This window comes from Amphiura filiformis, chromosome 8 (assembly GCF_039555335.1).
Source record: "Amphiura filiformis chromosome 8, Afil_fr2py, whole genome shotgun sequence".
In the NCBI taxonomy this organism is placed as follows: domain Eukaryota; kingdom Metazoa; phylum Echinodermata; class Ophiuroidea; order Amphilepidida; family Amphiuridae; genus Amphiura; species Amphiura filiformis.
Window position 1 is genome coordinate 50,629,495 of NC_092635.1, and position 266,402 is coordinate 50,895,896.

The window sequence follows — 266,402 nt, forward strand, 5'->3', positions numbered from 1 at the left end:
TAAGGTGGTTATATTTTTCATTTGTCACTCTGGAATGAATTAGGGACACTTCAATACAAATTCATCATCAATGAATTATATCTTACAATTTATGCTGTATGGATCTTTGAGACAAATTATATACAGTGGAGTTGGAATATGGATTCCCGTGCACGAATTGAGATGAAGAAGTGTTGAGGATTTTTTTTGTTTATTCAAGGGTGCTGAATAAGAATTTTTGGGTCCAACCTCGGGGAAATGTGGGGAACTCTCAGCAGAGGGTGTTTTTTCAAAATGGCTGCCAAAATACTGTTGTAAAGTTCTAAATAGGTCTCCTGTGTATTGAATTGATGTAAAGGTTAGTTTTCTTTATTCTTGGTAATCAAAAGGCTATGGAGATACAAATTATTATCAAAAGTTTAGCGTAGGGGACACTTTTTTCAAAATGGCGCCGAAATACCCAAAGAAAGCTCATTTTGGTGCAAAAGCAAAATATTATGCACTAATAGAAGCATCTAACAGTAGTGTTGAACTGGATGAGTTGTTTAGAATGTTTTATTAACATGTGTTCCCAAACACGAGGGCGCTATTTATTCAAAATGGCCACCAAATGTGCATTAAATAACAATCTAAAACGTAAACTAGTAATATAGAAGGTAAATTGGACCAAAAAATCATGTTGATTTTTACTCACAGCTTTTTGGAAGTTTATGAGAGCATAAACCATTTACCTATTGTGGACTTGGAAGGCTTATTTCATCAGAATTGCCTTAGATATGGGTTTTCTGTGCATAGAAGCAATACATTAGTACTTAGGTAAACACCAAAATGCCTAAAAAGGTCACTTTTGGTACAAAAGCCCCTCAATTACACACTAATAAGAGTTTCTAACACAAATGTTGGAATGAGTAGTTTAGAATATTTTATTTACTTGTGTGCCCCGTACAAGGCACTATTCTTTAAAATTCCTGATAAATAAAGTTCTATTACGTTAAATAGTCAAAAGAATTGTAAGAGCTAATACACCAATGGCATAGACCCATTGATGAGTGATTTTTCTTTCAAATGGAGCCCTTTTTATAATAAATTGGATATTTGAGGCATCCTAGTTGATTTAGGATTATTACAGATTCTAGAATCCGTTCCCATGTTTAATGTTTGAAAATTGAATGTAATTGCATGCACAATAGTGTTATCTATAATACTGTTTCATGCCTTTTAATATTAAGACAATGTTATGTAAAGTCTGAACAAAAAAGTTATTCCAAATTACTCAAGAATGTTACCGGTGTTGGGAGGATTTATATTTATACCGCCTATCTGTCAACAATTTATGAGCGTTTCTGTGGATCTGGCTTGGAAGAATGGGTTGTTGCAGCCGGAATCATTGAGGCAGGATCGGTAGAGCAAGCTTTGAGAGGGAAACATTACAAGAGAGCTTTACATTCATAAACTTGTTTTTGAATATTTTGTGTGGCTAGTGATTGCAAGAAGACCCATGTTACTCAAAGTTTGCAACATATAATAGAGAAAATAAGAGATGAGCCAAATGGGGAAATGTGACAACTACTCGTTGAAGATGTCCTGAAAAAGTCAGAGTTTATCCACACTGCATTTGAAAAGATCAATGCTGCAGACTCTGAAATGGCAAGGTTCTGGGTGACCTATCTGGAAATGGATGGTAGAAATCCTGTTTATGATCTATCATGCTCTCAGAACCCAAAACTGGGATTCCTATCTACAGTCACTACGTCTGATGTAGCCATAGACTACTGAGAAAAGCACTTAATGTTAACTGGCAGTCGCATACCACAAATACGGCAATCTCTCCCCAATCTCCGAAAGGCTGAAAACAAAAAGGCTGAGATTTGCTGGACACTGTGCCAGAAGTGAAACAGAGGCAGCTTCCAGAGTTTTGCTGTGGCAGCCTGCGCATGGTAAAAGATCAAGAAGACAACCACGGAAGGACTACATTAAGCAACTAATCGAGGATTCGTTAAGTGAGAGAAACACTACATAATGCATCTGATGTGCAAAGAAGTAAGAAACCTCACAGTGAGAATACAAGATCATGCATTACCAAGGGTAAACAGAACTTACAAGATCTAGAGAGGAGCCTTACAGAATGGGAAAATAACCTGTGGGATCTTGATAACGTAATTCTCCACACATCGGAATCTGGCAAAATGTCACATACTAAGCTAATTGAGGATTTCAACACTGCCACAGAGAAGGATTCCATCTGATCAATGATAGATGATGTTCATAACATCAAAAACAGTGAGCATCAGAGATGCATATGTTCAAGTTTCGTCAAAGGCATTCCTAATGTGTTTCCAAGAGAGAGAATCTAGCGTCATCAGCTCAGGGATTCAACAATTTCTTCAAGAATACAACAAACAAAAGAAAGAAAAATTCTTCGAGTGATATGGTCACAACATATATCAAATGCTGTATTCGATCCAAGATCAAACGGCCCCAACTCACATCAGTTATCAGGAAGCGCTGCCTACAGTGGTTTGGTCATCTGCAATGAATGGATGAAGACCTCACCCCCAAGAGGCTCTATCTTTGGAAGCCAACCCATGGGAAATGCAAACCTGGTCGTCCAAAGACATTAAAAGACATCATCCACAGAGACATCTCCAAGGCTGGACCTAGGGTGGACTCTAAAGGAGGCCGAGGTTGCAGCTCTGGACCGTAGGCAGCATGTGCAGAAATGCATGAAGCTGACTGGTAGAGGTAAAAAAGAAAGGCTCCAGCGCTTGCTCCTGACCGAATTTTAGATGCTGTCTTTATTTGCTTCCAATGAAGTAATACACTACACCTTACACTACAAGTGTATTAATTTAACAACTGGTGCGGAAGAATCCTTGTATGTGGTGAGAAACATGCGCAGCAATGACAACATCAGTGTCTTCAGCATCTATGGTAATCGAAGTATCTTCCTGTTGTACATAAAACGCATAGAAGAAAAGCCTGGTATCTTTTTCATGTTGATGGCATATGAAGTGGGATTCTTCCGCACAAGTTTTGGGTTCTGAGAACATTATAATGGAGCATAAATTGATCTCTTCAAATGCAGTGTGGATAAACTCTTTTTAGTCTTGACTTTTTCATGACATCTTCAACGAGTACTTGTTACATTTCCCTATTTGGCTCATCTCTTATTTTCTCTATTATATGTTGCAAACTTTGAGTAACAGGGGTCTTCTTGTAATCACTAGCTGCACGAAATATTCAAAGTCAAGTTAATGAATACGTAAAGCTCTGTTGAAATGTTTTCCTCTCAAATCTTGCTCTGATACCGATATATACTCAATAGGGTATATTGCTGATCCATTGATTATCCTTTTCTGGTGCATTATGGGATTGAAAAGGGGGCAAATCGGTCGCTAATTTGCTCCCTTTTCTATCCCATAATGCACCAGAAAAGGATAATTAATGGATCAGCAATATACCCTATGATTCCGGCTGCAACAACCCATTCTTTTCAAGCCAGATCCACAAAAACGTTTGTAAATTGTTGACAGAAAGGCGGTATGAATATAAAATCCTCCCAACACCGGTAACACCTTCTTTAATTTGGAAGGGTTTTCATTCTTGAGTAATTTGAAGTAACTTTCTTTTGTTCAGATTTTACATAAGTGTCAGGGATGAAACAGTATTATAGATAACAATATTGTGCGTGCAGCTACATTCAACTTTCACACATTAAACACGGGAACGGATTCTAGAATCTTCATTAATCCTAAATCAATTACTGATGCCTCAAATATTCAAATAAAAGGGCTCAATTTTAAAGAAAAATCATCCATCAATGGGTTTATGTCATTGGTTTATTAGCTCTTACAATTATTATTTTTGACTATTTTACGTAATAGAACTTCATTTATTGGGAATTTGGCGGCCATTTACATTTACATTGCCTCTTGTACTGGGCACACAAGTAAATAAAATATTCTAAACGACTCATTCCAACGTTTGTGTTAGAAACTATTGTACCAAAAGTGACATTTTTACCTAAGTATTGCTTTTATACAAAGAAAACCCATTATCTAAGGCAATTCTGATGAAATACGCCCTCTAAGTCGACAATAGGTAAATGGTTTATGCTCTCATAAACTTCAAAAAAGCATGAAAACATGATTTTTGGTTCTAGATTAGATTGTTATGCACATTTGGTGGCCATTTTGAATAATAGCACCCTTGTGTTTGGGTACACATGTGAATTAAACATTCTAAACAACTCATCCAGGATGATTCTATTAATGCATAATATTTTGCTTTTGCACCAAAATGAGCTTTCTTAGGGTATTTTGGCACCATTTTGAAAAAAGCGCCCCCTACGCTAAACAATTTGTATCTCAAAGAATAAAGAAAACTAACCTTTTCATCAATTCAACCCACAGGAGGTAGGCCTATTTACAGCTTTATAACGTTATATTATAGTATTTTGGCGGCCATTAAGAAAGACGCCCTCTACTGAGAGTTTCCTCGAGGTTGGACCCAAAAATTTTCAGCACCCTTCAATAAACAAATAAAACATCCTCAAAACTATTACTCAAGTATCACAGGAATCCATATTCTGACTCCACTAATAATAATAATAATAATTTTCTAATAAAACTTGACAAAGGTAACCAAAAATGGCTGAAAATGTGTTATTTTATTATTATGCCACCTATGTGTAGTCCCGTTTTTTTCTTAGTTACATGCAGACTCTGCTCGCTCAAAAAAGATTGACCGCAAAAGTCAACTAATCGCCCCAGTCAGGCAATGCTGTCAATGGACTTTCGCGATTTCGTCTTTCTTGCACCATGTGAGATAGTGATCAGAGGCGAGTCTAGTCTGGCAACTATAGAAAAAAAAGGTCCTACTCGTCGGACTTGTGTTCATGCAGTTGAAAAACAAAATGACAGTCATCACACAAAGTATTTCTATTTTCCAAGCTCTCAAGAGTTTTTTAATTTAATCCATCATATATACAATTTATGGCCATCATCGTTCACCTTTACAATGTCATCATGAGATTCAGCTAGAAATAAAACAGCCAATTAGAGGTATTATGTATTTACATGAAAATTATCAAGTATAATACATTATTATATTACAATAATAGTGTAGTATGAACATTGTGACATTAGTTAAATTGGACTGTGTTAACTTATGGTGACTCTTTCAGCTATTCCACTTAAAACTCACATCCCTTCAGGAAGAATTTTCTATTTTTGTGTGCGTCTTGGATTTCAAACACTTCAATTGACTACATACTTCAACTGGAATTGAGAATGAAGTGCCGTCTTCCACAGGGGGAGTGTTGATTTTAAACAGAATAGCCAATTTCTCTCTACTTTGTCTGATCTCTTCAACTATCAATGAGTGTATCACTGCTTCCAGAACAGACCGTATCAAAATAACGGGTACTTGTCTCGAATTTCCCGAATTAGTATGGCTATGATGCCAACATTTATAGGAAATCTTGATTGAATAAGGTTGCTAAGAATGTCAAGTTGGGTAAGATTCTGTTTAGAAATTATGCACTTTAAAAGGGAAAGGACTTTTTTTAAGATTTCTTTATGATCAGACTTGGTGTCCCATTGCATTTTCCCAATAATTACGATTATGACAGCAAATGTGTGACACCTATATTATTTTGTTTTAATCAGATGGTCAAGAAATGATAAGTGTTTCTTTTAAACACGTTTTATCAATATCATGTTTAAATTTATAATCTTTTTTTAAAAATTACTAATACATCGGTACCAATCATTTTGATACAGCCTGTACTGACAATTAAATACTGTTGAGCTAAAACAGAGACTAAGTGTACTAAGTATTCTGTGTGTGACCTGCAGATAAATTGTTTCGCAAATGATTTCTCTCTCATCCGACTACCCACAGATATGTGTGTTGTCAGCTTGGACCCTAATGGGAAGTTCATAATAATAATTAAAAAAAAACACAGCTGGGTATATTGAGCATAACTGGTCAATTACATTTACATGGAATATTTCTCAGTCCATCTCCTACAATGATAGCAGCATCAATGCCACTTACAATTATTAATAAAATATCATATCAAAATCATTAATTTTTTTGATTGTTTTTTCCTCCATGACAAATGCTATTATTATTCAAAGGCAATAGGACAATTAATTGAAATTTGAATAAATCTGTAATATATCTAAATGAACACAACACTTGAAATTAATAACTTCAAATTGTTAAGAAAAAAAATATCTCTACTGATATACTAACAATTCAGATGTTTAAAGACATTCCCACAACCCAATGGGGTTTCTGACCTTGTATGTCTGGCTTTTATACACATGTGGTACAGTTGATCATACCTTGCATTGGGATTGTGTGCAAATACTGTAAAGCTATTTAATTTCGCTAGTACTTAATTTCGCTAATTGCCAATGACCACCATTTTTGTGGGTATTTATTTTCGCTAATCCAGCAATTTATGTGTACAATTCAATGTAAAACTGTTCAATTTGCGGGTATTTAATTTCGCGAAATAAGGCTTCTAGCGAAATTAAATCCCTAGCGAAATTAAGTGGTTTTACAGTATCTGGTGTTTTCATCCTATTATTTAACATTCAAAACATCGAGACTTAGAAATAAAAATAATGCAGTGGGACAATATGAATGTTTCCTGTAAGAAAATCAAATATCAGTCATAAGTCTCAACTATTAGCTTGTTGGCTGCAGTTTTAAAATGACCATTTTGTGTGTGTGGCAATGCCTTTAAAATTAGGTTATATTGATCAAATTTCCCAATCATAGTGCATTGTAGGAATGCCTTTAAGCCTCCTCTGCTAACAATTAAAGTGGAACCAAACAAAATACACATTGTCATATCAACAACAAACTATAGTGCACCATTGGAATAAAAAAGCACAATATTTTCAAACTATCAGTAGCCCAATACTCATTTCCATGGACTTCATTATCAAATTCATCATGTCAAAGTTTCAACTATGTTCAATTTTGGATCAAAATGTGAGATTGGGGGCAACATAAATAAACAATGCAAATGCTGAAAGGAATATTTCAAAATTCAGTCTTGATATCTCAGTGCTACTTTGCAAAAGCATGTCATACTTCTGACCATTTACATATGGATGGCGCCAAAACCTGACCGTCTTCTGACCACCAGCACCTGACAGGTAGTCGGTGGTCGACTGGCAGTTGAGTTTCCAAGTCATCCCTTATACCCAGTAATAAAACCACAATTCCTTTCAATAATTAAGAACAATAACACAAGATTTTCCTACTGGTTTTGTGTACAAATTACTGACATATTTGTTGCAACAACACCTCAAATTTGGCATGGACTTGTTTGATCTATAATTAATAGACCAAACTTAATTCAAGGCATTTCAATTAATAAATTCTTTACAAAGATTGACATAATGAGTGATAATTTCACGGTTTTTTTACAAAAATCATTTCTCCCTATATTTTATCATTCAAAAGGCAAAAAGGATATTGTCCTTCCAGATTTTTTTTTTCTAATTCTTTTTATTTATTTTATAAAATAACAAAAAAAAATGTCATACATAACTGATAGCAAATGGAAAACATCACAAGTAATCTAAAATTTAAACAAAGTAGATGTGACTGATCATGTGACTGATATGGGAAATGATATATTTTTGGCTTAAATTTTACAAGATATTAAAAGAAAATGACCACTTGATACACACAATCACATCAAGGTTGAGGGAAAAATAATTTTCATGTCATTACTCAATATTTAAAGCATGGTGTAAACAACATAATATGTGACACGATCTGGTCCATGGGGGCCAAAGGAGGCATTTTTGGAAATTGAGTTACTGTAATTATTACATTACATACAATAGGCTATCATTTACTGAAAATACCAAAGGTCTATTTTCTTATGTATTTTATTGTGTTTTACTCATATTTTTACCTTTATCTCAGTTTCAAATTTGCCGCCTTTGGCCCACATGGACCAGAACGTGTCACATATGCCATTTGCAATAAGAACCATATTTGATATGACCATGCCAAGGGTCAATAGCCTACAATTAATTACCATCTGAATGATAGAAATGAACAAGAAATGGATACAAAAATAGTAATGTTTTTTGGGTTTTTTTTCAACCTGTGCAAAATATCAAAATGACTGAATGAATCTTTACATTACATAGACTTGCATGACTGGTAAATTTCACTGCCTGTTTACTGTAAATAACAAAATATCCTAAATCGTAAGCAAAATCCCTTTAAAAAAATTTGCATTATTGTCCAAGAGGTATTGTTTTGAGCGAGGTCGGATAGTATACGGTTGAAGTCACGTGCGTATTACACCAAGAGTACATTCCGATAAAAGCAATTTGGCATATTTAATTTATCAGTATAATAGCATGTTGGATAGTATACACCAAGTGGATATTTTACAAGAAAAGATATGATCCACCTTTGTGTTGATGATACTACCAATTTACACCAAGTCACATGGTATATTCTTGGTTTGAAATGAATTTGGTAATTAAGGGTTCGATCATCCATCTTTGCAAATTATTTTTTGTGGGACCTAAAATTTCCCAAAAGACCTGAAATTTCTAGGTCTTTAATGAAACTTCATGTATATCTTCAATACAAAAGGTCAAAATTTTCATATGATGGTCAGGTTTGCCTCCCAGCTATACACTTTAAGTACACATTTTGTTTACTTCGAGAATGGTTAAATGTCAAAAATGTAAATTTTAAATAAATTTGCCATTAAATTTTTATAATATCGCAAATGTCAAAAAATTGAAAAAAATGTCAAAAGGACATTCCTCGTATCCAGAATGCCATTTAGTATCTGACGTGCTCTCAGGTTCCACAAAAAATACTGTGCAATGTTTTTGACAGATCCAATCTTATCCAGAACTCTTTGGAAGTAGTAGTACAAGTAAATAAACTTATATTACTTATATCAAGATGAGATTATTTATTGAAAACATAATTTGAGAATCACAAGAGAAAATGTTGAACTATTGCAAATGCCCAAAACAAAAGCAGAAAATATACACAACTAAACACTAATAGAAGCAGAAAATATAACCATAACCAGTGCAACTTGATAATTTCAAGACCTAAACTGAATTCAATTCAATGTTCATGCTAATGAAAAAAATAGCATGCGCAATGTAATACAGAAAAAGTTCTTAACAGGTGGTAAAGCAAAATCTGAAAATTAATTTTAATTTTAATTTTATTTTTTTGTTTAATACCCGGCGAAAAATCAGCGTCGGTCAATTCTATTAGTTTTCAGCAAGATTCTTCAGCAGTCTGCTGATTTGGCGCTGCTTATCGTGTAAACACAGAAGTTGGGTTCTGAATGGCTATTAAATCACATCATTTGCCAATCAAGCCACTTTACGCAATAATCACGAAGAGCAGTCCGATACCCCTGAAGGAATTTAATCTTTGTTATCTTAAATCATAATGTCTTGAAATTCCAAGTTACAAATCAAAATTATTTGCATTGATTCAACAAATTTTGTTTCTTTTTCTCTATAGAGAGTTAATTAAAGTGTCAGGCACCAACTAAAGAATGAAACGAAATCACCATAAATTCCTAGAAATCTTAGTGAGATATTCGCTGTCGTAGTGTGACGTCAAAATCGTTGGTTGCCGGGTCAACTGATTCACAATGTGATCTGAATAACAATCAAGATGATCACAATGCAATGGGTTGCTAACAGGTGTGCACACCAACCGTAAACCAGTGACTTAGGTATGACATATTCACTACGCTGGCGAATATGGAACATGTAGGAGCAAAAGGTTCAACAAATTGATATGATGTAAAATACATATTTTGTACCACTAAACCAAACCTGCCAAGATGCACTTAATTCTGACGCAGCATTTTGTTCAAATTATTTTCATTTTACCGATATTATTGATTAAAGAACATTTTATTGACCTTTTGTAAGGACCTGCCATCTTGCTACCAAAATGAGGTTCTCTGTGCAAACGTGCATTTTTGTTTTTAGATATTTTCTTGCACAAATTCACACAACATGCAAGAATGCTTTTACAAAACTTAGTCCATAATTAAAGCATGTGTATGAAAGGCATGGGCAACACAACATACACTTCGCAAGTATGACCTCATTTTGAGATGAGCGTGTCTGGGTCAATATTACAGCAGAACACTTGCAAAAAAAAATTTATTTAATTTTGTCCCACAGGCTATTGCGGTTGAAATCCACACAACCCCTATGGAAGACATAACCTTAATGTTGATTTTAAATGGAGTCGCCCATTCAGGTAACCACATTGGAAATTTACATTCCATGTGGAAGATCAAGGGCATATCTTCCACTGGGGGTGTTTGGATTTCAACATGCAACATTAGCCTATTTTAAATGGTTGCATTTGCATTGACTTAAAAGGAAAAACACTGCATCTTGGGATATTTAACAAAGGCACTTTTAATATCGACTGCTCAGTGCCAGAAGTGGGTAAGTGCAATAGCTGCCATGTGTAAAATGAGTACAATATACTGTGTGTAAATTGCCAAATGTTCACAAGGCAGCTATTGCACTTACCCACTTCTGGCACTGAGCAGTTGATAGGTTATGCTCAACTTGAAAAGTATGAAGCACTTGGCTAACTACACCTTATTGGCACCACAGATTTTCACATTTACTGTACAACTTGTTGCACATACAAGTCCAGTTCTTTACTTCATATTTCCAAGCTCAACAAATTTATTTTAATACAAGTTTTTAAATACGGACTGCTTCCACAGCATAGACTCTTAACAAATTGTGATACATAATGTACTATCTGGCTCTTGTTATATGATCATCAGCATGCTTGCTTGAATTGGCAAGGGTGTAAGGGATGAAATCAAAACTCGACCGGCAGTTGACCGCTGGTTCCGCCCGGTTTCCATTGTTTAGAACAATAGAAACAGACGGAACCGGCGGTTAACCGCCTGTCGAGTTTAGTTTCATTCCTAATAGGATTGTGACATGATCAGAGTACATTGAAAGAAATTTATACCCGAAATATTTGAAGCTGGCCTGATAAAGTACTCAGCCATGAGACTGAGTGAGTAACCAACTGTAGTGGAATTCCCCAGTTTTAATCATGTAAGTTGAGCAAATAATAAAAGAATGGGAGTCACTATAAATATCACCATGTCAATGGTAATCTAATACACAACAGCCAAAAACTACTAATAATCAACAATTCTCACTTTCCTCCACTCCAAAAAAATGTAAGAGGATGAGAAAAGGTCTGTTTTTGTTCCAAATAGCTGTACCTCATGATGTACACTGGGGGGATAGACAAGGGCACATCATTCATTACACAGAAAAATAGTTAAATAGATAGCAAGTTCACTTCTAAAGCCATATACACATACTAGTAATAGAAATAAAACAGAAATGACACTTTTATCTGAAGAGATTGTACAAATTCATATAATTTTTTTCAATTGGATATTTTTATAGTGCCATTCATAACAATTGTATATTATATTGATAAATCTCATTTTTCAAATTCGTGATTTTCTTTCAAGATGGAAAGAAATCATAGAAAAAAGTACATGTACAACACCTTAAAAAATAACATTTTTTTATATGTTAAAAACACCCTGTTCTGTGCACATAAATCCTTAAAAGAAACAATAATACTTGGTTGGACGAAACATAAGTTAAGTGCATGACAACTCCTGATACAAATTTTTTGGCCATACATACATTGAATTAGCCAATACATAATTATACATTCAACAACCTCTTCTGCATGGTAGCCAACTACGTTTAAATGTAATAAATTAATAATTAAAATCTTCACTACGCAACTCTCTAAATCGCAACCCATAAAACAACCAAAATAACAACAAACTTCACATGACGCAAGTCATGCAAGGATTGAAATGAAATTGAACAGAATGGTTCCGTGCATAAAAATGGGTTATTGCAGTTGATATCCAAACACGCCTCTATGGAATATACAACCTTAATCTGCCACACAGGGAGTGTAATTTTCAAATTGGACAACCTGATTGGGTGGCTCCATTTGAAATCTACACCCCATATATGGGCGATTAAAGTCATGTCTTCCATACAGGGTGTATGGATTTCAATTGGAATAGCTCGATGGTTCCGTGCATAAAAATGGGCTGCATATATGACCAACACACAAATGTGTCAAGATAAAGGTCCGTTCATACTACGCCGCAATTGTGATGCAATACGTTGCCGCACTGCATTGTACCACAGAATAATTATACATTTTAACTGCAACTGCGGCGTAGTATGAACAGACCTTAAGTTTTTCTCTCTACCTAGTTGCACTAAACATTTACATAATACGGCAATTTCTGAAGAAAGACAAGCACACATATACTAAAGGTTACAATATCTGTGACCTGTTTTGTCTTCATTGTATCGTTCTGCCAAACGTAAAAACACAATATATATTAACATGAAAATTCTTTCAAACAAAAAAACATCTGAATACCATACAAACAGTTTGTGTGATCAACAAGTTTGTCACATGAAACATAGTAATAAATTAAGAACCTTTTTTTTACGACTTGTGAAAATAACATTTTTTGTTTCTTTTCAATGATAACAGTACTACTAAAATATGCCTGCATATGTACAATAGGCCTATTGACCATGCCCATACTACACTGCCTCACCAAAAAGGTGGCAAAAGCTCTTTTTTTATATATAATATATATAGCTATGAACAATTAACAGAATACATAAATGTTTAAATATTTCTTTTATGGTTCCTCTGTCTACACACAAAAAAAGCCAAATTGAATTCTGTACACTATACAAAGTATGTTGTTACTGTACATGAGGTGAATATAACAAACAATAGTTGGTCTTTGGATCAATCAAGAAATAAATGAGATGCATTATGCAATATTTTAAATACAATTATACACCATAAGAAAAAACAAACAAACAAAACTCTACTTTGTTTCCCCTCAGAAGTTTGGTAGTGACGCAGGTGCGTATTATGCTGGTCGCAATATCGAATTACGCACCTAATCCTACACAGCATATATGAATGTGTTCAAAGCAGTTTGTCGGCACGCTTGTGGCACGACAGCGTAAACGCACCAACGTCACTACCAAAACTTGAGATGAAGCAAAGTGTAGTGTGGTTACGTGTCCCAGTGGATGATAAATAAGGAGTTACAATCTGCTCGTCCACTGGGACAAATTATTCTCATCTTCTCATCACTGACTGCCCTCCCATCTGTGGATTAACCATGTCATATCCCGGATGAGTCCACCCAGGACCGGTGAAATGGTTCGACCTGAGAGTGTGTTGGGAAGGGGACATGTTGACTACTCCCATCTGCATGTGCATGGGAGACTGCTCGTGCACAAACCCCGTACCACTAGGGTATGTGTTGTGCATCATCGCTGGTTGCCCAACATACCCGTTCATGGTAGGTGGAGCACCGTAGCCATGAATGTGGTTATAGTTCCTATGTTGGGAAGTTGGGTGCTGCTGTTGAGACGCACCTGGGTGGAAGTGATGGTGAGGATTAGGATACGGTGCTTTGTAATGATGGGCCGGGTGTTGCTGCTGCTGTTGTTGTTGCTGTTGAGGCGGCGGAGTTTGTGGAGGAGGAGTTGACGCAGGTGCAGGTGGCGGCGTTGGAGTAGGGTTTGCCTGATGATGGTAATATGGGTAATGGTACTGCTGCAGTTGTTGTTGTCTCTGTTGCTGCTGTTGTTGCTGCTGCTGATGCTGTTGCTGCATTTGCTGTAAATGCATCTGAGCTGCCATTCGCTGAGGAGATTGTTGGTGACAGTGCTGCTGCTGCTGTTGCTGACGCTGCTGTGCAGAGGCTTGTTCAAACTGTTCAAATACTGGATGTTGATGGTGTAGACGTTGTTGGGCAAGAGTTTGCTGTTGCTGTCTTCGCTTTGCACTTGTTTGCGATATCCTTTGCTGCTGTGGTTGCCGCTGTTGTGGTGGTGGTGGTTGTTGTGGTTGCTGTTGTGGTTGCTGCTGTTGTTGTTGCTGTTGTTGTTGTTGTTGTTGTTGCTGCTGCTGCTGTTGTTGTTGTTGCTGCTGCTGTTGCAAATGTTGTTGTTGTTGTTGCTGCTGCTGCTGCAATTGTTGCTGATGATGAAGCATGTTCATATGAGCTTGTTGCTGTTGTTGTTGCTGCTGCTGTTGTTGTTGCATGTGTGGCATTCTATGCTGCTGTACTGGTGGAGTATGAGATATAGGTGGTGTCATATTTCTTTGTAAGGGTGGTGGTGGTGTGTTGATTGGCGGTGGTGTCGGATTCTGAGGCTGATCGGTTGTTCTATGAGCAAGATTTGCAACAGGTTTTGGTGACCTGGGCACAGTAAGTGGTGCATTTGGTAGGATAGCTTGGGTTAACTTTTGCAGTTTTGCAAGACTCCCACTGGTATTCCTTTTTTGTTGTTGCTGCTGCTGTCGTGGAGTAGCACCCAGTAACATCAAGTTAGGATTATTACCATTGTGACCTGGGGGTGATTTCATTGCGACCTGCATGGCACAGGAAGATGGCTGCTGATGGCTATTTATAACTGGCGTCTGTCGGCCCATTTGAGGACTACACACAGAATTATTCATGTGAGGAGCCCCATTCATTTGAGGACTGCAAACCTGCTCATAACTCATTGCAGGGCTACTGCACACACCACCCTGAACATTGTTCCTTGCTGGGCTACACACTTGATTTGTCATGCTTGGACTGCAAGCCACTGGAGCCGAGCTCATGATAGGACTGCATACTTGTGAGTTGAGTCCAGCTGCTGGACTACAGCCCTGGGTACTGCTCATGTTAGGACTGCATGCTTGTACGTTATTGGACATTGCCGGACTACACACTTGAGCATTTACGACTGGGCTGCGTACTTGCGGACTATGCATACTCATCTGAGGACTACTCATACTGTTCACTTGTGGACTATTCATATTGTTCACTTGTGGACTATTCATATTGTTCACTTGTGGGCTGTTCATAGTGTTCATTGCAGGACTCATGGTTTGCATTTGCTGACTCATCGATGTGTTCATCTGCGGATTTCCCAGTGAGTTCATTTGGGCAGCTGGACTCGCGTTTGGAATCTGCGGACCACCTACTGTACTGTTCATCTGTGGACTGTGACTCATGGTGTTGAGTTGGGGACTCATACTTGGTACCTGCGGACTATGGTGGTGAGGACTCACTTGACTGTGTGGACTCATTGTGTTGTGATGCGGACTCATTGTGTTGTGATGCGGACTCACAATATTGTGGTGAGGACTCACAGTATTAGGATGAGGACTCACAGTATTAGGATGAGGACTCACAGTGTTAGGATGAGGACTCACAGTGTTAGGATGAGGACTCACAGTGTTAGGATGAGGACTAACTGTACTATGGTGAGGACTAACAGTACTGTTCATCTGAGAATTTCCTGCACTATTCATGTTTGGCATCTGCGGACTCATGCTAGGCATCTGCGGACTCATATTTGGCATCTGCGGACTCATGCTAGGCATCTGAGGACTGGGATTCATACTACTCATCTGTGGACTCATGCAGACCTGAGATGCTGGATTGATATTCGGACTGCACACTTGCTGCTGACTACCGCCGTGCGGACTACTATTCATCTGAGGACTGCCTATGCCTGCATTGGCCATTTGCTGTTGTGGACTGCCCATACCATGACTACCCATAGATGATACACTCAGTGGTCCACTGTTACTCATCAAGTCTTGATCCATACATTGCGGCACTTCCGATATCTCCATACAAGAGTTGCGATGACCTCTTCTTAGCGGAATACTACAAGGAAAGTAATCTGCCATTTGCTGCTGAGTCGGCTGCTGTTGCTGCTGCTGTTGAGCGAGATGCTGTTGTTGTTGCTGCTGCTGAGAAGGTTGCTGCTGCTGTGGATGTTGTTGCGCAACAGCAGGAAACTGCTCGCTGTGTTGCTCTCCCACTGATCGTGTTGGCTCAGATTGAGTTTGCTTTTGTTGTTGGCACTGGTCTTGATTATTATCAATTTGACCCTGTGCCATTGGCTCCATCCTTGAGGAATCCTGCAGTTTATTCTCATCTGGCTTGTGTTGTATTGAAGGTGGAGGCATAGCATTATCTTCTTGATGTTGTTGCAATGGTTGCAGTTCAGTCGTTTGGACCTGGTCATGCTGCGGCTCTTGCGGTACTGATTCTGGCATATTTTCCTGCTGTACACTGTCCTGTGTTGGTTCAACTTGTTTTGTTGGTTGCAACTCTTGTACTTCTTTGTACGAATCAGAATCATTACTTGTTGCTGCAGGCTCAAAGTCCACTTGTCGCTCTTCAAGGTTTTCAACGCTTGCTACTGAATTGTCATTCTCCTCCGCATTATTCGAATCTTTATTATCTACAGACGGTTCTTGTTTTCTGCTCTCTGTTTCAAGTTCTCCACTATCAATATGGTGTTCATTATCCGTAACATTATTCACTCCTTCAGGTGACTTTGAAGAAGTGTCAGATTCCCTGTCTTTCCTGCTGAAATCCCCGTCTTCACTAAGACTGGTGTCCCTGCTATTTGGACTATGTGCAGTTTCTTTGTGTGAAGGTAAAATGTCCTCAACATCTTCATGATCACTGCTGTCAGGAGATCTCTGTTCAAAGGTATCTTCTGATGCAACGTTTCTCTCCTCAGTTACTTTGTCATCGCCAGATTTCTCAGTGTCTTTGCTACCATGATATTCTGTTTCTGTTTGTCTCATAAAATCCACTGGAGAATGATTTGATATTTCTTCTACATCATTATCCTGTTGTTCTGGTTTTGTCACAACTTCAAGATTCTTATCACTCTCATCATTTATTACATCCTCCTCCTCCTTTGGCTGCTCATTAACACTCTCCTCATTCCTTTCCTGCATTTCTTGTTCTTGCGGATCTCTCCTACCGGGAGTTGCCAACAACCTTTCATCAAACTCTTGATAGAACTCCTCATTTACATCTTCTTGGGGCTGGACTTCTTCCTCTGGCTCTTGGTCCACCATAATCGATTCCACAGCTTCAGCTGTTTCAGCATCAGCCTGTGCATCTCTGGTTGCAATGAAACTGTCTGCACAGCTACTGCCTGCAGCTAATCCTGACGCAGTCTTAGGTTCATCGGCCCAACTTCCCTCATTCGCAATAATTTCTGCCTGATCGTTTGCTATGTTTGTCTGTTCGATACTAGCATATTCTTCAGGTTGCGGTCTTTGATCTCTGCTGCTAAAATCCTCTGTACCTACATCGGCACTTCCCATAGGAGTTACTTTTGGACTGCTAGGACTTGCTAAAGAATGATCAAATGAAGGTACAGGACTTCTTTGAGGCTGGTTATGATTTTCAAATGAGCATGTTGACCTCTCCTCATCTGGATTTTGTGTTTCATTGAGTTGAGGACTTCCTTCCCCAGGGCTTTCTCCAACACTAATCTTAGGACTTCCTTTGGGACTTGGCATTGGACTGGATATTGGACTAGACACAGGACTTGGTTCAGAACTTGGAGCTGGTGATTTCAAAGAAGGCGCATGTGGACTGAAGACATCATCATCAAGATCATCATCGGAATCATCATCGTCGGAATCATCATCATCTTCATCATCACCATCGTGTTCATCACCCAAATCAATATGTCCAACATCTGGACCCTTATCATTGACATTGTCAAGTTCATGTTCAAATTCACTATCTCGTCTAATTTCTCCATTTTCTATTTCTCCGTTTTCTTGGAGAGCGTCTTCTTTTGGAGCGACAGTAGGTGTTTCAGGCTCTAAATCCTCCTCTTCCTCCTTCTGTTCTGCGGGTTTACTCTCCTCATCCTTGTCAGCGTCTGTGACCTGATCAGCTTTGACCTGATCATCAACTCTCGTATCCAACGCATCATCCTCGTCAACATCACTAACCACACCATTTGTGCTAGTCTCAATCGGTGGTTCTTTTTCAAGTATGCTTATACTTGTACCTTTGGTTTGATCAGTCTTTTCATTTTCTTTACTCATCTTTTCTTTTAATTTCTTGAGACTGAACGACTCTTCGTCCGTCTCGTAAGTTCCATTAATACAATTGGGCGCAGGACTGTTAGACTTACTTCTTTTCATTTTCCTCTTGCTCTTATGTTTGTTACCTTGTCCTTTGGACACAGAGTTCTTCTTTTTTATTCTTTTTATATAATTCACAGAAGCAAGAACATCCAGATCTTCTTTCGCCAAATGCGGCAACAGATCTTCATCAAGGTCATGCGTGCTCCAAAACACAGAAGCCTGCTCCAACTTGCTCTGGCTTCTCCTCTTGCTCTTTGTCTTGTCCAGTTTCTTTTTCTTCTTTGATGGCCTAGATTTGATTTCGCCCTTCTTGACTCCCCTGGGCCACCCTTTCCTATCGTCGTCTACGGGGGTCACGGGCACGCCGTTTTTTGGAACCGAGAACTCTGTAAGCAGTCGCTGTCTCGATTTTGATGACTTTTTGCCTGGCAGGCCCTTTTTCTTGTTCTTTTATGATCTCCACTGCCACTTGTTTTCTTCGATGAAGTAGAACTTCTTCTTGTCATCATCTCTCCATCAGAAGCTACCTCTCCATTGACTTTGCTTGAATCACCAGTGGGGTCATTGCTATCTTTGGTATTTCCTTTACGAGTGCTGCTAGATTTGGATTTCTTGCCTGTAACAGATAAAAAACAAAAAGAAGATACTATTCAGTCAGTCACCCAGCCAAATTGAAGTTGTAGTTTACTAAACAAACATGCAAATAAGGCTGCCCAAATGACATTTGTCCACCGATCCGATATTGATTTTATAATATTGGCTGATATCTGATATGCTATTTCATTCAGGCATGAAAAGTGGCAATAAAAACATTGTAGAAAATAAGAATTTTCTCCAAAAGTGACAATATTTGAAAATGTAGCTTGGCTCCTTGTATTTTTTTCCTTCAGAAAACCCCTGCGGAAACAACACTTGTGAGGATGGAGTCGACTCTTTTAATTTTTGTTTTGTTTGCCGATCCTATGACGAATACATCGGGCCGATGGAATAAATTATTAGTTCAGCCTTTCATACAAGAACATATCAAAACTAGTGTGTGTAATGTGGTTGCTAATCATCATTTGCAACAGTGGACATCCACAATTCTTGTGTGTCCACCTTTTATAATAGTCCATGATTCAGATTTCACACCACCAAATAATATTATATGGCTGTGCTCCCATCATTTCAATTCTCAGAAAAAAAGTAAGCATTAAAATGAGCAGAAATTTGCATAATTTTGGCTAAATTTGGATTGGTCATGATTAGTAATGTTAAATCCTGCAAGTATACCACAGATGGGGAGAGATCGAGTAATTTTTAATAACTTCAGGCAGCCTTTTTCTTCTGTTTTCTATACGGAAACACTGACATGATTTTGCATGTAAATTCAGTAATTCCCAGCCATCATAGACTTTGAGGGCCAGTCGTAAAAAATAATGACATTCAACCTATTTTTCCTGTGAAGAAAAAATGATGTTTTCTTCTAAAGCAAATTTAGCACATATCTCTATGGGACTATGATTTGGTGGTGTGAAATCTGCAAAGCGAAAAAGGATGCACACACAATATATTCTCAAAATCATTATGTGACCTCCGTCAGGTAGAAAGCATCAGGGAATAAATAAAGATTGGGAAGCGTCACTCGAGGATAAATGTAATAAAACTATGGATGCCGCCATTACCTTGCCATCGCGTAGGCCTGGAACACTACAGCGATTTCTACCGGCTGCATCGCGCTCGTGCTCCGCGTTCAAGAAATAAAATTACCCGTGAAAATCGCGGCTTGCTGCAACCAAGGTTAGACCTTTTCAAGCCTGCAACAGTGTATTTTTTTTCAAATGTTGAATAGCTGTTTTTAATACTTTTAATAATATTTTTAGCGCATCTATTAACTTGATTTATTAAATACATAAAATCAACCAACAATCCCACACACGTAAGACTTGGCAATAGTCTATTCAGATATTGTTGTCTTGTCAAGCTCGAGGTGATTGACCCTTGATGATTGACAGTCGGGAACGCGTACTGTTACGCGTAGTCATGGTGCTGGCACTGCTGGGCGCGTTCGGGGGTGCTGGCGACCGTTTCCCAAGATGGCGACGCCCATGCTGGTACCAAATTTGTGATTCCCTGCAACTTCTGCATAGCATACCGTAGCGTGCAAATTTGGAGAATCGGCGAATCACTGTCAACCCCTTGATAGCATCTTGCAAGTACACACAACAGATTTAAATCCATTTAAAATCTACGAGTTACAAATAATACAAATGTTGCAAGGTATAATCAGCTTCTTGCAAGAAGGTTAATGTTTCACAGCTATTTTTTCAACACTTTGCATCAAAGTTAAAAGTATCTACTGTATAAGCTACAGTACTGCATAAGATCAATATATGGCAATAACTGTTTATTTACAAGTGCAATAGGATAAGCTCACCTTTCTTCCCTTTCTTCTTGCTGCCTAATGTCTTCTTATTACTTGACCCTGGCGTCTTCTTTCCATCCGAGAGTTTCTTAGTTTCCGGAGTCTTTTTGTTATTGTTCGAATCAGAGGATTTCTTCCCCGGTTCCGATGACTTCTTGTCACCGTCAGCTGATGACAGCGAGGAACCTTTCTTATGACTTGAAAGTTTCTTACTGAGGGATTTCTTGGCACTTGAATTGTGGGTTTTCTTCCCGGCTGTATCTTCGGAAGTTTTATCTTCCCCTGAATCAGAGTTTTTGCTACTTGATGCTACATCCTTTGCATCAGCAGACTCGGACACTGCTTTGGTACTGGCCTCTGCCGATTTCTTATTCTTAGATTTACTTGTACTGGTTTCCGATGGGTTGTCAAGACGTGCTCTCTTTGCATCTGGGGATCGATCCACCGACTCAACTGACTCTAGAACTGGGGGTGGAATCTGCTTCCGACGTTTTCTTCCTCTTTTCCGTCTTGTGTACACCTGTGTTCCAGAAAAAGACAGAAAAATATTATGAATATTGCATTTTCATTGTCTTCAATAACTACACAATATCAACCTTGTGTGACAAAAAGAACTGAATTTGTTGACTAAAATTGGAGCACAAAAAGGGTATCTGCCCTTACAAATCAGTCACTTGTACACTAGCCTAAGCATTGTAATGTGTAAATTGAAGGGTATCAAACATTTCTCATACTGTGATCAGATTTTTGTAAATAGCAGCACTACATTTCCAAAATGTCAAATGCCCATGGCTTAGGGCCCATAGCTATTTATCAGTGTGAAGCCTTCCCCAGCCAATCTGTACAATACTCATAGTCCAGTATACAAATAACTGATTTGAAAAAGCAATTCAACCTTTCTGTGCTCCAAACAGTTGTTATGATACATTCATTTTGTAAGTAGTATTTGTACAATGTCATAACAAAAATCATTTTATGAAGTGGCCCTTAATGGTTTTTGCCCGCCTTTAAATTTGTTACCCACTCTGACCCCCGAAGAAACCCTATTACTAATAAAGAAAAATGACATTTCCAACTTGTGTAACAAATAAAAAGAAAAGGAAAACTGTTACCCACTCTAACCCTGAAGAAACCCTATTACTAATAAAGAAAAATGACATTTCCAACTTGTGTAACAAATAAAAAGAAAAGGAAAACTGTTACCCACTCTAACCCTGAAGAAACCCTAAAAAAAATGACATTTCCAACTTGTGTAACAAATAAAAAGAAAAGGAAAACTGTTACCCACTCTAACCCTGAAGAAACCCTAAAGAAAAATGACATTTCCAACTTGTGTAACAAATAAAAAGAAAAGGAAAACTGTTACCCACTCTAACCCGAAGAAACCCTATTACTAATAAAGAAAAATGACATTTCCAACTTGTGTAACAAATAAAAAGAAAAGGAAAACTGTTACCCACTCTAACCCCGAAGAAACCCTATTACTAATAAAGAAAAATGACATTTCCAACTTGTGTAACAAATAAAAAGATAAGGAAACTGCATCTTCTCATGCATGAATGTTACAACTTGGATGCAGATAAACAGAAAACAATCACTCAAAGTTGGTGTATCCAAGATAATTCACATTTAAAAATGCAGGGGGAATAGTGTGCTGTATCCTCAGTTTTACTTCACCGATGTCCAGCCTACTTGAGCAAGTTCTGGCTGCTGTTTTTTCTGGTGCAGTTTGCAACAATCCAGAAATGACTCAACACAAGCAAATTAAATGTAAGAATGCACACTGGTATTAACGAGCCAGAAACCATTTAACCATGTTTGCAATGCTACTTAACAACTTCACAATGGAAAGTCATAACGAATATTCATGTATAAGAACATACTTTAATTGGTGCATGCAAGCAATGTTGTGCAAATCTGAGAACACACAGAAATGCATGTGAATTTCAAGAAAATGCCTCATTCCATGCAAATAAAATGACAAGGACGTTACGAAAAATAATATGATACCACTAGCTGAATAGTCTTGTGGACTATACAAGACCTATTCAATCCAAATATTGTGGTCAATAAGGCTCCTGTACTCTTGTCAGCTTTCTACAAAATGTTGTTCTATTTTCCAACACATACCACACATTTTCATAGACATAAATGGTCCAATTTCTCAAAGCTTGGTTAGTGGTCAGGCTTCCTAAGCCAGTACGCTAGCCCTACCAATGTGGATCATTTTATTGACTGATCTTTCTAGGTCATGTATGATGTGAAATTGTAAGTACTGGTATATATAGGTCTAATTGGGCTTAAGCCTGAAGCCTGACCACTAGCCATGCTTCAAGAAACCGGCCCAATGTCTACTCCGATAACTAGGTCAGTAGTAACTACCTTACACATCCCCCCGCCAAACACACACACACACACATTATTATTACAAAATATATCGGAACCAATAACATGACTCAGAAACACAGGATTGGATTAAAGGTAAGATTATATGAGAATTTTCAAAGGAAAACTGAATGTAGCAATAAATATGTGTGAATAGTCTCAGCAGATTTGGTGTCAGACAAGTAGAAAACTTGGGAAAAAAATATTGGAACAGCTTGGTCGTTTTATATTCTCCAGTCAGAGATGTATTCATTACACATTTTTCAAATTTCAAAATTGACTGATGGAGAAACATTGAAAAGTATACAACGTAAAAGTGCTCCTAATAGATACTACTGTATTGGGCTATTCCAGGTGAAATCAATAATACATGTACACCCCCTATGGAAGAGATGACCTTAAATTGCCCACACAGGGGTGTGAATTTCAAATGGAGTTACCTACCATTTGAAATCTACACCCCCTGTGAGCAAGATAAAGGTCATTTCTTATATGGGGTTGTATAGATGTTAACTGGAATGGCCCATTATTTGAATTCATTTAATATTATACACTGTATGGAGATGTCACACAGAAAGATAACATAGAAGGTGTTTTTTTCTGTAAATGAGAGATTTAATTAACCATTTAACCATTACTTTAAAGAAGTTGTACATTAAGGTTTCATTGACACCACTTCCTCAGTAACTCACTTCCTCAGATATAAAGCAATGTGATGTGCATTTCTTTTCATTTCCTCTACATTTTGTCAACCTTTCATGGAAGCCTTAAAAAGAGAATGCCAACAATCACCACATATGGTATCTTTTAATGTGACATGTCAATTAACAGCGAAACATGAATACACAGCGAGTTTTGATTCTAGCTATATGATAACAATGGAACGGAAACCGGATATGGTAATCACAAACATACAAGAATACATTTCCTGTCATCTCTCTCTATTTAACTTGAAATGTCAAAGAAATTATTAGTTTTTACAACAAATATTGCAGCACTGAATCATTTGACAAATACATTAACTTAGGAGGGGCAATTGGCAAGATGACAAACACTAGCATGCTAATATATATATTCCTGGTTGTGACAAATTAAGGTGCAATGTTTGCATATAATAGAATACTGTACTCTTTACACACATTACATTTGAAACTTAACTGCACACTGTTGGATAACAACTTTCCATTGTACTACCGTAAACGTTCGCCTAATGGCGCTGTGGGCTCCTTTGACATAACTGGAATTTTAAGACACAAACTAAAAGTGCCCTCCTATAAAAAATCCCACCAGCAAATAAGGGCACATACCCTTAATTCTTGTTGGGATTTTTAGAGGAAATAGCTCTCTATTTGTACATGAAATTTACCCCAAGGCAAAGGAGCCCAGGTGTGCCATTAGGTGAACGTTACCGTATTCCATTTAAAATCCAAACTCCCCCTGTGAAGATTTTAGGAAATACCTTTCACAGGGGGAGTGTGAATTTCAGATGGAATGAACACATTAGGCAGCTCCATTTGAATGACATACACCCTCTGAGATATATTGAACCTGAATCTTCCACTGAGGGAGAGGTTTCAAATGGAGCTGCTAATGTGTTCATTCCTTTTGAAAGTCATACTCCCCCCTGAGGACGATATTTCCAAAATCTGACACTGGGGTAGTGTGGATTTTAAACGGAATAGTTCATTAAACAGATTGCACTGCAATCAATAGAAACACACAGGCCCTCTACAGTCTTTCAATTAGAAATGATGTCTCTACTTATTAATTACCATATAGAATTAAATCAATTAATAATAAAAACTAAACATGCCAATATGAAGAAAAGTTAAACCCCAAAGTAGCTCTCTAAACGAACTGTTTCTAGAAGAGGGATGTTCTACTGACCTAACGTTCAATGGTTATTGGTTAGGCCATCTTAAAAAAAGAAGTCTATCAACGCTGCTTGCCATGCATCATGCAATGAAGAACACTAATAAAGTATTCCTACCATCATAATTTCATATGTTCCTGCTTTCTGAAAAATAGACTGCATTATCAAATCTTTTTGACCAAAATGTACCACTGATATTTTTTGCTTTCTAAGTTCCCCCCTCTTGTTCACATTGATATCTTTAAAATTATTACAATACATGTAAACATGTAAAAATAACCTAACAGTCTGTATTGTTTTTCATTTCCGACAAACTGTGAGACATAATTTCATTCTAAGATGGCCTTATCAGCATGCACTACAAGTGAGTTATTGCAAAATCGTTAAATTCTAATTTGGCTAAATGATTTCAACAGCTTTTATTTTCGTAACTTGGCAAGTGTATGTCCATCTCGGTAAGATAACTTCTTACGGGGGAAATATCAATGACGTAGAAATAAAGACTACCAAATGCACCATGCTTGAGTGTCGCTCATGGAGAGCAAATAGTGTACCTTCCAATGAGGTAGAACCAAAGAGTACCATTTCCAACCATTTTGTGTGTCGCTTGTGCAGGGCAAAAAGTGTACCCCCATGAGGTAGAACCAAAGGTTTGAGTGTCGCTCATGGAGGGCAAATAGCGTAATTCCAGATAATTTTGCTATGCGGCAGCCAGACATCCAATTGAAAGAGCATGGTTTGTGTTCTGCGTGAAATGCAGTGTGCTAAGCACTGAGTGGGCAAGCTTTCGTAACGCTCACACTTAGACACAAATCATTGTCTGATTTTTGCGCCCTCCATGAGCGACAAAACAATATGGCGAATTTACCATACGGTTACACACCGTAATTTTAAGTCGGTACTTTGTGGGTATAATCTGTTTTTAGTTTTGATTCAGCAAGATTTCTTACACTTTCTTGAAATCACTTGGACAAAGATTAATGTTAGTTTTTATGACCACATGCACAAAACAACCCTCAAGAGGAAAATAAGTGAAAAGGCAAAAAAACTAAAGTGAAAGGAGTGAGTGAGTGAATACGGTAAGAAATGAACCCATTTAGTCTCACCTCCACTTTAGTCAATTCTGGGGGAGGGCTATCAGAGCCGTCCCGGTAAAAAGTGAACTCCTCTAAGCTTGGTGGTCGCGAGTGCTATAAAAACCACACGTGGTGTGAATTGGCATGGAAAAATGTGTGAAAAGATGAATTGAACTTGTTAGTAAAAAAATACGAGGTACATTTCCCCACATTGAATTAGTCATTCTTCTGAATGCATGATTTATTTTTTTTAGGTGAATGATTTATATTTTCGGTGCATGGTTAGACAATTTGTTAGTCAAGTGCAACATAACAGGCACTTTTCTTTAAATACGACATTACTATCCTCATAATATCAGAGAACACTTGCCATAATAAAGCTAAATTTATACTTGATCGCATTTGCATGCTCAGCGTACAAAAACCAAGTCATTTTTGTACATGAGAACACAATTTGCGTGTCTGCAAATGCGATCAAGTATAATTTCAACTTAACTTTGTAACCTTCAACTTTTGAGTTAGCTTTGTACTTTGTAGTACTGTAGTACAATTTGCATGTCACATATTTCTTGATCTTGATGCATACTATGAAGTTGTGATATTAACTACAAATCCTACTGCTGAAGGTGAAACAGCTGTCAAAGTCATTCTTTTATCCAATGTTTAGTTTGTATAAACCTAGCAATAAAATGTTGTTACATACCTTTCTCTTGATTGGTTTTGCAGGACTTTTGACTGCCTCCTCAAAATAACTAGCTGCTTCTTTTGAGGTGCTAGGGGATGCCATGGCTATCCTCTCTGGTGATGAGAAGCGTGAACTGCTCGAATAGCGTCGGTACGGAGACAACGGCGAGATTGGAAGAGGTGACAAAGCGGTGCGCTCTTTCTCCATATCGTTGACAAGAGCCCCCATCTTCTCAACCTTGATATGGAAATAGGTGAAACAGAATGGTGAAGGGTTTTATGGCTTGGATTATGATACATACAGGGTGTCCCTGAAAGAACTGTATCGTCGTAAACTTGTTTGGGCATTTTAACGCCACAACTAAACATAACTAAATAACTGGTGTGGCTGAGAAATAAATCGGCTACCACAATTTTGTTTAAATTTTGACAATTGACCACACCGTTCTTGAAATATAAGAATTTTACGAAACTCCCTCATTTTGAAAACTTTCCATGGATTCAAATATCAATCGATGATCTGTATTTGGAGTGCTAATCACTGTGCATCATCAGGGTAAGGCGTCTATTGTCATTGATAGATATTTGACTCCGTGGAACGGATTGAAAATGAGGTAGTTTAGTAAAATTCTTGAATTTAAAAAACGGAGTGGTCAATGAACAAAATTCAAAAAGTATGTGACAGCTGATATATTCCTCAACTACATCGGTTATTTAGTTATATTTGGTTTATGCACTAAATTACTAAAAAAATCAGTTTCCGACGATACAGTTCTTTCAGGGATACTCTGTACAGAAGAATCCGGTTCATCAGAACAAGATATCTTAACCTTGACTTTTTATGTGCAATTTACTGCTCTAAAGAACACATGTAACATAATCTGATCCGATCAGACCCAAGTTGGCAATAATAAATATATAATATAACTATGTCAGGGATGCACAGATTTCAACATCACTAAGCGTAAGTACCAAGCAAGTTAGAAATGGTAAATTATGACTTGATGGTTGACATTCATGGTAAAAATGTCCCTTTCATAATAATATTTTCTAAGAATTTCATTTTGTAGTCTAATGTCAGTAGCAATAAACAGATTTATTGTTGCTTAAATGTATGCCCATTTTGCTGCTCTGTGTATCACTACCTGTGAGGTCACTCATAGAGTGTGCACCCCCTGTATGAGTGCATGTCACTATACAGGAGTGAACTCGTGCATATCCCATGCAATCCAACACACAGAAGCTTGCAGACATAAATCCTTTTTGCCTCCAAGCCATGAATTTGTCACTCTTTACATCAACTTCAAGATGGCTTGGATCTTACACAAAATTGGTTCTGGGTTTGGATCTGGATAGGTTCCAACTCAAATTTATCCTACATCTTCATGCTCACTTCATGGCAGAGCTAGTATCATAAAAATAATATATGTCATATTTTGTCCCAATCTTTACCTCTCTCTTAGCTTCTCTCTCCTCCTCTACGATGGCTGAACCGCTGACGATGAGTGGAGACCACCGTAGGGACTCTGGGTCGACGTCTAATCTTTTGCGTTTCTGCTCTAGTTGCGCCAGTTTCTGCATGTGTGCGTGCACCACCTTCTTCCGGATACGTATCACAATACTGTGTGTGACAAATGAGAAAAAAAAAAAAAAACCCGTTTTGGCATGGTTACAATATTTTATGATTAATTCTGAATACACATTTAATCTTAATCTAAAATCAAAATCATACACATTTTATATTCATGTGATGAGTGATTATTTGACCGCAATTATGGCTCAGTGCTTCAAATTTAAGTGAGGAATTGACATGCAAAAGGTACCTTGGGCAATTTTGAAAAGGCAGCCAAGTTTTTTTTAAATAACTGCAACACATACTATACTGCTTCTCTAAATGGGATACTCCATTTGAAAACCAAACCCTAATGAGAAAGATTTTGGAATTCCCAACTAAATCCAACAATTTTCATCCAAAAAGTGCAAAATTCTACTGGATTTTAACATTTTTAGCTGGATTTTAACATAAAACACACAAAAAACAATCCCTTCCTGAGAAAAACAGCACTCGCTTGCTCAGATAATTGTTCATGCCTTAATCAGGTTATTGATCTGATGTTATGATTATCAGATGATTGAATTAGCCTATCAGAACCCCACTTCTGTGTTTACTCTGTGCAGGCTATCAAAATGTCAACAACTGCTGTTCTTCTCTGCCGGCAAGTGTAGAGTGACCAAATAGTTAAACTGGAATTGATATACCCGTGTCATTTTCCACAGGGGGTGTGGAATACAAACGGAATAGCACAATGAGTTAACTCCCAACTCATATAAGTTTGGTGTGTAAGCTAGTTTATAGAGATTCTCAATGAACATTCAATGCTTTTACAAATTGGATGGACTCACCTTTCTTGCTTCCATTTGATCATCTTTAGGCTTTGTAATGTTGAGGCAATGTCGTGCGGACACATCCCAGTAGCTCTGCTTATGGCTGCAAAAGGATCATGAAAAATACAGAAATGGTGGCTTGAAGATGCAGGTACCTCAAAATTATAGAACATTATTTCTTATCCAGACGCTGCTATGAAAGAAGTTTTTATTTGACTAACAGAAACATTTACTTTTATGCCATAAATTACATCTTTAATCATTATTACTTTAAAACATTCCACACAGAGTCTAGATGTATTATGAGTCACAACTTAAAACAAGCCAAGCAAAATAATGTTCAAATCTAAATGTCGAGTTGGGTAACATTCCTGTTGCTCCGTGCCAACCCACTTCACTCTGTCTTGTTGAGACAAGATTATACTTCAATACCACTTGAGACAGATATGAATAAAAAAAAAGGGTTTGCTTTTGAAAGGGACAAGTTCCATCATATTTTCATTTGTACCACAACACCAAGAGGATGAAGTGTGGAGCATTAAACCAGGGCATGGACCACAATATAATATTGTCTTTCTAGAAATAATGAGCAATTCTGAGCAAAAGTCAGACATTTTCTACAAGTTAGAATTGTTTGGTCAACATTACTTCAGGTTTTAAATCATTTCTGGTTACAAAAACAGCAGTCGGAGACAATGATTTATCCCTTAAACCCATACCAAACAACTATACAGCAATATTTGTGACAATTTTGGTAATGTATCGCAGTTTACAAGTTATCACAATTTATTTTCTGCCACGTGCTAAGATTTTCTGGTTCATGCCCTTTTCTATGCCCTTACTAGGGCATTCATGATCACAAGGTTTAAATATTTTTTAAGTAAGCTGTAAGAATATATTTTTTGGAGGCTGATGATAAAGTTATACTACAAAGCTGGATTCACTGACATCAAAAGGTTAAAATACTTTCATAAGTAGGCCCTAACATCGTTGATAATAATATTTCACACCAGGAAAGTCCAAAAATTTACTGTTGATGTGTCTATAGTTGGAAAAAATGATACCCTTTCTGTCATCAGTTACATAATCACGACCTGATATTTATTGGGGATTTTAATTGAAAAAAGGACCACTCTCTGGGCACACCTGTTATCTATATAAAGTTTATACTATTACAATTTAAAGATGGTACAAGTGATGTCCCATGTGACTTGTTTTGTCTGGAGTGGGACCAGGGAGTGGGACATGGCTTTGGATGCCACTCCAGACATAGTGGTTTGACCACTGAGTGACAAGAACAGGATCTTAATTACTTACATTTAATGGATATTTTCCTTGAATCCGTCTCCTTTAGTTTCTCATGAAGGAATTCTAAGATGACACTTCTCCAGTAGGAACAGTAGCTAACCTTGCCTAAATCCGACAGTGGTTTCTCCGGTGTGCCAGGTTGCCCTTCTAATTTGGACAGCAGATAACCTGTAATCGGGATTTCAACCAAAAAAGTAGGTGAACAACTTGGGCAGGGTTCGTTAGGTCCAAGTCATTTCCAGAGAGATTAGACCCAAAGAGTACCGACTCAAAATTGCCCTGTGTTTAACACAATGGTAAATCTGTCATATTGGTTTGTCACTCATGGTGGACAAATAGTGTACCAAAGCCGAAATGGAAAGAAAACTGTTGTCTTCAAGCATTCCAAATGTTTGTGCATAAATGCTTGGCACTCGCTCTTGGCATATAACGTTATGCAAACAACCAGCGCAACTGTGCCCTCCATGAGCGACATGCAAACATGGCAGAGTCTGTACTCTTCTATGATGGTATGCCACCTCTGACGATTAACAGCAAGACTTTTAAAAGATGTTCATCAGGTCTGTTGATTAAACAGCTATTGAACAGGAAGTACTCCTGTACAGACAGAGACAGGAGTACTTCTGGTAAGACTCTGGTCGGGATTCCCGCTCCAAGCAGATGGATCAATAACAACGTCAATCGCGTTGAGAAAGCCAGAAGGTTTCTGGCGAAACTGTCAACAGAAAAACTTTTTTCCTTTGGGCTTGACTAAGAACTTTAAATAGCTGATTAACAGCAAATTTGCAACCATTGTAATGGGCTGCTCACTGAATGGGTGAGAGCATTTTTAGAAAATGTCACTTGTTTCAAGCATAGAAACCAATGAGAACATACACATTCAAAATTATTATTGGGGCTGAAGAAAGTCTAGCGAATTGCAGACAGAAAGCTACCCAAAAGGTGAGCTATTTTACTGCTGTAGAGAAACTAGATTCGTTTAATACAGAAGTATTATTGTTCGCAACTTCGCATGAAAGATAAAAATAAATCTTAAGGTCTGTTCATACTATGCCGCAATTGCTTTGCGATGCGTTGCCGATATATCGATTACCTTTTGCCGCAACTCGTCGCATTTCCAAGTTAAAATGTATTTAACTTAATTGCGATATCGCAATGCAGTATTTTGCAGTATTTTGCAGTATTATGCAGTGCGGCAGTGGACCGCAATTGCGGCATAGTATGAACGGACCTTTAGGCTTACAATTCTTTGTGGGATTTGGAAGAGACATCACTTGATTTTGGAGCTGCATCTGCTATACACTTTTTCCTACCTGTCAAACTAGCATGGGTTCTATTTTTAAATCTATACAACATTCAAAAACTGAAATAACTTACTGAAGTCAATTAGAAATCTGCCAAAACCCTGCCTTTGATACATGGGTAGCGTCATGATACAGGACACGTTGTAGCGTTGCTGACAGTGTTTCTCCTTGGAAAAATAACCCACCAAGTGGCATCCCTTGCCATCATTCTTTGTCAATACATAGAAGAGAAAAGGTTCCACATCATAGTACAGAGTCTTGTGGTCCAAGAACAGTTTAGCCAATAGGCAGAGGTTTTGACAATATATCTTGCTTATGTTACCGTCCACTTCAAAGACAGAGACATCATCTTTGCGGTAGATCTCGTTGGCTGGAGGATGATGCCATCCACACTTTGCCTAAATTTGAAAGAAATTAAAAAGTATATGCAAGTAAGATTATTTGCAAAATTGAGATACCTTCAACATGCTCCAGGAGCTTTCTGGAATACCAGGAATACCACCACCCAAGAAATTAGCAAACAAGCTATGCTCCAGGAGCACTACCTACATGTTGACAATATCTCAAATATTTAAGGGGTACTACACCCCTGTGGTAAATTTGTGACTATTTTTGCATTTTCTCAAAAAATGATAACACACTGGTAACAAAAGTTATGTATATTATTGGGGCAAGGAATCCAATTACTACACTGAAATTTCAGTGAACCAAGACAAGCGGTTCAGTAAATATGATAGGAAATGAGGTACATCCTAGCGGTACCTCATTTTCTATCACAAGTATCGAACCGCTTGTCTTGGGTCACTGAATTTTGGATTTTAGTAATTGGATTCCTTGCCCTATAATATACATAACTTTGTTACCAGGGTGTTATTAGTTTTGAGGAAAATTCAAAAATAGTCTAAATTTATTGAGGTGTAGTACCCCTTAAGGTAATTCCACTATTAAAAGTTCAGAACGTTTTCAAATAAGACGGTCTTAACTTCAACAATTTTCCATGCAAAATCTGCTCATCAGCTACAGATGGAAAAATGGTTGAAAGTTCCAAGAATCTGTGCAGGAATCTCAGCACCAAATGTTTGACAACTATGTTTGCCATGAGTCATTTCACTCACCATATGTCTGGTTAGAATACTCCTGCTCTTCATGTACTTAAGACAAAACTCGCACAAGTACAGCTTTGGTAACCTGTAAAATGACATCAAATAATGCACTATTATGTTAGCCTCTACACTTCAAATCCATTGATAGTGAGCATTCTATACTAACCCATCAATGCCATGTAGGATTAGGACAAATACTACACTAATACGATGAAGAAGGGGTACATGTATAAGTGGTGATTTTCATTAGAGTTTTATTTTCGCATATAGAAGTTTAGTCGCAAATTTAACAACACGTATCATGAAGTTTTGTTATATAGTAACAATTTTAAGGCATGAATTCTGCGAAAACACCAACACGCACCAAGATCCCTTTAGACGGAAATCTGCATGTGAAAATTACACTAGCACAGTAGCCTACCTACCATAAGTGTGAACTAATCACAGAATTAAGACTAGAGGTGGGCCTTGCACTCATCCCATGGAGGGGCAAATAATTCAGATTATTGACATCAATGCGATGGTGCAGCTATTTCGCTTGCGCATCTAGGTGTCTCTGAACTTGTGCAAGTGTACGTCATCGTGTTTTATGATGACATTTGCAATTTGAAGCTGCGCCCAATGAAATGCGCAGTGAGGTCACTTCACTTGCCGAGTGTAAAAATACTTTAATGCAACTATGTTGATGATATATACTTGGCAGTACATAGCAAAACCTTTGCAATGCTAATGCTTTGAAAGACACACATTAATGTTTGATTTTTGTCTTTGAAAAGAAAAATAAACCTGCATACAGTTTTGGTCCCCATACATAATTCAATAGGGTGAATATCTAATGGCATTATACATAGGGCTGTATGAAATATTCTTGGGTATTATTCTATAGATATAATGCAACTGCATTAGTAAGGAGCTGTTTTGATGCTATGTGTACAAACACATCATGCAGTCATGTATAGTTATCCATTGCACATGTCACAAATTTGCTACTTTCTTTTACTACAAATCAAGAGGTTATAATACAAAAAGGCCCATCTGCAATAGCTGCCCTATAGTTCTGCATTCTATATTGTACAAAGAATATGTCATCTGGCAGCTATTGCTTAAGGTGGCTTCCTGTACTATCCCCTTGAAATAGATCAACGCCAGTACTCACCTTGCATATTCCTGAGGATAGGGGGAGGAGTACCACGTCTGCAACTCAAATTTGCCAAACTCTATGCTAGCAGGGGAGCGACCCTGAGAATCAAGTGGCATTGTAATATCCAACGCGTTCACCTGCTATAATGAAGGGTAACAAAACAATACCGTCATGTTATTACAAATTCTTGTCTGCTAATTTCCCAACCATCTATACTCTTTTTGACTTTGTATCATTTTTAAACCTTAAACACCATTTTTGTATGACACTGTGGACAAGAAAAAGAACTCTAGTCTTACCAATTTCATTCCATTTAATTAGGAATTAAGCTAAATAGTGAAATGAATATATGAAACAAAACAAAACTGACACCATTCTCTTTCCCTGCTTATTTGTTCTGAAATTGTAAGGGCACATAGTTTTGGAAGTAAACCACCTACCATATTTACTCTATTAAACACCCTGGGGCATTGCAATTTCGAAGAGAGGGGCATTTATTAAAAGTGAATTTTCAAGGGAAAAACATCTCAAAATTCAACTGCCAGAATTTGTGAAATATGACTTCCTGGTTGAAGTTCAACATAGCGGTAACCATACAGTAATCACACATCGGAAAACTCTACCAAATTAGATCGGTGACTGCATTTTTGTGCAAGAATGCTATTATTTAGTTAAATATATGAACATTCTATTAATAATGTGGCGATGAATTGGATGGAATTGCAAGTTATAATTTGTCTATGCAATTTTGCGATCATGATGTGCCAGTTTTAAGCTTACTTATGATACTCACATGCTATGGCATGGAAATTTTGGTCACTTTTTCTTTATGGGGGGCCTTTAATGGAAGGGGAGATTTTAATAGAGTAAACACAGAATGTCCTTTGTTCTGTTCATTTTGCTTGGATTTGTTACTTATCATTATTTCATCAAATTTTCTATTTTATTCAAGCAACAAGTATGGAAATACAAATTTCCGTAACTGAACAATTCATGAACTGACTATAAAGCAGCAAGCAATCAGATTGTCCTGAATGATAAATGACAATATTTTAGTTTCATAAAAGCAATTTCATGTAATTATTGCAGATACAGAGTAAGTGATGATTCAGAGATCAACTGCGCTATTCCACTTGAAATCCATACTCCCCCTATGGAAGACACAACCTTATCACCCACACAGGGTGTGTAGATTTCAAAAGGAGTCACCCATTCTGGTACCCCATTTGAAATTCACGCTCCCTGTGTGGAAGACTAAAGGCAATGTCTTCCATAGGGGGTGTCTGGAATTCAATAGGAACAGCCCCTTTCTGTGATGCACACACCTACAGATAAGATATTAAATCTGAAATATCTACTCACTTCTAAATATAGCTGTTGTGACGCAAGATATTTAATTGACGCATGGAGGTCAGGTGTATGTATTGCCTGCACTAAATTATGCCCCGAAATATTTGACTTTAAAAAACAGGATTTTTCACTGACTATAAAAATGGATATCAATAAATTGATTGAACATGTATACTCAGAAACTGTTCAGGCAACAGTATTCGGTATCGTTTGTGTGAACTTTCACTTGTATAAATTGAATAATTTGCAAGCAAAAATTTAGGTACATTAGTTTACTTTGAAATGGCTATCAAGATATGTACATCCAGGGTGCCTGGAAGACACATGCAATTATCGAGGCCCTGATTATTATTATTTGTTATATTATTATATGGAAATTATTTGTCCATAGCTTTTAACTTGAGCTTCTTTCCTGTCCAGCGTCAACTTCACACATACATCTGAAAACATCCCAATTTTGACTTATGATGACTAAACACCTGTTACTTAAACCCCATTAATTCACACATACAACTGACAACATCAAAACACTTGAAATAAAACCAGTCAATGTACACTGGGATCATGCACAATCTATGTCAAAAACCACAACCATTCATACTAGAGTATTATAGTATATATATCAAAGCAAAAAAACACCAAATCATTGCAATATTAAAAGTGAAAACCATACAATTCCCGATTAAGCATACAGAAGCTTAATGCCAGGCATTTAAAATATATATTGAATAATGAAAAAAATGAAATAAAAATAACACTATGCAGGTTACGAAAAACAAATAAACCAGGCAGTGAAGTTGGCATGAAAAGAAGACCCTCTTTGATGGTTAGCAGGACGATGATTTATTAGTATGATACAGCAGAAGTTAGTATTATTAATATTATCTACATCTATAGCAAATAAATTTGCAAACAAAAAGAGTAAAATTTCAATAAAACTGTGGCGTGTGCACATGCTGATTCTGGACGTCCCAGTATGAGATTACCTAATCATCAGTTTAGGGAGTTATGGCTTCTGACCCACCCGCCAATGCTGACAGAAATGGTGATTGGGCTATGCTAGTTGAAATCCATACACCCCCTATGGAAGACATGACCTATATCTCCCACACAGGTGGTGCAGATTATAAATCGATATTTCTGCATTTTGGTCACTTTTTCATGGAAAATTGCCCCCCACATTTAATTTGAGGGGGTCGTTTAATAAAGGAAATACAGTATTACACCTTTTTCTGTTTGTTTGTTCCCGCCCACACTGATCTAGCAATTAATCAATGTGTCACTCAAGCATGTTATTGGCTTTAAATTCAGGCCACAACTTGATCCAAGGGAAGCTCAACTTAAAATGGAAACATAATAAGTTAGTTAAAATCGTACTTTTACCCTTATGCAACCTGAGGCGGTATCAGTCTTCAAACACAAGGGTGGATTGCAATTTGTAGGCATTTAAGGGGGTACTACACCCCTGTGGTAAATTCGTGACTATTTTTGCATTTTTCTCAAAAAATAAAAACACACTGGTTACAAAAGTTATGTATATTATTGGGGCAAGGAATCCAAATACTCCACTGAAATTTCAGTGACTCAAGACAAGCGGTTCAGTATATATGATAGAAAATGAGGTACATCTTAGCGGTACCTCTTTTCTTATCATAAATAACGAACCGCTTGTCTTGGGTCACTGACATTCCAGTGTAGTAACTGCATTCCTTGCCCTATAATATACATACATTTTGTTACCACTGTGTTATTAGTTTTTGAGAAAAATGCTAAAATAGACACTACACAAATTTATCGAGGGTGTAGTACCCCTAATACTAAATGGATTATCAAATGTGGGACAGACTGAAAAAAAAAATAAACCCATGAAAAATGAAGCTTAAAAAATAAGAGCAAAAATCACAAAATGCAAGCTGGCAGAAAAAAATGTTAACACAATGCACTACATGCATGCACAAAAAATACAGGTCAAAGATAACTGACACAATTTTCACACCACTAGATATAAAATATGTAAGACAGACCCTGTTAAATATATATAGGACATATTTACTTAGGAACTATATAGGGGAGGGTTGCTACAATTTTCCAGCCCAAAGGGGGCGGTGGGCTGTGCTCAAGTAGCCCAATGTCTAGTCAATGGAAAAAGCACCTAAAATCGTAAAATTTGGGCGATTTTATTAACTGTAGCGGAGAAAGTGCCAAATTTGGTGGATGACCGACCACTTGACTAACCAACCGTTGGGCAGGAAAAACCTATGTGTCATTGGCCCCTGAACATGTTTAAAGCAAAACCTCCTATGTAAACTTTTGGCAGTTTTGCTTTAAACATGTTCAAGGGCCTCAATCACAAAGGAGGGTTTTCCTGCCCAACGACGTAATATGTCTTCCTGTATATACAACGAAGTGTCCAAATACTTAAAAAGGCAATTAATTTCTTTGGAGACACAAATGGTTGTTAAAATCTGTGAAATCAAGGAAAATTGGCCTTTGAAAACCACCACCGCACCTTGATATTTGTAGCCCATTTTAGCAGGGCATGGTGTTGCTTTCCAAGACGTGGTCCACAGGAGCGTCTTGTCTTGATTCTAGATTGGGTAGGGATTTGCCGCGGCGATTCTGAAACCATATACCCCAAATATACCAAATTTGGTAACAATACATTATTCCTGTTCAAAATTACAGTAACTTCTCCCAATTTTGAAAATGTTTTTCGCAAGTTTCACTAAAAACAAGTATAATCTGGATCTTTTTTTTGTTGAGAAAATTGTGAAAAAACACTCCATTTCTAAACCAGGTTAAACAAAATTGCGATCGTAAGTTATACCAAAAAGCCTAAAAATGAACCCAAAACCTGCCGCACATCCTTGTACCCACCATTCTAACAAGGAACCCTCCACCGGCTTTGAAAAGTAGCCCAATTGGGCTGAGTACAGCAACTTATGGCAACCCTTAACTAGGGCAGAAGTGACTTGAACAACGAATTTCTCTTCTGGTTATTTGATACTTCATACTGCATGCACATTTGATTGAAACAGTATCTGATTTTGAATTGGAAGCAAATATTCATATTCAGTCACATTTAATTATTAGTTGGTAACGGTAGCAATTTAATGTGTATCCAAAATACTCTCAACGGACAGAAAATGATGTATTGAACAGATCTGAGTAAGTGCATACCTCATAGAATACAGGGATGGCATTGTATATGGTCATTTTCACGGTAAAGGGTGTAACTTTTGATTTTTAGGGTCAAAATTTCAAACCACTTAAATATGTTTCTGTTTACTGTAATCATGCATAGAAGCAACTTAAATTCCAGTAAAATAGTGTTTCAAGGCTTAAACCTTTTGATTTCTGATAAAAAATTGACATTTCCATAACATTTTGGTTAAAATCTAAGAAAAATGTATTTTACATAAGCTCAGAAAATTATGACATGAAAGCTGGAATACATGTGAAATCCCATTCCAAAGTAAGTCAACAGATATAAGTTAAATTTTATACCATGTTTTGCTATGTTTGTAATTGCAATTTTGAAAATTTTTAACATCAAGGGTCATTTGCAATGGAAATTTCCCAACCTTAAACATATTTTTTAAGTTTTAATTGGGTTCCTAAAATAATTTAAATGTCTAACTTCATGTACAAATACTACTTGATGAAAGGAAACTCCCAGCCAAGTTTCACAGAAATTGGAGTTATTTTTTAGAATTGGCAATTCAAGCGATTTGTGTTTCGGAGGCTTCAGTTAACAACACAGGTGATCATAAAAGTAAAATATTTGGCTAACTACTACAAGTTGACATGAAAAAATAGGTAAAAAATATCACAATTACCAATTTTCATGCTTTGCTTCTAAGTATTGAATTTCAGTTGTGACAAAAATTAAATTATCACAGCAAGTCATTTTTTTTGTTTTTTATGCTTTATATTTACAATGTTTAAACATAGTTTTAGTAGTTTTTTTGAAAACAACACTGTTGGGATCATCTAAGCTGTTATTTTCTTGTGTGTATTGAATCAATGATTCTATCGGCAGATATTGCAGATTTATAACATGATAATTTTTTCACCCATTTGTTAAGTATGGTGTTATTTGCATGTGAAGCCTCCGAAACGGGCTTTCTTGGATATCAGTATATTTTTCAAGCAAAACCATAATATCAATTTTTTTTTTAATTTATGACATTCTGCACATATCATGCAACAATTACAATGCAGATATCAATATGGAACATACCAATTTAGATATGCATAGATGATAATTAAGTTTACTGTTGTTTCGGAGGCTTCATTGTTTGTTTGGAGGCTTCAATTGTTAACGGAAAGTTTGTATTGGGTCCCATTTTCAAGCGGTGATATATATCTCCATGATTTAAAAACAAGTGACTTGAGGATCTACTTTGCTACATTTTGATAAATAGATTGGATGAGCTCTTTTATTTATATTTGCCCAAGCTTGCTGAACAGTTTGTTTCGGAGGCTTCAAAAAGTTAACGGAAAATCGGCTCTTTGAAGTCAAGATTTTATAAAAATTTTAAAAGCTTGCAAATCAACTAATTTTTGTTACCCATTTCAAGTTAAGATATCAACTGTTATGAATCAAGAAGAAGTGAAGAAATAACCAAGAATTATGAACCAAAGCTATACCCACAAAGTTTGTTAACAATTGTTAACGGAAAATGAAGCCTCCGAAACGACAAATATCGAAGTCCGGTTCTCAAAAATACAGGGCTGTTCACAATTAAATCTAATGTGGCAGTGTTTACTGAACATATGACCGTACTTTCAGGATAAGAAAAATTATCCATGAACTAACTGAAGAAAACACAGGGTTTTACAAAAATGTTACTGTTTTTACAGTTTTTCAAAATGGCAATATTAGGTACATTTAAGCCTGCTAAAACTGAGCGCAGTAACTCCGAAGATGATTATGCTACCCAAGGTAGCTGCTAACTAGATGCCTTTTGTGGCCAAAAATCATGGAATTCTGTGGCTTTATTAGAAAACTACGGATCAAAATGTTAAAAATCCAAAGTTACACCCTTTACCGTGAAAATGACCATATTTTCATGCGCAAGAATAATACCAAGCGTTTCATTTATCCATTTTTAACAAATGGATTATTTTATCACTACTTGCTGGCCAAAGTTTATTATCACTGCTACCACCTTGATTAAGGTTTAGGGATAGGATTAAGGTTTAGGGATAGGATTAAGGTTTAGGGTTAGGATTAAGCTTTAATATTAGGATTAAGATTTAGGGTTTAGTTTATGGTTGGGGTGGCAGCAATGATAATAAAGTTGCTCCGACTTGCTACATGATCATAAGTACTTAATAAGCCCATAATGTCACCAACATTTCAGAGAAATCAGCATGACCCAATTATTTAAAGCATTGAGTGAGTAGGCATGGATAACAACACCAAACAATTCTGATTCCTGCAAAACCTGTTCCAGAAGTATTTTAGTCTAGAATCAATTTTCTTATCCGTGCCACAAATTCACTTTTTCGGTATATCCCGAAAGCCTTTGCGAATTTATCCCCAACTATGCACACATGGTTGCGAACATCGTCACTGCACACGTTGAACCAGTGACGATGTGCGCATTGGAGTGACGTAGCTAAATTACAAAGACTTTTGGGATTTCCTGAAACAGTCTATGAGCCCTTGCTTATAAACAGGTTGTTTTCAGTACAGGATTCAAATATATGCTAAGTGAATCAATTTTGATTGTCCTTAAACCATTCCACACAGAGCAACTAGGTGAAAATTCATTGATCATGTTACCACAAAAGTGTAATAAATTGAACCCCTATAGCTAATCAACACCAGGATTGCCATCCCCCGCAATTTGGTAGCCATATTGGGTGACTTTTGAAGATTTTCCTTACGACATTGATCTTTTCCTGTCTCATAGAAACCGATGGTCAAGAAAATAAAATTGAGACTTTTGAACGTTTGCTGCCAAGACCTTTGGTAGTTTCATGTCCCATAGGAACCAATGGTTAAGCAAAAATTGGGCTACTTTTCTGTGATTGGAACCATGATTTGGGCTGAAAAGTTCTGACAACCTTGCATATGTGACATTTCAAGAGAGAAAGAGAATAGTATGTGCTATTGGTATATATGTAATATACACCTATTCACTCTCACACACACTATAAAAGATGTAAATATGGCTATGTCTATATACAGGGCTACATTATACACTTGATTCAATATTGACACAAACAGTCAACACACTACGGACATCGTACATTCAACACTATTACACACCACAAGGTGTCTACAAAATTCTACAAGGGGATGTGGATCTTGAATGGGTACAGTATAGATGGGCATTTTATCTGGCAAATGCACCTTTTGGACAAATGCATATTGCAGGCATACAAAATGGCCTACACTATAGTAGTTTCCCCCTGCATATTTGTACAGAAGGAAATACTACTACTTTTAAATAAAAAATGGATAAAATCTATGTGAACTGATTTTGTTAAGTTCAGGAAATTTAGGATCATATACCCTCTCTAGGCCCTCTTATGCTGTTAAAATATACAAGGACCCTTGAGTTTGACCTTGCGACCCAACATAATTTGTTACAAATACCGCAAAAGTGATATTTTCATGCATGTAATTATTCACGCTTTGCCGATTTTGAACTACATTGCTACATTTTAATTTCGCGATTTTGAGTTTTCTTACATACATGTAGACCTACACATTAAAAACACATTTGCGTGTTTTTATTTTCGCGGTAGCCGTGTTGCATGCAGAAGGCACAAAAATTATTATACCGCCAAAATTTCCACTTTTACAGTATACCCCAAACCCAAAAATTGTATCAAATTTTAAACAAAATGGCAGCTTATACCAAATTTCCAGAAATTTTGGGCAAAAATGCGACCCATGTTTGCTGTACATCCCCTGTTTGGTCATTTGCACTGACCCCACGTTAATTCCTACACAAAAATAGCCCACACACAAAAGTAGGCATTTACCCTGGATCTTACTCATAATCTTCATTTTGTGTTTCCCTTACTATGATTCAGCTGGTTTTTATTTTTATTTTTAAAACCTGCTCACACATCTAGCTGTGTAAGATATCATCACTCACTGGTAAATTGGATGACATATTTCCAGTGACTACTCCATCGCGCAAGTAGCAAATACTCCGACACGGCTGTATATTCAATCATGCAAACCACCGTGACTGAGTCGGATTGATATTACTTTTCTCTCTATTCTCTCTTGTTTTCCACCCTGATTGACATGACATGAGCTCACACACACACACGCATTTGAAAGCTGCCTTCAAAGACACTATATATAGCCCGCCCGGTGGTACTCTATAATTAGACAAATGTATCACAACTGCTTCTTCGTCTAGACTTGTCATCTATTGCTCATCACATGAATATTAACCAAAAAAACCCTTCACATGTATTCACCATTGCCATGCTGCTAGTTAGACATAATTAACTAAACACCTTCGAGCACCTCCCACATGTTTCATCACCAAACTAAAAAGATAACATAATTTGGTAGAAATATTATAAAATGTATTTAATTTGCTTTTAAAATTTTATATTAACTAACTAACAAATGCAACCTGCTGTTGACCATTTTGCTAAATTCTATAAATAATATTTATCCAAATTATCAATTTGAGTACCTTCCAATCAGCCCGTCACAACACAAATTCAATTATTCAGGCAGTAAAAATGATACAAGTACTCAGTAAACGCATTATTTTTGTAGGGTAAATATTTTCGCAATTTCTGAATGGGGTCTGTGGTTCTTTTATTCACAGGTTGACACAGCTACATATTGAAGCCTGTGGATTACAAATATTTTTGCTGGGTTTTAAATTTGCAATTGACTTGCTGAACCACGAAAATTAAACCCTGTGAAAATTTTCCGCTATTCAGTGCACGGCGATGAGCTGAATACTAATTACATACAAATGAATCCTGTCAATCTTTTCCCCCATCGACTAATGAAAAGCTACTTGAGCACTAGCGCATTTTCAATAATATGCAGTCATTTTTTTCTTCTCTAGATATTCCCAGCAGAGGGTAGATATTTGATTAATACCGTCTTCCTTTCTTTCAATTTGACTACTCAAGGTCAATTGTGCTGCTATCTTCTTAGCATTTCAACAGTATGCATTTATGGTGCCGTGGAGATGAGGGATTTGCATTAAAAATATATTAAGATGCCTGGTGCTTTACAGAAGATGAATTGCCAATTCAAGTATTTAATCTTGTCACTTCATCTCAATTTAAATGCTCACTTGTGACTTTGACTGTTATTAAATACCTTGGAATAAGTTATACATTGGAATTAGTAATTTCGCCAAATTTGCATCAATATGCAGTTTAATTCTGGTTTAAATGTATTCATTTATAAGGACTATTTTCTTATTTACTTAAACAATCCTACTTAGCACAGGAATATATAAAAACATCTTGAATAATCATGAACAACCCTGGGCCTGTAGCTTTTAACATCATCCAACAGCATAAGGGATTTGTGAGGGGATGAGACAGCATAAAAAAGGGAACCGATAAATACTTCTGAAAAAAAAATGTAATTCAGGACGTTAAGTAGGAGCAAATTCACAAAATGCCATAAATATTGCTATTGCAAAATCGTTTCCATTTTTCCATACATCTTTGTGGGAAAATTCTAAGAAATTTTTTTTTCCAAGTGGGTGGGTAAAGCTTTCCCGGGAAAGCTTTCCTCCTTTCAAGATCCACATAAAACACTGATAGAAATTTTACAGATGAGGGTCAACTTGATCAACATAGGCCAACTTACGCCCGGTGGAGGGACTTTGTAGTCCGGTACTATTACCATCATGGCTTTTTCCTGAGCTTGTCGGAACAATTCCACATCCCGTTCTGTCACACCAACAGGGAGCGCTGGTTTTGCCGCAGACTGAGAACCAATCGGAGAACCGGGCGATGAATCTGTGTTAAAAAAAATTCAAATGAAAATTTGCAAAACCACCGGTGTATTAATAGTCATGTAAACTAGAATTATGCGGTTTGTAATTAAGGTGGCCCCCACACAAAGGTGTGTAAATAACAAAGGTTGGTACAAATAATATGCAATATGCAATTAAGCTCATTAATTTGCATATGCAAATAACTATGCAGCATATCAGGCCACCATTTACTATCACAATATCAAGTTTAAAGTTGATCGGTTATAACGAGATGCTACATTTTTTTTAAATATCAAAACAAACCTCCCGAACTTTTAAACTCCCAGGAAAAAAATGTTTCCCAATTTGTTCAAAATCTGGCCGTAGAACAGGGTTTTCTTTTTTCGTCGCCTTATGCTAATTAATGAAAAAATGCATCCAAATAAGCATACAGGCCTATACATGAACAGGTATTAAAAGTTGCCCATTTATATACAAGGCCTAGTAAAAATCAAGTGTTCTCTTGCTATTTTCCCCATCAACCCAAAGTTTGAAAATCTCTAAAAGATTTAACAGTACAAATGAGTACGGCCCAATTGTCTAATTTTTCAGATTTTTTTTGTGGTCATTTTGCAGAAAAGTCTTTAAACAAAAAACCTGTTAATGCTAATATGCAACTTTAAGCCCAAATTAACAATTTATAAAGTATCCATATTATTTTAATTAGTTATATTATACCCATACATACCTCTTTATTGACGTTTTAAAATGTCGATTATGGTTCCACAAACGAACAAAAACTTTTTTTATATCTCAATTTTGGAGCCATAAGGGCAATACAACTTCTTTTTATGACTAGTATGACAAACTCAGTATTTACTACACACTATTTACCATTTAAATAAGCATACAACAGAAATCAAGCAAGCAAGCAATCAATCAAACAAAATCATGCAGACAGACGATTGAAACAGGCACTGTAACATGCACAGGAGCCGCTTAAAAGCGCACACACAAGTAGAAAGAAACTATGATAGTTGCTAAAATGAAACATTTTTGAAATAAAAAGTACTAAATATGTATTATTAGCTTATGACTTATTATAGAAAGGATGGGCAAGAGGGAGATAGGGAGGGGGGGGGGATGGAGATAGTTAGAGATATAAAGAGATGAAAATGACTGATTTAACCAAGGTCTATGAATCTATTCACTGAAAACTAATGGAATTGTCACATAGCTCTATTGTAACTAGTGTTATCTCTTAATATCAATTGTCACCTGGCCAGTTCCTATGTATATATTGTTTGATAGTTATTTTATTAATAGTATACAGCTAGCAGTAAAGACGTAATTCTTGATATATATGTTCACACAATTTTCGCACAAATCTATTTTTATTTCCAAGTTATCAACCCCAGTCAGAGCTGTTCAGAAACTTATCCAAGGGGAAAGATAATATTCCAGTAAGCTGTCAAGTATGCAATATGACCCAAAATGGGCTATTCAATTTGAAATCCATACACCCCCTATGGAAGACATAAACTTAATCTTCCACACAGGGAGCGTGACTTTCAAATGGACCATCTGAATGAGCGACTCCATTTGAAATCTATACCCCCTGTGGGAGATTAAGGTCACATCTTCCATAGGGGGTGTATGGATTTCAACTGGAATAACCCAATGGTCTCATAGCCAATGGCACAGTTCACTGACCTCCATTCAACAATCATCTCAAACTTTGACCTCAAGTTGTGTAGCATGAGTTTTTGTACCCAATACATCTAAAAGTCACCTGTATGAGTGTACAATGCATATGGGGTCAAATAACTGTGCCTTAATGAATGATATTCTAATGATTATTGACAGCCTCATTCTGCTGAAAATTAGCCTAGGAAGCACTAGTGCCCCCTCCCACCCATATACAGTGTGCACAATAAATAAGGTACCAGTTTTTAAACATGACCCCATAGCCAAGGTTCTGCTGATAATGCAACAATAGATTGATATTATAAAGGCAATTAATAACCCAAAGAGCTAACAATCTATGGATGCATCCTCAATTTGATGTGATTTGCCCACAAGAGATAATACATACAAATGGGGTAGAAACACAGCCTAGACACACTTGAACATCGCTCGAGTAGGATTTAAAGATTACATTCTGAAAAATGCGACATGAAATATTTCCACATTTCAAGTGAATTTAACCAATTGGAATTGGTTAGCAAACCACCCTGGAAGTATTGCTAGGTGAGCAGTTGAGTGGCGCACGGTTGTTACGGAATCCCTCCAGGGCCCCTCATTATGATCTGTGTAGATGGCACTTGTGAACGTCACTTATTCCCCACCTATTTTCACGAAACAATTTCCGTATGATGAATGCGCTACTTGGCCACACAGAGTACCACATGCAAAAACGATGAAACCAAATGTACACATGTACTCTATACATTTATTTGATCTCATTTTATGAGACAGGAATAACTTAATTTCTGTAAAATACATCAGATGTCTCATTGCTACAGCGAGTTTTTAAATCTGAAAAAATTCTTCAGAATTGTAATGTTAAATCAATCGTAAATTAATAGCATCATATACACAAAATAATCACCAAATAAAAATGCCATCAAAAAAGAATCATCCCAATAAATTGCTCGTTAATATTTCCAGCAGGTTATCTATCATTCCACCCATGGACTTGTATCACATACATCGATGAGTACATATTGACATGACTCGTTCTAACAGGTTAAGTGTGTACACATGCGCACGGATTACAAATATTAAACTAAAAGGACATGTCATCTCGCGCAATCTGGCCGGCAATATTATATCCCGTCGCCGTTTCACCGACTGCTAACTTAGCGGAGGAGCTAGGACAACGCAATGTGATATATATTGCCTTAAGATGAGAAGGGGTCGGAAAGAAGAGCTGAAAAAATCTTGCCACCGGGTATTGTTTGCAGTGTACTGGCATTTCTCCAAATTGCCTGTGCAATGCTACTTGCAGACTCACAACTGAAGAGGGTCTTGTGTTTTGGGCCAAGAATTCCACGCCTGCAATGCCAACAACAGCTTGCAAATACCTAACGTTAAGCTGTGCGTGGCTAAGATCGCGAATATCAAGGGCTCTCGGGTCAAAGCTTCCTCTTAATTCAACTCCTCGGGCTATTACGATTTATAGAGAGAAAGACAGACAAGAAAATGGCAGCCATGTGCATTATCTTTTTGATGGTATGGGCAGTCTATTTTGGTACATAATGAGGTAATATTGTGCAAATCGTGTACAATTGTATTCATTTCTCTCTTTAGCTAAGATATAAAACAACAGGATTTCCGGATGGGAAATAGTGAGAGATAGGGATTCGATCAGTTATCAGGTCGATGTGGAAAGGATTAATTTTGATTTAATTTTGTATGAAACTGGAAGGAAATTCCACCACTTTCATGATTGCAAATTGACTAATCACGCATAAATAATGTTTCCCCTATGAAGATACCTGCTACACATATGAGCAAATTGTCAGGTTGATGTATAATAATCAATCACACCACTTCGCCATGACAATGATGGTAATTGAGCCTTAGGTGCACTTAATCAAATGGGCTTTTCCAATTGAAACTCACACCCCCCTATGGAAGACATGACCTTTATTGCCCACACAGGGAGTGTGAATTTCAAATGGGGTTATCTGAAAGGGCAACTCCATTTGAAATCTACACCCCCTGTGTGGAAGATTAAGATCATGTCTTCCATAGGGGGTGTATGGATTTCAACTGGAAAAGCCAAATGCCCAGCCTGAGTGTGAAATAGGATGGCTGAATGATGATACCGGTTCTTATATTTTTCCATTAGCAGGCCCATTGTTTTCTTTTATTAATCGAGTGAACGTGATAGAATAATTGAGTTTGACTTAAAAAATAATGCGCAAATAAAATCTTGTTTTAATACAAGGTTAAATTATACGAGATAATTATATGCTTTTGAAATTTTCTGCAAGATTTTTGGACAGAGAGGATTTCTGAAATTGCACAACATGACTTTAAAACCAACTTAGTGACATTACTTGGACCATATCCTTTTCTTCATTACCAAGCCAATAAGCGACTTGACAAAAAAACCTGATTGTTCAGGCTACTTCCTCTCACCGTGTAATCCAGCACCACAAGAAATATTGACTCAATAGTGGCAAGGTGTTACAATGCAATTGAGCCAAGCTATAACACGCACAGCCAATAAATAACAACTTGGGATCTGTTACTGCTAACACCACAATTGAACATCTGGCTAAAGCTGATCCAATGAACAAGGAGAAAAAAAAACAAGACAAAAAACCTCGACCAGACAAAGAATGATATGGGAATACAATAGTAGCTACCAGCTATTGAACATACACAGAAGTGATAATGAAAACATTGCTGATAGTCTCTTCAGCTGACATGGTCTATGCAATCAATTCAAGTTAGGTGAAACAATGAAGTCTGTTGCAGAGGCGGTTACACTTCCAATTGAATTAAAAAGTGTTCCAAATTTGAAAGCGACTTCACATTTATTAATTCAGGTTAGGCAAAATAATGAAGCCTGTTGCAGAGACGGTTGCACTTCCAATTGAACAAAAAGGTGCTCCAAATTTGAAAGCAACTTCACATTTATTTATTTTTTTAATTTGTTGTTGTTGCTTGACAGACAAACCAGTAAAATAGTTCAAAGTGCAATAACTCTGTTACCACTAACACCATTTATTAGCTGTAATTTGTCAATTTCACTTCAATGAATTTGTCACTTTCTATTGAATATGTGAGAGTCACATTGCAATTTTTTTTCAGTTAAAATTTATTTACACTAAGTATAACTACCAAAACCAAAACAACCAGAATAATGGTATCTTTTCCAATCATATCTATGATACATGTCACAACAATCTGTTCAATCAATCCATTTACACACCAAACAATTTTCCAAGTTTCTTATCAAACATAATGAAAATCAACCAGGCATACTATGAAATACCAATGGACTTGACTCTGCTTAATCGGTAGTGAAAACGTACTTCCCTTTACTTTGTCTGCCCTCCAGGCAAGCACTGACAAAAGCTCCAGCATAAAAACCAGACAAAATTCAGGCAAACAAAAACAGAATACCTCAAACAACAGGCCATTTCAGGCTGAATGAGTGTTGTTGTCATCCCCAGTGAAAGGAAAATCTAAGATTCAATGAACCAAGTGTTACAACTTATTGAGTTTTACCAATATCGTAACTGGGACAGTTGAGTGAAAACAATATTGGGTTAAAGTTCAATATCACTACTGCCACTCCAAGAGATTAGGTTAGGGTTAGGATATGGATTACGGCAAGGATTAGGATTAAGAGGTTAGGGTTAGGATTGTGGTTGGTGGTGGCAGCAGTGATAATTGGGTTGCTCCCTTTTGACTTTGAATCAAAGTAATCTCTCAAAAAATCATGGCGCTATATTCTTGACCATCGAAAGGACAGGTCAATATTCACATTGGGGAAAAAGACCTTGACATAACTCAATTGACATAGTGAAACTACATCCCGAATTGATTGAACCGAAAAGAAATAATCCTCCAGATTTTAGGAATATTACTTCTTGAGAGGAAGGATCACAAAATTAGGCATTTCTATTTTCTCCCAACTGATTCAAAACAATCACTATCTGTATTTCAGATTTAATTCTTTTAAAATATTGCAGCTTATTCCACCTATACGAAAGAAAATAACAAAATAATTTGAAATTAAATTGTACAACTAACAAAATTAAACAACTATAATAGAATCGCTGTGACAACTTGGATACAAATATATAACAGAAATCCAGAGAAACAACATCTGAATCTATCTCCCAAGGCAACATGTTTCCATGGCAGCCAAGTGACAATAAGCATCCACCAATTCCCAACATTACAGGACATTGTAAACCTTCATTGAAATGACTTCATAATTAAGACGGCAGAACACAATATCATCACCATCAAGTGATATTATATCGATAAATACATATACGTCAACTAATATCAATTGAACCATCACCTTTCTATTAACAACGAAACAAGTGGTTGTGAAGGTACCGACCCAAGGTTACAGCCCATGTTACAGTGAACACTGTTCAGTTGTGACAGTGATAACATTTTCTCTTGGTTCTCTCTAGAGTATGTTTGCATGCACACATTCGAAAGCCTGATGAATACCGTAACCTTCAAGAGAAGATGAGCCGAGAACACTGATGGGCGCAATCTCCAGAGGGCACTTCTCTTTTTTATTATTTTATTTTCGTACGTCTTGCACTAGATGAATGTCAATTCAGGTGACTCCCTCAGGATATTCATGATATGCTTCAAATATGGAATTTGATTTAGGACATTTTTTCTCTCTCTCTCTCTCCTTGATAGCTTTGCATAAAGAAACATCCTTGGCAGTAAAAAGACATGAGACAGGTTTAATGTACAAACATTGGCACTCACTAACGCACAAAGGTACCAAATCGTGTGACGCCATTAATAACAAGATGCCTGCTGGGTATTCAACTATTAGAGTTGCAATGTACCCCTCCCCTTCCTTACGATGCAATCACAGCTCGGCTCAAAAGATAACTACAAAAATTTGTGCATACAACAGAGATGGAAAAAAAAAACATGCAAAATTGCTTGCTCCTTGCCTCTCTCCTGACAGAAGGGGAAAGAACGTAGCTTATGCCACAATGAATGATTTAACGATGTGAAGGGAGAACTCAAAATTGCAATATGAATTATTGATGGTAGCGAGTACTCCAAGCAACAAACTGTTGTGGAAATTCACTTTTTTTTCTTAGTTATGTGTTCCATTTTGTTTCTGTTTTTTGAGATTTCATTTGTACAACTACAGGTCATGTTGGTGCTGAGTCAAGGATGTGTTGTATAAAGATATGGACATCATTTAGGGTAGAGGTCAGGGGTTCTCTTTCAGTTATGTTTGCTCGCCAGCCATGGAGGGTCAAACAATTTCTGTGCTTGGGGTCAAATTCAAGTTGTTTTGCTATGTTTATTGAGCATTTCAAAGCTAATCAAGTGCCAACCAATGTTGGTCCGCAGGCCGGATCTAGGCCCGCTATTTACATTCCCTGATATAGGTTGAAATTACACTGTTGAAATTGCCTGTAACAGTGTTCCTCATACCGGGTTCATGTGAGAATTATGTCGCCTGAATATTACATGATCGCATCTCCAATGGCAAAGTTCTAATAACCTCCATCCAACAAGCACAGCTCAAAAGTTGACCTCAAGTTGCGGCTATGAGTTTTTGTACCCAGTACACTCAAAGGTCATTCCATGTATGTAGAAGCCTACTGGGGTTAAAGAACTTTTCCTGACAGATGAGCATGTCTGAGCATCCCTATCGAGGAGGGTTCATATGAGGGATGGTGTTGCCCTGAATTTGGGTGGGGGAAATACCCGATGGCCTATTCCGTGATCATCCATCGCTACACGGGAAGAGTACCAGCAAGCTAGCGGTACCGGGACAATTGAAATGTGCCAACATATTCTGTCATGTTTCCCCTTCATCATAAGTTTCTTATCTTCAACAAGAAAGGATATTTAGGTCAATAAAATCAGTAATTGGATTCTGGGCACATAGGGGTTAGTAGTTTGCGATTTTTCCTTTCAAACCGATGTATTCCCTTTTTCTCATCTATTTTTGTGTGTAAAGGTGTGATAAATCATGGATAATGCATTTGACATGATGATCGGCACTCTTGAGTAGAACTACTGTCATGCCTCAGGGCTCTATGGAGATATATGTACCAGCGACAGATTCCAACAATCAATATTTCTATATCTGTATTGTAATTTCTTTTTCCTTTTTTCTCAATTTTTTTTTTCTGTGCGTGTCACAAAATGTTATTGATGTATAATGGATGGCTTACGAGATTTAAACTTAACATGATCAAGTCGCAAAATGAAATCTAAGATGCTCCAACGCACCTATGGGTAGGTTTCTCTTTGGTCTCAACTAGTAACACTGCAAGTGTTTGTAAAGTAACACTGCAAGTGTTAGTAAAGAAAAAAGGAAGGTGTTAAACGAATAACACTGAAGGTGTTAAAAGAATAACACTGAAGGTGTTAAAAGAATAACACTGCAAGTATTAGTAGAATAACACTGCAAGTGTTAGTAGAGTAACTTTATAGCCAAAACAGAGAACACAAACTTGTTTGTAATCTTTCTGAGTATCAATTTTACTAAATACAAATTGTGCACAGAGTACCCACAACCAAACATAATTAAAGTATGGAAGTCTGTACCAAAACACAGCAAATAAATACGAGTGAAAGCGTTAGTGCAGCAACAGCTATGTATGTTATATGTATGTTTTTGCCCCCTCATGCACTGCGTTATTAATTGCCGTTTTTTTTCTCGTTAGTAACTTCCAACAGGCCTGTTGCAGCAGAGCAGGCAAGCTGGTTATAGCCACAAAAATGCAGCAGTAGCAGCAACAGCAGGTTTTTCTAAGTCTACTTATGACGAAAGGCAGTGTGTGGTATATAATGCTGCGATATATAAACGATGGTAGTGGGCTTCTAAAATACACTTTGTGTTAATATTAGCTGGTCACCAACACCAAGTAGTGTGGAAATGATAATATAATGTAATACACAGCAACATAGAGATGGAGAGTACACTAGTGGGTGTGTGATGAGAAATATAACGAAGGCCGAGAGGATAGGCACAAAGCAGGATGAGTCATGAAGTGAGCACACATCTACAGAGTAACTACTCCCATGCACATGCAGGCTTACCAGGAGGCAATGCGGTCGATGTGCTTGCCACTGGTTCGGGCTTTTTCTCCTCTCTCTTCACTTCTGTATTCGTTTCCGTTTGAGTTGGGCTGACTTCAGCCTTTGCTGCAGAGTTATTCTTGACGGACGCAAATTTTTCGGCCAATGAAGGCCCTTTCTTTTTGCTCCCCATTGCACGTGCCTTCTTGACTATTTTCGAAGCACTGGCTGAAAGACCACCTCTCGTCTTCATGTAGTGACTCCTGGGTTTTGTAGGCGTGATCTTTCCTTCTGGTGGCGTCGATGGCTCTTCCTTCGATGCTGCTCCTTCTGCCTCCAAAGGTTCTGATGTCATCAGTGGCGGCAGGGACGTCTTCCGGACCCGCTTTGGTGGAATATACACAGGTGGAATGCCGTAGAGTCCCCGTTTCCGAGGCTCTGTCGGAGCAGCGTACAAATGTGAAAGGCCATCAAACAGACCTTTGAGCTGTGAACTACCTGTTCTCATAATTTGTGAATGTGGTGATGATGAGTTTGAATGCGACTTAGTGTCTTCAGCTGCTTGACTTGGCATCTTCTGATCTTTTGTATTCAAAGTTAAATGCGGTGGCACATCTTTAGTAGGTGTCGGTGTGGGCGACTCTTTGGATTCCTGATCATCGGGTTTGCACTCAATAATCGGTGCTTCGCTCTCAATAATCGGTGCTTCGCTCTCCAGCTTTGGCGCCGCGGACTTGAGCTTCAAAGCTCGTCTGATAGGGTAAAAGCCCAGGCTAGACTGGGAGGAGCTTCTTGACTTTCGCCGATTTGTCGGCGTGAAAAATTTGCTCAAGCCATCTATTAATCCTTTAGGTTTACACTTAGGGTCAAACATTTGTGGTGGCACATGGAGGGATGGGGGAGGTGGGCCGCCCTGATTGGACGGAGAAACACTGGACTCGGGTGGTTCTGATGTGTCTTTCCCCCTGTCAGGAGAGTTAGAAGGTTGATTGCGACTCCTACCCGGTGTCAAGAGGCCCGAGACAGGTCCTTTGCTGGTCAGTTTTGGCGGCCGCTGTTCCAACGGACATCTAGGGCAAGCATACAACCTGTAAAGTAAAATGTGAGAATTAATTTGTCAATAAATACGTAATTTAGTAACTTGTTTCTTTTCTCATACAGATTTTAAGAAGAAGAAAAGGAAGCTGCTGAGCTCGAGTACTGGTACATAATAAGCACTCTCCCCACTCAATTTATCTTTAAAACATCAGAAGGGATTCTCACAAAAGCGTAGTGTAATTTGTATCAGTTGTTGTTTTACTGTGTAATTTAGGTTGTCTTAAGCAACGGCTCAAGTATCGGAGGCCTTCCTCTCACCTATATATTTTGTTGCGATACATGGAAATAAAATTGATTGATCCATTCAAATTCACACTTCTGAGAGTGAATTTTAATTAAGAAATAAAGGGTAATGCATGATCCTTTACGAAAATAATGTGTCGAGGCAGTAAAACGTAAATAATGGGTGAGGCGCAGCCGAACCCATTATTTAAACGTTTTACTGCCGAGGACACATTATTTGCGTGGAAAGGATAATGCTGCCCCCTTTATTGCTATTCTATTACCACAAAATAGTGTGATTTAAAGAGAAAATATCAAATTTTTCGTTCATATATTTCAAGTTGTTTACCTCAAGGTGGCGCGCATACGCGTAGTCATAGCATATGCATATTCCAATAACACAACCTAACATTCCATTCTCCCCTATAAGCAGGTATGCACACACAATAACACACCCCTGACATTCCATTCTCCCCTACATAAGCAGGTGTGCTGTGCGCTCTGCTGTGCGCTGCGATGATAGAAGAACATAAAGTTTGTTGCCCTTGACACTTTATCGCTAATTAATGGTCTGTCACGTGACACGTTTCAACAAATCACAGTGCGCGATTTTGAATAATGGGTCGTGGGGGTAATAGAATAGCGTTTAATATGCATTGACAATTAACAGAAGTCACAACCTCTCAATTTGCTGTGAACTCCTGGACTAGGGCAACAAATACTGTGCCCTCTGTGATACTTTGTAGCATCTATACCTCAAAGGGTCTGTGCAAGAAAGCACTATAGCTGCCTTATATACATTTGACAATTTCTGCATTCTATACTGTACACATCTCCAAATATGCCTTGTGGCAGCTATTGCTGATCGCCTTCTTGCACTTTATCATTTTTGTCACCTTGATGTGGCAGTGACATCAACGTGCTGAGGCAGCCATTTCGTGCGCGCATCTATGTAGTGTCTTGTCATCGTGTGTGTGTGTATGGCAGCACCTAGAGCGAACAAAACTTGAAGTTACATCCAAAGAAATGCTCGCTGACGTCACTGCCACATCAGGGTGAAAAACGGTATACCTATGGACTGGAAAAACTTACATTTTGTGGAATTTGAGCTTGCCATTTACATTACCAGTTCCATCACAGCCTGGATACGGACAAGTTCTGTAGAAAAACGAATGAAAACATGGATTACGGTCAAAAATCATGCATAACATGGATAACCATGACATTGGTCGGGTTTAGAATAAAAAGGAAACATATAATAACCACACCATTTTGAGACAATGTATACCTATTGATTGCAGTCTACTAGACATGGTATTATTATTTTGATTCCATGATTTCCTGAACTGATCACAAAGCAGCAATCATTATTCAATACAAAATTATACAATTTAGTATTCTAATTTTAAATATGACGATGAGCCAGTTGCAAACAAAGGTTAGGTTAGGTTCAAATGAATTGATTCACAAAACATGGCAACATGTCTATATTTTGGCAAAACCTTTCCTGTTGATTTGCTTAATCCTCGGGGTTCCCAGCATTTCATAAAGTGATTGAAAAAGTAAATTATACACACAATGCATTATTGTACACCCTACATTCCATAGGTTTAACATATGTCAAATTTTGTTTGTTCAATGGCATGAAACATAAATCAAGACAAAGTTGAACAAAACCAAGGGGAAAATGTGTAATTGTGTAGGCCTATGCATTTCCAGGTCAAGTAGGACACATTTGATTTCACTAAGTACACCCGACACATTCAACGGTTTCTATTATTATCCCCACAAATGCCACAAAATAATTTTAACCTTTAGGGAAGATTTTTATGTTTTGGAAGCATAGGAAGGGAAAATAGGGACCGCTGTCCGAAATGAGTTGTCCAAAGATTATGGGTAGTGATAGTGTACAAACTATTATTCCAGTAGTGCAGCTACGACCTATGTTTAGTTGCAATTGGATTTCAATTGTTCATTAAGATCATTTTATTTAATTTTCAGTCTATTTTACACATTGACCTTAAACGACCAATGACCTCAACAACCTATGTATACCAAACTGAACATACTCGCTAATTTTTATTTTAGCAGTCCCAGTAGCTATGAAAATTAATGCCCCGCAAAAATGACCACTTTTAAATTAACCTTGTTATTTTAACACAAAGGACATTGACCTATTTCACTTAACCACATCACCATTGCTCTGGTTCAGTATTTACCAATACTCAGAAATTGCACCACTTTGCCAAGGGGGAAGGGGGAAGGGGAAGAAATATGTCATTATGTAGTAGAATATAGCATGCCCTACAGTTGTATAATCCCTTCTTGGGAGGTTGGCCTCAAATGGCTAAATGCCAAACAAATAGGTAGACATAGGCAGGGTATACAGGAAACATAGTGATGTTTTAGGGTCACTTCAAAAATTACAATGTGGGTCGTCACTAGCTGTAGCGCTATAATTGTATAGATTCGCTGTAACAAACACTTCTGATGGTAATAAGTTGGTACATTATACATTCATCAATTGGGGAAGTTACGCCGTCAAATAATTTAACCCAGGACCTCTGGTACACAGGACCTGCACCCAAAACACTCAGCCAAAACAGTTAATATTAGATTTTTACATAATTAGCCAATTAAATAAAATTCTCCTTTCAAAGTCCTTTGGAATACTAGTATGTCAAGCACATTTCCAAGAAATGTTTTCGCATTTGATTTTCAATAGACCACTGGATTTCCATTTCCAATGTATTTGTCATGTTTAGGAATGCATGTTTCCAGCACATCTAGTAACCAGTAAGTATTCTATTATACTAGTTAACAAGATCGTAATGACATGTACATTTTGTATATCATCTTGTGTGAACAGTTTACAATAACCCTCACTTGTACTTTTATAGCACATAATCATTCCAGGCATCGGAAATAGAAATGTCAATGTTATAATGTCATCACTAGCAGTAGCACAACTGAACAAGTCAGAACAACCATCAAGAAACATACATACATTACATTCCCAGGGTTACATGTACAAGTAAATACTTGTCTGGATTTGAACAATAATACAGAGTCATCCCCATTCATTCGTACCTCTCCCTCCCTCCCCCAACACACACCCCCACACACACACAACATGGGAAGTAGGTAAGCACAGTCCTAGGAATCCTAACCTTGCAAAATAAATCATGTCATATTACTGTTAAATTAATTTCTCTAAAATATCTACAACAATTTAGTATGCCATGCACCTACAGTCACTTGCTCTTTACTCATATCTGTATTTTTAAATGTACAAATAGCATAGTTGACAGACATTACAAGTATCCTCTGTGGCTACCGTCTTGAAACCTATCTATTAGGTCAGTAAACCGCACACACGTATTAATCAAACACATTCATGTGTGCGTGTTCCATATTTCCCCCATGGCCAACACCCAAGGAACTACGACCTAAGGGCACGGAAGTTGTCCAGCGTGGAGTGACCGTGGTGGGACTGTGTGGGAGGAAAATGGGCATTTCCTCTATGAATTAGCAAACTTCAAATAACTCCTAGTATAAAGAGCGGAAAATCAATTGTTTACCTTGAATGTCACAAAAATAACTTGACACATTCAGCATGCAACAACAAATTGCAATTACATACACTTAACACATAAAAACCCGTTCCCCCATACATACTGCAATATATATATATGCAACCCACCCTGTCAAATTTTTTCCCTTACCATGGACATGCTTAAATATTCAAGTGCAGACTGACCCTACACCAGAAAATGTGGTCAATGACTATAATGAATTTGTAAGCTGTTATGGGTCTAGAAACACTAGATACAAACTGTGGACATCCGTAATTCCCACGCTGATGTTAAGCATACATACACAGTAACACACATACACTTCACAAAAAAATCATCATGGTCAAAGGTTAGTACCATAATTTTGCAGTTCTCGAGAATTCTTCCCTGAAAACACTATTCCATTACAAAATTTTAGTGATACAGATTATCTCAGATTCAATCAACGCTTGGCATAAATGCAAAAATAAAAGTGAGAAAACCCGCACCATTTCAGCAAATCTCCGCCTTTTATCACGCTTCGGCAATCCAAGTCAAAAGCACAAAATGTTTCCGTTCTAATATGCGTATTACAAAGCTGCTACACAGCTTTAAACCTGTCGTTGAAATTGTCGCCAAGTCTAAGGAGATAGGAAGGGAAATACCTCCTAATGAGGCACTTCCCTGCTGGGAGGGCAGCACGGTGATGGGAATTCAGAGGGAGGGAGGTAGCCCTCATTGTCACTTCTCCATTTATGTTGTGCGTAATACTTCACTTCCGTTGTAGACCTATTCACAACTTGCATGATCATGGCAATTCAGGGGGTGTGTGTGTGAGAGAGAGGGAGAGGTTGAGAAGAATCAGGACTTTTTCCCATTACATTCCAATGAACTGTGGACCAACACTCAACCGTGGATGCCCAGTGTACCTCAGAACATTGCAAAAATGCCTAAAATATGTTTAGCAGTGAGTCCCCTTTGAGTCCTCCATGCAACCGCCTGCGCGGAAAGTGCAATTTTGTTTCTCACGCTTTTCTAGCAATGCGCCACAAGGCTTTTGCAAAGCATGCACGCTAATTAAACAACATGTTTGTCATGTTATGTGTATGCACACACAACATGCACTTTGTGGTTAGAATCTCGTTTTGAGATGACCGTGCGATCGGCGAATAGAGTCAGTCCACAGTTTGCTGGGTGTGTCCTGATTTGGTCCACAATTTGATAGTTAATTTGGGTCCACAGGGTGTGTCTTACCAGCAGGGGTGTGTTTATATACATGTATGTGTATTTCAAATTGGCCTCAAACAAGGAAACACACTTCATTTAAACAGGTCTGCAAAAGTGCATGCATTTTTCTAAGCATAGAAGCGTGACTGTCCATGTTTCCGGTTCTGTGTAATGGACAATAATACAGACCACATTCTTACCATTTCGACACCACTTTCCCTGTCAAATTTTATTTATTCCATTATTTACCGATTTAAATCACTAATTGAGTTCAACATCTTTGCGCTTTTGCAAAATAACTTTCAACTTGGCATTGTCTTGTTATAAGCTTACTGATGTAGGAGGGTCTCTCCTACCCACAGGGAATCAGCCACTAGCTCTGTGCCAAGAATATAACCCATTTTACTTGGCTCTTTGCCTCTGGTCTAACAACATTATGTGAAAGCTGCCCCAGACATGTCATTCTTTCCCACATTGCACCACTTTTCTTGGCCACTGTCCTCATTATTTTATTATTCTTCATTACCACTTCTATAGTTTGTTCAGCTTATAATTGGCGTAAATTGTTTAGTTTTGTCACTGCGTGCGTCAGTGAAGTTCCAACATACGCGCGCGTAAATTCACATTAGCGTGTGCCAGTCACACATTACGCAAAACACAACTAGCATAATTAAGCGCTGCGCCCAACTACCATTCTGTATCAATACACAATGTTTTGAATTTTTTTTTTGCCAATTATAAGCTGACCAAACTATAGCACCCATTAGTTTTATAGGGGTCTATCTTTCTTTTCCTCAAAAAATCACAAGAGAACAAAAAATGGGGTTACAAAACATGTGGGAACAGTCTAACTAGGGCAAATTTTTCCATCCTTAAAGGTCATGCCTTCAAGTTGTCATGATGTCAGCATTATTGATCCCTGTAAAGCCTTCAAATGCGAATTCTGATGTAAGGCATGGTAAGGTAAATGTTTTGAACTTCAGGCTATACTCATTATCACCACAATATTCCCGTTTAAAAAAATCCTTCAGCGAGATCAAACAAAATTTGGCACATAACTTGTCGTTTTGCTTGCCTACTCTCACCACTGCTTTGTAAACAAATTAGATGGCTCTACGCCAGATGGATTTGACCAACTGGTGAATGCACCCTCTCTACAAACATAACATTGCTGCAGTTGCATGGAATACTCAACATCCACATTACAAGACGGTTACTATTACGTTTCGAGTCCCAATATGATGTAATTTCATTCTTCAAAATGTTCGCGCTACCTTTAGTTTTGTTGACATGTCAACACCAACGGCTATGTCTGTGAAAATCATGCGTCATCAAAGCACATGAGAATCGACCAAATGTTGTTACTTTGAACTATTTCAATTTCCACAAAAGCCGTAACATATGATGAAATAATGTTGACATGAAATCTCTTGTACCTTAAAGTCAAAAATCAATCAGATAAGTTATCAAAGATCAGCCATTATACATTATACTTAGGCCTAACAAAAATTGTATTGACCTAGAGCTCCTAAGTCAGGGTCGGTCACCCGGTTTTGGGGTTTTTTTTACCACATAAAATATCAAGAAATGCAAGTTTACCACAAAATACCATGGAAAACAATGATTTATACATGTATGGTTTCTTAGGCTTATTGTTTTAAATATATCAGAGTTGTGCAGTACGAATTACAAACAGGCAAAACATTTTCACAACATTTGTGTTTTACATACCAAATATGAAAAAAAAAATAATAATATACACGCCCACCCAAAATTTTTCAGATTTTAGGGTTGGTAGAAAAGAGCAAAACAATTCTTTTTTTAGGCCTTATTATACCAAAATGTGGTACAACAAAATCAGTTTTCTCCAACTGAATTCACTAACTTTGACAGGTTTATTTGTCATTTTCATGTTTTTGCACGCTCGTGAGTTCTTTTTTGCACCTAAAAGAACCATTTATTATTATTTATTTATTTTTTAATGTCAAAAAGTTGGCTTCATAACTCAAAATGTGAGTGACGACTTAGCTCACAGTTTAAGCATACAGGTGACAGGTTGCCTTTTTGTTAAATTGGAACCTGCCTCGTTTTCTCTGCGATAAATTGAAACATTTGTACTTGCTTTGTCTTTTGTGGAGCAATTCCAGTGCAATTCCGTAAAATTTGTCAACGTTGTGGGCAATTTGCCCCTTTTTTTCAGTAATCATGTAGAGACATGGCCATATCTATCTCTAATCTGACATACCATACTGAAGATGTGGAGGCAGCGATGACAAGAGGAAACAATCATAATGCATGTTCAATGTAAGGTGGAGTAAAATACACCTTTTTTCTCAATTTTATTTATAAAGCCCATAGTTTTAGGGCACTTACAACAATATAATTTGGATGATATGGAACATACTTCCACTTCACTTTGCTCAAGACAATTATCTTCTCCCTGAATCTGTATTGTACACTTTTACGCCCAGCTGAGCAACACGGTATTGCTTTCTTTCCCGACCCAATTTGATTATTTGCTCATTAGTAATATTACCCAGTCAATTCGTCAGTGGAAGCAAAATTGCATTTCTGAAAGACAATTTCATTCAAACTACGGGTAACTTGCTTCATGGCCGCAGGAGACACAGAATTTTGTGCAACATCAACATTATTTCCAGGGATTTCTACTAAATGGCAAGACTTGTTTCAGGGCCAATTTTGAGGAACAGAAGCCAAGAAATGTTGAATATGAATAGCTGCCTTTTAGTAACATCATGACAGGCATAGTTATAACATGTAAACAATAATACCAGTGCGCAAGAAGTGTGCGGCACAATCTTTTTCCGATAAGCTTAACATCAAATGAAAACAATTTTTTTTGTCACTACAACCAGTATTGTTATCAACTTTGAATAGATTTTGAAAAGAAAAAGCAATGTTACATATAAATATCATGATGAAGTTGATGGCATTGCTGGCAACAAATTGTGATTGTAATTCATTGGGTGAATGTGACAAGTTCTATGTGAATAGCTGCCTTGTGTTCAGCATGGGATAATGGCACAAATGTAGCTAAGGCTTGTATTATTATTAAACCATGCTTATATGGTGCATAAACGTAAATAACATACAAATATTATATTAAATTATTAAATATATACAAAAACAGTATAAAGAGTGAAGCAGAATTACAGGAGAACAATATATTATGAGTTATTGATATATCTTTGAATAGCCAGGCTTTTAGCCCATTTTTGAAATTATCAGTGGTGACAGACTGACGGAGTTCTGTACATAGTCTTGGAGGGCATTTCATAGCACCAGGGCAGCAAATGTCCGTTCTCCACAGCTCAGAGCGGGCAAATTGCAGGCGGTCTTCGGGTCTTACCCACCTTGCCCTAAGACCGTCGCATTTAATGGAATATACAGGGTAATCAGATCTGATAAATAAGTGGGGTGGTATGGATGGCTTTATAAGCCAACCAACAGTCAAGGGAACAAGTCAACAGAAGTTTGATACAAAATTGTGTACCAACATATTCCATACTGAACAAAAGGCAGCGATCCATACAAAACCTTTCACATTAACCTGATGAATTATAATCCTAAGTCGTTATCAGAAATGCCATCCACCTCATCATGATATCATGTTTTTACTTAGCAGTCATCACAAGAAGAAAAAAAAGATGTGGGGGCAATGCCAAGGAAATGTGTTTTTGCGTCAAAATCCAGAACATCCATGAAAAAAATTGAGCACTGTTGAAATGCCTCCAAGGTACCAGCCCTAATCGGCAATTCCATTTAAAATGCACACACCCGCTGCAGACGATTTCCTATCTAAATTCCAGTGTACCTTATAATCAATCCAGCTGGCAATTTTTGATAGTTTTATGTGAAACTCCAGCTGAAAATTTTTGTAAATTTATAACATCATTCATTCATTCATTTATTATGAATGAATCAGTTGAATTTTGCAACAATTTGGCCTAAAATTAGACAATTTTATTTGGAATTACCTATAATCAATCCAGCTGGCAATTTTTGATAGTTTTATGTGAAAATTCAGCTGAAAATTGTTGGAAATTTATAACATCCAGTTGAATTTCGCACAATTTGGCCTAAAATTAGACAATTTTATTTGGAATTCCAAAATCTTCCACACTTTTCCCCTTTATATGGATGAAAATAGTTTGGAATAATTTGGTTCCATTTGGTGGAAATTCCAAAATCTTCCCCAGTGGGGGTGTGGTTTTTTAAATGGAACAGCCCACTGCGCAACATCCCCAACAAATCCAACTTTGATATTTCCCTACGAGCCAACCTACTTGGCAGCTCAGGAAATCACATTAAAACAATTTGAATTTGACTATTTTCCTACACCTCTGCAGAGTAGTACCCCCTATTCACTAGGGTATTCGGCATTATTCACTGCCTATACTCCAGCACAGGCTCGTATGAAAAGAGTTGCATTAATTTCCGCTCTACGGTCCATTCTATAAAGTAGTCTTCAACGGAATACTACATACAAACTATGGATGGGAAGTGAAGTTGAGTGCATGCATGTACACCCATTTCTTTGAAAAGGAGTTCATTCTACTGTCAGCATCTCTTCTCTTTTTAACCTCTGGTTAAATATCACACCCACGATGATCAAGTGGAAACTCGTCAAGGAGCAACTGGAAAATTTGCACCCCCAACTTCCTGTCAGCATTTGCTGATGTCCTTATAGTCTCTGCTACCACAACTTTCACACATTATAGCAAACACAGTTTATACAGTCAGTTAAAAGCTGTAGACCAGCTACAGATATGTACTTACAAATTGCCACCGACACCTTTGACAGCTCGTATCTTGAGCTTGTTGGCGCGGCCTAATCTGGACTGGTACTGCTTCTTCGCTAATCTCCCTGTGGTGCCGTTAGATACTAACGTCTTCTTCCCTGGAAACTTCCCCACTTTACATCCTCGACACCGCCAAGGCCCTGGGTTTGATAAAAGTGAGAAAAAAGGAATAAGATTAAGTTGAAAATCAAAATATGCAAACAAACAAAAAGAAACATTACCAGACCATGATATAGGAAGTCTTACAACTGTATCAATGTACTGTTAAAGTGGTAATTTTTGCACATGTAATTTTTTGTGTTGTTCCAATTTTGAATTACTTGTTTTTAAAAGCACTATTTTTGAGTTTTCTTGTAAATGTAGACTTTGACATAATAGAACATATTTGCATGTTTTTATTTTCATGATAGCTGTTTTGAGGACAAAAATTATGTTCTGCAAAAATTTTCCAGATATCATTTTGTAATGCGCTACGAGCGCCAACGCAAATGTGCGCACCCGATCAGTATTAAAATATCTTGTACCGTTTTACTGTGCAGTATTAAACATTTGTGGTATAGCAAAAAGCTTCATTATTATAAATTTATAATAATGTGTGTTGCTGAACAATTCAGCACTTTGGCTACCAATGACAAAACTTTTTTCAATAAAACCCAAAATCCATTGATGTTGACTAAATTCTTTCAATAACTAACACAAATGCGTTGACAAATAAATACGGAATTCTAGTTTATTTCATTCACAAGACGACGACTTGAACATCTGTTTTGCACAATCCAAACGTAAGCTCTTTTCCTGAACAAAATTTGATTCAAAAAACCAATACAAAGCCATGTAAACACATCACTTGACTTTTGTGTATACCTGGAGCAGATCAGGTTTCACAAATTATCTCCAAAACACATAGTAATTTTGCTGAATCAATAACAGTTTATTTGCATAATTATGTAGAGCATCCATCAAAAACACATGACGGATTAAAGTGCTCTAGTTTCAAAGGGCACAATAATTGTTTGACTTTCTCATTTTCATATATTCTATTTCAACTTATTTTCCCTTGTCCCATTTCCCTAATAATCGAACAAGAAACCACCTGATACTGTTAAGCTCGCATGCCCACTTCCAAACCACCATCACTATACTAGGGACATCATTAATTGAACTGAATAAAATGCACAAATGTGTCGGGTTAACAACCCAAATCTCTTTACTCTTTCTTATCAATTTTATGGAAAGGAAAGCCCAAATGGGCTATTCCAGTTGAAATCCATACACCCCCTATGGAAGACATAACCTTAATCTCCTATATACTCCATGTGAATTTCAAATGAGATTACCTAAATGGGTAATTCCATTTGAAATCTATCCCCACCCTGTGTGGGATATTAAAGTCATGCCTTCCATAGGGGGTGTATGGATTTCAAATGCAATAGCCCAATGAGAGATCAGCTTCTACACACCAGGGCATACGTTGCAGTACAACCGATTAGCCCCGGATATCTACCGAGTGAGTGAAATTTCCTGACCTTTCACAAGCTATACACCCACTAGTTGAGAGCAACAGGGAATATGAAGGGGTCTTTGACCTCAAGCTCCAGGTCAGTAGTCTTACATAAGCACAACATGGGTTTTGCTCTGAACATGGGTTTCATTTGACAGGTTAGTTAACTTTTCTTGATCAGGAAAGGGATGACTCTGGATATTGGAAATTGGTTGGAAATACTGTTGAATGATTGGAGATATAGTGAAGTCAAATGTAAGCATCGGACGGCTGAATCTAATTACGTCATGCCAGTGATAATACCTGTCCTGATTGCTCACCTCTGATTTGAAATTGGTTGGTCACATTACAAACCTTCACATGGATGGCTCAATGCTAGATGGTCACAAATGTTTTGTTTAACCCTAACAGAACTAGGACTCACTAAAGCTCACTATTAAAACCGCTCTGCGTGCACGGATTCCACGGGACTTGATGACGCAATCAGACCAAGTCATATATACCCAGGAAATCGTTGGCCGGGCCAACGTCACCTGTGTAGCTACATGCTGGGGATCGTCTGCGTGGCATGCGAGGGGTCCGAGGTTCGAATCCCGGGGTTCCTAGTGACTTTCTTCTTCATCTTCTCTCCTTTTCGTTCCTTCTTTCCCTTCCGATAGCCAAAAACCTCGGGTAGGGTTAGGGTTAGTGACCATGCATATTTTCCCTATATGCCTTCTTAACCCTAACAGAACTAGGACTCACTAAAGCTCACTATTAAAACCGCTCTGCGTGCACGGATTCCACGGGACTTGATGACTTAATCAGACCAAGTCATATATACCCAGGGAAGCGTTGGCCGGGCCAGCGTCACCTGTGTAGCTACATGCTGGGGATCGTCTGCGTGGCATGCGAGGGGTCCGAGGTTCGAATCCCGGGGGTGCCAAGTGACTTTCTTCTTCATCTTCTCTCCTTTTTCGTTCCTTCTTTCCCTTCCGATAGCCAAAAAACCTCGGGTAGGGTTAGGGTTAATATTAATAATTAATTATGCACTGCTGATCTTCTTGCATTGGATTTCATTATTTTTAATGCACCCTAACAGCATAAAACGATTCTAAATGCATTGGTTTGCAAGCCACACCTACTTTCTGACACATTTATACTTTGTTCGGCTTATAATTATATGAAAATTATTCAGTTTTTGTTAATACACACATCAATATATTCCCAACTTAATCTCTGTTTAGTTCACATAAGTGTGCACCAGTCACATATTACATAACTAGCGTAGGTGCTGGGCTCAATTGCGTTCCATATCAATGCACGACATCGAGTCCCATTTTTGTCACCAATTATAAACGAAGCAAAGTATAATGCCCAACGGTTGTCTATGGACATAAATTGTAAACAATCAGCTCTGCCCCAACAAATTGATGGCAAGCGTCGGTTTCAATTCCACTATATTTACACAAATCTTGCGGCGGTGGGCCCCCGGGTATGATCTAGAGCGGCTAATTCATGGGAATCATTTTGGTGAACAGAAGCTGGCGAGATGGCATGTTTCATTGCAAGAATAATGACATACAAATTCAAGGTCAAACAGAAGTTTCAATTTCCTGACAGTTTATGAATGCTTATAGTAGCAGCAGCTGCAGTATATGATGATTGGAAGCATTCCAGTATTTCTAAATGGATCCAATGAACCTTGTTATTTAAAAAAGGTGGGTGACCTGATTGACAGCCTCGCCTCACCCACCCACCCCACCCCCATCGAAATGCAGATTTTGGCATCAGGTAAAAGCTCATGTTATATTTTTCTCATAACCCAGTGAAAATTTAGGCCTGAAATATGTTTTGTTTAGGCAGTATTGAATTAAACATAAAACTGATCAACTGGACTCACATTTATTTGAGAGGCTACAGTTTAGGCAGTAGTATTATGAACAAAAATGTGGTAGTTTGGTGGTATACCAACCTAGAAGCTGTGTACTGTTCTATGAGCCATTGTGATACACATTTCTGCGTCTATAATCCAAACCACTGGACCGATGTAATGTTAGGGTGAAGGGCTTAAAATATGGCAGAAAAGTTCATGTGTTCTTGGACCACCCACCCACTTTTAACTCAATTCCTAAATCAACATTTTCATGACTACACTCACTAAAGTAAAAAAAACCATATTGGGCCTTTTTATGATTACAAATTCAATGGCCAGGTTCAGGGACTGAAAACTGGCATGGACCCAATCAAGGAAAGATCTCTTCAACGAAGACAATAAATCAAAACGTCCAAATCCTCCTTATGACAATTGCTGTCAACGATCGTGAACAAACCTATATCTGTGGTCTGATCTTGTTCCAAGCCTTCAAGAGTTTTATGAGGTAGCCCTTCTTGTGGTTTGAGGGCCCGGATGGACAGACAAGATAATGACACACTTTTTCTGAAATGCACACAATTATAACCTTGGCATATAGCGGACACATCCCATTACTTGAATATGCTCTGCAATAATTGAAGAAAAAAATTGCAAAGTAACAGACTACTATTATCTTGAGAAAAGTTGAAATTAACACAATTAAATTGATTTTAATTCAATGTTGACAATGTGCATCACAAATTTTACCCCCAACATCATTTTTTTCAATAAATCTTCAAAACGTATTCATATTTCCAAATATTTTCCATTATTCCCTCTTTTCATATCAACACATGTATCTTTAATTCCATATATTTGACATTTTATATATCCCCTTTCTAAATATTGCATGCCACAACTCAAATTCTCACTGTTTTCTTTCTTCATCTTGGAAACAAAGAAATGATGAATGTAACTAAGTAACTCAAAGAAAATCAACAATAACAAAAGCAAATCTTTCAATTTCCTTTAACAATTACAATAATCAAGCAAGAGATACACATGCATGCCCAGGTTCACTTCGAGTCTGACCTTTGCATTAGTGGATGACATGCGCTTATTTTCACATGTTTATTTTCATGAATGGTACCATTTACATTCAGAACTCAAATAGTGCCTCAAAAGAATGATCAGAAAGTAGAATGCAACTCTTATCTAAACCTCTCCCAAATACACACCACACAAAGGAATAAATACCTCTTTGTTCTATTTTCAAAAGATTGCCACCCCTACCCAAAAAAGATCCGGGCATATGCAATTGACCTTTTCGGTAAATCCCATAACCCTTTGCGAGTACACCTAAGAACTCGTCCTTTTGCATCACGCCGCTCTGCGCCGATGCGCACATCGTTATTGCGCATTGCAAGTCGGCGTGACGTAAAATGACGAGTTCTCAGGTGTACTCACAATGGGTTATGGGATTTACCGAAAAGGTCAATACCGAAAACCTATTTTCAACAATTCTGGGCTATTAACATTCTAAAGCAAATCAACTATTAAATACTATTCTCAAATGATATGATGTAAAAAAATTCAAAATTCCTCTACAAATATGCCGCAAGTATCCATCGCCTCTTGAAGACGGAATGGTATACAAGCGTGCTTGCAATCTACACTACAGTTCCATTCTCTAGAGTGACCATATCCCATCTTGAAAAATATTATTACCACCTATGTTATTTTTTGCTCATAGTTAACAATACTCATGGTACCTCTTGTTCAACAAGCCCAACTTCTCAAACATCTTTGAAGTTGACGCGTTTGACGCTTACTATTTTGAGTGGACATACTTATCACTTCATCTTTCAATTGAAATTGTCTTCTTACTGTGCATCAGCAGGTAACCATGGCAACTGATGCAAGGAGGGAATTTTCCACAGTAAATAATTTATATCAAGGAGAAATTGCAAGTTCATCACCCTTGTATAATATCTAACAAGGATGTGTATCTGGGACATCCTTCGGCATTTTTGCTGCATTGAAAAAGGGCATCTACGTTTGACAGTGAGGATGAAAGCTATGGAGATTCCAGTTGAAATCCATACACCCCTTATGGACGACGTAACCTCAATTTCCACACAGGGAGTGTGAATTTCAAAAGGGGTTACCGGAATGGGCAACTCCATTTGAAATCTGCACCCCCCCCTGTGTATAAGATTATGGTCATGTCTTCCATACTGTAGAGGGTATATGGGTTTCAACTGGAATAGCCTAAATTTTGACTTTGGTATACATGTAGCTCTAAAGTTTATTATGTCCACTACTTTTGCTTTGTTTTGTTCCCCACATCAAGTTAATATGCTTGGTTCGAATCTTTCAATGTCTACTACTGTGCAAGTCATTATTTTCTCATACAGAAATTTTTGTGACTTCCGACAAAGGAGACCTTTGATAGTATTTTCGCGACATTCATGACTTAACAATTTTATCATGACAAAAGTTTTTCATATTCATGTGCTGTTCAATTCATGACCTAACATCTAATCGTAAAATGCAAGAAAATAAAACGCTCACAAAAATTACCACTTATTCAGGTACTGTATCAATTAAATTCATGGTGATTTTGCAACTAATGTTTGTGGTGAGACATCATCATGTAGTCATCAATTCCACTTGATCCCTGCATAAATAAATCTCACCATGTACATAATTAGGAACATAATGCATGTGTTAATCTTTGGGGTCTCAATGATGCTTCATATATAGTATGTATCAAATGATTAAGTGATCCTGTATGACCGCACTAAGGAAGTGGTTACAGATATATATCCATTATACTCCTGTCTTAAATGTGTGTGGATCAGTTTTGAGACTCCAAAACCGCAGCAAGGAGGTTAAACAAGTGCGATTCTACCTCATTTGGGTATGACACACTTGTTGTCAGGCTCGGTTTAGGGTGGACTACAGATTATCGCAAGCCTCCACACTGTTCAGCCTGCAGCATTTACCACGTTCAAGTTCCTCGACTACAGATAACCTGTATCCCACCTCGTACCTCACCTAATCACTAATAGTATCCTGCAGCTACTCAGTATTTTACTGCCATACATTTGTGGATGATATCAGCAAAAAAATTATGATAAGTTTTACGACAATGGGCTATTCCAGTTGAAATCCATATACCCCTTAGAGAAGATATGACCTTTCTTCCAGGGGGTGTAGATTTCAAATGGAGTCACCCTTTTATGTACTCCCAATTAAAATTCACTCTCCCTGTGTGGAAGATTAAGGTCATGTCTTCCACAGAGGGTGTATGGTTTTCAACTGGAATAGCCTAGTACTTTCAAGACAGTCCGCCTACCTTTAGGTGCCCTCTTGAGTTGTGGTTTCACACAGCTCATGTGGAAGCCTCTGTCACACATGTCACACACCAGCAAATTCTGCAAGCAAAGACAAAACAAATATGAACATCAGCGTTATCAAAATACTGCACAATGTTTGGACGGCTAGTCAAACCTTTTACCACACCTAGAAAATGACCATTTAAACTTCTAATGTCGGTTATGCTGTATACTTTGCAGAGGCTAATATGTGTACTATTGCTTTAGACTGTCCCAGACACCTCAAGTGTGGATTCATATGTCTCTTGATTTAAGGTGACGGCACTCTTCGGTCTTGCTCCAATTACAAATCATCTAGCATTGTTCACATCTGATATACACTTGATCTTATTTTCCATTGTAAGCTAATTTTTTAGAATAGTATTATGTTGGCAATAGTGATATAATGATTAACCTAAAGATAGGGCAATAAGTATCATTACACTTCAAAAACAGGCAATTTCTTGATGAAATTAAACTCAAATGAGAAAATCAGTCAGTTCAAGGGATGGTAAAAATATGTGATATACATTCAGAGAACTCAAACACCTCCATATGAATTGATTTGAGCACAATATGGTAATTTAAAAGGTAAGATTTTAAAAAAAGGTCAAATTGAGCTGTTCACCGACTCCGAAGTGTTTTCCCGCCCCATTTGAGATGGGATTACTGCTGCGTGACAGTTTTAGACTTTGCGCTGTCAGAATCAGGGTGTAGGAAGAAAAGTCAATGGAAATTATGTCATTTTAAGATACAACATGACAGGCAAGTTGTATTATGACAAGGTATCAAAATGTACAGAGCAAATTTATTCAGTGGACTGGATCTGACATCTGAAGGCAGAATGTCGAGAACCCAGCCTTAAAAATCCGACTGAAATCTGAACATTTCCTGAAAGCTTCAATCTCTGCCAAGAAGCCTTAATGATGATCAGCGTCTACCACTACTGATGCATGGCTTCATCATCATTTCCCCTTAATTTTTGTTTTAATGGATGGAAACCCCAATATAGGCCGGAACGTTTTAATTCAAGATACTAGTCCATTCAGTATAAGATAAATATGACCTACACCACAATGCATGAATCTTACACAAATGATGCAATGGTCACTTAAGTTATTAAGGATCAGTTAGAGAAAGATGGAACATCCTTGAATATATTCCATCAGGTCTGTATTATAAAGAATTTCATCAAGACCAGTCAAAACTTACATTTCTGGGCATTTCATCAACCACTGGTTGACTTCATCAGCAGTGTTGCTCTTTTGAATTGCTGTATGTGATATTGATCCGGCAACTCTTGTGAGTTTGAACAGCATCATTTTCCTGTGTCAAAGTTCTTATTTAACACAGGATCCGGAGCAACAGTTGCAAGCTCCTAAACTGAGATGAGGAGGCTTACCAATTTTCACATCTATACGATCCAGTGTTACATAACTTGGACACAGGGAATGATGCTGTTCAAACTTCAAGAGTTGCTGGATCAATATCACACAGCACTTCAAAACAGCAACACTGCTGATGAAACACAATGTGATGAAATTCGTTACATTAAAGATGGAACATTACATGACTTTAGATTAGAGGTACGAGCTCCGTGGATGGGTCATTCTCCATTTCATACTGGACTGACTATAGCAAATTGCAATTCATGAATATTGTTTTACAATTGCATTACTTGATGACAAACTCTTTACACCTTGAGAACAAACTGTCAGCTGAAGAAACAACCGTAAAAATATAATGAATTTTCCATCTTCTGGTTTAACCAACACACTGCATGTTTAAATAATCTGTTGAATGATTTATTGTTGTTCAATTTTGTCACTCACAACACTAGTTAAGTATGTACTTCATCAGTACATGCTTAGTTGTACTTATGGTGAAGTCTTTTGCTATTCAATTGCTACTTTAATTTTGAAAATTATGTAAATTTTAAATCAGCAGCTCAAATTTCTTCACACACATACACAAAGAAAGTGATTGTTGTAAATCTTTTAAACTAGAACACCTGCTGACGCAAACATTCCTCAATTAATTTTCATTTGCCTCACGAAATATCTTAATGTTTCCCGATCCGATTCTAATATAGAGTATTTTTCCCCCATTCTTCAAGAGACATATTTTGAACATATCCTCTGTTGCATTTCAACATCAATTGACCTAATTTCCACAAGTGATTCTCCGAGGCATTTTCAACCCCGTATATAAACACACTTGAACCAACATGAGATTTACATCCCAACAACCAGGTAATGCATTATCAATTGACAAGTGGAGGATGATGATTATGTGAGGCTCAAACTAAGGAAGCCATGGTCTATTACGTTCCAGATATCTTTTCTAATATCTTCTTACACCAATTTTACTTGGGTGCTGTGAAACACTTCTGGATGTCATAGCAGACAAATTTCAACCCCGTATATAAACACACTTGAACCAACATGAGATTTAATGTCCCAACCAGGTAATGCATTATCAATTGACAACTCAAGATGATGATTATGTGAGGCTCAAACTAAGGCACGATCTATAATGTTCCAGATATCTTTCCACCACTTTAAAATTTGACTTGGCTGTTCTCAAATATTTCTGGAAGTCACCGAGTGATTTCCATATTAAATACATTTGTTACACATCCATGGAGCACATAGCCAAAATTCTAGCGTATATAGGGTTGCCAAAAAAATTTCAGCCTGATGCGTGAATCAAATAATCGAAAAGTCACCCAATTTTCTCTTTTAACCATTGGTTTCTACGGGCCAGGAAACTCCCGGAAGTCAGGGTAGCCATTGTTGAGAAGTTGCCCCATTTTATCCTTAACCATTGGTGTCTATGGGACAGAAAATTGTCATAAGTCAGAGAAAATCTTCAAAAGTCGCCCAATTGAGCTACCAACTCGCAGGTTTGGCAACCATGAGCTTACATACATGTGTAATTGTCTTGTAATGTTATCTAAAAGAGAAACATTTTCTCGACTTCAATTTGACAATTATGTGGTGCCCATGAACAGGGATAGAGTTGTGTAAGTAATGTGTATGTGCTCAGAATAAGTGCTGCGTATTTGTGTGTTAACTAAAGATGCATTGTTTTTGTCCCAATGATGCGAACTAAGTGCAACGTTCGCAAACCCTTGTCGTACTTGAGCGTAAACACGCAAATTATCACTTGATTTCAGGCTTTGCTTTGCTGAAGGTTAAGTTTGTTCGGCCTATAAATGGTGAAAATTGAGTCATGCATGCAACATGCACCCATCTGTGTGCACACCAATCTATATCAATACATGATGTTTTAAGTCGCTTATTTTTTGCCAAATACAAGCCGAACAAACTTAAGGACGTCGGGCACATTATTACAATGCTCTCCATCGGTGACAAATCAATATGTCTGAGTTACCATAGGGTAATTCCAAGTTGGTGCTCTCTGGGTCTAAAAACACCATGTATCCCATTCCAAACTTGGATGTACATTATATTCCTGTCTTTAACTAGATTCTAAAAAGATCCTTAAAGAATATATTTTGCTCTGTAAATATCACTTATGGTAAATACAGTTACAAAAACAATTCTCCTGCTGGAATGAAATCATCAGCAATGGAATTCTACTCGTCATCAAAATGCCAAATACTTTACTAGAGTCCATTTTTTTCTGAACACACTGTAGAAGTGAACCGCCCATCAACTTACTTTGTTGCCCGGTGCCTGACAGATTGCACATGTTTTACACTGGCTACACTGCCACCTTGCAGATTGCCTTATCCTAGCCGTCAGTGCCTCAGAGTACTTTAAACAGGAGGGATGAGCTGTAGGAAATAGAGAACGAGAAAAGTAAAAACATTGTTACTTGAGAGCTATTGCCAGCTACTAGTACTTCATGCATTTAAAGGGGTTGCATAGTCCTACTCTTTAACGTACGTTTGGGGCTAAAAATACCTCCTGACAGGAAACGCTGTGCAATTGAGCAAAGGCGTTGCACATCACAACATGACATACACTGATATCACACACTATGGCTCTCTCTCTCTCTAAAGTTAACTAGCACTCTTATTAAGAAGTGACATCACAATCACATGATGGGAGAAAATTTCTGTTGCACTCGCAATGATTCAAACAATTATTCTACCATTACTTCTTGTTTTGTTTGTATCACACTGATCACAGGCTGATTGAGTAAGAAAATGACTCTACAAGCATGTGATTTACCACTGATGTGAAAATAAAACTGTACATTATTTTTCCCAATTAACCCACTCATTTTTATCCACTTCACCAAAACTCGTAAGCTTGTATACAGGCAAATAGCTCACCCCATAATTAAGTGGTTTGCTTTTTATAAATAAGCCTTTATTGCTATCAGATTCTTCACTTTGTGGAGTAGACATGACTGAACATTAATGATGCTACATACACACCCACAACGACCTATAAACAAACTGATATTGTCCATTACGTGAATTGAAAATTGCATACACCCACGATAAAAGCGAGTTGTGCTATACGGGTGATCTTATATCCCAGCTCAACAGAATAAGATAAAACATTAGCTACTGGCGCTTCAACTTGATACTACCCAGCTGCCAAATAGTACTTTTGGAGATTGCTAGAGCCCCTTAGGCATTTAAAGAAATTCTTGCCTACTTGTCCTGCAACTACACTCTACCAGCTCTTCAAAAGCAGAAAATGCTTTATTTCTTATTTTTCTAAATGATATTTTTTTCTCCTGACAGTAGCCCCCCTGGGGGTAGAGAGCTCTTGAAGCATATTTGCAGCATCCTGTCACTTCTGGCTGACTTTCATCCCCTGTTGCTGGGACTTGCTGTCTCCAAAGGGGCCCAAATATATATCATTGCTTACGTACATCAAGAGCCTACTTGATTTGTGAATAGCATACGCACTCCCAGTTACTAGAGAGGCCCAATTTGGGCTCTGCCTGCAACTGACCTGGCAACTGAGTTATAAGTGCATAAGGTGTTGTATCGCAACTCCTGTTACAAGGAAAGTGACATGTTTGACTCTTATCGTCAATTTGCCCCCAAATCCTTTTTCAGATTTTTTTTGTTTTTTGGCCAGATATGCATCGTGGGCATGCAAGTTGCTAACGTGAAGAGTTAACTTGTGACGTTTTGGAAGGTTTCTGCAGCATTAATGCCATACCATGCTTCTGGCCAATTTCATAATGATGGGAAATATCCGGGGAAAAAAAAATCTTCACCCTCTTTGCGCAGGTAACAATTTAGGAGGTATTAATCGCACTGCTTGGAGCTTTCAAATATAGAAAGATCAATAATTGCAGTCATAATTGACAAACTAAAAGGTTGTAATTATTCCGCCCGTAAACAAATTTCATTTCTCGTTTCAAATTTATGTGACATTTAAACATCCTGTATTTTTTTCTTTTTTGCCATTGTATTTAATGCTTTATGCATGTCATTTTTACACCACCACCACTAGCCTATATAGTTAATAAATCCCCATTTTAAATGCATGTATACTTCTTATGGGCAAATCATCTCAAGTTATTCTTGACTTTCAGTACATGGCCTGAGGTTTGATCTTGTGCAGAACATTCAACATTGCTACCGACTTCTTAAACTAACAGAATCACACCCACATATTGACAATACTAACTTGTCATTTATCATAAATCCTATGTTGCATGTGTGTCAACAGGTACTTCTTGTAAAATGAACATGCAAGGCCTCCTTGAGATGCGATGAAATATCACAGTTAGGCCTGTTGATGAGACAGTGTGCACTGACTAAGCCTTGTTCTTCTTTGTCACTTTGATCTAAATACAGATTTTAGTGGTTTGTTTCAAGCATATTTTTTGTTTGCAACATCCATATGGGATTTGCTACAGTTAAGGGGGTACTACACCCCTCGATAAATTTGTGTTTATTTTTGCATTTTTCTCAAAAACTATTAACACAGTGGTAACAAAAGTTATGTATATTATACGGGCAAGGAATCCAAATACTACACTGGAATTTCAGTGACCCAAGACAAGCGGTTCGTTATTTATGATAAGAAATAAGGTACCGCTAGGATATACCTCATTTCCTATCATATTTACTGAACTGCTTGTCTTGAGTCACTGGAATTCCAGTATAGTAATTGGATTCCTTGCCCCAATAATATACATAATTTTTGTTACCAGTGTTTTATTATTTTTTGAGAAAAATGCAAAAATAGCCACAAATTTACTACAGGGGTGTAGTACCCCCTTAAAACCATAATGTTAAATCTTTTAAAATGAATTTTTTGGCATAATTACGATTAAATGAAGCTTGAACGAATTTATCAACATTTCCATTTCCTTCCTTTTTGCAAATGTTTTTATGTGAAAAAAGTTCAAAAACACATGACAATTTTATTGAATTTTCTTTCACTTTTAGGGTATTCCTAAAATTATAATTTTACTCCTTGCGGGAATCACTGACAATAACAGCACACCCCATTTCAGAGGGCACCCAGGGTATGAGGGATTCTGCTAGAAGAACCTAAGACAGTGATTTGTTTGTTCACATTTGGACTTCAGTACACCCCTAATAATTATTACATAGTTTTGAAAATATAAATAAATAGAGGCATGCATATTGCCATATCATTTCAAACACAATTACCTACACTACAGTAAACAGCATACACTTGTACAAATTATTTTTGTTAGATTGCTATCAGCTATTCACACTGGAAATAACTCCAAACTATGATGGAAATATTAATTATCTCTAGGGTGTTATCAATTTTCCTATTAAGCTGTAGATTTGACTGATCACTTCCCACAGATCTTTCAGTAGAAACCACAGAAGTCAAAAACCCCCTCAATGAACAAGTTCCCATAGCCATCAAATCGAAATGTCAAAAGCCGGACTTGTCCAATTTTGAGGTCTGTTACTTTTTGTCAGGTTACTGCATTAAGATAGGGCTAAAACGATATTGGATAGAAGGTTTGCTAGCAATTATACACCATTTCATTCAAAATAGTGTTTGCTAAATATTTCAAAAATGCTTCTCATCATTACAGATACAGATATCATGGACAATATTGGATGTCACAAGATCATCAGATGTTGATCTTCTGGGTCTCCTCTGCCTGGTCCAATTAAGTCTGATGTGCTCTGACTGAAAACCTCTGGTGCTTTTGGGTGTCGGTTTGATGTCAGACAATGCACAGGCTTGTAAATGTGAGCTTCCCCGTTCCGGAAAGTTACACTAATATAGACTTGCAAAATGTGGCCTACACCCGTCCCCAAAGCCAGAGAACGCATTGCATGGGTTTGTAAACGCAGGTTACCCATGGCTACAATCGACAGGCTGATACATGCATTGATACAGGCACTAGAATAAAAAAGCAAGTTTCTTTGCTTTACTTCACTGGGTTTAGCTCAAAATTAATAACTTGGGAAATATATCTGACAGGGAAAAGTAACATTTTCATCAATTTTTCATGGAAATGTTATAATGTTGCTTGAACTCCCAATCAGAATAAGAGATGAGAGATGCTCAATTTATCATGAGTGCTACACAATGATGGAATATCTTCATCTATACCCGAGACATGTTCCTCCCTCAGTGAATTACATGGGATTTCCCTCTCATCTAATAACCTACAAATGAAAAAAATCTAATATGAAACAGTTTTCAATCAGAACGAGAAATGCAGAGCTGTCAATTTTGAAATGATTTCTATCAATAAGTGATCTTTTTAATAACAAAATGCCATCAACCTGCCTCATTTTATAGTTTCTTTTTACTGAACTCAATCCCTGGTGTATCGTGTAAAGCAGTCCACTTTATATGGGCTTATTATTCCACAATATCTGCTGTAGTATCTGATCATTTAGTCTATACGTTGATTAGCTTGTAGTAGCGAAAATTATTTTATTACTGTATGCGTCAACAAAGTCCTAATTTAAGCCTAAGTAAATTCACAAAAATCGCACATCATCAGTCACGCAATACGCAATCTATTAAAAATCTAAAATACACTGGTTTTATACACATTTCTAAATCTCTAATATATTCTGAATCTAAAGCGAACAAAAATGTTTGTGTTAATTCCCCCCCCCCATGGAACCAAAATATGGTATTTGCGTAAGTATTATTTAAATACTAGACCGCAATTCTGATAACAAAATGTCAGCCTTTTTTGTCTGAATATTTGTAGCAATTAGCAAACCAAATTCTCACATAACGAGCAAAAACCCGTATTAAAATAACTCCTTGCACTACACATACTTTATAAGTGCTATTTTCATATTTATTTTCACATTGTAAAAAGCTAAACTTGCAGTAGTAGTAGTAGTATTCTATAAAAGGTTAAGTCACAGCAGCTCAAGTCCTGTGACAATTCATTTGACCCGTGTCCTCATAGCCATCCCAATCACAGGTAATGTTTAACTAATTGTGTTTCCTCACTGCTACTCAAGTATTTCCTGTATGCATACACCGGCCTTACCACTATTGCCACAGTCTGCACAGGACAGAAACTTCTCTGGTTTGCCCTCTCGGTTACACTCCGCCGTAGCCTGACAAAAACTGCACACAGGCATTGGGCTGGCCACAGGTCGGTCATCCTATGTGAATAAAAAAATGAGAAGAGAGAAGGAAAAACAATTAGATGATGTAAAACATATCATTTGAATACATTGATTGATTTAATTTATTCGAATTAACAACATTAAAAAGATAAACAAGGTTTGATCTGTTCATATAAATATCATTAATAGATCATATGAAATATTATTTTCAAAGGAAATGCCTTGATTTCTGTCCTGGATTTGAACTGAAATCTACCTTGAGTATGCACGCGCACACTTAAAGATGTCTGGCGAATTCAACAGCATTTCAATTGCCAATCAAAGTCACATCTGCAAGACTGATGCCATGTTTGTTTTGAGTTATCTATTTTCATTACGGCCAATCAAAACAACCATTGTGTAAATTGCAACTAGCAATCGCTGATCAGCTATTTAAATGCCATTAGATTCCCCATAAATCTTTATTATTGTACAATAAATTCAATTATTTATGTAAATTAGGCAATATTTCACCTTAATCACTGTTCAATATATTGGAAAACAAAGTTTACTGCAAAATGGACCGTGACAGTCCATAGAAATCAATGGTGCATAAAAGTTATTCAAATTGGGAAGATTTTCAAGGACTGTCTCCTTCCCCCAGTATGGGTGCACCCACATTTTTGGAGTGGAATCACTCATCTGGCAGAGGGTGGGGGACAGGTTTAAGGGGCTATACCAACATTGTTACAGTATTTATTTTTCACATTGGAAATACTAAAGATGATCATCTCTATTGAGTTACAGTCCCCTCTGCATCCTTGCAATGACCATCCCTTCTCATAATTGTCATTTAGATATACTCAAGTTGGCATTTAACCAAGAACACAGCTAGTTATTTCCTCTTCATTCAAGTACAACAACTCCCTGCTGATGCATCATCAAGTCATTTTATACACATATCACCTCTCTCAATAAGGAGAAAGCCCAGAGACGACAAAGGCTGCATGCCATTCCCCAAATGATAGCATAGCAATGCAGCCACTTGAACTTGGAAAGTTGAAACAGTAAAACAATCTAGACACTTCACCTGCCAGCACATCCCGATATGATATCAAACAAATCCCTATTCAAGCCAACAAGCATCCCATACCCCTCTCTCTCTCTCTATTCTCAATGTATCTATTGCTCTCCTCCCCCCTGTTTGGTTGCCAATGTCAATTTTGACAAGTAATCTTATGTATGCAAATCTCTCATGGTAGCCAATTCATTCAATTAGAGAACTGAATCTTTACAATGTCTACTTCCATGTGTACAGCTACTGAATAGCGGATATTTGAACGGTATTACCATATTACTATTACTTTGTTGTGATTTGAACTGTTTTGAATAGTAGGGGTGCAAGTTATTTGTCATTTCGTTTAAACGGACTGCGATCCGTTCGTTAACCATGTAAACGTATGTTTTTAAAAAAAGTACAAAAACAATGGGCCGATATTGGTTGGATGAATCATTTTTGAAGATGACAGGTTTCTCCATTTTTCCGTTCTTCAACAGCAAATATTTCTTTTTCCTATAGGACTTACAGAAATACAGAAATGTATCAAATTCACATAAATTTCATGCTGCTGGTTCTTTCCAAATAGCAAAATATGTTGTACTGCGAAAATAGCGTACTTAACAATAATCGCTAAGGATTGTACATAATTAAGCACACAAGACACCGTGTTAAGCAGGTGAGGATTAGAAGAGCCCTCATTACACTTTCAACAAAATTGTCCTTTTTCCTTAAAATGTAATGCCGCTGATGAATACTGTAATCTTAGTCGATAATTAAATTACACTATCTACTCCACTAAGCCATATGATCCCTATGTATTATAGTGAGAATAGCAAATCGTAAGAAAACACTGTGGCAGTATATATATCTTCCCTTCAGTCAAGGGCATGGCAAAGAAAGAAACCCGATATTTCATTTTGTTTGAGGAGCCACAATCTAAAATGTCAAATTAGCCTGAAGAGGATGTTCAACGGAGGCCTAGCTGAAATGAAAACTCATAACGCAATTGCGCTGTGCATCGTTACTGGAGTATGATGGAGCACATTGTAAGTGATATTTCCCCAGATAAAAATGCCATTGGCTCACGACTTTTCTCTCTCCTGTTTCAAGGAATTATGTTGAGCATTAATAAAACTATCATGAATCCAAGAAGCTTACCATTTGTTGTAGTTATGTCTCCATTTTATGGTACCATATACATTGTATGTAGTAATGGCACACAGCAACTCCAACACAATGATACAAGTAGGAGCAAAGATGTTCTCATGGCCAGAGGCAGAGGCCAATAACCCTCATTAACAACCCAGCTACAAATTTGACCACAAGTTGTAGAGTATGAGTTTTTGTACCCAAATACTAAAAGGTCATTCAATGAATGTACACACATATTAGGGTTCACAACTGTGTCCTCGTGGATGAGCATGTTTGAGATCCTAATGCTGCAGTGAATTCCTAAAGAAATCCATAAAATTTTGTCAACTCTTTTCTTAAAAACTTTCAATGTGTTATTAATGGGGAGGTTATTACAAGAACTTGTTGCAAACAAGTGGCTTAATGGTCATCTAGTGATATACAGGTGAAATTTGACATGCTCTCAATAATTTGTTGGCGAATCTTCAGCTCAGCAAGTCATTTCTAATAAATTGGTGATTTCAAGTTTCGGACTTTCTTCACTCAAACATCAATTTTGCAGCCAATTTCGGAGAAAATCACCAGGCCACTTGGGAATTCATGCGCACTACATAGATCCACCAAGCACATTAAGAATTAATGTCATGCAATGGCAAATAGGATTATTAGTTTGTTTTTATATTTGGGACGGTTACATCACAAATATGATTGTTCACCTGTAAAATCAGTAATAAGAAAGCATGAACTTTCTTTTGATGTAATTGTTTTCAAATTTAATACTCCAATCAAATACTTCTATCTCTTGATTTTCAATAATAAAAAAAATCCATATCCAAATGTGATTTCTTGGGGGCAACGAGCAACAGATTTTTGATTCAACAAGGCCCATTCAATTTGAGTGACATGTCCTAGATTTATCATGTTCATCGGAGCACCGCACATTATGCCAGGATGAACACTATGATAATATCCCAACACCCTGATCCCCAGGCCATCCCTTACTAGTTTATTTGCAGCACTCGGAGAGAACTAGCGAATGTGCCATAATAACTCCCTCACAATTAAACTAAAGCCAAGAATTTTCTGCTTTACAAATGCTAAATTCCGCTTTTCTCCGCTTTGTAATTTTAGCACATTTCTGACATAATGAAATTTCACAAGAATCTTACCTTCATTGCGATGTTGCAAAAATGGGATGGGTGATTGGGTATCATGGCTGCAATGGGAGGTAGGACAGGCGTTGTACGGTAAATCTATGACGGATTTTACTTTATTTTGATGAATTTTGAAGACCCATTTAATTTAGTATTTCATTTCTTTTCAATTGTATTTTTTTTTCTAGGTCATTTTTGCTTATTTTTTTCTCAGAAATGCGTTTTCCGCTTTACCTCCGATTTTCGCGGAATTTCCGCAACGAGGAAAATTCTTGGCTTTAATTTAAACGTCTGGCAACACCAGCAAAAATGGAAGAAATCTGACTGAATGGCAACCTTGTTGTTAAGATGTTGAATTGAATGAAAGATGACATTTTTGTTTTCAATCAATGTGCTGTTTTGATCGGTACATAAATTTTCTGAAGAAATGTTTACCAACAGGCAATTGGCATCTATTGTACACAATGGACTACAATTCAATATTGACATGGGGAAGGGGGGTGAAGGGGGAATCCAAATTGTCTTGATGACGGAGTCTGAATTTTTCACTTGAACCATGAGGGAGGAATGTTAAGTTTTAAGGAAAATGAAAAACCAAGGGGGAATCCGAAAAGTTTGAATGGATGTGAGAGGGAATACATCATTTATTGTTGATTTTTTAGGGGGGAGGGGGTTAAAATTCACATGTGGACTTTCTTTTTGGGCAGTGTGTATATCAAGAAATCACAACTACTTACCTTATTGTCTATAATAAACGCCCTGGGGCATTGCATTTTTCCAAAAGGGGGCATGTATTAGAAGTGAATTTTCAGTGATAAAACATTAAAACTGGGTTCAATTTCCCAATGAATGTGATGAAATTAGTAAAATTCTATCATAATTAGGCAATGAAATGGATGTAAGTTTGAATCATAATAGGTTTTGACCATGCAATTTAGCGATCATCACTGAAATGACTGATGCAATGTTTGCATATATTTGTCAATTTTCATTGAAAAATTGGAGAGGGGCATTTATTTGACAGGGGGAGAATTTATTACAGACAATACAGTAAACATGAAGTTATAGTATTTTCATCACAACATATGCATAACATATCATACTGGAGTGGAATTCTGATGTAAGAAAATGTTACCCATTTAGATACTGCTGTAAATTAATAATCATTTTGCATTTTACCCTAAATCTGTCACTCTCAATTCCAAACTGCATTTCTATTTTCAATACTTCCATGATATTACCCTTTTGACATTTATCACATTCTGATAGACTGCCCAAAGACATTCCCTAGCTATGGGATACGAAATTGGAGCATTACATACTCCCCACATTCTTCCACCACACGATTATCTTTACTCCCACCCCCTCCTTATTCTATATTGGGGGGGATATGTTCCAAATCAAATACCGCCAGGCTGGGGAAACCCACTGTTCAACCAAAGCAAGCAGTTGATCACTTAGTTGATATGGCATCTTTAATACTCTTGCAATGTTAGTAAATCCTACTGCAACAACATCGAAATTCTCTTGGTGATCGCTGATCAAATTTAACCTTTGAAATGTTGTGCTATGGATGAGTCTGGCCAAGTCGAAAGGTAAATCCAATTGAACGTTCAGGTGGTTGTGAATGAAGGAAAAAACAAACCCTATGGCACTACAATCCACAAACTTAGTCTAAGCTTGAACTTAGCTAATACAGTTAATCAGCTACATTGCTAGTGTCTGCAAATTCCCCCCATGGCCTACATTAGAGACCATAAGTCTTCTGTTTTTCCGGTAAAGAAAACAGAATTCAATGTTTTGGTGGAAAACCAATTTTAGTTGTAACTTCTTGGAGAAGAAAAGACTTTGTGAGACTAATTAATGTCATTTTAAGCTCAATCCATGCTAACAGTAACAAACAATAATGGCCATGATGAGGATGCAATTTTGCAATTTGAAAAACTGTTGGAAACTGGTATTGCAATTCACAAAACAGAATTTGCAGACTACATGTAGGCACCTACTGCATCCTGGAGCTCCAAATTTACTGGCAACTAAACATAGCACCATACATGTACATGTAGTACAGTGCGTAATCGTTGGAAACCGCTTGGCCATCATGGTCATGCATTATTCCGTATTAGAAAAGAATTATCCAACAATTACAACCCCCATATTGTCCAAATAATGTTGAATCTGCAATAGCTGCCTGGGGTCATATTTTTAGATGTGTACACTATAGAAAACAAAAGCTGCCAAATGTGTAAAGGGCAGCTATTGCAGATAGGACCTACATGCACAAAACCTTCAAATTATTGATGTAGGTATGTATAACCTTCCTCATCTATTGATCCACCTCTCAAAAAGACAATCACTCGTCATCCCCAATGAGCACTCACATCTTCCTCTCTCTCTCCATCCTATTTCCATCTCATTTTTTATGTGCGGAGGTTTAGATTTCCATCTGATTGAGTTCAGGTTTCGTGGCTCAATGCTAATTCAATTTTTGCACTGTTGATACCGGGAGGAATACCTGGCTTTGCATGTGATGAATTTCAAGCCCACTAAAACATTAACCTAAGGGACTGCTCTTGCCATAAGAAAGTTAATTATCCGCATATTCATTAGCAATAATCTCCTTGTTATGGCACCATTGGATATTCCAATTTCCAATAGCACCATCACACAAAGCTATTCAAAATTCCTGTGTCTACATACACAACATCACATCAACTTAAAATACCCATTATGCCAGTGTCAAATTTGTTTGCACCTGAGATGGCAAAATATGAATTATTAAGGACTAATTTTTAGTATCATCTTCAGCACAGCTGATCATGTTGTCCAACCTCAACTTAAACTCATTGACAGTCTTCTTAAAGAACAGGTAAAATGAGTTACAATTGGGTGAGTTACAGAAAAGCAAGTTACCTCCTGCATGCATCTAACAAGAAGTCAACTACATGTACCTTGTCTGCAGAGTGTAACTTGTCTCACTGCAAGGGTAACTCGTCTCTCTGCAAGGGTAACTTGCCTCAATGCAAGGGTAACTCATCTAACTGCAAGGGTAACTCGCCTTGCTGCAAGGGTAACTCGCCTTGCTGCAAGGGTAACTCATCTCACTGCAAGGGTAACTCGCCTCGCTGCAAGGGTAACTTGCCTCACTGCATGGGTAACTTGTCTCACTGCAAGGATAACTCGCCTCACTGCAAGGGTAACTCGCCTCACTGCACAGGTAACTCACCTTGAGCACTGCAAGGGTAGTTTGCTTTTAACTCACCATTTTTAAACTCCCTCTTTCTTTTCTTTTCTTCATTGCCCACATGCCTGATCACCCAGACTGAGACTAATAATACAACTACAAATTAGACGGGAAGTTACTCAATCACTTGCCATCCTTTTTCCTAGAATCCTCCCCCATAAATCACTCGGGTTCCCTTTAATCCAAACCTCCTCAATGTTATGATAACTGCATGTCAGAGAACAATAAATATTACACTCCCATGATGCAGCTGTAGGAAACGGCCTGTGAAATGATTGCACATAATCTGTTTCCTTTTACAAGTGCTTATGACCCAAGCTGAAAGATTATACCTCCATTGAAATATTTATCAACTAGCGGGCATCAAAATATGCCGAGAGTTGGCATGAATATTTTAACAGTGCCTTTTTATTTGCACTCTTTTGAATTTACAGATGCAGCGAGCTACTGAAGGGAAAAAACACACACCGACGGATATTATAATTAACAAGACTCTCACTTTACGCCTCTTGTTTAAACGACTTGTCAGTATCGCTGTGCAGAGTTGTTTTAAGAGCCAACGGGATAAAGATTGAGTACACTCATGATCGCTAAACATAGTCAATATATTACCGGGTTAAATAGACCGAAAGCTGTTAAATTTGATCTGGAGAATTGCTTGCTTGCTTGCTTTGTGCGCGTACTACCTGTTAAAGATGCCTAACCCACAACGGAATTTAATTACTGTCAACATGTAGACCGGGGCTTATGACGCAGTCGTAATAAAGCAACTGTGCATCAATTTGATGCATCTCAAACAGCGCATTTCACTTACATTATCCACCTGTTAGCCAAGTGCCATGTCAGTAAAAATTTCTCTGCGTGCTCGTACGACGTCTCTTATATTAGCCACGCACAATGGCAATTTTTATACTCTTGACAGAATTTCGCTTCAAGACACGATACTTGAAAAAAAAATGCAACAAACACTTGAATCGAATAAAAGCTAGTATTTGACCACCACTGACAACACAAATGCCATCAGAGATAATCCTGCCCTTGATTTTAACAGGCAGTACTGTTGTTGAATAATCGTAGAGTGCTACACACAAGATCCATTAGACTTAATTGAGCGTAAATCTATACATGGCACTCACAGCCATGCTTACCTTGTCCCTGCGCTGGCTGTGATAGCTGATACTCACTGACCTTTGACCTTTTGTGTGTTCATTCTTGCATACATTATTGTCAGGTGTAATATCACTTCTGGTAGCGACAACTTGGTTATGTTGTGATGTGTTTTGAGTAGCGTGATTATGATACGTGCAGTAGTGGTGAGCTGCCAAAGCTGGCTACGTGGATGATGGATGAAAAAGGGCACTTGATATCATGAGAATGATGATGAAAGGGGGGGGGGGGTGATTCTCTCATTATATACTTGAGTAGGTTGATGCTTCATTAATTTTGAATGGCTGCACATTTTGCAGGGTGGTGTAATCATTAAGTAATTAAATCTTACTAATGGTGGGAAATGAATCAACAATACATTCATGTCCATTAGTATTGATATTACTAAACACACATATGATAATCATCAATGTAAACATTTATCAAAGCCAGTGAATAATTTTGAATAGCTTATGGGTAAATTCAATTTATCTTTATTTCCGTTGTTTGGAAAAACCGATATTGCAAAGTGCAAACTATATACACATCAAATCCAAAATCCAAAAAATTCCCAAGCACTTGCAAACATTTATCAGAGATGCCACTCAGTTTCACTCAAAAAACCTGAAACTAGTGAGAAAAACCTGAAAAAGTATGTGAATATCGAATGCGGGCTAAAAAGCCCCAAAACAGACTAAAATAACATACAAACGTGGGGATTTGGACTGTCGAAACCCTGAGTTCAGGCTAAAACCTAAAAAGTGGGATCTCTGATTTATGGAAGCTTGTCCATGGTAATTGGTATTGGATACGGTCACCACCCTAGTTTTTCTGTTTTTCTTTTTACTGGGTTTAGTGGGCACTAGTACTAAATACACCAGATCATGCATTCATTTGATTTTCAGTTTGACCAATTTTTGATTGAAATCTAACTTTGAAACTGCATATGATGACCTGAGTCTGAATTTTTTTGAGGATACCATAGACACTGTCGATCACAGTTGGCCTACTTTACCATCTACAAAGAAAATATACAGGCTTTCAGCATAAGCACAGGTTGTATTAAAAGAGTCATCATTGGTATCAGGCACACATGTACGACATGACTGTCAACACCCTTTGGGATAACATATCAGCTGTAGGACCCACATGTTGTGGGGAAAGCGTTTCAAAATATCAAATATGACAAAGAAGAGTCTGCTACGTCACCCAAAATAAGACTGTTTTACTAACCTAAGAGTAGACCACAGATCCTGGAAAGAAAGGATCTGTGCTAAGACTAACCTAAGTCAGTAGTCGCACTAAATGAAAGAAGCAAATAGCAGAAAAGAGGGACGAATAAATGAATGGAAAAAGGTGGCCAAATGGCAGTGCATTATAATTTATTCTGACGACGATGATGATGATATTGAGATCAAAGTTCTCAAATTCATATGTAACCATTAGTTTACTACTAAAACATCCTCATTTCAAACTACTATAGTAATAGGCCTATATTTTTTTCCTCACAAAGATCTGAGTTACTCTTGCAAAGTTACAATACCCAGGAAAACAAATGTGTAGGCCTTGGTCTTAGTGTACACACTCAACCTCAAATTATGATAAATTAGGCACCGGAGTTTTGCGCGATTTAAAACAGCAAAATGCCCTGGCCACTTTTCAAAATGCGCGAAAATGCGCCAAAAAATAGGTCAAAATGCGCTAAAATGTGTGATCCCCTGTTATCAATGCAAAACACGAAAAAACATCGGTAAAACGATGGCATGTCAATCAATTACGACCGACTTCGGTTCATTTCCAGTTTCTGGAAAAATAAAAAATAAAGATGGCGACCATCACAAATCGTAGATCGAAATGTCGAAAGCAAGGGTAAATTTCCCCACATTATGCTTGGTTTAATGATCGTTATTTGTATTTTGATGCACATAAGTGAAGTTAGAACCAATATTGCGTGAATTTTCTTGTAAATGCTGCCGATTTGGGGCATAAAATCGGAAGTTTTAACTTTAAGCTTATCGATGAGTCAAAATCGTGAACATTCTCGATGGAACCCAAAATGCGCTTTGGACACCCAAATGCGCGAAAATGTGCGCTTTTGCGCGAACCGCGCAAAACTCCGGTGCCTATGATAAATGAATCGAAACTTACAAACAACACCCTGGATAAACAAAATAAGTTAGTGTGCACAAGTCCAATGTTCAAAACCAAATTATGAATTATTGATGAATGGATTCTTACATTTTATGTGGATCATCCAAATTAAAGTATAATTTCTCAACGGAGAGAATTAATTGTCGTAACAGAAATATATAATTATGTGATTTACTATTAATTTCTTTTTTGACACATTTCAGGTGATATGATCCACATTATTTTTCAGTCATACAGTCAAGGAAGACCACAATATTTGTAACCAGAAATCACACTTTGGAAATCTGACTCACTGACAGAAAATAGGCGAATCTATTCATTTCGTGGGCTACCATTTTTTGAATTTTGCATTCGAATTTTGAGTTTCAAGTCTAAAATTTTGAGTCAAATGTGATGCATTAAAATAACATTTTGTGTCTTTATTTTATCAGTTGAGGGTGGATTCGTGAAATTTGCAATAAAACCATTGAAAACATGAATTGCACTTCTTCCTCCCGATACTTTTAAATCGCTAGTCAAGTGTACAGCTTTTATCATCAATGATTTAAACCAGAGTCATCATCAATACCACAATGCAGGTCTTTTATAGATATGATCGAAAAAAATGGGAGGGACATTGATTTATAGCATCGTCAACGAGATACTATTTTAATTACACTTAAATAGATTAGCTCTGTCAGTTCACCTATCCATCAGTGAGCAGCCAGTTGATGGTACATGTATGGTTTCATCCATTTCAGCTTTATGGTATGCTACACCTTAATGGCTAATTACTGTGTAGGCCCAAGTGGTTATTTTAACGCCTTTTATTTTGAGCAATTTCACAAATCAAGCAACAACCGTGAAATTACGAGACAAACAAAATGTTCAATAATGCATTACTTACATGGGACAGGAGAAGAGCCAGAAAATATAATCTTACCCTTCCCAGAATCCTTTGCAACATGATACATTTCTTAAAATTTCATAAAATGATGTCCCATTACTTAGTAGGGGTTCCTTTTGTTTTCATTTTCAGAATAGACTGGCTGAATATGTTGATAGTCATGCAATAAAAACATTTTTTCAAGATCTGGATACACTGTTCACTGAGGTACATTTTGCTACTATAGTATTAACCCATGTTGCACTAGATAACATATCAGCACAGAACATTGAAATGGGAGAAATTGCATTATGGGAAGCGTAATATATCTTCTCTGGGATAAAGCAACCATGACAATTACAAATCATTTTCCTTTACTTCAAATCATGAAAATATCTTTACCTTTTAGAACAAGGTGTTAACTAGCACCCTGCTCCTTTGTGCCACACGACCCAGTAGACAATGTGCCATTTGGCAGTGCACTGTCAGCCCACCCTACACCCTTTGTTGTTGTATTATTTAGGACACTCTCCCTGTCTAGATACAGACTTCTACTCCCTGTAGATGCCGTCATTTAGCTTCCCTTGTCACAGCAAGTCAATATAACAAAGCTGTGATATCTTCAAATGTGTTATTACTTGCCACTTGCAATCTGGGTAATAGGAACTAGAGAATTCCCAGTCCAACAACATGCTTGACATGCTTCAGTGATTTTCATGGTCCAATACTGACTCCAGTTTCCTTTGTTTTTACTCTTGATAAAACAAACACCCTCAAAACACCCAAAAACAAAAAAACATAAAAAAATGTTAAAAATCTGTGATAAAATGTTTATTTTATCAGAGCTGTAGGCCTACATGGGATGTGGAGAATTCCTCCTTTTATTATGAGGCTGTTAATTTTAACCCAAAAAAAAAATCGATTTAAGTAAAGTAATGTTCACCAAGGGCTTAATTGTATACACAAACAAATACATAAGATAAATTATAAATTGAGTATTCAGAGAACAAATCCCTAAAATATGATTGAACGGTTTCAACTGCATCGCTTTGTGTGCCAGCCATTTTACTCAATTTTATCAACAACAGCATCTCACTTGTGATTGATTCACTTAGTGATAACAATCCAAGGTAACATATCGCACACTATCATTTTTCCCTTTCCTTCCTTCTTTCAAAAAAAAAAAAAAAAAAAAAACTCCCACTAAAAGCAGGTGCTGTACTGAAAAACCTCCCTGCTCCCCCTCAAGGCAACTCAACTCAGGTTGAGTGTGAAAGTATTCTATAATGTAATGTTAGAGGGCATGTGGGGCAACGTTTACAACATGACTGCGGACTTGCTCCTTTCACTGTCTAATCTATCCCATAGCTAGTATGTGCACAGACTGTCAGATGCTGATTATCCTATTGGCGAACGTTCAACCGAGATTCCTCCGTCGCATTCCTGAACTACACGCTTATCCTATGATCGACATCCCACCAACCGCCCCTGCAAGGTGATTCCACTATCAATACAATAGAATTGTCGCTGGCTTATTATACCTACACTCAATACAATCCCGTCAAGAGCTGCTTTTCTCAAAGCAACACTTAATTTCACTACTCAATGTGCATGGTGAAATTCAACACGGGGACGATCCATGTTTCACCACAGTTAAATTATTTGCATTCTCTTTTTAACCTACACATTTCTCACTTTCAAGAAAGGGATCGACATTGTACTAGGTAGATCATGAGACAGCTGCACACCGAGCGACTCTTTGAATAGCCTGTTTGCACAACTGTTTCTAGTTTTTGTGTCAAATACTCACTCTTTTGGGTCAAATTCTGTAATCAATGTCTGATACTGAAAAGACTACCACCTACAGCCCTTAGCGATTTGTGCACAACTGAAAAGGTCAAGATTGCATATGAAGAATATGATAGCACTGGCACGGCAATGCGAAGCTATAGATTTGCACTGATCGCCGGAATCAAATTACCAATTTCAAACTATTCTAGTGGTTAATCAATTGTTGATTTTTACCATTCTATATAATATCAGCTGGCGTGAGATGGAGTTGATACCGTAAACAAACAAGGACATATATGTACAACGATTGCATTTTGCTACTGGGACTGGGAGAAAAAAAAGACAACTGTATAATAAAATTGCTGTAAAGTACATTTAATTGTCAGTCAATCACTTGTGGAATTATTTTTTTCCTGCTTGAATTTCTGAAATCAATTCAAAGTGAGTCATTTTTATCTAACACCCATAAAATATCATTGACCAATTTCAGTGCAAATAATACATTCATGACATTATAAATATACTTGTTAATAACAGACAGAAATAACCTATTGCAACATTTTAAACCAATTGCATTTATCAAGCCATCTCCCCTGTGAATTTACATAATAGGGGCAATATTTTCAACCAAGCCATCAAGACTCATCAACAATTTTTTATCGTCTTCAGTAGACAGTTCAATTTCGATTTAAATAAATAGCATGACTATGAGCGAGGCAGGACAGATGATGATGGGAAACAAGCAGGAGTGAATGAACTGCACATGACACCAGTATTGACAATTGCCATGACCTCTATCTACCAATGTTGATGATGATGATGCAGCACTGACAAGTACCTCATAATCCAATATTTTCGCGTACACATATTTTCACGGACCTTGCGAGCTTCACTAACATATTTCACAGGGAAATGATTTTGCAGTGGATTTCTTAGTAATTTCAAAGCTTATTATCAAGCACATTCACAAGGTGTTGAATTTGCGGGCTTACGTCAAACTGCGAAATGCGCAAAAATAATACCATCGCTAACATTTTAGCTTATAACAGTACATGATTCATGCAAGAGTCACACTGCCATTGCCTAGTTCAACAATAACTAATGTGCAATGTAAAAAGGCTATGTCAACATGCTACTTGGTGACGAAGTTCCATGCTAAATGGCAAAGGAGAGGTCATGAATCAGCTTCCATGGAACGCAGTGTGGAGAAATGTAAATGAAGTGTGAGACTCACCGAGAGAGAGAGAGATGATGTAAATTGCTCAGGGCTAGGCAACAACCATTGTAGTATCTATACCTAGTGTATTTTACGATTTCAAATGAATATAGACTTATTTGATTTCTTATTCTAAATGTCACTCTTTGGGAGGCTTAGCAATTTGGACAATGCAAATCCCTGAATCCGAATCACCCCATGTTCGGATGATAATAATATTTTCAAGTCGGGTAAACAAATTTAAAATCTGTAAGATGCTGGAAATGTCAATTTGAAGTGCTGTATATTGGTGACATTTCATGATAGGAGAGGTGGCTCATCGGTGCTAAGAGACGGTCCCATTAGAGATTGAAATTCAACAGGGATGAATGGGGGAAGGAAGGGGGAAAACAATGTGCATAATATACAAGTAGCTTTAAACAAGTATTGAATCCTGAATTGTAAACCAGTAAAGTGCAAGGAACTGACGAGAGTTGATCAATTTCTCTGTCTCCTTTGCTCTTGTAGTTGTACATACCATTGAAAATCAATTTCCTTTCAGTTTCATATGATTCCTTGAAAATGTAGAGGATATAATTCATTTCATTATTCTTTTTTATTCAGTAAAAAGAAATTTAATACTTGAATCTATGGCTGTCAGTATCACTATCAGGAGAGAAAATCACACATAATACAAATTGCTTGTTCCTACATTTGTAAATTAAGTCCTTTCTTTAATTTGTATCAATTTTCTACGAGATAATGAATATTATTATATTATGATAGGCAGCCTCATTTTGCTAGCGTCATCATTAATTTCTCTGTAGACATGTACTTAGTAGCGGCGTTTGAAAAATAGCGGTAATCTGGGCGTGCAAATTAACTAATACTCGCATGGGACCTATTTTACCCTGATGGTCGTCCATTTGGCAGGTAAGTAAGGTCACAATAAAATCAGGAAGCTTACCTAAAACTTGTAAGTAAGCTACTGCATCAAACTGAGGGGATCAGACTTGTGTGTTTTGCATGTCAAGAGACAGTGCAACTGCAATACACACTGGAGGACAGGAAATGCAATTACAAAAAATTCCAAGATGGATAATCCTTTTGACCCCAGGTTCTGAAATATTGCTAAAACATTTTCTTGTGTATACATGAACATAGCACATTGACATTCAATCGTGTAGATTTCTTCCCAAATTCAATTTATCCCCCTAAAGTCGGATTCACACTCCACATCACAGAGCGATGCGATTCTGCGATGGTTTGAAAACTAAAATCTGAGCCAGGTTTTTACGGGCTCGGCGTTGAAAATTCTCATCACACGGTGGAAATTTCGTCCGCAATGAATTTTGTTCAACCTTTTCGCATCGCGATGCGATATCGCAGCCGTGCAAACTTGTGATTGACAACTGCGATATTGCAGCCATGGATGCTTGTGATTGACAACTGGAAAATCAAGGTCAGCAGAATGACCATGAAAGGAGATGCAGACCCCACATGCTTTTAAAACATTGCAGCATCACGCGATGAAATTTAAATCACACGATGAAATTTAAATGTACATTTTAATTTCATTGTGCAATGCTGCGATGTTTTAAAAGCATCGCATCACGCTGCGATGTGAAGTCTGAATGGGACTATGATCAACTTTGTTGATTTGGGCATAGACCATCTTAATGCCTCTGTGGTGAAATAAAAGCTTCCTGCTATTCGTATCCTCTGAATATTCGATGTCGATAATAGTAATACTCAATATATTCGTTCAACAAGTACTATTACGCGATTCATTTTTATATTTTAACGAACGTTTGCTGATGACAAATCAATTATATTTAGTGTCAAATGTCTGGTGGAAAGACATTCTAGATTTCAGGTCAACAAGCATTCATTAGAAGTTAAACATGACTGGAAACGGATTAAATAAAGAATAATTGTTGCATCAAATATTCAACACCTTATAATAAAAATTCCTTTAAAAAAGGACTGGGGCGCCCAATGAGAGCTTTGATGTGATGTGCTGAAATCCAGGGGGGACACTCCCACTTTGGAGGTGACCTGTATGTAGGGCTGTTAAGGCCCCCTTTTCAACATCACTGTCACCCAAAGACCCCAGCAGCAGTCCTTCACACACATCCACGATAATCTACCTTGAACTCCAAATCGTTGAGCACCATACATACATTTACACCATCCACCAATCTTGGCTGACTCCTGATTACTGTGATTGATAATATGTCAAGTAAATAATTTGCTGGGTGCTTGTTCTGTATGCCCCTAAGCCAGTTTTAGGTCAAGTTGATTTGTACACCACAAGCATATTATTATAGTACATGTACTGTGTAGACTGTCTAGATGCTTTAAAATACATATCTGAAGAGGTCAACTTATATGTGGCAATCTAAGGTACATTGTAAATTCACTTCCTTTCCAAGAATGTTTCCTATCCATTTCAAGCTGGTGTAGGCCTACATGTAATGAGGTAATAAAAATGAATTAAACCCACTTCTTCTCTTTCACAGTTATAACCATGGAGCTTTAATTAAGAGGGGGTGGGTTGTTAGGTTGATTCTAGTTGCATCTACATGTACAAATACCATATGTTTAAGTTACAACATAATTATAATTGTCAAAAATTATTTGATTTTTGTTACTGCACGCATCAATAAAGTCCCAACTTAAGTTTGCGTCAAATAAGTGCGCGTAAGTCATGCATCATACAACGCACAGCTAGCATAAGCGCTATGCCCAATCGCGTTTTAAAGCATTACATAAAGCCTACATGCCAACAAAACAGATTTGATAAATATTTGTTTTTAAAACAAGATTGAACATTAATAGCTTTTAATGGCTTTGTGTTTTCCAGAGAGTGAATATTTTATTTCATTCCATGCACCAGTTCATATCCTGTGGTGGGTTTAAAATGGCCATTTGGGGAATTGTCTGCCTTGTAAATGCCAACATGCTATCCTTGACTTGGATTGACACTGTATAGGTCAACTAAGGACATCTCCTACAAGTTCAACATACCAGACTGTCATAAGTGATCATTTTTGTGCTAAATTTGTCATATTTTGCAATTTTTTTACTGATCATACTTCTGATTCTGTCTGAATTTGTGAGTTTGAGTTTTCTTTTATCTGCCTCTAGAAACATAAAAGAACTTATAATAAATGCACATTTTTATTTATGCTAGCTTTGTTGAACGCAAAAAAAAGGTGAAAATTCAATTTCTGCAAAAAAATTGGCACTTTTACAGTGTAATGCCATGCCAAGCCAAAATGATTTGTTCAATCAAATCATGAAGTTCAGGATTACAATGATTTTGACTTCAACTATCTAGACTATATTTTGAAAGTTAAAATGCATGTCAATTCCTATTTATTTCCACTTCATACAAAGTACCCCCTCCCCTTTTTAAAGTACCATGTTTATGAAATTTTAGGCCAACTTGTGAGAGGAAAGCAAATAACATTTAAGATTTTCAAAGTATTATAACATGTTAGAATTTTAGAAATATAAACTTAGGCAACGAAAAAAAAATTGTTTTAAGGGCAGATTGACTTTTCTGGAGGCTAAAGTGACCCTAAATTACCACCAAAAGCTTGAAAATTTGGCAACAATTGGGTAAGTTTTTAGCAAACATATTTTTTTTCAAAGATTTTCAGTCAAAATCAATAAATTTTGCCCCAAAATGGCTGATTTTACTTGACTAATTTAGCAAAAAGTAATACAACAAACCATTCTCCCAAAACCTTGATTAGTCGGGGCCCGTAAAACAGCCCCCTCCCCACTCGACGACGTACGTTTAAGTTTATATGTAGGCCTATCTCTATGCAGAGTTTATTTAGCGGTTTGCCTCTACATCTGGATAGACATGTCCTTGTAAGTTTGGCCATGGAAGTACATGGTTTGACAGAGAGACTTGGTCTCAAGTTCAACAGTCAACACACCCTCCCCAATCCCCATGGAGGTGGTGTGGATAATATGTATGACCTCAGCTGTCCTTTCCTCTGACAGCTGTAGCAATTTTAGACCCCCAACACCACATTCACATCTCAACTGATGACATTGAACATGTTCACACCTTTCAGCAACATCATCTCCAATGGCAAAGTTCAGCATCCTCCACAGTCCACATGATAATGATATAGCTTAAAAGTATGAGGTTTTTGTATCCCTCACACCATGGTCAAACTAAAAGGTCATTCTGCTGAGGTTAAATAATTGTGTATTGACAGATAGGCATGTTTGAGACCTTCACATAGTACTGGCTAGTCTGGCTTCATCTGGACCTTGACTTATCCTGCAAACCTTGGCATGCCATTCAATAAGTCATAACAACAAAGCAAGGTTTTTAAAAAACATTTTCAGTACAGACCCCAGCTACATGTACATGTAGCCAGGGTCTGTGACATGCAATATCTCGAAATCCAAAATACATTTATGGGTCCACTATCAATTTGTCAGACTCCAGAGAAATCAAAATAAAACTTTTTCAACTGGATGACTTTCTTTTATTGTTTTGAATATTCTGTATTAAAGCATTGCTTAAACTATTTGTGGGACGTTCAAATATTTTGCAAAGAAATTTTGCATTTTATTTATTTCTAAATAAAGGGAAAATCTAGACATACCGGGTATTCAGCAACAATCCAATTATTTTTTCTATCTTAATCTTTGCAATAACACCACTTGCTGGTGTATATTCAATGAGCTAGCAGTTATACCTATCAACCCCCAGAGGCTCTGACATCCTCAACTACATGTAAACTGTCTACCGCCGATTCGTCTTGCAAATTTATACATAAAGCTCTAGATTGCAAAGAAGTGAACCCTCCTACACATAATTCTCCCTGTCAAGTACTCTTCTCAAAACACTCAATGGATCAGACTACCTGTGATTTTTATTTGTCTTGTGCATTTGGTCAAGAGCTTTGACAAAATCTCTCTGGAGCTCTAGTATGACAAATACTTTCCTACATATGTATATATCCGAAGCAAAAGTAAGATGGCAGCTTGGTGCAAAATCATTAGATATTTTTCTGCCCCAGCAGGCCCGAGCTGATGCCCTGCTCTGTACGAAATAAACTGAAACTACATTGTAAGTGATCATTTTTTGTACATGTACATTTATTTAATGCGCTTTTCACGTTATGTAAAAACCAGGGACTGCCTTTTGAGAGGAGCTAGAGCTGCCGCTCTTCTACAGCTCCTCTTAAGTTGCATTTGCAAGAGTGATTAATAGCTCCACTTAATAACTCATTTAATTCTTTACGCTTTTATGGTCACAGGTGCAAACAGCTCTTCTAAAGCTCTTCATGAAGAAACCAGAAGAGCATTTTACAGCTCCTAACCTGATTTTCAAAAGGCAGTCCCTGAAAAACGATGCGCGAATATTTTCAAAAAATTGTGTAGGCCTGTATGACAAATCAAAAATGAAATTCGGTGACACGCGATCGCCATGACAGCCTGCCATGACCAGGTTAGTGTGCAAGTGCTATCGGGCGATGGTTAAACTTTCTTTTCGAAACGAAGCAGTGAGTATTGTCGGTGTAAATATTCATTGTACTAGGGACCAGGTGCAGTCGGAACAAATTTTAAAGTGGTGTGGCCGAAACTAGAGGTCTGAGGGTTTGCCCCTCATGGGGGCATAAGGGGCAGGGCGAAGCCCTCTCAAAGCCCAAGAACTTTTTTGTTGTTATGGACTGCCGAAAAACAAAACAAAACAGAATTCTGGTAACAAAAAAACATATGACAAGTGCCCTGGATTGATAAATCTAGAGTAATTTACTACAGGTCATGTGTTGTCTGGACTCTGGATGGGCGTGTCTCAAGGGGGTGTCCTCACTTTGCCCCAAAGGGAGGCCACTAACACTTGGCTTGCCTCTGATCAGTAATAAGTAATCAGTTAAAACAGACAGGCTTGCCACATGTACAAAACATCCTGTGCATGAAGGCTATGCAGTCCTGATTTAAGGGGGTACTACACCCCTGGCCAATTTTGTGCCTATTTTTGCATTTTTCGCAACAATTATAGCGCATTGGTTACAGGTAAGATATGTATATTATAGGGGCAAAGACTACAACTACTGCACTGAAAATTCAGCAACTCAAGGCAAGTAGTTATTGATTTATTGATCAAATATTGGTTTTCCTCATTTTTTGACTGTAACTCCACAACTGTTGTCTGTGCTGAAATAAAATTTCCAGTGCATTAGTTGTAGTCCTTGCCCCTATAATATACATATCTTACTTGTCACCAATGCGCGATAATTTTTGAGAAAAATGCAAAAATAAGCACAAAATTGGGCAGGGGTGTAGTACCCCCTTAATTCACTTGCAATTCATCAATGTAGACTAATTTATACAAATTGTTTCCTTTCATATATTGCAACTAAATTTACTAGAAATATGAAACCAATTAACCAAGTACAGGTATGAAATAAACCTGTGAACCTTGTATTAAAATAAGGGCATTTCGTGACCCACAGCCTCAACCCCCCCCCCCTTTTCTCAAAAAAAGTTCAGATTTTGATACCACTGGAAACCAGCCCTCGAATTAAGGATCTGAAGGGGCACAGCAACTTTTTTCAGGCAAATTGAAAATTGCCTTGGATTTTCACTGAAAAAGCAAGGCAGCACGGCAGTTTGTAAATTTCAAGAGGGTATCATGGTAACTGTTGAAAATTTGCAGACGATGGTGGACTACATTATTCACTGTGGCAACAGCCAATATCGTAAACAAAACAGACAATATGACGGCAACACTGCCTGGACATTGGACGCCCCGTGCTGAGTTGTGTTTTTAGCTCTATTGGCCCCGTTACAGAAAAAAAATTGCACAAAATATATTTCTCAGTGAATGTATAAATTTTCACATAAAAATAAATATTTTTGGATTCAAAATAAATGTGAAGAAAAAAAAAATTATAGCCAGGAGTGAGCGGGACTCGATCTCAGGACCCTATGCACCGCAGGCGAGACCCGTTACCATTAGACCAAGCGAACCGCGATACACAATGGGGGAAATTTTAGGTATATATCATAAACATACCGTGCGTTATTCATACAAAACATTCAAAAAACAGTACTTACAATGAGGTTCACTGGCGAACCTCAACGGATTTAGACTGATAAAATAGTGCTTAATAACATACATTACAGTTTTGGAATAATTTGAGACATTTTTGTGTTTACGTGTAAAACCAATGACAACGTCAAAATTCAGCCAATCTTGGCCGGCCCCCCCTGAAAATTTGAGAAGGGCACCAAGGCAATTTCTCAAAAGTGAAGAAAACACACATAAACATAGATAGATTATTTTATAATGAAGGGGCAGGGCTGGGGCACCGACGGCAACTTCATTAGAGGGCACGGCAAGTGACTGCCTTGGGTAAAGGACATATTTTGAGGGCATTACGGCAGAGGGGATGGGCACCCACAGCAAAATGCCATGGGTGCCGTGGGTTAATTCGAGGGCTGCTGGAAACCTCTGGCTACATGTTTATGTACACAAAATTTCTTCCAGATTTGATTCATTTTGCAAAAATATCCCAAAATATGAATTATGTTCTTCTGGTACACCAGTGGCCTATGGACCAGTGTACTAATTAATATACATAATCATGCATAACTCGCAAACACAAAATCTGAATCAACTGAAATTCTGGAATAAGCTTTTTTTGTGTGTGTGGATATGAAAAATGTCATAAAAAGAGGATGCTAAGATCACAAAATACTCCTTTAAAAATACAGCCATCATTTCAACCAGGCCTGGATATACCATACTATATAAGACCTGGATGGCCTATATAAGAATTATGATGATGCTGAAAGATAAGAAGATGGTATTAATAGTGATGTGGTCGGCACCGCTTTTTTTATTGTCGACATGTCGATATAATTCAGATACCGGCGTCGACAGTGTGTCGACATATTAAAAAAAAAATTCTAAAAAAATTCTAAAAAAAAAAAAAAAAAAAAAAATTTTAAATTTTCAAAAAATATTTTTGGTCAGAAAATCAAGTTATAGGCCCAAACTGACTTGTTATTCAAGGTTGGAAACCAGAGAAATACTGCTACTCAAAAAAAAAAAAAAAATGCCAATTTTTTTTTACAAAGTTGGAAAAAGTTTCTATTGAACAGCTAGCAATGCATACTAATTCAACAACTCCTCCTATACCTTTGTACAGGAGCCAACCGTTGTTAATCCATGATGAATCCACACTTTTACTGAAGCGTATCTAACGCGACAGCGAGACTACGGCGTTACGCGAGAGCGCGTAAAATTCGTCATGTCTGGAACGTTTGTGCGTGTGCAAGCTTGCAAGTTGTTGAAATCAGTATTTTTCAGGTAGCGGCTAAACATTGCCGTTTTACGGGCCGTTTTATTCTGTAGGCCATAGTTTTATTGCTGATATCAACAGAGAAATTATCGAAGTTTTTGTAAAGATGAGTGGCAATGATTAACTGACATTCCTCGTGAAATAATCGTGAATTATACGATCTTTAGCTTCTTTTCGTTGTTGAAAGGATTCAATCATGTTTCACCGTTGTTCATCACCGTTTAACAACTTCGCGTCCGGTAGCGTCTGCGTGGTTTACACGCAGACGACGCGCCGCATCGTTGTTAAACGGTGATGAACAACGGTGAAACATGATTGAATCCCTAATTCAATGTGTCCCTGACTGTTCAATAGAAGCAAAGGTAATCAAAATGTACAAGTTCATCCAACTTTGTAAAAAAAAATTGGCATTTTTTTTTTTTTTTTTTTTTTTTTTTTTTTTTTTTTTTTTTTAGTAGCAGTATTTCTCTGGTTTCCAACCTTGAATAACAAGTCAGTTTGGGCCTATAACTTTCTGGCCAAAAATATTTTTTGAAAACTAAAAAAAAAAAAAAAAAATTTTTTTGTCGACATGATTTTTTGATCTCGACAAGTCGGCGACGTCGACATTATGTCGACATAAGGCATGTCGACCACATCACTAGGTATTAACAATTATTGATTTGATCTGAGATGCAATGTCAAATTTCAGCTCTACCCATGCGATATCACCAACAACTGCTTATTTGGTATATTGCAAGCAATGGGGTGATTCTTCCAGGTTTCTAATTTGAAACTGGTATTATTAAAATAATTAAATAATGATTTTTGCAAATAAACTGTTATTTGGGGAAAGTAACTTTCATGCCACTTGACTGTCTTCTTCAATATAAATTTGCTCCACATTTTCTGCGTACAGATTTCCAACAAAAGTGACATTTACAATGCCTTTTAAACAATATTATTATTAAGACATAATTTCATATATAATTTTCATGAAATAAAATCTGAGAAAATAAAACCCTTGCAAAAATTATCACACTTGTACAGTATTTCCAGGCCGAGAAATCTGTAACAGTGCAGTAGTGCAGTGTGTGCACTATTCATATCAGATTTCTGAGCCCGAGTTCTCTTTCCCCCTCTCTTCTCCCCCTAATTTATGACTGCTCACTGATTAGGCCTATACACTAATTCAACCTGATATGGATGACCTTTGAGATGTATTTTCATTTGAATCAAAGCTAGCATGGTACAGGTACATGTACATGTCAACCCTAAAATATCACCAGTATTAAAGCAATAATGTGCAATTTCCATGAAGAATAGATTCTTACTTATTTCCCACAAAATGTTGTTTCACTGATCACATTATGACTTATGTCCTCTTTTAATGCCAAGCCGAACATTGATGTAAAACTTTTGTATTTACGCTATATACTAAGGATGGGTAATTCCGTTTATTTTCCTAAACGTTTAAGGTTATTCATTATTTTAAACTGTTGTGATTTGGTAGTTCACAGCATCTTATGAATGGTAGTGAGCTTTGGCAAAAACTGCATTGCTCAATTCATAGCGAGCGTGTAGAAGATTTAAAATATCACAGATATACTTTTATAGGTGTTGCGGTTCTTGAGTTACGTTGTAAAGAGGGCTGAAACAACAACACTTTTGTAAAACGGTCATAACTCATTAACAACAATAAATTAAGCAATTTTGCAAAAGTATACGATTTGTAGAATGAACTTTTGCAAAACATCAAGGTGTTAATTTTCAATAATATATTGATCTAGATAATGAAAATCGATTTTTAGGTTGCTTCGACCAACAATACCTCGTCTACCCTTAAGCGTATCAGTGATGCATACGTTTTTAACATATTAAGAGCCAGTCTCCCTTATTATGTACCCAAATCAGGGGGTTGTGATACAAAAAAAAATAGAATTTTCTCTAAAAAATAATTTTGGTACATATTAACACCAACAACACTCATGCAAAATGTGAGGCTTGTGAGCGTGCACAATTATTACAATAAACTTATTTACTGTAGGTCTAATTATAAATCACTTCAGGATTAGTCTTTCGCACAATCACACATGGTATTTTTGTACACCATTGGGCATTACAATCATGCAAAATACAGAAATTCAAGAAAAATTGAGGGCGTTGCTGTGGAGCCAATCACACACTATGGCTTTAAAGTACAAAGTATGTGATATTGTAACCCCCCATACCAGAATGACTCAAGGATACTCCGCAAATCAGGATGATGCAATTCACAATTTCTACCAACACCTGACACTGTCAGTTTTTCTTCCTGCAGAGCATCCTCCGCTACATGTAGATGTAAATGTATTAAAAGTATTTTTTTTCCTTGTTGAATTCAATTTTCTACGATAATGTCCCATCCAACCATGTCCCATCCAACCACCCCATTATTTTTCTATACCTTGGAAATTGCCTTCCCACAAAATTACTTTTGTGTCTATACTTCAATTTTAACACATAATGTAAAACTGTAGTGACATATTTGTTTTTCCTTGCACTTGCAGGTGAATTTGATCAAATTTTTGATTGTGCAGAGACACACATTCATGAGTCACAATGATTGACTAGTATCTAGAATATAAGCCTTGCATGTTTAATTTGATGAGCACTGGGTATATTTACAACAGATACATTTTTTTTTCAGGCGATCCCTGTCTGGTTGCAAAGTGAGGACAGCCCTGTCAGTCAAGCCTGTTGTAAGGACAACAAATGGTGATTCACTAATTGGGAAATATTCAATATCAAGTGAGGCGGAGTTCAGGATGTATGATGTCTGCTGGGTTTAGCTGTTTGATACACCTGATCAAATGTTGCCTGGGTCTCCCGCCTACACTGTGAAGTGATGCTTATATGGGAACGTAACAAGACTCACATGAATCAAATCGAAACAATCATTAATACTTTAATTATACAATTAACAAACGCAGTCATTTTGAGATTCCACATTTTGGTTTTGCTCTAATAAAATCGCAATCTCCATCAGACCTCAACCAATCTTGTCATCTATAGACACTGGAAAAATAATATATTTCCTTGTGTTATTCAAGTTCGTTATCATAATCACTTTCTTTTTATCATACTCCAAATACCATCTGGTTTCATCACAGATGCAAAGCAAAAACAAGGTTATATAATAAATAATACAGGTACCGGTAATCAAATACTGTAAAACAAGTTAATTTCGCGAGCAATTTAATTTTGCGAATTTCGCGAGCACCTCCAATTCGCTAAATTAAATTGCCGCGAAATTACATTTGTGAAAATACACTTGTAACTGGTGCCGAATTTGGCAACCCTAATTTAACCAATTAAATCTTGAATATTACTATTTTTAACCATAAAATCATAATGTTATGGCATAAATTATTATTTGTTAGTCATTTACCTTGTAACATCATTAACATAACTTCGTTTATCATGACAATGAAGGATCACATAAGTTCCAAAAAACTTTAATTTTCACGTATTTTGCTGGAGAATTGATTTGCTTATGTTGTTAATACATTTGGTGCTTTGAAAATAGTGACTCTGACGTTTTTTTGGCACAAGTTTCATTTCCCTCACATCGTTTGTGTCAAAATAACTTCTGAATGCTTTTAAATATTTTTTTCACACCTAAGAAATTATAAAAATATTATTGTTTAGTGTTGTAGGATGAAAAAATGAAGTTTAAAAAAAATTGTGTTTCCAGGATGTACAAAGGGCATGGTGGGATATCCAAAATGGCAGCCTCCATTGAGTCCATTGTAAAACGTGTTGCTCAAAGTTCACAAATTAAAATAATTTTCTTCATAGTTTGCATTTAAAGGGGGTAATCCTATTGGTTTTGGATATGGATTGTCTTTAAAATTACATAATAATATCAAATATCTCTCTCTTTATGCTGCTTTGTGAAAAAACAAGAGCATTTTCAGCGTAAATGTGAATAAATAGCCAAATTTGCAATCCAATACCTTGTATACGTGAATTGCATTCTGGGTAGGCATGCAACAACAACAATTCCCGTTCATTATGGCGAATGCTGACATGCTGCAATGTCCGCGCACGTATTGAGCGGGAAATATTTTTTTTTTTTTTTTTTTTTTTTCGTGCCGTTTCAGAAAAAAGGAAACAAAATATATTTCCCCTGCAATATGTACATTTCAAATGAATATAAAAAGTTTGGGTTAAAAATGGAGAGGAAAAAACCTTCCGATACGGGTTTTGAACCGGGTACCTCTCGGGTAAAAGAACGGTAGCGCTAGCCAATTGAGCTATTTCACCAACTGAAATAATCAAGGAATTGTTTTAATTATATCGGCGGACCGTCTCCTCAGCACTTAGCGTAGTCTCCTACACAGCCAGTTTGCGCCGGTCTGACACTCGTCGATCCTCGTGATAGCCACATACAGTCTGGCGCGAGACTACACTTAAGCGTAGTTCGCTTTTTCTCTTCCCATGATCCGAAGAAATTTTTATTGTTTACAAACTGGTAACCTGTAAAAACCGCTGTGATTCATGATTTCTCCGAAATACATCGACTTGGGCGTCAAATTTCAGGATAGTAATGAGAAAAATAGTATCTATTATGTGATACCAAAACCTCATCAACAATGAAAAAAATCGGGGATGATGCTGTCGATCGGGTTACGGACCTTTAAGTTCCGAGAATAAAACCGGCATATATTTCGTTTCTAAATTAATTGCAACATTCTGTTGGGAAAGGTAAGATGAAAATTCTACCCGAAAACAAGAGAAAATTGAGGTTATGAATTCGGAAACTTTGTTACATACAGTGCATTTTAAGCTTCTAATTTTTTTTTTTTTTTTTTGATTCGCGAAATTAAATTGCCGCGAAAATGTGGCTTATTGGCGATTCAGCGAAATAAAGTTGCCGCTTGAAATAAAAGTGTTTTACAGTAGGTTACAATTAGGGATGGGTAATTAAGGCCCGGCAAAAAACGCAATCTCGCTTTTCACGCCGCGATTCTCGCTATTAACCAACTATTTCGCTTTTTAAAGAAGTTTCCAAGCAGTGCACTTACTAAATATAAAAATGTTGCTTTATGCCATAAAAGTTTGTCGAATTCCATTAAAATGCAGTTCCAACTTCGCCAGAGTGCAGAATTCAACAGCATTGCAAGCACATGGTCGAGTGAAAAACCCATGCTTTACTCAATAAAAACTGCCATTTCATTTCAAATGAGTTCAAGTTTAGGCCAAATATCATTATATTTATTGAATTACTGGAATATTTTGACTAAAAAACATAATTCAAGGTCAAATTTGGTCACTTTTTTCTTCCACATCGGCAGGTTTGTTTATTTACATCTAGACATTGTTCTGAACAATAGATTTAATAATTTAATGCATGTTGGGAAAGCATAATAATCTGCTGTGCAAATAAACTACATCAGCCAACTCAATATTTCTACTATTTGTTTTAGCACAGGAATTCCATGCATGATAATATTGACAAGTGTCCCACATTGGACATGTATTAATGTATACGGTCGCATGTCATAAGTTGGGTACAATTTCCATTACACGGTCAAAAATGACAAAAATTTATTTTTTGATATGTTGTATATATTGACAACCTCTAATAATTAACACCATTTTAACCTTAACACATGCTTAAATTTTGAGATAATGCTTAATTATTAATTAATTAATACACAGGTGTCTATGTAAATCTCAATTTTCAAATGCGTTTTTCTCAAATCGGACCTCAATTACAAAAATGACTCTAAAATTTTTATTTTATGCAAGAATGTCATCAGATTTGGAGGATATGTTCTCAATACATCAATGCTTCAAATGAACTATTTGAAATAATTGTACGTATGTTAATTATATTGTGAAGGTCAATGATATTTTTACGAGTAATTAGCGAGACGGTTATTCTATTATTGAGGAAATGAATATCAAGAAGAGAAATGTACATTAGCATGTTGCTAAAAATACTGAAATTCAACTAGGATTTCATTAAAAATGAAAATAAAAATGAAACAAAATTAAACATAATACCCTTTAAGGTGGTACTACACCCCTTGATAAATTTGTGACTATTTTTGCATTTTTCTCAAAAAATAATAACACAATGGTAACAAAAGTTATGTATCTTATTGGCGCAACGCACCCACTTACTACACTCCAATTTCAGTGACTCAAGACAAGCGGATGCGTTATTTATGATAAGAAAAGAGGTACCGCTAGAATGTACCTCATTTCTTAACATATAATGAACCACTTGTCTTGAATCACTGAAATTTCAGTGAGGTAATTGGATTCCTTGCCCCTATAATATGCATAACTATTTTTACCAGTGTGTAGTTGATTTTTTAAGAAAAATGCAAAATTAGTCACAAAATTTATCATGGGGTGTAGTGCCACCTTAAGTAGTCAGTAATTGTTTTAGTTGTACAAATTCAACATTCAAAGCTGTCATTACATCATACCCTCACTAGATTTGAAAAAGTAACCAGTAGTTTTGACATGCTGACATGTGAATTTTCACATAGGCCCTATTGCACACTCCCGCATCCGCCTGCTCCACATCCGCCTGCTCCTCCACCCCTGGCATTTTTCATTTCAACTGATGTGATTTGTTTACTGAATAATGTATAATTATATGCTTCAGTAGACTGAAAGAGTATAAAATTAGGCTTAAAATGAGGTATCAACCACTGCTGTAGGATATCGGGTTACGGAAAGCCAATCAAATTTGTATCGCAATTTTCAGAAAAGTGTAATCCCTCCACCCTTTTTGCATACCCAACTTATGACATGAGACCATACATACATAGTGCCTGTAAAAGTTAGCCCATAAATTATCATGGTATTTAACTATTTGGCACTATTTACCAAAACAGTAAACTCTGACACCTACACATAGAAGTGGTATAGTCAGACTGCATAGTTTGGTGAGCTTCCCTTTCTGGAACATGAAGAATGAGACTACACTTAGTGATCAACTACAATTCCTTCGAATTCTTTATTCGATATGTCTGTATCCTAATGAACAGAATTCTACACCCCTGTGGTGGAGTTGATGTACTTTTCGACACTCCAGCGGAATGCGGTGGAAATAGTGCATGATGAGATGGAAAAATGTCTTAATAGAATTAAGTTGTACATGTGCATTGAAAGTGAGGCACTTAGACAGTTTTCACTTGGAAAAATTCTGTAGGGGTGCTTAATTAATTATATGTATCAGATCTCCCAATCTGACATTCACAATTTAACTTTGTACAGTGTTATGATGAGTGTTCTGTACAGCATTTTTAGCGATCACCTTGTGCCTTTGTTCTTTACATGTAATGTAATTCTACCATTAATATAAAATTAATAACCATTATCAGTCATTGATACTCTCAGCAACCACACCAAACAAAAGAAACCCCCTCCTAATCTTAAAACCTGGGAGTAAATCACTTCTTTGTTTGTAACCTGCTCCCCTTTATCACACAAAACAAATCACAGGTGCACTATTTATCAGCTCACTAAAACATTGCAAGTTACATGTACATGGACATGTATAAAACTTTACCTAGATATGTAACTACTGTACATGTATGCACTTGATGTACACATACATCAGCTGCATGACCAATCACTAAAACATCATTTTCACCAAACTGGAACTGACCACTGACAGGCATTTTATGGCTCTAGGGATCCTTTGTCTGATGGGGTGGGTGTCGCAATGGAAGGGTGCACACTTTTGCCAACTTCATGAACTTTGTGTGAGCAGTCAAAACTATTGTTGTGCATGCAAGAACAAAGCACTCACTTCCTGAGGTAACATGAGTTTAAACGTGTTTTCATCTGGCATCAGCACCACTTATCCTTTATTACCAGTGATTTACAAGTCATCTTATTGTGTGGAACAAATTGTTTTCAAATACAAGTTTCAAACATCTGGTAAATGCTTTCAACTTGCCAAAGACAATTTGTTTTACATCAAATGCATTTGATTGCAAAAAGAGAGATAACAAACCAAACAATCGTTCATATCATACCATTACAGTTAAAGAGGAATTTTACAACGTAAATACATATTGTAAGCCTATAAATATGTACATTAAGGAGTATGACAAAAGGTTACCATGTAATTATTTGTTGATTTCTAAATTTAATCTCATACAAAGCTGTGGGAACTCATTTTCAGCATATATTGCTGATAAAAAATAATTTACTAACATTCAAACATATTCTATAGTTAATTTAAAATAGTTTTATGACAAAAATACATTCATCAATTGGATCATGTTCCTTTTAATTTAAAAGGTCTATCTTCAAGCCTTATGCTATGTGGTCCATTTCTCAACTTACCGGTACAATATTGTTTGTTAACGGGCGTTGCATTTGTCCAAAAGGGGGCGCTTGTTAGAAATGAATTTTCAGGGGAAAAATCTTCAAAATCAGGTTAAAATGCCTGATGGTGCTCCTGTAGAAAGGAGGGATTTATTTCTATAATATAATGATACCGTACGGTACTGATATGGCGGTGCCCACAGAATCGCATTGACGGAGTGGTACATGGGAACATGAAACCTTCGGGGCAAATAAATACTACGAAATTACGCACGTAAGTGCATCATCAAGCAAGAATCTGATGAAATTAGTGAAATTCTAGTTTTTAAATTCTTGCACTAATTTCAAACACCAAGTCCCAAAGAGAGATTCCATTTAAACCTACATGTATATGAAAATTCATTTCTTCCATTGACCCTAGATTGTCCTGGAGTGGTTCACAAATCATCCCCAAAGCTGGTCAGGGTCTACTTTCTCACACAACATAGGGATGTCACTATTGGAACAGTGCCAGGAGAGTTGAGACTGTAAATTTGTAGTGATTGACTGAAGACTATTTTTACCCAACTGTGACCACTTTGCCAGCTAACCATGACATTGGTCTATTTCAATAACTCACTCAACTGGAAGCCAGGAAGTTGTTGTGTTGGTCTGTACCATTAGACGAGGTCAAGGTTAGAGCACACCCTGGCATGGGGGCACCATAAAATTTGAATGCACATTTGCCTGTGTGCAATCATCCACAGAAGTTGCACATGCATAGACCCTCTAGATACATGTACATGTACATTTAATGCATGTTGCTCCAGACAAATCTTGCTGGGAAATCCTTACTGTGTACATGTACACTGGTATTTTTAAGGTAAATAATTTTTCACAATTTGAGCTTTGTGGAAATTGTGCAAGCTGTTTATTAATTTTCGTGGAATTAATGTCTTGAGTATAATTACACTGTCACTTAAAATAAAAAATATACTGTCGCACCTGCACGGCCATTGCAAAATTCACAAAAATAAAAACTCTTATGAAAATAACAGTTTACCATTTAGTATTAAAGTGTTTGGTAGTACATGTAGGTTTATAATGAGTTCTTTTTCACCAATCACTATGTTATCTCTTTGCACTGGTGTTGCGGGGTACATGTAGTCTACTCCACTGGATGTCAGAGCACTATCGTGACTTGCAGACCTATTTGAGTCTTCAAGACTTCAAAACAAGTGGTGCTGAAAGCTGGGCTATTAAAATTTACTAGAGTGGATGTGGGGTTCTCCATCTCATCTACTATTAAAATTTACACATGCTTGGTTTAGAAACCTGTTCATCACATTGGATTTCATCTGCAGAACTGAAATCATTCGAAAAATGAAGTAAAATTGAGTCATTGAGGTCGAATGAAGTAAAAAAATGGGAATCCAAAATATATATTTATAAAACGAACTCTGTCCATTCTTTGGTAAGAAACTGCACTTGATAGAGCTGTAGCTACGCTGGGCCGGCCGGCACACACAAACAAAATTTAAAAATGATTTTTTTTTTTCATCATAAAAAGAGCAAAAAAAACCCCTTTTTTACAATTCATTATAAAGATTGTGCCCGAATTGGATAGTAAAATTAATTAGCAAGCACTTACAATCCTGGCACTTGATAAAATTGTAGGTCACCACAAGGGACATCAAAACAATTTTGAAGGAGGGAGGTAGCTGCTAAGCTCCCAAACTGGGAATCATTTTGCACTTTCTGTTATATAGCAATAGCATGAATGTACACATGAAGTACAAGGTCCAATGTTGATTTTAAGATATAGAACCATTCTAGATTTGACCCCTGTTAACCATTAGAGGTCATGCAAGGTCATACAAGGGTAAAAATGTGAAAATGCTCCCATCCAGTTGAAAGACATACCAAACTACTAGTCTGATCACAAGGATTAAAACAAAGATTTTTTTTTCAAAGCTGACTGAAGTTGTACATTTTAATTACTTTTACTTCTATTGAACAGTTAGCAATGCATGCTAATTCAATGTGTCACTGGCTGTTCAATAACAGGGCTATTTCATTATAAATGACACGTTCACAAAAATGGCTTTTATCATATCTGGTTGATATAATTAGGGTGATAATGCAGTGTTATTAACTTAATTCTAAGTATGCCACAAACTACAAGCTACATGAGCATTTTACAGAATTCTGTCTATTTTTGTATAAAAAATTGCCAAAAGGTACATTTTTAACCCAATTTTGGAGTCCCATTTCATTTTGCCCATGTATTCTGAATTAATTCTTTGAAAAATTAGGTACATTCTATGGCAATGTGCTTGTTGCAATGAAAATATGATATGTGTGGAACATCATGCAAGTTGAATGGTGAAAATTGGTGCAAAAATGTTAAAATTCAGAGATTCTTGCAAAATTGGCATTTTCGTTAAATAAAAAAATGAGTGTCCTCTCCAATTCATGCCTCCATTTTTGTTAACATTAAAGAGGAAATATAAACCCTTACCCTACCTGTATAATCTGTGTTATATTACCAATTGATGGGACAGGGCACTGATTGAGGAATTCATTTATTTTACATACAGTAGACCACTTGTTCTTGATACCACAGTTCGCGTTAAAAATTTGTCCTCTCCAGAACTGAAGTTAATTACTAATTGTTGAAATAAGAAGGATTATATCATAGAATGTGAAATTTGTAGAGGAAGAGTGGTCTTCCTTCTACCAAGGTGGCACATGATTTGGTATTTGTTGCATTTTGCAAGCCTGTATCCACGATTATGTTTGCAATTTAACAAATGTCCTCTCCAGCACAATTATGTCATTTCCATGAATTGGTAAACAAACTAAAAATAAAAATTTCAAAGAGCCAAACCCACAAGAAATTTTTGCATTTTATTGCAAATTATGCTTACAAACCACTTTAGTGTTCAAATTATTGTCCAGTTGTTGAGAACACATATGATATTATTCTGCATTGAACTTCGGTTAGCTAAAAATTGCAATATTCCTAATTTAACCAGAATATTAACCCTGTTTGTAGTGGATTTTAAATGCTGGGGATCTTTTATGCAATAATATTGATGCAATAATATTGATGCAGCTATTTCTAAAGTTAAAGTATGCTTTATTATGTGTTAAAAAATGTGTCCTATCCAGAACAAATGACACAGGAGGGGTCCTTTATTTTAGGTTTTCCATGACTAGTACAACAGATTGACGCAGAATACTCACTTATGCATCAGTGTAGCTATTGGGCAGGACAAAATGACTATTTCATGAATTTTTCATGTGAAGATAAAGTTTATCCTTAAAATATGTAGTAATTTTGCACCATTTATCTGGATTAGTATCAATTTACTAATTGTTTTATATTGAAACTGGCATATTTAAGACACTGAAGTGTAAAGGAACATACAACAATTATTACAGACTAAATATGAATAAGTATGAACCCAATGTTGGTTACATATACTCTTTCAAAGTTGTGTATTAAATTGTTTAAAAAAATGTCTCCTCCAGACGGCAGCTATGTTTTACACAGCAAAAATTCAATTTAATTTTTTAATGGTTCCTGAGGGTTTGACGCTCTAATATTTTGAGAATTATTGACACACCATCTGAACTTTGAAATGATAATGAATTTGCATGAAATAAATGAGTTTGAATTTTGACCCCTTTTGGGACTCAATGTTGTCATTTATAATGAAATAGCCCAACAGCAATAGTACCGTAATTAAAACATGCAACTTAATCCAGCTTAAAAAAACCTCTTAGAATTAACTACCCCCCCCCCCCATTTTTATAGCAGTTTAGTTCCAATGTGGAATAATAAGGTCTACAATGTACAACAACTTCCCTTTTTTCCAATGTTTTCCGCATTATCCTCAGGTGCATGCTGAAGTCTAGTCTAACACAGTTCCAATAATTGAAACTCCCGGCTCCGACCGGGAGTTCCAACAGGTACTGCGTATGTGTTTGTATGTGTAAAATGTGCATCCACATACACACTTAGCCGTCGGTACGAAGATATCGTTGCTCCAAAAATGACTGCAAATTGCACATTTGTAATCATTTTTCACCACAAAATATGATATGAAATCACAGGTGAGCAATGTATGAATATATGGAGAGGTCAAACAGGTTGTTAATTATTGTCAATATTAATATTTTACGACATTTATAATGAAAATAATTAACACTGAAGACACCCTATGGCACCTTCTACAACTTGAGAACAAGTCCTCAAAAGTTTGAAATTTGTAGTTACTAACAACATTGAACAAAAAGTTCTTAAAAAAACACCATAAACTGACCTTTGATTCTTCCGATGTGGCTGCAGTAGTTTCCTCCCCCGTCTTAGCATCATCTTTCTTTACTGGTGGGTCTGACTTCTCTGCAATTCTATATGTACGTCCCTCTTTCCCTAGCCTCCCGGAAGTAACTCCTTTTTTGGCTGCCAGCCGGAGCTGACCACCAAGTTCTGATGCACTACTTAGTTCAACACGATGAGATTGTCTAATGTATTTTTCAATGCTCTTCAGTGAAGAGCCTCCTTCAGCCAAGTCCGTTATGGCTGCTTCAATCAGTTTCAGAAGATTGGTAGTCTTGCCGATTGTACCTCCTCTAGTACGCATGGTGGGCGGCGCGCGTTCCCCCCTCCATCCGGGTCACGACACGATGCTACCCCTTTGTTGAACACCCTGAGGATGTTGCCATCGCGTACACTGAGCTCTAGCTGCTCTAGAACTAATGCTTCGCTTACACCACGACCAGATCGAACTGCATGACAGATTCGATCCTGAGAAGGGCGCTGTTTCTGCTTTTTAATCTTGCGAATGGCTTCCAGTATCCACTGGGTGTACTTGGGATTAGCGAGACATGAGTCGCTATCCTTCACCATATTGATGGCCTATGAGAAACACAGGACATACTTCTTTTGGTTAATGCCGATATTTGCATCCAACACAATTGCCTTCAGTGTACAAAAGTGCTTGTTTTTTTGTCTCAAGAGCACCCACCAAGTTTTCACATCTCAACCCTTGTGATAGGTTTCTCACCCTATCTGAGTTTAATATAAACTGCTACTCCGGCTGCTCTGCTTACAAATATATATTATCCATTTGACTTCAACCTGTAAAGAAGCAAAAAGCAATGTAACTATTTTACACATTAAATTAGACAATCTGTTTTCCAATATTTGCCAAAAGAAATGATATTGATAACTATGAAAAAATCATCACATAATAAGGGGTGGGGTATGAACGTTTGGACAGTATTTATTGTGGGACATTAGAGCACATCAGACATATCGAATTGCATTCTGAATACGAAGAATGTCCTTCTGATATCAAATTATTTTGTTTTTTTGAAATTCGCAATGTACTACACATTTTATGGTAAATCATTAAAATTGATATTTTTGATATTTAACAGTACTCGAAGTAAACTTTATAAATCTGGTGATTTATACTTCAGTGTATGTACATGTAGGTGGGATGAAAAAGCCGACGATCAATTGAAAATTTTGACCTTTCGTATTGAAGATATGGATTTCTTTTCCCAAAACACCAAAAAAATTTAGGTCTTTTTGGGAAAAAAAATCTATATCTTCAATATGAAATGTCAAAATTTTCAATTGATGGTCGGCTTTTCCTCCCACCTACATGCACCTACATGCACTTTAAGAATATATCATTAAATTTATAAAATTTACTTCGAGGACTGTTATGCAGTCAAAAATGTGAAAAATATCAACTTTTAATAATTTATCATAAAATTTGTATTATACCATGAATTTCAAAAATGAAAATTATTTGATATCAGAAATACATTCTTCGTATTCAGAATGCAATTCGATATGTCTGATGTGCTCTCATGTCCCACAAAAAATACTGTCGAAACACTCATTCCAGATCCCTTAAAATGTTGCTAAATTATTGTGAATGTATCTTAGAACACTAAATTCAAGTTCTACAAGATGGTACGGATGACAAACATTCAATCCTAATACAAAATACACCGAAATTAATTACAAATCTGCAAAATGTCCAGTACCATTTTAACTTTACCCTGAGCTTTGGATGTCCTCCCTTATTCTCAGAGGTGGTGGGCATGCTCACATATGCCCCTCAAACTTGGTGGGTGGGGAGGGGATGACTACCTCTGGTTCCTCTCTCTTATCAAAATGGGTAGGAAAACTGGCAGCTGGTTTATTTTCAGTGTTGCTAACTTTACGCCCAATTCGGTGCAAATTTTTATTTGCCTTTCCTGTATTTTAGGGCCGATATGGATGAGATTTACTTAAAACTTTTACAAGGACATTCCGAATGTACATTATATTCTCAAAGGAAAAGCAGTGGACAAAACTGTAATCATTAATCAGGGACGTAAATCGGTAACAGATCTTCCTAAAAATTGATCTGGCCGAGGGTTTTGCTGCAGCACTGAACATGGGGCTCATCCCGGGAATAGGTTATGGCATGGGTATCCACCACACCCTTTTTTGCTCTTTTTAAGTTACATGTAGAATACCATCACTCAAGATTTGTTTTCTCCCCATTTCCAGAAATCCAGTAGAAATATCACCACTTGATTTTTTCTTTCTCACCTTTTAATACTTGATGCAGTTCACTTCCAAGTTCTTGAGTTTTAGTTGAATTGTGAGTTATCCTTTTTATATTACCTGTTGACAAATATTAAAAGAAAAATTAAATCATTTGTAACTCAAAGGGCTCTGCCTGGCAAAAAAATGGACAATAAAATTATTTTTACTTTTGGAGTTCTGACCCCCCAAAGTTGGTCCTGGATGGACGAAGTTGCATTTTGAGGGCCCTATCTTTTAAAGTAAAGGAGGTACAAGTTTTCTGATGCCAGATTTGAATTCTACACAAGTAAGTACCCCAGGATACATACTTTTCAAAGTTGTAAAGGGTTCCCTTTATAGTACATTTATGGACCTCCAAACATCGTCTTTCGCGTTGCGACACATTTTACGCTGACCCCCTAAATTTCAAATTGATGCCACGGGAAAACAAAATGGAGTATGAATCTCAAATTTTCGGGATTTTACTTTCTCATCAATATCTACAATGTACCACCACACAGAAAAAGAAAAAAATTGAAGAGGTGCTGCGGTGCACATCCCTGGAGTTGACATGGAATGGGTCACATATAATTACGTACATTTGTACATGTTACAAATCTGACCCAGCACACTTGAGTCACCATAGCATGCTTAATTATCCTGGATATAAACTGTACAGTGTTCACCGTGTACACAAGGTGATTCACAAACCAAGGGATCCCCACCTGCTGCGGTCACGGGGGTGGGGCTGTGATCAGGGTTCACAGTTTTCCACGTCCAGGACGCTTTTTGTACTCACTGGACCCGGAAAAAGTAAGATTGCATAACCTGAATGGGTCCAGCAGGCTGTGCTTGGACCCGGAAAAATCCCATTCAAGAAATATTGTAAACATTGTAAACATTGTAACGTAATATTTGCACGATCCAAAGAAAAGTCCACCTCTTCTAGAGTTCCCCTTGTATCACTAAGCAAACATCTGTGCATGAAATAGCGATGGGTGAGCTCACACTGTGTCATGTAGCAGCGATTTTAGTAATTGTACTATATATGTAATTTATGAATGAAAAGTTGTTTTTAAAAGTCGAGTCGGCGGTACATTTCCTGGTGACAATTACGCAAACACGTTTTTGCGGTAGATACAGCTGTATATTTTCAACTGATCAAATAGCAAAATAACAAATAATTTAAATGATTCAAGTAGTGCAATATTATTTGGTAGTAATGTAGTTTTATTGAGAATAGTATCCGATCTCGGTAGCCGGTAAGTCGTCTTTTATCCAATAATTCGGCTCGTACTGAGTGAGTGAAGATGGCATTTCCGGGTGTTCCGCCTTCCGTACATCGGATGCATACATTGTAAGTGTAATTTGGACCCACAAAAATCAGCTTGGGACCTGCAAATTTCAACTAAATGGGATCTGAATGGGTCCAGCATAAAAAAAGTGGACCCGGTTATTTGAGAGCAAACTGTGAACCCTGGCTCCTGCCATAGCTTTGACAATGTTTATAACAACACTTTAACCCCATTTGACCCACCTCCAAACAGGGTTCGAATTCGTTTAAAAATTTTGTGTAGCAGTTTTTGGCTAATTCATCATAATCAGGATACTTCCATATACTAAATAAAGCACTATAAAAAGTGCTATACAAATGCAAAATTGGGTAGCAGTTACTTCAAAATGTGGAGCAAACTGCTATGCGATACAGCCGAATTCGAACCCTGCCTCCAAACTAGTCCCAAACAGAAATGTTTGGTAGACTCATAACCGGTGCGATCTTACCTTTCCGATGTTGATTAAGATACTTCTTGCATCGATCCCGAGATGCGGAAAAACCAATAGTCATTTTGTCCCACATAAATGAATAAATAACAAAACCCCGATCCCCGGTGGACTCACCCAAAAGGTGACGTCACACCATATGATAATCCCTTATCCGACTTGGGATCCCCTACCGGACCAAACTTGTAGGGGTGGCGGGGTCGGGATAATCAACATCGAAAGGTAAGATCGCACCGGTTATGAGTCTACCAAACATTTCTGTTTGGGACTAGACTCAGTACACCGGTCGATCTTACCGCTTCCGATGTTGATTAAGATACTTCTTGCATCAACATCTGAAAGATCGATCTAGCAAGTAACCGACGGATGGAGGTACAAGATTGGTCAGCATATGATCAGGGATCGGAAGCGGGTAACGATGAGTTACGGGAGGACAGAAATATTTTTCCCCAACGGACGGAAAAACAAAAAAGACCACGCGATCACAGACATAAACCTCCTTACTTAAAAAGTTTGGTGGTTAAGAATAGCGACACTGGTTCTTACCATGCTGAGTATTCTGTATAGTCTGAAAACCTGGTACCCGTACACCACCGTATTATGATCGCCGAACAATGTCCCGGTAAACCTCCCGCCCGTCTCTGATTACTAACGAAACGGAAGTATCGTAGAGAAGGGCGAAGGTGGCTTCCGGGACACCGCCTGCTAGATCTCCTCAAGGGACAACCGAACGGTATACCCAAGATGATGAGATAGCTCGTGTCGAGTGGGTCGTGGGACGCGAAACCTTCCGATCTCCCGGACCCCACCAACACCTGGACCAGCCATTGCGACAGCGGCTGGACCGAAAGGCTCTGTAAGGGTGATGAATGCGGTCGTGAGTCCTCGCAAGGCTTGTGTTGGAAGAAATAGTGCTGCAGCGCCTTATCGGACACCCCAGCCTATCTTTGGCTTCAGCGAACTTTGCCCAACCCTGGGGATTGGAGAGGGACGAATGTCGGTATGCACCGCGCCCGTTCAGTAGTCACGAGAACAGAGCGCCCGAAACAGTGTCGCTCCAGTGTTTGTGAACACGGAAGCTAACCTCGAGACCGTGTGCAACTCAGCACCGCCGTCCCGAAGCCAACGCCAAACCGGAAAGCCATCTTGAGAGTTACGTATTTAAGCGTCGCTTTTGGACGGAAGGTCAAAAGGTGACCCTTAAAGTAATCTAAGACTGTGTTGGGATCCCTTAGGAGGATCACTTTCCTTTTGGTAGACACTCGTTGAACATACCGTCGAGGCGTAGACTAATAAGGTAACCATCGGCTATGATAGTCGACCCGTCTCGAAACCTCGGTGAATGGAGAGGACAGCTGACTTATAGCTGGCCCCAGTGGCCCGCTGAAGTCTTGCTTGGAACTTTTCTGTCAGAAACTCCGGAACTAGCAGCACAGAGGTTTAGCGGGAGAGCTATTTGTCTCATTGCACCAAGCGTAGTATGGAGCCAGACTCTGGCTATACGCACGGAGGGTAGACTTCCGTCAGCCCGGCGATGAGAAAAACAGCTTCTGATGAAAAGTATCCCTCCGCTGCGTGTTCCCTGGTAAGGGCCATGCAGCTAACTGCAGGTGCTCTAGTGATAGACTGGGTACCTCCGCTCCGGGCATCCGGAGTAGATCTGGTACTGGGAGTGCCAGCTGCCTTGCCGCTAGCAGAATGACAATGCAGTCTTCCCACCCGATCTTGGCCACCACCCTCATGAGTAGTGAGATCGGAGGGACTGCATAAGCTGTCATCCTCCCCAGTCTATGGACAGAGCGTCCACGGTGAATGCTTGGGGTCCGCGACCCTTGAGCAGTACACACGGCAGTGGATGATTGCGATGAGATGCGAACAGATCTTTCGAGGGGTGGTAACCGTGGTACATCCCCTTGAAGATCGTCTGAGCGACCTGCGGAGCAAGGGACCATTCTGCTGGTCCCGACACCCTTCCTCGTGACAGATTGTGCGCGCGAGGATGCTGGTGACGCCTGGCGATGTGTATCGCTCTCATCGTAATCTGCCTGAACTTGCACCACCCTATCAGGTGTCGTGCATGCAGGCTCAATCGTGGTGGCCCGGAGTCCCCTTGTCTGTTGGGGTAGGCTACCACGGTTGTGTTATCCGTCAGGACAACGGTATGTGATTCCACGATCACCTCCTCGTGGCGAGGGAGGTTGGTGTGAAACTCTGTCTCTATGGCCCCCATAGGCCCGAGACGGAGTCTCCGTGGATGTGGACCCCCCAGCCCCGTTTTGACGCTATGGTCGTCACCACGTGACATACCGGGGGTGCAGGAAACCTGACACCCTGGGTCAAATTGGGCTGATGGGTCCACCACCAGAGTTCTCTCGCGCGATCTCCGACAACGGAACCGCGAGGGATATTGGTGACGACTGGGCCTGCAAGCAGGCTAGAAGGTGTAGTTGGGTAAGCCTAACGTAGAAAGCGGCAGTACAGTACGAGGTCTACCATACTGGCCATTAGGCCTACCACCTTCATCCATGCCACAGCGGGTTTTGCCCGAGACCCGGCCAAGAGCCAGGCACACCGCACCATGTCCGCCACCCGCTCGGGTGAGAGCACCGCGAACCCCTCCGTGAGGGTGATCTGGGCCCCTACAAATAGTGGTGTCTGCGTCGGGACCACGCTGGACTTTTTGAGCTGATCAAAAATCCAGGGTCCCGCACCCACGGACTATCAACCCCATGAGACCCGTAGTCTTCAGTGGAGTGCGTCCGTGATATGAGCCAAACGTCCAGGTAGCAACTGATGTTGACACCCCTGTGCTTCAGGTACGCTGCCACCGCTCTGACCAAGAGTGTTAAACACCCTGGGAGAGATGGACAGGCGGATGGCGGTATCAAAACTGGTAATTTTGATCCTGTACCTAGAAGCGCAGATGCCTCCGATCTTGAGAGGCGATTGGCATATGCAGATAGGCGTCCGAGAGATCTAGCGATGCTGTTCCCATGCCCCTGATGGGGCAGGCTAGCACCGAGGCGAGAGTCCCCATTCTGAACCTCTTGGGCCTGAAGAACGTGTTCAACAGCCTGCGGTTCCGGATGGGGCTCCCGTCGCCGGTCTTCCTTGAAGCCAATGGCTCCAAGATCACCCGTAGAACGGCGGGTAGACCGGGACAACCGCCCGCTCCGTGAGAAGCTGTGTGATCCCTGTCAGTAGTGCCCGACGCTGGGGGCCGTCTGACGGCACTACTGTGGACCTCTGAAATGTGCAGACGAATGTGGGGAGACTGGGTTGCCAGTCTGTAACCCCCACTCACCACTGACCATACCCAGGCGCTCAAAGAGATGGTTTCCCACCTCTGGGTGAAAGCCATAAGCGGTCGTCCACTGGGAGATCCCCCTGTGAAAAAAACGCTGAGTCCCCCAGGAATGATCTGCCTAGCTTCCCTTGGAAGAGCGCTTGCTCTTCTTCGGGGCTTGCCAGCTGTTCCTGTGCTACCCTTGCGCCTCCCAGAAATGGGTGCTGCAGAGGTAGTGGGCTCGGGTACTGTTGGTGGTGCACGGCCTGCTGAAGTCGGAGCTCCTACCCATGGTAAGGGCAGTTTCCGACCTCTTCAGAGTGCTCCGTTGGTAGCTTCTTTGCACGGTCCTCCACCGTAGCGCAGAAGCATCCAAGAGAAAAGGACCCTGCCTTTCCATCGCGTTGAGCGATTGGAGTGGCAGGCCCCTCCCCGGCGCTGAGTGGACACCCTATGGGCTAGGCCCATGGAGCTCTCGTTGAGGCTAGCTGTTAGCACCGCTAATAGGCTCACCTGCGGAAGAGCTCAGATGTTGTCTGAGCGTGATACGCTTGCGACATCTGGGTCCCTCTCGGATCCCCTCAGGTAGGTCCCGTGGTCCTCCGCGTTACACGCAGAGGAAGCGTGCAAGCACGCGGCGCCATAGCTCTACTGAGCTCGACAGCCCACGATATCTACCCGTGAGGTTTGCCGGGAATGAGAGTGCAGGCGCCCCTGTGAGGAAGCAGCAGCTGAGCATCCTACTGAAAGGATCCCTGGTCCTCCTCCATGGACTCCCCTTAGGGGTGTCCGGAGGAAGATCAGTGCTGTTGCTCCCCTCGCGGGGCAGCGGGGAAGGAGATTGTAGTGATGTCACTACCGGACTCAGCTTCCGACTCCTTTCCCTCGCCCACAGTATCCGAGATCATGCTCCGATGATGACGGTAACTGAGGACGGGCATCTGAAAGCGGGTAAGAAGGCATAACCACTGTGTGGCTCGCCGACTACCTGCCAGCAGAAGAGGGAGTACTCCCGCAAGACCCTGAGGTATCCGCCATGGCACCACTGGGTCCACATGCTCTCGCAGCCGTCGTCCTAGCGCTAGCAGCACGGGGCCTACCCTGATCAAGATCTGGGTTAGCCCCATGCCGGCTGGCCTGGTCAACAGCTGATGTTGGTACTGCGTGGCCATCGCTAGGCGACACTTGCCACGGTGCTAGGCCGTGGAAGAAACACCCTGCGGCGGGTACCACGGGCATACCCAGCCGGCAGCTGACCCTGAAAGGATCCGCCACCAGGGTAACCCCATGGTACTGCAGTACCAGCACCGCCTCCCCCCCCCCTTGTTGCCACAGAGACTGTGGCGACTAAGGCGGGTGCTGCGGTACCGGTGCGGTATCAGCGTGGGTACCCGTGAGGGTTCCCAGTTGTGGACCGCTGTACCCTCGCCACACGGCGCTCCCTGTTTGGGGGCTCAAGCTGTGTGCTAGTGGTACCGGCGCGGTACTCGCATGGGTACCCGTGAGGGTTCCCGGTTGTGTACCGCTGGCGCGTGGTTCCAGCGTAGGTGCCCGTGAGGGCTCCGGCTGTGTACCACTGTACCCATGCCTCACTGCGTTCCCCGCAAGGGGATCAAGCCGTGTGTATGGGTACCCCATACCGGCTGTCCCTTGGCTAGAGGGAGCTTGCCTAGTACCACGGGTAGCTGAGCGTGCATACCCCCGATCAATCACCTCGCCACCTGAATAGGCAGCGTCAATCAATGGAGCTATGCCCTGTTGATTTAACAGTGATCGATCAAGAGAGGGTAATTGACCCATTGACGATAATGGATCACCCACGCTCCGCTGGCTCTCGAGGACATAAGTGGGTTGTTGATCAGCTAGGCTGTTCAAGCTACTTACTGTACCCTCTAGAGCTTCGCCCAAGGTCGCTGTGTGTGGCGGACCACTCACGGCAGCTATGGGCGGGTGCATAGCGGTTACCACTGAAGTCAAGCCGTAGCTCGTCTTTGTAGCTGCCACCGAATGCACCTGGGTCGCTGTCCCGTGAGAGACTGCGAGCCCAACCCCTGAATAATCGCCAGCCAGTCCCTGTGGACAGCCCGCAGCTATTCTAGGGCCCCAGGGTATCACTCGGCGGTCCCGCCATGGAACGCTGCCGTGTGACAACCCCAGTTGGTTCTGCTAAGACTACACCCACAGCGTTAGCCGCGGTATCGTCTCTGCTGAACCCATGCATGCTAGGGTTCAACCCAGGCAGGCCCGGGGTACCCTTGCATGCTGCCCGTCGCTGGCTACTACTGTGGCTGTTTGAGCCCGTAGATATGCCTGCAACAGACGGGTGTCCTCCTGCTAAAAACCCGTGAGGATTTTCGCTAGAGGACTGGTATCCTCCTGCTACAAAACCCGCTAGGGTTTTCGCTGGTGGTTACCGCTCTGCTGCCTGCTACTTTGCTCCGACGTATAGTCAGTGCTTTCGCTGGCTGCTGAGCCTTTGACGCGCTTAGCAGTCCCGAAGGAACCGCCTGCTTGTCCGGGGACCGGAGCCCCTTAAGCAGACCTGCCATGACCCATAGGGGCTGTCACAGCAGAATCTACCGTGTCGACTGGTATCCTCCTGCTGCAAAACCCGCTAGGGTTTTCGCTGGTGGTTACCGCTCTGCTGCCTGCTACTTTGCTCCGGACGTATAGTCAGTGCTTTCGCTGGCTGCTGAGCCTTTGGACGCGCTCGCAGTCCCCGAAGGAACCGCCTGCTTGTCCGGGGACCGGAGCCCCCTTAAGCAGACCTGCCATGACCCATAGGGGCTGTCACAGCAGAATCCACCGTATCGACCTTACCAGTGCCCTTGGTAGATTTCTTCTTCGTCTTATGGCGATGACGGAGCCTATCCCAATCGTCAAGCTGGAACTCGGAGAGTCCTAAGCAAAAGAAAGACATCTAGAAGATCGTGAGCACTCCCTGTGGGTGAAACAGAGCGGGTGTGGGTCCCGCTCCGTCACCAGGGAGGGGCAAGCCCGACAGGGCCGAGGCGAAGCGAGGGGAAAAGGGAGGGGGGCACTCCCCCCCCCCCCCCAACACGCGACTCAAGCCCAGTAAGCAAACCTGAGCACGGAGGCTGGTCGCTAACGTTAGTGGTAAAGTAAGGACTGGCTAACTTTATTACTAAAATGTCAGACGGGTCCCTACCAATCCCCACCGTATGAATATCTGATTAACTCGTCTTTATTGGACGGTAATGAAGACATAACGATAGAGTAATCACCCTAACATAGCAACAATAACCTACCGTACATGAAATACAATGTGTATGTACAAACATCTATTGTAACTTACAGGCTGCAATGGTTGTTTTACGTGGGAAACAAAATGAATGGCGTCAACGAGCGGCCATTTTGAATTGCTCGTGTGTCCCGTATACAAACGGAGGCACGATATGTAGCAAAGTTTTGGATCGTTTTTTGTCACTTTTTCGCCAGAAAATGCCGTCAAAACTATCCTCAGCCGAACAATACCGGTTTGGTTTTACCTAAGGTGTGTAACTACAACCGTATATCTCGCCTTGGTCGAGAAATTGATACACAGTGCTATGAACAATCGATAGGCACGTCTGTGTCAGTCGGAGACCAAGGAGGATAAGGGACGATCATATGGTGTGACGTCACCTTTTGGGTGAGTCCACCGGGGATCGGGGTTTTTGTTATTTATTCATTTATGTGGGACAAAATGACTATTGGTTTTTCCGCATCTCGGGATCGATGCAAGAAGTATCTTAATCAACATCGGAAACGGTAAGATCGACCGGTGTACTGAGTCTCAACCACCGCCTACTTGAGATACAGCTACACACACATTACTCACTTAATACTATATAATAGGTCAAAAGTTATCACGTTTACAAAGTTTATAGCAATTTAAGCCTATTGACCTCATTTGACCTTTGACCCTCACCCACCTCGGAACTCGACCACCACCTACATGTACAGTATTCCGGTATTTGTTCCAATAAACGCCATCACCAATAAGCACCCACCCAGCCACCCAGGGTATTTTCAATTTGCTAAAGGGTACCATTAATGTTGTTGAAGTGACTGGACGTTGATACTAGTGAAATAGCTTGACGATTTGAAGTCCTGTGTAAACTTGGCAATACATTTACCACATCAGAAAAGCTACTAGAACGTCTCGGGACCCTATTATAATATACATAGGTAAATTTGTCTCTAATAAACGGCCCTTTCGAAAAAATAAGGTAAACCAGTTTTTTTGTAAAAGCGCCCACCCAAAATGACTTTGTAAAGCACCCTGGGCGATTCTTCGATCTTCTTCAAAGATGCTATCCCTATATGCAGCAGCAGCTACATGTATACTGGGACTTGGTGCAGAGAAGTCACAGGCAAGGGTGCAGAAACAAGGGTGACGATAAGGTGAAGACTGTAACAAAATGACGAAACCAAGGCTTATTGGAATGAATACAGTACTTGATATGCTGCAATGATGATGATGACATCCATACTTGCTTAGATCGAGAGATACAGCATTGAAACGGTTTATGTAACCCTATTTGACCTTTGACCAATGGCACATTCCCCACCGGTGAACTCAACCACTGCCTACTTGAGTTGAGTTACAATGTACACGTTTATCTACGTGTAATGATGCAAAGATGGACACCCATACACCCTTAGATCTAGAGATTCCTCTCGGTACTTGAGAGAGCGATGCCGTACACAAGCGCACACTACAGGGTCAGAATTATTTCGGCGAGAATCTGATAATCGAGTCTCAATCAATCGATTGATCCGATAATCACTCGCAAACATTTGTAGTTTATACAGAAGTTGATTTGCAAGAATCAAATGATTCCCGCAAGTTTATTCTGCAAGAATCAAGATTGATTCTCGCCCTGTGAAATAAAATTCTGACCCTGCGCTAATTACCTGCCATGACCTGAATCTGCACAAAAGGAATCTGTTTGTGAACACAAGTCGCTAGAAACCTCCTTCACCAAAACTTAACGGATTCACAAATGGATTCCTTTTGTGCAGTTGTGGGAGGTAATCTCTAGATCTAAGGGTGTATGGGTGTCCATCTTTGTAGAGGGTGCACAGCGTATATTTTATTGACAGGGTTTATAGGAATTTATCCCTATTTCACCCCATTTGATCTTTGACCCAACTCAAACCTCAACCACCCTTACTTAAGATAACTACTATGGTGCCAACTGCCAAGATGGATGCCCAAAATTCGCTTACCATAGTTTGTGAGATATTGCATTGACAAGGTTTATAGGAATTACGATGCACATACGGACGCCTAGCATTCCTAATGTAGCGCCTTCGCCAATTTGGTGAAATACAGGAAAATATCTGCCGTATTCCATGAAGCTGAATGCTGAATGGAATACGGCACAAGACCGTAGATATTTTCCCGTATTTCGTGAGAACAAACAGGGGGTAACAATTTTATCCTTTAGTGCATGCCTTCTCAACTGGCAGTGCACGTCACTTGTGCCGCTTGGACTGTGACTGTGGCGCACGAAGTGACGCACGGTAATTTTAATATTTTTTCACATAAAACTTGAACAAAAAGGGGTGAAAATACCCAATATGGGCCTTAAAAACCTAAAAATCCAGCAGCTTCGGGCGCTGCCCTGGACCCCGAAAAAGCACCACTGCACGATCCCCACTATGTTACACACGCTACCTTGCAGAATCCTCCCTTGACATGTTGGCACTTCATGATCACTAAAATTTTCCAGTTGGCACTTCAAATAAACTAGTTGATGATGATGAAGGCCTACTTTATAGTGAACATGAATTGCATAAATCTTCAGACTTGTTCGTAAACTTTGTTGAAGGAATTTAGTTTGATAATCTTACTGAAAAGTAGACCAGTTTCTTCTTTGCTTTTTAACAGTGCACTCATGGCCGCGCATGAAGTATGCGCGCAAGTCTTAGGATATCGCGCGAGACATGTTACGCAAACGCACGTGTGTTATGTCTGCGCAGGTAATACTGGGAAATATTACCTGCCTGTGATGAGGAGTATGCACGCAGGTAATACAGATTTTTACCCCCCGCCCCCAAATCCTGAAAGTAACCCCTGAAAGTTTTAAATTACAGAGAGTCCATTTCTTTCAAAGTTAGCCCCAAGTTGAGGCCTGATTGCTGTTTTGAAAGTAGATAGAGCCAGGATGGGGATATTACACATGTAGATGCTTAACTTACGGAACTGTCAGGATAGTGAGGATACATTGAAGATTTTTTTACACGATACATGATATATATCGTTGTTGGGAAGGAAAATCCTCTTGTGTCATTGGTCTCCGAACATTTTTAAAACTATCTACCTCTTGGCAGTTTTGTTTAAATATGTTCAAGCCTCAAGGATCACATGTACTTGGAGGTTTAGATGATATAGTTCCCCAGTTCATGGGATTTTATCAATGTTAAAAAGCATGGGATGATGGGCAATGGCATCGCTAGCAGAGGATGCTACATGTACATGTAATAGAAGCAGAACTCTAGTACACTCGCACTATTTGTGCTATGTTTGAGTTCGCTAATAAATAACGCACCCTGCACTTATCGTCAATCCCCGCAGGCAACAGGCGTACCTTCCACAGTATGCTGTTATGGTATTTTATTGCTGTAGGCCCTACATACACGCACGGTCATTTGGTCAATAAAATGAATGGCCACACACATGGAATGGATATTGTAAAATTACCAATCGTGAAAATATGGACCAGTATTTGGACAGGATTTGTGAAAATTTGGTTTAAAAAATTGGTGGAGTGTTTATTAGAGGCGGCTTTAGAGAAAATAGGGCAATTTTACGAGGAAAGGTGAGGTCTTCAAATCTGCCTCCAGAAGACATGATGCGTGCGTAAAGCACAAAAGAAATCCCCAGGTGAAGCGATATTGATCGACTCATTTGCTTTGTACTTGTTCCATGTGCATCATGTCATCTGGAAGCAGATTTGAACTAATGACCTTTCATGAAATTGCCCTACAAGTACAATGTACATTGTATACACATTGGAAAGTCTTAAACGTAATTTGCACCAGGCCGGGCACCTAAGTGACTAAAATTAGCTTACGTAATTTGCAATGACTAGGCCCTAGGTAAATGATAGGAAAATCGCTAATTTTGTGTTCATCGATCGTGGAACTCTCAGTCTCGGTACCGGTACACATTTTCAGAACTGACCAATCGCATTTGTGCAATAACACATGTCTGCGTCTGGCGTCCTACGCTACCTATCGCTATCCTACTACGCTGTATACGCCACGTCCGAGTACATGGACGAGGGAAAGTTTTATGACGAACACAAATTAACTAATTTTCCTAGTACCGGGGCCGGGGCGTAGCTCGTAGCTGCTTGTGGGACGCACTCCTCGAAATGAACATTTCGTGTCCGAGAATTAAATATAGGAACAGTAGACAACTAGACATCACATGGTAGATGCAATTTTTAGTGTAAATGTATTTTGCAAACAACAAAACATAGCCAATCTACATCCACCAATTGAATTGATGCATCCACTGCCAGTGACTGCTCACTTTTCACTTCAGGAAGTAAATTCAGGGGCTGCACTGATGACACTTTAACAGCTTAAAATTTCCACTTAAATTATCAATATTGATTTATCACCCAAAATGATGATGATCAACGATTGTTTTCATGATGCATCTCATCACTCAGGTCAATTGAAAAACAATCTAAACAGCGGGCGCTATGACATGACCTACACTGTTGTGTATACAGATTGCAACTTCTTATTTGACAGGACAACGTTGCACTTTCTTGTAAAATGGTGAAACATCCTTGAAGAATTTGTGCGATCCAAGCACTACTAATATAGCAAATGCAGAAGTAAGCTCTCCACACACATTGATAACCATGTACCACACATAATTATGATATCGATTGGCTTTCACACTTGGTATTTTTATGTTTCCCCGAGGGCCAAAAGTTGAACAGTCAATTGATGGAAAAACATGGCGCCCATTAGTTGATTTCTCCTTCAAATCAGTGCTGTGATTCCACATTGATATTGCATATCCTACAAATTACAGCTACGCAATGGAAGAATATATCCTTGTGTATCCAGGCAAATGAGAATATATATCCTGAGTGAACTCCACGTTAATTGACAGACACCCTGGAGTAACAATTCACAAGTTAGTGAATGAAAAACAAAGCAGTGAAGTGAACCGAATATTATGAAATGGGGTTATCCCGTACTTACAGCTGGCCAAATTAAGAAATGACCACCAGTGATATTCCTTCCGTAAATAGCTGCCATTATCACGAAATAATATCTCTCGTGCTAGTTTTATATTCCAAATTAATAGAACTTCGATTCAAACTTGGTCTGGAATTATTGATGGCAGTGAAGCATGAAAGAAACGAGTTGATAATCAATCGGTGCTTATAAACTTCGTCGATATGGGCAATTTGCTTGTTTCGCCACTGATGTGAACGACACACAGAGTAAGGACATGCAGTGTAGGGAGAATTGACAATTCAATCGCCACACGTTTGCAATATCTTGCTAAAATTCACATGATAATTCATGACATCAATTCATATCTCTCAAATATGCTTAAGTAATAAGGTTTCATTCATATATGTTACTTTTCTTATATTGTATTCTATATTTAGCATTAAATCAATTACACATTATTTACCCTAATTGCAATTCTCTACAACCACCCTAAGAGGTCATGCTACCGAAGAGTTGTATATCACTTAATTTGATTGGTTGTCACTTTTCAGAGCGACACATTCATTGGGTTTTGTGATCTCCTAAATGGTCTCAGAGATTGTGTCTCATGATGCAGGGGCAACTCAGTATCAATTTTCTTCCAGCAAAATATTATGACAATTTTACCCAAAAATGACATTAAATCAAATGCTATCAACAAATGAAATATTTGAAAGTTCATTTTTATCAAGGAAACATATTTACATCACATCTGCAAGCCGTTTCTTCATCAAATGACCCAAAACCAAGTTGATTTTTTGGTTGAGAGTCATAGCGCCCCCCACTCAAAGTTCATCAGTGTCTTTGTCTCAAGTTCAACTTCAAACTTCACTTTGTTTGACTTTTGTTTACAAGTCATGAAATTTTGGTAGGCTTTTGAGCTCTTAGGCAAAAATCAGGGCATGCAGAGAAAGCTAAAAAATTGAAATCATGAAAATGTGAAATGTTAAAAATGAAGTGAAATTTTGGTCTTTTTCAATGTTTTTTCCCCGCATTGATTTTTTTGGTATTTATGATACCCTAGCTATTTGTTAAATGTGATCCCAGCGAAAGTGCAAATAAATAAATAAATAAATAAATAAATAAATAAATAAATAAATAAATAAATAAATAAATAAATAAATAAATAAATAAATAAATAAATAAATAAATAAATAAATAAATAAATAAATAAATAAATAAATAAATAAATAAATAAATAACATAATAATAATAATAATAATAATAATAATAATAAAATTTTGGCCCAAGATTTTTTTGGTATGATGTAGCCTACGAAAAAGAAGTGGGCCAAAAAACAGTTTTTTGGGGATTTGGGGCCAAAAATGAGCAAATTTAGCATATTGGAACATGTAGAAACGGTGCCCAAAATATCTGTACCCAAAATCGCTTGACCCCCCTTTTCGACCTGCAAAAAAAAAAAATCCGGGGTACACATAATTATTTCACCACCCCTAACATTATGTTGGAATGTTGTGCATCAAGTTTTCAAAATGTTATTGAACGTTTTATACCCTTTATTTACCCGACATTTAGATGTTTTCTGTAAAACGTTTTGTGAGATTGTAGGCCTATAATTTGAAGTACAAGTTAAAATGAATAAAATAAAAGTAACACCGGCTGGAGTCAATAGAGGACCGCACCTAGGGTGTACGGTTTTCTTAACACTTTTGGTGTTATTGTTATACCTTCCAACTGTCGAAAATAAACCAAGAGTGTAAAAATAACACCCAAAAGTGTTAAAAAATCGGAGTTTTTGCAGTGTATCTGTGTATTGATGAAGTAGTACGTGTACCTGCTTACATCTATCTACTGTAGATCTGTGTCTTGTTGAAGTAGGCCTAAAATAAAGAAAACTGACCCATAAAAGGGTTGATATTTTGACCACACGACGTTATAAGTGTGTACATCTACTGTAGATCTGTGTATTGATGAAGTACAGACGTGACATTAAGTTTGGAATATTTCTTCACGAAGTGCCAATAATTATATACGAGGCCGGGGGTATCAAAACGTTTTAGAAATCGCCCAGAAGTGAAAGAGCTATATCAATGAAATTTTGTCAGTGCAATCACTGGTCCTTATGTACACTATGGTGCAAAAATGGTCTCATAAGTATGTTTACTTTTTTTACAGGAGCTAGATGTCACTACCTGCCTATGTAACCGCATAACCCGCAAAATGGAGAAAATTGAGGCATGCAGCATGATTAAGTTCCATTTCAAGGGTTACAGTGCCCAGAAAATCTGTGATGAAATAAAAATTCCTTTTCCAAAAAGCGACAGTGACATATCACAATCACCACCGAAGATAACTTTCATTTCATCATCAATTTTCTAGGCACTGCAACCCTTCAAAAGCAGGATCTTAATAATGCTGCTTGCCTCAATTGTCTCAATCTTGCAGTTTATGCGCAGTAACTGGGGCAGCGGGTTATTGGCATCTAGTGCCACCTGTAAAAAAAGTAAACATACCTATGAGACCATTTTTAGACCATAATGTACATAAGGACCAGTGATTGCACTGACAAAATTTCATTGATATAGCTCTTTCACTTCTGGGCGATTTCTAAAACTTTTGATACCCCTCGTACTAGTTCTGGAAAAGGCCTGCATAAACTGCACGGGCTAAATGTTAATTGGGTGTCGGAAGATGGTGTAAAATAATTGTTTAATAGAAAATGTTCAATGAGTTTACATTATGCATATTATTACTCTGCAAAACCTCTGGTGTTAAAAATAACACCGGTTGGAGTCAATAGAGGACCGCACCCAGGGGTGTTGTTTTTAAACACTTTTGGTATATTGTTATATATACCTTCCAGGTACGTGTCAAAAATGACACCAAGAGTGTAAAAATAAACCCAAATGTGTTGAAAATAACAACCCGGCCTGGGTGCGGTCCTCTATAGACTCCAACTGGTGTTACTTTAAACACCCGAGTTTTTGCAGTGTATCTGTGTTGATGAAGTAGTACATTAGTGTTTGCTGGGATTGTATAATTTGAAGTACAAGTTAAAATAAATAAAATAAAAGTAACACCGGTTGGAGTCAATAGAGGACCGCACCTATATAGGATGTTGTTTTTTAACACTTTTGGTGTTATTGTTATACCTTCCAAGTGTCAAAAATGACACCAAGATTGTAAAAATAACACCCACATTAAATGTGTTAAAAATAACACCCCTGGGTGCGGTCCTCTATTGACTCCAACTGGTGTTACTTGTTGTTTTTTAACACTTTTGGTGTTATCATTGTTATACCTTCCAAGTGTCGATGTCAAAAATAAACCAAGAGTGTAAAAATAACACCCCTGGGTGCGGTCCTCTATTGACTTCAATCGGAGTTTTTGCAGTGTATATATCTGTGTATTGATGAAGTAGTACGTGTACACTGCTTACATCTATCTATACTGTAGATATGTGTCTTGTAAATAAATAAATAAATAAATAAATAAATAAATAAATAAATAAATAAATAAATAAATAAATAAATAAATAAATAAATAAATAAATAAATAAATAAATAAATAAATAAGTTGTTATACCTTCCAACTGTCGAAAATAAACCAAGAGTGTTAAAAGTGTTAAAAAAATAATACCCCTGGGTGCGGTCCTCTATATTGACTTCAATCGGAGTTTTTGCAGTGTATCTGTGTATTGATGAAGTACTACGTGTACCTGCTTACATCTATCTAGGCCTACTGTAGATCTGTGTCTTGTTGAAGTAGGCCTAAAATAAAGAAAACTGACCCATAAAAGGGTTGATATTTTGACCACACGTCGTTATAAGTGTGTACATCTACTGTAGATCTGTGTATTGATGAAGTACAGACGTGACATTAAGTTTGGAATATTTCTTCACGAAGTGCCAATAATTATATACTAGTCTGGAAAAGGCCTGCATAAACTGCACGGGCTAAATGTGAATTGGGTGTCGGAAGATGGTGTAAAATAATTGTTTAATAGAAAATGTTCAATGAGTTTACATTATCCATTATGCATATTATTACTCTGCAAAACCTCTGGTGTTAAAAATAACACCGGTTGGAGTCAATAGAGGACCGCACCCAGGGGTGTTGTTTTTAAACACTTTTGGTATATTGTTATACCTTCCAGGTACGTGTCAAAAATGACACCAAGAGTGTAAAAATAAACCCAAATGTGTTGAAAATAACAACCCGGCCTGGGTGCGGTCCTCTATTGACTCCAACTGGTGTTACTTTAAACACCCGAGTTTTTGCAGTGTATCTGTGTTGATGAAGTAGTACATTAGTGTTTGCTGGGATTGTATAATTTGAAGTACAAGTTAAAATTAATTAAATAAAAGTAACACCGGTTGGAGTCAATAGAGGACCGCACCTATAGGATGTTGTTTTTTTAACACTTTTGGTGTTATTGTTATACCTTCCAAGTGTCAAAAATGACACCAAGAGTGTAAAAATAACACCCACATTAAATGTGTTAAAAATAACACCCCTGGGTGCGGTCCTCTATTGACTCCAACTGGTGTTACTTGTTTTTTTAACACTTTTGGTGTTATCATTGTTATACCTTCCAAGTGTCGATGTCAAAAATAAACCAAGAGTGTAAAAATAACACCCCTGGGTGCGGTCCTCTATTGACTTCAATCGGAGTTTTTGCAGTGTATATATCTGTGTATTGATGAAGTAGTACGTGTAGCCTACACTGCTTACATCTATCTACTGTAGATCTGTGTCTTGTTGAAGTAGTAGGCCTAAAATAAACAAAACTGACCCGTAAAAGGGTTGATATTTTGACCACACGTCGTTTTAAGTGTGTATATCGACTGTATTATCTGTGTATTGATGAAGTACAGACTTGACATGAAGTTTGGAATATTTCTTCACGAAGTGCCAATATATACTGGTCTGGAAGGGGCATGCATAAACTGCACGGGCTAAATGTTAATTGGGGGTGTGTCGGAAGATGGTGTATTATAATTGTTTAATAGAACATATGCTGCAAAAACTCGGGTGTACTTAAAAATAACACCGGTTGGAGTCAATAGAGGACCGCACCCAGGGGTGTTGTTTTTAAACACTTTTGGTATTATTGTTATACCTTCCAGGTGTCAAAAATGAGTGTAAAAATAACACCCACATTAAATGTGTTAAAAATAACACCCCTGGGTGCGGTCCTCTATTGACTCCAACTGGTGTTACTTTAAACACCCGAGTTTTTTTTTTTGCAGTGTATCTGTAGTAGGGTAAAAAGGGGGATTCTGGAACACCCTTGTATTTTCCCTGTAAAAATCAAAAAAACCTCTCAACACAAAAAATACACACAAAACTTTTTATACCCTGTAATCCCCCTGCATTATTTTACCCTAAGCTTCCCTGTATTCTTCCCTGTAAATTGTTCAAAAATAACAACACAGGATTACACAGAACAATAATTTACACAGGATTACACAGAAAAACAATTTACACAGGATTACACAGAAAAACAATTTACACAGGATTACACAGAAAAACAATTTACACAGGATTACACAGAACAATAATTTACACAGGATTACACAGAAAAACAATTTACACAGGATTACACAGAACAATAATTTACACAGGATTACACAGAACAATAATTTACACAGGATTACACAGAACAATAATTTACACAGGATTACACAGAAAAACAATTTACACAGGATTACACAGAAAAACAATTTACACAGGATTACACAGAAAAACAATTTACACAGGATTACACAGAAAAACAGTTTACACAGGATTACACAGAAAAACAATTTACACAGGATTACACAGAAAAACAATTTACACAGGATTACACAGAACAATAATTTACACAGGATTACACAGAAAAACAATTTACACAGGATTACACAGAACAATAATTTACACAGGATTACACAGAAAACAATTTACACAGGATTACACAGAAAAACAATTTACACAGGATTACACAGAAAAACAATTTACAGGATTACACAGAAAAACAATTTACACAGGATTACACAGAAAAACATCCTTGTATTTTTAATTCACCCCAATCCAAATTACACGGAAAAATTTCCCCTGCATTTCAATTTATCCAAAAAAAAAATGCAGGGGAAAAAATTCCCCTGCATTTTTTTTAACCTCTTCATCAAAATCAAAAAATTTTGGATTTTTACTTTTAATATCTTATTTCACAAAATTATCCACAAGACCAAATTTGTCTAGATAATTTTTTATCATAGTCATATCTTTTTTTTCAATCGGTGGTTCATTCGTAACAAACTCAAGAGTCTTTTTTAAAACCTCGAACTCCTCTGTCCTTTCAGGAAAAATCCAAGGTGGTCTTAAACACAATCTCATCCTGTATCTATCCTTATACCACTTAATGTAACACATCAAAAGGTTGATTGCCTGAATTCTTACTTTGTTTCCGTTGTAACCGCTGACAGCAACAAACAGGTTTCCGAGACTAGTACCATTCCACATATAAAAATCTCCTTTGGACGAGTCTTCCAGTTTTTGGAATATTTCATCATCAGCGAGCTCAAAATAAATCGAATCTGCCATCTTTTATTCAAATAAAAGATGATCGTAGCATTTTGGATTCTTACGAGCGCTCTTTTGGATTCTCCCGAGAGAAGAATTAGGATGGAAGCTAAACGCATGACAGAAATTTTAAAAGCCTACAACGATGCTAAAAAGACGGAATGTGTACAAAAATAAAAAAAACCCTTGTGATTAATAATCACAAGAGGTTTTTTTGTCATAGTTTACTACACCCAGTTCAAAATGGTTGTAGTCAAGTAGGCTGCTACAAATGCGTCGTCTTCGTATATACCTTCAGCTTTTACTAATCCTAATCTGTCTCCTTCTTTTTGTAATAATGCGTATCCCATTTCTCAGGATCACGATCGTCAAAAACCAGCTCGCCCTTTATATTTGTTTTTTTCTCATCGTAGTACCATCTCCAAACGTTGTGCGGGTTTCCCTCCCACCATTCTCTGTGATACTCTCCATACGCCTCCAGGTTTATGTCTTGGAGGCGTTGGACTAGGTCTGAAAGGTCTACCTTAGACGGTACGGCTACTGATTTGGTTTTTTGATCACTCATCTTTTATTATTAAAAATTTTAAAAGCCTACAACGATGCTAAAAAAGCAGAATGAGTACAGAAATAAAAAAAAACCTCTTGTGATTATTAATCACAAGAGGTTTTTTGTTGTAGTTTACCACACCCAGTTTAAAATGGTTGTAATCAAGTAGGTTACTACAAATGCGGCGTATCCAGTAACTAAAGGATCCCGTCCAGCACAAAATTCCCACGGTTCTCTAGGTGCACCGTCTTTGTATCTACCTTCAGCTTTTACTAATCCGTTTTTGTACCAACATGTCATATACGTGGGATAATTGTCATCAAACACCATCTCAGCCTTCATTTTTGTTTTTTCCTCGTCATAGTACCATCTCCAAACGCCGCATGTTTTTTTTTCATCATCCCACATTTCTTTCCGATACTCTCCGTACGCTTTCAGGTTCTCAACCCAGTTGTCATCCGTTAGATTTGGAAGATCCATTTTATTTAAACGTGGTTATTTGTACAAAACGAACTTAAATTCTATCTTAGGTAGAATGAGTACAAAAAATAAAAAACCTCTTGTGATTAATAATCACAAGAGGTTTTTTTTGTCATAGTTTACCCCATCCAATTAAAAACGGTTGTAGCTAATTACCTTCAAACACCATCTCAGCCTTCATTCTGCGTTTATCTTCGTCATGATACCATCTCCAAACGCCGTGTGGAATTCCTTTATCATCCCACATTTCGTCCCGATACTTTCCAAATTCTTTTAAATTTTTGACCCAGTTTTTACTCATTAAATTTGGAATTTTCCAAATTTCTGCCCATTCGTCAGCGGTTGACATTTCATCATCAGAACCCATTTTATTTATACAAAACAAGTTTGATTTCTAATTTTTTATTTTCTACGGCTTCAGAGTATCTCGGAGGCTCTCCAGGGCTTCTTTTTTTCCTCTTTCCAGTCCAGCCTGTTCTGCCTCTGTACGAATTTCACGTTCTCTATCAGCCGTAAGTTCAATTAGATCCGCTCTGGTTCTGTGCTTGATTCCAGCCTTGTGACCTCTGTAGTTTTCCAACTCTCGCCGAATGTGGTGGAAGTCTTCGTTGCTGACCCGTCCGTCTTCGAGGGCTTTGGACACCAGATCATTTACCGTATTCAAACTGGACTCAGCCGTTCGTTTTACGCTTTCGTGCTTTTCCAATTTTTTCATGGTAGCCTTTCCAAGAGCTACGCATGCCGCGCTAACTAGACCACCAGCGATGGCGATTCCACCGAGTGGAATGCTCACGATCGCGCCAATTCCACTGGCCAGCGTCCCCACAGCCCCTGTTCCAGATCCGACCGCGATGAGCCCGGAAACTTGAGCCGTGTTGTAGAATATGTTCCACGCTGCCTTGTATTTTCTCCTCAATTTCTCCCTCTCGTTAACCTCGTTGTCCAAGAAATTCCTAATCTCTTCGATATTTTTAGTCGGAATTCAACTCCTCGATCTTCGCTTTCCTGAGGAAGATCGGGATAAAGTGGCGGTGCGTTAGGTTTCTTCATGCTTATTTATTTATATCACGTTAGTCCAGCAAAACTTCGTGCTCTGTAAAATTCGAGATGTGGTTTTCAACAAAATGCTGTATGATTTCTTGCTTGGTTAAATTTTTTTCGTAGAAGCTAAGTATTCCCAGTTGCTCAAAATTCATGTTGATTCCAAGGAGACTTACCAGGGCTTGAGTTTTGTAGACATTTGCTGAAACCCGTTGATCCAAAAGCAAAGCTTATTTTCAACGTACTCGATCGAGACATGATGCATAATCGTAGTGTCCGTTTGAACGGATGCGGAAAAGAGGGTTTGCCGCGCGTTATTTAGCACTTTGAACGATATCGAGTCGTTGGTCCAAGTAATATTTAGGTACATGAAGAAATTCGGATTAGACTGAAACGTCAAAGAACAAGCGTTCGCTGGGGCGTTCGGCGGGTTCACTCCCGATTTTACCGAAAAAGAGAGGTTCCAAGGCTGAACAATAAAATGTGGGTTGTTGAAGAAAATTTCTAAAGGTCTAGTGAGTCGCATGGGGGTCAAATCTTTCCGGGATTCGGCAAATTCGTAAACCCAGCAGTGATGCCAATTTGCATAGGCCTAGCGTTGAAAGTGTTGTTCATTCCGTTTTTAATTTCGATCAACTTGTCTCTCTCCAAGTCGATGTTTTTTGGCTCGGATGGAAACATAGTGCGTTCCGTCTTCGTTCATCCATACCATGAATCTCCCCAAAACATGCAAGCTGGTATCGTGCTCGTGTCCAATTTGCCGGTCTACGTACTCTTTCGTCACAGCGTCCTCGTTGTCCGTGGGAGTTCCGAGACCCGTGACTCTATTGCCGCTCATAGCGAGTTCGCCGGTCATCGAGTCGCCATCCTTCGAAACTTTTCTGTCGTTTAACCATGAGGTTAGGCTGGTCACGGAACCCATAGTAGCTGCATCTTGAGGGTCGGTTGGATTCATCAACCCCGTTATTTTTTTTCCTCCCATGTTAATCCTTCCGGTCATTCGCGCTCCAGTTTTTTGACGTACGCGGAAAGATCTACATCTTCGCCAGCTATTGACGTTGATTTTTTTTGATCGTTGGTCCCCGGATAGACATTCTTTCTTTTATTTTATCGGATTTCAAATTCCAAATCCAGCGGTTGATCGTGATTATCGAGCTTTCTCGAAGAATTTTTCCATTCTACTTTGAAGTTGAAGTCGAGCTCGTGGATGGTTCCGTTTTGCAGTTTTTGAACCTCGGCTTTTCGTAGGTCGAAACGAAGTATTCCCCGAACGCGGCGTTTGTGAGATCGAAGGACCCAAGAACTCGACCTCCCTGCAGAACGTCGTCGTTGTCTACGAGATTGTCCGTGGTTGACAGCTGATTCAGGTATACGAGAATTCTTCGAGGTAAAAATTCTATCGCCCGATCTCCCGTGTATTCACCATCCGCTAGCCACCCTTCGTCGTCCAATCCGAACATTTCTCGAACGCGGTCCGGAAACCAAATCTGATACGGCTCGTGAATTCTCATGTTGAGTTTTCCATCGCGGTCGTCGACTTCGAATTCGAAACCGTCGATTTGATTCGTGAATTCTTTTACGAGCTGGTCAAAATTATACAGCCCCGGGCTTATCTTTATCGCTTCTTCAGGTCCCTGCCCTCCTTGAGTGTACCTCCACTCTAGTTCCTCTTCGACGTTGAACCAACCTACTCGACCCGAGATCCTTTTGATTCCAATTTTTAAGTTTTTGCCGTTATTGTCTATACTTTGCAACGGGCGATAAGGTTTTCCTTTGCCGGTGCCGGTAATTGTGACAAACATTTTTCTTTTATCTTTCAGTAAAATGAGAACCGGAGGAGTATTCGAACCGACGCACGGTTTCAGTCTCGTAAATCAAGAAATTCAAGTCAGCAAAAAAGGAAAATTTTACGTAAGATTTCCCAGTTTGTGGCAAAAGTACAAACTTCCGAGAGTCACGGACAAAACCGTGTACGATGACTGGCTCTCCAACCAGATGCAATTCTGGCAAAACCAGCTGAACTTCGCGGTCTGGTGCGCCACGTCAGGATGTGGGGTGTCCAAAGAACTTCTCAGTCACAAAGATCCGATGATTCGATCCGTGTTCAGATTTCACGCATATTATCAGATCAGAAGAATCCTGTCGGAAATGTCCTGTCCACTACCCTCGGAGGAATCCTTCAATCCTCTGAACAACGGGATCGACACCCACGCTTACGAAAGAATTTGCAACGAATTCGGAGTGTCCGCGAGAGCTAATTGGAGACAAAAGTTCGATCTTTCCAACGGAATGGGCAGTTACTTCTTCAACAAACAATTTTACGACTGGAAATTCGTGACCACCAAAAATGGTCGAAGCTTACCAACGGAGGAAACTACAGTCAGTCGATGGACTGGAAAGTTCACTTTGATGCGGACAGCTTTGGAGGCGTGGACAAGCAGACTGACAAAATTCTATACATTGAACAGCTGTTCGATCACGATCCGGATATAACCGACAGATCCATTCGGAAAGGAGATGCCATGGCTGCTATCGGCAGTTTCGTGGCAGACACTTGGAATGAGGGTTTCACACGCGCGGGAGTTTCGAGAATCAACGACTCCATCAGGACTTACACGTGGGCAATTCTTGGATCCCAAGCTCAAGCCAGATCTGGCATCCTGCGTTCCGGCAAGGCGTTCGACGCTCAGAAACAATTTCTAGCAAACGTCGAGGATGCGATCAACTCGGTCGTGGATCTTCCGGACTCGATCGACAGATACCAGAGAACTCTTCAGTACGCTCAAAGCAAACTGGATTTTGTCGTGGGTCACGGACTTTACTTGCTCCCGAGCAACATGGAAATCCTCGTGGGATCCGTAAACGGATACAACAATTTCATCCAAATCGCCACGGATGACATGCAGATAGGGCTAAACTCAGACGTAAACACCGACTCTCGACCGAATGTTGAAGACAGTGCTCCTGAGGAAAGTCCGTTGTTTGAAACGGTTAAAAGCCCATCTTTGGCTGAAGGGGTTGAAAGTTCACTTATGGTAGAGGAGGTTGAAAGTCCGCCCTTAACTGAAGACCTCCTACTAATGCATGATGAAAAAAGCTTTCTTTAATTTTGGGAGCAGCCGTTATTGGATTAGCCATCGTATATTTTCGTTAAAATAAAAGATGGATGTCCCACCAGCCGAAGAAGCAAGTGAAAGGGAGAAGCTGATAGAGAGAGAGAGAAAGCCGCTTACAATACAAGAGTTGAACTAGCATTCACGTTTGTGTGGATGACTTGTCTCGCGGCAAAAATTTGGTGAGCTTAAGTAAAAAATAATCCTTAGCATTTATTTTTTGCTAAGGGTTATTTTTTTTGCTCGTCGGATTACTTTTTCTTTTTCTCGTGTGCCTCTGTTACATTTTTGTACAAAATTCCTCCGACCGCGAGAGCAAAGATCCATAGGTGTTCCGCTAGAAATCCTACCACGGATCCGGCTGTTTTCATCACAAAATTTACTACGGCTCCGATGACTCCCGGAAGAGCGACCAAAGCTTTGTCTCCGAGTTTTGCGAGAAGATTTGCGATATTTTGCAGCTGAGCCTTGAGCCAATCCGACCAGGTTTTTGGCTTTGGAGGTGGACCTGGGTCGGGCTTGGGTTTTGGACCGGGGTCTGGTTTTGGTTTTGGACCGGGGTCTGGGTTTGGCGCTGGAGTGACGGCTGATTTTGTTGCTAAAAGTATTCCTTCAACAACAGCTGCAATTGTCATGCCAATGGCTGTAAGCAAAGATGTAATGGTAACACCTTGCTCCGTGAATAAAATTCTGAGTTTTTCACCGACCGTTTTGTTTCCATACAGTACTTTGTAAATTGTTTCTCGAATTGCCACGAGTTGATTTCTAAGCGGCGGTTTCAGATCGTTCAAAAGTTCTTGCTGAGCTTTGTTTTCCTCTTCAAAATTCCCGATTTCTTCGTTTAATCGTTCTATTGTTTCTTGATCAGTTTCTGGGTTATCTCTCTCTCGTTTTCTCTCTTCTATTAACTCGTTGTTGGCTGTAATTTTTGCCGTTGCTATTTGAATTTGTCGTTCAAGCGTGTTAATGGATTTATGCGCTCTTTGAAGGTTTCGCGCTGTTCTCGGAGTGAACGAGGTGTCATGTTCGATAGTTTGCGGTTCAGTAAATGAAGTCTCAGCTTCTGGCGAGGCCGCCCTTGCGTCTGGATCAAACGACGTTTCACCTCCTTCTTCGACAATTGTTAATAACAATTGATCGGTGCTTTCAGATATATTTTGTAGTTCTATCGGCTCTCCATTGTCAATGCTATTAATCACAGCCTGCACTCCACGAGAAACATTCAAAGCCGCAGCCTCAACTCTCGGCGATACATCAGGTATCAACCCTAATGCACGAAAAAAATCTACTCCAAGTCCAGGTATCTTTTGTAGAGTTGACTTCGCATAAAAATCTCGAGAATTAGACTTGTGAGTCAATTGCACCCATTTTCCACCCCATCTCACCCATAATCGACCATTTTTGCCTCCCTCAAATTCATAGATACCAATCTCCTTTTCCACCTTATGAAATTGTTTAAACGCGTTAACACGTTCTAAAACCTCTTCTTTGGATGCTCGAGTTTCTTCAGTTAAACCAAGCGGAACTGTGTCTCTCGCCCAATTTGGTCTTTGCCCCTGATTAGGCACTTCAATTTCACTTTGATTTAGTGAAGTATCATTAAAACTGTCATCTTCTGGTAAAAGCGGAGTTTCTTCATCATCCTCGTATGCATCGTTCACAAATTCAATTTTTCCACCTTCGGCCATTTATTCTACGTATAAATAAAAGATGGCGACTGAATACGGATACAAATTGGACCCATACCGACAACTTCGCAAAGCGCGAGGAGTTAAAGGTGATAGACGTAGCATTCGGAATACGCACGTTCCGAGTACCATCGACCAAACCGGAATTCTCACGGTGAGATTTCCTGGTCTTGGAAAAGATGACGTAATATACCCTGGAACGAGTCTTCTTTGGTTCAAGATTGCTCTAAATTCCGCCTCTGGTGGAAATCAAGATCTTAACAGGACTATCGTAAATAATCTCGGAAGAGCGAAAGGGAAAAAATTGAGGTTAAATTGGAAGGACAGAGCATCTTAAAACAAAAAGATGCTGATATATTCCTATGCTACCAAGATCTCTGGAAGACGAGCGAGGAAAGAGAGAACGCCGCTGATCAGGGCATCCAGTCTGCGGCAGGTCGAAAAATAAGAATCGACGCTGGTGACAAAGGTACAGATGCCAAGGATGTTGCCGAAGGAAAGTCCTTCGGCGACAACATGTTTTGCATCCCTCTGGACTTTGAGATGCTGAATTCTCATAATCCATATTTCCAGTACGAGATGAAGGACAGGCTGAGTTACGAGCTGACGTTCAACAATTACGGAAAAGTCGTGGTGTCCACGGATACAGCAGCCAGCTATTCCATCTCAGATATTACCCTTGAGTTTGATGTAGTCAATGATCCTGAGCTAGCGATGGATATCAGGAACAAGGTGAATGGAAAAAGCGTCGTCATGTACGACAGAGTCATCAGACACAGCAAGGAGTCGCTGAACAAGTCAGACACCGTCTGGAATATCGCTCTAGCACCGCGAGCAAAGTCCATGAAAGGTATTCTGATTCTCTTCGTAGACCCAGCTGCGGATGGAGGAGGAGCCAATTACGCTCGAGATACCGAAAAGTTCTACAACCCAAAGATCAAGAAAGTTTCAACAACGCTCGACGGTGTTCCAAATCAGCTGTACTCCTCTGGGATGCTGTCTCACCATCACTTCAAAGAAATTCAAAAGCACTTCGCGGATGGAAAATTCAGAACCGTTCCACACGTAATCAAGGAAGCGGGATTGGCTGATGTGAGGAGGCGAGATTATCTCACGACCAAGTATGGTCTCTGGTTGGACATGAGAACCACGGATGATGACACGTTGCATGGATCTGGTAGGAAAATTGAAGGAGCTAGTCAGAGTATTCAGATCGAGATCGAAAAAGAAGCCGAGACGGCAGGAGCGTTGAACGCTTACGTGTACTACATACAGGATGCACGGGTGAATATCGAAGCCGGAAAATTGCAGAGCGTGAACTACTAGAATAAAAGATGTTTCCAAAACACGCGCACTCGGCTATAATCTGCGGAGCCACCGGCTGTGGCAAGACTGAATTTGTTTTGGATTTACTCGAGAGGAATACAAGAATTTCTTTGAATACATCATAATCGTTTGCCCTACCTGGACGCGCAACAAAGCGTAAACAGATCCTGGTCTTTTAAGGACGTTGATGTCATTCCAATGGATCCTAACTGGTGTCCAAAGTCCGACGATTGGTTGAACGATTGTTTGAAATTTGGCTACAAAACTTATGGAATACAAGACGGACACACACTTTTCATTATTGACGACTGCAGCTCTGACAGATCATTAACCAAAAAGAAACAGATGCTTTCTCAGCTAGCATTCTCGGGAAGACACGATAATTGTTCCGTTTGGGTGCTTACACAAAAATATAACTCCATCGTTACCGATCTCAGAGAGCAGACAAAATGGACAGCCCTGTTTTACACAAAAGATCAAGATAGTTTCGACGAGACTCTAAGGGAGAACGATATAATCCCAACTCTAGAAGAGAAGAAAGAGATAAAAAAAAGCTAGCTAAACAAAAACATTCCAAACTAATTCTAATTACCGAGCAACCGACTGAGTACTGGTGGCAAAAATAATCTTAAGATAAAAAAGCAAGATGACTGAAATTGAAGATATAGTTAACGAGGCGATGACCGTGGACGTTCTGTCCACCATAGGCGGAATGTCTACCTTAGACGGTACGGCTACACGGGAGGAACCTGTCAACACGGACTCTGCTAAAACGGAACAGCTGCGGGAACGGTTGATAGGCGTAGCAGAGGCAGGAAAAAGCAAAGAGTATTTGGGAAAGACCATAACCTCCGCTGAGATCGATAGGCTTGATCAAAAGAGTCTGATGAGACTCTACGCCAGATACGAGGCTCACATGGGTGGGATAGTGACCAGGTCAATGAAAAAGCACTTCGTTACCGCTTACGTAAATTTGGTCGGACTCTTCCTTCCAAAAAATTTGGCGATTACCGATCGCGATGCTCTGGAAGAGTCTCTGAACGAAGGACCCTTTATTGATTTAGCTTTAAACAAATGGACCTGTGGGCTGTATCATAGTTTTGGACGTATGCTAGCTCCGTTGGAGGCTATTCTGTTAACTAGCAACGGTGTTAAAAAGTTGACTTTCCACCAGAAGCGAAGTGCACAGTAGACGACTCCCCAAGTATTGATGTGATTGATTAAGATCCTGAAACTAACAGCGACTCGAGTCGCCGTTAGTATTCAAGGGTTAAAAAAAAATGCTCGAGAGGGACGATTCCTCTCGAGCATTTTTTTTTTTTTTTTTTAAACTTTTTAAAAAATTATTATCAAGGCCGAGTCTAAGATGTCTGTGACTTATTGTCTTCCATTTTTCTTTGTTTGATGGAGGCTAGTTGAGAATCGATACTTTCCATCATATCTTCAACGTTTGTAAATATGGGAAGGATATTATACGTTCCTCCTGGTAAATTTTCAAATTTTTCGTTTACTACTTGTCCATTTTGAAAGATTTGAAAGTTACTTTTATCCTCCGGGTCTCTTCTTCTGACACTCCTTATGCTAACATCTTTTTCTTGAAGCTGTTGCAATTTTATCAGCGCTTCTTCCTCCACCCGAAATCGATCGCCATTGGCGAGGGTGTGGATTCCAGTTTTAAAATCCACGTTGGTAACTTCGTATTCCTTGCCCAATTCTAAATCTTCAAATTTTAAAAGTGCCATGCTGTTTTTTATCTTAATGGATATATTATTAAATTAAAAAAAAAAATTAAAAAGTTTCAAAACCAAAAAAAATGTTCGAGAGAAAAATATCCTCGAACATTTTTTTTCGACGACTTTTCTTTATAATTTACCGTGTAAATTTTTTCACTTTTTATTTTTTTAAAATTTGCAACTCTTTCCAAATCTACACTCTTGTTCAAAATCTCTGGGAGAGTGAGCGTCTTTGCATTCTTTGATGTTGGGGCACGGCTTATTTTGCTGGTAAAACTTGCACAGTCGGATTATCACCCTGGGGGCGCGTCGTTTTTCGCGCTCGAGCCTTTCGAGACGTTGCCGTTCTAACCTCTTTGCACTCTCCTCCCTCCTTCTATCTTCCTCCGCGATGGTGGCTTCGGTCTTGAAGAGGTTGCTCCACGTCTTTGGGTTGCTTTTTTGGATCACGATCGCCGGCTCGGGTTTTGGAACAACGTGCGATTTTTTATGCAGATCCGGTCTCTTGCAGTCGCACTGTCTTTCCCAGGTTATCTCTTTTTCGTAGACCGAGTTCTTGCAACCGAACGAGAGGAAGTGAACCAGCGTCACCGGGGGCTCATCCTCTTTGTAGGGCATTTTTTTTCTGGGAAATTTGCCCTGAGCGATCTCTTCCACCAGAAGTCGCGTCTTTAGGAGCTCGACCTCTCTTTTCTCGGCGATCCTCTCTCTGCTTCTTTTTACCCTCTGCGATAGGGTGAGATGCTCTCCTTTTGAATCTCAGTACAGCGGATCGAACGCGTCGCATTCGTCGCTGAAATCTGATTCTTCGGAGAACGAATCCGTCATCTTACTGAGTTTCCGTTTCCGCTATTAAAACACCAATCTCGGTTCCGATAATCAATGCCTGATTTTTGTTTATAATTATTTATCAAAACTTTAAAATGAAGTTTCAAAGAAAATTTCAGCTTTCACTCAGGTGTTACTCAGGTACTTAAGTAATGTTACTCAGGTGTTACTCAGGTACTTGAGTAATGTTACTCAGGTGTTACTCAGGTACTTGAGTAATGTTACTCAGGTGTTACTCAGGTACTTAAGTAATACTTGAGTAATGTTACTCAGGTGTTACTCAGGTACTTGAGTAATGTTACTCAGGTGTTACTCAGGTACTTGAGTAATTTGCTCAGTTTTTTTCTAATAATAAAAGATGAGTGATCAAGAAACCAAATCAGTAGACATTCCGCCTAAGGTAGACGTTCCACCCAAGGTGGTCGTTCCAGCAGCGGACACGACGCCTCCGACAAAAGTGACGGCAGGAGTGAATCAAGCAAAAGTCAAAAACCCGAACCGGGTTGCCGCTGGAAAAGCATTAGCCGCAAGAAACAAAGAAAGGGTAGCAAAAATGAAAGTCTCTGAAAAAATGCAAGCAACACCATCCAAAGATACACCTGAGACCATGCCTTCAGACGTGTCAAACTGGTTGTCAGGTCCAGTTCTTGTTGGAGGAGCGGTCGTCGTCGTTGGAGGGATAGTGGCATATGGGTATTCTACCTTAAACGGTACGACTGAAAGCCCACCCACCGTGACCACAGCGGTCGATCATCAACCAAAAGTCGATCCTTTCGATGATTTTTAGTTACAATAAAGAAGATGGCAGAAACCAATCCAAACGTAAAAATGATCGTAAACGGCGCGTATCACGCAACAACGATAAGCCTCGGTATATGGGCTAACTCGTTCGTTATGAAAAAGTTCCTAAAAATGAAGCCGGCTAATCTCTCGCAGCTTGATGTGGAGGATATCGTAAAGTTGACTTTGAGCGTCTATTCGGCTACGATGCTCAGAGATTGGCTCGTGAATCAAGGAATTCTTCCGGATCAAATTATGGCTTAGTCCAAGGGAAACATTCTGTCAAGGTAGGTATATTAAAAACCCTCTTAGCACTATCTGTGCTACGAGGGTTTTTTTAATTAATAATAAAAGCATGGCACTTTTGAAAATTGAAGATCTAGAGTTGAACAAAGATTACAAAGTTACCAAGATCGATGTTGAAACCGGAATTCACTTCCTCGCCAATGGTGACCGATTAAAGGTAGATCCTCTTATTTGGGCCGATATTTGGGAGGATGAAATTTGTTGTTATAATTGGTTGGCTCTATACATCGTAGCCGTACCGTCAGAAGTAAAAGAAGAGCCCGCTGTTTTATTTTTTCATACGGGAAAAGGACAATTCTATGAAAAATATGAAACCGAACACTGTATGAATTGGTACGACTATTATATGGCTAATTAGTGATTTTTTCAACCACTTCCTGAAATTATAACCGCGAATGCAAAACATTCATTTTTTAATTTTAAAATAAAGAGAAAATGGCGTCGATCGCATTCATGGTTGGTGGAGCCATGGTTAACGCTTTGGCATTTTCAGGGAGCAATTATCTGTTCAACTCTCTCAGTAGTTCGGAAGAACGCAAAAGACACGATCTCGCTCTCGAAAAACTTCAGCACGACCGAGATTCTTGGAATTTAGCGCGTCTTTCAAGAATAGATTACATCAACGATCAATTAAAAAACAGGGTCACGCGGAGAGAACCTTTTCGGACGTCGATGACGCGATGAGACAGTATTATAATTTAACGGGAATTTTGATGGATTCTTTTCCACCCGAACCACAACTTTATGATGGAGAGTATCTCGACGAAGATCAAACAAAATCGATCCAGAACGGGGAATTAGCTTTGCTCGGACTGGGATTGCTCGGAACCGGTATGGTCGCTATCAAATACTTTGGATAAAAGTATTTGGGTGGGAGCTGAGCCTCTAATCTCTGGAAAATCATCGAGAGTTACGGGATAATTTCTTCGTTTGAGTAAAAAAAAAGAGTGTAGTGGATGTTAAAATTATTTCTCTTGGGTTTATTTTGTAGATAAATTTTCAGTATATTATCAAGATCGCATAACAAATTAGCTCGATCGTGCCAAAAATCGACGGGAGAATTGCCCGTAACTTTGTAGTAAATCTTGTGAACGGCTTTTGGGTCTGATCTAAAGACTTTTAACAAGTCTTTTTACTCAGGGACTCGAACATTTTTTTATTTTTTAAATTTTTTAACAAACTCGTCGATCAAAATCTCAGAAGTACTCGTAACATTTCCACTGTATTTTGAGTTACATTTTGGTATGCTTTGCACTCGCGCGGGTTCTTTAAACAACTGATTAAATTCAGTACCGTATAGACAAATCGGTTTTTTGTTCTGTTTTCGAAGGCAAGTTTTCTTTTTACACAATTTGCAAAAACAGCGCTTATATTTACTCGTACACTTCATTTTTGTAACAAACTCGTCAATCAAAATCTCAGAAGTACTCGTAACATTTCCTAGATAGATTTCGATGTATTCTTCAAACTGGTAGGTCTTGGTTTCGCAGTATTTTTTCGGTTGTTGAATTTGGTCGATGTTAACTCGGGGTGAGTTCTCGTTAAGAGACGCGTCATTTTCTAAACCACAATCATAACACACATCGTCTACTATGTATTCTGAGTTGCAATTTTTACATTTTGGTATGCTTTGCACTCGCGCAGGTTCTTTAAACAACTGATTAAATTCGGTACCGTATAGACAAATCGGTTTTTTGTTCTGTTTTCGAAGGCGAGTTTTCTTTTTACACAATTTGCAAAAACAACGCTTGTATTTACTCGTACACTTCATTTTTGTATCAATAAAAAAATCCCCTTTAGACTGAATGTCTAAAGAGGATTTTTTTTTGTTGGTTATGGTAGACTGTACGTCTAGTCTGAGTCTTCATCATATTCCAACTCTTTCACTACAAGGTCAAAACTGTGGTACATGTTCCCGGTTGTTTTGCTTTCTTTTTGCCCGTGGGTTTAACAAAAGCTATTGATTTACCGAAGTCCAAGTCCAAGTTCTCTAGCCTTTTTGTTAGGGTAGAACAACTCCAAACTCGAGTGTTATCACTGAGAGTGATAACTCCGGATTTTCCAACCCTGGTTTCCATGATCTCAAAATTGGTAATTTTGTAAATTCCACCTTCTTCTAGTTCAACCCATTTCAAAATTGAGGATCCTTTTTGCTCTTCTAACAAGTGCTCAAATTCCACCTTCAGTATGCTTGTTTGTTTTGCCATTTTGTTTGTTTTTTTATTAGCCGGGATTTTCTTAAACTGTTTTTATTTTTAAATCGAGGCTAAAAATAAAAGATGGCTGAAACTAAAATGTCTAAGGTTTACTACAGTCCGAGAGGGTATTGGAAGGGTGTTTCTGCGATAGACAAGCTGGCGAAAGAGGTTGGAGTGACGAAAGAAAAAGCTAGAAATTTTTAAAAAAAGCAGACTCAGTGGCAAATTTACCTACCACCTCCGAAGTACATTCCCAGAGCAAAATTTAACGTAAGTGTACCTAATGAAGTTCATCAAGCCGATTTGTTGTTTCTCCCTCACGACAGACCGAGTAAAGGAAAAAAGCTTTACAAGTACGCGTTGACTGTGGTGGATGTCGCGAGCAGATACAAGGAAGCTGAGCCTCTGAGCTCGAAGGAATCTGGGGAGGTGGCTAAGGCATTTGAAAAAATTTACTCTCGAGTTTTAAAGTGGCCGAAGCTTCTGCAGGTCGATCCTGGAAGAGAATTCATGGGCAAAGTGAACGAAGTGATGAAAAAGCACAAGGTCGATATCAGAAGAGGGTTGCCTGGTCAACATAGAGCTCAGGCAATTGTTGAAAGATTCAACAGAACTTTGGCTGAAAGACTGTTTGGCCATCAGTACTCGCAGGAAATACTGATGGAAGCTCGTGGTCAGAAAAATGTGAGGTCTACCGAGTGGGTGGGTAGGCTTCCGGATGTGATCAGAGCTTTGAACAGCGAAGAGACTCGGCTGATAGGAATGAAACCGGTTGATGCTATCAAGAAGAAAAAGATTGAAACGTTGCCTTCAGCTCCACAAAAGTTGAAAAATGAGATTGAAATTCCAGGTAACGTGAGATTGAGATATCTTTACGCTCCCGGAGAGTTGGAGGGAGGTGAGAGAAGACGCGCAACCGATCCCATTTGGTCTCTGGAAACTTACACGGTTGATAGTATCGTGAGGACACCGGGTGATCCAATTTTGTACTATTTGTCGAAGGGAGCACCAAAAAGAGCGTTTGTTAGACAGGAGCTTATGATAGTACCCGAGGGTACACAGTTGCCACCCGACAGAGTTTTGAAGTAAACTTTCTTATTCAAGTTTTACGGCGTAGTGTCCAATCGCATACGTGTGTATTCCGTCTTCGTGTATAATTCTTTTGTCATCGTTAGCATCTAACGCAACTTTGTTAACGGTTTCTGTGTAGATATCGTGATTGTGACTCCTCATCACATTCATATTTCTCGTCAGAGGCTTTTTAGTGGTAAGGCATTGCTTGAAGTTGTCAAAGTTCATACTTTTTCGACGACTGCTTTCTTTATGCCTTTGCACCTCTTTTCCTCGTTTCCCTCGTGCATTCTGAAAGCGTACAACTTTGGTCTCAGTCCAACATATTCCACTATCTGCTTTCCTCCGGCTTCGTCCTTGAACATGCCTGGAACTTTTTTGTTCTTTCCAGTCGGAATTCCCGACGGATGATCAGCTGGGTAGTTGGAAGTATCAAAGTAGCGGTCCACGTCTGGAGTGATGTCCTCGTAGAAATCTTCGGTCTCGATTTGATAAAGTAGCGAGTCTGTGTCTGTCATACAGAGCTTCGCTTTGTTTCCGTACTTTTTCTTGATGTAATTGTAGTGAAAGTCGTACATCTTCGTCTTTGCGATATCCAGGATGCTCGCTCCGAGATATATCGGCTTGTTAAAGTACAGCGAGGTTTTCTTCATGTGAACGGCCACGAGGTTTTCGTCAAAGCTGGTGTATCGGTCGTAGGTGGGTTTTGTGGTTAACTTGCGAGCTTCATCTTGGGTGGTCACAAGATGAATGTCCACTCTGTTTCGAATGTTTTCCATCGTTTTTCCAAAGACGCTGTTGTTCATCAGTTTGAAGAAATCCTTCTCAAACTCCGATTTGGCTTTTGTTCGAAGACTGGTATTCTTGTCGATGTATGATTTCATGAAGGCTTCCTCTCGGTATTTTATCCCTCTGTGAACCTTGGTCAGTTTGAGTCCAAGCTCCAAGCACTGCTTCAGAGCCACGTGGTGGATAACGTACTTTTCCTTGTCGTTCAGATTCGGAATTAGTTTTTCCACTTTGTTCACGATCAGTCTTTCTGGAGCTAGGGGAAAGTCGTTGTGAAGGTCGTGCAGCTCTTTGGGATATTCCAGATTCACTTCAAGGGTGCACGGGATTTTGCGCCAATTGTCTAGCTCTTTCGACGTCATCCACTCAAAGCCACCGACCGGAAGCTTTTGACTCATGGCCCATCCGTAAAGGTTGTTGTTGTCAACGTACTCGATGTACTTGGAGGGCTTGCTCGAATCGTAATCGTCGCCCATGTACTTGTTGTTGGCTTTGCTATGTCTAGTAGGTATCAAGCAAATCCCACCCCTCTTGTTCTTTTCAAAAAACAGAATCATGTCGTAATCAGTGAGAAGTTCCAGACGTACGCCCGTCATTTTTAGCATGGCGTCGTAAGAAAGTCCGGGAGCCGTATAGTACCAACAAGGATCCAGTTCGTAGTTTTCCAGACTAGTTTTTCTGAAATTTTCAAACACGTCGGCTAGAAGGAGAACGTCCGTCTTGAGATACAGATCGTGGTACTCCCTCATGGTTTTCATTCCGAAGGTATCCCAAACATTCCGCGCGTGCTGGTAATCTTCGTCGAAGATATCGTCGTCGTTGAGCTTGGAGTAAAACGCTTCTTTGGGAGGAAGACCGGTCTCTCGAAGTTTTTCGAGAGAGTTGACGTAATCGTAAGGGTACACTCCTTTTCTTAGAAGAAGTTGCAATTTTTCGCTGTCTTTAAAAAATTTGGCAATTTCGGGAAAATCCGAAAGATTATTCACGAGTGTACCCAAGCCGGCGGGCTGAAACTTGAAGCTATCGAGAAACCTGATCTCGTATTTGACATCGACTGGTTTGATGCACTTTTGATGAGCCGGTCCTAAAGATTCTTTCTTTGGATACGACACATCGGCTACGGTTGGATTCTTCTTGTCTTTTGTGTTAGCGGTTCTTTGCAAATATGGCAGACTTCGTTCGGTAGCGCGTTGATTCGATCCCTCATAGGAACGAAGGAATCTACCACTATTGTTTTGCTGAAGGAGATGAACTTTTCCTCGTTGTTCGGAATGCAGTCTATTTTTCCCTTGGTCTTACCGAGATTTTTGATGAAGAGGTGAGAGTCGTATCCCGCGAGATTGTGAAAGAATACCGGAATGAAACTCGGCATTCTGTAAGCGAGATTGCACTGATTGTGAGCAGCTCCTCTGAATTTTCCAGTAAAGTGGCAGTGATCTCTAACGGTTCTGTTGTTCTTGTTTTTCGGGGTTAGAGGTTTCTTACAAATGTGACATCGCGTAGACTTCTTGTACAGCTTTCGCTCTTCGGGACTGATGATCATATTTTCCGCGAGTATGTAAGGATTGTTTTCCCGTTTGTAAAACCTGTCGTAGATCTTTCTAATGTCTTCCTCGAGTTTGTTCACGAAGGTTTGGGATACGTCCTCAGTTTCGCTTTGCTTGGTGTACCTTACAGGCTCTTGAGAGTACACGGAATCATCGAAACACATGATGTAGTAGCAAAAGCCCGAAGGTTCGTGCTTTTGGTATTTCGTCGTCTTTCGAGGAACTTCGGGTTCGCAGGTTTGTATCGGATTTGTAAAGGCTTCAAAGTCTGCGTAAACGACGAATGGAACGCTCTGCGACTTGAAGAAGTTCTTGAAGAACTGAGTTGGAGGATCGCCGTCTTTCGTTGCTTTTGGCATCTCAATTCTCGTGGGCTCATGAGTATGGCATAGATCTTCGTGCACCCTTAGTCGTTCTATGCAAATGTAACCTTTGTAGCAGTTTCTGCAGTGGTAGTGTTTTACTTTTTTCTTGGTTGTTATCTTCCTCAAAAGTCTGCCCATGTCCTTAACCACGGTATAGTGACTGGTTTCTTTGTCTTTAGAGTTTTTTCCCTTAATCATGAGAAGATCGACGCGATGAGGACGATCGGGGTAATCGCTCTTTACTAAAGGATCAATGGCGTGGTTGTACTTCGTGTCTTTGTCAGTACCCTTTGGTTTGTACAATCCTACATTTACGGAGATTGTGGGATTGTTCTTTTCAAACTTGGCAATTTGCGATATAGGAGTCGGAAAGGAAATACCATCCAAGTTGAGCTTTTTGACTTTTTCTTTAACCTTGTTGTCTACCCGATGTGGATTATCGTCAGTTGGATAGATGGCTCGAACGACGCTGTACACGAAGCAACGTTTGTCTTTATTTTGCATATTGATGATCGCTTTCTTGACGGCTAGATCTTTTGGAGTCGGAATGTACGTACCTCCTTGCATCGGTTGGTACTTGGTCATGTAAATATTCAAGAATTCGATTATCTCAAATACCCAGTCACTTCCATTGTTTATGAATGCGAATAGGTTCTGCAAGATTTCACCCGTCGTAAAATCGTAAAATTCATTGAGAACCGTACCCACTAGAATCTCCTTCGTGGTAGAACGAAATGTACCGGTTATAGTATCAGTTTCGTCAGTTTGCGGGTTTGTTTTTTCAAACGTGCACTTGAGAGCCATGTGAATTTTTCTCTGCCTGTTGTTGTTTAAAAGACTGATTATGCTCAGCCTGACGGTCGCAAAGAAGGTGTTGGGGTCGTAACCATCACGTCCTTCGATCGTGTACATTTCAAAAAAGTTGCTAAGATTCGATTCGGTCTTTTTCATCTTGAACGGATGACGAGGATTTGCGGGTGGTACCACAACGTCAAAATTGTTAGAAAGAAAAAAATTATCCTCAAGTTTTTGACTAAGAGCATCTTTGTTCAGTCTCGAGTATCCTCGAAGGCCCGCATTTTTTGCAATCGCGTGTAATTCTTTTACGGTGTACTCTCCTCTTTGTCGTCTTTCTTCATTTTTTGCTTCATCGATCGCCTTGTAATCCGGAGGAGGTTTGCTGATTAAATTTCTCAAATCATCTTTTTTTAGTCTGGAGTATCCTCGATATCCATTATTTCTAGCGTAGTTGCGAAATTGCTTCGCGGTTAGAAGCAATTGAGCGACCGGCATTCTAGCTTTATTCTTTATTATATTCTTTTTAAACCAAAATATTTATTTTTCTAAATTGATTTTTTTGCTTTCTTTTTAGCATAATATTTTTTAGAAGCCTTTTATATGATTCTTTGTGTCTCAAATATAGCTCTTTCGAATATTTAAGCGGATTACACAGCCCAAGTTCAGTACACAAAATTCCATCATATCGATTAATCATCGTATGATAACCTAAAAATTTGTCTGGATTTTTCTTATGACTAAGCTGAATCCACTGATCCTTGTAAAATACAAACAAATGCTTGTTTTCAACTTTTGACTCAAGAGTAATTTCTTTTTCGATATTGCGATAATTTTAAACGATTCCATTTTTTATTATAAGATTTTTTTATTATATCAAAATTTCTTAAATTATTTTTTTTAATTAGAAAAAATCTAAAAATAGTGTGTGCCCTCTCCCAGCTGGTATTAACTAGTAAAAAATAACAGCGCCATCTCTGTTTAGCATTTCCACATTCCGATCCGACACAAACATTCCAAACAGTATCAAAAAAAAAAAAAAAAAATTTCAAAAAAATTATGTCGGATCGGAATGTGTATGCCGGATCGGAATGTGTGATACCTTTAGGTATGTCGCCCAATTTGTATCAAAAAATCTGGCAACTGGATAAAATCAACAAAAAAATTCCCTGCAAAACTATCCTAATGTACGTAAATAGGGTTGATCAGGCAACATGCTAACAAAGGAATGTGCGTTATTAAGTTTCAACTCCACAAATGCCTCGGGCTAGGTTTCCGCCTGGTTAGACATATCAAATTAATTCTTCCCGCTTAGCATAAAACCACTTTGTCTCACTTCCTACAACTCAACAGTGTACATAAGTGTGCTAGTCAAGGATTTGTGAGTTGCCTCGGGCTAGGTTTCCGCCTGGTTAGACATATCAAATTAATTCTTCCCGCTTAGCATAAAACCACTTTGTCTCACTTCCTGCAACTCAACAGTGTACATAAGTGTGCTAGTTTGTAAGTACCTCCAAGCTAGGTTTCCGGTTAAACAAATTGATTGTTCCCCTACTTGGATCAGCTTAAGGTCATAATAGTTGAAGACTGGATATGAGATACAGGGGGATTTTTTTCTGTGTAGAATATTAATTTTTTTTTGATTTAAAATGCAGGGGAATTTTTTTCCCTTTGCATTTTTTTTTTGGATAAATTGAAATGCAGGGGAAATTTTTCCGTGTAATTTGGATTGGGGTGAATTAAAAATACAAGGATGTTTTTCTGTGTAATCCTGTGTAAATTGTTTTTCTGTGTAATCCTGTGTAAATTGTTTTTCTGTGTAATCCTGTGTAAATTGTTTTTCTGTGTAATCCTGTGTAAATTGTTTTTCTGTGTAATCCTGTGTAAATTGTTTTTCTGTGTAATCCTGTGTAAATTATTGTTCTGTGTAATCCTGTGTAAATTATTGTTCTGTGTAATCCTGTGTAAATTGTTTTTCTGTGTAATCCTGTGTAAATTATTGTTCTGTGTAATCCTGTGTAAATTGTTTTTCTGTGTAATCCTGTGTAAATTGTTTTTCTGTGTAATCCTGTGTAAATTGTTTTTCTGTGTAATCCTGTGTAAATTGTTTTTCTGTGTAATCCTGTGTAAATTATTGTTCTGTGTAATCCTGTGTAAATTATTGTTCTGTGTAATCCTGTGTAAATTATTGTTCTGTGTAATCCTGTGTAAATTGTTTTTCTGTGTAATCCTGTGTAAATTATTGTTCTGTGTAATCCTGTGTAAATTGTTTTTCTGTGTAATCCTGTGTAAATTGTTTTTCTGTGTAATCCTGTGTAAATTGTTTTTCTGTGTAATCCTGTGTAAATTATTGTTCTGTGTAATCCTGTGTTGTTATTTTTGAACAATTTACAGGGAAGAATACAGGGAAGCTTAGGGTAAAATAATGCAGGGGGATTACAGGGTATAAAAAGTTTTGTGTGTATTTTTTGTGTTGAGAGGTTTTTTTGATTTTTACAGGGAAAATACAAGGGTGTTCCAGAATCCCCCTTTTACCCTACTTCTGTGTATTGATGAAGTAGTACATTGCTTACATCCAGTGGCGTGTGACGAATGACCGATTTCCCCCGAATGACCAACAAAAGTTGGGGGGGGGGGCTAGCTGCTCCCCCCCCCCTTTGCGCACGCCACTGCTTACATTACTGTTTTATATAGATTTGTGTCTTAAGTGGTACATTGAGTATTGTAAAAATAGTACATTGCTTTACTGTAGATCTGTGTGAAGTAGTGCACTGAGCTTACATCTACTGTAGATCTGTGTGAAGTAGTGCATAGCTTACATCTACTGTAGATATGTGTGAAGTAGTGCATAGCTTACGTGTGAAGTAGTGCATAGCTTACATCTACTGTAGATATGTGTGAAGTAGTGCATAGCTTACATCTACTGTAGATATGTGTGAAGTAGTGCATAGCTACATCTACTGTAGATATGTGTGAAGTAGTGCATAGCTACATCTACTGTAGATCTGTGTGAAGTAGTGCATAGCTTACATCTACTGTAGATGTGTGAAGTAGTGCATAGCTACATCTACTGTAGATATGTGTGAATTAGTGCATAGCTACATCTACTGTAGATAGGGGAAGGTGGGGCATAACGGAACACTTAACTTTGAGGATGCTCTGTGACGTCACCATAAGTAATATGACTGTAAAAAGTATATGTTCAGTTGAAGTTTGTATTTACCTTTAATATACCAGTAACCAATATAACTTGAATCTTACAATTTTTTATAAAATTGAAGAAATATTTTCAACAAAAAAAATCCGCTTTGCCCCACTATCGGGGCAAAACGGAACCCCCCTATGGGGCAAAACGGCACCCTGGGAGCAAACTTATATCAGTTGTTCCATCGGTATGCCCTAGGCCTATAGTTATATGTAGGCCTATATTCAGTTACAATATTAAGTGGGCCTACCATCTCTGTGGAGTGAGTGGTTAACTTCTTATAGGCCTAGTAGGCCTATAATATGTATGACCAATATTTGATTAGAAAGAAATATTCAGTAGGCCTACCATCTCTGTGGAGTAAGTGGTTAACTTTTAATCATTAATTCTATCTGTAGGTCTAGTTATATGTCTATGTTTCAGCGAAGTGTTTACCATGTTCGAGTAGGCCCCTAGATAACGCCTACATTTCCTTGAGTGAAGACAACTTATGTCCAATTGGGGCAAAACGGAACCCATCTGTGGGACAAAACGCCTGGGGCAAAACGGAACCCTGTTCCGTTATGCCCCACACCTAGGGTTCCGTTTTGCCCCATACCCGAATTTTTAGAAATAGGTTGCATGCATAATACATCGTAGCATATAGGCCATGCACTTAATACAGCTCATGGCTAGTACCTTCGTGTTTACAATATACACAATTATTTGGGAATCTGATATTAATGAAGTAAAATTTCAGCGCATTAAACATCTAAATATCTTACACCAGACGGGTAGTAATTTTTTGACTCGATCTTGCTCGAATGTAAGTGAATTGTTTCAGATAAAATTTTTGTTGTAAATCCTCGTAGCCATACTTGTGTTCCTCAATATAATTTGCATAGGCGGCAGTATTGACAAGGCCTATTTTTCCAGGTGGTTCCGTTTTGCCCCGGGGGTCCGTTATGCCCCACCTTCCCCTATGTGTGAAGTAGTACATAGCTACATCTACTGTAGATCTGTGTGAAGTAGTGCATAGCTACATCTACTGTAGATCTGTGTGAAGTAGTGCATAGCTTACATCTACTGTAGATATGTGTGAAGTAGTGCATAGCTACATCTACTGTAGATCTTTGTGAAGTAGTGCATAGCTACATCTACTGTAGATATGTGTGAAGTAGTGCATAGCTACATCTACTGTAGATATGTGTGAAGTAGTGCATAGCTACATCTACTGTAGATCTGTGTGAAGTAGTGCATAGCTACATCTACTGTAGATATGTGTGAAGTAGTGCATAGCTACATCTACTGTAAATATGTGTAAAGTAGTGCATAGCTACATCTACTGTAGATATGTGTAAAGTAGTGCATAGCTACATATATACTGTAGATATGTGTGAAGTAGTGCATTGTTTACATCTACTGTAGATATGTGTGTTGATGAAGTGGTACATTGGTTACATCCACCGTAGATCGATGTATTTATTATGAAGTATATGGGATGGGACTTCTTTTGCTATTCTTGCAATTACTTATTTTTTCTTGGTTATTTATGCCCTTTTGTTTTATCTTGGTTCTTACTTTCTTACTTTGTTGTTTCTTGCTTTCTTTTTATTTACAACATAATTCATTTCTCTTTTTAGGATAAAAGGTAGCCCTGAAAAGGGCTGTTTGGTTTGTCTTTGGTTCAAGTGAGTTTACTGTGCTGCTCTGCCTTCTACCTCCTTACCTTCCTTGCATCAATTGTGTTGCGTATATACCATCTTGTGCGCCGGATACTTGCGAATGAAGCAGTAATACGTTTGCGAAAGAAAATTTTGGAGGCAGGCTAGCTTGTGGTCCTCGCTCTAGACGTCGCTTTGGACTTTGCCCCCAAAAGAAAGAAATGAAGTGATGTGACGTCTGGGGATCTTGCAGGCTACTCCACAGCACGACCCATCCCAATCACTCTGTTTGCTATCCGTGGACAGAGTGAAAAACAGGTATTTCTTTAAAAGGACACCATCAAAAGTTGTGAGCGGATTGAAATAATTGTTTTGGTTTAATAACGGATTAAAGGAGTTTTTGGGACACCCTGTACATTGCTTAGGCATACATCTACAGTTTATATGTGTATTTATGAAGTAGTACATTGCTTACATCTACTGTAGATCTGTATGTTGACTAAGTATTGCTTACATCTATACTGATATTGATAAAGTAGTGCAAAGCTTATACGTGCATGTAGATATGTGTATTAAAGATGAAGAAGTATACATTGCTACTGTATATAGATCTGTGTATTGAAGAAGTAGTGCATAATTGTTTACATCTAGTCACGATCTATACGTATTTATGTGTATAACTCATATCTAGGCCTACTGTAGATCTGTTTATGTGTATTGCTTATTAAGTACTTTAAAATATCTACCTTGTATTTATGCTTTGATGAAGTAGTACATTGCTAACATCTACTGCAGATCTGTGTATTTATCCAATAGTGTTTTGCTTACATCTGCTGTAGATCTGTGTCTGGATGAAGTAGTTCAATGCTTACATCAACTGTAGATCGGTTTATTGGTGAAGTAGTACATTGCTTACATCTATACTGTAGATCTGTGTAGTACATTGCTTATATCTATGTATAAGATCTGTGTATTGCTGAAGTAGTGCATTACTTATATCTACTGTAGATCTGCAAATTCACGAAGTAGTTCAATACTCACATCTACTGCAGATATGTGTATTGATGAAGCAGTACATTGCTTATATCTACTGTAGATCTGTGTATTATTGAAGTATTCAAATGAAGTCATATCTTGAAGTTGAAAACAATTTTTAATTTTTAAGGGTGCTCTGGGGGTTAATTATAGCCCGACCAAAGTTACCCATCATTTAGAAAGAAAAATCAACAAAATTGATCTTCGCTGTTTATGGGCAAGTTGTTGTTTTTTGTGACATTTGAACACTTACAAAATTACTCAAGCACACATCCTTGTTCACAAAGATCGATTTTTATTTTTTCTGAAAAGAAGTTAAAAAAATGGTTATTTTTGGTCAAAAATCCCAATTATTTCATAAATTTCGAGGAAATTGGACATGAGAGACTATTATTTCTTCCAAATATATTTCTTAACAAATTGGCACCAAATATGACTAAAAACAATATTGCTGTTTGGAAATATGACCGTTTAAAAAAAGATTTGGCTGCCCAAAGTTATCTCGCTGACCGAAGTTACCCCATTTTACGGTAGTGCATTGCTTAATCTACTGTAGATATGTGTATTGATGAAGTAGTGCATCACTTATATCTACTGTAGGCATATGTATTGATAAAGTAGTACATTGCTTACATTTACTGTAGATCTGTGTATTCATTAAATAGTGCATTGCTTACATCTACTATATATGTATTGTTTTAAGAAGAGCAATGCTTACATGGGGGGGGGGGGCTATTACCTGTATATCTGTGTAGTGCATTGCTTACATCTACTGTAGATATATGTATGGATGAAGTAGTGCATTGCTTACATCTACTGTATGTGTATTGATGAAATAGTGCATTGCTTATACATCTACTGCATCTACTGTAGATATGTGTATTGATGAAATAGTGCATTGCTTACATGTACTATAGATATGTGTATTGTTTTAAGAAGAGCAATGCTTACGTGGAGGTGGGGGCTATTATAGTGCCTTGGGTCATCAATTTTCGCAGTGCATCATCAATGTGTCAGATATAATAAAACATTGTCCGATTATGCTCAGTTGCATGCAGGTGTTCCTCAGGGCACCAACATTGGTCCAATCACCTTTCAGGCGGTCATCAATGATGCGGCTCAGGGCTGCTGCTCTCATTACTGGAAATATGTTGATGATCTTACCTTTGCGAAGAACCGCAACTGTAATGAGGGCAGCCGTCTTCAGGCTGATCTTGATGAGTTCCTGGATTGCAATGGTCCTTGAGAAACCAACTAAAATTAAATCCTGATAAATGCCAAGCTATCTACATCTGTTACATGAGAAATCCACCTCCATGCACTGACCTTAAAATTGGTAACACTTCTCAGAAGTAAGTTCATCATGCCAAAGTTCTTGGTATAGGCGGATCTCGAATGGGGTACTCAAGTTAATCATATATGCCAAAATGCCAACAATAGATTGTTTATTCTTAGTAAGTTAAAACGTTTTGGTTTCAACACCACTGAATTGATCACCATTTATTCTTTTATGTTCTCCCTCGCCTGGAATATTTCGATGTGACCTGGCATTCTTCTCTTACTGTTAAACAATCCTTGATGATTGAACGTATCCAGAAGAGGGCCTGCAAGATTATATTAGGTTATAACAAGTTCATTTCCTACAAACATGCTCTCAGTACTTGCAACTTGGAACCCCTTTCCACGAGGAGGAAAATTTGCTCAGTTGCTTCCTTGTTGTGAACGCACTATATATAGCGGGCTTCTCCCTGCGATGTATTGAAAATTGTTAATAAAACCTAAACCCTGAACCTAACATCTACTGTAGATATGTGTCTGGATGAAGTAGTACGTTGCGTACATCTACTGTAGATCTGTGTATTGTTAAAGTAGTACATTGCTTACATCTACTGCATATCTGTGTATTGTTGAAGTAGTGCATAATTTACATCTATACTGGATAGATATGTGTATTGTTGAAGTAGTGCATAGCTTACATCTACTGTAGATCTGATTCGGATTCAGATTCAACTTTATTTAACCACGGAGGCCCAAATCAACCCAAAGGTTGTTCTTCCTTGGGGCCGTGGACATAAATACTGTACAATACACATGCATAAAATATACACATTTTTACAGAAACTTATTTAAATACAGAAACACAAATGTGAGGACTTAATTATTTACATTACATAAACAAACAGATTGAGAGAGAGCTAAATTTATATGATATATAAATTTAATCTAAAATATAATAATTAATTAGAACAAAACCTCCTTCAGCTTATTTTTGAAAATATTTAAATTTGGAGAATTTCTGACATTGTTATCAAGGTTATTCCAAATGATTGCACCTCTGTAGGATAAGCTTCGTTTTTTAAAGTCAGTACGAGGTTGTGGAATAAAGATGTTATTAACACTTTGCCGAAAATTGTATTTTTATTTGAAAAAGTTGAAACAGTAAGAAGGTAAGGAGGTGCAAGGTTGTTTAAAATTTTGAAAATCCAAATTGAGATGTTATATTGATGCCTATACGAAAGTGGCTTCCAATTAAGCTGATCAAGAACATTTGCACTGGAGGTATCCCAGGGGGCTCCACAAATAATGCGGGCAGCTCTGTTTTGGATTATTTGCAATCTATTTACAACAGTTATACCACAATTTCCCCAAACAACATTACAATATTCTAGGTTAGTAAGTATGATTGTATTATATACCATATTCAAAATATCTTTAGAAATAAAGTTAGATTTGCATTTCTTTAACATAAACATACCTTTAAGAGATTTTTTCCTAACTTGTTCAATTTGCTGGGTCCAAGACAATGTATTATCAATGAGGACCCCTAAATGTTTACATTCATAAACTTTCTTAATGTTAATACCATTTATATTTACAGAAGCATTTTCAATAGCATCTTTAACAGAATACAACCGTTGCCTGGAACCTATGATCATGAATTCTGTTTTCTTTATGTTAAGGCTAAGTTTGTTGCTTTGAAGCCAATTATTGATTATTTCCAGATCCTTATTTATACAATTAATTATATCAGTAATTGAGTTGGAAGCAAAATAAATTATAGTATCATCAGCATACATATTAACTTTACAGTGTGTGACATAATTGGGTAAGTCATTAATATAAATAAGGAAGGCAAGTGGGCCATCGATTGACCCTTGTGGCATTCCACATGTTATGTTACAAGTTTCAGTGAGTGTACCATCCACAAAAGTACATTGGGTTCGTCCTGTAAGATAACTTTTAAACCATTTAATGCAGTACTCACTGATGCCATACAATTTAAGCTTATTTAAGAAAATGTCATGGTCTACAGTGTCAAATGCCTTTTTTAAGTCTAACATACCAAGTCCAATTAAATTACCTTTATCAATTTCATTGTACCAGTCTTCAGTAATATTAATTAGAGATGAACATGTAGAGTGAGAAGGTCTGAAACCTGATTGATTAATATTAATTAGTCCATTATCATTTAAATAATTGTACAATTGATCAAAAACTGCCCTTTCTGCAATCTTAGATATAACAACAAGAATTGAAATTGGCCTATAATTACTGGGGTCACTTGGATCCCTGTCTTATACACAGGAATAACTTTAGCTCTTTTCCAGCAAGTTGGAAACTTACAGGTTGTGAAAGAATGATTAATTAGGTGAGTAATAATTGGTGTAATAATAGCAGCAGATAATTTCAACAATTTAGATGGTATGTTGTCCAAACCAGTGGCTTTGTCATCAGATAACATTGTTAAGTGATTGAATACATACTCATAATTTAATTGTTGAAGTAGTACATTGCTTACATCTACTGTAGATCTTTGTGTTGTTGAAGTAGTGCAATGCTTACATCTGCTGCAGATATGTGTATTGTTGAAGTAGTGCATATCTTACATCTACTGTAGATCTGTGTATTGTTGAAGTAGTGCATTTGCTTTTATATACTGTAGATCTGAGTATTGTTGAAGTAGTGTATAGCTTATATCTATTGTAGATATGTGTATTGTTGGAAGTGGTGCATAGCTTACACCTACTGTAGATACGGTATCGTTGTGGTAGTGCATTGCTTACATATACTGTAGATCTGTGTATTGTTGAAGTAGTGCATAATTTACATCTATACTGTAGATATGTGTATTGTTGAAGTAGTGCATAGCTTACATCTACTGTAGATCTGTGTATTGTTGAAGTAGTACATTGCTTACATCTACTGTAGATCTTTGTGTTGTTGAAGTAGTGCAATGCTTACATCTGCTGCAGATATGTGTATTGATGAAGTAGTGCATATCTTACATCTACTGCAGATCTGTGTAATGTTGAAGTAGTGCATAGCTTACATCTACTGTAGATCTGTGTATTGTTGAAGAAGTGCATTTGCTTTTATACACTGTAGATCTGAGTATTGTTGAAGTAGTGTATAGCTTACATCTATTGTAGATATGTGTATTGTTGGAAGTAGTGCATAGCTTACATCTACTGTAGATCTGTGTATTGTTGAAGTAGTACATTGCTTACATCTACTGTAGATCTTTGTGTTGTTGAAGTAGTGCAATGCTTACATCTGCTGCAGATATGTGTATTGTTGAAGTAGTGCATATCTTACATCTACTGCAGATCTGTAATGTTGAAGTAGCGCATAGCTTACATCTACTGTAGATCTGTGTATTGTTGAAGTAGTGCATTTGCTTTTATATACTGTAGATCTGAGTATTGTTGAAGTAGTGTATAATTACATATGTGTATTGTTGAAGTAGTACAATGCTTACATCTACTGTAGATATGTTCCTTGTTGTGAACGCACTAGCGGGCTTCTCCCTGCGATGTATTGAAAATTGTTAATAATACCTAAACCCTGAACCTAACATCTACTGTAGATATGTGTCTGGATGAAGTAGTATGTTGCGTACATCTACTGTAGATCTGTGTATTGATGAAGTAGTGCATAGCTTACATCTACTGTAGATCGGTGCATTGATGAAGTAGAACACTGCCGAGTTAAATCTACTGTAGATCGGTGTATTGTTAAAGTAGTACATTGCTTACATCTACTGCATATCTGTGTATTGTTGAAGTAGTGCATAATTTACATCTATACTGTAGATACGTGTATTGTTGAAGTAGTGCATATAGCTTACATCTACTGTAGATCTGTGTATTGTTGAAGTAGTACATTGCTTACGTCTACTGTAGATCTGTGTATTGTTAAAGTAGTACAATGCTTACATCTACTGCAGATCTGTGTAATGTTGAAGTAGTGCATAGCTTACATCTACTGTAGATCTGAGTATTGTTGAAGTAGTGCATAGCTTACATCTACTGTAGATACGGTATCGTTGAGGTAGTGCATTGCTTACATCTACTGTAGATTTGTGTATTGTTGAAGTAGTACATTGCTTACATCTACTGCAGATATATGTATTGTTGAAGTAGTGCATAGCTTACATCTACTGTATTATGTGCATTGTTGAAGTAGTACAATGCTTACATCTATACTGTATATGTGTATTGATGTGTGTTGATATATCTACTGTAGATATATGTATGTATATTGCTTATACTGAACCATGTATTGGTGAAGTAGTGTGGATTGGATGATGTTGTTTACATCTACTGTAGATCTCTGTATCGATGATATAATGCATTGCTTGCATAATGTACTTTCTGTATTCCAGGCAAATACACTACTAATTTTTTAGAATTAAAAATAGTACCCTATTTTGCCAAATGAAATGCAGCTAAATCTTAATCCTTCTAACAGGCAATGGAAGTTAAATTTTAATATTTGGTCAATTTTTGGAAATAAGGGCCAAAACATGCGTTTTTCATATGCTGTGACAATCAAGCCCAAATTGAACAAAGACTTATTTCAAAGTATGCACTCTAACTTTTGGAAAACACCATTACACCAGTTAGATCTAAAGGATTAGGATTTAGCTATTTTCATTTGGCAAAACAAGAGAATATTTCTTTAATTCTAAAAAAATTAGTGCTGTATTTTTCTGGAATATGAAGTAGATATGTGTAATGTACTGTAAATCTGTGTATTGTTAAAGTAGTACATTGCTTACATCTGTATATCTGTGTATTGTTGAAATAGTGTTTTGCTTACATCTACTGTAGATATGTGTATTGTTGAAGTAGTAAATTGCTTACATCTACTGTAGAATAGTGTAGATATGTGTATTGTGAAAGTAGTGCATAGCTTACACCTACTGTAGATATGTGTATTGTTGAAGTAGTGCAATGCTTACATCTACTGTAGATATGTGTATTGTTAAAGTAGTGCATAGCTTACATCTACTGTAGATATGTGTATTGTTGAAGTAGTGCAATGCTTACATCTAATGTAGATATGTGTATTGTTAAAGTAGTGCATAGCTTACATCTACTGTAGATATGTGTATTGTTGAAGTAGTGCAATGCTTACATCTACTGTAGATCTGTGTATTGTTAAAGTAGTGCATAGCTTACATCTACTGTAGATATGTGTATTGTTGAAGTAGTGCAATGCTTACATCTACTGTAGATATGTGTATTGTTGAAGTAGTAAATGGCTTACATCTACTGTAGAATAGTGTAGATATGTGTATTGTGGAAGTAGTGCATAACTTACATCTACTGTAGATCTGTGTATTGTTGAAGTAGTGCATTGCTTACATCTACTGTAGATCTGTGTATTGTTGAAGTAGTGCATTGCTTACATCTACTGTAGATCTGTGTATTATTGAAGTAGTGCATTGCTCACATCTACTGCAGATATATGTATTGCTGAAGTAGTACATTGCTTACATCTACTGTAGATATGAGTATTGTTGAAGTAGTACAATGCTTACATCTACTGTATTATGTGCATTGTTGAAGTAGTACAATGCTTATATCTACTGTAGATGTGTGTATTGCTGAAGTAGTACAATGCTTATATCTACTGTAGATGTGTGTATTGCTGAAGTAGTACATTGCTTACGTACATCTACTGTATGTGTATTGTTGAAGTAGTGCATTGCTTACATCTACTGCAGATATGTGTATTGTTGAAGTAGTACAATGCTTACATCTACTGTAGATGTGTGTATTGTTGAAGTAGTACATTGCTTACATCTACTGTATGCGTATTGTTGAAGTAGTGCATTGCTTACATCTACTGTAGATCTGAGTATTGTTGAAGTAGTACAATGCTTATATCTACTGTAGATGTGTGTATTGCTGAAGTAGTACATTGCTTACATCTACTGTAGATGTGTGTATTGTTGAAGTAGTACATTGCTTACATCTACTGTATGTGTATTGTTGAAGTAGTGCATTGCTTACATCTACTGCAGATATGTGTATTGTTGAAGTAGTACAATGCTTACATCTACTGTAGATGTGTGTATTGTTGAAGTAGTACATTGCTTACATCTACTGTATGTGTATTGTTGAAGTAGTGCATTGCTTACATCTACTGTAGATTTGTGTATTGTTGAAGTAGTACATTGCTTACATCTACTGCAGATATATGTATTGTTGAAGTAGTGCAATGCTTACATCTACTGTAGATGTGTATTGTTGAAGTAGTACAATGCTTACATCTACTGTAGATGTGTGTATTGTTGAAGTAGTACATTGCTTACATCTACTGTATGTGTATTGTTGAAGTAGTGCATTGCTTACATCTACTGTAGATTTGTGTATTGTTGAAGTAGTACATTGCTTACATCTACTGCAGATATATGTATTGTTGAAGTAGTACATTGCTTACATCTACTGTATTATGTGCATTGTTGAAGTAGTACAATGCTTACATATATTACTGTATATGTGTATTGATGTGTGTTGATATATCTACTGTAGATATGTGTATGTATATTGCTTATACTGAACCATGTATTGGTGAAGTAGTGTGGATTGGATGATATTGGTTACATCTACTGTAGATCTCTGTATCGATGATATCATGCATTGCTTGCATAATGTACTTTCTGTATTCCAGGCAAATACACTACTAATTTTTTAGAATTAAAAATAGTACCCTATTTTGCCAAATGAAATGCAGCTAAATCTTAATCCTTCTAACAGGCAATGGAAGTTAAATTTTAATATTTGGTCAATTTTTTGAAATAAGGGCCAAAACATGCGTTTTCATATGCTGTGACAATCAAGCCCAAATTGAACAAAGACTTATTTCAAAGTATGCACTCTAACTTTTGGAAAACACCATTACACCAGTTAGATCTAAAGGATTAGGATTTAGCTATTTTCATTTGGCAAAACAAGAGAATATTTCTTTAATTCTAAAAAAATTAGTGCTGTATTTTTTCTGGAATATGAAGTAGATATGTGTAATGTACTGTAAATCTGTGTATTGTTAAAGTAGTACATTGCTTACATCTGTATATCTGTGTATTGTTGAAATAGTGTTTTGCTTACATCTACTGTAGATATGTGTATTGTTGAAGTAGTAAATTGCTTACATCTACTGTAGAATAGTGTAGATATGTGTATTGTGAAAGTAGTGCATAGCTTACATCTACTGTAGATATGTGTTTTGCTGAAGTAGTGCAATGCTTACTCATACTGTAGATCTGTGTATTGTTGAAGTACATTGCTTACATCTACTGTATAGATCTGTGTACTGTTGAAGTAGTACATTGCTTACATCTAATGTAGATATGTGTATTGTTGAAGTAGTACATTGCTTACATCTACTGTATACATGGTATATCTGTGTATTTTTGAAGTATTACATTGCTCACATCTACTGTAGATCTGTGTATTGATGGAAGTAGTGCATTGCTTACATTTACTGCCATGTGTACTGATGAAGTGCAGAACTTGCATCTACTGCATATCTGTGTATTAGTGAAGTAGTACATTGCTTACATTAACTCTAGATCTGTGTGTTGAAGAAGTAGTGCATTGCTTACATCTACTGTAGATCTGGTGTATTGATGAAATAGTGCATTGCTTACATCTACTGTAGATCTTTGTATTGATGAAGTAATCCATTGCTTACGTTAACTCTAGATCTGTGTGTTGAAGAAGTAGTGCATTGCTTACATCTACTGTAGATCTGGTGTATTGATGAAATAGTGCATTGCTTACATCTACTGTAGATCTTTGTATTGATGAAGTAATCCATTGCTTATATTTACTGTAGATCTGTGTATTGATGAAGCAGTGCATAGCTTATATCAACTGTAGATATGTGTGCTGATGAAGAATTGCATTGATATATATTGCTTACATATCATGCATATACTGTATTTGTGCGTATTGATAAGGAAGTATTGCTTACATTGTAGACCTACCGGGGGTATGTGTTGATGAAGTGCATTGCTTACATCTACTGTAGACATGTATATTGATGAAGTAGTACATTGCGTACATCTACTGTAAATCTGTGTATTGTTGAAGTAGTGCATTGCTTACATCTACTGTAGATCGGTGTATTGATAAAACATAGTGCATTGCTTACATTAACTCTAGATATGTGTGTTGATGAAGCAGTACATTGCTACATCTACTGTAGATCTGTGTATTGATGAAGTAGTACATTGGTTACATAATGATACTCAATATGTGCATATTGATGAAGTAGTGCGTTGTTTACATCTACTGTAGATTTTTGTGGTGATGAAGTAGTACATTGCTTACATCTACTGTAGGTCTATGTATTGATGAAGTATAGTACATTGCTTACATCTACTCTATATCTGTGTATTGATGAAGTAGTACAATGCTCACATTTACTGTAGATCTGTGTCTTATTGACATTGCTTACATCTACTGTAGAAATGTGTATTGTTGAAGTAGTGCATTGCTTGCATCTACTATAGATATGCGTATTGATGAAGTAGTGCATAGCTTACATCTACTGTAGATATATGTATTGATGGAAGTACTACATTGCTTACATTTACTGTAGATATGTGTACTGATGAAGTGCAGAACTTACATCAAATGTAGGTATGCGTATAAGCAAAGCTAGTACATTGCTTACATAAAGCCATATTATAACATTTCAGTAAAAATAGATAAGTATTAATTTTCCATAAAATGTTAGCTTTTACTCTCAGATATGTCCCCTTTTAATTTTGAGCCGAACGAGTGAGGTAAAGCATAGAAAATTGGAATTTACTACTAGCGCCCATGCTGTTACTCCCGCGGTTGTAATACGGTACGATCCTCAGGGTGTGTGTATGTGTATCCCGCACGCCTTGTATGTACTGTGCATACATGTTCAACTAATATTTCCATCGTAATAATAAAATGCCGGTTCCATCATTTTATTCAAAATCTCGGATTTTGACAAAACTACAGCACCTAAAGTCTTGATTTTTGCAGAGTATCGTACAATACAATCATGTAAAAACCAGAATTTAAAAAATTTTGAGGGTGTTCTCCTCAGCAAATGTTATAATATGGCTTTAACTCTAGATCTGTGTGTTGGAGAAGCTTACACCTACTGTAGATATGTCTATTGATGAAGCAGTGCATTGTATACATCAACTGTACGTGTGTTGATGAAGCATTGCATTGCATTGCTTACATATCATGTATATACTGTATTTGTGCATATTGATGAAGTTGTACATGTGTTGACAAAGTAGTGTATTACCGAGTTAAATCTACTGTAGATCTGTGTAAGTTGTTAAATTAGTACATTACTTACATCTACTGCATATCTGTGTATTGTTGAAGTAGTGCATAATTTACATCTCACCTGTAGATGTGTGTATTGTAGAAGTAGTGCATAGCTTACATCTACTGTAGATCTGTGTATTGATGAAGTAGTATATTGCTTACATCTACTGTAGATATGTGTGTTGTTGAAGTAGTACATTGCTTACATCTACTGTAGATCTTTGTATTGTTTAAGTAGTGCAATGCTTACTCTCTAAATGTAAAAGAGTGAAAATTTCACTCGGAACTTGGAGTGATTTCATTCTCACTCTATTCGAGCGGTTAGTCGTTCTTTTAGAGTGAAAAAAAGCTTCTACTCGGTCAATGTAGATTCACTCCTTACAGAGTGATCCAAAATTACCGCTCAATTTCAGAGTGAAATTACAATCACTCTTTCTGGAGTGAATCCACAGTTCGTACAGCCAATCAGAAAGCGGATTTTCACGCTTTGAGAGCCACGAAAAAATTGTGATTATTCATTCGGTGAATAGTCGTTGCAGCAATGGCGGTGGAGTTGTCAGTAGCAGTTTGGCGAAGAAATAGCCAATATTTTAGTTGGTAAGTATACTTTGAACTATTTTATTTATATGTTGAATCATTGCAGATTGTAATCGACAACTAAAAATCTGATGTTACTGTCTCAAAGGTGATAATTGTACCCATGAAGCTTCTTCATTTGTTGAACACATTGATTCACATTGTCGGTCCGGCATTACGGTAGCACACTCATGCACTGCTATGCATACCTGGTACATGTATTACTTCATAAACCTGTAAATGATTGAGTGTACTTGTGTAATAATTGTAATGTTTGTTATACTCGTCAGCCTTTTTATTGTTAGTATGTACCCGATCACATCTCCGAGTCCGATCGCTAGTCATGCTATACATACCAGTAGCCACAAGATCACATGCAGCAAGGCCAGGCCATACCTAGCTAGGCTTAGGCTATAGGGTCAGGCCAAAGCATAGGCTTGTTATCTCTGAACAGTCTCTAATTTATCATGTTTATATACTGCAGCACATTATATCTGCATGTGTGATGCCAAAAGTCAGAGGACTAGAGGCCTCTAGCTAGGCTTAGGCTATAGGGTCAGGCCAAAGCATAGGCCTGTTATCTCTGACCAGTCTCTAATTTATCATGTTTATATACTGCAGCACGTCTATCTGCATGTGTGATGCTAGGCCCATAGTCCTATGTCACTAAGCTTTTAATCATGCCAAAATTACCATTTTAATCTTAATTAACATGTAATAACACTTATTGTGTTGTAATTCCTTTGCTCACAAAAATACATGAATGAATGAACATTTTGTGCCTATTTCTGTGATTATTTTTGTCAGTCTCATTCACTTCTTTATTTCAGAGCTATTAACTCAAAAAGAGTGGTTTTCCACTCCTCTTTGGAGCTGTATGAGTGACCACTCCTTTTGGAGTAAAGAGTGATTTTATTCACTCTCACTAAAGAGTGAATTTCACTCTAAAAGGAGTGGTCACTCATACAGCTCCAAGGAGGAGTGGAAAAACCACTCTTTTTGAGCTGTTTTTCACTCTTTCACATTTAGAGAGTACATCTACTGTAGATGTGTATTGTTGAAGTAGTGCAATGCTTACATCTACTGTATGTGTAATGATGAAGTTGTACATTGCTTACATCTACTGTATATCTGTGTATTGTTGTAGTAGTGCATTGCTTACATCTACTGTAGATCTGTGTATTGTTGACGTAGTGCATTGCTTACATCTACTGTAGATCTTTGTGTTGATGCAGATCTACAGTAGATGTAAGATGTAAGCAATATTTATTACCCACCCCGAATGGTGTCACATGATAATGGCCCTTTTTGCCATGAACCCTCACCTGAAGAAATTATGCTGTGAAAACTCGAACTAATCCTCTACTGTAGATCTTTACAATGATGACATTGCTTACATCTACTGAAGATCTTTGTGTTGATGAAGTACTGTAGTACATTGCAAAGGTCATTTTAAGGAAAATTAAAAAAAAAATCTACAATTTCATCTAACTGGAGCCAAAAAGTATTAATATTTTTTCCGAAATTGTGTTAAATTTGACCAAAAACTCTAGGTCTCTGGTCATTATAACAATGTGTTCAATTTTCTTGGAATATTAGTGTAAATATGGGTCCACTATATGATTCTCGATGGCACATCCCTAAGTAAACGAAACATGAGTATACCAGAGGGATATAGTTCAAGTTTTAACAGCATAATTTCGCCAGGTGAGGGTTGATGTCAAAAAGAGCCATTATCATGTGACACTTTTCGGGTGGGTAAAAATAATTTATTTTTGCATTCTAAAACATAGAGGCGGCTATCATGTGTCAGATAAGAGGAAATACAACCCATGGAGTGGTCTAAAAAGAAGAAAAATCAAAATTCACAGTTTTAGTCTAGATATGGTTCAAATGTATCCCAAGTAGTCCTCAAAAACAACGTTTTAACGCAGGATAAACCTATTTGGCTTACTACTCCCAGTGACATCCCTGGGGAGGGACACTTCTATAAACAGGTGATGGGTATGTGTCTACCAGTCCTCAAAAGTTGAGGGCTTTCCGTTAAAATAAAATTTTCAAAAAAAGGGGGTCATTCTGTACCATGAGAACAATGGAGCCATTGGGTAGAAGACAGTAAAATGGGATGGGGTGGGTCAAGATTGCAAAAAGGGGGTCACTGGATAGATTAGAAGCAGGTGAAATATGGGGTCTTGGGCAGCAGGCTGCAAAAATTAAGGTAGGGTCATTGGGCAGCTGATTTGAAAAAAGTGAGGGGTCATTGGGTATAGAACTAAAAATAGGGTTATTGGTATACAATAAAAGAAGGGGGTCTTTGGGTAGAAGCTGGTCTAGAAAGAGGTCTATTGACACATCACCTGTATTATGAAGTATCCTCCTCCCCCAGTTAAAATAATGACATATTACCAACACGTCTTAACAAAGACATATCGTCACCCTGCAATGATAATACTAGTAAATAATATTTTGTAATTTTGAGAACAAATTACAAAATATGGTTCAAACATTCTAATTACATGTATTTCTGATTATTCCCTTTAATTTGTCTCATTATCATTTGTTCTAGTGTAGTCTGTGTTACAGACCGTGTACCTATATTATCCATAGGGAGAGAAACTACTGGGAACCACACACTCTCGGAAACCATAGTGGGCACACCGTACTACGCCGCCACCAGCGGCTAGAATTCGCCAACCGCAGCTCATCGCGGCCGCCGCTCACCCCCTTGATCGCGAGTCCGACACTATCTCGAGTCAATCTTTGACAAAGACTAGTTCTAGTGCAAAGATTAATTGTTTACATGCATGCGTGAACCCTATTTTGTACTCTGTTCTCAAAATTACAAAAATTGACTTCAGCAATTATCATAGCAGGCTGATGATATCCAAAATTGTCACATTGTAATACCGCATATCTTGCTCAAGTTGTTGAGGTGTCCCATAGGCCACTGTGTTGTAATTACGGGCTGTTAACCAGTCCAAAACTACACATTGGACAAATGAAAATATATTCGGTTGAGAGCCCCCGAATAAGAATATATTGATGTTCTTTGCGTTACGTAATAGTATGACTATTCCTGTGTGGGAGAGTGCGTGAGTAACCTCACTTCAGGTTCGGTTTCTATCACGGCAACACGTTCTATTCTGTTGCGTAGTTGTTTTTCCCGCTGATTTACACTACAAAGGTTTTCCATAGTTGACTGTTTTTATGGCGATATCATCTGTATATTTCATTAAATGTGCAGCATTTCTGTATTTTGCAAGTACGCAAGGTGTACATCCACAGAGCTAGCGCTATATTTATAGTGTTTTTCCTGAACATTGCGATGAGTTTCTTGCTTCATCATTGTAGGCCTACTCAGAAGCGGCTGGAAGAAGACGCTCCGATTCCACGTGATTAAGTTAAGTAGTTCGATATCCCAGTATATTAAATTGGGATCATAGTTTTGTAATTATTTTAATAGCAGTAATTACTGGTGTATCTGTATTATTTAAACCGTTATTATGAGCTATTATGGCTTGACAGTAGTTGGAGATCAGTTGTTATGGAGCAACTACTTGCATTCATATGGTTAATTTAGGTTTATTTTCGATCATATTTCAAGGAGTAGGTATATATCATTAGTTACAAAAATCTCAAGAAATAGGTTAACAAAAGCTAACAAACACGATGCATGATGATCTGTACGTTAATCGACATAACAGGCGATTTGTAGTAACAAGAAAGTCAAGATAAGGCGAGAAGGGATAAGAAGTCGGTAATATTCCGTAATAATATAGGTTTGCCCGGCGCTGTTCGGGAAAAATTGCATGTACTATTCGCATTCACCACTGAGATGCCAGGTAGGTCTCACATCAGCATCAATAATGCATTTAAGAGTTCTGATTTTCATTCATGATTGTTGGTTTTATCTTCCATACAGTATACAAGGCGACAGATAGCTGTTTGTACACAATGAAGAATGAGATGGTGGAATTAACAGCGTGATCTTTATCACCAGTATTGATTACTGAAGCTAACGAAGCAAAGCGGAACAATGTTCGGGGACTGAGCAAGTTAAGTGAATGATTATAATTTACATAATCACTGATGTGTTTTTGCATCAATCATTTCAGTCACTCTTGTAGAGATCAATAATTTATTAAATACGTTTTAATCTGGATTGATCAAATTCTAAGTGGAATCCAATATTAAGAGGTGAGTTAACCAAAGAAATGATTGTTTTAGGACTTGGAAAAATATCACAGTAGTAGATTTTAGAAGTGTAGGCGGTAGTTTTTTATACCCGATCTGTTAGATATTGTTTTTATTATTTTGTGCTAGAATGCGATGAGTTTCAGAATCTAATTAGTGTTTTGATGAGTCAAACATTTTTTCAATAAGGATCGCATACCTTAGACCATGTTCCTAGTTTTTATAATAAAATTCCAAGTTTTGTTTGTTTGTTTGTTTGTTTGTTTGTTTTAACGGTCGAACTGTGTGGAGACACGCTTGGGTCCTTTAAGTTGGATTCTAGATTTAGGCGGTATAGATGTATTCTCTTTTGATCATGATGGTCATCATATTCAAATAAAGTAAAAATTGTTAGCATCACCAATAAGCTTAATTCCCTACGGTGATAGTCCATCCGATAAAAATTGGTTGTTCAGGGACTTTGATTTGGACCTAGTGGTATTCGGTACCAAATGGACTTAAATATGTCCCGGTGATTATACCAGAGTTACAGGAATCCTGGTAATTCAGGAAATGCAATATTTCATTGGAAATTATGTTTCAGCCTCGTAGAAGGGTCAATGCTAAATTTGTAAAACAAAGAAATAGGCAGCGGTGTATTCCTCGGATTAGTTAACAGCCCGGTGTTAACAGGTAAGCCACATTAGCTGGCATACAATCTACATAATGTATTGACACGAATTTAATGATAAATATTGCTGTCTTGTTTCTGGTGAGTAGATCTGTAAAGTTGTTGTTTTTTACTATGCTGTCAGAAAGCAAGTTTTTCAAAACAGTTTGGAAGGGTGTTTGGTCATTGTATAAAGGCGGAAGTGTAAATGCTCTCGAGCAGCAGGTTTACCCAAACAGTTTGGACGAGTATTTTGTCATGGCATAATGGCAATAGTAATGCTGTCAGACAGCAAGTTTTCCTTCCAGCCAGTTTGGTAGGGTGTTTGGTAATGGCCTAATGGCAAAAGTAATGTTCTTAGGCAGCAGGTTTATCCACACAGTTTGGATGAGTGTTTTGCGGGTGTTTTGTCATGGTCTAATGGCAATAGTAATGATGTCGGATGGCAGATTTTCCCAAACAGTTTGGAAGGGTGTTTGGTCATTGTATAAAGGCGGAAGTGTAAATGCTCTCGAGCAGCAGGTTTACCCAAACAGTTTGGACGAGTATTTTGTCATGGCATAATGGCAATAGTAATGCTGTCAGACAGCAAGTTTTCCTTCCAGCCAGTTTGGTAGGGTGTTTGGTAATGGCCTAATGGCAAAAGTAATGTTCTTAGGCAGCAGGTTTATCCACACAGTTTGGATGAGTGTTTTGCGGGTGTTTTGTCATGGTCTAATGGCAATAGTAATGATGTCGGACGGCAGATTTTCCCAAACAGTTTGGATCAGTGTTTTGTCATGGTTTTCGGCAAAATTATTGCTGTCAGACATGTCAGACAGCCGATGTTGTTATCCAATCACTATTAGATACCGAGATAAGCTCAATCAGTTGATGAGTTTTTAGTAATCATATTATATCTATGCTCTCAGACAGCAGGTCGTTATCAGAAAACAGAAATAACAGGTAGGCCTATGTGAAGTATAAGCGGTTTATACTGATTGTATGACTTCTGATCCTCGTTTTTGGGTTGGTTTTCAGCATAATTGTCAAAGAAGACACACAGTGCAATTTTACTGTAACCAAAATTCTTATAAAATAAATTAACAGTTGGGCTCTATGACCGGTGGTCACTTGATATGAGTTTATATAGTGGTGCAGACTATTAAGCCATTATATTAGTAGCATAGTGTCATTTAGGACTGGTTGTCATTTTGTAAAATAGATTTACACATTTTTGAATGATATTGTGATATAGTCCTATGCAACAATATTGTGACTGGTTGTCCTTGGATAGTGCAATTAAGTCCGTTATTTTGGCGCTTTTCTTTTTCTTTGGTAAGATATTTAATAATGGTTTAAACTGACAGAAAAGATAGATTTTAATATGGCATTATTTTAGTGGCTAAATGCTATAATACTAGACAGGTATGAATGGTTGTTATTTAGTATCATAAGATGCTAGTGGCTTATACTTTCATTTAAAGCAGATTGCGGTCATTTGGTAAGATATTAGTGGCCCAGTGCAGATATCCTGGCCATGACTTCTCAGTTACTATGGTAAGATATTGATCATAATAATGGTAGGCCCTAACGGTAAACAGGATTGGCTCTTTGGCTGGTCGTTATTCGATATAGCAAGATATTGTAGTGGCAGAAAAGACTAATGGTTGTGGCTTAGGCCTAGTGCCATGTAAGGCAGATGGAGTCTCGATCATTTGGTATTCTTGTCTGAGATTATTATAGTGTCGTAGTCCAGATAATATTAAGGTTATGACTTCAATTCTATTATGCTAAGATATTGATATCAATAATGGTGTGTTCACAATCAAGACGAGCTCTATATGGCTAATCGTCATTCAGATGGCAAGGTAAGTTAGAGACATAGATCCTGTCATGTAGGCCTACTCATGTTAGTGGCATCTAGTCCGAGATAAGGCAGGAGGCCAGTAGTCATACAGTATGACGGGTTATTATGACAATGTGCTTTATAAGGCAGGTATTGTGACCCACTTGTCATATAAATTCATTCAAGATGATATAATGGATCAATGCTATATAAGTCGTGTAATATGATTGGTTGTCATACAGTAGTCTATGTCAATGTTTTAGTGCCTAAGGGAGTTACGTTTTGCGCATAATAGCGTCAGAGAAAGGACTTTTTTAAAGGATTAAGGAGCAAAGATTGATATTCATTTCAAAATTTCAAGCAGGTTGGTATATGGTTCGTCAAAAATGTTAAGATCGGGTCATTATCCAGGATTGTCATTAATTGATATCCTAGAAGTTGTCATACTTTGCAATTAGAGCTACAACTGTTCGTTAATAGTGTACATTGCTAATATGTCATTTTATTATTTCTTGTTAAGAATCTTCTATATTTAATAGAAGTTCCCTTATGCAAACTTTTGGTTTGTCAGTTCTGAGCTCTTAGCATGGCATATGGTCCACATAAGGCAGAAGACTGGTCTTCATTCAGTATACGATGGTATTATGGCAAAGTGTCATATAGACAAGTAATAAGGCGCAGTGTTATATAGTTTGTCAAGATAATATTGGTCATAGTGTCATATCAGGTAGTATGATTGATCGAGCTGAATTTCTTATTTCTGACAATAATTTCAGTCATGACAATTCCGATCTGAAGATTTTGAAATTTGATTTTATTATCTTCATCACTCGGAGGGATTAGGAGTTCTCATCCCAATAATTCATGAGTTGGGTTGTGTTTTTCTGCATGGTAAGTCGCAAAATTTGCATTTACGACATTAAGTTTCTCACAGATTTGTGCATTTTTTTGCAGATATGTATGTGCGGAAGACTTGCAGATGTTACTGTGAAGCATGGCGATTCGAGGATTGCAATATGGACATTTCTTAATTTAATAATAGGCCCATTCCATTTTCACAAATTTGATTTGGGTTAATCTAAGTATTAATCAAAGAGACTAACCAGATTGGCATTTTTGGCTCATATGTAAAGTTCAGTAAAGAGTGACGACTCTGATGTGGTTCCAACTGTTGGAATGCACGGTGGATTTGACTTCCACGATTATGGTTTTTTTGCCAGCAGCCCTGACTTTGGACTTCATAGCATGGCACAGTGTGTGCTTCTCGTTTGGCAGCAATAAACCGACACCAAAATGCTATATTTGTTGTGTGTATGTTGTGTGATGTATGGATAGTCATAGTAAGGGTTTAGCAAAGAAATGAAAATATATTCGGTTGAGAGCCCCGAATAAGAATATATTGATGTTCTTTGCGTTACGTAATAGTATGACTATTCCTGTGTGGGAGAGTGCGTGAGTAACCTCACTTCAGGTTCGGTTTCTATCACGGCAACACGTTCTATTCTGTTGCGTAGTTGAATTTAAGTAGTGTGTGTCAAGTTGCTTCTTCTCAGAAGCATGATTGTTTAGAATCATTAGTAAATATTTTTATTAAAGCCAGTTTTAGTCTCGGGTGGGATTTTGGTCGATTAAGACTGTTTATAGCGGGAAGGAAGGAATCAACACCACGTTGGCATGGGATAGCCTAGGCAGGAGCCAAGTACTATGCCCTCAGATTTTCTTGTTCAACAAAAATAAAAATAAGAAATAAAACATTGTGTTCAAGTTTTTTTTTTTTTTGAGGTTGCGCAGCCCCTAGTTATCACGCGTTGATTCCTGTGGTAGGCTGCCCTATTGTATTAGCGTAGGCATGATATCCTAGTTCTGTATAGCATGGCACAGTGTGTGCTTCTCGTTTGGCAGCAATAAACCGACACCAAAATGCTATATTTGTTGTGTGTATGTTGTGTGATGTATGGATAGTCATAGTAAGGGTTTAGCAAAGAATGTCTTTTTCAAACAACCGAATCGGAAAGTAATTCAAAAAAATTTTGAGCAATTGGGGAAATCTAGATCCGTGTCCCCCACTTTCGAACCTGAGTACGCTGAGGGGAAGAGGCTGTGGATATCAAAGTCCCTCTTTAAGTGTCATCTTCCACTAGGGGAGGGGATTTCAAAATGGAATAGCCCAATTGTGACCGTACACGACAAATGAGCCGTAAATTCCTCCCCCGGTCAATGTTGTTTTATTTCTTGTTTAGAAAATATATATCATAAGCTTTAAAATGGTATATTATTTGACTTCAAACGATATCCAGAAGCGGGGTTATGGTTTGTTGAACTTTGCTCTATCAACAAAATTGTAGCTTTTTTCGTTTCCATATGCGTATCTTTTTCCACATTGCTGGTTATAAAATATCAAACAGTCATTACAAATCATCCCCAAGTCAACAAGGTTCAGGAATATCCTCTCAAGCAGTATGCAGACTCCGAGTATTAGACGTATAATATTTGATGTAACATATCTACGTTATTTAATCTAGTCCCATTCTATTTTCAGTAATGTTTAAGTTAGAGTCCAAAGTTTTCCGTTTTACGGAAAAAAAAATCACAAAATCGGAGGAAAAACACGGAAAATGACATTTTTTATATGATGTGACAAAAATCATTAAAAGATAAGAGAAATAAATGTTAAAAACAATCATGAGTTGTGTGTGTCAATTTTTATGATAAAAATACTGTTTAATAATACCAAAATAAAGGTATATTATCAATGCGTGAACCCTATATCCCTCTAAACATCGTAACAGTCGGCCTATTATCGTACAATTATTCTAATCAGAGCATATTAATCTCGATTGAACATTGATTATTTACGACATTAATATCATTGTTCATACATTTTAAGCTTTGTTCATGAATCACGGATTTACCAATTTTACAACACAGATTACAACACGGAAAATGGATTTTAGAAATCGGTAAACTTCGGACTCTAGTTTAAGTTCTAACGAACGTTTGATGACGTAAAATCAATAATAAGTTATAACATATAATATCTGGTAGAAATATATTATTGATTTTACGTCATCAAACATTTGTTAGAACTTAAACATTACTGGAAATAGAATGGCAATAGATTAAATAACGTATATATGTTACATCAAATATTTTATGTCTAATAAAAAGTCTGCATGCTACTTCATTGTTAATACCTGACAAAGTATAATGCTTTCTTAAACCACCACTTGAACAGGATTTAGCCAAAGCAAACAAAGACCAGAGCTATTAACAATTCTATAAACATCTAAGGTAGAAGCTTATTATCCTCTTCAACAATAGGGTTATTGATTGGTTTAAAATGGGATACATGTTGCGCCAACTTGAAGTATCAATGAATACGACCTTCATGAACATTTTACACTGTAACTCAGAATAGAATTTAGGACATTTACTGCTCATCCGTGCTGTACGGTCACAATTATGACAGTTAATCTTTTAAAGGGGGATCCAGTTGACCAGGCAAACTTTCAAGGACAACCCAATGTTCACCTCTATACCGCCAAACTTTGTACAGCTCCCAACTTAATGTGTTTTCCAGATATTTATAGCGGCCTTTAAGGTGTTCATCTCCTGTATGGTTCTCCTTAGATACAAGGATGGATAATACATGGACAACTCCCCTTACACCCCCCCCCCCTATACACACCCCTTGAAATATCACACAATGCAGAGAAGATTCATCACAGTTTCCAACTTTTAATACCAAAAACACAACTTTTCAACTGGAATTTAACATAAAATTGGTAAAAATTTCCAACAGGATTGACCATAAGGCGCCACTGTAATTGAAATGGCAGTGTAATCTTCCACCACGGGGGTGTGGATTGTAAGTGGAATAGCCAAATTGCAATTTGCATAATAAAGGTCATTTACTGTCATTAAATTGATAATATTACCAAGTGTATCATAATTCTAGCTCTTACACTCTTAGAAAAAGTTCTATTTAGAACCTTTTTTGTCCTGTATACGGAACCCTCTCCCAATTTTCCCGACAAATGGTTCTAATACGAAGCCAAAAAGTTCTGTCAACTTTTTTTGTTCTGCAAAGAACCATTTTTTATGGGTTTGAGAACCCTTTAATATGGTTCCTTGACAACAAACCATTTTAGTCCATAAAATAGTTCTCTGTAGAACCAACAAAGCTGATGCAACTTTTTTGGTCTCTTTTAAAACCATTTTCGGGAAAATGTTTCTTTCTAGAACCATTTTGGGAGAGGGTTCTGTATACAGAACAAAGAATGTAACGTCATAGGGCAGCTATTCATTTCATAATCAAAAATAATACTTCAATTTTTCAACTTAATTAGACAATAATAACTCCGCACCATCTATTTTGAGGTCATTGTGTGAAATTGGGAGGGCTGAGGTATTTATCCAAAAATACAGAGGCCCAAGACAAAAGTAATTTCAAACAATGACCTGAATATAGATGGTGCAAAGTTATTATTGTTATTTCATGCCATAAAACGCTGTTAAATATAACCAGTTTTAATTATTGTTGTAACCTTAGTGCATGCGCGCTAGGGGCGTAGCCAGCTTTCTTGGTCGGGGAGGGTGGGGCAAAATAAAATTTTGGGGGCACAAACGAAAAAAATTGCAGTTGCATCATACAATACATGGAGACAGTATGTCTTCAAGCTTCTCGAAAGGGCCTTATTGGGATGATGTGCGCGCGCAGCGCGAAAAAAAAAGTTTTGTATTTTACACTATTTTGGCCCTGAATTTTGCTAGAAAAGTGGCTCCTTGCCCTTTTTCTTTTCCTTTGCCCTCCTAAGTTTCTCTTTTTTTTTTTTTTTTTTGTCAGGGGGGGCACTCTGCCCCCCTGCTGGCTACACTACTGACGTGCGCGCAGAAGTCATTGTTGCGCGTCAGGAGTCATTGTGAGTTATTAATGGCCTCGCAATTAGTGCACGGTCAGGCAATCATTTTCTTTTGATTGGATCACAGGCTTCGCATATGTAAATGAGGTTATGAATAATATTTAATACTTCCATTTCATATTTCAATGTCACAGGTTGTCTCAATATTTGCAACCTGAATTTAAAATCCTTTTTTCCCAGGCTTATAACTGCGTCACAGCTGTTGAGAGTGAAATTGTACAAAATAATGCATGTGTACTGAGATATTGATGTGTCTAATGCATGAGCCCAGCAGGGGGTTCATTATATGCATCAACATCTCAGTACAAGTGCATTATTTTGTACAATATCTTGAAAAACAAGTAATACGTTGTTTTTAACCTATTCCATGAACATGAAAAATAAAACTCATGATTTTTGTTTTTCTTGTAACAAAATTTCACTAAAAATATTGAATTCGAAAAAAAATAAATGTATCAACTTGCAAGTAAAATTAATTTAATTCTATGCGACACGATCCAAATCACAATCTCAATTTCAAATTTGCCGCCTTTGGCTTCCACGGACCAGATCGTGTCACATATAGCAAACAAGCGATGCTCTTTACTGCTCTGTGTACTAGCCATAGGCTTCAACGTTATAAGTTTTAAGATATTTTCTCAAAATAATTAAGAGCTACCTCAAGAACCACTGAACCAATACTAGACTTGTTTGTACTCAAGCCTAGTACACGTATGACACTTTTTAGGTTAAAAAGGCCAAGTATGAGGTTAATTTGGTCAGAAACCTGGGGTAGGGGGGAATGATTGTATGGAACATCCCCCTCCCCCCGACCCCGTTATCTACACCTATGACAAACTCCAGAGTACAGTAATGAACCTTTTGGTCAACAGGTGGCCTTAACAATTCTGGCCTTCTACTTGATGAACCTGCCCATCCAGTGGCGTAGCGTCATAGGGGCACCGGGGGAGGGGGCCATGTGCCCCCCCCCATTGGTTGCAAAATTTAGAAAATCCCATAGGAAAATTGCCAAAAAGGGCTTGTGCCCCCCCCCCCATCAGACCCAATACCCCCCAATCATGGTTGGTGCCCCCCCCCAATCAGATGACCCACGCTACGCCACTGTGCCCATCATTAGCTGGTGAATAACTGTTTCTTGAAACATAAACAGCTCCGCATTTACTTTACATTTTTCAGTTCAACCTCGAATATTAATGTGCTATTTCCTGGAATCGGTCCTTCTCTTTGGCTGCCATACCTAAAATAATAATAATAACAAGAAGAATAAATAAATAATATTAATAATAATAACAATAATATCATTAATAAATCTATGTTACTATACTTTTTGGTAAATCCCATTAAACCTTTGCATTTGGACCTCTACATATATCACCCCAAATTTCAAATGGGTGGCTCCATTTGAAATCTACACTCCCTATGTGGAAGATTAAGGTCATGTTTTCCACAGGGGGTGTATGGATTTCAACTGGAATAGCCCATTAGAGAACATCGGTATTGCCCATTTCACAGCTGCGAAGTATGTAGTAACTATGTACACATTTGGCACGACAATACCAGGGGTCAGAATGCAAAGGCTTATGAGATTTACTGAAAAGGTTAATTATGGAAGCAAGTTCACTCTGCAACTACAATCCCCGAAAAATGTCCTTGAAACGCTTTAGGCATCTTGAATGAAATCAAAAGTGTATTTTTAATGTGGATAAAAATGTTCAATATTTGGAATTAGAAGAAAGCTGGGCCATCAATTAACACTTGTCCCTTCCCCACCCCCATCATTCAATGTTGCGACACTTTGGAGACACGCTGAACACATTTGCACGTTTCAACATTGCACGGGGGAGTGGGGGGACTTATTTTCCCCTAAAGGCGCTTTAATGTTTCAAGACATATTTCGGGGATTGTATGAGGCAATCGCTAAAATTAACATCTGATTTTAAACTTTTGGCTGTAACTTTAAAACTACTTGATAGAATTACTCCAAATTTTCAATGAATATTAGTTAATGCATAAGCTATGATGTGGATATAAAATAAAACAACTTATTGTATCAATTTTGACTATATCGCCCTGCACTACAAGCAGGTTGCACCCATCACCTGTGTATGTCTACAATCATAGATTGAATACAATAGCGCTCTTTTCAAACATTAGTAATCTTACAGATGTGAGTGATCAGCATGATATAGTTCAGTGGATATGTATCGCGTGAACGCTGCAGTGCAGGGCAATATAGTCAAAAAACGACCTTTTTCACCTTTTTCAGATCAACGCCCTCCCCCAGTGCGATTGTAAATCGTCCCATTGAATCACATAGTGATTTGACGGTTTACCATAGTCTAATACTGAATATTAATACAAGGAGTTTCTTTAATTTAGAAATGGTAAACCGTTGACAAAATTCATAATTTAGGCCGATTTGGTGTCAACTTTTATTTGGAAAGTGTTTTGTTTGAAAGCTTGTTCAAAACTACATCTAATTTTACTATTTTACGTTTTGTTAGCTCTAACATTATTTACATTTTACTGATTTTAGCAAATGTAAATCGTCTGTCGAGATTTACCATTTTCATAATCACGAGAATGCAATGCGCACCCATATATCACGGAATCCGTAATTATTTCAACATGACAGCGTGGTGTAATGGACAGTACTTCAGGCGCCAGACGGTGAAACGAAAGGCTAGTGGTTCGAGCCCTAACAGATTCACCTTTTTTTTTCTTCTTTTTTTTTTTTGTGACTTATTCAAACCAGTAAACTTTTCTTCTTTATTCATGACAATTGACATTGTGAAACACGAAAATAAGTTTTAAAACCTTAATTTATCTATGGCATGATAATTGATTGTTTTTTTTAATTGTAATAAAGACACACATAGATCCGGACATCTTTAAATGTCATGAATATGGGCAATATAGCAATTGTCAGATAACACTAGTGGAAGTTTTGGATGAGAAAACGGACATTTTGATGAGAAACGGCCAAAATGGTGAGAATTTAATTTTCTCATTCTTTTGGATGAGAAAATAATAATCGGGGATTAGCAATTGTCACCAGTTTTAATAAGACAATAATGATTGACACACACACCAGGAAGTTTCTCATCCAAGAGAATGAGAAAATTAAATTCTCACCATTTTGGCCGATTCTCATCAAAATGTCCGCTTTCTCATCCAAAACTTCCACTAGTGTAGGAGTTCGTGATCACAGTCTTTATTTAACACGCCACGCCAGTAGATGTCGTTGTTAAGCAGTGTTTGAGTTGTTGGTGGTGGTGGGGGGGGGGTAATAGACAGTCGATAACTGACAATCAATGATCAATTAATTGTCAATATTCAATTAAATTCTAAAACCTAACACGGAAATGATGATCACAGACTGTCATGTTCAATCGCAGTCGCTAAGGATGATTAGGGGGGTTATATTTGTGTGGTTGAGGGTGGTGGAGGAAAATCGATAATCAATTATCGTGTAACCCCCCCTCCCGCCACACACCCCCACGTTCAAGTTTCATACGTTTTCATAAGTATTTACTTATAGAGTGCTTGCACATAAGGTCATTAGTTCAAATCATCTCCTCTATAGGCACGCTCCAGAAGATATGCAAATGGATGCAGTACAAAAGAATTATTTGACCACTATCTAAATAAAAGATTAGTTGTTTTATTTTGTGCCCACATCATAGCCTATCTATTAATAAATAGTCATGGAAATTTGTTCACGCGGTACCTATGCATTGAACTATATCATGCTGATCACTCACATCTGTAAGATTAGTATGTATGAAAAGAGCGCTATTGTATTCAATCTATGATTGTAGACATACACAGGTGATGGGTGCAACCTGCTTGTAGTGCAGGGCGATATAGTCAAAATTGATACAATAAGTTGTTTTATTTTATATCCACATCATAGCTTATGCACTAACTAATATTCATTGAAAATTTGGAGTGATTCTTTCAAGTAGTTTTAAAGTTATAGCCAAAAGATTAAAATCAGATGTTAATTTTAGCGATTGCCTCAGACAATCCCCGAAAAATGTCCTTGAAACGCTTCAGGCATCTTGAATGAAATCAAAAGTGTATGTTTAATGTGGATAAAAATGTTCAATATTTGGAATTAGAAGAAAGCTGGGCCATCAATTAACACTTGTCCCTTCCCCCCCCCCATGGTTCAATGGTGCGACACTTTGGAGACACGCTGAACACATTTGCACGTTTCAACATTGCACGGGGAGTGGGGACTTATTTTCCCTAAAGACGCTTTAATGTTTCAAGACATATTTCGGGGATTGTAGTTAGTGTAACATATAAAGACAACAATGGTTCGCAATACATATTATGTGACCTCTTACCACAAAATGAGTGTAAAGTCGCAAGTTGGTAGTTTCGAGATGCCCTGGCTACTGCGTTGGTGTTCTTTATTTCACACGCACCTGTACAAGCCAGTAGTATGTATGTATGTCCTTTGTGAATGGGGGCACAATGGGCCATTCACGAAGGACATATTACTGGCTTGTACAGGTGCATGGCAAACAAAGAACATCAAATCAGTCAGTCAGGATGTCTTGAAACTACCAACTTGCGATTTTACGCTCATTTCGTGGTAGCAGGTCACATATATACTCATTAATAAATGTATACTCGTTAATAATGACCGCTTGTGGATTCGAATTTTAACCAGCCTAACCATGAAGCTCCCGTGGCCGAGTGGATAAGGCACAGGTCTCGTAAACCTGAAGTCCTGGGTTCAATTCCCAGGCTGGATCACTTTGTCTACTTGTATCCTTTATTATTTGTGACGGTGAACCGGTGAAAAATTATTCACTCATGAATGGAGAAAAATGCCAGTTGCAGGAACTTTTTGGGTCACCCTCGTATGTACCTCCCATGCAGAAACTTGACTTGACCCTAGCACAGAAGTTAAAAAACTTGGAAGTTATACCTACCCTTGTGATGGTGGGACAGTAATAACTCTCTTTCCTCCCATCCGCATACCTGTTAAAAAATAGAGGATTAAACAATTGAATACCTGAGTGGAAGAAGGGCCCAACTCCATCAAAACTGTTTTTGAGATATTAAGAAAAAACTTAATATTTGGAAAAGTTTTATAGACAGAATGTTTTCATCTTCAGGGGACCTTTAATACATGAACATACAATATTACATACATTCGAAATTTATTATGATGTTTCCATGGCAATGGTACAGGTCTTAATACGAGCTGGAGTTGGGCCCTTCATCCACTAATATATACTGCAAGTGCCAGTTCCGTAAGCAGACGTGTTATAAATAGCTACAGAAATTAGGTAATTTATCCATTAATTGCACAAGTAGAAGCATGTAAATATGTTAGCAAGAAAGTTTATTGTAGTGAAAAGCAGATTTCATGGATGTACAAAATTCCTCTTTAATCCAAGAAGGGCCCAACTCCATGGAGTTGGGCCTTTCTTCCATGAAAACCATGATTAAGTATACGTGGAAGACTATTTAGAGAGTGAATTTTGGCTCATCTTTCACACACAAGGAAGAACAGTCTGCTGGCAATAAAATGCTGGGTCTAACTCATTTTTGTAAAAAATTGGAGTTGGGCCCTTCTTCCACTCAGGTATTCAATTACTAACAGTAAGGTGACAAGAAAAAACAACCTGTTTTACGGGCCTGATCAATGTTTGTGGCTTCAATCATGTAACAACAATCAGCCATCTTTTAGCCAAAGTGTATTGATTTTGACTGAAAAATAATCAAAATATTATTAAATATGTTTGCACAAAATGATCAGATTTTTTCACGGCCATCTTGGAAAGAAATTATTTTTGGCCCTTTCTCCAGATTCGTTAAGCATATCTATGTCAATTTCTGAGCAGAATAGCTCAATGAAGCCCTGCGTGGACAGGAAGAAACCCTATTATTTCTCTTAGACAGTGGTTCCAAGTAATGAAGCCTTGCATAAGGAAATATAAAATATTAACGGGACATTCGAAGTTCATCCGTCACTCCTAAATAAAGGTCCTGCATGCTTTTATTGATTGGCTCCAAACAAAGGATTTGAACTGGTGTCCTTCACCCTAATCATGGCGCAGTGCAGCCCATTCAATCAAATGTTGTCATCAACCTATTTGATCGAAGTACATTTGTTAAGTGTCTGAGACGAACTGTCGAGGTAGATTGCAATCATGCTTTTGTTGAATGCATTTGAGTAGTCTGCCATATTTATGGTATGATATGTCACATGCACAACCTCTTATTAAATTTTTGGGGGTCCTGAATGGATCTCTTAAAATCTCTTAAATTAGCAACACCTGTAGAACAGGGTTATCTTATTTCTTGCCTTATCCCGCATCAAAACCAAACACTAAACAATTACGAAAATTTACATTTCTGTGACAAATTTGCTTTATATTTTAAACAAATTTCATGAATTCCTCCCCAATTTTCAAAGAGAAAATTACCTGCCACTTCCATTGACCTTAAGCATATTAACTTTATTTGTCAAATCTCAGCATTTCAAACATCATATGAAGCATGTGCATTACTATAAAAGTATTTGAAATGCCATTTCTGTGTCGCTTGTAGTCTCGTGCAATATTTAGACTTGTTTCATCCGTTAGAAATGACTTTGATTAGACTTTGATTAAAGGCTTATTCAGTGAACCCAGCGAAAGTGAAAAAAAAATTAAAATTAAAACTGTGTATAAATTTCATAAAAGTTAAGAATAAGTCATTAAAATTGTCATTAGGTGTTTTTGAAATGACAAATTTGACAAAAAACAAACAGCAGTATTTACATAGTTGAAGCCCCATTAAAACTACATGCAGCTAATTTCTCTACAAATAGCAAAATTACAGATTCATGTAAAATGCCTTATTTTGGCTAAACCACTAGCAGGCTATGTTAGCACATCTCCGGATGAGCAAATCACTGAATAGGCCTTTAACATATACATGGGTTGCAATCCACTTACCTGCTACTCCTGTATCCCAGCCTTTTATAACCTCCCCTTTTCCAAGCCGGAAATCAAATGCTGGTCCTGATACACAAGCATCAAACTGCTTGTTATTGGATTCTAGTTTGCCTCGATAGTAAACAAAAACCTGAAAAAGATAGAAATGATGCATGATAATATCAATGATAATTCAGAGCCTTATACACGTACGCGATGTGCTTAATCAAATCACAGAGAATATATTTTAAATATGCGGAAGCAATTGCAGATTATTGAAAAAGTACAATAAGAGTGTCTCATGACAGTAATCGATTAGCACTAATCAATCCAAGCACCCAGCCCAACCCAGCCCCCAACCAAATATTATTAAGGCCAGAGTAATGGAAGACACATTCGTCCACGACCGAATTTGAGATTTTTTGATATTTATCAACACTAAGATGTATTCTTTCACTTGAAACTGATAAAATACTACTTGCTAATATTTATTCATATTTTTGCTTGATTTATTTCACTCTTTTCAACTCTAAAAAGTCACATGGCTCAAGACAGCTTAGTAAATTGGCGGAAATAATGAGTCAGAAATGCGTGAATGCGAAATATTGTGATTACTGTGCGATTAAGGTGTCACGTGTGCGGCGCAACTCTCTGCTGTATGTCCAACGCAGTCAAGCGCGCATTCGGTATGTTGTTAACGCCAGCAAATGTGGTGTAAACAAAACAAAAATTTGCAGTCAAAATGCCACTTAGATTTTAAAATTATTTTGAACTTTTGGCGCACTGAGAGCACAGATTATAGATTCATTGGTGCAAAAAGATGCATATTTAGACCATGCACCAGATACAGCTTTTACAAGTGTGAAAGTCTTACCGTTTTAAAATTTAAGGGTGTTTTGTGCATAATTTTGACATTTTTTTACTAAAACGTCGATTTCTCAGAGTTCACTTTTGACAATATTGCGCGATTTTTGTGACAAGATAAATCGAAAAATATGCAAGCAAAGGGTAAACTTTTTGCGCTATCCTTTAGAGTACATCAAAGTCTAGGGAAGGTTTTTTAATTTTTTCAAAATATTTGTTTTAAACAAAAATATACACCATTATATGCAATTTTTAACTTAAAAGAGTGTCAAAATGGCTTTTTTCACATGGTTTTTTCAATATTTCGAAAAAAGAGACAAATTTCAAAAAAATACAAAAACCTTCCCTAAGTTCATGTCTCTTCTTCATGAAAAGCTAACTGAATTTTTTTTACTCCGAACGGCTTTTTTTCTAAGTTATCACAAAAAAATTGGGGTAAAAAAGTGAATTTTTGTGATTTTTTCAAAAACTTGAGATTTTTGAACATTTTGACATCATCATGGGATTCCTTGACTCATTTCCTTTCCAAAATGTATAGTTTTATATACTTTGGACATACAATTAAAAAATAATAAAGCTCTAAAAGGTCCATGTTCTCTCCCATTACTCTGCCCTTAAATAGATTATTCCAGTTGAAATCCATATACCCCCTACCTTAATCTCCCACACAGGGGGTAAATACTTAAAATGGAGTCACCCATTCAGACAACCTCATTTGAAATCCACACTTCCTGTATGGAAGAATAAGGTAATGTCTTTCACAGGGGGCGTATGGGATTCAATTGGAATAGCCCGATATAACTTACCCGTCTGCCTTGTTTGGCCACTTTGCCTTTGCCTTCAACAAGATCTTGTATTGTTATGCCACCCTTTAACTTGATTTGCTTGGGTTTCTGTAGGATGAAACATAGCAAAGACATTAGCATAACACCATGTACAGTGTACAGCAATCCCCAAAAGACCTAAAATTTTAGGTCTTTTTGGAAAAATGTATATCTTCAATACGAAAGATCAAAATTTTCATATGCAGGGCAGTTTTTCCTCGCAGATGCATACACTTTTAGTACATACCATTAGATTAAGTTACTTCAAGGACTGGTAAATATAAAATATATCAATTTTTAATAATTTGCCATAAAATGTGTATTAAAAAAAAAAAAAAAAAATCAAAATTATTTGATATCAGAAGGACATTCCTCATATTCAGAATGCAATTTGGTGTGTCTGATATATTCTCTGGTCCCAGGCCCGCACGCAGTTTTTTTTTTGGGGAGTGCTGATTTTGAAAAAGTGGACCTTTTTTCCAAGGGGGGGGGGCAATTTTGTAAAAAGTGGACTTTTCCTCAAAAATTTGGACCTTTTTTTGGCCAAAAAAGCATAAAACCCCAGATTTTTTTTTTTTTCATATTTTGGGACTTTTTGTATACTTTTGCACATTTGGGGGGGGGGGGTGCGTACGGGCCTGTCTGGTCCCAAAAACTCTTACACAAGATATACCCCATGCTTGATTGGTCTTTCATACAGATTTGTGTTCAAGCTAAATATTTGGGTTTGTGTCCTCTGTCTTCGGAAACCTTAAGATTTGAAAAGGTCTACTGCAGTTAAATTCTTGCAAAGATCACACAGCTAGCATACCTTCTTTTGTTCTTTTTTGGCTGAATCTTGATTTCCATTCTTTCCTTTGCCACCGGGTGTTGCCGACATGTTTTCTTTGTCTGAAGAGATCCCTTCCACACCTTGCTCTGTTGATGCAACATCTTTTTTACCCTGAAAACAACAAATGACATAATGACAAAAAAGTGACATTTTGATTAATAATACGGCACCTAATAAGAAGAAATGCTGGGGGGGCAGGAAAAGGAGAGTGGTAATGGGCTATTCCAGTTGTAATTCATACAACCCCATGGGAGACATGACCTTAATCTTCCACACAGGGAGTGTGAATTTCAAATGGGTTTACCTGAATAGGTGACTCCATTTGAAATCTTCACCCCCACATGGAAGATTAAAGACCCATTCAGTGATCCCAGCGCAAGTGTAAAAAATTTAAATTGTTTATAAATTGCTTAAAAGTGAAGGATAAGTCATTCAAATTGTCATTTGGTATTTATAAAAATTTGGCAAAAAACAAAGAAAACAGCAGTACTGACGAAGTCGAAGCGCCATTCAAATACATGTAGCTAATTTAGATACTGTCAGTATCTAAATTACAGTTCGTGTAAAATATCTTATTTTGTCTTAAATACACAGCTTTCGGCTGAACCACTTGCAGGCTATATTAGCACATCTATGACAATGACAAAGGTACCAAAATCTGAATTTGGATGTTTTTACGATCGCCCGGATGAGCAAATCACTGAATGGGCCTTTAAGGTCATGTCTTCCATAGGGTTTATGGATGTCTTCCATAGGGTGTATGGATTTCAAATGGAATTCCCCAATGGTGCTGGTGTTGAAGAAGGTCTTTTTGGGAAAAAATGTATATCTTCAATATGAATTTGTTCAGGCCTTTTTGGCCTTCTGAGCATCTCCTCATTCAAATGTGTTGTTTTGCTGTTATTGTATTGTTGTATTTTGAATAAAATAAAGACTGATTGATTGATTGAAAGGTCAAAATTGATGAATCGTTTTTCCTCCCTGCTATACGCACAAATCATTAGATTTAAAAGTTTACTTCAAGGACAGTTAAATGTCAAAAATATCAATTTTTAATTAATTACCATAAAATTTGTATTATATCGCAAATATCGCAAAATTATTTGATATCAGAAGGACATTCCTTGTATTCAGAAAGCAACTTGATGCGTCTGTTGTGCTCTCATGTCCCACAAAAAATACTGTGCAAATGTTGCTATCCGATTCCTTAAAGGGAGTCTCCGGCAATCATAACGTTATGCCTTATATGTTAGAAAAATAATTATCAAGCACGAATCACATTGGTTTATTTAAAACAAACTCATATTGACCATAAAAATGAATAAAAACAGTCGGCTCTCAACACGCGATATTCAAAATTCCCACGCCGAAATTGTCCAAGTGCAATGACGTAATGGTTATTAGTGCTCTATTGTCGTCAGCCTTCATTGTATTACTGGGACGTCATTGCACTCGATAATTTTGTCGCCCGGGAATTTTGAATATCGCATGTTGAGAAACGGATGTTTTTATTCGTTTTTATGGTCACTATGAGTTTGTTTTAAATAAAACTATGTGATTCCCGCTTGATAATTATTTTTCTTACATGTAAGGCATAATGTTGTGATTGCCGGAGACTTCCTTTAAGCTACAAATGTATTGCTTTTTTTAGTGTTCAGATAGTTTTTGTGTGCAGTATGTACATGTGCATAAATGGAAAAAACTTACCTGCTTATTCTTAGGCTTTTTATTGCTTCCAGTCTACAAAATTAAGAATAAAATAGTTTATTGTAATTCATTCTCAGTAAAAAAAGAAAGAAAAAATAGATAAGAAAAATTACTTGTCTGGATGAATTCTGACAGAAACATTTTCAACATGACCTGTCTGGATGAATGCTGACAGAATGGTAGCACACACATAAACAAGAATGAGCCTTGCCAAACACAATCGCCGATTGGCCCATCAAATGGACATCCTGGTAATCAATCAAAACAAAACACACCAAAATTGATATTAAAACAGGACTGAACCATGATTTCCGCAGGGGTCAAAATCGGGTTTTTACCCTGGGGTTCAAAACATTATTCTTAGTAATGATTAATATATTGTATACTTTTATATAACAAAGATGATCCAATACTCCATACTAAATGTGTTTCACCACCCGTTCCCTATACTCGCTGTAGTAAACCTCTGTACAAGGTATAGGGACAGGTGGCGAAACACGATTAATAGTGTCTGGGATAGTATCAAGCTTTATACTAGTGATATTTCATAATTATCAAATAAACGGAGAAAAGTCAAAACAAGATTTTATTATTTATTTTAAAACTTTAAACCTATGCAACATTCTGTAATATTTCGGTTTATTCTGTTTTGAAGGCACTATATACTAATTGTGTTTCACCACCCGTTCCCTATACTTGCTGTAGTAAACCTCTGTACAAAAGTATAGTGACGGGCAGTGAAACACGATTAGTATATAGTGTCTTGGAAAGTATCAAGCTTCATACTAACCAAATTGTTTTATTTTTTTACAGGATTAAAGTCAAAATATATTTATTTTGAAACTTAAACTAGATTAAAGCAGCATTGTGTTATTTAGATCTATCCCATTGCATTTATTGTCTTGGATAGTATCAAGATTTATAAAAATTATTTTTGATCAGATTTAAAACGGATTCAAGTCAGAAATTTATATTAAAATCTTATTTAAAGGTTTTAACATTTTCAAAATAGGTACATGACATTCTGTCATATTTTGGTTTATTCCATTTTCTAAAATAGACAGTTTTAAACATTGTTAGTATTTAAAAGGTTTTATTTCAAGCATGATTTATGCCTAACTAAAACATGGGTGATTAAAAATCCGAGAAAATGTGTAGAATTTTCACCACCCGTAGATCACTCGTTCCTTCTTGCTTAACCTTCTTCCACCCAAAACTACCAAGCCCCTCTTTTGCTGGTATAAATATCCCCAAAACAAATCCCCTTTTCTCACCCTCCGGGCGGTTGCTAATTAAATTTATTGATATCCAAGACACTATATACTAATCGTGTTTCACCACCCTTCGCCTATACTCGCTGTATAGAACCTCTGTACAAGGGTATAGAGACGGGTGGTGAAACACACGATTAGTATACAAGCATGATGCTATCCAGGACACTATATATACTAATAGTGTTTGGCCACCCATCCCTATACCTTTGTACAGAGGTTTTATACAGAGAGTATAGCCGACGGGTGGTGAAACACGATTAGTATATAGTGTCTGGGATAATATCAAGCTTTATACTAGTGATGTTTCATAATTATTAAATAAACGGAGTAAAGTCAAAACAATATTTTATTATTTATTTCTAAACTTTAAAACTATGCAACATTCTGTAATATTTTGGCTTATTCCGTTTTTAAGACACTATAAACACAATTAGTATATAGTGTCTAGGAAAGTATTAAGCTTCATACTAACCAAATTGTTTTATTTTTTTAATGGATTAAAGTCAAAATATATTTATTTTGAAACTTAAACTAGATTAAAGCCACATTGTGTAATATTTAGATCTATTCCGTTGCATTTATTGTCTTGGATAGTATCAAGATTTATACAAATTGTTTTTGATCAGATTTAAAACGGATTAAAGTCAGAAATTTATATTAAAATTTTATTAAGGTTTTAACATTTTCAAAATAGGTAATGACATTCTGTCATATTTTGGTTTATTCCATTTTCTAAAATAGACAGTTTTAAACATTGTTAGTATTTAAAAGGTTTTATTTCAAGCATGATTTATGCCTAACTAAAACACAGGTGATTAAAAATCTGTAGAATTTTCACCACCCGTAGATCACTCGTTCCTTCTTGCTTAACCTTCTTCCCCCAAAACTACCGAGCCCCTCTTTTGCTGGTATAAATATCCCCAAAAGAAATCCCATTTTCTCACCCTCCGGGCGGTTACTAATTCAGGCATGGGACTACGGATTTATGAAAAAGTCTGGAAAAGCTGGAAAAGCGTGTAAAATTGGACAAAAACACCTGAAAATGGGCTGAAAATAAATAAAATTGCGGGAATTTTTACATCAAAAAAGACTGGTTCCAGAGTTTTGACTGGAAATTCTCATGCCTGCTAATTAAATTTGTAGGGTAATTTTCAGGCAATTTTTGGTTTTTACACAAATTTGAGTCTTAAAAACAAATGGTGCTGAAAGTTAAAAATTTACTACAGTGGATGTGGGGTTCTCCATCAACTATTAAAATTTACACACAAAATGCTTGGTTTAGAAACCCATTCATCACATTGCATTTCATCTGCAGAACTGAAATCATTCGAAAAATGAAGTAAAATGGAGTCATTGAGGTTGAATGAAGTAAAAAAATGGGAATCCAAAATATATATTTTAATAAAATAAACTCTGTCCATTCTTTGGAAAGAACTGCACTTAACAGGGTTGTAGCTACGCTGGCTGGCAGGCACACACACACAAAAATAAAGAAATAATTTTTCATCATAAAAAGAGCAAAAATCAGGGACTGCCTTTTGAGGAGAGCGAGAGCAATCACTCTCTACTGCTCTTCTTAAACCTGATATCGAGAGTGATTTTTAGCTCTCCTTAGTTGACCATTCTCTCCTTACATTCTGTTGTAAATGCTCTAAACAGCTCTCATTGAAGGCTCCAGAAGAGCTATTTAATGCTCTCCTGCAAATTCCAAAAGGAAGTCTCTGCAAAATCAACTTTTTTATGGTTCATTATAAAGATTGTGCCCCGAGCCAGCGCTCAAAGTTATGAATTGGATAGTAAAATTAGCAGGCAAACTGGGAATCATTGAGAGTACAAGGTTCAATGTTGATTTTAAGACATGGAGCCATTTTGGATTTCACCCCTGGTGACCACTAGAGGTCATGAAATGTCATGCAGGGGTAAAAAATTGAAAATGCTCCAATCTTGTTGAAAGACATACCAAATTACTTGTCTGATCACAAGGATTAAAACAAAAGAATTTTTTTTCAAAGCTGGCTAAAGTTGTACATTTTCATTACTTCTGCTTCTATTGAACAGTTAGCAATGCATGCTAATTCAATGTGTCACTGGCCGTTCAATAGAAGCAACAGTAATTAAAACATACAACTTTATCCAGCTTTAAAAATCCCTTAGAATTAACTTTGCCCCCCCATTTTTATAGCAGTATATTTCTCCAGTTCCAACGTGGAATAATAAGTAATTGATGGTCTACAATGTATAACAACTTCTCTTTTTTCCAATGTTTTTTCCGCATTTTCCTCTGGTGCATGCTGAAGTCTAGTTTAACAACAAAAAGTTTTGAATAAAAAGTTTTAAAAAAACCCAATGAACTGACCTTTGATTCTTCCGATGTGGATGTGGGTGCACTAGTTTCCTCCCCCGTCTTAGCATCATCTTTCTTTACTGGTGGGTCTGGCTTACGATACGATGCTACCCCTTTGTTGAGTACCCTGAGGATCTTGCCATCGCGTACACTGAGCTCTAGCTGCTCTAGAACTAATGCTTTGCTTACACTACGACTAGATCGAATTGCCTGACAGATACGATCCTGAGAAGGGCGCTGTTTCTGCTTTTTAATCTTGCGAATGGCTTCCAGTATCCACTGGGTGTACTTGGGATTAGCGAGACATGAGTCACTATCCTTCACCATATTGTTGGCCTATGAGAAACACAGGACATACTTCTTGTAGTTTTGTGTCAAGAGCACCCACCAAGTTTTCACATCTCAACCCTTTCAGCATCCGTAGATCACTCGTTCCTTCTTGCTTAACCTTCTTCCCCCCAAACTACTGAGCCCCTCATTTGCTGGTATAAATATCCCCAAAAGAAATCCCCTTTTGTCACCCTCCGGGCGGTTACTAATTAAATTTGTTGATATCCAAGACACTATATACTAATCGTGTTTCACCAACCGTCGCCTATACTCTCTGTATAAAACCTCTGTACAAAGGTATAGTGACGGGTGGTGAAACACGATTAGTATATAAACATGATACTATCCACGCCACCCGTCACTATACCTTTGTACAGAGGTTTTATACAGCGAGTATAGGCGACAGGTGGTGAAACACGATTAGTATATAGTGTCTTGGATATCAACCTGAACGAATTTAATTAGTAACCGCCCGGAGGGTGACAAAAGGGGATTTCTTTTGGGGGATATTTATACCAGCAACGGAGGGGCTCAGTAGTTTTGGAGAAAGGTTAAGCAAGAAAGAACAAGTGATCTACGGGTGGTGAAAATTCTACACATTTTCTCAGATTTTTAATCACCTGTGTTTTAGTTAGGCATAAATCATGCTTGAAATAAAACATTTTAAATACTAACAATGTTTAAAACTGTCTATTTTAGAAAATGGAATAAACCAAAATATGACAGAATGTCATGTACCTATTTTGACAATGTTAAAACCTTAAATAAAATTTGAATATAAGTTTCTGATTTTAATCCATTTTAAATCTGATCAAAAACAATTTGTATAAATCTTGATACTATCCAAGACAATAAATGCAATGGAATAGATCTTAATATTATACAATGCTGCTTTAATCTAGTTTTAAGTTTCAAAATAAATATATTTGGACTTGAATCCGTTAAAAAATAAAACAATTTGGTTAGTATGAAGCTTGATACTTTCCAAGACACTATGTACTAATCGTGTTTCACCACCCATCCTTATACGGTTTACTACAGCAAGTATAGGGAACGGGTGGTGATAGTGTCTTAAAAACGGAATAAACCAAAATATTACAGAATGTTGCATAGTTTTAAAGTTTAAAAATATATACAGAGGTTTTATACAGCGAGTATAGGTGACAGGTGGTGAAACACGATTAGTATATAGTGTCTTGGATATCAACAAATTTAATTAGTAACCGCCCAGAGGGTAAGAAAGGGGGATTACTTTTGGGGATATTTATACCAGCAAAAGAGGGGCTCGGTAGTTTTGGAGGGAAGAAGGTTAAGCAAGAAGGAATGAGTGATCTACGGGTGGTGAAAATTCTACACATTTTCTCAGATTTTTAATCACCCATGTTTTAGTTAGGCATATAATAGACCTATCATGCTTGAAATAAAACCTTTTAAATACTAACAATGTTTAAAACTGTCTATTTTAGAAAATGGAATAAACCAAAATATGACAGAATGTCATATACCTATTTTGAAAATGTTAAAATCTTTAAATAAAATTTTAACATAAATTTCTGACTTTAATCCATTTTAAATCTGATCAAAAACAATTTGAATAAATCTTGATACTATCCAGAACAATATATGTAACGGAATAAATCTAAATATTACACAATCCTGCTTTAATCTAGTTTAAGTTTCAAAATAAATATATTTTGACTTTATTCCATTAAAAAATAAAACAATTTGGTTAGTATGAAGCTTGATACTTTCCAAAACACTATATACTAATCGTGTTTCATCACCCCTCCCGATACTTTTGTACAGAGGTTTATTACAGCGAGTAGGTACGGGTGGTGAAACATGATTAGTATACATAGTGTCTTAAAAACGGAATAAACCAAAATATTACAGAATGTTGCTTAGTTAAAAAGTTTAAAAATAAATAATAAAACACAATTAGTATATAACATCATGAAAACGGAATATACCAAAATATGACAATGATGCTCAAATGTGATGATTTTTTGCACACAAATTTTTCAAAAATTGTATGTCAAAATCAATAAATTTTTGCCAAAAAATAGAGGATTTTAGTAAAACTAAAAAATAAATTCACCCAAAATGCAATATCTGGGTCGGTCGGGCCCATAAAACAGTTTGTGTTTTTGTCGCCTTATCCAGATTTTTCACTTCTCCGGCCAATGCTTGGTCCCATCATGGCCTGATAAAAGAGGTTGACTGTATTTAGGAATGAGTACTTATAGGGGAAAGAAGAAATAAGCATCGCACACTAGCACATTTAAACATGAATTTACAAATGGAAACATAACATGCTTAGGCAGATATACCAGAGTAAAAACTCCGGACATACCTGCCTGTGCGGGGACTTGAACCCCAGACCTCTCGCTTGTCGGGCGAGTGCTCTACCACTAAGCTACACAGACTGTCCCTGATAAACAGGACTCAATTGAGTCTGGTACTTATGGATATGAGCAGTCAAGGGTGAACAGTACAAACAACACATTACATACCAGTGTATGAGATCATTAATGATGCTTACCCGCCAGCCTAACATAATCGTACAAACAGAGAAAGAGGCTTACACATCAAACACTGGAACATGGAAACATAACAAACTAGCGCACAAGATCAAATTAATGATGCTTAATCGTTATTCTTAAAATATCTATTTATAGGGGAAAGAATAACGATTAAGCATCATTAATTTGATCTTGTGCACTAGTTTGTAATGTTTAAATGTTTCCATGTTCCAGTGTATGATGCGTAAGCCTCTTTCTCTGTTTGTATGAGTACTTACTTTGTTTCCTTCTACTTCCTGTAATTTGTTTCCTTTCTGTTTTTCCTGATGTCTTTGACCATCTTTCCTCCCTACAGCAAGCAAATAATCAAACAATAAGTATTTATTTATTTTGATACCCTGGATTTATGGAAACTTTCGGGCCTCATACCTGCTAAATTGTTGGTCTAAAGTATATATAAGTATACATATTAAGAAGTAGAAGTATCACAGACAGCTATTCGCTACTTGCACGGTTCCGCGATTATGCACTGTGTGCGGGGAGAGCCGCGTGCTGGCAGCGTAGCTGAATGGGTATTGAACTAGTCATAACGTTCTGTGTAAGGTTACATAATTCTTCCTTTCATGTATGCTGCCAGTTCGCGGCTCTCCCCGCACATACTGCATAATGGCGGAACCGTGCAAGTCGCGCATACAGTGCTCGATACCAATAAATGGTAGAGCTATTTTAAAATGTAAACACAGATATTATTACATTTCACTACACGGTGTTTCACGCCAAAGCGATCTTCAGGTGAATAAATGAAAAACACGATGATCAAAGGCCTTTCCAAAAACTCCGTAACCTAGCAATGAAATAAAGCGTGCACGCAACGTACGCGGTGTCGAAAACACCTAGCGCAAGTTTGACGCACAACGGCAGGTGGTGAAATAGGTTATGGAGAAAATAATGAATAGGCCTAAACATACCATATGAAACATTACTTTTTCTTAACACGGCTATGACGACATTTGCTTATCAGCTCATTTCTTTTGTTGAGCGAGATTCTTGGATTACTCATTTTTAGGGGTGTGATTTTGGTAATTTTGTGCCCGGTACCGGCGCATTTTTCGAGCGGGTAACTGGTACCGAAATTGCAAAAAAAAAAAAATTTTTTTGTAATTTTAATATGAAAATTGATACATAGTTTTCATGTCATACTCTATTAATGATATCAAAATGCATTGAATTTGAATTTAAAAAAAAAAATTTCCTGCCCGGGTAATAGGATTATCGGGCGGGACTCGAATTCCCGGAACTCACTCACACCCTTACTCATTTTTGAGTTTAAGATTGCCATTTTTTCTTCTAAACAAAGGTTACAAATTCCTGATTTTCTCATTTTGGTGTTGGATTTTTGGACTATATCCCAACTGATGTTGAATTTGTCATCTTTGTGTTTTTAAAGCCCCCAAACATATTTCGATAGTTCCGTCTCCTTTTTGTATTTTTCTAGCCGAAAAGACTTAGTGTGGTTGTTGTACCTTTCCTTAAATGTACCGCCTGCTAATCCAATATATTGCTTTGATTCATTGTCTGAGTTTACTGTGGCTTTGTAAACTATAGCTTGAGATAAGCACTTTCCACTGAGAGGACAGCTGTCCTTTTTCTACAATTACACTCTTTTTCGGGTGGCTTATCGGCGCCACGTCTGATTTGTGCGCTATGGATTTCATAATCGCGCCTATATTTCTCGTGCAACTATAACTTACTTTCACACTGTTCTTGTTGAATATTTTAAACAGCTTACTCCCTCTTGGAAAATGCTTATTAATTAGGCGAATAAAGGTATCTCCTACGTTTGTTTTAACGTTCTTACTAAATGGCAAAGACTTGATGAATTCATCTGTGAGGTCAAATTTGGGCCAAAATGCTTATTTTTGGCCCAAAAATACGGGTTTTTTTGGCCCAAATTTTTTTCAATTTTTAAAACTAGATAAAATATCTAGGAACCATTTTTTATTTTTTTGAATTTTGACCAACTTCACCAAAATATTTGAAACTTGGGCGAAAATCAGGCTCTTTTATGATTTTTTTTTTTAATTGAGCATTTTATGACCATTTTTGGTGCACATACATGTCTACATGTGCAAAATACTCAATAAAGTTGCAAGAAGCAACATCTAATTGATATAGGAATGATGGATTTGGATGGAAAAAAAACACATAAAAAAGGGTTACTTAATGATGTAATCTGAAAAAGCTGCTTGGAACTTTTAGTGCTAGTTATGTTGAGAATTTTTGAAGGGAAGTCGTTCCAGTCCAGTATTGTGCGAGTAGTTTTTAATTTTTCATAGCTCCTGCTTCACATAAAATCAACTTGGCTCTCAGTCATGTTGCACACCTCTGCCCTGACGTCAATGTAACATTCTGAATTTATCTCTATTAACCTATTGGGCTATTCCAGAAAATAAAGGCACACCCCCTAAAGAAGACATGGGATTCCCAAAAATTTTCACCATTTTTTGCTCTGGGAATTCCCAAAAAAAATGGCCATTATTCTCACAACCCTAAAGAAGACATGGGAATTCCCAAGAAAAAGACACCTTTTTAGGCTTGGGAATTCCCAAAAATGTTGACAAAAATTTGCCTGTCTTCTTTAGGGTCACTGGGAATTCCCAAGTTTTTAAGTATTTTTTTTATCAAAATGGGAATTCCCAATTTTTTGGGATAAAATTTTGGTATGGGAATTCCCAAAAATGTTGGCAAAAATTTGCAAGTCTTCTTTAGGGTCACTGGGAATTCCCAATATTTTTAAGCATTTTTTATCGAAATGGGAATTCCCAATTTTTTTTGATAACATTTTGGTCTGGGAATTCCCAAAACTTTATGGTACAAATTCACATGTCTTCTTTAGGGGGGGGGGTGCCATTAATTTCTGGAATAGCCCATTAGAGCTATCCTCCATTTTGTCAAGTTGTGTCCACCCCAATGATTTTGAGAAACAGTTGTGGATGGACAGACAGACAGACGTAAAAGGTGTCTCTTCTTGAGCGAAGTTCAGGCAAGACAAAGACAGCAAACTTATAAAGTGTAAAACCATTTATCAATGGAAGTAGCCAAACCAAATAGAAACTAGAAACGGAAAATGTGACTCTGATGGCTGATTGAAAATCACCTTGAACTCTTTATACTCTACTTACATACCGTAAAATCTTGATAGTTAACAATGTGCTTACTGTCAAGCTCTTTTGAAAACATGAAATTGTACCAAAGTCTGGCGCTTTACCAACTGAACTAATGGGGTTGAGAGACACACATATGCAGGTTTACTTGTCCGTATATAACTATGTGTATCGTTGATTTGCTCAAAACCATTTACACTTTTGTGAATGAGGCTCTTCATGTTTGCATGTTTTAAAATCGCTTGATAGTAAGCACATATGCTAACTATCTAGTTTTTACGGTAGTAGAGGGTGAGGTAGCATGCCCATTAAGTATTATCAGTAATATGGTGGCTTCAGGTGGGAAATCATTGTTCATAAAGGAACATGTCTGCATTCAATTCTGTTGTGAACTTAGGATCACACACCCCAAACTTTTCATAATACAACATTGAAATTTACCAAATTTTGAGCACAAAACATGGAAACGAACAGCCAATAATTTCTGACCTGAAATCACCATATTACCCACAGTACACAGAGGACAACCCCATCCCTCAATTTACATACCTTTTTCAGTATTCTCATCATCTTCCTCTTCTTCGTCGCTCTCCTCCTCCTCCTCGTCTTCAGAGTTGTAAGTATCATCAGTGTCACTTTCCTCTTCAAATTCAGGTTCCTCATCTTCTTCTTTTCTCCTTCTCTTTCGGTCATCTTCATCGTCCGACGAGTCGCTCTCACTCTCCGATTTGGTCTTTTTCAATAACTTCTTATCAGGCACGTAGTCTTCATCATCTTCATCTCCATCATCATCATCATCTTTGTTGACACTAGTAGCTGCTGGGTTAACTTCAACAATTTCCACATCATTTTTATCTTTGCTCTTCTTTTGTTTTGTCTTCTTTTTTGCATGACCACTATCAGGCACAAAATCATCATCATCATCTTCATCATCATCATCATCATCATCATCCATCTCCTCATCGGCAATTGTTACGATCTGTTCAGTCTTCTTATTTTTCTTTGATGCATTGTCCGTATTCTCTTCTTTTGTCTTTTTCTTGTTCTCTTTGCCAGGTACATAATCTTCATCCTCATCTTCTTCATCATCTTCCTCCTCCTCCTCATCATCATCCATCTCCTCATCGACAATTGTTACAAATATTTGTTCATTCTTCTTATTTTTCTTTGATGCATTGTCTTTATTATCTTCTTTTGTCTTTTTATTGTTTTTTTTGCCAGGTACATAATCTTCATCCTCGTCCTCGTCATCATCATCCTCCTCCTCCTCGTCTACATTTGTTATCATCTTTTCATCCCCTTTGTCTTTTTTCGAAGGAGTCTTGCCATCTTTGGCTTCATTTTTCTTGTTATTTTTCCCAGGCACATAATCTTCATCCTCCTCATCTTCATCGTCGTCGTCAAGGTCCTCCAAGTTAGCTACCATGAGAGCAGCATTGGTGCTGTCTATTAGTCCTTTGTTCACCTTATCAGGTTTGCCGTTTTCATCTTCTTCATCAGAATCTTCTTCCAGATCAAGACCTGTTATAATGATTGGGAGTCGCCCATTAGTCCGAAGGGTTATTATTAGTCCAAAAAGGGTTCAAGTTAGGGTTTTGGGCACCTCATGGTTAGGGTTACTGTTTAGGTTTGTGCAAGTTTAGGGTTTATGTTATAGGGTAGGGTGAGGATTATGTTTGGGGTTCATGAAAGGATTATGGTTAAAAAGGACCCTTATTGAATTTTCAGACTGACAATTAACCCATCAGACTAACAAGCATGTTCCACTGTTAGTATACTAATGCTGTTTTCATACTTTCTGCCACTTGCAGCTGAGCGGCGTGATGCTTTATCAAGCCGCTTGCACTTTTCTGTGAGCGAAGCGGTACACCGCTGAGCAGTAGTGGCATAATTATGAAAGGCAATGTTACCGCTCAGCATTACCAAAAATCGAACCTTGTTCTCATACATCAGAGCGGCAACGATCTGGGTTGACATGAATTCAACTCCCAGCAGTGCTGCCGGTTGGGCATACATGTAGCTGTGGAGTGATCAATATATTGGCTTGCTGCTGGTCACCGCTAGTGTTTCAGGTGCGACTGCGCAGTGAAGCAAAATTATCGGCAAGCGGCAAGAAAGTATGAAACCAGCATTAGCGTGAATAAACATATCTGTATAATTATCTCTTCAAATTACAAATCTAAATAAGAACAGTTACAATTCCAATGTCACTAATAGTGCCGTTACTGTATTTGTACACCCAATGTCAGATACCTTGTTTCTTGGCAGGCACAAGTCATTAAAAAGTTAGTAAATTAAATACCACTGATACCATTGTCCAAAAAAAATCTGGAATTTCTCATATCTTTAACGGCTACTTTTCATTTGCTTTGTATACACAGGAAGTAAGTAAAAAAGCCTCAATAAAAAATTCTAAATTCATATAAAATTGAAATATTTGAAACCTAGGATCAATACATTTGAAACACAAACAATCAAATGCAGTCAAGTTATACAAAAAGGCCGCTACAGACTCCGGGTATTTGATGTAGAATATTTGATATAACACATCTATGTTATTTAAGGAGGCTGTGTACTCTCAGACATGCATGTAGTAAAAGTGCAATAACTTTGTAATTGGTCTTTAACTTTAGTCACTCATTAATTCAAACCAATTACAACTACAATTAAAAATAAACAAACAAACTTGATTTTCTCAAAATGTGGTCAAGTGGACTGAGTGAGTTCTGGAAAAACGCTCTTCAATTCTGATCTACATTCTCTCTTTTCTGTGCTCAATATAGTGCTAACTAAGTGTTTTTCAGTATCCTGGGACTTAAATACACAGTAGTGCTAGTGCCTAAACTTTACTGAATGAAAGGGCACTCATATGATTTACAATGTTAATGCTTTTTCAAATGCTAACAAATAATTATTAGTAATGTTGTTGAAATGTCACTGTATTCACCATGTTTTGTTGCCATGGCAATTGCCATAGTTTTTCTAGCTTTCTTGGCACTTTGGCGAGTTGGAGGCTGATTCCACATAACCCACTCTGCGTCTCCACTTCCTTGTCGTTTCCTCTTGGAAGGGCTTCCATCTTGTGCAGTGGCTGCAAGAAAAAGAAATCTTGATTGGTACCCAAATTGCTTAAACTGTCATTATTAACCATTATACTCTACCCCATTGCTAAGCAAATCTGTTAAAATCAATTACGACATGCCTGTAATTCTGAGTAGTTAATAATTGATATATTAAGAAAAATGTATTTGTCATAAATAATGACAGTTTTGGCAAAAAAGAAAAGTTGGTGCAGGCGGGAAACGGGAACCAAGGAATCTACTTTTATTAGCATTAACAACTTGTTCTTCTTGAATCAATTTGGTTCAGTCAGTTGAGCCCTTGACCACACTATATCGGGCATTAAATCAATTCTCTACAGACACATATTTGCCAATGTGGTTAGAATCAAAGAGTAACAACTTGTGCCATGTTTGTGTGTTGCTCATAGTGGCCACTTAAAGTCGTAATGTACGATCTTATAATATGAATTTGGTTAAACCTGATTTTTTTGCATATTTGTAATGTTTACACATGTAACAACTTGCACCTAAATGGAATCAGCCAAATTTGTTGTGTTTGTAGGTAAACAGAGCAAAGTTCGACATAAAGTCATAATTCAAGAAATTATGACTTTATGTCCGCCCATAGAACTGCGTGTTAAACGGCCAAAATAACAAGCAGTGTTTCTTTAACGTTACCTCGTTATTTCAGCTCAAAATGGACAGAAACCATTCCCGATCATTATTACTAGTATTATTTCAGCATTTTGAGTATATAATGACAAATTAAAAATTTGAAAGAAATCGTACATTAAGCCTTTAATGTACCTCCGGATTATTTCGCTATGCACACGACAAACTTAAGTGCATGGATGTTTGTGTTCTGAGAGTAACACATTGTGCCAAATATGTGCATAATACAAATTTTCATGCGATTTTGGGTCCTTGCCGATGAATGCGGGAGGTACACTAAGTGGCCACTATGAGCGACAAACCACGATGGTGGATTTGACATAGCGTTATGTATGGTGCAATTTTGAGTTGGTAATCTCTAAGTATAATATCTTTAGTATTTGAACATACACTGCATACAAAAGGCATCTTTATACTTGGAGTCCATGATTTTAAAATTTAACAATAAATTGAGTAAATTTATGTTTCCAATAGATTTTATTCGGCACATTTTGACACCTCTTTGGATCTGCTATGACCTCAAGAAGCAAAGCTGCAAGCATTGGAATGGACAAATTTAGAAAATGACGAACTGGTATATACAAAGAGAAAAGATTCCAATAAGCGGAACCACAGACACAACACATTTTCTTCCATTGAATGTGCTTGGCAGTTTGCATATAAAATGTACGAGCATTGCACAATACATTTTTCTTTCAATCTGTCTTCAATGTACATTTCACAACTCTTTTTTAGTTGGAAAGCTGGCTTCACCACTAAAAAATTATGACCTCAAATCAATCTATCAATCAATCAATGAATCAATCAATCAATCATTCAATCAGTCAGTCAGTCAGTCGATCAATTAATCAATCTCAATGGATCTTATCATGAGTTTTGACTTAATATAAAGTAATTTAATCATACATAAATCAAGTCATTTAATCATACCTTCTTCAACACCTTTCTTAAGTTTCTTCTTTTTACCTGGTCTCTTCTTGCCTGCAGTAAAACATCAAAAAATGGTAGTGAAATGACTTGGTGTGTGGGTCGATTCAAGTGTTTCATTTTGTTTCCATTATGATTTTTGTAATTCCATTGAATGTACTTGGCGGATTACGTAAGACATGATCAATCCTTTTGTGTCTCCTTTCATAAATCATGTCCAATTGGGGACATCTGTGTGTCAATTGGGGACATTTGTGTGTCAATTGGGGACATTTGTGCATCAACTGGGGAGTGCACAAAGCCATACAAAACTTGTCTAAAACCTACAATCCCGTACATGTCCTACACCCCCTGACAACCAGGGACAGACCAGACCTGACAGACCACAGAATGTCCTCATTTGTCAGTGTTTACAAGCCAATTTGAATCAACAGGGCTACTTTAGAAAAAATAATACTGGAAAGATAGTAACAGACTGGTTGAAGGAGTCACAACAGGCATGGCTAACCAGGGTCTGTCATTTGGAATTAGCAGGGGAGCATTAAATAGCTCTTCTTGAGCTTTCAAGGAGAGATGTTTAGAGCATTTACAATAAAATGTAAGGAGAGAATTGTCAATTAAGTTAAGGAGAGCTAAAAATCATCTCCTATATCAGATTTGTGTACATCCATATCAAAACGATGCACTTGTCGGCTGCTACATGTGTTTCATTTCACATAATAGCTAGGAATAAATACCAGACTCATCTCAAGTGGACATCACTTCAAAACTTCCCCAGGTCACATAGTTTAGGAATATGTTCTCTGTATTCCTAAATCAAGTGACTTTGGTATGATTTGAGGTGACCTCCACTTGAGATGAGTCTGGTATTTATTCCTAGCTAATTGTGCAAAATGAGACACATGTAGCAGCCGACAAGTGCATCGTTTTGATATGGATGTACACATTTAAGGAGAGCAGTTACTGTAGAGAGCAATTGCTCTTGCTCTCCTCAAAAGGCAGTCCCTGGGCTTACCATCCCATGAAAGGAATTACAATTACTTTTTTTCCAAGTGACATTTCTTACCTGTGTTAGGTGACCAGTCCTCTTCCTCGCTCTCCTCTTCTAACTCCTCATTGGCTAACTGTTGTAATGACATATCAGCCTCATCTTCATCTATAATAAAGCATGCAAGGTTATACCATTCTAATGACAATGCGTTTTGCTAGTGTAATATGTAGTCATGGCCAAATTAAACACAAATTGTCAAGTGTTTTACAACTTTCCCAAAATGTTTTGGTATATTTCGAATGTTTGGCTACAGTGAGGCGACATTTGACTATTTTCCGGACAATTTGACCCATCTGTATACCAAAATTGGCATAGGAAAAGGGTCATTGATATACCAAAATGCTACCCATGTTTGAGGCATGGTTTGTACTGAGTATCACCCTGGGGCTTGCTCATTAAGTGACCACACCAGATTGACCAGTGCATTTTCTCGCACAAACAGACTAGGGGTATGGGGTCAGACTCATAATCGGAAGGTTGCTGGTTCAATCTCTGGGAAGGTACAACAAAGGAGAAATGGCACCCCACAAAATAATTTGCAAAATTAGTCATGGTCAACAGATTAATCTGTTTCGACCTGTTGCCTAGGTAAGAAATCATCCAAGATATGGCAAACCATTCTTAATTTGGATACTAATTTGAAGAAAATTATAGAATTCTTTCAATGTTGATCTTGGTCAAGCCCAAAATATAACATTTGATAGGTCAAATTATGATATTCTTAATCTTTATGATCTGAGGAATACACCTAAATAGAATGAGAAATGAGCAAAATGAGTACTTCACTATTTTCTCCTAATTAAAAAATCACATGCAACAGATTCAAACTCATAACCCTCAAATTTACCTAGAACATCTTGAAGATCTTTTTTTTTTTATCTTAACTATGGTTCAACCATTTCTAGTACTTCAATATTTTTGGACGGGAGTGCGAGGCTCCAGACTTGAAACCCTTACCCATTTCTAAAAGACATTCGACCATGGACAGGTACCCATTTCTAAGGATTTTCTCAAGAATATAGACCCATGTCTAAGGATTTCTTTTGAATTTTCCCTGAAAAGATTGTGATTTACTCCCGGGATTTACTTGTCATGCTCATGGAAATGGGGTTTATGTCAAGAGAGGATTTTTTTGCAAGAGAGCAACCCATTGAAGTGGCACATCCCCATTCGCCTTTTGTATGGGAGTAGCCCCCCCCCCTCCTGAGAAAAGAATGGCAATTGTTCACATTTTGTGAGCGTACAGTGTAAACATGGAAGTGGGGCTCTGATTGGCCAATTCAATGGTCTGACAATCATAACAAACCAATAATCTAATTGGCTGATTACACGTCTATCTGTTGGTCGGCGCAGAGTAGTCCGACGAATAGGACCTGGTTTTTTCTCAGTTACCAACCCCGGGTTACCAACTATCACTGCTCAGGCTCTGATTGCTCAAGAAAGATTGACCGCGATTCGGGCGGCGTGGTCACTGGACTTTCGCGATTCGTCTTTCTTGCGCCATAGATATGAGATAGTGGTCATAGTCTGAGGTGAATATTGTCTGGGAAATAAGAAAAAAAGGTCCTACACGTCGGACTAGCGCAGAGCAGACCTCTTCAGGCATGTGAATGATCATCCATGAAAAAACCTGAAGTTTGAAAAAGCATGTGAAATGAGGCTATAAAGGCCAAAAACAGGCTGAAATTTAAAAAAAGGGTGGAAATTTGGACCACAAAAAAAGCAGGAAATCCTGCAAAAGCAGGAAAATTCTCATACCTGGCTCTTGAAGGGAACACAATGCTCCTCGTATGTCGCTCATTAACAGGTTACTCACGTTAATCAGAACAATAGACTGCCATGCTTTTCTGTAAGCTAGTGTAAGGCGAGGCTTTCATGCCTTCTCTATACTCAGATCAGCCCATAATAGGCGGGAATCATAACATTATGGAATGATATAGAATTGCATACACACAGTTGGGCACAGCACCTACACAAACCATGCTTTGCGTATTGCGTGACTGCCGCACACTTTTTTGAATTTACGCAGGTGTAAGTTGGGACGTTTGTGACTCGCGCAGTAACAAAAACGGTATAATGCTCGCCTATTACGAGCTGATTACAGTATAGGTTTTACTAGCCAATCCCATACTGAACTGTTCTACATTTAAAAAAACATACACACTTCTAATTCACAATAAATAACAATGCAATGGACAGTTTTATAGTTAAAAAGTTGTCCTTTATTGTGGCATGAAAATGTATGCAGAAATCCATACAAACAAAATACAGACATGTAGAAAGAATTACTGCATTATTATTCTTGATATACTTTTATAAATACTGTTTATTTGTAAGTCCACATTTGAGTCAAGACTGTAAAAAATATACATGTAATATCAAAATTCATATCACTGATGTTATAAGTAGTGTCGTGCGCAGGACTTTTTTTTACTGTGGGGCACACAATTCCCCCCCCCTTTGCGCACGCCACTGGTTCACAACTGTTCATAATATTAAAACAATATTGTAACATATGAAGAGCTTAGTTTCAAAACCCCTTACATCCACTTGAACAATTTTGAGAACACATCAAAAAATGATTTAAAAAAATACTGATATAAGGGGGTTTTCAACAAAAGCAGTTTTTAGCGGGATGCTCATCCTACCCAAGCATCCCGCCAAAAATTGCTTTTGTTGAAAACCCCCTTATATCAGTGATTTTGTTGATGATTTTTGATGTGTTCTCAAATTGCTTAAGTGGATATAAAGGGTTTTGAAACTAAGCTTCTTCATATACTGTGGACATTCTCATTTTTCTCTCCAGAATTTTGATTTTTACAAAACTGCAATGTACTTTTTAAAATGAACTAAAAATACCCTGGCCTTCCAAGCACTGCATTTGTAACAAAATCTGAGATTTATAATAAAATCTTTATTTCGTGATCCACAGCCTCATCCCCCCACTTTTCTCAAAAAAGTTAAGATTTTTATACCACTGGAAACCTCTATATACATAATGTTTATGTACAAATAATTCCTTGCAGATTAATTTGTTTAGCAAAAATATAGTCAAATTTGAATTACGTTCTGGTGTACCAGAACGAAATTACAACAGTAGCCCATAGAGCAGTGTAATACACATAATCTTGCATAACTCTCAAACACAAAATCGGAATCAACTGATATTTTGGGAATAAGCTTTTTTCGTGGACATCTACTGAAAAATGTTATAAAAAGAGAATGAAATACTCCTTTAATTAATTCAATCAAAATGTAAGTCGAACTTGTGTATGACCAAAATGGTGATTTCCTTATTTTTTTCATTAAAACAATTTAAAAGGTACAGTGTACATTTGATAGAGAAAACTAACATGATTTTGTAAAAAAAATGCATAATTTTTTCCAGAAATTTTATAATACCGTAAAATCTCATCTACAAGCATACATAGAGTGTTTATGATGAAAGCTAAATTAATACAAAACAGCTGTAAATGGTTCCCTGGGAACCAAGGGAGAACAGTGCCAGTGCATTGATTGGTCACCCCAGGTTAAATAAGAAATAAATAAATAAATAAATAATAAATATGCCAATACAATAGACTGGTCTTATAATAGTACCTGTCTGCATATGTTTGTATAGCTAATTTATTTGCTCAAACTCAATAATGTTATAATTTTGTCGATGGATGGGGCCTGGATTAATTTAGCTTTCATCAAAAGCACTCTATAATGCTTGTACACAAGGTTTTACATTATTGCTTTAAGCTTGCAAGAAGTTCATGATTTTTTTTGTTGAAATTGACAGATAAGATTTGTACATTCATTTCCATAATCACTCAAAATCATAGTGCTATAAAAAGTCTGCAAAAATGGGGAACATTTTGATAATTGAAACCTGTTATTACTTTCAATAGAGGTTATCCACTTCAATCATGTGTGACTTCTAACAAAAGGCACTGGTTCCTGTAGTATTCCTCATTCAAACTAATTCAATGCATGACCTCGGAGTTACCTGCATGACTTTGGCGGGCTATTTTGAAACAGTCATGGTTGCACATGCAGGTACTTCTTTAGAATGTCCTAAACAAGGTATAGCAGTCGTTGATAGGACATGCAGCTTATAGAACATGGATAACCTCTATTGAGTGCGAATTAAAATGATTAAAATATTTGTGCATTGTTATTTTTGCAATAGTTGCTTGGAATGCAAAAAGCGTAAAAGCAAATGTAGCATGAAAAAAATGTCCACTTTTACAGTATCCATTAAGATGACAAACAAAAAACCCTGTTCTACGGGCCGACGGACCTTTCAAAAGATTTTTTGCAAACATATTTATTAAACATTTGCAGCCGAAATTAATCAATTTTAGCACCAAAACGGCCAATTTTACATTATTTGTAAAATGCAAATTCTGGGTCGGTCGAGCCCGTAGAACACAGCTTTTTTTCGTCGCCTACAATCATGTCAAGAGCCAGGGGTGTGATTGGTGCTTTCTGAAAAAAAACCCAAAGCAATGAAATTGCGAAGCGGAGCGAGCGTAGCTCTCGCCTGTTGCGGCGGGGGTCCAGGGGCCGCAAGGGCCCCTGGTGGGAATCCAGGGGAAACGCCCGTGTGGGAGGTTGGGGTGAAGCCCCAAAGCCAGAGGGGTTTACACACTTGAGAACCACTGGAGATGCAATTTCATGGGGTAAAATGTAAAAATGAGAAACTGTTAAAATACTTCACTTTATAGTATCAAAACATTTATTATATGTGAATGATAAATTGCATCACCATTTTTGCACAGTACAGTGTGTCTATAAATCATCCAGTCAGGGTTCTATGGAATTTTCATTTTAAAATTGGAGATTTTCTCATATCCGAACTGAAAATTCGGAAATGTGACATCTCTGTTAAGCACATTTAGCTCTTGGTCCTTTTTTTTTTTTTTTTTTTTGAAAATCCGGATTTTTTTTTTTTAATCCCAAAATCCGAAATCCGGAAAAATCACACCCCTGCAAGACGATGTAAAATTTTTCTCTTTTTGTTCCAAATTATCTTAAATCATAGAATGTTTTAATCAATTTGAAATGTCCCTAACTTTTTTAACATACACATACATGTCTAGAGAAAGACCTCACAATACATCTACACTTGTATTTGCTTACTTCACCTGACAGAGTTGTTCATCTGAACATTCCACCCTAATCACTGCTGGTGTGTTGATTTACTATTGGTACTAAGCAAAATTGATAAATAAAACAGTTGTAGGTAATATTTGGACATCTAAAGGAGGATAAATAACACCTCATTATCTCCTCCATTTTGGGACTGTGTGATGTACTGCTACTAACTGGGAATTCCTGTGATTTTACTTGCCATTTACATCATTGGCAGTTCTAATCAGGCTCATCCAATACTTTGCTATACTATGATCACCTCGTAATATGCAAGATTTATTTATTTTTTGGTCAATGAAGTCCCAACTTACGCCTGTGCAAGTTCACAAAAGCGCACATCAGTCGAGCTATATGCAAAGCATGATTCATGTAGGTGGATCCACAATGTTAGGAGTCCCGCCTACTACAAGCTGATCAGAGTCTTGTTATATGCAATTGCTGTGAATATGCCAAGACCAAACAATGCGCAACTTTTAAGTACAAAGCATTGTTTGCAAAATGCCAAGTTCATTACCATTGAAACAGTTACAATATTTTTTTATCCCACTTTGATATTACCCACAATACACTGTTCTAAATTTTCAATAGTGCTTATTGATACATAACAATATTGCTCTATGATCGCACAGTACACACAGATGACTGGTTATTCATCACAAGACCACATGATGACATTTGAACAGAAAATAATACATTTCACATTGTCTTTGTAGGTGCGTAACCTGTATGCACTATCTACAATGTATACACAGTTGTTGAGTTTGCTTGGAGTTGTTTCAAAAATGCTTTACGAGTGTCACGACAATAGCACGCCACCACATAGTTCACATCCTTGTCAAACACGCCTTCATTTTGACTCGCCGTGTACGCTGGAGTGAGAAACAAGTAAGAGAAGAAGAGGTGTGTTACCATGACTACAATGACACTCTTAGCACCAATTTTGATGTTTTAAATTGTAACAGAAGACCTTTTGGTAATACAAATGAATGAAATATGACAAGAGCTCAATCCTTCCTGTTTTTCCTGATTTTAAATCGTCTCATTCCGCGCCATCTCTTTCATCAACTGCTTGCGTGTATCACGACAGTAACATGCCATTACGTAGCGTACATCCGTTTCTGCCACATTTGCGTTCCACACATCCGTAATATAAGCTGATGAGAGACAAGTGAAACAGATAAAAGATATGTGTGAGTTACTACAGAAACTCAACATTCACAGGTTGGCTGTTGTCGGACGACCCTGGCCGTTCCACTGCATCAGGCAGAATGAGGCTATTTTGGAAGGGTTCAACGGATGCATAATTACTCTGCTCAAGGCGCAAGCTCTTTCGGATGTTGCACACATAGTACGTCATTGCCCGTTGTATTGAAGTTAGCGCCTCATCGTAGACGGAACTCGTGTATGCTGCAACGACAAACACACAGGTTTTGCGTTATTACGCTGGGCCATTACATCATGAATGTTAAGAATCACAGTTACTAGAAAACAAGTTTTGCAGATTTTTTGATATAAAAGTTAGTAAGTGTTCATCAAGATTATTTAGATGGTTGCCCCTGTCCTTTCCTTCTTCCTTCCATAGTCCGTCGTACATCTGAGCAGTAAATGGCAACAGATCTCATGACCAAAGTCTCTGTTGTGAGATATTTGGAAACAGTGTATGCTGTGTTGGGGAAAAAATGGACAAAGACAAAATTGGTTGTGTGAAATTGTGAGGGCAGTATATATATACTTCAATTCACCCGAGTTTTGGTTGTGAAATCAGTACCTTTACTAACAAGGTTACACTGCAAGCATGCTGACAAAATGCTCTGTTGTGATATATTATAACATTGGGTACCTCAATCAAGGGATTTTAAAAGGGGGAATAATTGTACATTTGTTTGCCTCAAGTTTGGTAGTGACGTAGGTGCTTGTTTCACTGGACACAGTATTGAATCAAGTGCATAAAGTTAAGGGGGCATCACCTAGGTTTCATTACCATTGAGGTATAGGACTTTTTATTTTTTTGGAGGAGAGCAGATAGGGCAACTACTTGATTATATTTCTACATGTTCATACTACATACTCTGAAAATTTTAGAAAATTCGCACAAGTCCGTTTTTTTTAAATCACATTTTTGTTCCTAAAATGGGGTTATAGCGCCCTTAACGGGCACTCTCTCCATAGGGCTACATGTAAAGACCAGTTATAGACAAATGGCCCTAAAATAAAAGCGGGCTCGTATGAATTTCCTCAAATTTGCATATGATGTAGATTTAACATCTGGAATGTAATGCAAGTGATGTCGTTGCTGCTCTCCTAAATTCATTTTTAAAATGTCCGCCCCAGACCAAGGTGGCAGGCAGCATCACTCAAAGTCGGAAATTTTAGACATTGTTTTGTATTGTATCTTTAAAAGTAATGATTGATGATACAAGGAATCCAATTAGCACAGCAGATTTCTGCAAAAATGAGCAGTTTTTGAGAAAAGAGCCAAACTTACCCTAAATATCAAAATTGATGATTGCCGGTTTGTCGCAAAAAGGCACTACTTAACTTGAGGTGAACCAAAGAATGACAGTTGAGGACATCACAGTCCCGCATTAACAGAGTGGATTCATTTAATAAGTATTTTACAAAACGTTCTGACATCCATGACTACCCGACAAGAGGAAATAATGATCTCCAGTTAACAAAAAATAAAAGAGTTTTTTCCGATCATTCCATTCAAACGAGCGGGCCCATACTTTGGAACTCCCTAGATAAAAAAATTAAAAACTCAAAGTCCATAAAACATTTCCGTAAACAGCTTTAACAAAATCTGATCTCTAAGTATAATTAGGCCATTCTCGAGCACTGTATTTTGTCATGTCTGTTAGTCATTTTTATTTATATTTGTTGATTTCATAACCGTTGTTTTGTTTTTTCGTAAGGGGAAGGCAATTCTCAGGCCTTATTGGCCTTTCTGCCTTCTCCGCCATATTGTGTTTCTTTTGTACTTTATTGTAATGATATATTTTTGATGTATTTGTATATTTTTATATATGGAAATAAACAAATGAATGAATGAACTGGAGTATCCATCAGAATCAACTACCATCTACCATACATGGTACACCAAAATTTCCAGGTTGTTTTTACCAGTTGCTGAATGGAACAATTAGTGGATAGGCAGTCAGGCCATCTTAATTTAATAGTTTGTCTCAAAGTCCTCCCCAAGTTAAAATCCTAATGCGGAATGCATTTTTTAGGGTTTTTCTTTTGCTTAATTTTTTTATCTGTGGGACAAGTTTTTTGACAAGAATTTCATTTCTCAAGGTGGTTATGCTGGTGTCAAGATAAAGAATTTTATTGAGATTTATGATTTAGGCTGTTTTGACGTCTGGCTATGTCGAACGGGAGATGTTTGTGTGGTGGATTTGGAAAAAAACAAAAACAGGAAAAATCTGAATAATGCACAAAAAGCAGGCGATTTTACTAATATGTGCGGGGGCTTTAAGACAAACTATTATATTAAGATGGCCTCATCAAAAAAGGTACTAACACCAACATTATTCACTTGGGTTGAAATGGTGCAGTTTTAAAACAAGAAACAACAATAAGCCAGATAAATATAGCATGTTAAATTCCTTGGATATCTCCAACTATAGATCATTCGATAAATTTGAGGCCATAGTGGAACACTCGACACGCACATGTAGCTTTGCAACAACACCACTCAGGCATACAACTGAGCCACACACTGTGTAGAGAATGGTGTATGCTTAGTACACTACATTTATGTGACGGATAAATTCCATGCTGGCCACAAATGATTTGAAACTACTGTAGACTACATTAATTTTTACCTTTGATAGCTTGTATGACCTCTTGGTTAAGTGTTTTCCTGGCAGGATTATTGGAAAACCCATGACTAGTAGCCTTGCCCATAGCCAGGGTCTGTCGGTCAAAGTAGATGTCCATCAGTCTCCGAACACACACTGACCAGGGGGTTTTAGTGGTTTCCCTGGCAGCAATCTGGACTTCGTATAGCTGACCACGAGTTAGGAAGACACGGTAACCTCTGGCTAGAAGAATTTGCTGTTGTGAAATCTGTGTTTCAAAGAGATGGAACAAAATTATTTGAATTAAATCTCACTATTACACCTGTATGTAGATATCTACTGGGGGGGGGGTAATTTGAATTACCTCACTAACACCCCTCTCCTACATAATACCATTCTTAAGATTCCTATTTGGGCCGCCTGCACAGGTACACCAAGAGTACACAAGACTACCTATACAGTACCAATGCTGCTACTGCCCAGGACTCACCAGCATTGGTTCTGCAGTGGTATCAGACTAGTACTCCCCTGGTACCAGCCAAGTACCTTGGCGACAACGTACCTCTGCAGGCGGCCATAATTGGAATCTACAGGGTGTCTCAATAAAAATAGGCCCTGTGTATTGCAGGACATAACATAAAATATTGACGGCAAAATTAAAACTTTCTTGAAGATTCACCAACCATGAAGTATCTTCCATAACATGGTACAAACGTCTTCAAAATCCGTTCATGCATCACTGAGATAATTGGAAAACTGCAAGTATACTCAATTTTGCACCTTTCCAATGGGGCAATACACATTAACAATAATATACTGCATTGTATTTAGAATGGGAGAAATAAATGAAGTGAATACTCAGTGTTGCTAGATAAGCTGTTATTGATGTTATTTATCATTTTTCGTGTTTATATTACCATCAATACTACTATCCCCTGGACCATTTCATTTTGAAGGAACCATTTTCTTTAGAATTAATTGTTTCAACCACTTCAATATAAAGGTCAGCCCTACATACTGTAGTTTGAGAAATGTGAGCACTATTATTTAGAAGATAATACCTTAACATGTCATATTGTTAACTCAAAGGGAAAGGTGAAAAACGTTCTTTGGGAGATTGGTTGATTGATTGATATGTTGATTGTTTTGATTGATTGATTGATTGATTGGCTTTGAACTCCCACCCAGCAACACTGGGAGTTTACTTCATTTTTTTCTTTCATTGTAAACTACAATGCAGCACATTATTGTTAAATGTGTATTTTCCCATTGGAATGGTCCAAAAATGTGTCTATTTGTAGAATCCCAATTATCTCAGTGACGCGTGAACGGATTTTAATCATTTTTGAAGAATTTTATAGAAGACACTTTGTGGTTCTAGAATCTTGAAACATTTTGTATTTTACATGCCAATTTTTTATGTTATGTACACCATTCCACAGGGCCTATTTTTATTGAGACACCCTGTAGTAGTAAACATGGAATAGTCATGTGAATTATACAATCTTTATTAGCTTGTTTTCATTGTTGAAAGGGAGTCGATCATGTTTCACCGTTATTCATCACTGTTTAACAACCCACGTCTGGCATGTCTGCCTTTACTTCACTCGGGCAGCTCGTGAAGTAAACCACACAGATGAAGATGGAACTCGTGTTTAACATGGAACTTTATACAAATGAAGCAAATTTTACGGACAAGTGATTCCTTCCGTTTTATTTGTTTGACTGCTTAACTGCTCATGGATTTTGAGAATAAATTGAATATTAATTCATGCAACTTTACAAAGCATAGAATTTACACAGAAAAAGAAAATAATGCCATTCACTTACATCCAAACCATTCACTTGCATATCTTCTGGCCCAAGCTCTCCCATTTCGGTAGCCACCGGCATCGCTCGCAAAACTTCATCAGAGAAAACCACCTCTCCTTCCTCGTCTTCATCTACCCCACCCATAACAGCTCCCTGATCATCATGCATAGATAACGTTACTGGGTGGGGTGCTTGAGATGGTAGTGGTACAGGTGGTATAAACTGGTCTGGTAGTAAACTGCCACTGTGGTGTAATGACATACCACCCCTAGATGGACCAGGGACATTCCATGGTGCAGATTCTTGGTACATCATGCTGCTGCCCCCTTGGTTACCCATGAATCTTTGCTGCTGCTGGTTGCTCATTGATGTGACTGATGTTATCCTGGGCATGGTGGATGATGATGATGGCGGGGCGCTGGAAAACGATGGTTCTTCTACAACAGAGAAAAATTTGAAAGTTTGTGAAACATTATGGACCAGATTAAAGATAATAGTGTGGTCTCATGTAAAAGTGATTAATGATATTATCATGTGATCACTCTGTTACGCTTTGCCATTATTGAACTGTTTCGCATGTTTTAAAATAAATGATTCTAGCTTCCCTAAAATGACCTATACTGTATGTAATATATTTGGCATGATCTTTTGTGGTGGCTGCTTGGAACAAGAGAAGTGCAAAAATGTAGCACAAACACTTTTATAGTATGTCATAGATAACAAGAGATGTTTACTTTACAGACGGACAGTCAGATCAACGACCTCATCCCCACTTTCTCCATCTTTGGAGAGCCCATATTTTTATTCATTAATCATATGAAATATTACCCTTGAAAGATGTATTGTTTGGATCTGCATGCCTAAATATCTTGGTGTAAGCCTAAATGTGTCTGAAATGGGTCAGCTCACTGTTTTTACTGATGATTACTGACATTTCAGAGGCCATGTATTCTTCAATCAAAACTGTTTCTTCAAATCAAAAGTTCAATAATGCTTAATCCTATATCCCAAGTACCAAAACGCTAAATCACAAGGCACCACAAATGTCCTTTTGATTTTGTTCACATGGGATTATAAGTGTGCTCATTTTCACACAACTGCCATGAACTTTAAGTAAAAATATTATTTTTTAACAATAACAAAGCTAATAATGAGAGTGAAAATCACCTCACAAAATAAAGGGCAATAAATGTACATAACATGTGAGGTGCTCAAAGAGAATGAGCAACTATGTCAACTGGATCATGCTTCTGAGTCCTGAACCAGTATCGAAATGATCACAACACAAAGTCTATGGCATGTACTATCAATTGATTATCTAAGAGAACTCCATGGAATTGGGCCTTTCTTCCATGGATACCATGATTAAGTGTACCTGGGAGACTATTTAGAGAGTGGGTTTGAGCCCTTCTTTCACACACAAGGAAGAACTGTCTGCTGGCAATAAAATGCTGGGTCGAACTCATTTTTGTAAAATGGTGGAGTTGGGCCCTTCTTTCACTTAGGTATTCAATTTCAAAAGATGTCTGATCCAGTTACCAGGGATTTATATAACCACTTTGCTGGCAAATATTCATTTTGACTTCTTGGAAAAAATGTGCTCAAATTCTTTTGTTTCTTACTGTTTTTAGCAACTCATATATGACTATTATAACTTGGCACAGTAACCAGAAGTTCAATTTTCATGTGGTTTGCATAAAAACAAAATATTTTAAAGGGTTAGTAAAAAACTTGAATTTGTTCAACATTAGACTCACTTCCCTCGATAGTGCACAGAATTTGGTTAAAATCAAGAATTCACTCTTACCATCAGATGAATCATCCTCAATCTTGATTTCCTCAATGAGTACATCCTCCTCCTCTTCTTCCTCCTCCTTCACATCACTATCACTTTGCAACATTTGTTCTACCGCTTGGTTTGGCTGTGCACTTTCTTGTTCTCTAGTTCTATGTGTACCCACTCTCTGTTGAGTTGTACTGTCCAAACTGCTCGATTTATCGCTAGTAACAGTGCGAGGTGTCGGTTGAGTTGCCGACAAAACATTTTTGACACCTTGAGTTGGTTGATTAACACAGTGTTGTTCGGAATTTTTGGGCACAGGTGGTCTTGCAAAAAAATGTATGGATTCTCTAGTTCTCGTCACTCCTGATGATGACTCTTTATTAATGGTCTCTAGTACCACAGAGCCTATTTCACCACCCTGTTGAGGTAATACATTTGACTGGTCGCTTTTACCATCAATTGTTTTGTCAATTTGTTTTGATGTTCTTCTGACATTTTCATTACGACTGGACAAAACTGAAGACACTTTATCCGATACGCCAACATCGGACTCTTTATCAAACATTCTAGTTCTGTTGCTCCCTGCAGTTATAGTTCTTACATCACCAACTATCGTTGTTGTCCACTTCCTCAAGTGCACATCAATTTCCTCCGGCTCTAGTTCTTTAGCATCTGTATTCTTCTGACGAGGTAATCTTTGTGGGTTAGTTCTATCATCCCTCTCCGTTTTCATTCTCTTACGACGATGGTAACGTGATCTACCCCTCCTGCTGTCATTATCCTTGACTTTCCACCTGCTCCGTTTCTTTTTCCGCTTACGAGATTTATTGGCGGCCTGCGGCTGTCCCGGTGAGTCCTCTCCTGATGCCATGCCTGTAATGAAAAATAATTCCATCAGTGATGCAGAAACATGGCACTGGATGGAATGAGAAAGATTTGTACTGATTTTCCCCATTTTGTGTCGATTTTATACGTTGACAGAAAAATGACAGAAAAATAACGAAAGTTCAATTAAAATTACTCGGCAGGACTGTTCAAAGCACTGTTAAGCACTACCAGTTCCTTCTTCACTGTCAGAAGTGAAATCATTACTATGTTAAAAAAGCCTGTTACTTAATACACAAATAATTTCTTGTGTGTCGTTAATCTTACATTATCAAATTGGTGAAAATGTTTCGTGTTTAATAAAAAATAAAATATGGGGAAAATTCAGTACAATTTGCCAGCATAAACAACTACTCACCATAAGCAGTAATATGGGCATCCCTCTCATTTTGACTTGACGATATGTTGCTCAGGATTTACCGACTTGAGAAACGAGATGCTGCCACAGTAAACACTTGAATTGTTCCTTCAACAGATTAACTAAGATAAAAGCATGCTGATTGCCTGCCACACTGCCAGTTTTGCGTTCGCAGTTTATTAAGCACTCTGTTCAGGCATATTCATGATAATGTTAATATTGTGTAAAACGTAATAAGTTTTCATTATCGCAATCACGATAATGGATATAACAGTCAGCAATATTTTGATAAAAAAGTGCCTTCAATTTGCCACATTAAAAGTTTTAAATGGTCAGCCAAATTTGCCTGTCTTAAACATCGCAGATCATCAGCCATTACAGCTTTTAAACAGCAGATTATGCGCATGTGTAAATACAATGAGGCTTTTGAGCTGGATACCAATACACACATTTTTGGCAAAACTTGACATAAAGAACGGCTCATGAAAGAATTTTTCATGTTTTTAAAGAAAAATTAGTGAAATAAAGGGTTTTGAAGCTGCCCACATTATCGTTTATCACGATAAATGTTACTGGCAATAAAGTGCTAATGAATATGCCTAACTCGATGTTAGTACTTCTGCTACAGAATGAAATGATTTTTATCCACAAGCCACTGCAATATTGTTTGAAACACATGTACGCTTTTGTGCTCAACGGTTTTCTATGGAGAAACTGTGATCAAAACTCTTTGGGCACAGATTGTACAAAAATCGGTATGAGAGCATTGTTATCAACTCCTTTAAATTTGGAGGGTACGGATAGGGTTTGAAAAATAATCTCTGTATTAGCACATTGCGCTATGGTCAGGCCAATTTTTAGGAACTCAAACTGGTGGTGTGGCTGATTGCAATGATCATCTCTCATGATTTGTCAAACAAACAAATTTGTTTGAATTAACATTATACATGCAAACCTAAGTAAATTGATATAAACACAGCCAAAAAAGAAAGTCTCCAGTAGTTCCATCCCCATCTAATCAGAGTCTGATGAGTTTATGGCAAAATATCGGGTTTGAAAAATAATCTCTGTATTAGCACATTGCGCTATGGTCAGGCCAATTTTTAGGAACTCAAACTGGTGGTGTGGCTGATTGCAATGATCATCTCTCATGATTTGTCAAACAAACAAATTTGTTTGAATTAACATTATACATGCAAACCTAAGTAAATTGATATAAACACAGCCAAAAAAGAAAGTCTCCAGTAGTTCCATCCCCATTTAATCAGAGTCTAATGAGTTTATGGCAAAATAATTTATATAATAGTTTTCTATACACTTTCCTTCAAACGTTGATACCAAATTTGATATAAAAGTTTAATTATCATGAGCATAGGAGCCGTTGTTTGGAAATTCGTGCAATTTTAAAAATGACAAATTACAATTGACCACGCAAAATCCAATGCATGGTATCAGCTTATTATGTGGCCTGAAGCAACCTGTACAGGAATCATTGCACACTTGCCTGCGCACAATTGAAAGAGCGGGGTATTTGATTTGCATTTTGACATGCATGGGTAAACCTTTAACCTGCCGGCCTATTCAGGCGATGTAATTCTTGGCACTCATGCTAGCTCTGCTACGTGATACAATTCCCTATGTCATTTTTAAAATTGTGCGAATTTCCAAACAACGGTTTCTATGCTCACAATGATTAAACTTTTGATATCAAATTTGGTATCAACCTTTGAAGGAAAGTGTATAGAAAACTATTATATAAATTATTTTGCCATAAACTCATCAGACTCTGATTAAATGGGGATGGAACTACTGGAAACTTTCTTTTTTGGCTGTGTTTATATAATGTGTACAGGTAGTCACCTGCTTCACTACACTAGCTTCCAGAGCTTTTGCTCTAATTGGCAAGAGCACCCTGTCAATGAGCGACATACGCTGCGCTTTGAGTTCCCTTCAAGAGCGCTGCTCTGCGCCGCCCAATGCTCTGACGCGTATTCGGCCAATCAGATTATCGGTTTGTTGTTATGATTGTCAGACAATTGAATCAGCCAAGCAGAACTCCACTGTATGCGCTCAAAATGTAGAAAGGTGACATTCTTCTCTACCGGAGACTGCAGCTTGATGAAGCTGAACAGGTAGAAAGATCTTGGTACCAGAAATGTATACACATTGGTCTATGCCTGTATAGACTGCTTTGCAGTCCCTTTTCACCCCAGCTCAGCTATGCCCATCCCAGGATTGTAGCTACACTGGGCGGTGGCGGCGGACCCGCCCGGCACTCTCATTTTCACCCGGCGGCACACAAGTTAATTTTGAGCCCAAATACCCAGCACTTCAGTCTCAAGATGATTGAAAATCAATGAACAATAAGTATAAAAATTTGCGATTCTTATCAAAATTTCATTTTTTTTTACCATTTCATATCAATTTTACCCGGCACTAAAATTTGCCTAGCTACAATATAACCCTGGCCTTTCTATTAAACACAAGACATCCCTAGAGTGGCATATATTATTCACACACACATACACACCCCCACACCCTGGACGCGCACCTCCACATACATTAAACATTGGCAAACATGGGTAGAAATATTCGCCTTATGTTACCGCAGATAGATGTTTGAGTTTAGGTTGCCTTGCCACGGACAATAGCTAAGCACAAAATACCCTACACCACCAACTGAGGACATTGTGGATTATGTGTGTCCACTGGTAAGGTATATCATACTATGCGCTCGCAAGGAGCATAGTGTTTTTTTATGATTTAACTTCCGTCGCTGATCAACAGAGAGACTGCTGATATCTAATCGATCAGTAGCAAGCATGCCAGAGTGTCACACAAAGGAATTGGCTGCTGGTTGTCCACCCATGCCAAAACTAAAAACCAGCAAACCCTGCTCTTGGCCAAAGTTCCTCTCAGCCCCCCCCCCCCGCAACATGCCTGCCACACATTCGCCCTCTCTTTTGCCCCATAATGACCACACCCGAGACGGATGCCCCAATCTCACTCTTCATTTAACCTGTCACTGTACAACACAAAATACTTAACGCTTGGGTGCCTCCCTTTCAGTTGGGCAGGGGCTCAAGTTTCTTATTTCACTTTTCATACTCATGCCTTACTTTCCCATGTACACTCGACAAGAGTCAACATTAGCATTCTATAGTATTCTAACACTTTCAAGTAAATATGGACACAAGACATTTAGCATTTTTTTAGTTTTATCATTTCTAGACAGAGACTTACCCTCTGAAGAAACACTGATGTCCTCTGAGCTGGAAGCATCCTCCAGAGACATCATGTCCTGATCAATGTCCAGTGGTTCTTCTTTCACTAGATACCCTGTGAGATGTACTATCCCTATTTAAATGCAAACAAGAAATATCTTTAAAAAAGAGACAGCCTGTGAATGAGATCAGCACTACAAAAATAATATTAGTATTGAGTCCTGGATAGTGGTAACATAGATTAAACAGACATATAGCCCAGACATACAATGTAACAGTGCATTCTTACATCTTCACAAGTGCTGGTTGTTCTAACGCCTGGGTCTAACAAATCAGTCACAGCGTTGCATACCGTACATTTTATGTTTACACTACACGTACATGTCCAGATTGTGATTTGAAAAACACTATGCAGAGTGGACGTAGCATTTTCGTCTCACACTTCATGGAATGATTAGCCCTTATGAACAGATGACGACTCTGAATCTTGGTGCAGTAACTGATTATACTACTACCATAGTATATTAGTAAATAATCTTTCACAAAAATGCACAGGCAATTAATCTTTTTGGGACTAATCTCTTTAAATTCTTCATAAATTACATCCGTAGAAATTTTCTAACCAACAAAAGTACAATTTACATAAATCCTACCTCTTCCCTCTGTGAAAAATGTGACCTCTTCACCTTCTGTAAAGTTCAGGTCCAGCGGTTGCTGGAAAACGGTGCCATAAAACAGAGAACACACCAGGAACTCTGCCTTCTCGTGCTTCACAATGACTTGTACAACTCCGGTTTTCTCACCTCCAGATTCTGTTTAATGACAAGAAAACAAGGTGTTAGAGACAAGAAGAACCCCACTACAATAGCTGCCCTGTGGACATTTGACAATTTCTGCATTCTATAGTGTACACATCTAAAATATATCGCACCTGGCAGGTATTGCAGATGAGGCTTCTTGCACTTACCCCTCACAATGTGGCCTATCACCCAAACGTTCCGATTCTTAACCCTAACAGGACGGTATACTACAAAATACTACTTGATATATGCGCTGTTCGTGCATGCATCCCACGTGGTATGATGACGCAATCGCCCTAAGTGATATATAGACACGGTTTCGCTGGCCAGCGAAGCCCAAGACCCGTGGCAAAGTGTCGCCGACCCAGTGCCTGGCATGCGAGGGGTCTCGGGTTCGAATCCCACCCAGAGCAAACAACTTCTTTCCTTCTTTTCTCTCTTTATTCCTTCCTTCTTTCCCTTCCCGTCGCCAAAAAGCCCTCAGGCGGTTAGGGTTAATTCGAAGTTTTTGAGTTAACTTGCTCCGGCGGTTTGGATTCTAGCAACAAAATATCACAGTGGCCTACAGAACCATAGGCGTAGATCCCAGGGGGGGGGGGGGGATGGGGGGGTTTATCCCCCCAATATTTTGCCAGGGGGTATGGTCCATACAATCATCCCCCAATGTTGACGCCTGATAATGGGACTGACCAAATTAACCTCCTATTTGCCCATTTTAGCCACAAAAAGTGCACATTTTAGCGCGCTTTGCGCGCATTTATTCCACTTTTACACCATACTTCATCAGTTTAGCTTAAAAATAGCAAAAATTTTTGCGCGCATTTGTACCATAAACTTATTTTGTCGCCAAAAGGTGCTGCATAGACTATACTTTAAGAATTTTTTCCAACTCCATCCCCCCAATGTCAAAAAGAAATCTACGCCACTGTACAGAACAGGAGACTTTCAGGGTGGTGTACTACCAAACTACCATGTTTTTATTCATACCGCCAGAAGAAATACGGTCTACTTTTCAAATTTGTGTCCACTTTTTTTTATGTACATGTAAGTTCAAATTGTTTCAAAAGGGTCCAACCTTTGTTATCAACCATTGTTGACCCGTTTTCGACATACATCAGTTTATTTGTTGGCCCAAAAACAGAAATCCACTTGCCAAACTAACTTTTTTGAGCACCTTACTCAGGCACGTACGCAGGGGGGTTGCGGGGGTGCGACAAACCCTCCAAATTTGGAAAAGTATACAAAAAGTGCCAAAATTTCAAAAATTGGCTAGCGTAGCGAGCAAAAAAAATATGTTTTTGTACGTTTTTCACAAAATTGCCCCCCCTTGGAAAAAAGTCCACTTTTTCAAAATCAGCACCCCCCAAATGAAATCCTGCGTAGTGCGTATGGGCCTAACATTACTGTCTGTTGCTGAGTTGGCTCTAACAAATACTGTATGTAGGCATTGCAATAATGCTTTCGATTGGTTTGTTTCCTTGAAATGAAATTCACAAAATGTGCATTTTTTTTTTTTCTTTTGGAAATTGTTGATTTTACTCCCTGAATTCAAGGTGAATGATCCGTCTCTACAAAGATCCAATCAATATAATTAATTTACAACACCTTCTCTTTATTGATGACCACCAGGGTGAAATTAAGTGGGAGACGGGAGATGTTTGGTCCCCAGAGCTCTGAAATGGCCCCTGGTTCCATCTCAATTTTAGTTGACCAGGGGACACTTTTCTCACAAAACTGGCCCCCTGGATAGTGAACCAAAAATATCAAATTACAAGCATATAGTGCTTATTTAACTCATCCAGCACATCTTTATTTTTATTGGCCCCTTGGTAATTGGAAATGGCCCCTGGTTCTTCCAAATCTTGGTGAAACAGGGGGCACATTTTTGCCAAAGTGGCCCCTGGTTCAAGCTCTCTTATTTTCACTCTTGATTTGACCACCTTACCAGCGACATGATCTCGAGTTTCCATAGCTGCCATAGAAACATGGAAGGACTCCTCTACAGTCTGAGTGTAGTGCTTGCCCGGCTCTATTGTTAAACCTGAAAAGACGAAAAGCCACAGTTTGGATATTTTCTACATTTTTTTACTATCAAGGAAACTTGAATTTTAGCTGCAATATGCATTTGAAACCACTGAAGCATATAACACTGTGTAAAACAATGAAAGTTCTGAAGAAAAATGCAAAAATAGGCACAAATTCGGGCAGGGGTGTAGTACCCCCTTAAATCGAATCGTCTGATAGAATACAAACATAGCCTATTTCACCCTTTTTTATTTTGCCATTAAACTTTGGTACCCTAAATTATTTTGCTTGGGAAAAAAGTGTACCGTGCCCTTTTTTGCTGATTTTTGGTGTTTTTGACACCCTAAAGAGGTACAGCGCTGTACTTGCCCAATGCTGAAAAAACAACCCTTTTTACTTGTTTTTGTACCCGAGCATGGTGTCCACCTTGAAATACAAGTGCCCCACCCCCCGGTTCGGCTCAAAATTACATGTAAAACGGGTCATCATGACAAGACAGTACGTAGATGAGATGCAAACCTTAGCACATTTGCTAGTCAGCCAAATTGACCTTAAAACGGGCCCAAACACAATACATACTTACATAAAAATTTAAAAGAAAAGATTGGTCAAGGAAACCTACATAAATGTGTGTCATTGATCCATGTAATATGTTGTCTATACTTCACTTGACCCAAACACTACAAATATATGATTTTTTTTGGGTGAAGAGACAATCGCACATGGGATTTTAGAGGGACTTTGACAGCAGTTCCAACTTCCATATAGAAAATCTGCACTATCATGAGACTATATGCTGTTTTGTTAAATTTTAATTGATGCATTAAATATTGGCTGAATATTTTTGATGAAAGTCAATCTTTGACCAAGATGTAACTTTGCTATGGAAAGTGCTATGACAAAACGGTTTTCAGTTTTAGCTTTCTTTACTCATGGGCTTTAATTTGATATTAAAATGATTTTATTTAATTTATTTTATTTAATGACATCTTTAACGAGGGTAAACCCTGATCAGTGCAAGCACTGCTTTCCACAGGGGCCCTCGATACAATAAAACATAAACAAATGATTTACAAGGAAATAAATGTAAAATACACATACATGTAGAAAGTCATTGCACCAATAATACAAGATATAAAACAAATAAATATTATAAAATTACAAACTACATAATATATACAGAGTAATACCATAAAATATTTAAAAGATTAAAACACATGAGACTATAAACAGGATAGACTAGTTAGGTTTGTAAAATGTGCTCCTTGAGTGACTTTTTAAAGTTAATAATATTGCTTATTTGTTTTAAATTGTCAGGGAGGTTATTCCATGCTGTTGTTCCAGAGTACCTGAAGGAACGTTTACCAGTTTCAGTATGAACAGAAGAATGAAAAACATTTTTATTTGCAGTTTGATGGCAAATTTGAATTCACCTTTCATACCTACACTCTCTGGGAAAGAAATACTACTGTCTGTTCAATTAGCTTAGATTCTTGTATTCTTAAGATATTTGCAAAAATAAAACATTGTGGTCAAAGGCATCAAAGAAAAGTGTTAGCACAACCTAGACCCAACGTGATTTATACTTTTCAAATTCCAAAGTTCAATTTGAAACCCCATTTCTTTTCAATGTTGGTCTTTTCCTGCGATATTTTTATAAAAAGCCGTAAAACATCAGGTACCATAAACTTTTTTTAATCATTCCATTTAGTGCTATGGGGACGAATGTCATAATAATTAGATGCGCTGAAATAGTATTTATTCGACCATCCGTGATCAGGAAGTATTGTCCAGCTAAATAGCTATATTTGCCAGTAGGCCTAATTTGAGTTGAAACCCCACTGTTATTATAAAAATGTGAAGATGAACTAAGGTTTTCCAAAATAGGCCCAGCTTACTAGTACATGTATATACATTCCTTGCGTATTTTAATATGTTTTTGTTTGTTTGTTTATTTATTTATTTATTTATTTATTGTGTGAATGGGTCTGTCTGTGAAGGCACATTTATTTTTAATTTGTTATTTTGTTTTGTTTGTTGAATACAAACTATGTGAAGGACATTTGGAAACAAAAGAACTTTTGTACAAGAAAATATTATTTAAGACAACGAGGTTACAGAAAACAATTCTTGTAAAGTCACTGTATCTGAAAATGTCAAGTTTAATGCTGATATTCTTGAAAAGGAATGATGGTATTAAACATGTTAAACAAAACTCAATTTACATTGTAAACCAGTTGAAATAAGAACGATATCCATAATTTTAATGTCATTGTTTAGGAAAACAATAATGCTCAGCATAATGTTATGCATAAAATGTAATCGCGCATAAATTTTGTGCAATAAAAACCGGTGGACCATCAGCACCTATTGATCCTAACCAGAACGGTATTACAATTGAATGGCAGGACAGATAGGTGGACAGATTGTTTTGATAAATTGGATAGGGTCTATGCCATAAGTTGAGAATGGACCGTCCCACTCAATTTGTAAAAAGGTCGCGAACCCTTTCGGTGGACCCAAGTAACTGCCTAAAATGAGGCAAAATTGAAAAGAAATGGGCTTTTAAATTGAACTTTGGAATTTGAAAAGTTAAAATCATATTGGGTCTAAGGCTGTGCTAACACTTTTCTTTGATGACTTTGACCAAATTTTTTTATTTTTTCAAATATCTTAAAAATACAAGAATCTAAGCTAATTGAACAGACAGTACATGTAATCTATTTTTTATGGAAATGTTACAATATGTACACAATACATATTTACATAGAAATTTCAATTTTATTCAAGAACAGGTCGGTCAAGGAAACCTACATAAATATGTTTTCTATACTTCACTTGACCCAAATATATGATTTTTTATGAGACACTCACACATGAAATTTTAGAGGATTTTGATAGCAGTTCCATTAAAAAAAGCTGCTATCGTCATGAGACTAAGATCTAGAAACACCCCCGAAATGCTTTTTGGGGGAATTGTGCTAGCTGAATCTTTTTGATGAAAGTCTGGTTCTGGTTCTCAGGTTCTGGTTGCATGTTGATTACTCCAAGTCAACTAAGCGGGATCCCCGGGAATCGGGATACCGCATCAGTTTCGGAGGAAGTCAATCTTTGACTACATGTAGATGTAACCTTGCTACGGAAAGTGCTATGACAAAAAGGTTTTCAGTGTTGGCTTTCTTTACTCAAGGGCTTTAATTTGATATATAAAATGATGCAGTTTGATGGCAAATTTGAATTCACCTGGCATACCTAAATCATTCATCAATCATGATGAACACACTTACACAGTCACAGAAGTTATGATCGAACAGAAATACTTACCCCAAAACATCATGAACATTTACACGTATTCGGAAAGTGATAAAAAGAGTAGGATTCAAACTACTAAAGTTGTTATTATATGAAAATGATATTCTTCTTCACGGAAAAATAATCAGGTACTAAATTGTGAAGATAACACATGTTTACATTTTCGTTGTGTGTACATTTTGGGAATACACGTTTTTCATGGCTTTCATATGACACTAGATTATATCCGGTAGCTGAGCATTGTGCTGCATTGAGTACTCGTTATAAGGTTTTATACTTCATAAGTATGCAATATACACCTTAAAATATACTTTATAAATACTTTTTACATATCCATTACATTTATGAAGTATTATTTATGATCATTTGCTGAGAATAATAACTTGTGCAGTTCACTGAATAAAAATAAGTAATTGATCAAAATACAGGTTGCCATCCCGTTCCGTTCTATATGACACTTGATACAAGTACGCAGAAATCCACGGATGATTCGGAATCTGACTATCATGACTACAGTCGAGAGAGGAAATGCCGGGGGGTATTTTACTAAAATGTGAGTGGACGCGGCGAATCAGCCGTAAACTCGGCAAATTGAATTCTGAGTTAAAGTGTAAAATGTATGTGGAGGTCGTATTCATAGGTGTATCAATTCGTTGCGACAAGTATCTTATCAAACGCTGTTTAAATCTATCAATAATACTACTGCTGAAGAGGATAATAAGCTTCTACCTATTTCTAAAGAATAGTTCTTGTCTTTGTTTGCTTTGGCTAAATCCTGTTCAAGTGGTAGATAACAAAGCATTGTATTTTGTCTAGGTATGTATAATCAACAATGAACAATGAGAGGATATTTCTGAACCTCGTTGACTTGGGGATGATTTGAAATGACCGCCAATTATGACTGTTGGATATTTATTACCAGAAATGTAGTAAAAGAGACACATGTAGAACCGATCAAAAAATACAATTTTGTCGAAGGAACAGAGTTCAACAAATCATAACCCCGCTTTTGGATATCGTTTGAAGTCAAATTATATACCATTTTAAAGCTTATGGTATATATTTTCTAAACACGAAATAAAACAAAATTGACCGGGGCCGACTTTACTGCTGATTCGCCGCGTCCAGTCACAAATATGATACCGTATATGTAGAGCAATATTTTATTAACATTCATCAAACAAATTGGTACAGTTGAGTTTGAAAATACCCTGGGAAAATACATGTATAAGCACACAAAAAAGCACAAATACCCGACTAAAGGCCTATACGGGTCTCACAAAACTCATTCATTAAAAGAGTTAGGTCATATTGCTCGGACAACATCATATCATTGGCAAGCTATTATGAGGACTATGAAAATGACTCCTTTTTTTGAGAAAATAAGACATTTAAAATTGATATTCCGCGATGAGTTCCTTCGCCAAACGCCCAGATTTGACGAAATGAGATGTGCCTGCTTTGAGAGAAGGGACTGTAAACGCTCTCAATGCACAGAACGGATACTGTTGTTGTTCAGAAAAAAAGTCTAATCAAGTGTTACAAATTTAATAATGGTTTTTAAACATATGGATAAAATCAGCCGCTTCGTTTTTATATATTAATAAATTGTGATATTTGTATCAAGTAGCTTCAAGTCAAATTGTTGAAAAATATTTGGAATAAACAATAAAAAATAATTAAAAACCAAGTTCACCTTGCCAGCTAAGAATTTGAGCGTGATGTATATCCATATTGTATTTATTATGCAAATAAACAATTATTTCAATGGCCTTTTGTTCGAACCTTCCCGATTTCGAGTGGTATAGGTCGCACTGACTAGTAGGCCCTAGACATGACTGAATGTCAAAAGAGCTCAGGGACCGTTCACAAACACTTGTTAGGGGGGCTGATGCAAAAGGGGGGCTGAAATTTTTTACTCTCCTATAAAAGGGGGCCCTGATCACAAATTTTCCTGGGAAATGATTGTGTTTATATGCTTTTCTATGGGGTTGACCGGGACGGTGGGGACCCATAATTTTCATGTCAAAATGGAGGGGGGGGGCTGAAATTTTGAGATCTCAAAGGGAGGCCCAGTCTCCTGCAAATCAATTTTGCTTCAAACGGGGGGAGGACCTTTACGAGGCAGCATTTTAAAAACACAATTTCTCTTTTCATTTCTGGAGAAATACGAATAAAAAATTGCAACGAGTGTCAACTTGTAAAAGTGTAATAATTATTCTCTTCGAATGGAGTTAAACTTGTTTTTGCAATAGATAGGGTAACTTGGGGCAAATTGGGACACAGGGTAATTTGGGACAGTGATTTCGGAAATACTTTTATACCTTAAAATAGTCACATTTTGCCCATTTTTGCAACAAAATAACTTTGATATAATGTCTATTTATATTTCAAACCGTTTAAAAGTACCATTCTTCATTAAACAGGAACTTCTGAGGGCCGTAAGCTTAACACATCAAAATAAGTATTCCATTTTTTTGTCATGTCTAAGCAGAGGTCACGACTTGTGGTTCAATATCTGAATCAATGGTCCGGATTAGTGTTTCTCCAATTAAAAAATAACTTCTAAGCTACCCTTTCAATTAAATAAGACAACAATTGTAACTTTTTTCTTCGAAAATTATAAGAAAAGCTTTCTTTTAGAAATATGCCAAATTGGGGTAAAATGGGACGCCATTTGATTTACTGTGTGCTAACTCAAACTGTCCCATTTTGCCCCAACAAAAAAAGTCCCATAGTAAATCAATGGCGTCCCATTTTTACCCCAGCTGTCCCATTTCACCCCAGCCTCTGTTACAGAAAAATCTTGCAGTGGGGTAAAATGACGCCTTAAAGACACCTTAATAAAATAATGAAGCCGGAGGCCGACCGGCACCAATTTTTGTGAAACGTAAGTCTACTAGACTAGACACTTGGTGATGTACCTTTTGTTTTGTAGTGGTCACTTGTCGCAGGTTGTCGGGTATTAGTATTATAGCCGAGTAAAATCTGGTGGGGCAAAATGGGACATTAGGTGGACCAATCTGCCCCACTTCCCCCTATGCCCTTTAAACGGTGATCCACAGCCTCGCGCCACTTTTCTTTTGACCCTCCAAAGGGAGGGGGGAGCCCTGACAAAAATGATCACAAAATTTTCTGGAAAAACTTGAGTGTCGGCCTATGTATCATGCTTTTCTATGGGGTTGACCTATAATTTTCGTGTCAAAAAGGGGAGGGGCTGAAATTTTTGAGATCTCAAAAGGGGGGGGGCCAGAAAAATTTTCACAATGAATTTTTTTTGCATCAGGCCTCAGGCTAATATTAGTGTTTGTGAACGGGGCTATAGTATTTTTTTTTGCGGGTGGAATAACTAAAACCGGTGGGAAATATCGGCCTTAATAAATACCAGCGGCATGACATGTTTACTAGGAAATACTCAATAATTTTCATTTGATAGCTGAATAATGAAAAAAGTGTGCTTAATAGGGACCAAACAAGCTCAAACACTTGTGGGCCTTTATGGGGGGGGGGGGGTGATCCATGAATTCATCCTGAGCGGCCCCTCTCAGATCTCTAAAATTTCAGGGCTGCCTTTTTGACATGAAAATTATTAATATTTCATATTAATTATGAAAAAAACCCACAGAAAATCATATAAACGCAATTTAAAATTTGTGGTCGTTTTTTCGGCCCATAGGAGGGTCAAAACTGTTCCCCTTTGTGCACAATACAAACTATCGGTCCATTTTTCCTATTCCACTCCGTATTAAACCAGATGACCTCTACAAACCCCTGCATGCTACGCTATAGGACCAGCAACATCCGTCGGCGGTTTAGTGTTAAAATCAGGAAAATTGTAATAGTCACAATTTATGCAGGGGTGGATATGGATTTCATATATATTTGTACACTTCGTGTATTTTTTTCGTGAATTTTGATGGCTGTTATACACACCGACCGATTTTTTTTGTACTAAAAATACTACAACCTGAAATCACCCCTACCACAAAACACGCGACCTTGCATAGGACTGAGCTAGTTTCGCAGTGCACCAGCAGCTCTCTGCAGAAAAACTGCCCTGGAAAAGGATTGCAGTGTCGCAGCAAATATGCAGAGATGTCTGAACCTAGTTACGTTTTATATTAACTAAATTTACCCTAGTTTACTTCAATAAGTAAACTATAAGCTCCGCCCATCAGTTTCAATTTGATAACGGTAAGATATTTCAGTAAGTTTTCAGGTCAAAATTTCTCTGCTTGTCAGATCACGTAAACTCAAGGTTATTGAACGCTGTTCTCCACATAGGATATTTTGGTTGATTCCAGTTTTAAGCGGGTATGATTTTATAAAATTTTTACTACGTGGCATGATTAATATATATGCTGCTTTTTTGTTTATTTTAACAAATAGTGATTACTGTTACTTATATTTGTCTTTGGATGAACTACAGAAAACATATCAGTTACTATACTTTACGTTTCAGCGCATAACAGTATATTGTTCCACTCTTTGTAATACCAACCACCTACTCGTGTGAATAATGCTACAGTCTGAACGGATATGGTAAATGGTAGCAAGGTCGTCCTTCGGTTAAGTTGCTGTTGAACCTGGTATATCATGGAAGGTCGTGGTTAACCCAAATTAATAGACGTTTGTGGGACAAAGGTCGCGCCTATGCGCCACACAGTAGAAAGATTGAATTGCACCAGGCCTCCCTGACAACTAGGCCTATTTTTGTGATTGGTCCCATGTGACAATTCCCACAATCATTGCTCATGTTTTTTTCATGCCCCCACATCGAAAAGGGGGTGATTTTTGACAGGGCCATGGGACGATTTTTGGCAGACCATTAAGAATTCACGATCCCGGGGATTAAATTATTGCATGATCACCCCTACATAAGTGGGTTGCTACAAAAATCTCTAAATTTAGTTTAAAGAGTCAAATTTGGCAAATCAGTCACATGCAAGTTCAACAATAGAGGGCGTTAATTGCTAGTCTTTTTCAATGCTTTAGAAACATCAGCATTTACAGGCATTTACACAATTTGCTCCAGTATCAAAACCCAGCGTTGTACAAGTCTAACAGCAACGTCATTCTCTCCATGTTGTTGTCGATGCAGAAGTGAACAGCTGTGAGATTTTCTCGTTACTATTACTCAGATGAAACACTTTCTGGCCATGCTGACCCCTGTATGATATTAAGTTTTAGATAAGGAAACTGAACCGACTGGCGATCAATCAAAATGGAGCATGTGTACTTCTTATTTGCAACTTTTTTGTGCCTACTCTTCTTCATCTCATACGGAAATAGTGGACCAATTGCACAGAAAAATCCTCCAGGTGATGGTGGTGGTGGTGGAAACAATATTGATACACAAAATGAACCACCAAAGATAACTGACAAACCTGTAACCAAAAATCTTACAAGTATTCCTAGTTATGATGGTGATACTTATGGAAGTTTAGCAGATCCAGCTACAATGAAAAGAATGCTTTATGTTCTTCTTGGTTTTACTACACTTGTTGTTGCCTTTTTTGCCTTCAAAACAATAAGGTGCATAATCTTTTTCTTTATCTTACATTTACAGTACCTGTTTATTTACATGTTTTCCAGACCATGGGTATTTCCATAAGGCCCAATACATGTGGTGTGCATGTGAAAAGGCTCACTTCCCACTCACTCTTCAAAATGTGACATGTACACCAATTGCAGCACACGATTCAAATGTGTTTACATATTCAGGCATTCATATTTAAATATGCACTCATTTACAAGATGGAATATATGGGATCCATCTCAGACTCGAACTCAGAGTTACAATATACAAATGTATAACATTTTTTTGACTGGACGTCGGCCTAGAATGTGATCAGTTCCCTCCAGTGCTGGGTCCATGTATGTACATGGATCGAATGGGTTTCTGTATGTGCCTGTATGTGTGTGTCTGAGGGCCGATGACACTCATTCGATGGGTGTAGGGTCCATGCATTATTTATACTAAAGTTTTTTTTTTTAAACTTCCGTGGTCGTGCCTGTGCGTATCGCGTACACGAGCGTAAATGCAAAAGCAATAAACAATCACGCTGATTGGCTGATCAACGCACTTTACAACAAGCCGGCTGACCAATTGGTCTTCGGCGCGGCGCGTAGTAGGTGACCTACGCGATCGCAATTCGCCAGCGCGTACCCGGACCACGGAAGTTTAAAAAAAAAACTTTAATAAATGGGATATGAAAATAGCATTGACATTGTAGTTTTGTAGCAGACTTCATAATATTCTTTTTGTGATGTTTAAAGGTCCGTAACCCGATCAACAGCATCATCCCCCCCGATTTTTTTCATTGTTGATGAGGTTTTGGTATCACAAAATAGATACTATTTTTCTCATTACTATCCTGAAATTTGACGCTCCAAGTCGATGTATTTCTGGAGAAATCATGAAACACAGCGGTTTTTACAGGTTACCAGTTTGTAAATACTAAAAATTACTCCGGAATTCTGGGGCAGGGAATTATGAGCGATCATCAGTCTCCTCAACAGCTACTTTGGTTTCGCGTCGTACACATTCTGTGAAAAAAGCGAACCACACTAACTGCTGAGGAGACTGTGCGCTGTATTTAATTATAAAACTTCCACGCTTCACGTAGTGGGCTGTTTAGCTCAATTGATTAGCGCGTTTGTACTTACCCGAGAGGTACCCGGTTCACAACCCGGTACCGGAAGGTTTTTTTCTCCATTTTTAACCCAAACTTTTTATATTCATTTGAAATGTACATATTGCAAGGGAAATATATTTTGTTTCCTTTTTTTCTGAAACCGCTGAAAAAAACCAAATATTTTCCGCTCAATACGGGCCGGGCATTGTACGTCATACGAACGCGAATTGTGGTTGTTGCTTGCCTGCCCAGAATGCAATTCACGTATACATACCAAGGTATTGGATTGCAAATTTGGCTATTTATTCACATTACGCTGAAAATGCTCTCGTTCTTTCACAAAGCAGCATAAAGGGGGCGATATTTGATATTACATTTGTATTATGTAATTTTAAAGACAATCCATATCCAAAACCAATAGGGTTACCCCCCCTTTAAATGACCATAGAAATTCTTTTCCTTGCTTTTTGCCAATTTAAATTACTAAAATCCAAACAACTGGTGATGGACTCATTGGACTGATGGTGGATTCCACAGCAAAAACTCAAAGAGGCTGTTGTTGAGCCTTTGTTGAGTCATTGTCAACCAGATAAAGGAGGATTTTCGTGATCCTAGCATCTTTTTTCCCAAGATTTAGGTTGATTCCAATTTTGCGTGTGCGAGTTATGCATGAATCATGATTATGTGTATTACACTGTCCATAGGCCACTGTTGTAATTTCGTTCTGGTATACCCAACAAAATTGAAATTTGACAATATTTTTGCTAAACTTCTTCCTACTTTGGTCAGTGTCTAGTGTGGGTAACTCAAATAAAAGCCTAGAAGGTCTACTGAATAGTGAAAACACATTTTGTATTTTCTTGGAGACAGGTGGTCATCTTATCAAATTATCATGTATAGTGTAATAATGGGTATCCACACACTAGGATCCACAACATGCTCATCTATCAGGGCACAGTTCTTTAACCCCAATACATCTGTACATTCATTGAATGACCTTTAAAAATTTGGGTACAAAAACTCATACTCTGCAACTTAAGGTCAAATTTTGCACTATGGTACCAGTGTTTAATTGAGATTATTGAACTATGCCATTGGAATGAGGCCATTGTGGTCCATAGTGACACAGAACTTATCACTACCATTGGCTGCTGACTGTGTGTGTCTCCACCCAGATGGGTTTTCATCAGCAATTGATCTGTTTTTTCTTTGCCATGGTCTTCTGGTTTCACTTCTGTATGATGTGCAATATACAGAGAACTTTTGCTTTCTCCTTGTACTTCTTGAATTCATTTTCTCTTCTTTGGGTCTCTCAGACTCTCTTTCAGAGACTTCAACAATAGCACAGCTACTATTCTGGAACTGTGTGCTTGTAGAGACTCAATAAAGAATATAGCATTCCACGGCGCATGAATGCTGTTTGCATTATCTTGTGCAATGCTGCTGCATCATGCCGTGTGTCAGTTGTTTGATCAGGATCAGTGGATATCTTTCAAGATAGCAGAATAGTTGTGTAATACTGCTCTAGTTCCATTAGCATTAGTTGATCCCGGGAGCTGACCATTATGTGTTTTGACAAGCTCTGCAGTGTCAGTTTTTTCTTTAACATTTTTTCTTTAAGTCACTGGCATCTCAAAAACCAAAAATAAAACCCCCCAAAAAACAACAGCACACATTGCAATTTAATTCTCGTAAATTATTTTGAAAATTTAATTAAAATTACGATTTGAATTTATTCACAGGGCAAGGACGAGAAGGAAAACAAAAAAATATGGAGTCCTGGCCACACCCGCATCTGATGTAGAATTGACACCTTTAGATCAAGAAGATGATGATGAAGATATGACAGTCTTTGATGCCAATTCCAAATAACGAAAGGTAAGATTGAACACTTAAAAGTGTTATAGCATACAAGGCTAATGAAAGTTGATGTTGACCCGTCACATATTTTTTGTACAGTGATGAGGCGTGGCTCTTTCATTATTTGACTATATTTCATTATTACCTATTGTTGATGCAAGGCCATGTGAAAACGGGGATTATGCTTAGATCATCTTTAGACATTTTGCAACAGATTAAGGGGGTACTACACCCTTCGATAAATTTCTGACTATTTTTGCACTTTTCTCAAAAAATAATAACACACTGGAAACCAAAGTTGTATATTATAGGGGCAAGGAATTCAGTTACTACACTGAAATTTCAGTGACCCAAGACAAACGGTTCATTATTTATGATAAGAAATGAGGTACCGCTAGGATGTACCTCATTTCCTATCATATTTACTGAACCGCTTGTCTTGAGTCACTGAAATTTCAGTGTAGTAATTAGATTCCTTGCCCCAATAATATACATAACTTTTGTTACCAGTGTGTTATTAGTTTTTGAGAAAAATACGAAAATAGTCACAAAATTTGCCACAGGGGTGTACACTGTAGTACCCCCTTAAAACAAAAGATTTGAGTAACATTGAGTTTAAATTATTAAAATGAAAAGAAATTTGCAATTTTCGTAATTACATGTACTAGGGACATAATGAGGGAAAGCTTCAATTTTCATTATTGACTACTTCCTCTACACCTACAATTAAGACAAACTGCTGAAATCATCAGCAAGGCATGTCTGGCACTTTGAGAGTTTAAATTTTTGAGCATTTCATCTTAATTTTTTCATGAAAATAATGAAAGTTTTGGCCAAAGTGATACAGACGGGGTGACAGAAAACTTGGAATCAACTTTGTATATACGTATTATTTGATTATTCATTAGCACTCGGCATACATGTACCGTATGTAATCAAAGAATCACAAAGTTTTGAATTAAATCAAATACTGGAACTTACATTTTTTGCAACTTGCTACGTTGCGTCTGAAACCATCAGACTTCATCAGGCAACTGACCCGTTGGGCTGGTCATGTGACACTTTGAGACGGCTAGGGATCGTCTTGATGGCCCGGTTCCATGCGTGAGATAAGTTGTGTCTCAGTCCCCCTTTCTTGTTAAGTGACGGCTGCTCTACTCTCTCCCAGATGGCTTCCTTGATGCCTCTCCTATGCCACTGTTCCTCCTTATCGAGAATCACTGCGTCCTCGGTGTCAATATTATGACCAGTGTCTTAATCAAAGAATATTGATACAAGTACATACATAATGAGTCATAATTTTTCTGTTTGTATTTTCCAGGTTACCTGACAAGAGCTTATTTTCACGAGGCTCACAACAAACATCCTAGAATGCAGGTAACATCATTCTTCCCCAAGCTAAATTCTAACAGTAATTGTTGCTATCCCAACATTCCTGTCAACAGAAACACAGTTTTGATGATAACTGTCAAAAATCATGATACGAATATGATGACCCCATCTTGCGGACAGGTGATAAGGCCAATTATAGGGGGGATAAGGTGATTGTCATACACTGTGGACCACAATGGCCTCATTCATTTTGCATAGTTCCATAACCTCAATTAAACACTCATAGTGCAAAATTTGACCTCAAGTTGTGGAGTATGAGTTTGTGTACGTGTACCCAAATTTTCAAAGGTCATTCAATGAATGTGCAACTGTATTGGGGTAAAGAAATGTGCCCTGATAGATGAGCATGTTGTGGATCCTATTGATACTGGTTGTCACCATCTGGATGCATCTCCATCAGCAGTAGGCATCATCAGGATGATCATAATTTTATGTGTTTGTTGGTAATATCAATTCTGTTCACCTGTTGAATTGCTTCGCTCAATGATGTACATGTATGTACCTGAATGATTTTTATCAGGACTATAAAACAAACAACTGGAATGGAAGGGGCAGAAAATCACACCTTCCCATGGTGCTTTGCAGAAAAAAGTGCATGATGGGATGGTATGATTATCTGGCAGAGAATGAGTTTTATGTGCAGATTTTTGCCTTGCACTCAGTTGAAGGTTTTCTGTGCATGTCCCTGTATAGTGTGTACATGTATGACACTGAAAACTCTACTGTACATGTAGTCCATTTGGCTTCCTTGAGGCAATGACATCAGCACCATGGGCTTGAATTTCAGGGAGGCCACCAAGGCCATTACCTGCATTTTTTCAGTTTTGGCCTTGGTAAGAACTTTGGTCCACTTCAAGGCATTTTTTATGATTTATTGGCCTTGGTGCCCTTCTTTGTCTTTGTCCAGTGGCCTTGAAAATGAGTGCTCCCAAAAATTCAAATAAAAGGCCTGGTCAGTACATTGTCACAGTTACTTTGCCTTTGTGCAGATCATGGGTACATGTAGCACTAGCCTCTAAAACTTGGGGTCCACCCAGGGGTGGGGGTCCATAGGTTCTTTAATACATGAGAAATTAAATGTTTGGGGTCCAACTGGTGAAAATTGGGGGTCCTGGACTCACCCCAGGTACAGACGCACCACCTTTGATCGTGGGTGTAAACACACGTGCACCAGTTGTTTGAGTCAATACACACAATTTAAAACTGCAGTCCCTGGTGCAAACACTGACGTTACTGCATCTGGGCAGCCAAAAGGGCTATAAATATCCCTAATATTAAATGTTAGTTCTCTAGTGGGAATTCCATTTATAAATGGATCTTCATAACAAATATTCATGAAATTTCACGTCAAAATCCAAATTTGGTAGTGATTGTGACCACCATCTTCTTGTTTTTTACGTGGTCGCCATAACAACAATAAGGTAATGAAGATCCTATCACTTGGGGAAATATTGAGGTTTTTTTTTATTCCTATTTACTTGACACATCAAGTACTGATGCAGGACAATCTATGATTTGACACTAGATTTCAGATGTAAATCAATTTCATTTTAAATATGTTTATATCTGAAACCTGAAAAGAATTGATAAGACAGGATTTTACTCTTATTCAATGTAAGTGTACACTGTATCTACATTTAAGAAAAATATGTCAATTGTGACCTAACATGAGTAAAAGAGGGTAATCAGTGATAGTAATTTAATGGATCAAATGTGATGTCACAGTAGTACAATGTAATCTGTCATATATATGTCCAGGAACAATAATCTATATTGGAGTCACCGGTGCATGTAAGCAGGTATTTGATTACCGCAAGTTTGATTCATATTAACGTTCATTATTAATGTTATTTTTATATTATTACTGCCAGGGTTCCGTTAAGGGTTTTAAAATGTGCGTCATGTGTGACGCAAGTTTGCTGACAAGGTTGAAAAAACTTGCGTCCAGACAGATTTTTGTGCGTCCATATGAAATTCACGATCAATCATACCGGAAACACAACGGCAACCCCTCGTTGCTAACACACGCATTACCCGCCCGGTCTACCTCATCAAATGTTGATTGTTAAAATAAAATTTTCGCCGTGATGTTCCACCTCCAGTCGCAATGATAATTTTTCTCATTTCTGCATCAGTTTTTGTCAGAAACATGGTCAGAAACAGCTGCAAAAACATGCGCAAAGTCTGTCAATCTTTAGCAAATTTTTGTACTTTTACTTCCGGGTTTTCCTTTTACTTCGATCCACGTGTTGTTGATGATGCTATAAAAGCTAAAACACGCGCTGTCACAAATAATACAAAAAAAGGTTATCATTTGGATTTTGTCTAAGTTAAAATTGCTTTTATTCATCGTAACAATAATACTAATAAAGGAAACGTAGATTATTTATGAAAAAATAAACTTAAAATATTAAAAACTGAATATTGTCAGGTTGTGATAAATAACTAAATAAACATTAACTGCACGTCACCAGTTCAGCATGCTTTGTAAACAAACAATTGCATCAATTGGGACTTTCCCCATCAAACAGCGATCGCGACGGAAAGCATGCCAAAAGTGCACGATTTCCTGACGTTGCATTTACAAATATTGCAGAATCTACTTCAATTCTTAGCAGGTTGGTCAAAACTTTGGGGCTTTTATTATCGTAAAAATAAAACAATTTCTTATTTTTATCATCAATTAATGATTAAATTTGAAGTTTTGTCTGCGTCCACATGGACGCATAAAATACTTGATTAGCCATGTGAACTTGCGTCCAAATTTGTAAAATACGCGCCTGGACGCAATGACGCTTTTACTAACGGGAAGCCTGATTACTGCTATTGTTTATGTCTGATCCTGAGTGACAAACTTATGCCTCATTTACTGCTGTTGGGTCACAAGTTTAATCCAAAATTTGGTTAAAATAATTGATAGCACTTCATGATATTGTAAATAATGATTTCACATGGTCACAGCAGGTCAAAATTACTTTTCTAACTTTTGACGCCATTGGCCCTACTTTTGATGCAATGTTGTTTGAAAATGGATGTATGAGGTGCAATAAAATGCTTTTGTTTAAAAAGATGTAAATGTTACACCTCCACTTTGAAAGTTGTATCATAACATGCCCATTTTGGAGTACAAGTTTTGATGCAGTAATCAAAGGATCATATAAAACAAGGCAAATCGGCATTAAAACTGTGGGACAAATTTGCAGATTAAGGACACTTTGCACTTTGACCTATCAGGAATTTTTTTTGTGTGTGTACAAAATATTGTTTAAAATGCTTTGCTAGAACAAAAGAATGAAAAAAAAACATTGTTGTGTCTTAAATTATTTAAAACAAATTTTATATATAATAACATTATTACGATAATAAATGAATGAATAATAATTAAAGCAATTACCCCGATAGGTCAGAGTTCAACGTGTACCTAAAACTGCCAAAACCATACCACAATTCTTTAGGACATTGTAATGCTGATGTCGATTATTGTGTATTTATTAATTATTTATGTGAAAAAGTTTTTAATATTCACTGTATGTATGCTTATGACTTTGTACATGTACATGTATGGTCATTGATTTTATGTTTAGTACTGATCTTGGGGTGTACCGTACTGAACTGAGGAACCGAGTTAACACCCTGATTTGTTTGTATGATACAGTTCACATTTCATACATGTACTTGCACTTGCAAAGTAAAGGGAATTTGGCAAGTTATAGATCATGTATAAGTTAACATTATTTTGTAAAATTAAATCAAATACTGGAACTAAAATTTGCAACTCACTTTGCTACGTTGCGTCCGAAAGCATCGGACTTCGTCAGGCATCTGATTGAAGATGTAGAATAATCTACACCAAGATATGTATAAGTTAAGTAAGCAAAGAGTGCTGCGAAAGCTTCTTCAGGGAAAAAATTACCATTGGCACCTATTGCTATTGCCTTGGTGCCCAATTCATTTGCCTTGGTGCCCTCAAAATTGGTAAAATTTTGGATACATTCTTAAGCATGTGATTACCTGGTGCCCTAGCAGGATTTAGCAGAATCGCCTTTCTGACCTCAAAAACGGTCAAAATGAACTTTTTAAAAACCCAGCTTCTTAGTTGAAATGACACAGTACTGGATTGTGGGCGATAATGAGAAGTGATCAATGTTTTAATGGAAAATTTACGAATAAATCGAAAACCAGATTTGTACAAATTACTTCAGACATACATTGTACTCACCCATGGCTGTGTTTTGAGCCTATTTCTTCCTTTTACCATGGTATATGTGACCAGTTCTGACAATATATGTCAAATAAGTAAAGTTTTGAGAAAGGAAATCCTCACTAGATATTAACCAACTTCATATTAACTCAAATTTAAATTTTCAAAAACACAAGCTGTCAAAAACTCTTTTTCTCTTACTCTTTTTGAGTAATACTTGCATGTACATGTATGCATGTATGTATCACACTTTTTTTGTGTGTAAAATCAAACATTCCATAATAATAACAGATATTTGTAGGGTGTTATCAATTAATTAACCTCAGGAATGCTGTACAATGAATAAAAAACAAACCAATTGCAAAATAAACAAAAATATATTGAAATTTAAGTCTACTGAAATATGGGGCAAAAAATTGGTTTTTTTTTTCAGGGGGGGGTAGTAGTACAATTACTAGGCAAATTATTCCATAAAATGCTATGTATAGTATTCTGTATAGCATAAGTAAGCCTTGTGGATTTTAGGGAGTCTACGATCACCATTAACAGGGCAGCACTGTGCCACATAATCCACAAGAGTATTTCCTATTTGTTGCATCTGAAATGGAATATATTGCCCTGGGTATGCTTGCTCTGTATCAATATCACTCAGCAAGTGACAAGTTTACAATATATACACCTTTGTATATAAGATAAAGAACTTTGATGTTGAAAATTGTTTGATTAATGGTACCCCTGTGGAAACGGTTCACTAGATGTACACATGTGTATGTTCAAGTGCTTCTGGGGATGGGAATGGGAATGGTGGTGTTATCGTGTTAATAAACAATTTTAGTGAAGACACAGTCTGACGGGAAATTAAAGTGAATCTATAGAGAATACAAAATGTCAGCTAAGTTGTAAACACAGTAAAGCACATCTTATCTGACCTCAGTGCTTAAAAGGGCATTTTGTTATCCACAGCATCATTTCCCCACTTTTTCTCAAAAAAGTTGAGATTTTTATACCACTGGAAACCACTGTGAAGACAAAACAGTATGAAACATTGGGGGAGGGGCATATATTATCATGTGTTACCATTCTTGAGCAGACCCTCGTATTTACTACCTAAAACAGACATCCATAAACAATGATTTACAGGCCAGTGTGCTATCCTTTCCTACCCTCTTTACGAAAGGAGCCTGAAAATGGGACCCTAAACACGATCCATGATGAAATCGCTACACTTTCGAGAAAATTATTGCTCGAGGATGGTAACACATTTGGTTTGAATGCTCCGCATATGACAATCTGGACAATCTGTGCAATGTCATATTATGTGCACTATAAGTGTAAATAATAACAGTTTTTGACTTGTTTTTGTACAAATGAACTTCAAAACATGCAAATCTATTTTCAGGTTCCTCTACTACTCCTAAAACCCTTGTTTTAATTAAATATTGCACTTTTAACAAAATTGTTAGCATTTTAAGGCTCAATTTGCACTAAATGTTGCCAGGTTTCAATTCAGAAGGCCCTGTTTTGGTGGAACAAATCAGTTTCCAGTGGCACATACATACTAAAAAAAACAAGCTTAGAAGTGCCCAAGTGATGGCAGGTTTTTTGTTACCGTGTATTTTAAATTAAACAACTTCTGTAGTGCTCAATTTCTGTTTCATATTATAAAATACCCACAGTGAGTCTACATGTAGCATACAGTTTAAAGATACAATGTACAGTTAGTGAAATATGTTTTGTGTGTTTTTTACCATCTTGATCTTATATCAGTATTGCAACATTGATATGATTACCCGGTATGATTAGATCAGATTTTGTTGCAGATGAGAGGTTTCTCCAAATTTATGATAAAGATAAACAGTCTCATGTGGTGTTAAAATTCAATACCACATTTCCATTATATCCGGGAAATAAAACGAGATAATATTGTATCACCATATTCCACGCAGCTGATCCCAAATTATCATTTGTCATACGATACAGCTTTTGTCTAGCCTCTCTGCATAGTATATCTCCTGTAATATTAAATGTGTAGATAACATATACCTGCTCCATGATAATCATATGCTATTTGATACCAATGTACATAGATCATCCCTGCTGCACTGTGTAAAAAACATCTGCTTTGAGTAGCACAATTTAATGCATATTTGTTTGTTTTAAAAGGACAATGCAGTATTTAAATACAATGGACACTATAAAGTGGAAATGCTTAATGTACCAAAACAATCGAGTATTTAGCATTAATATTGGTTAGGGGGAATACAGGGTTTTCCCAATTTTGAGTGGGAATGTGCAGCTGGGGCCAAAAACCTTTTCCCAGAAATATATACCAAATTTTACAAAAGAAGCAACACTAAATGATACTTATTTTCTGTACAAAATTTATTGCTATATTTGTCAAATTCTGGCATTTTTTTGCAAATTTTGTTAGAAAATGATGATAAATTTAGCACTTTTTCAAAATTTTGAAAAAGTGCAGGCTCCACTTGAAATTAGCACCCAAAGCTAAATCCAAGAGCCTAAAAATGCACCCAATCTGCCTCCCATCCCATACCCCTCCACCCTCCCCCATGGGAACACATACAAAATGTTTTCTTGAAAGAAAAAATGCCATGTTTAAGCCTGTTGCATTATTTTATGGTTTCATATTTTGTTGCAATTTCATAAGTGCTAAGGTTTTTTTTATCAGCATGTTCTCTATAAATGTATTTATGGCCTGTAATTAATTAGTATGATCTATTTAATAATGAGAATGTGGGAATTACCTCATTTGAGAAATGAATGAAATAAAAATTGGTACAATTTATACATAATATAATATGTGAATTATTAAGTAAAACATGTATTGTGAATTTGCTTCCAGGTTTGTAAGATGGGTTTGTTTTGAGAAAGTGTTGTGGGCTTTGTACGGTATTTTATGTGTAATGTAAGTTTATATTTAATTTGAGGAGAAATGATCTCTACTGAGTAGTCCTGCTAGTAAGGGATGTAGCAAGTGAGGCAGCCATGACTGGCCCAGTATTTTAGTTTGTGATAACATCAATTTGGAGTTGGACACACCAAAAAATTATTTTGAGCACCCCAACTCCTGATGGCTGCCTTAATATTTTTGAACTTGCTATGGCCCTGCTTATGCTACACGGGGTGCTACAACAGAGTGATTCAATGCAAAATGTAAGTTACATGCTTTGTTATGAAAGTAACAACCAAAAACCTTTGTTTGAATGTTCAGGATGGAAAATGTGGAAATATTACATTCCTTTATGTACATGTATAGTCACATTGCAGCCATTTTGTTTTTTCTGTTGTTGTGAACCAAGTCTTTGTGAACTTCCAATACATTCAGGCAAAGTTATACGAGTGACCATTTCCAGTCTTTGATTTACAAATTGGGCTATACCAGTTGAAATCCTTACTCCCCCTGACATGACCTTAATCTTCCACACAGGGAGTGTGAATTTCAAATGGGGTTAAGACTCTATTTGAAATCTTCACTCCCTGTCTGGAAGATTAAGGTTATGTGTTCCATAGGGGGTGTATGGATTTCAACTGGAATAACCCCCGTGTGGGAGATTAAGGTCATGTCTTCTATAGGGGGTGTATGTATATCAACTGGAATAGTCCTATACATCACAGGTAGACATGTGACTGGTGACTGTGAGTATTATGTTCATATTATTTAAGGCTTGGTTGGCACTTTGTTGACTTTGACAGAAGAGTGGCAATGTGAAATCAAATTATCAGATCAATATATACTTTAAGATACTAATATATAAACATAGAAGTCATCAGTGTTATCATATAGTGGCGTATGTGAACAATCAGGTGAAATATGTTGAGATTTCATGACAAATAGTTATCACATAGTGACATAGTGTTTGTATCTTTTGGCAATCTTGGCAACAACATTCATATGTCTACTTTTAATAGACACATTTATGACGAGTTTATTATCTATATACCTAATACAATTCAGTTATTCAACATTTTCCCAATGTTCATTTCATGATAAATTTGCAACCGACATCAGTCACTATGTGATGGACCAGATTTTCTCATCGGTCACTATGTGATGCCACCGACGATGTATTTGAAAATTCTATTTTGTAAATATTGATACAGTTACTAGCAGTGTTCGAAATAGGGGCCCTTGGGTTGGAAACTGGGTTGGAAATCTACCAGCCATCATCAATTTTCACGGGTCCAAACTTAAATTTGTAATATTTGAATGTTAAACTGGTCCACATTTGTGACACTTTTTTGTGACTTCATCCTCAGAAATCAAGAACAAGTCATGCCATGGATTGAAGTTGAGTCTGTCTTGGCCGACTTCTATTTCATGACATTCTCAGGCTTTTGGCCCGAGTGCCCGCTTAATTTCGAGCATTGCATACTTATATAGTTACTAGTTATTTACTGCTGCTGATGTAAAAAAATTTTATTAGAAAATATTATTCGTAAATAGTTGTAATGCCAGATGAAACATAACTTCATTGCAATCCTTAACTTGTTTTGGAGTGGAAGCAAAACCCTCATTTTGTACATTAAAAAAAACTAATAACAGTCATGGAATTTAAAGATTTGACACAAGTCAAAATTTTGAGTATTGTAGCTGTAGCTGATAATAGTTGCACAATTTTATCAACACATAGTGCACCTGGAGCGTTAGAGTTACATGTAGGTTTAGGGTTCTGGGACTTTGGATTCGCGGGTTTGGATTAGGGTTAGGTCTTGTGCTCCCGGAGCGCTATACAGTATGTTGATGATATTTTGGAAACTTGTTGACACAAAATCTGATAACACAAAATTCCTGATCATTAAACACAAAATGTTTTTCAAGTCCCAAGAATATATTTTATACATTACAAAGACCCGATTAGAGTCCTGTTTATGCGAACTAAAATCCGAGGCCTGACAAATTTGTGTTAAGAAGGCTCCACTGGACTATAATTTTGCAACACTCAGCAAAAATAGTTACAGAAGTCCCAATTAATGGGATCATGCACCTTTTTTAATGATGTGGCATGTGTTTGACTTTGTGGCGATCATTTTGATTATGGTTCAGGACTCAAAAGCTTAATTCATTTGACATATACCGAAGTGATAATCGGATTACACAATACACTTTGATGCAAAATTACTCTTCTTAATTTCATGCTTTCTTCAGTTTTGGAAAGGAGAACACCAATTTTAGTTATTGTACAATTTGTAGGCTGGCTGGGTCCTTTTTCTTAATATTTTCTCATTTTGACCATTGTAAAGGATAAGAATTCAGAATGTTTCATCTGACGAATCAATGTAATATTTTGTTGAGTAGTGTTGCAATTGTATTGTGTATTTAATGCAATTTTAGTATACTGTATTTCATGTGATTTCTGTAATTTTTTGACATTATTTTGTAGGTATCCGTTTCTGGTGCACACAGTTGTATTATTGTCTGTGTAGAATTGTTATTGAAATATGATTTCAATTTCCTTAAAAAATATCATGTGGATGTGTTATGATTTTTTTTGTAACAAAAGTAAATAGAGTTTTATTTAAAATATGATCTCATGCACAATTTGAAAGATAAACTATTTCTTGAGAAGAAACAATGTGTGTAACTTGTTTGTTTTGCTAGTTTTCCTGAGTTACCGTATTTCCTCGAATAGTCGCCCCCCTCAAATAAACACCCCCACCACTTTTTTCAACCAAGATGTTGCCATGTTATCTTGTGTAGTAAGCTTACCAAGTTGCTCACATGGTCGATAATAGCATCAATAATTGGCGAAAGTCTGCATCAGAAACCCGGAAGTGAACCAAAAGTCAGTGTTTCTAGTTCATAGTTCGTCATTTTAGCGTCAGTTTTAAGCTTACCTAAATGATTTTAACGGGAATTATCGTACTAAAAATGACTTCTAATAAACGCCCCTTGTTTGGAAAATGCAAGAGTCCAAATTTGAAAAAAAAAATATTCTGGGAATTTTATAACTTACTGAAGTTTTGCAAAGACAGCTGTGTTGTTTAAGATGACCCACAAAGATTGCAGAGATAGGTTATCTGGACATATGTTCCAATTTCCGAAAAGCGTACCATGCTAATGCCATGTGCCTTTGTAGGTTGATGCAGCAGATGCCATTTTGGATTTTAGAATCAAATTATTTGAAATCTTTCATATTTTATTATAGCTATTTTAATATTAATATTTTTGGTTGATAAAAACTCATTACAATTGCATTTTCAACCCATATTTATCACAATTCACATCACTTTTAAGATGGCAGACAGTTAAGGCCGGAATAAGGGGAGACACATTCGTCCACGCCCGAATTTGAGATTTCTTGATATTTATCAACACTAAGATGCATTATTTCACTTGAAACTGATAAAATACAACCTGTTAATATTTCCTGTTATTTTTTATTCATTTAAAAATCATTATTTTACTCTTTTCAACTCTAAAAAGACACATGGCTCAAGACAGCTTCCCAATTGGTGGGAAATAATGAGTCACGAATGCGCGATTGCGAAATATTGTGATTACGCATGAGATTTATGTTGTGTGATGCGGTGCCTGCGTGTATGTCCAACGCAGTAAAGTCGCATTCGGTATGTTGTTTGCATCAGCAAATGTGTGTAAACATAACAAAGATTTGCAGTCAAAATGCCACTCAGATTTTAAAATTATTTTGGACAGATACAGAAATTTACACATTTTTTTTCAATATTTCAAAAAATGAGGCAAATTTAAAAAAAAATTAAAAAACCTTCCCTAATTTTGTGTCTCTACTTTATGATAAAGCTACCTAAGAAAATCTTACACTGAACTGATTTTTTGTATGTTGTCACAAAAAGTTTGGGGTAAATAAAGTATATTTTTGTGATTTTTATCAAAAATTGAACATTTTTGTGACGTTAATATACGATTCATAGATATATTTCCTTTCCAAAAATGTAGTTTTATAATATATACTTTGGACTTGCATTTCAGAAATAATGAAGTCGGAAAAGGTCTATGTTCTCTTCCAGTACTCTCCCCTTAAAATAAAAAGATCAAGAGTGTAGATCAATAATTTTAATTGGCCTAACACCATTAGAACCATTGTCCAAAAATGTTGCACACAAATCTTAAAATAGTACCCTTTTCTAAATATGGCCTCCCGGGGTACTCAAGTTTGGTTTTGGTAGGGACGTGCGCTGAGAATTTGAAAGTGGACCCATACATATACCAATTTTTCAAGAAATTTGGACCCATTGATATACCAAAAGTCAAAATTTTCGGCCGAATTTAACCCAAATTGTCCTAGTTTTTACAAATTTTCCCAAAAATTTTTGGCTAAATTAACGAAAAATTGGGCTATTTTCCGAAAAAAATTGAGAAAATTTTGAAAAAAGGACCCATTCATATACCAAAATAGGCTTTGAAAAAGGGGTCATTGATATACCAAGAGGCTGAAAATGCTACCCATATTTGCAGCACGTCCCCTTATGGTCATTTGTACTGAGTACCCCCCCCCCCCGGGGGCCTCCCTGCTAATATTAGGTTAAAGGTAAATTATTGTTTCCCATAGGCCATGCACATTTTGTTTTGCTGCATTTCATTTGAGAAATCACAGATTCTGTGGAGAAATCCAGGAACAAAATATATTTTCAAGCAAAAAATGAATGAAAACATGATGATTTTTTCTCATAAAATTTCAAGCAACACAAAATAAATTAAATATATGAAAAAATTATAATTTTCCCAAAGCTTATGATTTTCATATTGTATCTACTCTGCACTGAGCCTTTAATATATATTTTGCAATTTGAGGTACATGTTAATATAAATCTTGACTTAAAAATAATTTGTTTAAAAATAAATCTGACTATTGATCATGGCGATACCGTCTCTTGTGCCGTATGTGATAGTCCCAGTGATAACACATTAAAACTAATTATAGAAAATTAATAACGGAGTTTGAATTTTGGTAGTACATAAAATGAGGTGTTGGGCAAGAAGGCCCTATCTGCAATAGCGATCCTATCTGCAATAGCGATCCTATCTGCAATAGCTGCCCTATAGACTTTGGGCAATTTACTCATTCTATAATAGGGTGCATATTAAAGTATGACACCTGGGAGCTATTGCAGATGGGACCCCTTAACACAATGCTTCATTTGTTGCAATTGTTTCATCCTTTGTTCTGTATGACAATACATGAATCCATGTGTAAATATTACTATGCAAACCAGAAATAATAATGGTATTAACACGGGTACTACTTAAATACTTGTGGCTAAAATTTCATTTGTTCCTAAGATTAAATTTATTTATTTTTATCACTTGTGATGACCTATATTTATCATATAAAAATGGAAAATCTGATCCAATTGACCAGCAGGGAACCAACTTAAGCGCTCCACAGACTCCGAGTATTGTACGTACAATATTGTATGTAATATATCTACGTTATTTAATCTATTGCCATTCTTTTTCCAGTAATGTTTAAGTTATAACGAATGTTTGATGATGAAAAATCAATAATATGTTACATATAATATCTAGTAGAAATATATTATCGATTTTACGTCATCAAACATTCGTTAGAACTTAGACATTACTGGAAATAGAATGGCAATATATTAAATAACGTAGATATGTTACATACAATATTTTACGTACAATAAAAAGTCTGAATACTGATTTATGGATTCATGACGATACAACGGTGTCACACTAGCAAAATGTGACACAACATCCATTATGGGCCTGGGAGAATCTACCAAAAACGTTTCAAAAGCGTAAAAAGCGCCAAAGTTTAAAAATCTTTCCTGTGTGGCTTTTCACCCTTTTTTAAACTTGGTCCCATTTAGTAAAGTAGTAATAACATGAAGAATGAGTCCTAATTTTTACATGCAACCATTATCAAAAACATTTCAAGGTTTATGTTTTATTATATTGCGTGATCATAAAGAGTAGTAGAGTATTATATATACTTAGCAAATTGACTGTGTGTCAACCTGCTACATATAGGCCCTACATCTGTACATAAGGCGCAGAATCGCACATGACGATGAAGAATTAAACAAAGTGAGTATTTGCTACAAAATACATTATAACGTCTTTACGGAAAAAAACTTCAATTACGCACGAACATTAATTCATTTGCTCTACAACATAAACACTGACAACTAAGAAAACCAACAAGTAGCCTATAGATGACTTCGTATGGGTCTTTAGAAACTTTCATAAATGGGACCAAGTTTAAAAAAGGGTGAAAAGCCACACAGGAAAGATTTTTTAAACTTTGGCCGCTTTTACGCTTTTTTTAAAACGCTTTTTGGTAGATATTAATTCTTTTTTTTGAGGTAAAAAATATTGCGCGCTAAGTGGTTCTTTGTAGCCATGCGAGGTGAACTAGTTGGATATCCATATTTCATGTTAATGGTGCTTTTTGTAGCCCTGGCTGGGCAAACTAGTTGGATATCCATATTTCGGGTGAGTGGTTTTTGAAGCTCGAGGGCAAACTAGTTGGATATCCATATTTCAGCGGTTACCGGTTCTTTGTAGCCCTGCCGGGCAAACTAGTTGGATATCCATCTTTCGCGGTTCGTGGTTTTAACGACCCGTAACCACCCCAATCAGCTGCATACCGCACCCAGCTATTTTATTTATCAAAATACTAGTTTTTTAATGCTATGGGGTTAACAGAATTATTAAAAAAATTAATAGCTGAACCCAATAGTTCAGCCAAGGACTGGAAACGACATATTGATGACTTTATATAGAGTGTATTCAATAAACCCAAGGCGGAACGAGAGTTGCTAAGTAACCGCTATTCGAACCATAAACACACATGCATGATCAGACAACGAGTATTCAATTTCCTCATAGCATCCCACGTTGTTCACACGTCAGTCGAATTTGGCGGTGTTGGTTTGTTAGCCCTCCAAGTTATAACATCGTTCACTTTGTGTTGAACATTGTATGTGAGCCTCGCTGTAATAACATAAAGATCAGTCTGATCAGTGTGATATCACAGAGCAGACCCTTGAGAGGGCACTTGGCTCATTTGCATGGCAGTCGGACTCTCCATTGTATTTGATCATTTGTGTATGGAGTGCAATGGCGACCCGTCATTGTATTTGTTCATGTGTGTATGGAGAGCCACTCTTGGAGCCCATGGGACATATAAGCTAGGTCCTCAGGTAGAGTCAGACGCTGTATGTACTAGAAACGCCCATTCTTGATTCTGCGCTCCGCCAATGTTAGCATTAAATTTGTATTGCCAAGTATTTACGTAATGGAAAAACCTGAATTTGTTACATAAAAAGAAATGAAAATTAAAAAGGCAAGGTTCCACCTGAGTACATATTAAATGGGTGTAGAATTTTTTTTCAAATATATATATGAATTTAGACAAACATACGGGATATAATGAACCTTTGACATGACGCCATGATGACATGATTTTATTAGTCGTTTTATATATCACCTATACCGTGTATCATAATACCAGCATTTGTAATTTTATATTATATAGAACTAATATTTTGCATCATAAATGCGCAGTTCATATGCACAGACGATTACTAATCTTCACGACTTCAAAATAACATGTTACAAAGCAGGTAATAGGTGCTGGCCTTGTCCTATTGTACTTGTTCATTTGTGTATGGAGAGCTCACTGACCTGTTAATAGAGGTCAATGGAATAGCTTCTTTATCAGTCCAAGAGAACGCCAAATATGGATCAGGATTATTACATAATAATACCCTGCTATGACAATAGCTGCACTAGGTTAAACGTATAATCTCCTTATGTGGTTAGCATGGCTGGGCCAGAAAATCCACAAGGTCAGCCAATGTATGTACATGTATTCGGTACATGCGCCATATCTTTACAATGGGTGATAAATTTCTGGTTTGTTTTATTTCAAAACGCAACATTCGATATTCTAAAGCTTGGTCCAAATCCAAGAGAAGAACCAACTCTAGTAATTTATGTGGTTTCAAATTATATCAGACGTTGCCTTTTTGATAGAAATGGTGTTTGTTGATGTGCACAGTTTCCCATTAGATCATAACATGCTGTTGTACATCCAAGGTCAAAGGTCTTTTAATCCATATTTGGCGTTGTTCTGGGACTGTTTATGGGGCACCTCTCCATCGGTTTCAGGGCGCAGTTCATTGAACTCAGCGGGATTCTATTGCAAGTGCTTTTATATTATTACAAAACGGATCGTGGTTATTGCCTTGACAAACCTAATAAATAATTCATACCAGGGATGAATAAATCCAGGGTGCGGACATTTCATTGGTCATAAACCACCGGGATTCGATACAAGTTTGCGCTTGTAAATGAATGCGTGAATAAGAGTGTCATCCCCTTGGCGCACACCGACACCGCCTGGCTAATAATTATTTGGTGGAGCAGAGACATTAAAATGAATACACGGGATCGATACACGTGAATTGCTATGCACGATTTTGATATCAGACGAAAATCTTCGGATAGTGGGTTAGAAATTGATGAATATCTCCCGCCAATGAATTTTTCTCAAGAAACCAGATGTGGTCTCATACACTTGAAAATACGTGTTGAACAGATATGATAGTCGCTAGAATGCGCTTTGAAAATTGGCCGTGCGCTTTGAACTCAAAATCTGACAATTTTATATTGCGTTGGTCCTGTATTACAGCGTGTAGTACAGTTGCACTCACTGTAGGCAGTATAAAAGTCGATGACCATTGACCTCAACGGGGTATACAAGCTTATTCACGCACAACCAAGATCAATTACACGGCTATTGTGTATAGCCTTAGTTATGTCCTCGACTAATTATTGGTTTTAAAGAGCTTTAAAGGTTTGAACCAAAGGGCTAATCGTGGCTGTGGATTCAACCTACCATGGCGATTCCTGCCATGAAGATATAGGGTCGATGACACTGTGTGGCGCGATATTTGATTTCTGAATATACTCAAGTTGCCGTTGAAAATGCCTAAAAATCATCAAGATATTGCAATACTGTCTAAAGTGATGTAAAATTGTGGCAAATTTGTATGATTTATCGCACATAATTTCTCCGTAGCGTGGAGAATCATTTACATAGGATTTTGGAGAAAAAATGTGATAATTTTAGGGAAATATAGAATGGCGGAAGAAACAAATACAACATTTTCCTGGAATGTGTAGACCATACTCTTTCTGTTCCTATTGATTTCTATACTGAAATAATTCTTAAAATGAAGTTGTTGGATGATTTTAGTTGGCATTTCTAGAACGTAAACATGTAGGCAGATAGTAGAGAGGACACTCTATTCACAAGATTTCTTTTCCAACGCCAAAATAGTACACTAATTTTGGTGGTTTGCGAGTGAAGAGTGTCCGTGACTATCGATGGACTACGTAACTGTTCAATAGGTTTTTGTAAATGAGCTAGTGTTAGTGGGTAAGCTGTACATCTCTTTTTCTTTGTTAAGACAACCACGCTAGGTTTTTCGATCAACGTATTATGCGTGTTTGGTCAAGCGAGGATAATTTGTAAAGCAGCAAGTAATGGTGAGGATGTTGCCCTTTTTAACTACTTCTGACTTTTGATTTAGCCCAAACTGTCGTGTATAAGATATTTGTGGGGATATTTGGGCGCTATTACAACAATTTAAATAAATGGGCACTTCTGGGTTGGATATATTATAGACTCTATAGAATTTAAGTATGATAAATTTTCGATGGTAAATATATTTTCACTTTCAAAGTTTGTAGTTTTCATAATTGCAATTTCTTAATATTATATAAAAGGTGAGAATAAGACTATAAATGTAAGAGTATGGGATAATTTTGATTGTTAATAAATGCGAAACGCCAGCGGTAGACATCAGCAATATCAGGGATTGCCGCGATTCTTGCAGTAGCTTTTATGAATAGAATACAATAGTGGATACAATAGCGGATACAATAGCGGAACAATAGAGCTCTCTTACGGGCAAATAAACCTCGTCGCGTTTTGCTAAATTTCACTTCTTCTTTTTCATGAACTAACCGTTATTTTTTAAAACTTGTGGCAAAACTTCGACCGAAGTTTTTAATAACACAAAAAAGTGTAAAACCTAGCTTGCATGATACAACAGGTAAATCCTCATTATAATTTTCTAGTTCAGTCCTTATTCTTCACTGAAGTTTTATTTTTGTACTCCTTGATGGCTATAAACTGAAGGACAACAAACAAAAATCACGTAAAAGGTCCTGTTAATAATGAAGCAAAATGGGATAGTGGACGCAAAAACTGATATAGCCTCCTTTTGCATTACATAAACTATTTTGGTTTTCACGGCACAAATTTTGCTGTCATTTTTCACATTTTCTGACGTGTACCCACTAGCATAGTAAAAGTATACATTTTCTAGTAGTAAATTTCTCAGGGAATTCAAATTAGTTTCAGATTCCTCGCAATATAACAACAATGCACCTTGATTGGATCACAAAGCCAATATTTCAAAATCCCATTGGGAAAGAATTGTAGCATCATCATGGTCATGTCTTAACAAATTGCTATACCTACTTTATAAGAAATGGTTTTTCATGTAAAATAAATTTAAATTAATATCTGAAATTCCTGACCACAATAAATAGCAATAAAACACACCCCAACCACACAGGCACACCTTATTGGATTTTAAACCCATCAATGCAATGGCCCATATTTTGAAAGATTTACAGCAGCATGCAGAAATATTTGCCACACAAGATAATAATGGGATGGGTGTGGTCGCGAAATGCAGTTTTGCATTGTAATAACCTTTGTGGTAATTTCAACACAATCCATGGCGATTTGCAAGCCAAATGTCTTACATAGTGTCACAAAATGTGGACCAGTGTAACATTACAATTTTAATATTTCTGTTCGGACCTGTGAAAATTGATGAGGGGCTGAGAATTTCAAGCCCAAGGGACCTTTTGGTATATATTCATTCAGGGAATTAACAAATAGGTACTGTTTAAAAATCAATTATGTTGCTTTTTTTTGACACATTGGGACTATTGGTCCAGTAGGCATAACTTTACTTTCTAGAAACAAGCCAATGCTTGTGCCAATTCAGTACAGTGCAGAATAAGATTAAAAGGGCATTTCGTGATCCACAGCCTCATCATGCCCCCCACTTTTCTCAAAAAAAGTTGAGATTTTTATATCACTGGAAACCTCTGGTTACATAATGTTTATGTACAAAATATTTCTTGCAGATTAATTCGTTTAGCCAAGATATTGTGAAATTTGAATTTCGTTCTGGTGCACCAGAACGAAATTACAACGTATTGTCTATGGAGCAGTGTAATACACATAATCATGCATAACTCGCAAACGCAATATCGGAATCAACTGAAATTGTGGGAATATGCTTTTTTCGTGGATATGTACTGAAAAATGTCATAAAAAGAGGATGCTAGGATCACGAAATACTCCTTTAAGGGAACAACAAAAATTTGACTTGTGTCCTATGAACGAAAGTCTGTTCATTAGGAGGCTGACCACCTCCTCCCTCCCTGAAACACAAGTGAGAAATGTTGAAAATTACAAACGTATCAGACTTTTAACCCCTCCCCACAAACAGACTTTTGTTTATAGGACATCATCAAACGTTTGGTTTGTTCCCCATTAAGGGATCTAGAATGAGCGTTTATGGCGTTTCGACAGTATTTTTTTGTGGGACATGAGAGCACCTCAGACGTATTGAATTGCATTCTGAATACGAAGCATGTCTTTCTGATATCAAATAATTTTCATTTTTTGAAATTCACGATATAATACAAATTTTATGACAAATTATTAAAATTTGATATTTTTCAAATTATAACAGTCCTCGAAATAAATTTTATAAATCAAATGATATATTCTTAAAGTGTATGTAGCTGGGAAGAAAAGCCGACGATCAATTGAAAATGTTGACCTTTTATATTGAAGATATGGATTTTTTCCCAAAAAGACCTTTTTTTTGTTGGTGTTTTGGGAAAAAAATCCATATCTTCAATCTAAAGGTCAAAATTTTCAATTGATCGTCGGCTTTTCATCCCACCTACATACACTTTAAGTATAAATCATCAGATTTATAAAGTTTACTTCAAGTACTGTTAAATTTCAAAAATATCAATTTTTAATGATTTGCCATAAAATGTGTATTACATTGCGAATTTCAAAAAATCAACATTATTTGATATCAGAAGGACATTCTTCGTATTCAGAATGCAATTCGATATGTCTGATGTGCTCTAATGTCCCACAATAAATACTGCCCAAACGTTCATACCCCTTCCCTTGAAGACAGCCAAAAATAAAAATACAAAATCATTTATTTGAGTTTGATACAATTAATTTTATGTCCAATTTCAAGCATTAAAAATCACAATGGTGTTTTTACATCTCTACATATCCCTTACAGTACATTGACAATTCATTGAAAATGATATCAAATGCAGCTCAAACTTCATTAATATATTACCGTATTCGTTCCATTAACCGTCCAGGGCGCTTAAGAAAGTCATTTTGGGTGGGCGCTTATTTTTTCAATTATTAAATAGTCATCAATCACCATCTGATAGTATTTAGTTACTCACATTTAGCGTGCCCTCAAATAAATGGTGTCCAGAAATGTCCAGGTTTGTTTACCAATGGTATCAAATGGCGACCGCTGGCAAATAAAATTTCGATTTTGTCAGATTTACATCAAACTTGGTCTTGGTGTTTTAAAGGCATTTGCAGGTGGTATTGATAAGTATTTTTAATATCTATACATCTGCCCACTATGCAATAATGTCATAATTTACTTTTGGTGCCAAGTGGGTGCTTATAGGGGCATTATCCGCATGGGCGGTTAATAGAACGAATACGGTAGTTAACATTTTAAGGAGGATGATCCCATTAACAGCCTCATCTCCACTTTTTGTCCCTCAGAATTGAGATTTTGGAATCAGTATAAAGCCCACATTTATCTTATTAACCCTGCCAAATAGCTTCAAATATTATGGCTGAAAGATGTTTTTTTTTTTTTTTGTCTAAAGTGGGTTTATAACCCACATATTATTCACACAGGTATTCTATGGGCTCATATCAAATGGAGTTGAAAATACTGGCATGAAGTCCAGAAAGGATGTGCAGCTCTTGGTCCCCAGCAAACACATACATATTGGTATAAAATGTTTTCATAACATTCAGAAAACATTTTTGAAAACTTGATGCAAGAAACTAACATAATGTTGACAAAATATAGTGTTGACAAAATATTTTGCAAAAATGTTTGCCAAAAACTAATTTTACAATAACATTTGGACAATATTTGCAAAAATGTTGTTGTAGCGTTTTTCCACCTTCATATAACTTGACATTTAAATGTAAAAATATTATGACCAAAAACCAAAATGCGTTCATAACATTTAAAAAATATTTTTGTGTTTGCTGGGTCACTCAATCAAGCTGTAAACAGCATGTGATGAAATCAGACCATCATCCTTTAAACATGTTAAATGATACATAATTCAGTTTGTTTATTTCAACATCTTTATAATGGGATGCCATCAAACAAACAAATGAGTTGTAAGTCAACTATTTGGTAAAACAGAAAGGATAATATTTTTGTAATCCAAAAAAATCAGTACTGCATTTTTTTTTGTACACCAGTACTTATTTTAACTTGTATATCAAATCATTGTCCACTAAATCCGCTTAGGGATGGAATCAAAACTCAACCGCCAGTTGACCAGCGGTTACCGGTGGTTGAACCCAAACTGGACGAACCGCCCGGAACTTGCGGTCGACTGCCGGCTGAGTTTTGATTTCATCCACTAAATCCTTAGGGATCCATCTTAGGGATGGAATCTTAAACTCGACCGCCAGTTGACCAGCAGTTACTGGCTGTTGAACTGGTACCGCAGTCCATTGTTTAGAACAATAGAAACCAGCTCCAACCAGACGGAACTGCCCGGAATCTGCGGTCGTCTGCTGGTCAAGTTTTGATTTCATCCCTTTTACTGGGTATTCTGTTTGTATTTCATTAATATATTTCAATGTTTGATTTTCATGAAAAACCAATTATGGCACAAGATCAAATGTTTAATGGCAGCAAATGCTATACAACGTAATGAATGACGCTACCACCTGACATTGGGCTATCTCAGTTGATATCCATACCCCCCCCTATGGAAGGCATGACTTAATCTCCTACACAGGGGGTGTGAATTTCAGATGGAGTCACCCATTCAAGTAACCCTATTTGAAATCCACACTCCCTGTGTGTGATATTATGGTCATGTCTTCCATAGGGGGTGTATGGATTTCAACTGGAATAGCCCAATGCAGTAGTTTAAGACAGTATCAGTGAATCACTAGTTAATAAAAAAAAATCATCGAAAATCAAATTGTTTTCTACATATTTTGTAAAGAGTATAGGTGTGTTAACACCCTGTAAATGATAAGACCTAATAAGGGTTAAAGGTCGCATATGAAAAAACACTTAATGCTAATTTTATGGATGTATCCTTTACTTTGAAGCCATTCTTAAAAAAAAAAAATTTACTTTTGCATGGAGCTGTGATCACTGGTATTGCCTTAAAGTGTGTGACTGATAAGGCACATCAAATAAGTTTCAAGGCCTAGTTGCTTTGCGTAACAAGATATTTTTTTACAATATTGACTTACTTGACCTAAGATGACCCCAAACGACCAAGAAATAAAAATCTTTACTTATTAAACCTCTGATAAACCCATGACCTGGGATAAATGTGTGAGAAACTATAAGGCCAAAAAAAAAAGGTTTGTCTCAAACCGCGCAATTTGACAAAAAAGAAATGCAGACATTTTTTATTTTTTTTATTTCAAAATTTTTTTTCCCATTTTTTTCCAGAAAAAAATCGGCAAAAATCACACTTTTTTCTAAAAATACTATAAAAAAAGTCGGAAAAAAAAAAAATCGCATTTCGCATTTGTTTTCAAACCACTCGTGAGCTTTGAGACAAACCTTTTTTTTTTTTTTTAAACAAAAACCTTACTATAATAGATTACACAGACACACTCCTACACTCACACAAGGAATACCGTATCGCAAGATCACGCGTATGGCTAAAAGGGAGGGGAATAAAAAAAGATGCCAAATCTAGCTGATAAATCTACCGTAGTGAAATTACCCTTCAGAGGACAAAAAAAAACCCAACTCTGTTCTATGGCCAGAACGATCCAGAATTTGTATTTTGGATAATCAAAATCATGTCAAATCAGCCGTTTTGGGGCCAAAATTATTTAGTTTTGGCTGAACATTATTAGAATAGATGTTTGCAAAAAATCTTCAGATTTATCAGATTTTTGTGATATTTTAAAGTAATTTTAGCCTTCAGAAAAAAAAAAGAAAGAAAAAAAACATGTCTGATCGACCGACGCTGACCCTATTTGAAAGGTCCGTGAGGCCTGTAGAACAGGGTTTTTTGTTTTGTCGCCTTTATAGTGGAATTACTTCAAATACTATAAAGATTCGCCTAATGGCGCCATGGGCTCCTTTGCCTTGGGGTACATTTCATGTGCATATTGAGAGCTCCCTCTCCTGAAATCCCAACAAGAATTAAGGTCCCGTGCCCTTATTTGCTGGTGGGAATTTTACAGGTGGGTACTTTTTGGTTGTGCCTAAAATTCTACTTCTATCAAGTGACTCTATAGCGCCATTAGGCGAATCTTTATGGTATATCTTTGTAATTTCTGCAATACCATTTTACTATAAACCATCCCCATATAACAACAACAACTGGTATAGCATTTAATGTCAATACCCCAGCAAATCTCCACCAACGAAGCCAAACCCAGGACCTCATGCATCAGAGGCAAGTACCCTAACCATCAGGTCATGCTTTCATTAACCTGTGAAGCCCTTACATGATTTGTAGCGTGCATGTTACAAACATGACAACACCAGCTTTGCAATGGGAACATAAAATGATAATGTTGCCCTCTACAGTATAATACAAATGGACGGTTTATAGTCATCCAATGTTCATCAATATGCAAAAAACACAATGATCTACTGTAAAAGTGGACATTTTCGCACCCATTCCAGAACAATACAGCACTATTTTTTTGGATCTAAAAAATATTATCCTATTTTGCCAAATGAAACATAGCTATATTCTAATCCTTCAGTTAGTTCTAACTGGCAATGAGAGTCAAATTTTGAAAGTTTTGGAAATTTCAGGTTATGGATTGGGAAACACATTTTCAAATCTTTTTCATAACCAATTATCAAAAATAACATAAAATATTAAAATTATAGGGATTGAGCCGTTTCATTTGGCAAAACAGAATTGTTTTTAATTCTCCAAAAATAGTGCTGTATTTTGCTAGAATAGGGATTTTTTGGCACTTTTGCCTATTTTGAAGTACTCTATTTGTTCCATTAACAAGTCCTGACCTACCTTCCTTTCAATTAGGGTGCCACCAATAGCTAAGTATATGGTCAATTCCAGCCAAAGCGGGCCAAAATTCTCTCTGGGGGCCATTTTGAAAATGTTTTCCTTTTCAATTCTAGACTTATCAAATGAGACGATCATGTCTAGTGAATCATCAGGTGGAAGTGCCATCGGATTGAAAAATAACTTTTCTTGC

The 266,402-nt window shown here is 37.6% G+C and overlaps 3 protein-coding genes and 1 long non-coding RNA gene across 6 annotated transcripts; 1 reads left to right on the forward strand and 3 right to left on the reverse strand.

The window, feature by feature from the left end:
- Nucleotides 1–4,916: 4,916 nt before the first annotated feature.
- On the reverse strand, nucleotides 4,917–129,463 carry LOC140159168 (uncharacterized). Its single transcript, XM_072182539.1, is given in 22 exon segments — nucleotides 4,917–18,459; nucleotides 18,462–18,676; nucleotides 20,477–20,984; nucleotides 25,829–25,912; nucleotides 26,502–26,720; nucleotides 27,935–28,103; nucleotides 28,886–28,970; nucleotides 30,185–30,343; nucleotides 31,553–31,877; nucleotides 32,595–32,667; nucleotides 33,739–33,863; nucleotides 43,901–44,052; nucleotides 52,803–53,869; nucleotides 55,194–55,259; nucleotides 63,683–63,845; nucleotides 70,402–70,480; nucleotides 74,107–74,222; nucleotides 78,881–78,998; nucleotides 113,659–113,991; nucleotides 113,994–114,476; nucleotides 115,953–116,027; nucleotides 129,235–129,463. Coding segments are annotated over 20 exon segments (9,549 nt in total). The 5' UTR covers nucleotides 114,246–114,476; nucleotides 115,953–116,027; nucleotides 129,235–129,463; the 3' UTR covers nucleotides 4,917–13,218.
- Nucleotides 129,464–151,112: 21,649 nt separating this feature from the next.
- Nucleotides 151,113–152,426, reverse strand: LOC140159594 (uncharacterized). Its single transcript, XM_072183087.1, has one exon. It carries the CDS (start codon nucleotides 152,424–152,426, stop codon nucleotides 151,113–151,115), a length of 1,314 nt encoding a protein of 437 aa, XP_072039188.1.
- Nucleotides 152,427–184,108: 31,682 nt separating this feature from the next.
- On the reverse strand, nucleotides 184,109–232,949 carry LOC140159169 (uncharacterized). 3 transcript variants are annotated; one of them, XM_072182540.1, is made up of 16 exons: nucleotides 232,729–232,945; nucleotides 229,325–229,420; nucleotides 227,233–227,391; nucleotides 226,599–226,712; nucleotides 209,585–209,674; nucleotides 208,522–208,572; nucleotides 206,805–206,948; nucleotides 204,407–205,378; nucleotides 200,972–201,042; nucleotides 197,854–198,177; nucleotides 194,224–194,256; nucleotides 192,496–192,627; nucleotides 191,667–191,753; nucleotides 190,018–190,147; nucleotides 188,002–188,050; nucleotides 184,109–184,289 (listed from the first exon to the last, which is right to left on the reverse strand). In XM_072182540.1, the coding sequence occupies exons 1-16, from the start codon at nucleotides 232,745–232,747 to the stop codon at nucleotides 184,211–184,213; spliced, it is 2,550 nt and encodes an 849-aa protein (XP_072038641.1). In that variant the 5' UTR covers nucleotides 232,748–232,945; the 3' UTR covers nucleotides 184,109–184,210. The 3 variants fall into 3 exon arrangements, with proteins under 3 accessions (XP_072038641.1, XP_072038642.1, XP_072038643.1); XM_072182541.1 differs by lacking the exon at nucleotides 197,854–198,177 and having other exon boundaries at nucleotides 232,729–232,944; XM_072182542.1 differs by lacking the exons at nucleotides 184,109–184,289; nucleotides 188,002–188,050; nucleotides 190,018–190,147; ... (7 more) ...; nucleotides 208,522–208,572; nucleotides 209,585–209,674 and adding exons at nucleotides 215,734–216,118; nucleotides 218,542–218,785; nucleotides 220,348–220,766; nucleotides 222,137–222,985 and having other exon boundaries at nucleotides 232,729–232,949.
- Nucleotides 232,950–237,757: 4,808 nt separating this feature from the next.
- Nucleotides 237,758–244,536, forward strand: LOC140159171 (uncharacterized). Its single transcript, XR_011859852.1, has 3 exons — nucleotides 237,758–238,251; nucleotides 241,097–241,232; nucleotides 242,536–244,536. It is a non-coding gene; the product is annotated as an uncharacterized lncRNA (long non-coding RNA).
- Nucleotides 244,537–266,402: the final 21,866 nt, after the last annotated feature.

Coding starts and splice junctions, on each gene's coding strand:
- LOC140159169 (XM_072182540.1), bottom strand. Junction 201,043..204,406: donor TGATGAGAATACTGAAAAAG/GTATGTAAATTG, acceptor TGCTTGCTGTAG/GGAGGAAAGATGGTCAAAGA. Junction 190,148..191,666: donor TGGCCAAACAAGGCAGACGG/GTAAGTTATATC, acceptor TATCTTTTTCAG/GTTTTTGTTTACTATCGAGG.
- LOC140159594 (XM_072183087.1), bottom strand. CDS start 152,426: ATGAGGGAGTACCACGATCTGTATCTCAAGACGGACGTTCTCCTTCTA.